A 288,358-nucleotide genomic window follows, 5' to 3' on the forward strand; every position below is an offset into this window, starting at 1 on the left:
TGTGTATGTGTGTGTTGGGGGTGGCTTTTGGGTAAATAATCAGCAGTGCCTACAACATCTTTGTGAGTCCAGTATCCAGCCCCGGAGTAAAGTCAAGAAAAGGAACTCAGAGGCTATTTCTCTTCAGAGCCTGATCCAGGTGATTCCCTCAGTTTATTTGTTTGGGTTAAGCGTAAGGGCTCTAGAACCTGAAAGTTTGTGTCTTGGCTCCACCATTATCCAGCTATGCAACACTGGGCATTTTACTTTATCTTCCTATGTTTCAGTTTTCTCATTCGTAAAATGGTATTAATGATAGTCTCACTTTAAAGGATTATTGTGAGGATTAAATTAGGTTGTGTACTTAGCATTGCTTGACATATTCTCAGCATACTGAATTTTCAAGTTAGGCTTGAAAAATAGTAGCTTTAATATAATTATTACTTATTGCTATTGTTAACTGGAAGTTGCTATTGTTAACTGGAAGTAGTGGTAAATATCTTGCAACTGGGTCTTAAAAATAAAAAAAAGTCCTGGGGCTGGCCCGGTTGTGCAAGCAGCTGGGTGCGCGCACTCTGCTGCGGTGGCCTGGGGTTCACCGGTTCGGATCCCAGGTGAGCACTGACGCACTGCTTGGCAAGCCATGCTGTGGTGGCATCCCATATAAAATGGAGGAAGATGGGCACGGATGTTAGCACGGGGCCAGTCTTCCTCAGCAAAAAAAAAAAAAATAAAAAAGAGGCGGATTGGCAGATGTTAGCACAGGGCTGATCTTCCTCACACACACACACAAATAAATCAAAACAAGTCCTGATTTTTAGTGTTTGCCCATTTCTGTGGTGTAAACACTCCCACTGTGGCTGATTCAAGCTACCAACGTGATGTCGACCAGATGACCAAATTCCTGATAATTTAAATATTGGTTTTTGTAAGCTGGTATGCGCCAGTTCCAGCGTACCACTGAATGGAAGACTGTCACTCAAAATGGCGTCTGGCCACTTATTTATTCATAAGCTTAAGTTGCATTAAGGTTGTTCCTCTGATTGTTAGCAAGTGAGGAGAAGGTTAACAATGAATCTGTTTAGTTGGATTTCAAGCAGATGTGATAATTCTGTCATTGGCTATTGCCATTGCGATTGATTGGTGTTATAAATGGGCATATCTATTTAAAGCATCATCCAAAGAACTGCATAGATCTGGAGAAAAATTTTGTTTTACCTTTTCGGCTTCTTTTTAAAAATGTTTTGCTGAGACATCTCCCTTAAAAGTCTTTGTTCTGAGGACCAGCACCTTTTCCTTGGTTAAAAATGCTGGATAGAAATGCCATTCTAGCCATTTGGAATGGCAGATGCCAAGCTTTTGTACATGTTTATCTTTATATATGTTTATATGTGTTTCCTTGTTTATGTATATATGTTTATTTGCACTATGTTAAACAATTAGAGCTATTTTATCTGGAGTTATCTTGTTCATATATTTGTTTACTTTTTGATGTCTATCTCCTCTACTAGGATATAAGCTCCATTAGAGAAGGGACTATATGATTGTCTTGTTTATCTTTTATTGTCAGTATCTAGAATAGTACTTTGTGCATAATAGGTGTTCAGTAAACATTTGATGAATGAATGAATAAATAAATGATATATCTAAATATACTGAAAAATCATTCTTCTACTCTATTTGGCTTTACTTTTCCTTTCCTTTAGCATTTTAACAATTCAAGAGAGAAGATAAGAACAAGCTAAATGAACTCAGAAATTTGCAGACAGAAATTATGGGTTAGCCACTTAATTCTTATTGGCTATCTGCCAGAAACTCTTAGCGAAAGTCAAGTGGGCACAAAGGACAGATTTCTTATTTCCAAATGTGTAATTATTTCTTCAAAAGGAGTATGTGCAGAAGGGCAAAGTTCTATTGCAAATTGAATGTTGTATTGGTAATCAACTAGGTGGGTAGCATTCCCTAAAAAAACAAAATCTGCATGATTTATAAGGTAAGGTTAACAGTGAACCAAAAATACAATCTTCTTATTACAAAAGCAGATTTAGGATAGGATGCTTCAATTGTTTTGAAATCTCTAGAGTCCATCAACTTATGGTTGGAATTTTACAATTACATCATTTCATATCTATTTAAGACTGTCTAGCAAACTCAATTTCCCAGATTGCTAGCCCCCTTCTTTCCATTTAATTAGTCTGAAGTGGTCAAGGTCTGAAATTCATTTAGGGACTTTGGGACAGTTTTATTTGATGAAGGATCTCTCAATATGTGACTCTTGACTACATTATATGGTCATTAGGGACTGAATGGGTAAAGCAGCTTGTCAATATTGTAAGTTTCTCTGAGATTGAAATTTATTCCCAAAAGATTTTATGTTCTAATGTGAAGCTAACTGAAAACATAAATCCATGACATTTGGAGTCATGTGATGGTAAAATTAGCATTGAATCTTCTAATCTTAAGATGATGTCTTAAGAGGTAACAGAAATTGAAGGAGTTACCTGATGCCTCAAAGGCTAATGAGAATTTAAACCAACTTTTATGCCAACAATACTAGCTAAATGTAGCTAAAAAGTGAATTTAGATCAGTGATAATATATGTTTCAAAATAGCATACATTTTAAAAGTAAAAGAAAAAATCTGACAAAATAGCATGAAATACTGATATTAAATCTGTAAAATACTTAATCATTTACCATTTGTTTTCTAAGAAAGATATATTCATTCTCAGAGCAAATGCCTAACTCTTTCAGAGATAAAAGAAAAAGATTTGTAACAGGTATATTAAGAGATGAACCTTTCTGAAATCAATGAACTTTGAGTTTTTAGTAATGCACTATTATGCCATTGAAAAGAAAAATTCTTCAATGTGTTCTCCACCCACATGTACTGATTTGGAATCCCAAATGAGTCTTATTAAATCATAATGCAATCTTTAAACTATATCAGATGGGTCTTTAATAATGTATTTTATTTTTGCTGCAAGAAAGAAAAAAATATATTTATAGTATATATAAATATATAAAATATAAATAAAAATATATAATCTCTAATAGAGAGTTTTTTGGGAATTTTCAACTTCCACTAGTTTGAGAGCTTTCCAAGAATTTTCATTTTCCGCTAGAGACTTTTTTGGGAATTTTCAACTATGGTACAAGGTAAAAGAAAAACTGTTCTGCATTAGAATTGAATTTCTTAACTTCCAGAGATTTCATTATTAAATCTATACACTTGGTCTTACAAGAGTTCAATCTATGTTAAAGATATTCTCTCTGAAGATCTATTGTACATCATTGTGCTTATAGTTAACAATACTACAATGTACACTTTAAAAAATTTGTTAAGAAGGGAGATCTCATGTTATATGTTTTTTTTTTACCACAATAAAAAGGATATTCTCTTTGTGACGTTATTTCTCTATCTATCTATCTATCTATCTATCTATCTATCTATCTATCTATCCATCCATCCAGTCTCCACCTACCTCTTACCTATGTATAAATGTTAAAATGGCAGTTCATTGATATGTGACAGATTGCAAACAAAATAAGTCCTGTGTCAAAAAGCTCTATGTAATTGTTTTTATGACTACATCCAAATATTGTTTTTCAGAACTTTCAGTATTTGTTCTAAGGTGGTTTTGGTCACTATAATGTCTCAAGGAGCTTTCTGCATACTCACAAATTTAGTAGGAATGACATTAAATATATATGATTTAAAATGGTGCTAAATTGGAATCTTGAGCTTCATATCCTTCTTTAAAATCAAACATTTTTTAAAAAATTTGCTTAAATTATTTGAAAGCCCATGATTTTTTAATTAAAATCATTTTTTATAATGGTGATTTTTTTCATGGCATTTATCTAAAATTAAAGACAGTGTTCATAAGACTCTAGAAGGATTATCTTGTTCTCTAAACTTTATGAAAGCAAGTGACCTCGCTCTTTCCCTTCCTCCCCGCCCAAGTTTACCATCTCCTCAAGATTCTCCTTCTCTGAGCCCTGGTGTCGATCCTCTGTTGATCCCCTTCTTTTGCTGCCTCTCCCTCAAAACTCTAACTCAAGTCTAGATTGACACTGACTTCCAGTGTAGCCCAGGTGAGGCATACTAGGATTTTTATGAAATTTTAGGAGACAAAAAAAGGATAGAGAAAACTTAAAATAGTCAAACTTATACAATTCAGCTTTCTGAGTCTACCACACTTAACTCATCCCAAGGAGCATAGACCCTATTCATTCCATAACTTAGTTCTCAAAGGAACAACATTTTTGCTTCCTGAAAGGTTCTCTTACATAAGAATAACCTGCTTGTCATCTTGTATCCTTGTGGCCTAGATCAAAGCCAGTTCTAAGCTTTTCTGTGGTTCCATTTCCTGTTTGTATTGATGTGCTAATTCCAGGGTCTGGTATTGGTAAGATTCTAATGACTGACAGAATGAATTCATCTCAGTCTTTGGTGAGATCCTGTTTTCTGTGTACCGAGAATGTCTAGGTCCCCTAGAGGTATAACAAAATGTTAACCATAAAATTAGCCTGCATCCATGTGACTTCAATTACATGGTTTCATCATAATTCATTCTATTTTAGAACTATGTAACAGAATTTTTGTGATGTACTTGTGTATGTGTGTAGGGATGTGATGAGGGCAGAATGATCAATACTGTTTGATCTCATTTATATGTGGACTTTAAAAAAGTTGAACTCATAGAAAGAGAGTAAAATGCTGGTTACCAGGGACTGGGGTGTGGGGAAATTGGGGAAATTTTGGTCAAAGGGTCCAAACTTTCAGCTTACAAAATGAATAAGTTCTGGGGATGTAATGTACAGCATGGTGAGTATAGTTAATAATACTGTTTTGTACACTTGAAATTTGCTAAGAGAGTAGATCTTAAGTGCTCCCACCAAAAAAAAAAGATAACAATGTGAGGTGATGGATGTGTTACTTAACTCAATTGTGGGAATCATTTCACAATGTATACGTGTATCAAATTAGCACATTGTACACCTTAAATATGTACAATTTTATTTGTCAATTATGCCTCAATAAAAATGGAAAAAAAGGATATTTTCTATTGTTTTTATTTCCCTACTGATATTCTTTTTTTTGCGTCTTATACTTCAATCTATAGAAAAGACAAACATACTCAACACTTACTATCTATTGGTATATAAGGTCCAAATACTGCTTTTATCTTTTTCAAGTACTGCCATCTTCTATATTTAAGTATTGAGTTGATATAACGTGTTTACCAAATCTTAATAATAACACTAAAACAAAAGCAATTCTTTCTCTACCTTAGTAAAGATGTGTATTAGCAAATTTGCAGAGTACCAAGAACACTGTTTGCTAAATTCTTTATATTAATTTGAAGAATGATTAAGCCCCTTTTGAACATAAAGTGGGGACTAGAGGAAGAGAGGACCAGTTATATCTTCACAGGGTGGTTTCATTTTAAACTAGTTTGAAATACTACAATTGACCCAATTCAAATAAAAAAAGACTCAAAAGAAAGTTTTTGGATTGCCTGCTGTTTGGAATCTTCCATATCCCTGCTCCTTCATATTCACTTGGCTATTGGAGACGTGCCTGGTCTCTTTTTCCATTTTCTTTGAAGTAATGTCTTCTTAATTGGTTTAAATAAATGAGTCTTGTGTCATTAGGTCTCAAAATTTGAAACTATAGTTCAAACTCATTAATTTGGATCTAATTTATTCAGAATGTGTGATGATGTGATTTAAGACTAGCTTGAGTTTACTTTGCACAGTCTCTAAGAAAACGGTCGCTGAGTAAATTATTAGCCTTAATGACATCACAAGGAGAATCATATTTCCAGAATAAGACATAGAAGTTAAGAAGCTATCACTAAGTCACGCAATAATTAATGGCAGAGACGGACGGGACTATAGCCCAGCACTCCTAATTCCCATCCAGAGGCAACTTATAAGAAGAAACTCTTTTCAGGCAATTTAGAAATTCCATTTGTGTAGAACTTGATGAAAGCTTACAGTTTTTCAGATTCATCTACACTTTACTGTGTGTACATGCTCTCCCCACTCCTATATAACAAGATGTGACGATTTTATCCAATTTGGAGATACAAATTTTTAACTAAATGAAGTTTGGGAGTAATTGAGAGAGTGAGAAGACCTTTAAAGAGCTGTAGCATCATTGTTAAGCAACTCAAAATTAAATTTAATCATAGAGTAAACCGATATGAGGAATGTGCCTAATGCTGTCTGAGAAACGGAAAAACAAGGAAACGGTTTATGAAAAGGAAAATAAGGGGCTATGGAAGTGTTCACCCATTTGGACATAAACTGGCCCACAGGATGTTGAAAGAAATCAGTTTAACTCCAAGTTTGTGTACATGGTAGGGAACTGGTTAGTTACCCAATATGGACTTTAAAGGAATAAACGAGAAAGGAAACGATTTATGTCTGTTTTTTGAGTAACACAGAGGAAATGATTGGCGATGTAGACATAAGGGACTGCTTAGCAGAGTGATAGCCATCGTAATTCAGTTAGATTGTAATTGGGAATCAAGTGAGATCCAGGAAAGTAAAACTTAGGATGATGATTACCAAATTAAAGTGGAGAAAATGCTAAAAAGAAAGGGGATACTTAGATATAAAGTCAAGGGAGAAGGCTCAGGAGGACAAAATCGAAAGCACAAAAAGAAATGGCCACCAAAAATATCCATTACTTTTGTTTTTCAAATTTTAGAGTGACTAAATTACATATTATAATCCAGAGAAAGAAAAAGAAAATGTGTGAGTAATAAAATACAAAACGCAGATGAGAGCCAAGAAAGATTACAGAATGAAGCTAAAACAGTATAAAATGATAATAAAAGCTACATCAGCAAAAGCAAATATTGCACAAGAAGCTAACATAAATAAAGTGAAACTTTTTTTGAGATTCTAACATATAAAATCTCAGGCCTGATTTCAACTAGCCCTAGAAAAATGGCAAGGAAAACCTAAAGGGCAGAAGAGATGGGTACATTGTTAAAATAGGAAAAGAATTTTTAAGTTGAATGGACAGCAAATGTAGCTTAACCTGCCCTCTTAGCTTTGATGATACAGGTAATTGTTCTACCTAGGGGTGGGATAAAGACCATGGTTTATTTGAGCTTTAGGGAGATTCTGTGTGGAGCATCATACAAAGATTGACCTGTTACTGAGCTGGAGGACTTTGCCACCCCTGGCCTAAGAAGGTGGTGCTTTCCTTTGGCAGAAATGATGTAGTGTAGAAATTGCTGGACTTGGAGTTGGTAGGCATGGATCTAGTCCAGGTCTGCCACTTACAAGCTGTATGAATTTAGACAAATCATGTTAATTATGGGGTTTAGTTTCTTCAAAATTATTGGCTAGATAAGATCATTTCTCAGTTCCTTTTAAACTGAAGTGTATGGAAAAACAACATATAAAATAAAAACAGAACTGTCCTCTCTCCTGTTCCCGGATCTGTGCAACAGAAATCTGGGGCTTAGAAAAGGTCTTCTAATTTCTTTCTGATCTTAGCGATGACACTAAGACCAAAGGCCAGGTAGTGGAAATTTCATTACAACTTGAAGGACTATTTTGTGAGATTCTGAAATTCTTGCAATTCTGTTGAATTTTTGCAAAGAAATGGGGCTGGGAAGCTTAAGCTCCATTATGATTTACCATTGCATGATAATTATACTCACTCATTCATTCAGCAGAAATCTTTTTAGAGCCTACCATGTGCTAGGCATGTACTAGGGTGTATGAATACAACGTATTGGAAGCATCACCCTTACTCCTGAAGAACTCACTATAATGAATTGAATTTCATATATTGCATTAGTGGAAATGAATATCGTATTGTTGAACAGCAACTTGGATGCTTTTATGAAGAACATTAAAAAAGTAGTTACTCGACATCAATGTACTTGTTTTTTAACTACTACTTGCTGCTTCTTTACGAATTCAATATGGTTTTTCATCAAGTTTAAGATATCATCAGTTATTAGACACATCACCAGCATGACAGCTATTTTGTGATGGAAAGAAGAAACTGTCACATTTGTGTACTCACTGATTTTCAGGCATAACCCAGTTTTGGAACTCTTAAAGTATGAAAGAAGAGTGATTTATAATTCAAGAAATAGAGTGGGTCAGTAAGAAATAAAATAGTTCACTCTTGTTTACTTGGTTTTGAAGAGGGGTAGGGTCCCAGATAGTAAAAAAATAGGAAATTATTCTAAACCAGAAACATTAATTAGCACATTCCTCCACTTACAGTAGTATAGAGTGGTGTTTGACAATTAGGACATCTGCAGCCTTTCAAACAAATCACAAGACCACTTGCAAAGATCTCATGTGTGAGGAGCTAGAAAGCAATGCTGCTTCTCCATGTCACTCTGTGTTATTTATCCCAGATACACATTCCCCACTGAACAGGCCAAAAGGTTGTTGAACAGGCCAAGCTGAATTGCCACTTCTGAGTTCTCATTTAGAGTAGAAAGTGGAGGTATGGGAGGAGAGGATAGAACAAACATAGTTTCTTTTTTATATATTATCTACACATCAGGGATAATTGCAAGTCATAGGTGTAAATGATTTGAACTGAAGATGATGGCAAGCTGCATAAGCAGCTTCAACTATAAACAGGGCAGGAAAGGACACTTCCGAGCTGTTGCTTTGAAAATATTCACATCACTCAACGCACAGGATGGTTGGATGTGTTGGTTTTTTTTTTGCTTATTTTGTGTGTGTGTTTTACATAATCACTTTTCTTGCCCCTCCAAGAATATAGCACACATGTCATTACACATATTTACCTATCATGGGACTAAAATGCATGCTCATACAATTTTTAAAACATCATAATTTCTTGAAAAACTAGGTTTCAAGTGATATGTACAGTAAACTTTGGGCCAAGTAGATGTAGAAATGGATCTCGGTTGCCAAATCTGATTTGGACAGCAAATTGTCTACAGAAATTGCTGCCAAAAATATTTGTAGTAGGTCAGAATTTCTTCCTGTATAAACTTATGGAAAAATTTTCTATATCAGGTATATGGTGTGTCATATGACTAAAATCATCTTGAAATAAGTCAATAAACTATTTGTTTTAAAATATGCACATACTTAACATATTTTTTTGTGTGTGAGGAGATCAGCCCTGTGCTAACATCTGCCAATCCTTCTCTTTTTTTTGCTGAGGAAGACTGGCCCTGGGCTGACATCTGTGCCCATCTTCCTCCACTTTATATGGGACGCCGCCACAGCATGGCTTGTCAAGCAGTGCTTCTGTGCGCGCCTGGGATACGAACTGGCGAACCCAGGCCGCCACAGCAGAGTGCGCGCCCTTAACCACTTGCGCCACCAGGCCAGCCCCCATACTTAACATATTTTAACTTAATTAAAAGGCTGTGGACTAGAATTATGCCATATCTGATTCTGCAGGATTTTTCCTGTATAAAACATTCATCCATTCATTCAGTCATTTATTCAGCTAAAATTTATGAAACACGGCAGGAAATAGATGAGTAAAAATTATAAAGTAATATGATGGATGCTCTTATTGTTGTAAGGACATAGTGTGAAGGGCTCTCCTGACTCAGCCTGGGGGGGTGGGCAGGGCAAACTCCGTAGAGGGGTGAGAACAATATGACTTGATCTGGGAGTGCATGATCAGATTACAACGTGCGATTCCTTCAGAGATGCTGTAGCCCCAGCAGTGCTGCTCGAAGTAGCTGGTCTATGAACTGTTGATTGCAAGTCTCCAAAGAGATGAGCTTGAGCCAGCATCAGAGAAATGCCTTGCTTCCTTCGCTGAGAAAGAATGACTACCAACACAAAAGTCAGCTAAACTAAGCAGTGTGCTTAGTGACCTTCTGGCGCAAGCTCCTTATCTCCTTGTGGACAAGACACAAACAATTTGCAGACTGTCACCAGACTGGGGACAACAATTTGAGGACCATTTGAGGAGGAGACACACTGGAAAAGGGAAAGACTGGCTTCAGGGATCTAAGTTGGAGATAATTAAATTGATTAAACCAAATTGGTTAGATAGTGCCAATAGGAATGGGGAGAATGGGACAAATTCCAGGAATATCCAGGATGAAGAGTATATAGAACTTGGGGAATAATTGGAAATGGGGTTAAGGGTAAGTGAGACAGTGGTTGAGTATTCCAAAATTCCCAGCTTAGGCAGCTGGTATTCATCAGCACATGTATACACGAAAACAAGTTTGGTGGCAAGATGATGGGCTCAGTTCTGAACATGTTGTGCGTGAAACAGAAAACTGTGGGTCAGCCCACTAGATATTTGAAAATATACATCTGTCTTGACTGATACATTTAAAAGTCAAGGGAATTAATAGTATGTGAAGTCTTGGTTGTATATGAAATTACCAAGGGAGAGTAAATGAAGTAGGAAGAGAAGAGAAGCAAGGATTGTATTTAGGGGACAACGCTGATGGGTAGTTTGAAGAGGAGGAATCTTCAAGGACCAAGAAGGAGCAATGGAAAAGGTTAGAAATAAATTAGGAGAATGTTATTGGAGTCAATGCTAGAAAGAATTAAAGGAGAGAGTCAACACGGTCAAACTCTTCAGGTAATAATTGCAACAGTCATTGGATTTGAGAATTGTTCATTTATTCAACAGATATTTACTGAGTGCCTATTATAAATGTGCTAGATGCCAGAGATTCAATAACGGAGAACAAAAATAGATCTGTTCCTGCTGTCATGGAGCTTATAGTCTGGTGGGGGAGAGAGGCATTCATCAAAGAACTACTAAAATCAATGTAAAATTATAACTCTGATAACTTTTTTTTTTTGAAATTTTAAGAGTTTATATGAGCAAAAATGGATTTGAACGGCAGTGCCAAACCAGAAGGGGTTGGAGTGCTCTGCCAGCAGGAGATCGGGGAGAGTTATCAACAGAGAAAAAGTGATAGCAAAGTAGGGTAATTATTGCTTGGCTAAAGCTTAATGCCTAGTTGGCAGTTTATGACTGTCCTTGGCATTTGGATTTCACAACCTTGAGGCATTTACAGGCTTAGATTTTGGTTTGCTTACATAGGCCGCCGTGGCATTAGAGCCACCTCAGTTAATTGCCTCCTTGTTTAATTAATTTTTTTTTATTGATGTTTTAATGGTTTCTAACATTGTGAAATTTTGGGTTGTACATTTTTGTTTGTCCATCACCATATATATGACTCCCTTCACCCCTTGTGCCCCCCCCCCCCCACTGCCCCTGGTAACCACAGTCCAGTTTTCTCTGTCCATGTGTTGGTTTATATTCCACATATGAGTGAGATCATACAGTGTTTGTCTTTCTCTTTCTGGCTTATTTCACTTAACATAATACGCTCCAGGCCCATCCATGTTGTTGCAAATGGGACGATTTTGTCTTTTTTTATGGCTGAGTAGTATTCCATTGTATATATATACCACATTTTCTTAATCCAATCGTCAGTCGAGGGACACTTAGGTTGCTTCCACTTCTTGGCTATGGTGAATAATGCTGCAATGAACATAGGAGTGCATAAGCCTCTTTGGATTGTTGATTTCAGGTGCGTTGGATAGATTCCCAGTAGTGGGATGGCTGGATCATAAGGCATCTCTATTTTTAATTCTTTGAGGAATCTCCATACTGTTTTCCATAAAGGCTGCACCAATTTGCATTCCCACCAGCTGTGTATGAGGGTTCCTGTTTCTCCACATCCTCTCCAACATTTGTTGTTTTTTGTCTTGGTGATTATAGCCATTCTAACGGGCGTGAGGTGGTATCTTAGTGTTGTTTTGACTTGTTTAATTAATTTAACAATTCCCTCCCTTTTTTGTCGTCCTCTCATACGTGAGAGATTAGCTTAAAATTTGATATTAGCGCCACTCAGCCACCATTAGAGTTAAGTTGCTCTTGTCTCATCATGAAACTCATAGGTTACGATGTCAGATCTCTGGAAGAATTGTTTTTGCTGGTCATCTCATTTTTCATCTTGTTTCTCTTTATCCAAGCACAGTGAGACCATCTGATATACTGCTGGTGGCTATCAACATGCATTTAAGACCTTTGAGAGAACATAGCACACCAGGGAGACTACAGTGATGACTATTAGGAGGATAATACCAAGAGACTGAGGTATACTCCTTAGCCAGGACCCCCATGAATCAAACCAGTTGGTATCCAATAAATCAAAGAATGTACCTGAAGGGGCATTAACCTGTTTTAGCCAGGTGGCTTGTTTTTTAATTTCTTGTATTTGCTACAAAAACCAGAAGTGTTGATCCAAGTACAGCAGGAGATATTTGCTATGGCACAGACTCCTCCCTGTTTAGCCAATAAGTAATCTAAAGCAATTCTATTATCTAACACCATCTTAGCAAGAAAATTTAGGGACTTTTATTGTGCACCTATGGTCTTAGCAGTAAATTCAGCAACAGTTGTCAGAGTTGAGGAGCATTGTCTTCCCATGCATTAACAGAGAGAGAAAGCAAGTAGTGAAAAGGCAAAAGGAATAAAGTTGTCATATTGGAGATGAAGATCTTAATCTGTGATCCTGGGAGAGCTGTCCACTACAAGATGCTATCTGCTTCTGGGGAGAAACTTCCCTTGTCAATTTTAATTTTAGATCTCCAGCTGGTGTGCAATTCCAAGTGTCTGGAGGAGCCCTTTTGTTTTTATTTTTTTTAATTGGCGTCTTAATAGTTTATAACATTTTGAAATTTTGGTTGTACATTATTGCTTGTCAATCACCATATACATGTCTCCCTTTACCCCTTGTGCCCACCACCCCACCCCCATTGCCCCTGGTAACCACAATACAGTTTTCTCTGTCCATGTGTTTGTTTATATTCCACATATGAGTGAGATCATATGGTGTTTGTCTTTCTCTTTCTGGCTTATTTCACTTAACATAATACCCTCCAGGTCCATCCATGTTGTTGCAAATGGGACAATTTTTTCTTTTTTTATGGCTGAGTAGTATTCCATTGTATATATATATCACATTTTCTTGTGGTATATATACCAATCATCAGTCAAGAGACCAATCATCAGTCGAGGGACACTCAGGTTGCTTCCACTTCTTGGCTATAGTGAATAATGTTGCAATGAACATAGGGGTGTATAAGCCTCTTTGCATTGATGACTTCAGGTTCGTTAGATAGATTCCCAGTAGTGGGATAGCTGGATCATAGGGTATTTCTATTTTTAATTTTTTGAGGAATCTCCATACCATTTTCCATAGAGGCTGCACCAGTTTGCATTCTCACCAGCTGTGTATGAGGGTTCCCATTTCTCCACATCCTCTCCAACGTTTGTTGTTTTTTATCTTAGTGATTATAGCCATTCTAATGGGTGTGAGGTGATATCTTAGTGTTGTTTTGATTTGCATTTCCCTGATGATTAGTGATGTGGATCATCTTTTCATACGCCTATTGGCCATCTGTATATCTTCTTTGGAGAAGTGTCTCTTCATTTGGAGGAGCCCTTTTTAATCGGGCAGTGTGGACTCAAAATTCAAGTCCCTGAAGTTTGTCTGCTGACTAGGTAGTGAGGAGGACCTGGTATGGTCCTTTCCAAGAAAGTTTAAAGGCAGTCTTTGTTATTAGTGATTTCAAATCAGAAGGGTGGGAGAAAATTAGAAATGTTAGTTTGGAGAGTTGTAGCCAGATATTTAAGGAAACCAGAAGAATTCAAGATCCAGTTTGATTGACAGATATATAACAGAATCTCAAAGACAATAAACAGGACTAGAATCTGATATTCACATGTTGTGTTATAATTTTTTACTGAAACATAAATTTTTCTCCACAGTTGCCCTCATTTCTATCAATGATAATCACAGGAAGACTAATTTCTTTGCAAAGTCAGTCTAGTCTCATTAAAGTTGGCCTGATTATTTACATAAGTGAATCAAGAATAGTGATTGACCATGTAGTCTCTTTTTAAATCTACTTTGCTAGAACTTTTCATAAAGAATCTCAAATTGGACTTTTAAAAGCCTCTCTAGGCTAAGGAGCAAAGCCAAGAACTTACCGTCAGACTTTGCCTGGAATACTTACAGAATTGAGTGAATTCCTCTCTTCTTGAGGTCCTGAGGATATCCTGAGGGTCTTGGGCCTGCCAGGAAGTGACCTTCCTTACTCACCTGGTAAGGCTAACATGAACCCTGTAGTGAGGTACCGGGCTGGTTTTTCCAAGGGGTTTTTATTGGCTCCATAAAGTCAACCTTAGTTCCTTAAAGATGTCTGGTCATATCTGATTTTATGCATATTCTCAAATATGACATTCTAATCAAAGACTTGGTAATATAACCAATGTTTCCAATTGTGTCCTGAGTAAGGAGAACAGATTATTGTTGAACTTATACAAATAACTATATTGGCATGAAAATAAGAATATCCAATAAGTTTCTGAATTCTGGAGGGAACAATTAGGGAGAAAAAGTAAATGTTTCAATTCTGTTTAGAGATATACTTTACAAAATTACTGTAAGTCATAGATAGCTTAAGAGAAAAGAGAAAAAGTTTTTTCTTAAATCTGGAAGAATAAAACATTAAGGAACCAGCAATGTTTCAAAAGAAAAGTTGTAAAAAAATTATAATGATTCTCATCAGTTCATTCAATCCCGTACTATTAATTCTTATTCTGCTTGAATCCAGTTTTTCCATTAGTTTTGGAAATTCTTACTCAGTTCAGTTTTATGATCTTGAAGTTATCAGAAACCTATATTCTAGAGTACTTGGAGTTTTTTCCATGAATCTCTCTGAAGATGAAGCAGCTTTGCAAAAGCATCAGAGTCAAACAATAACTGTCTGAAATGACAAAAAGACTTAAAAAAATTGGCCATGGGTAAAGATCTGATAATAATTCATTTGATAAGGAAATGTAGTTATTTCTGTGGCATACAATAGTTTAGGGTAATAATTGGACAGTGAGAGTATTGACAAATATCTAGAAACTTTAAACAATTTCTAGAATACCTGTAAGATAACATATATCCATACACATAACCTAAGAAGGTTTATCATCACTTCTTATTTTACAATACTTCCCATGTAATTTTACATATCAAATAAACCTAATTAGTTTAATATCTCTCTTTTATAAGATGAGAAACAGATCTTTTGAGATTTTCCAGGGGCCTTCTGGGAAATCTCATAGTTACTTTGAGGTTAAAAAGACTCCATTTAGAAGTTGATTTGTGGAAATTGTCAAAATGTTTGAATATTTGACTAAATAAGATCTCAGATAATTATGAAATAATACTTAATGATTTAATTAAAGTGACAATAGAAGATTTTAAAGGCAAATACAGAAAGCTACATAGTTGTGAACAAAACTTAGCTCTTTTAATATTGAGATTAAAAATCAATGTGCACAAAACATGTTTGCTGATTGATCCAAATATATTTAGCCCCTCTGTAAAAGGAAGCTAAAGTGGATAAACTTATGTTTGGTAATTAACCTTTCCGTATTTTATCTTATTTGGAAATTATCTAGATATTCAATAAATATCTGTCATTTAACTTATCTCAGTATAACTTTAAGATTTCAAGTTACCAAAAAGATTTTGGAAACTATATTTAAGTAGACATACCATAAAGCATAATTATTGTTGAAAAGTTCATTTATAAACTTTTATCTTACTTACATCTACTTAATTCACTTGTTCTTAACAATTATGTTTAGATTACCAATGAAAATTTCTCAAGATGTTAAACAGCTAACTATCATCTTAAGTTATCTTTCTTGCTGACAAATTTGGTAACAGAGATAACATGAGCTTATTTGACTGTTAGTAAACTAGGTAGAATAAAAATATTATGTTTAACAATGATAACTCTAAAGACATGCCTGTTTTAATTAAACCAACAAACTTAAACTAGCTTTTATTTACCAAAGATTATCCTAGATTACATGAACGTAAAAAACATTTGTGTTAGTTTCTATATTTCTGAGAGTATGCTTGATTTATATAGATGCTTGTTTGTCTTTAAGCCAATTAAATAGAGCTCTTTACAAATTAATTTTGGCAGTAGCATGTCTAGCTGTAAATGGGGTGCAATCCACATTTCTGTACATCTATATTTTTGGGGCCGCCAACCTGATGGTTGCCAAGGCAAATTCTCAGGACACAAAATGAGACAAACAAGAAGACAATGGCTGTCCCTGGGAGAGAGAGGATCAAAAACCACTGTTTTTTCCTGCCAATCTGAATTTGGAAAGGAAGGGACAATGTGAAATTTTACCTTCCTCTCTTCACAGGCACCACAGATGGAGATCTGGGAGAGTTGACCTTGGTAAGAATTATTACCTTTTGCAGGCTCCTGCCAGTTTTCCCAGGATGCTGTCTGCAGGCTCTAGAGCCAGTAGGGGTGTCACAGTTGGTCTCATCCTGGTCACCAGAAACTGTAGAGGAAGAAAAATAATGTTCCCTTTATCCTTTATAGTGAGTGCCTAGCGGAGACTCCTTTGTCTCTAGGGCATCTTATAAATGGTTAAGCTTATTCAAGGTGATTAAAAGTTCTCCACTGCGGTCACTATAATTCAAGATTATCTTTGGTAAGCTTAACCTACTTGTTTAGCCTTAAGACAAAATTATATTCACCTGAGGCCTCACACTGGACCCAGTCCAGTTTAAGTTGGACTCCGTCCAGTTTCTAAGTCAGACCCAGTCTGATTCTGGACCGAGTCCAACCCTGGACCCAGTCCAGTTTTTAAGTCAAACCCAGTCCGACTCAGGCTGATTCCAGACCTGACCAGAAAAAGAAATGCTCAAATAAAGTCTGAAAGCTCAGAACGCAAAAGCTGTGGAGCTAGGAGCCAGGATCTGAGAGAGACTTACCCACGATGTCCAGAGGCAGCAAGACAGTAGAGGGCTCAAGAGGGTCCGCAGGTATTCATGTCAGATTCTCCTTGCTTCTGGGGGTTGTTGAGAGTCTCCTTAAGTTCCTTCTTCTGATACCAGAACTTTTACAAAGTAAACTGAGGCATATTAAAAATTTTAACAGTTTATTTGAGCAAAAATTGATTCTAATTGGGCACAGGGTCGGCCCTAAGCTTTAGGGGTGAGCTTATTCCACAATGGAGGAAATACCATTTATGTTGAGAGCTGCTTGTCTTGTTGAATACCTGGCTAGAATCCTATTAAAGGAGAATTCATTAAGTGTCAGTTAAGCCCTGTAACTCTCTGCCATTGTTATCATCATGTTTTCTGCCAAACGAGGGAGTATGGCAACATAAGGACAAGGAACTCTTGACCAGCGGGCATCTGGAAATAAGTAAGTGGACTCCATTATGTTATTACAGCGGTGCAATGTTTTCTGCTTTGCAAGAAAATTTGAGTTGGGTTTCCTGATTATGACATGTGGCAAGGAGGACACTATTGCAAAGCTCTGCCCTGCAGGTTGTATTCCAGAGTGGGCAGTGTGAAGTGCAGAAAGAACATGGAACTCAGTGTCAGAGTTTGAATTTTAATTCCCATTCAGTCTGTAACAAACTCTATGATTTGACTTTATCAACCTCAGTCTCTTTATTTATTTATTTATTTTGTTACCACTTAGTTTTTTAATCTGGTAAATTTCCTTTGTTCAGTCAGTCTCTTTATTATTAAATGAGGTCAATGGTGTCTCTCACTGGTTTTTGGTGAGGATTAAATAAAATTATTTTATGCAAATAAAGTGATATGCAAGTAAGATAATTTTAATAGAGATCTCTTGAAAATGCAATCATTTTAAGCTAAAGAAATTAATTTCTTGTTGTGAAATATTGAGTTATATGCCAGTTGGTGATGGTGGAGCGGGCTATGTTTGGGCAGACAATGTTTTCTCTCTCTATTAAATCATACTACATGAACAACATTATATAGAGTCAATAAAATGCGATAGCAATGATGAAGATATAAGGTTGATTTGATTTATCTTTATAAATGTGCTAATTGCTTCTCTCTTCATTCTATGACTATTTTACCTCCCAAATTTTTGACATTTACTTATAAAGATTAATCAATAAGAAAAAAATACACAAAAGTATTTACATTGTTTTATAGCTTCTCTCATTGATTCTGTTCCTTTTCCTTTGTAAAAAGACCAATCAATTGAAAAAAAGACTGATTTTTTTTTAGGAGTGATAATATTTAGATATATCAATGGCATGAACTGGTTTTCTAGTGAATCTTATTCTGCCTTTGCTTAATCTCTCAGCAAGTGATTTGGAATTGAGATAATGGAAGTATTGAGAGACAGACAAGCAAGCAAAGCAAGCAGGTGAAAGAAGTCACTGACAGCCGAGGATACTTCCAAGTTAACTTGAGCAGATGCGGTGAGAACCTTCCAAGCATCTGGCAGTGAGTCTGGCCACAGGGTTATCACAACCTGTGCCCTGGCAGCAGTTACCACAATGCATGTGTGAACAATCTTCAGGGGGCGGGGTGGATTTATGGGGCTTTGGTATTTGGGTTAAATCAGAAAGATTATTTTTTTCTTGATACTAATGGCTCATGTCTGAAATGTGTGTGTAGCTGGAATCTCAGGTTTGGTAAGCTGTTGAGGGTGAAGAGGAAGGAGAAAAAGGAGGGTGGATGCAAAAGGAACTGACCACAGCTGGAGGCAGATGGATTCCTTAAAAACCTTGAGGGCTTTTAATGAGTAAAAGAGGAGGGAGGATTAGAATGTGAGCCTTGAGGGCAGTTTGGGATAGTGATGTGTTTGACAAAGTATTTTGATGACAAAGCTCAGTCATTAGCTGGGCATATGGTTATCTTGGACAGGCCTGAAAAAAAATTGCAGTAGATAAAAAAGTTTTTCTTGCTGCTCTGTATTTCTTTTTTCCCAAATTTACATTTCTTTTTTCTCCTTTCTTAACTTTCTTCTGGGCACAGCCCTATTGGTTGGGAGGAATTTATGTGATAATTTCTTTTTGTGTCACTCTTCCAAGGAATACTTACACGTTGAATATATTAATTAGTAGAATGTATTGATTAGATATTGGTTTAGTTGCTTGTAATGGAAGTTGAAAACAACAAGGCTTTAAACAAGATGAAATTTTTCTTTTCTTTCTCCTAAAAGTCTGGGCGGGTGTGGTGACTGCATATAGAGCCATCAGGCACTGGTTTTTCCTATGTTGTTATTCCATTCTGAGTATTCTCTCATCTGCTCACCACTTGTCTACATTCTTTCCAGCATGTAGACATGCTGGAGAAAGGAGGAAAGAGGAAGATGAGGGCATACTCTTGCCCTTTACGGGCATGACCAAGGAGTTGCATTTGCATCCCATTGGTCCAGATTCATTCATATGGTTCCACTGGGATGCAAGTGAGACCAGCTTTTTTTTTTTTTTTTCTGAGTGCCTGTCTTAGTTTGCTCAGGCTGCTGTAACCAAATACCATAGACTGGGGGCTTAAACAACAGATATTTATTTCTTACAGTTATACAAGCTGGGAAGTCCAAGATCAAGGTGTTGGCTGATTTGGTTCTTGGTGAGAGCTTTCTTCCTGGCTTGCAGACAGCCACCTTCTCCTATGTCCTCACATAGTGGAGAGAGAGAGAGAGAGAAAGCTCTGGTCTCTCTTCCTCTTCTTAGAAGGACACTCATCTCATCACGCGGGCTGCACCCGCATGACCTCATTACCGTAACCTGATTACTTCTCAAAGATCCCACTACCAAATACCATGACATTGTAGGTTAGGGGTTCAGCATATGAAATTGGGAGGACATAAGCATTCAGACCATAATGGTGCCTACTCCTGTCTAAAAATTGGGGATTCCATTTCAATAGAAAGGGAAAATAGATACTGAGATATTGATTGTCAGTTTCTGTGGCATTAGTTGAGAAGCTAGTGCTTAATGTGATGGGGTAGGGTTTTTATGGAATTTTACTGGAAAATAATTTCTAGTGTGGGGTAATATCCTAGGGTTTATTCTTTTATTCAACAAATATTTACTGAGTATAATAGGTACTATGCTATGTATTGGGGATACATTGATGAGTAAAACATACGCGTTTCTCACTCTCATGAAACTTACATTTGTAGTGGGAGTGAGAGAAATCTATAAAATAACCACACATATAAATAGGTATTGCAAGTGGCGGTAAGTGTTATAACGGAAAAAATATTGAGTTCTATGAGATTGTATAACAGGGCAATTCGCCCTTGTCTAGCAGTCAGAAAAGACTTCCTTGGGCAAAATTTGAGCTGAGCTTTGAAGAATGAGGATAGAGGGAAGAGTATCTTAGGCAAAGGAGACAGTATGCACAAAGGCTCTGAGGTGGAAAGAAGCATGGCTTATTTGAGGAACTTAAAAGTGGAACACGACAATAGAAGGAAAGAGGGATATGTGGTGAGGTGTAGACATAGAAAAAGGCTAGATTAGGCAAAGGTGTGGAGGCTATCACAAAGATGTTGATCTTCATCCTAAGAACAATGTGATACTATTGAAATGTTTTTAGCTGGGGTTGACATGATCAGATTTGCATTTGGAAAAGCTCACTCTGGTGGCCTGGGAGAGAATGGATTACAGTGGATGTAGAAAGACTAATTAGGAGATTATTGGAGGGATCCAGGTGAAAGATGATGATAGCTTGGAATTAAGCAGTAGCAGTCTTGTTGGAGAGAAGTGGATGTATGTAGGAGGTATTTAGGACATTAAAAAAAGTCAACACATCTAGTGATATATTGGATATAGAGGATATTGGAGAGTAGGAGTGAGAGATGACTTTTTGGTTTCTGGTTTAAGCCATTGGATGAATGGTGGTGCCATTCACTGACACGGGGGCATTGGAAAAGGATTAGGTTTCATGGGGAAGATCGTGAGTTTGGATATGTTGAGCTTGAGGGTCTTTGAGATATTCAGACAGAGATGCTAAGAAAGGCAGTTGTGTATATGGCCAGGAGTTTAGAGAGTGGTCTAGCTGGAGATATAAACATATTTGGGCAACGTTACAAAAATGAGAGGTAATTGAGACCATACCTTGTATGGTCCAGAGAAAGAAGAATGTCTAGGGAAAGATCTGGGGGAACTAGAACTTTTAAACTCTCATTAGGAAGTGGATGAAACAGCAAAGCAACTGAAACAGAAAGTGAGCAGAGAGGTAGGGGGTAAACAAGCAGCCTATGGCATTGAGGAAGGCAAAGTGAGAGTGCTTTGAGAAGGAAGTGTCAAGTGCTGGTGAGAAGTCAAATAAAATAAGAGTTGAACATGGATGAACCTGGAGGACATTATGCTAAGTGAAATAAGCTAGATGGAGGAAGACAAATACTGTATGGTCTGACCTACATGTGGAATCTAAAAAGAAAAAGTTGAATTATAGAAACAGAGAGTAAAAAGATACTTACCAGGGGCTTTGCGGTGGGGGGGGGGGTGTTGTTTTTTGGGGGTAATGGGAAGATGTTGGCCAAAGGGTACAAATTTGCAGTTATGTGGGACGAATAAGTCTAGAAATCTAATGTATAGGCATGATGACTATACTTAATAATACTGTAATGAAACATTAGAAATATACTAAAAGAGTAGATTTCAGGTACATTCATCACACACAAAAAATAACTATGTGAAGAGATGATGTTAATTAGCTTGACTGTAGTCATCATTTCACTATTTATATGTATAGCAAATCATCATGTTGTACACCTTAAAAATATACAATTTTTATTAAAAAAAAAAACCCCAAGAATTCAAAATGTCCTTTCAATTTAGCAAAAAGACTTGTTAGTGACTTTAGGGAGAGTCGTTTTGGGTGTATAAAAGCCTCTGGACTAATGGGCGGGCTGGATGGCATAATGAATAAGTTCTTGTGCTCCGCTTCGGCAGCCCAGTGTTTGCAGGTTCGGATCCCAGGTGCAGACATATGCACTGCTCATCAAGCTATGCTGTGGCAGGTGTCCCACATAAAATAGAGGAAGATGGGCACAGATGTTAGCTCAGGGCCGATCTTCCTCACAGAAAAAAAAAAAAGCCACTGGATTGAGAAATGCACTGAAGGGAAGGAAAGAGAGACAGCAAGTTGGCACTTAAGGAGCAAATTGGATTGATCTTTTACCTTTAGGTCACCATCTCACCTTTATTTAATTTACTTGTATACCTTTGATCCCTGGCTTCAAACTCAATGCCTTTTTCTCTAATTGACCCTCATTCTTATGAATTTGATTTGCATCATACATTCCAATTTTTGTACTTTTAATTACCATTATGCTTATTAATGAAAAATGGATAAGATTTTGAGTTTTTCTTTTTTAAAAAAATTATCTAATTGCTATTGTGCTACACATATTCTTCTGTTTCTTGAATTTTTTACCCAACCACTCAACACCATATTTTTCAACTCTATCTGTGTAGACCTAGTTTGTTTCTTTTCTTGTTGTATTATAGTCTATTGTGTGCACTGATTTGTGTAAGGCATTGATTTCTGTTTTTTGAATATGGAAATCTAGGTTGTTCTCAAGGCTTTGATATCATAAATGATGATGTGATAAATACTTTTGTATGTATCTTTTGTACTTGGTACAGGAATTTCTCTGGGGTGAATGCCTAGGAGTGGATTTATTGAATTATAGAGTATGCACAGACTCAGTTTCATAAAGTATTGGTGAGTCACTCTGTAGAATGGCTGGCAAGGTTATATTCCTGCCAGCTGTGCTTGGGGGTCCCCATTTCCTTATATGGTCTCCAGCATTTGATTCTGATATTTTGATTTGGGACATTTAGTTTCTTTGATTTGTGGAGATATTAAAATGGTGAATATCATTTAAGTAAATGATTAGATCTATATAGTGAAATTTAAGGAAAAAAGGAATATCTGTGCAATTAACTCTCAAATATTTTATAATAAAATTATTAAATTCTGGCCAGTTTTCCATGGTAGCCCATGTCTCGTCTTGCTTGGATTACTGTTCCCCCTCGTTTATTTTATGTTCTTAAAGAATCCAAGAACTAAATAAAATATTTACAGACAAATTCATAAAAAACATATTCTCTAGAATTTAAATAAAACGAACAATTACAAGTTAATTGTAGGCTATTTGTCTAATTGTAAGAGTTATATTAAATTCTTAGTGGAAAGCTGCTCTTAGGGACTATTTCCCAGTTGTCTTTCTTTCAAAGTTTTGAGTTGGCTGAGAAAACTTCCTGAAATTTCTGACAGCATTTTGAAATGGCAATAAGGAAGTTATAGAATGAATAAATGATTATGAGAAAATATGAATATGTAGTTTATAGTTTTGTTCCCTATTTTTGTGTCTTATATTTATTTTGTAATAAAAAATATTTCGTTTGTATTTACATTAGCATTCATGATAACTCTATATACCCATCTACCTCTCTTCCCATTGGCTATGGATGGACGTATTTCCAATCAAAGTACTTCAATCCTATTCATATTCCACATTATCTATCAGAAGGTTGTTGCATGCTACCTACTCAAATTTAGGTATTTCCACTACAAACAAAATTTTAAAGAACTCTTTAAATAGTAAATTTAGATTACAAGTGATCGTCAAAAATTTACAAGCAAGCACATATAACTCAGAGATAACTCTAAGTACTCATAAGACTGTGAGTTGCTTGGCTATCAATCTCGCCTCAATAGAGATTCGTGATAGTTTGACAGCCTAGTGACTTGGTTTATATCTCAGCATATTATTTTTTTTTCTGACTCTTTGGTCTTGATTCTCATTTTTTATCCCATTAATCCTGTTGACTGAGGAAATAATTATCTTTTAGTTCTTTTAACTTGTAAGAAACAGAGACATGCTCAGATTACCTTACTTAATGGGGTTTATTGTAATGATACCCTGGGAAATAAGGAGGCAAGAACAGTTTCAACCACCAAACATTCAGGCCTCAAGGAGACTGCAGTGTATTTTAGTATACAGTTCTTAACGGCTCTGACAGCCTGAGACTCAGAAACCCAGAAACTGATTGCTCCCTGTTCTACACATCACCATTAGGTTGATATTATTTGCTATTTTTGCATCTACTGCTCCTGACATTTCTTCCTGACCTTCTCTTTGTAAATTCCAAGTTCCAATTTCCCCCCAAAAAGGGTGGTATTTAATCATCATCTATTTTAGAGTGTTCCCCCAACTCCCACACCACACTGAGTTCTCATATGAGATTGCCTCTAAATGGCAGCCTCTGGACCAGCTGCTCATTCCTGGTCCAAACATTGTGACCAGGGTATCAGGATACCTTATGTGTGAGTATGTGGGCATAGAAGGACTTGAAGACTTCCTTGAAGTGGTCAATATAACTAGCAAGTACCTTGTTGACCAGACAAATACAAATTACATCTGACTAAGCGTGTAGGAGAGACTTATATACTACATCTGCAGGCATTTCCAAGTCTGAGATGACTGTTTTCTAAGAGTTTCCTTCAAAGCTAGTGTGACCAACTTGTACTAGGTTTCCTGGGTGTTTCTGGGTTTGAGCACTGCAAGTCCCTCATCCTGGGAAATTCCTTAGTTCCAGGCAAACTGGGATGGTTGGTCACCCTAAAGCCTTATTCTTTACCTTTTCCTTTCCTTTTCTTTTCGTTTCCTCTTTCCTTCCTTCCTTCCCTCCTTCCTTTCTTCCTTCCTTCCTTCTTTTCACAAATATTTATTGAGTGCCTGTTATGTCAATCTCTGTGCTGGAAGCTGGAGATATATAGGTGGTGGAGAAATAGTGGTGAATGGGACAGATGCATTTCACATTCTTATTGAACTTACAGTTTGTGATGGTAGACAGAACCTGAACGAGTAATTTTAAGTGTGATGAGTGAGTGGAAAGGCAAAGTACAGTGTATCCTGAGAGACAGTAATGGGACCTGGGGGAGTCTCCACTTGGTTTAGTAGGTAGTGAGGAAACAACTGAGAATGAGAAAGACAAGCTCTCCCTCTCATGGATTACATTCAAATGTATGTGTGTATGGCGGGTGTGGGGGTGGGTGGGTGGTTTGGGGGAGATAATCAACAAGTAAACAAAGTGAGTGCTCTGAAGAGAATAAAACCAGGTGATGAGATAGTGACTTGTTAAGAGATCAGGTGGTCAGAGAAATTTTCTTTGAGAAGTTGACATTTTGGCTGAGACTTGCATGGCAAGAAGAAGGTAGCCATTCACAGTCATGGGAACGGAAAGGAGGCTAGTGTCACTGGAGTTAGAGTAATGAGGGGTAGGAGATGAGGCCGGAGAAAGAGGGAGAGTCCAGATCACATAGGGTCTTGGGTTTTGTGGGTCACGGTAAGAAATTTATTCTAAGGATGATGGGGTGGGTTTTATGTGACCTGATCCCAATTCAATGAATAGTTCCCTTCTTCAGTAAGATGATTAAAGATTGAAGTAATATCAACTATAATATTTGAGCTAGAAGGATTAGGAGGTTGATAGTGTCATTCAAGGTCATAGAGAATTTAAGGAGTGATAGCTTATGGAAAAAGAAATTGCTTCATATACAGGATGTTAAGTTTAAGAAGGACAGTCAAGCATAAAAACTACTGGAAAATAATTTTAATTTAAGGCTGATCTTTAAACTAATATTTGGAAGCCGTTGTGTACTTGTACCAGTGGTTGAAGAGACGCAATCATATTAATTTCCCAGTACAGTGAAAACAGAAAGAGAAAATCAGAGAACTTAATGATCACATGAGAAGACAAGTCCAATTTTACTGCGTCAAATGTTTGAACCTGATTTTGAGGCATTCATAATGGCAAAAATGTCTTGAGCTCAGCAAATAAACACCGATTAACAAGAGTTCGCTTACTAACACAGACTTTCAAGACCTATATAGACTAACTATAAACAGCCCTTGCCTTAGGGAAGATGACCTCATTCTCAAGCTTTAAAAGTAATGCTAATTGTCTATGGAAACTCACACTCCAGTTTTAACCTGGGCACTTACACAAAGTGGATGACTAGTGGATGACTTTCAGAATGGGAAAATTTTGGATGAGGTTTTAAAGAAAACATGCAGACTATGAATTTTATGGGAACATTGTAGACAAAAAACATGAATCTGGTCTGGGTCAATTTGCTGCTTTTCTTTGAGCAGCCTATTTTTGGTGAAAAGTTGTCTCTTTAGGAAGAAAAGTAGTCAGAACAATTGGCTATATCTTCCATTTCATGTGCCCAGGAATCAGAAAGACCCAGCTGATGCTCAGCTCATCCCTCAAAAGAAGACTGACAAGGCAGCAAATGAAGAAGAAAAAGTGGTAAGAGAAGAAAGAGGAAGGACCAGTGAAGAGTTGAGGAATGGAGATCCAAAGGTATGTGGAACCAGTCTAAAGTGGTCTTTATGTAGTAACTTCGAGAGGCAGGGAGTGGAGTAATGGACTAATCTTCTCTGCCAGTATAAGCTAGGGCAATCACAGACAGAGAGATGAAAGGAAACTCCCCATTTCTCGTGTTATGATAACAGGTGCTCCGAGTTCAGTAAGGTAGATATGATTTCCTGTACAGATGAGAGAGGGACATGGTGGCATAACTCATACAAAATCTCAAAGATAGTAAATATGAGAACTAGAATGAGAGCTACAGCAATCATATATGCCCAATTTTCCAAGAGAGTCATGATTTCAGATTTCCGCTCAATGGTACTCATAGAACATTTTTATTTGTGAAATCATGTGTCTCAACTTACTAGAAGCTATATATATTTTGGGTCCTGGTCCAGCACTCTTTGTACTATACTTATCATCTCCCAGAAGAAGTCTGTCAGATTCTGTAACTTTGATGCATATTATTCCGTAAGAGGTTTACCCAACTGATATCTAACTGGCAAGTGAAATTCTTCTCTCAGTTGGGATGATTTACCCTTAAATTAAGGTGACCACTGGGCAATCTACTTGAGATAGAAACTTCTGTAATAGAACCGAGCTATAGTCTCCAGGGAGGTATTTCTTTTACTCCAGCAATAAATATGGGAAGACAAATCATTGGTTTTGTAAGAAAGAATAAGGGGAAACATTTTAACTTAACTAAAATGTTGGAACACTTTGGCGGTGTGGATGAGAGAAATATTAGAAATTTTTAAGGAGCAATCATTAATGATTTGGCCAAGGGGAATTTCAAAGTTCAGTAATGATGCAAGAACACAATACAACACAGTTTGAAGCAAAGCATCTGGATTGGTGTGAAATTAAAATAAGTATAGACCTTATTTGTGAATAGTAATGGGTAGCTTCTTTTGGATGTAGATAACATGCAAAGTGAAGATCCTGAGTTATGAATCGTCAAACTCTTTGGAAGTCTCATTTTAAGTAAAAAGTAGACTAGTGGGTGTTCTCTCTGATCTTAAAAATAAGTCTTATAGAGAATGTCATCTAATTAACCTTCTATCAGAAGCACAGGGTGTAGTATAAGCTGGGGATAAATGGAGAAATAGGTCTTGTAGACAATCTCTGATCTATAGTACATTTTGCTAGACAACAGATGATTGAGTTTCTAGAAAACACTTATTGAATGTCTTACTAGATAATGTAGAGAATTAAAAATAATCTCAGAGGTGCCTCTGCCCTCAAGAAGCTTACAGTCAAGTAATGAAGATAAGACATATAAATATGAAGATCTGATCAGTCTCTCTTTGACTCTTATCTCCCTCTGCTTCCTGTCTTTTGTATCATATAGGCAAACTGTATTATTCCCATTTCCACAAAATACTAAACACACTGAACCTTCTTGTCTTTTCCCACACAGTTCTCACTTCTTAGAAAACAGCTCCTTCCCTTACTCTCTGCATACCCCAATCCTACCAATCTCTCTGGTCCAGCATGTGGTTGTTTTTAGCTGCAATGGAAGAAAAGAGTTTGGAATTGAAGAAGTCGAGAAATTAGACATGGGGGCATTGGAATCATCATCAGCCTGGATGTTTAAGTTACCGAGAATGATGACTGACGGTGGGGTGGGAAGGAAGACTTTGAGTAAGTGGTAGATATAATTAAAGAAGATGAGAATGTTCTAGAAACTGATATTTGATGGAAAAATAGAGTGAGGAAAAGGTGGTGTAAATGGAAGTTTTCCCTTTAGAAGAGGAAAGGTAATTGAGAGGGAATTGCAGAAAAGTGATTTACAAACAGTGTTTGAGAAGAAAGGGGAACTTTTATAATGAGCCCTAGAAGTGGGGTATTAAAGACTGGGTATGCAGCCATTGGCTTTGTGGTATCCCCAGATGGTGGCCTGGTTACATTTAAGAGCAGGAGGTGGAAAGACCAATCAAATAAAGCCTGAGGCTATAGAGATGCTAGGACTTTGTTCCTGATTGAACACTCTCCATAGGGCCGAATGGGAGGAACAGATTGGGCAGGTTAGGTGTTTACATTGGAGTGACCATGTGGAGCAGGAAAAAGGGCATGAATGAAATTGGAAGGGGAGGAGGCTTGCTCTGAGGATGCTGAGAATGAATAATTGGATCAGAAAATGCAGCAGATTGGGAGAGAGCTGAGAGGGATATAGTAAGAAAAGGAAGTGAATGTGAAAGAAGTTGTGACTGCATTTTTGAGTAAGATTACTTACGAGATTTGATATCAATGAGCTGTGAATTTTAGTACTGAATCTATCAGCTAACAGAGCTTTGGGGCTAGTAAATTAACATGCTTATGTCTATTTCTTAATGTGTAAAATGGGGATCGTGACACTTGCCAGACATTTCTCACAAGGTTGTCTTAAGAGTTATGGTAAATATGATCATGTTAAATATATATATTTCTTCAGAGGAAGGAATCTTATTTAAGTTAAATTACTTAGTAAACCAAATTGTTGTTTACATTCTACAATAATAATCTTTTTCTCAGAGAAGTTAGAGTTTATCAGCCCCAAACTTCTAAGTGGAATGATGATATCCATCCAAAGGAATGACTTCCTCCACTCAGGAAATCAGTATTTCCTTCTGAGGTGAACTAAACTAGGTGAAATGGGATTCAACAAAGTTGCTACAGGGAATCGAATCTTGTAACCCAATGGAAAATGGAAGGAGATTAAAATTAGCAGGGCCTTAAGTGTTGTAATTGTTTTTAGACTTTGGGGTTTTCTGGTAACTAAAAAAAAAGAAATAAAAAAAGAAAAAAGAAAACAAAAACGTCTATGTCATTTTTCCATTGATCATTAGATATCTGCTTTATCCTCCCATGCTCAGGCTGGTCATTTCATTGAAAATTGTTGCAAATGCTGTGTGCTGTGTTTAGGAAAAGCGTGCTAGAAGCAAGTAATGACAAGTACTTCTGCCCTTTCACTGAAACCCAGGAATCTTAAGTGACAGATGTTTGAGGGACTTGTCATTCAATTTAGCGGTTTGAAACTCTGCCAGTGGTTAAAAAACCTGTGGTTCGTGAGTTTGCAGCCACTGGGGCCGGCACAGTCTCGCCAGAGCACTCGCATTTCATCGGAAACCACTGCTTTGTTGGGCCAGAAGGATGCTGGGCAGACATCCTGACCACGATGTTTATTTCTGGAGGGCCAAAATCACAATGAAAATTGGACCTGAGTCTAGCAGAAAATGATTTTTTTGCCCCCAAATGTATAACATAGCAGTTAGAAATGAAATGTCTGTATGTGTTTTTAGTCCACTGAGAAGATGCAGAAGGTTCGTAGTAGAGGAGTCCTAGTATATTTACTTTATACTCTTTCTTACCTTCCCACCAAGTGGAGACCCCATTTCTACTTCAACTGATAATGATTAAGTTTCTCTTTCACAAACGGTGTTGCACTAGATGCATGTGGGATGAAAAGAAAGTAGAAAGCAAAGTACTTTCTTGAATTTGCAAATTAGTAGGAGAGTTACAACGGTTGGTGAACAGTTTCAAGGCAGATCATAAGCCCCGGTGAGACTAAGTACCAATAGAGTTCAGGAGAGCCTGAGAGTTAGAAAAGGAGCTCCCCCAGTGAGGTTCCTAATCAACAGGTTCCTGGGTGAGAATGAGGGCGCCACCAAGCCCGTGTTGCAAGAGGTGGAGGCAGCACCTCCCTGAACTAGTTCTCTGGGATCAGTCTGGTCCATCTCTTTGTTTCCTCTGTTTTGGTTAGCCTCTGCTTGGCTTTTTTCTTGTTGTGATTGTACTGCCCTATATATCGGAAGCCATTTATTTATTTATTATCCATTTTCCATGGATACAATATTGCTTTTTGCTCTGAAAAGTGATTAGGATTATTGATGAGTTCTCTTTATGGAATAAATTCCTAATCTTAAGGACTTTAAGAATATTACGCTAAAACATTTTAAAGCTATTATAGATAAATAAATAGATTTATTTATAATAAGTAAATATAATAGAAATAAATAGTAAATAAAGAGATTATTTCTTGGAACCTGTCCTATAGGCTAGTGCAAACCACGTGCAGTTTTCTTACTTCAATTTTATGCTATTGCAATTAAAAAAAAACCATATAGGATGAGTTTTGTGCAACTAATGCAAGATAAAGAAATTTAAGTATAAAAAAGCAAAATGAGTTAACCTACCCTCATATTTTATGTCTTTCCTTGATGTCATCCAAATCACCTATTGCCAGAATTATATTGCCTTTATTTTAAATTTGGTGGTCAAGCAGGAAGCATTTCTTATCAATGTCTGTTCTTGCACCACCAATTTAAGAAGCCTATTCTCTGAGAACAAAGGACATCCCCATTCAAAATGTTGCCCCCTGTAACCCTAACCTGATACCTGTTTGCCTTTAAACCTTCCACAGTAGATCATTCCCCAGGCACAGAAAGGCATCTCCTCTCCCAGCTCCACATTTATCAGCAGAAAAAAAGCAAACACGGCCATTTCTCAGGTACACAGTGTCTCCACACCTATTACAGTGAGGGCAGTGGTGACCTCACCCCGGCCCAAACCACCCACGAGTAGCCTTTGATGTTACTGGAGCCTCGTGTTTTAATAAAGTCTAAACACCCCACGTTTGAACTGCGAGTCCTGTTTCTACCATATTAGAAGTGATACTCAAGACAGTCACGTTTTAACAGACTTTCAGTCTCAGACAGGACAATGGGCAAGGAAAAACTTGGTGAAGCTGTTTCTTCCCTGTTTTTAACTCTCTTGCCCATCCACACTCCAGCTTTCCTTCCCCACACTTATCTACATGCTTCACATCTGTCACCGGAGGGATAGGCTGGTTCTGGGAAAAGAAAGATCCCTCAGGGAAAACGAACCCACTTCTTTTTACAAATAAAACAAAATACTCCACAAGAGACAATTCTACAAGGACTTTTCCCAGCAGAGTGGGTGACGTTCATATTTGGGGTTAGGCCCTTGTGGATTTATAGCACAGAGGAAGACTAGTTGCAAGAGGATGACAACTAGCTAGTGGGCCACGGAAGTCGCGAGATGCAGACTTAAGGCTGACAATCATTGGAGCAGGAAGAAAATTTAACAATCATATCGTACAAGAAATTCATTTTACAGATGAGGATACTTTTGGTGTAAAATAGAGTCAGACCCTTTATGGAAAAACATTCAATGATCAAATTATATCAAGTATGGGATGGTGTTGAAAGGCTCTGAGGAGCTATCTTTCATTATAATACACATCCATATAAGGGAGTTAAATCTTAGGTTCAGACACTTAAAGGTCATTTTTGTTCATGGATTCATAATAATAATAACACACACTATGTGATTATGTGTCTCAAACTTTGCTAAACACTTGACAGATTTAATTCACTTAACTCTGACTACAACCCTGTAAGGTCGGTACTATTACTATCATTCCAATTTTTCAGATGGGACAACTGAGGCTTAACTGAGACAACTTAACTGAGAAGTTAAGTAACTAGCTCAAGGTCACTCAGCTAGTAGTGGCAGAGGAAGGATCCAAAGCTGAGTTCATGCCCTAAGCCACCGCATTATACTATGTCTCTGACAATACCTGACCGAGAAAGTCAGATATATAATTTTTGCATTTTTCACCAGTTTTTAAATTGAAATTATTAGCTTAGATTTATTTTTTTAAAGAAAATACACTTCTATGTTTGTTTTGCTTTCATTGTGTCAGCACAATGAGATATATAAATATTCACTTGATCAGTTTCTGTGCTTCCCCACCAAGCAACAATATTCACAAGGAAGAAAACCGCTACAAAACTTTAGCTGAATTGTCCCATTTGTATACCTCTCTGCAGGGAAAAATGTTTTTGGAAATTTCTTGACATTACTTTCTTCTGAAATTGTTAAAGCCTTTTGTTTACCAAACAGTGTATGCTGTTAAAAGTAAAACTTCCTCTGTGTGCTAAATTTTGGCCTAGTTGGTTAATCTTTCAGGAGTGTTGAAAACAGGGCTTTAATTAGCAATTTTATCATTTAACCCAGTCACTCATCTCCAGTTCTTATCTGAATCCTTGGTAGCACAGGCACTTAGGGACATCAGAAAAAGGCCGACTTGTCAGTGTGACAGTTGAGAGGACTTCTGTGGAGGGCAAAAGAAAGAGCTCAGAAATGGACAGTATTAAATGGAATCTGATACCAATCCAAAAGAAATTATCTCACCAGAGGAAGCTAGAATAGGAGTTAGTTTCTCTTATATTTCTCAGTAATCCTCTACGGTATGTCACCTTTGTTAGCCAAGACAGAGTCAGTGGTCTTGTGTAAAGTGAAGATGGGAGCTAAAAAAGAGGAAATTTCTAAACCAGTTGGTTAGGTACCTAGTTGAACATAACCCTGGAGTGGTTCTTCCTTATGCAAAACCAAAGGATTGTTTGGAAAATTAACATACGGCTTGGAGAACTCAGTTCCCTGGTGAAAGTGAGAAAAATACAATAACATGAAGTATATAAAAAGAGTATTAACATTTTGCCTTCTCTAATGCAATCCACTCAGGGAGGCTCGAATGATTTCCTAAATTCAATTTACTTTTCCTTGTGGTATCACTTTTTGATTATGTTCCTGATTTACTAAACATCTTGTTCTTCCTGTATTTGAACAGTATTAAACTGTATCACTACCTGGAGATAAACCTCTCCTTCTTAAGAAATGAAAAGCACTTACGCTATAAAAAAACGATCCATAATTTCATTATCTCAGCATGGGCCTGCTATTATTGCAACAGCAGAGCAACAGGAAAAAAAATTCCATCAGGGATACAGTGGAGCCGGGAGATATTTATGCTTGCCTAAGCAGTTCTGATGATTTGATAGTTGAAATGTTTATGCTCTCGTTCACTTAGATAACGTACTTAGGACATCTATTTTAAACAACAGATAATCGTAGTGGTGTACTGAGGGGGCTGACATAGTGGTAGTTGGTATCTGAGGATTATTAAAACAAACTTAGATGGTTGCAGCATAGGTGACTATTTTTGGGAAAGTGATTACTTAGTGTTTCATGCTAAAAATGATAGTGTTTTAGATTTATTATAAAACCACAGAAAAACATATTTTTCTTCAGAAGCAGAAGGGTGGAACATTAGTTAGAGCTTAAGGAAAACTAACTTTGTTCTTATTTTTCTTTCAGCCATGCTTAGAAAGTAAAATTGGTATAAGACCTTATTTTGTCTTTTGTTCTATATTCTTTTTTCCCCTGTACTGTTTGATGTAATTTTAAAGTAGCTAAAAGTGCCAAAATCAAAGACTAGGTTAAATTCTCCCTGAACGATATTGAATGTCATGGTCATTATTCTAATAATAAGAGGTTTGTTCAGCTGCTTTGATTTCCACAAGCTTGATGGCCCCTTTTCTGAGGAAAAAAATGCCTCTTGCCTAAAGTTTTCTCACAAGTAAGCAAGCTAAATATCATGCCAATCTTTGAACCTGTGACAAGTTGGAATCCCTGCTGCCTTCACTTATTTATCGAGACAGAGAGAATTGTTAGCAAATAAAATGCAAAACTCAGCTGAAGAGGTTTTACTAGGCTGCATTTTCTATAGATAAACTTTATAGGTGATTTGAATCTTATACTTTGCTAGTTCCAAAAAGGGAAGACCCTTGCAACACAATTCCTGACTCTTCATGAGGCTAAAGACTTCTTAGAATTATAGGATGACTATAATAATTATATATATAAACATATAATAATGCATATATATGTTTAGTAATAACTTTAAGCATTTATGAATATTGAGTTTCAAGTATCTCTCCCCAAACATTACTTCATAATCACCCAGCTCACACCCTCTGGTACCCAGACATATATCTCTATCTGGGATTTACAATCTGTTGTTCCAGTGTCTTGCATTGTCCCTTCCTACTCTCATATCCGTCCTTTCCTCCTTAATCTGACTTACATTCTATCATTATAATCACTTACTTGCATATACCTTCAACTCTTTGCCCCTTTCTGACTTTGTTGTACTAACTTCTTGCCTGTTCTGACCCTGTGCAGCTGAACATGGCTGGAAAAACTCACATAAACAAGCTGACTGGCCTCATTTGAAATCCGTGACCACTAACCTCAAGTGAGCCTCAAGATGACCACAGTCTGTTTATATTTCCTTAATCTAGTCACTCTCTCCATCTCCTGGTAGAGGCAGCAGTTCTCAACCAGGGGAGATTTTGCCCCTCAGAGGACATTGGCAATGTCTGGAGATGTTTTTGGTTGTCTCACAACCTGGAGGAGGGAGTGCTACTGGCATCTAGTGGGTAGAGATCCGGGATGCTGCTAAACATCTTATGATGCACAGACAGCACTCCCCACATCTCCCCGACAAGGAATTATCCTGCCCCAAATGTCTATAATGCCCAGGTTGATAATCACTGTGTAAAGCATTTAATATCTTTTCTCTCTTTAAACTTCCAACACTTCCTCCTATCTGTACTTTCAGCTAATGATCTTCCTTTTTCATCTGAGAAAATAAAAGCAATTTAAAGAGACTTGCTCAAGCTCCCACCAGCACACCTGCCCACCTTCCTGTATCTGTGCTTTTCTTCCTCTTACTATGGGTGCCCATCTCCCGTCCTAGATAAGGCCAACCCCACTACGTGTGTTCCAGATCCCATCCTCTCTTCTCTACTCAGGGACAGAAAGCCAATTATTTTCCATTTTCTCTACCAAATTACCTATTTCTCCCTTTGTTCTAGATCATTTCTATCAGCAAAATAATATGCTGATAACATCTCCTATCTTAAAAGTGAAAACAAACAAACAAAAAAACCCCAAATCTCTCTTGACTTCACATTCTCCTTTAGGGGAAGCATAATCTTTAGTTTTTCTCCTCCTACTCTCTCTTGAAGCTGATCTAAACAGACTTTCATCTCCTCCACTCCAGAGAAACAGTTTTTATAAAGGTCACCAACCATGTGTCCACTGTTTAATCCAGTGATCATCTATTTGTCTTCAACTTTCTTGTGCCATCAGCAACTTTTTACACAGGCAATCACTCCCTCTTTCTTGAAACCTTTTCTTCATTTGGCTTTAGGACACCACACTTTCCTACTTTTCTTCCTCCCTCATGTGTCTCTCCTTTCAGCTTCCTTTATTTGTATCTCTATGTGGTATAATAAGAATGATATTTGGTCTTTGTCCCTGAGTTCCTGGTATAAGCCCAAAAATCCTTGGAATTTCCTGAGTGAGAAGGGTGATAGGAGCGTCTTTTGTTCTAATGAGATGACTCTTGGTGGGTCCCTAGATAGCTTCAGGATGGGGGCTGGTCATCAGAAAGACCAAGCCTTGATTAGAAGCTTGAAACTTTCAGCCCCATCCTCCAACCTCTGGGGAGGGGAGAGGGGGTACAGATTGAGTTAATCATCAATGGCCACAATCATTCCTACATAATGAAACCTCCATAAAAATCTCTTAGTAATGGGGTTCAGGCAGCTTCTGAATTGGCAAACACATCCACATGCTGGAAAAGTGGCACATCCCAATTGCATGGGACAAAGACTCCTGCAATTGGGACCCTTCTGGACCTTGCCCTACTTACCTCTTAATCTGGCTGTTCATTTGTATACTTTATAATAAATTGTAATAGTTAAGTATAGCATTTTTCTGAGTTCTGTGAGTAATTCTAGCATATTATTGAACCTGATGGTGGGGAGTTTTGGGAACCCTTGACTTTGTGGCCAAACCAGACAGAAATGTGGTAACCTGGGAACTTGATATGGGGAACTGGTGTCTGAAGTGAGGGTAGTCTTGTGGGACTGAGTCCTTAAACCTATGGAGTCTGATGCTAGCTCTGGGTAGTTGGTGTCAGAATTGAGTTAAATTGTAGGACACCTAGTTGGTGTCAGAGAGTTGGAGAATTGGTTGGTGTGAGAAAAAGTCACTCATTTGGTGTCAGGAGTGGGATTTGCTAGACCGTCCCTGGCTTATGGACACATGTGGCTTGAGAAGAGAAAGGATGATAGGGCAGAGAATGAGGAACCTTTGATTCCTGGGTGACCACATGGTGACCCATGGTATGGAGCAGCAACTATGCTGTGATTAGTTACTAAAGCTAAAAGTGGCCAATGGAAGTTAGAGATGGATCCAACTTCCAGGGAATTGTTTCACTGGATGCATAAGGAAAAGCAAACTAATAAGAAAAAAGCAAAATATACAATCTCTTGGTTATTGTTATCGGTAATAACTAAAATGAAATTAAAAGAATGCTGGGTCAGATCTTGATGCTAGACCAAGCTCAGATTCTGGTCAGTCTGAGCTTTAACCACTGGCCTCAAAACTACTCCCAAAGGGAAAAATTATGTTGGACAACAAAGAGCACCTCTAAGACCTCTGGCACCAATAAGGTAGTCCATGTTTGGGGAGGGCAAAACCAAGAAATTATTGAGACCAAGGGGTATTGTATAAAAGAGTTTTCTCATTTTATGTATTGGTATCATCAGCTTCCTGAAAAATCTTTACTAAAATGGATTGTGAAGGCGAGTAAGTTAGGGGAAATGAGTATCTTTGGTATTGAATGCTGTGGAGCAGAAGAGTGTGTTTAGGTTGATGCAGGACACACAGCTCACTATGGAACAATCACAGATGGTTGTACATGATCCAGATGCACAGTAGGTTATTTCCAAGAGAACAGCCAGCCTGGTGGACTGGATAAAAGCTGCTGTAAGGTCTGTTTATTCTGGGAAGGGGGACTGTCTGACTCCTACTATAAATGCCAAGTTGAACATCCCAGATGAAGCAGTTGATATGCTTCATTTGCAAGCCATGTGGGACTGGCTTCATGATAATCAGGATATTCACCTACTGAATATGCCCATTACCCAGGTCACGGTAAATGTTGTGGTTGGGGGCCCTTTTTGCATGAGCACCCAAGTAAACTTACTGCAAAATCAAGCAACAGTCTGGGAATCCTTGTCAAATTTGCTGTTTCATCTTCCCCTTATGGGTCTTACATGTGCTAATAAAAAACACTAGATTAATTAGGGAATGCAGAGAGGTAGAGGAGAGAGTCAAGGGACTTGTCCCAGTAGGGTGCAAAATTTTAAATGGTTATTAAGAAATGAGGTGAATAAGGCAAATATTGATAGGAGCAAAACAAAGAGGGAAAAGAAAGGTAATAGTCAAGGAACTTGTTCCAGCAGAGCGGAAATATTTAGATGGTTATTAAGAAATGAGATGAATAAAACAGACATAGATAGATAGATAGATAATAGATAATAAAATGATAGAGTTGAAACAAAATTCTTAATAACAGCACTATTGAAGGTTGGGTGGACGAAAGGGATCCCCTGCTGGTCCTCCAATATTAAAGTGCCCTAAACAAGTCCCCTCAATTTACCCCAGTTTGGAGAAATTTAAAAAGCCATGAGGCAAAGATTACAGTGAGAAACCTGATTTGCAATCACTTGGGACAATAGTCGAATGAGATAATCAAGACAAAGATTAATTGAAATAAAGATTGACAAAAGGGCCAGGGTCCTTTGGCTTGATCCCTCCCTGGGGACTCAGCCTATACACAAGAGTGCATAAAATGGTCAGGGGGTGGAGAAGAGAAGTTTCTGGGACTCCTTTATGTGGGAGCTCCATGCACCGTGGTACCAAAACCTGTTGGTGAAGCCCTATCATGGGCTACAGTTAGATTGAGAGGATAGAGAAATGTAAGGGTTGATGAGATTAAGGTGAAAGTTTGAAAGAAAACTGGAATGCTCAAACAGGCTTTATGTAAAGAAGCTGTCTCTCCTTTGTCTGAATGTTTTATGGGAATGGATATCATGTCACACTGGGGAACAATTCCCCTACAAAGTATTGTAAAACCAAAATTTGTTGGTGAAGTCCTAATGGAGGCTTCAGTTAGTAATGTAGGGATTGATGGATTTAAGGGGAAAGTTTGGATGAAAATTAGGATGTTTGAAGTAGTTGTGTCTCTTTTACTTGAATACATTACAGGGATGGACATTATGTCTGATGGGGGAACTGTTTCTGAAAACAGAAGGCATGTGAATCTGCCCTTCAAGCAATATTAATTGGACATGCTAAATGGGAACCAATAAGATTGCCAGACCCCACACAGTGTAGAATAAAAGCTGGATTGCTGGTATGGACAAATTCTCTGTGTGATAGCTCTATGTGGAGTGTAGACTGGGGCTAACAGCAAAAGCCTGTGAGCGCCTCCCAGGGACAACTACCGAGACTTTGGACTAGAAAATTTCCATTTGTCTTAGTCTGTTTGGGCTGCTATAACAAACGACTATAGACAGGGTGGCTTATAAACAACAGAAATTTATTTCTTACAGTTCTGGAGACTGAAAGTCTGAGATCTGGGTGTCAGCATGGTCAAGTTCTGGTGAGGACCTCCTTCCAGATTGCAGACTACCGACTTCTTGTTGCACCTTCACATGGCAGAGAGCAGAGAGGGGAAGAAAACTGTCTCGTGGTTCATATAAGGACACTAATCCCATTCATATGGGCTTCACCCTCATGACCTCATCTAATCCTAATTCCTCCCAAAGGCTCCACCTCCTAATATTACTACATTGAGGGGTATGGTTTCAACATATGAATTTAGGGGGGACATGAACATTCAGTCCGTTACACCAGTTGACAGACAATTACTAGCTTGCCATCAAATATTAATTGAAACTTCCCTCATGAAAGAAGCATGTAAAATAATCTTGAAATCTGAAACACCTGTGAAGTCTTGGATGATGTTGAAGAAACACTCTAATGGGGAGTACAGTGTCCAGAAGAGTTCAATAATAAAACGGAAATAGTTTATACCAGGTCATGCTACCAAAGGAATGCAAAATATTCATGAGCAGGGAGCCTCTTGTCTCTAGGGCTGAATTTGGAATTGTGCGAGGAGGAGCCAGATTCTATTGTCACTTAGTGCCCTATAAACAGCTCTGACTGGCCAACAAAGAGTTGTTTGGTTTATAGATGGCGATTCCAAGGTGAATGGACAACATCCTATTTGGAAGGCTACCACCCTGATTGAAGAAGGTAAAAACAAATCAGCTCAGTGGACTGAACTGCATGCTCTTTTCGTAGCAGTGACAGAAGAATTGAACAATGACAAAAGTCCCTGTGTTTTGGTTTTTGACTCATGAGTGATGGCCAATGGTTTGGCCATATAGTCATGCAAGAGGGCAGTGGAAGCCTGGCCTACCAAAGGGATGCCCATATCGGGCACAGCTCTATTGAAATCACTAAGGGAATTTGAGGTTGCATTAAAGTAGGACATGTCGATGACCATCAAAAGAATCCCCTTCCAGGTTCAGAAGGTAATTGGAACCACCAAGTAGGCTTTTTGGTGCACTCTCTTGAAGTGGCCACATGGATGCATGAACTGAGTGGACATGGGGGGACTGCAGTAATGTGGAGATAGACTGAACTCTAGACATATTCCTTTTGCACCCTCTGAGGCATTTTGTGCCAACAAGAACTGTTGTGTCTGTCAATAATAGAGACAAAGATTGCAGACGGCTATGGGAAGATTCCTGGGGGGAAGGTCCCACACATAGCTGCAAGTGTATTATATTGGGCCAATGCTGGTAGCCCCGGGGGACTACAATTGGGTCCTGACAAGAATAGACACTTAACCCATACAGGGTTTTGCATGCTCAATGATAGATGCAAAAGCTCAAAATAGTATTAAAGACTTAGAACAGAAGATACTGTACCAATTTGGGCAGCTGTGTGACATTTCTTTGTTCTAAGCAACATACTTTACATCCCATAGTATCCAACAGGGGACAAAGAACTATCATTCAATTGGACATATCATATTGCATATAATCCTCAGGGTAGTGATCTAATAGAGAATTGGAATGGGCAGCTGAAACATTTACTGTCTAAATGGGGAAAGCTACAAGCATAAAGGGCTGGCTTACATGCCTTCACAAATGTGTGCTTATACCCACATGAGGGGGCTAAGGGTGAGTCCCCGCTGGACATATACCTCTAATTTTCTGGGGAATCTGAGGAAGATGAGGGTGAGGGTGCTGGTGTGACTATACAATTCTTCCCTATATCACCTCAACTTTCTCTTTTTCCTACCTGATGCAGTGGTTGTAGGACTAGGGATGCAACTGTGAGTGCCATAAGCAGAGATGATTCCTAAGCAAGGAACTTGTAAGTATACCTTTAAACCCTTATGCCGGAATTCCTAAGGACCTGATAGAATGGATTGTGCCTTCACCCCATTTGGCGAAGTTGGGGCTGACAGTTAAATGCTACTGTGTTGCCTAGTGGTGGGGACAGCCCACCAGTTCTGTACCTGTGTAACCCTACCTTATACAAATGGGAGTGGACCGAGGGGGAGGCACTTGCAAAACCAGTAATGCTGTCAGAAATCTGGACCAGCACAGTGGCTGAACTTAATGTCCTTTCCAAACGTGGAAATATTTGGGTAAAAATAAATGACAAATGAAGAGAATGAGAAATAATAGCTGAGGGTAAAGGAATAAATTAGCGGGTTATGCAATGAGGGAAATCCAACATTATATTAATACCTCAGAAGAGGCTCAGAGCAAGGAAACAATACTATCTCTTAGCACAATTATACTAGATGTCTGGAAGGGTAAAGCTATGTGTTTGCCGAGATCAGCCCTGCTTTTGGAACATGACAAAATTGAATGGCAGCCTGCAAACCTGAGTGGCATTGCTCTGAGAGACATTCTGGTCATATGATATGATGATGAAGTGGACAGACTGTTAATGACTAAATGGATCTAGTAATGTACCAGTATCTTTTGACTTCCATTTTTCAGGTTATATCTGAAAAGGATATGATTTGGGAAGGGATTTCCTAGAACTGCTTCTTCTTGGCACTTCAAGGTGTGTGGTTTCTGGCTCCCAAAAGATTGATCACTCTGTAACTATAAACCTTGATGATCAAATGCTTAGAAAGTTCCCTGGTTATAATGGACAAAATGTAGTGGTATCATACCCAACATGCCACAGTATGCCATGCGCAAATATACATCACCTTTGTTTTTGTGGATGGAAAGCCATTAAGCAAATTAGGGAAACACAATGGATTCCTGATGGGATTAAAGCCATGGGCGTCATGTGACAGATCTGAGTTCTCCTGGGTAATGCCCCACCCTAAGGCGAAGAAAGCTGTAGGAGGCCTTATGGCATAGTCAAACTAAATTACATCTAGGCTTGAATATCACTCATCTAATCCTCACATGGGGGACCAAACATTTTTGGGTGCCAAACATGTATACTAACTGTACTCAGGCCATTAGTACATAATGGCAACAACATGCAAGGTGAATTAAACAACACTGGTCCATTAGTCAGAAAAGGGCCTTAGTGGAGATAAGTGCCAGTCTAGGTATTCTGTGACAAGCTGCATTTGCTTTTAATGAGGAGCAGCATTCAGAGGAAAAGGATTTATTAAGTATAATAAGCGGATTAGAGGGAGCTCTCTTTAGGAGGAAGGCAAAGGATGGAAGTCAGCCTGGAAAGATGGGGTTTTAGTAAAGTGGATCAGGCAGACTTAACAAATAATGCTACAACCCAGCACTAAGAAGAGGCCTGTACCCTGACCCAATAAGGCCTCTTGACTATTCAATACAAATAGAGGCTGAAATTGCCAGGAGACAATGGCCCTTGATTGTAGCCAAGTTTATAAATACATTTCATAATTTCTAGAAGTACATTCTTCCTCATGGTAAAATTTTTGAAGTGGCACAAAACATGTTTCCTAATAGATCCAAATATCTGTAGTTCTTCTGTAAAAGGAAGCCAAAAGTAGATAAACCTATGCTCAGTAATTAATCTTTCAGTGTTTTATCATATTTGAAAATGATCTAGATAGTCAACGAATATCCATCATTTAACTTATCTCAGTAAAGCTTTAAAATTTCAAGTTACCAAAAAGGCTTTGGAAACTATTTTTAAGTAGACATACCATAAAGCATAATTATTGTTGAAAAGTTCATTTATAACTTTTATCTTACTTACATCTATTTAATTCACTGTTCTTAACAATTATGTTTAGATTAGTCATGAAAATTTTACAAGACATTAAACAGCTAACCATCATTTTAAGTTATCTTTCTTTCTGACAAATTCCATGACAGAGATAACATGAAATTATCTGACTATTAGTAACCCAGGTAGAATAAAAGTATTATATTTAATGCTGATAACCCTAAAGACATGCCTGTTTTAATTAAACCAACAAACTTAAACTAGCTTTTATTTACTGAAGATTATCCTAGATCATGTGAACTTAAAAAACATGTGTGTTAGTTTCTACATTTCTGAGAGTATACTCGATTTATATAAATGCTTGTTTGTCTTTAAGCCAATTAAATAGATCTCTTCACAAATTAATTTTGACAATACCATCTGGAGATAGAAAAATAATCACACAATTATAACCTACATAAGTAGACATACATAAACATACAGACAGAAGAAAACAGAAATCTTATAGCTTTCATTTTAAAATTTTAGCCATGAGACAGATACAGTAATGCAAAACTCACTAGTTTATAAAAGAAGAGTTGGATCCGAATTGGGATTCTGGTAGATGAAATAAGTTTACCTGCTCAGATGGCTCAAGCTTTTACTAATATTTGTGGAAGAGACTCTAAAGATTTTTCCTAGGCCTAATTTTCAAAACAGCCTTTTCTTTTTTTTTTCTCCTTCTGATAAGAATTACCTTGGTTCCTGGGGAAGACCAGGTGGAATACTTATACATCTCAAAAGGCACACAGAAAGAATGCAAATTCCACCAAGAAGGACTTTTGTTCCTTAAGTCCAGATCTTTTACAATATTTGCAAGGCTTTTGAGATGAATAGGGAGGTTTTGGGATTGGTAAAAAGGATCGGTGGGCTTTGAATTGTTTCTAGAGCCACATTTCTGTTCTTCTAAAGACTAGATTTGTAAGATAAGTACAGCTGTTTTTAATTTCTCATAGAATTGGGTTGAAATCTGAATGATATCAAGAGGCTGCTCCACCCATCCAACTACATTATCCTCAATTTGCCTCTTTATATCAGGGAAAAGATCTTCAACTAAGAAGGAAATCAAAAGATTCCTATGTTCTAGATTTAGAGCTGTGTATCTTTGGAATGTTTTAGTAAATCCTTTCACAAAGGCTTCAGAATGTTTTTCTTTCCCTCTGGGTACATAGTTTCATTTTAGCTGAGGGAGAAGTCCTCAAAAAAAGTTGCTATCAGACTCTGAATATCAGCTTCCAGTTTGGACAACTTCTGACCGTAGAGCTACATAAAAAGAAAATCCTTTCAAATATCTTGTCAAGCTTCAGCTGGGACAAATAGTAAATATTCCTGGCAATACTGAACAAACCCTTGGACACAAGAGGCGTCTCCAAAGATGGTGCAAAAGATATTACCCTCCCAAGATCCAGAGCCATTCCCAAAGATAACCAAAAAGAAAGAAAGACTCAGATAATTCCCTAGAGAGCTGGCAAAAGTCAGCAGGACCCTACCCGCAAATGGAGCACAACCCACGTTTCTGTCCAGCCGTATTTTTGGTGCTCCCAACCTGATGGTTGCCAAGCCAAGTTATCAGTAGACAAAATGTGACAAACAAGAAGGCAATTGCTGGGGCTGGCCCCGTGGCTTAGCAGTTAAGTGCGCGCGCTCTGCTGCTGGCGGCCTGGGTTCGGATCCCAGGCGCGCACTGACGTACCGCTTCTCCGGCCATGCTGAGGCCGTGTCCCACATACAGCAACTAGAAGGATGTGCAGCTATGACATACAACTATCTACTGGGGCTTTGGGGGAAAAATAAATAAAATTATTAAAAAAAAAAAAAGAAAGCAATTGCTATTTCTGGGAGAGAAAGGATCAACAACCAATGGGTACTCAAAAGCAAATTCATGAGTCACAGTTCAAAGATCTAATTCTTACAAATGTTTGTTGCCTGCCTTTCTGAATTTGAAAAGGAAAAGACAACGTGAAATGTTAATTTCCTGTCTCAACCAGGCACGACAGATAGAGATCTGGGAGAGCTCACTTTGGTAAGAATTCTCACCATTTGCTGACTTCTGCCAGTTTTCTCAGGATCTCCCCTGCAGGCTCTGGAGCAAGTGGGGTGTCCTGGTCTCATCCTGGTCACCAGAAACTGTAGAGGAAGAAAAATAACTTTCCCTCTACATTTTATAGTGAGTGCTTGGCTGAGACCCCTTTTTCTCTAGGACACATCATAAATGGATAAGCTTATTTAGGTTAAAAGTTCTCCACTGTGGTCACTGTAATTGAAAATTATCTTTGGTAAGGTTAACCTGCTTGTTCAGCCTTAAAACAAAATTTTATTCACCTGAGGCCTCACACTGGACGCAGTCCAGTTTAAGTAGGACTTGGTCTGGTCTCTAAGTCAGACCTAGGCCAACCCTGGACCCAGTCCAGTTTCTAAGTCAGACTCAGTCCGACTCGGACCAATTTCTAAGTTGGACTCAGTCTGACTCTGGCAGTTTCTGGACGCATCTGGAAAAAGTAATGCTCAAATAAAGTCTGAAAACCCATAATGCAAAAGCTGCGGAGATGGGATCCAAGAGGGACTTACCTGCTACCTCCAGAGGCAGCAAGAAAGCAGCGAGCTCAAGGGGCTCTGCAGGTCCCTACACCTGGTTGCTCCTTGCTCCTGGAGGCCATCTGGAGTCTCCCTCAGTTCCTTCTTCTGACACTAGAACTGTTAAAATATAAACTGAGGCATATTAAAAATGTTAAGAGTTTATTTGAGCAAAAATTGATTCAAATTGGGCAACATTCAATCTAGCAGATAGAAAAGAGCTCTGAGGAGCTGTATAAAATGAGACACTTGTAGGCAGAAGGCAGCAGGAACAAGGAAGTTATATGAGGCAAAAAAGCAGGTGGTTATTGCAAAGTTACTTACCTTCAGAGGAGGGAAGGGGTCTGTCAGGCAGATGACCTGAGCAGTGCTGAGCAGGGAATTCCTGATTGACTGGTTTAAGATCCCATTTCTGGGAAAGCCGAAACTGTAATTAACTCTTGGTTTGGTGAAATGAGGCTTAGCCTAAGGGATTCCATTTTGGGCCTGTTGTCTTCGTTTTAACACTGACAACTGGTATCTGAAGTGAGGGCAGTCTTGTGGGACTGAGCCCTTAAACCTGCGGGGTCTGATGCTAGCTCTGGGTAGTTGGTGTCAGAATTGAATTGAATTGTAGGACATGTACTTGGTATTGGAGAGCAGGAGAGTTGGTTGGTGTGAGAAAAAACCACTCTCTCTGCATCTGCCCAACTTCTAAATCTGACTGCTCCAGAGCTCAGCCCAGGGTCTCTTCTCTGCCTTGTCTACACTGGCTCCTGATTGGAGATTATATCTAGTTTCATGACTTTAAATATCATCTATACATTCTTGAATCCTAGGTTTTGATTACCAGCCTGAATTTTATCTTCGAGTCCAGACTCTCTTAGCCAGGTGCCTTCTTTACGTATCCACTTGGATGTCTAGTGCATATATCAAACATAACATGTTTGAAACCAAACTCCTGTTCTTTCATCCCCAAACTTTTCCTTTCATAGTTTTTCTCAATGCATGGCCAGATCATCCTTCCAGCTGCTACAGCCAAAAACCTAGGTGTCATCCTTGTCTCTTCTTTTTCATGATCTCACATCGTACATGCAATCTATCAGCAAATCCAATTAGCTCTGCATTTAAAACATCAAAATTTGACGACTCCTCACCATCCCCACTGCTCCCATCGTGATCAAGCCACCATTATTTTTCACCTGGAATATTGCAAAGTGCACAACATTAGTCACCTTTCTTTCACTCTTGCCGCAATCTAGTCAATTTTCAGATGCTTCCCATTTAACTCAGAGTAAAATCCAAAGCCCTTAAAATGGCCTCGAAGGCTGTAGACGACGTAGCTCCCATTCTGACCTACCAATCTCCCACCCGTTCATGACACACCACCCCTGGCCTTGCTATTTTTGTGACATGCTTGACTTGCTCCTGTCTTGGGGTCTTTACACTTGCTTTTTCTTCTACTTAGAATGTTATTTCCCTAGATGTCCCAATAGCTCTCTCACATTTTATTCAAAAATTGGCAGAAACATATCCTTCTCAGTGAAGCCTACTCTGGCCATCCTATTTAAAATTGCAACTGCAATCAGTCCCAGTATTTTCTGTCCCCCTTTCTTGCTATGCTTTTCTCCATAACACTTATACCCAGATACTGTACCATATGTTTTACTTTTCTTAAAAAAAAATCTATATTCCTCTATAAGCACATAAGCTTCATAAATGTCAGGATTTTTTTGGTCTGTTTGGTTCACTGCTGTATCCTTTGCACTTAGAACATAGTAGATATATGACAAATATATGTTAGAAGGATGAATGAATAAGAAAATTGTAACTAGATACCATACAAACTATTCAGTGATACAAAGTCTGGCTGGTTTAAGAAAAAGCTCTAAGAGACAGTATTAGGGAGATAAACGTCAGTAAAAATAGTGGAGAAAAGGAACCAACAGCTGTTGACTACTCTGTTCCAGGTACTAGGCTAGTTTCTTTATAGGTATACAGTATCAAATTAAATATTCATAATAATTCTGGTTTATGAGTATTCAATCATTTTACAGAAACAGTAACTAAGAGGTATAAAATGAATAGCTAAAGGTCACATGGTTAGTAAGTGGAAGAGATAGATTTCAAAGCTAATGCTAATTCCAAATATCGTAAGCTTTCCATGTGAATCATGCTTCTTACAAAGAGACAGGGAATGCCAAAAGACGTTGAGATGGTTTATTAGTGGCATAGCTTCTTCTGATGGACATCACTGAGTTTTGATCTTTATTTTCCAGAGTTTCTTAAAAATATTCATATCTTAATCACATATCACAGGATTGGATAATATTCATAGAAAAATAGTGATCAAATGTGAAGTGTAAAATTGTATTATTAGAGAATTAAAATCAAAATTAAAAGTGTAAAATTATATTACATTTTTTATTTTAGGAATTCTTGCTGGAAAAACCAGCTTAAGGTAGTACTGTTGTATAGGGTGAAATTACATTGAAATATTAACTATAACTTGGCAGCATTTTTTTGAAGCTGTAGAAAAAACTTTTATCTTCCTGACCTAAATCATTTTCACAAGTTGCATCACCTTGTGTATTTTGAGATAGCCTCTATTTTCTGTCCTATTTCAACTATGCACTACACAAAATATACTGCAACAATATTCGCTTTGTTTTGAATTTATTTCTATGCCCATGAAGATGTTTCCTAACCCCTACTCTCACAAGCTTCCAAAAGGAGATGATGTTTATCCTTTTAATAGAGAAAGTGAAAAAGTAGATAGCATTCAATTAATTCAGTTGATTATATGGACATGTTCCCTTTTGGAAGGGAAAATTAGATAAGCCTCACAATAAATAGATTTATATTTTACTTTTGACTTTACTATCATCAATTTAGGGCAAAGAAATTAATCATTTTGTGTGATAATAGAGGTCACAGAGTGGTCAGTGACTTGATACCAATGTCTGATGATTCACACGAGTCCTTTTATTTTGTAACCTTTTAAAGGACATTTATTAACTTTCTTAGGGTATCTTTCAATGGGATATGGGAAAGGTTTATCAAATGGAACAAACTCAAAGAAAGATATTAACTTGTATGGGGTTGAACAGCACAAAATCAGTGGTCCATTACTCTGAATGGCAGCTGTAGGTCAGCAAATAACTATCATGAAGGAAGAATCATTTTCATGATAATAGGATCACAAAGGTCTTTGGATTATGTACTATCAATATTGAAAAATGGAAGTTATATAAAAAGGTGAAAAATTGAAAGCATGGTATAGCTACAACTTGAAACACTATAGAGTCATTAACAATTGTAATATTGAAGGATTCTGTGAACATGGGGAATAGTTCACAATATAATGACAAGTAAAAAGACTAGAAGACAGCATGCACAATAGGGTGCACCTTTTAGAAATATTCATATTTGCACATAAAAATGTTAAGAGTGCTTATCCTTGAGAGATGGTATATTCTTTAAGGTCATTGTGGTGACCTCATTAATGTTACTGAATCAATTGCTGTCTCGTGGGCGGGCAGGGTGGGATGGGGCTATTCTACATAGTAATTCAAGGATCCAAGCTGGCTCAGGCTCCACCATCTTCAAGTCAGGGTTTCCAGTGTCCCCTAGACATTGGCAATCAACTGGCAGATGGGAAAAGAGGAAGAGCACACAATCTCTGGAGGGTTTCACGGGCCAGGCTAAAAGCGGAGCAAATGACTTCTGCCACATTGATCAGAACTCAGTTCTATGGCCTCATCTAATAGTAAAATGGGTAGGAAGTGTGGTCTGCTTGAATGCCCAGGAGAAAAAGGAAGTGGGTTTTGGTAAATACAGAGCAGTCTGTCTCAGGTAAGATCCTGGCTAATACGTATAGTCATTCTCATGCTTCACTCTGTTTTTAAGCAATCATTGGATTATTACATCTCTGCTTAAGTCGGAGAGCCACATATATCATCACTTGATTTTGTACCAGTTCTCACTACCAATGCCACCACCAAAACTGGAGGCTGGCAACAGCGTTCTATATGACGGGACCTAGGGTGGACACTACCAAGAATCAGATTTTTAAAATTACATTGGCCCACTCACACTCTGTTGTGTCAACCTTTTCATTGTGAGTCAGAGTCCTGACAACTTCCATCAATCCCTTGAGTGTCATAAACCATGTTATCATAAACTATGATAACAAATGACCACAAAAATAAAATGGCTAATTACAGCCACACAAGTTTTATGTACTTGGCATTTAGTACATAGTAGGTGCTAGCGAAATGCTCCTTAACTAACTGATAGTCTTCCTACATTTTTCCGAGAGGTGTTGTTTCCTGTCCATAAGTGGAGCCCCTGGAAGGCAGAGAGAGTGACTTCATTTTGTAAATCTCTTTTGCTATGTGCTTGGATAATTCATTTCTAGTCTCCTTCTTCCATAGGGTGGAAAATATGCAAGATTGTGTTGTTAAGGCCAAATGGAAAGATCTCTGGATTTAGAGGTTGAAGCTCAACTTGGGAAATAATGGGTTCTCTGACTGGTCCAGGGACACAATGGCATTCACTAAATATTTTTGGATGATTTAGGCAAGAAATTTCTCCTCTCTGTCGAGTATTTCTTCTTCTGTAAAATCAGTATAATACTAATAATACCTGCTCTATCTCTGATCTCCCTGTGAAGATCAAATTGTTCTTAGTTTTTACTTACGAACTTAAAGGATGTATGTGACCTATCTAGACTTTAGAAATATGGGCTTTTACAGTATTCAATTAAATTCTGCAGGATATTCTCCATTTGTCTCTCTAGATCTATTCTTTAGTCGTCTTCATTCTTCTCTGTTTCCCAGGAGGCTGATCTCTATGGACGATTATTGACTAGCACACTTGACCTATGGGTTATGCCAAAGGGAAGTACCAACAAGAGATTGGATGGCTGGAGGAAAGAGAATTTGGGGTATTTATTCTACAAGTGGGTTGGTAGTGGCTGTGTCCTCTACCAAAGGCCACAACTCCTGTCTGGTGGGTCTTTCCTGTAGTTACAGCTTTCTCCAGGTTCCTGTAATATCTCTTTTCCCTTGCCCTTTCAAGCCTATGGGTGGTGGTGGTCTCAGAGTGTTTTTATCATCTCTGTAGTTGTCTTTAACCTTGTCCACACCTTTGTAAGTGGCCCTTCATTAAACTTAGATCATTCACCCCTTTTGAGTGGGTCATCTGTATCCTGTTGTGACTCTGATACATATCCCAAACACATCTGTGCTGCAACACCATGCATAATATGCCACACTTCAGAAAATGATGGTGATTAATCCATAAGCCATAACAAGAGATTTCTTCAGAGATGGAAGTAATCTTCATATTTTCCTGTATGCATTATGCAGTAGCAACACAGGGTAAGCCTGTATACAGGAAACTGAACAGAATTCCTGACATTTAGGGCTTTAAAATTTCATAGACATCATCAACTTGGAAAAAACAACGAAAGGGCTGTAAACACTGAGAAATTACAGACGCAAATTATTTACAAGTTGTGCAAATGTTGTGCCTGCCCAATAATATAGGATGTTACGCATGCAATCACATTCATCAAGGTCAGCTCCTAAGCAGAAGGCTCTCCAATTCGCTCCTGCTTCGGTGACTTTTGGCCACCTCCTCAGAGAAGTTGTGTTTTTTTTTTCTCTGAAGATTTCACCTTTGGCATCCTTTCTTCAGAATGTTTCTCTAGAACAATATAGGGGTTTAATGTGTAATTAGGTTGACCCTACATCATAGTATGACTGAAACAGTTTCAACTTAATTAAGTACCAGTTTAATTATTAGTAGCATCCCCTTACACCTTAAAAGTGCCCCGGTTTGGGTGATAAATTATATGGTCCCCCATGTGAAATGATCCTTTACTGCTGTTTGTGGAGATCTTGGGATACAAGCTATGTATAACCTGTGTAAGTTTCAAATGCACAGCCTCATTCTGCTATACTTCTTCATTTACACAAACTCTTCTATGGCATTCTGTGGCTCTTGGTTTGTTTCTGATTAGCTGATTAAGTAAGGTAGACTTAGTTCTCTGGTCAGTTTTTCTTTCTTGGTCCCAGGTTTAGCATTCAATTCCAGGTTGAAATGGCTTTCTTTGCAGGCATTTCAACCTTATACAAGTCCTGCACTCCTTTCTAAAGCAGCAAAGTTCTTTGCCTTTCTTAACAATAAGCTGTTCTCTTAACTATAAGTTTGAATAGCAATACATTTTTTTTTCCCTCTTATGGAAGTCATTCTGAATTGTTTTTTTTCTTTGCTTTCCCCATCTCATTCTGTTCCCCAGTTTTAAATGTATCATGACAATTCTAGATACCTCTATACACCATGTAGAATTTCAGTTTCTTATTTTTCAAGTTCTTCATGTTTTTGAACTCTATTTGTCTTTAAAAAGCCTACATTTTACTTTACCATTATACCTCCTCCATCAAATCATATAGTTCTCCTACATTTTGCTCAATATAAACATTCATAAATTTAAAGCCCTCTTTACGTTATAATTGTGTCAACCCTGGGAGATGGTAGAATTTTGATCCTCCTCGGGAGCTTGAGGAGAGGAGTTTTTCATCATGATACATCATTGAAGATTTCTGAAATGTAAAATCATAGGCAGAATTTTATCTTTTGCAGTCACTACCACATAGTCAGAGATAGAAAGTTTGTTAAAGCTCTAAGATAGGATGCATGGAAGTTAAATAACTTGGCAACTGCATGGAATTTTCCCTCTAGCAAATAGTATTTGTTAAATAACCATCCAGTCATGAAACATACATCATTAATAAAATCTTTCATGTTTTCAAGATGTTGTTGAATAAGCACTAAAATGTTTGTAGCTATTATTTACTCCAGTTTCAATGTATTTTTAAAATAGTTTGATTAGTCAAAAATATTGATTTTGTTGTTTATTATCCATTTACTCATTCAGTCAAGAATTATTTATTGAGCACTTACTATATGTTAAGCTTTGTGTTAGGCACTGGGGATAAAATGATGAATGAGAAAGACACACTCATTGCTCTCAGGGAGATTATGTTCTCGTGGAAAACAAACAAGTACCTAAAAAACAGTGTGATAAGTGATGCACAGGCATAAAAGGTACACCTAACTGAGAACTAGTGATCAGATAAGGCTTCCTGGGAAAAGTCCAGTCCAAGCTGGACCTGAGAAATGAGTGTGAGTTAGCTAGGACAGAAGTGGGGCGGGGGGCCGGGGGGCTAGGAGAAGGAAAAGTGTAGAAAGTGTACCAGGAAGAGAGGATAGCATGTGTCCATTGGTGAGGGAGAACAGGACACCTTCAGGGAACCAAACAGTCTGGCTGGAATATAGAGTGTAAGGGATGGGGAGAGGTGAGAATGAGGCTGGTGTGGAAGCAGAGGGCAGATATGTTATAAGCCAAGGAGAAGAATTGGGATCTAAGGAGGGGACATATGAATAATCTGGCATCCAAAGCCTTCAATGATCTGGCTCAACATACTTGTCTGGGGTATATTCCTACCCTTTATCAATATGTGCTCTAGGGTTCAGGCAACGTCAACCATGGGCTGTTTCTCTTTCAGGAGAGCCCTCTTCCATCCATCTCCAGAGACTGTCTTCTTCATTCAATTTTTCTTGATTTTCCTGTTTTGAACTCCCACAGCCCTGTGCACCTCCCTTAATGAGGCTTTCCCCATAGTTTTTCTTATGTTCATGGCATATCTTAGCTCTCTGCTAGACCATTTCTTGAGGACAAGCGTTTGTCTCATTCATCCATTTTTATCTCTGATAGCAACTGTCTAAGAGTAAATATGATATTTGTTTTGCCCTGTATTCATCTCTGATGAATCCATTACAGTTTGGAAACATTCAACCTCATGCAATCCTGACATTGGATTTTTGGGATCTTCCTTTTCTCTATGCTAAGTGTACTTGCAGCATCCTTAGTATGAACATCACTTCTCTGACATCAGCAGAGAAAAGGTTCGACACCAGCAGCAAGTGTGCCTTTGGGGGCTGTGGCAGCAGGCTTCTCTTTTGCTATTGCAGTGACTGGCCACATCACCACCTTGAAATGGAACAGCAGAAAAATTGATATAAAGTATAGACAAGAGGACCAGGAGACAGCCTACTAGACAAGGTCCGTGGACTCATAGATCTATTTGGGAGGAATTGGAAGGAGATTAGAGTTTCTGTGAAACAGGTGTGGGTCAAGCTAGAGAAACATTTTTGCAAGGCTGCCTTCATGTTCCAGTTTTTACTCCCAGGCTGGTGTGCATGGTAAACATAAATCACCTAGATTATATTTAATTTGTTTCTTCAAATGTACTTATAAACATCTTCTGGGAGGGAGACCCTAATCCTAGGGGATTATTGAGCTGCATGGTTAGAGAATCACAGGCACCTTCCCTGGTGTGGTTAGGAGCTGGGGTACATGATCAGCAAGACATTGCAGAACCCGTCTCCAGCTCTCAACTGCCAGGCACATTAGGGGCTATCAGTGGGTGGCACCTGCCTCTCTCCAGTGGTGATCTGGGTTCTGGGGTCCAAGCAGTGCAGGTGCAGCTGTATGAAGTGGCAAACTCAGCCACGTTAGCCTCGTCAGCATTGAAGGACTAGTCCTTCTCCTGACCCAATGGGGAGCTGGAGTCCAAACCTTGCTATTTACTGATTTTGATTCTTTTAAGTGCTTGGCCATAGCCAGTTGACACAGAGCTTTGTGGGAGGCCAAACTTTTCTCTGGCAAGTGAGCTGCAGGATGTGGTTCTTGGACAAGTTATCCCTTTTCTCTCTTCCTTTCTAGATATGTGAAGTTAAAGATGTTGAAATGTTTTATTGCCTTTTTATATATGATCTAATTATTTTATTCTGCTTGTGCAATGCTTGGCTCTGTAACAGGCACAACCGAGTTCTTAGTTTTTTTTAACTTAAAAACTTGTATTTTAATATTACAAAAGAAGTAATATTTTTCCATGGCTTCTTTTTCTTTAGAGAAAAGTATACACACATACACACAAATTTATTTGCAAACAGATGTATGTCTACATCTTAATCAAATTTTTATTGATATTCTGTGGACTTCATATAAAATAATGATACCAGAGGGGCCAGCCCTGTGGCGGAGTGGTTAAAGTTCTGTGCTCCGCTTTGGTGGCCCAGGTTCGTGGGATCAGATCCCAGGCGCAGACCTGCTCCGCTCCTCAGCTATGCTGTGGAGGCATCCCACATACAAAAAAATAGAGGAGGATTGGCACAGATGTTAGCTCAGGGCAAATCTTCCTCAAGCAAAAAAAGAGGAAGATTGGCAATGGATGTTACGGCAAATCATTCTCACCAATTAAAAAAAAAAATGATGATACTAGACATTTGAATATTGATGGTTTATATAGGAATAACATTCACATAGAAGTGCACATATATGGGCAACTTTGCAGAATATTAGGAGTTACTTATAGTTAGATTATTGAATTAGATTACTTATGGAATTAGATTAAAAGTGTTCATAACCCAAATAAAGAAGGTCTATATACATTGTAGAACAATTTTGGTGACAAGGAGCTAATTGTTAACAGAATTGTAATGCACTTAGAGAATTCTATCAAGTGATAAACTTATTAATTAAAAAATGGTGTCTAACGATCAAGAAAGCCCATACTATCTGAGAAGCAGTCACGTGATGAGGATCACCATAAGGTAATGACACAGATCGTGACAATAGGTTCCCTGAAGTAGTGCCCATCTTTTTCTGTGTTGGCTAAGGCTCTTCCCAGATAGGATCAGCATAGCTGTGAAAAATCTCAAATTGAGGTTTTTCCCATTTGGGTAAAAAACGCTTTGCCAGGCAGAACTATTGAGAGTTAGCTTGCTGAGTCCTAATATTATTAGTTAATGCTCCAAGGAGTATTGATCTCTTCTTTGAAGCAAGTAATTTTGGGGCAATTTTTGTGGATACAATATATTGTTTGATAAAGTAAAATTAAAATAAATTTTTATTTTTTCTCTCCCATTACTAAGAGTTTTTAAGAAAAATGTAAGACACAGAAAAATATTGTCTTCCAACTTTCCAAATGGAAAAATCACATGGATGCAGGGAAGGAGTAATTTGTTGGGAGAAGATGAGGCAATTCTTTCACACAATGTATAGATCATGAAAGTGATGCTCTTGGTAAAACTTCTTGGTGGCTGCCAGGCTTATACGGCATGTCGCTGATATTTAACATTTATTATTATCAACATTGCATGGGTTCTGGATAAAAGCATTGCCTTGAGAGCTTGAAATCTAAATCAAAACACTTCCAAACACTGAAGAAATGATGACTTTTAGGAATGCCAAAATGATTCAAGATGGGACGCCTACAAAGAGCTCGCAATGAGCAATTTCTTTTTTTTTTTTTTAAATTTTTTTATTATTTATTTTCCCCCAAAGCCCCAGTAGATAGTTGTATGTCATAGCTGCACATCCTTCTAGTTGCTGTATGTGGGACGTGGCCTCAGCATGGCCGGAGAAGCGGTGCGTCGGTGCGAGCCCGGGATCCGAACCAGGGCCGCCAGCAGCGGAGCGCGTGCACTTAACCGCTAAGCCACGGGGCCGGCCCACAATGAGCAATTTCAAAGTCCCCTTCAACACAAAAGTTTGCAAAGGATGAGTAAGATATTTTAGATAAAAAGTTCATTTTTGAGTAGTTGACATCTGGTACGTGAATAGCTTGTTCATATGGAATGCGATATGCGCAACTGAGGCAATGTTCCATATAAGATAATTTTAACATATCGATGCTTTCAACTTTAGGCATTTTTATTATTATGCATTGCATATCTAACTAGGAATTTTAAATACAAAACATTTGAAAAATGATTTAGTTCTTTTTGATCACTGGAAGTCACAGATGTGAATAGCTGATATCACTTTAGTCTAGTATAGAAATGATAGTGGCTTCAGAAACTACTGAAGTAGGTAATATTAAAAAAAAATTCCTTCCTTAAAAAAACTAGAAGCTACAGCCCTTTTCTCTCCTGTCTTTGTTATCAGTGTGATTTCTCACAGTTGTCATGGTATAGTACTACTTGTAAATTGCAGGGTTTTTATGTCTTTTTTTTTTTTCCCCTGAAAGAACCTGAGAGTAATTCTGCCTCTCATGAAGAATAAAATGTATGAGTTTTTGGTGTGTTTTGTTGTTTGAGGCCTTCCAAGTTCATGGGTGTGTTCTGGTCAGCAAAGAGTTAGAAGCCTGAAGCAAAAATGACGAGTGTTTTATTATTTGTCTTTTCTAGGAAGAGCTTCTCTATAATTGCTTAAAAAATCTTAAAAAGATTCGGTGTCCATCATCTAACTCTCAAGATTTTTTGGCCATAATCAGATAAATCCACAGAAAAATGAGGATATTATCTGAACCCTAAATTTATAATCTATTTCCAGTTTGTTGACGTTGACAACTAGAAAGATAGATTATTTAGAATTTTTGCTAAGATGATGATAAAAACAAACACAATGTAACTAAAAGCTCTTAAATTTTAAGTTGTTTACATTGTACTCTGTAAATCACTGTCCCGTGTTGTCATTGTATAGTGTTAGATATCGCTGATGCTTGTTTTATCTGTGCTGTCTGAATAACATCATGGTCAAAGCTATTATTTCTCATTTACACGTGGTGCAAATTCAGTTAAATGGGTTTGAATCCAAATGCTTTGTTTCTTATTTCTCTTTGAACAAGTAGCTCTATTTAATTTTCTGCTTAGTAGGAATCTAATCTGACAAATTTATTCTGGGTCCTTGTGTAATAGGTGATCCCTAGCTGATGAAAATTGCTGACTGTAGCAGATCTGCTGATTCCAGATATTATATCCTTCCTGCTGACATTTGCCAAATCTCTGCCATTAGGTCCGTTAAGTGTAAGTATCATTATCAGCTCATTTTGATGTCTCTACATTATAAATATTGTGCCTATGAGGATTAACAACTCTTCTGTTTCTGAACAGTTCTGTTAGTGAGCATAGGCCCGTGGAAATGGATGGAAGGACAACTATATTTTGACAGGGGTTTGAAGTGGGAAATAGTTTGAGCACAAGTGCCTGCCCAGGAGAGCTGATGGCACATTCACAGTGACACACAATCCATTTATGCCCTTCTATGACCCTCATCCCCTTTCTTCAGAGGTAATTGTTATCCTGAATTTTGTGTTTCTCATTTCCTTAAGAATTATACAGTTTACCATATTTAGTTTTGCATGCTTTTGGATTTTATATAAATGGACTTATGCTTTTGTAAGTTGCTTTAATCACTCAACATTATGTTCCTGAGATTAAATTATGATGATGTACGTAACCATAGTTTATTCATTTTTACTGCTATAAAGTATTGTATTATATGAACATACAACACTTTCTCTCTAAACATATTTAGACTTATTTATAAATATAAAATAGGGTTGTTTCCTCTTGTTATCATTGTAAATAATGCTGCTATGAGTATTCCTGTACATATTTTCTGGTGTGTGCCAGAAGATGTGCCTTCTAGCACATGTGTGCCGGTTTTACTAGGGCAGTGTTTTTCAAACTGTGGTTTGTGACCCACTGCTGAATTATGAAATCAATTTAGTGGGTTGTGACCAGCATTTACAAAAAAATTCTTATAGTAGATGAGACTAGACTAGGAGATGTCAGAGTGTACTCTAAATATAAAGGTGAGGAACGTTTCCTAAAACTTTTGCTTTAGTGTGTGTGAGAGTATGTGTGTGTAACATGTATGCATGTATTGAATTGCGATGTAAAATATATTTTTTATTGGGGGTCACAGCCCAAAATTCTGAAAGCTACTGCTCTAGTATACATGGTTAGGAGTAGGATTATTGAGACACAGGCTACCAACTTTAACAAACAATTACCATAATGTTTTCCAAAGTGGTGCTACCAATTTATACTCTTATTAACAGTGTGCAAGAGTGCCAGCTGCACTACACACTAACCAAACTTTGACGTTTTAACTTTTAACATTTTTGATAGTCTGGTGGGTGACATGCTACACCGTGGTGGCTTAAATATTGAGTTCTCTGAGGGTGGTTAAAGTTGAGCTTCTTTTCAATCTTCCCCGTGTCCTACATAAACAACAACTTTTGCTTCCTTTAAAAGGAATAGTTTACAAAATAAGATTGCTTCTGACGATTTCTTATGCTTTTACAAGCTTATGCTTTTCACAAGGAAGTTTCTTGAAGAAGCTTAATGAATTCTAGCTTGAGAATACTGTCAGTGTGGTGAAGGTTTTTGTTAGATATTTTTGGAGACCTGGAAATTTAAGTTAATCCTGAAATGAGAATCATGTAAAATAAAATGAGAACTTTTAAATTGAAATTGCTCTTATGCATTTAAGATAGTGTTTTGATGCATATACTTTTTGAGATATGTTGAAGTAGCAAATGGTTTTTATCGAATCAGCAGATGCACTTTTGACAGAATCTTTTTCCTCTCTGCAGTGTGAGTGGAGAAAAAGTGCTGTTTCAATGCCATATAAATATGCCACTGAGGGTAATTTGTTATTTTTCTGAGTCTTTTTTCTCCTGACTTTATAGAGATATAACTGACATATAACATTGTATAAGTTTGAGTACAACGTGATGACTTGATGCATGTATCTATATTGAAAAATGTTTACCACAGTACAGTTGGTTAACACACATTTCTTCTCACATAATTACCATTTTGTTGTTGTTGTTATTATAGTGAGAAGTTAAGGCTCTACTCTTGTAGCAACTTTCAAGTATACAATACAGTATTAACTATCGTCACCGTGCTGTACCTTAGATCCCTGGAACTTAGTCATTTCATTAAGTGAAAGTTTGTACCCTTGACCAACATCTATTCATTTCCCCCACCTGCAGCCCCCAGCAACCAACACTCTACTCTCTCTAAGAGTTTGATGTTTTGGATTCCACATACAAGTGATATCACTCAGTATTTCTCTTTCTTTGTCTGACTTATTTCACTTAGCCTAATGCCCACAAGGTCCATCTATGTTGTTGCAAATGGCAGGATTTCCTTCTTTATTATGGCTGAATAATATTTCATCGTATGTATATACCACATTTTCTTTATCAATTCATTTGTCAATGAACACAGGTTGTTTCTGTATCTTGGCTATTGTGAGTCTCTTATAGGCAGGATGTAGTTGGGTTTTTTTTTTTTTTATCCATTCAGCCACTCTATGCCTTTTCATTGGAGAAATTAATCCATTTACATTTAAAGTAATTATTGATAGGTAAAGACTTACTATTGCCATTTTGTTAATTGTTTTCTGCTGTTTTGTAGTTTCTTTGTTCCTTTCTCCCTCTCTTGCTGTCCTTTCAGTATTGATGATTTTCTGTCGTAGTAATACTTTGGTTCCCTTCTCTTTATCTTGTGTGTACTTACTATAGATTTTTGTTTTGTGGTACCCTGAGGCTTACTTGAAACATATTATTGATATAATAGTCTATTTTAAGCTGATAACAACTTAACTTTGATTGCATACAAAAACTCTACCCTTTGACTGCCCCCTCCTCCCATTTTATGTTTTTGATATCACAGTTTTCATCTTTTTATATTGTGTATCCATTAACAAATTATTGTAGCTATAGCTATTTTTAATACTTCTGTCCTTTAACTTTTATACTAGAGTTAAGTGGTTAACACACCCACTATATCACAGTATTAAGGTATTATGAATCTGACTATACACTTACCTTTACCAGTGTGTTGCATATTTTCATATGTGTTCCTGTTACTAATTAGCATCCTTTCACTTCAGCTTGAAGAACTTCTTTCAGCATTTCTTGTAAGGCAGGTCTAGTGGTGATAAATTCCCTCAGCTTTAGTTTGTTTCGGAAACTCTTTATCTTGCCTTCATTTCTGAAGGACATCTGTGCTGGGTGAGGTATTCTTGGTTGACAGTTTTTTCTTTTAGAATTTTGAATATATCATCCACTGTCTCCTGGCCTGTAAAGTTTCTGCTGAGAAATAAAGACATTTCTAGTAGCCTTATGAGGGTTCCCTTGTATGAGAGAAAACATTTTTTCTCTTGCTGTTTTTAAAGTTCTTTCTTCATCTTTGATTTTAGACAGTTTTTTAAGTAATGTATCTTGGAGAAGATCATTTTAGATTGAAATTATGGAGTGACCTATTGGCTTCATGAACTTGGATGTCCAAATCTCTCCCTAGGTTTTGGAAGTTCTCAGCCATTATTTCTTAAACAATCTTTCTGGCTTTTTCTTTCTCTGTTCTTCTGAGACTCCAGTGATATGTAGATTGTTTCTCTTAATGATGTTTCTTAAGTCCTGTAGGCTTTATTCATTTTTTTCATTGTTATTTTTGTTTTGCTCCTCTGACTGGATTATTTCAAATAATCTGTCTTCAAGCTCACTGATTATTTCTTTTGCTTGGTCCAGTCTGCTTTTGAGGTTCTCTATTGAATTCTTCCATTCAGTCATTGTATTTTTCAGCTCCAAAATTTCTGTTTGGTTCTTTTTTGTTTTCTATCCCTTATTGAACTTCTCATTTTGTTCTTGTATTGTTTTCCTGGTTTCATTAAATTGTTTATCTGTGTCCTCTCGTGGCTCTCTGCACATCTTTAGAACAATTATTTTGAATTCTTTGAATCTCCATTTCTTTGGGGTCTGTTACTGTAAGTTTACTGTGTTCCTTTGACGGTGTCATGTTTCCCTGATTCTTCATGGTCCCTGTAGCCTTGCGTAGGTATCTGTGCATTTGAAGAAGCAGTCACCTCTTCCACACTTCATGGACTGACTTTAGTAAGAAATGACCTTCACTTGTGGGTGGGGAGTGGGGCATGCTGTGACTCCAGGTCTAGTGGTGTGGGGCATCAAGTGCAAGGACATGTGGTGGCTCTGGGCCATAGGGGTATGGTGTCTCATTGGCTCAGGCTGCTGAGGTCCACAGCATGGACAATTGTATGTTCCTTGGCAAGCACTATGGGGGGCCTACAGTGGCTGCAATGGCTAGTGGGGTCCTTAGCAGCACTTCCAGGTCCAATGGCTAGGGATTAGGGCAGGCAGTGGTAGTGGTTGGATCTAGTGGTGTGCACACATTTGGCAGTGGGTACCAGCTGCAATGCCTGTTTAGTGGCAGGGGCTGGCTGCAGACACACATATAGCATTGGGGGTAGGGTCAACAGCAAGGGCCAGGGCCAACTGTGGGTGCACTGGCAGCTGTGGGGGCCTTGGCTGTTGGTGTGCCCTCTTTTGGCTGTGGGGTTTCACCTCAAGTATGAGCACTGCAGTAGAGGTTGGTAAAGAGAATCAGGCCAGTAGAGTGCAGGTGCACAGCTGGAGGGGCTAGTTGCAAGTAATCCCAGCAGTGCAGGCCCAGTGACAGGAGACAGGGCCAGAGTTGGGCCCACAAGCAGCTGTGGGGCCCTGGCTGCCGGTGTGCACTCCTGTGGCTGCAGGGTCTCATGATGGGCACATAGCAATTTAGGCTGGTGAGTGGGGTCAGGTTGATGGCGTGCAAGTGCACAGCTGGAGGGGCTAGCCTCAAGTACGTGTGCAGGAGTCGGGGTCAGCCTCAGAGGTCTAGGCTGGTGTGTTGCACTTGAGCAGCTGCAGAGGCCTGGGCTGGCTGCTGGTGTGGATCCCAGGCTCTGGCACTGGGAGAGGAAGGAGAGCGGGACTGGGGAGGGACTCAAGCAGTTGGCATCTGCAAATGTGAATCCCAGTGGTGGGGTGAAAATCAGTAATATCTGCAGGGGGTCTGCTGGCAGCTGTGCTGGCTGTTGGCTTCTTCAGTGGTGAAAGCTGCTGGGGTCCTCTGCAGAGCAAGTCGCTGGGAACTGCAGTTGCTCCCGCTATGTGGCTGATACTGGTAATTCCTGCTCTTCCTCACTGTTCTTAGTCATCTCTATATGTCTCAGTTTTGCCAGTCTCTGGGTGGGTGAAACCAAAATGGGTCCTTCAGGCGGTGCCACAAAAGTCTGGGGAAGCTGGTTGCTCCCCTAGTTCTCCTTTTCTTGGTGAGGGGAACTTTTTCTAGCTGGGAGTTCCCTCTTGGTGCTGAGCAGTGCCAACCTAGGGCATGGAATGATGCACGCAAAACGAGGCTGTCCTTCCTTCCCTTTTTGTGCGGTTATTCTCAAGTTTTTGTTCCACTGTGTTGTTGAAGTTTCTTAAATGGACTCCTGTCATCTCCCAGAGCTGTTTTTGTTCATGGACATCTGTCTAATTGTTGACCTTTGTAGGGGAGGCTGGAGTCTCCTACTTTGCCATCTTGGTGGTGTCACTCCTTTTTGATTCTTGAATATGTCAACTTAGAGACACCTTTATGTGGGTGGCTGAAGTGATGTCCTCAGTATTTCTATGTGGCAGTCTCAATTTGCACTGAGATATGATGCGTCACACCTTACATTGTTGCTCATATCATTATAGCCTCTAAGAGTGGGTGTTCCTCTTATGAGAAATTCTAGTCCAATATGCTTTAATTTGACGGTTAATAGCTCACCAGCCCCAGAAGAAAATATGTTTTGTTTTAAGCCTCCCTAAATCAAAGCCCTTCAGGTAGATTATTCTTGGTCTTTGGGCATGCTTCATTAGTCCTTAATTGCTAGAATTCCCTTTTGGATACTCCATCTCTTAGAAGGAGGAGAGAGAGAGACAGAGAGAGAATCTTTCTTTTATAAAAATAACTTTCAAGTCTACCTTACATGTCTTGGCAGCCAATTTTTATATGAAAAAAACCCAGCTCCAAGTATCTACATCCTCCAATTGTCACCTTTGTCATAATCTGTTCCATTATCTTAAAACAGCCTTTTAAATTTCCGTAAAATCTTTTCAGCTTTTGTTTTATAAAATACCAACACTTCAACAGAAATTCCTCATGTGGACTCAGGGCACATGTATTTTAAATAGTCGCAGACTTAGAATTACTATTCTTATTTGAAATATACAGGGTTTTAAATGAAGGAATCACATCTTGGACATGGTCTGGATTATCTAAGCCACAGCATCTCATATGCAGTTTTATAAAAGTTGTGGTTTCATTGGATCAAATTGATCTCTTGCTTTCAAACAGTGGACATGAGAAGTAGATTTTAAAAGTAGAAAACATTCACTGTAAATATAGAAATAAAGGAATAGGAAAACCCTAAGTGCCTGCTGTGGCTCCTCACCTGGCCTCTCTTGGGAAATACAGGAAAAAGAAAAATGAGAGAAGAGAACACAGCCTGGACACAGCCCTAGGCTAGGATTTGCTAGTAGGTAAACAGCTTCTGACCTGAACTTGAAATTCTAGCATCTGTCTCTCAGAGAGACAAAAATATTAGTTTCATAATATTTCCTTAAAGTTTCCCTAAATAAGCAGGCTGCTTCTGTTTCAATATCTCTACACAAGTCAGTTCTCCGCCTTCCTACAGCTTGCCCACCTGGCACCTTCCTTACTGGTTATGTTTCACTTCAAATACTGCTTTCTCCTTGAAGTGTTCTCTAATTACTGAAGAAAGGCTCTGATGCCCCTTCTCCTAGGCTCTCAGTGCATGTTCTATAGGCATCTCAAAATTGAATGCATTATTTCCACAGTGTTTTGCAGAACTCTGTGTCCTTGAGATCTTCCTCAAAACAAAACAAACAAGCCCATATGTTTTGTGGTCAAACAATTTTGGGAAACTCTGTATTCTAGACTCCTCTTACATATTTATTATACACATTTGAGTACTAATGTTCCTGAGAAGTAATTCAGGACATAAACTTGTTTTTACCCAATGTTTCCAGAATTATTGACCACGTAACATCTCTTGAGAAACATCTGTCTGCAAATTTCTCTGGAACAAGATTGGGAATTGCTGTCTTACTGTATTGTGATTTGTTTTCTTTGTATTGCCTCTCCTTTAGACCATAACTATTGGTATCACCAGTGCTTGGTATAATGCCCAGTGCATAGTGGGCCCTTAATGAAATTATTTGTTAATAAAAACATGGGAGAGAGAAAGGTAATGATTCCCATGTTTGAAGCTTGCACAGCTAATACAGTTACTTATTGTTATATAAAAACTACCCCAATATTTAGTGGTATAGAACAAACATTTTTTTTTAATGTTTATTATTTTTGTGGGTTTGGATTCATAAAGAGCACAGTGAGTACAAGTCCACTTGGCTTCACAAGGTCAGAGATCTTTGCTGGGATGACGCAAATGGCAGGGGGTGCCTAGAATGGCTGGGGCTGGAAGGGCTGTGCTGGAAGACCCCCTTCTAAGATGGTTTCTTCACTCACACAAGTGGGCAGAGCACCTACACGTGACCTCTCATGCATGACGGTTTTAACATCGTCGGACTTTTTGTATCATGGCACAGGGCTCCAAGAACAAGTGTTCCCAGAGACCAAGGCAGAAGCTGCCATTTTTTTTATAACCCACCATCAGAAGTCTCAGGTATGTCAAAGAATTTGTAGCCATGCTTCAAACTAGCACAGCCACCATGAGGATAGTGACGCCACTAATTTACGTGGGGATTCAGGAGAAGAGAGTTTGCTGGGAAGGAAAGAAGGGTAATACAGTGTGTTTGAGAGTGAGGCACATGTGAGCATCCAGGTGGGGATATCTAGGGCCAGGTAGGAGAATGTATTTGGAGCTCAGGAGAGAGGTGGGAGTTGAAAATGAGAGTTAGAGTTTACACCATGTGGGTTGATGCAGCAGGCACAAATAAGATTCTTTAGGGAAAATTTGCGGAGAAGAAGAGAGAGGCTCAGACATAGACCTGGTGTTATGGATGAATGTGTCCCCCTTAAATTCATAGGAAAATCCTAACCCCCAATGTGATGGTATTAGGAGGTGAGTTCTTTGGGAAGTGATTAGATCATGAAAGTGGAGCTTTCATGAATGGGATTAGTGTCCTTATAAAGGGGACACCAGAGAGCTCTCTCATCCTCTTTCTGCCATGGGAAGATACAATGAGAAGACAGCAGTCTGCAGCAGGAAGAGGGTCCTCACCAGAGCCCAACCATGCTGGCACTCTGATCTTTTTGAACTTCTAGCCTCCAGAACTGTGAGAAATAAATTTCTGTTGTTTGTAAACCATGCAGTCTATGGCACGTTGTTATAGCAGCCTGAACGCACTAAGACACCTGGCTGGGTAATGACAACATTTAAGGGGAAATGAGGAAAATAAGCAGGGAAGGGAGCTGAGAAGCTGCAGCCACAGTAATGGGAGGAGTAGGACAGCATGGTCCTGGGCGGCCCAGAGACGACAGAGTTCCAAGGACAGGATGGTCAACAGTATCACATGCCCAAGAGAAGTCAAGTAAGGAGGTCCAAGAAGTATCTACTGGATTTGACAATTACGGAATCCTTTGGTAAGGCAAGTTTCAGTGAAGAGGGATGGGAGCCAGAGGTGGTGGTAGGGCATAGTTGTTGAGTTGTTGGGATGGGGGTGTTCGTGCGAAGCTGGAGTCTGGGCTGCTGAGGGAGCGAGCTCTGCTTTCACAGTTGGGCTGCATTCAGGTGGTGAGAGAGCTCCTATCTCTACCTACAAAAGCCTTTCCTGGTGATTGTACTAGGGAGTGACATGGCACCTCATTCACAATTGTTAGAAATGTGTAAAAGTCATTGAATAGGAAAAGCTTTTAGGAGCACAAGGCAGCCAGGGTGGATCACACAACAGCCCAAACATGTGACACATCCCTAGATAAGCCTGAAGCCACAGCCAGTAACAGCTCTGGAATCTGCCAGGGAGTAGCCGATGCGACGAGCAAATATACTTCCTCTGTTTGGCATCTGCTGGCTGCTAAGAAGGGCGGTTAGCCAAGTTCATTTTCCTGAAGGGTTAAGAGTCATGCAGGCTCTGTTATTATGAAGATATGTCTACATATGGGGAGTGAATAAGGACTGTTGGGATAGGGAAGTGTTATGTCATCTTGCACATTCTACTAGTCTTCTTGACATTTCCCTTTCGGGAAAAGGCAAATGCAAGCCTACAGGAGAAATAATTTGGAAGTTCAGTTTTTTTGATTCTGTGAGCCTTGAATGTGACTGTTGGAAAGAATTTATTGGGGTTGATAAATTGTGATTAAATGAATTAATATACCTAAAGCTCTTAGAATAGTGCCTATTCTAAGAACAAAGATCATATCGGTATAAAGTATTATCGTTAACCTCATTTTATTATTTTATTGTAGCTTTAAATACAGGATTACAATTTGATTTGAAGGAAATTCTTCTTCTCTCATCTTATATTTCATAGATAAGATAAACTTCATATTTTGAACCTTTTCCAAAAACATCATAAACATAGGAGTAAAATTTCTTTAGCCCTAAGTAAAAACACCATTACCAGAAAACAAAATGACAACAATCCATATGTACTCAAAACAGAGTCCAAATTTGACAACTGAGTGGATATATTTAACCTAAGTGAATGTTTTCTGCGGCCAGTGGGCCTTTGATTCCAGCGACTTGTTTTTTACTCTGAATATCCAGCTTGAGAGGGAAACCTTTTGGGAAAAGCGGTGTGCTCAAGGGATGAAATGCACGGGTGTAAAGTGATCTGACTTGAAGGCCTACTGAACATTAGGAGCCCATTGTACACTGCCTGTCCCTTTTGTTCTCCCAGAGAGAGAATGCTGGCAAGTTCAGGTCCGAAGCTGTTTACTTACTAGCAAATCCTAGCCTAGGGCTGTGTCCAGGCTCTGTCCTGATTTCTCATTTTTCGTTTTCCTGTGTTTCCCAAGAGGGGCCAGGTGAGGAGTCACGGCAGCTGGCTGGGGAGGTCTAGGGTGGGATCTATGGGGATTACTGTATTCCTGCTCTGAAAATAAAATCTTGTCTACCCAAATCATCTCATACTTGCACTTTTGAAAACAGGATTCCAGTCTGATTCAATGCCTGCCAAAGTGTGATATAAATCCACATCAAGCTGTGGATTAGATAATAGCGAAAAAGTAGAAGATGTAAATGCTGACTTCAAGAAGTTCACAATATATTTTATTTTATTTTATTTTATTTTTTTTTTTTTTTAAGATTTTATTTATTTATTTTTCCCCAAAGCCCCAGTAGATAGTTGTATGTCACAGCTGCACATCCTTCTAGTTGCTGTATGTGGGACGCGGCCTCAGCATGGCCGGAGAAGCAGCGCGTCGGTGCGAGCCCGGGATCCGAACCCGGGTCGCCAGCAGTGGAGCGCGCTCACTTAACCACCAAGCCACGGGGCCGGCCCTCACAATATATTTTAGATATGAATGAAATCCATAGCCAGCTATCTGTCTATCTACCTGTCTGTCTATCTGTCTGTCTGTCTATCTATCTATCTATCTATCTATCTGAAACATATACACACTTAGAAACATGAAGTGTTTATTTTGAAACATAAGTTTTCTGATCAGAAAAATAGTGAGAAGATTTATGTAAGTTTGGAAGGATATTTTAGCAAGATAGAATGGACTATGGTGTAGTAAATGTAATGAATTAGAGACAAAGACTTGTTTTTAAAAAATTGTTCTATTAGGTAGAAATAGACTTTCAAAGTATTTTAGACAGAAGTAAGTGTGTGCAAACTAAAAAGGAGCATCGATATGATTAATCATCCCGTGAGTGCAATCACTGGGCTTTTCCAGCACTTTCCTGAGTGGAGGACCTGGAAGAAAGCTGTCATATATTACAGTAAGAAGGGATGCTGTGGCCTGACAGATACATGGACTTGTGCTACTAAAGAACACAAGTAGGGTGGTCTCCGATACTTAAGTAGAGGGGATTTAATTTAAGCACAGGGACAAGCAGTGTGTTTTGCACACAGCAGGTGTTCTGTAGGTGATTGTTGTTCATAATGCAACTCACTTCTGAATTTGTGAGGGTTTCATGGATCCTAAATTCCTAAAATGCCTTTTTCCTTTTGCTGTTAGTGCTCTGACATTCAGCCGGTCTTTGATTTTCTTCAGGCTGCACATGCATGCTTGAACACCTCCTGAAAGCTATAATGCAATACCTAGATTGGGAAAATGTCATAGATATGTCTATTTTCTTCAGCTGCTTAGGAAAATAAAGTCTGCAACAGGATTTTTTGGGGCCTTTAATATCAATTCAGGTAATATGTCTATGAATATTAGTCCTCAGTAATTTTCAAAACGAGGGCCTCTTACCTTCTATAATGTTATATCTAAAATCGATTTTGTGGGACTTGGAACAGAGTTAGTTTCTATGCAATTTTTATGTCTCTGGAACTCACATCCTTGTTGGTCTGGAGACTAGAGTTTGTGTCTTTAGGAAATGAGGCAATACCTATTGGTGGTCAGAAAGCGTTAATAGTAAAACCTTCTGCTCAAGTCAAATTTTGTCTGACTGATGTCTGTGGCGAGATCAAATGGAATAACAGATTATTTGTAATTTAATTTTTGATTATCCAGACCAATAGAGATGCACCAAGAGGTCAAGGAATGTTATGGGGGAAAATAAACTCTCTCTTTCACTCTCTTTCTCTTTTACACACACTCACACATACAAATGTATACATACATTTGGAATTTGAGTGACTCAAGGAGGAAAATAATGGGCCATATTGGACTTCGCATCTCAAACATTCGTTTGAATTAGCTATCACTAATGGTAACAATATTTTGTAAGGGGCAGAAAATTGTTTGGTAACCAATGAGATAATTTTCAACATCATAGTGCACCACATATGAGATAGTGATACACGATACTGTACTCAGTTAATGGTCTAACAAAAGGCATAAGTCTTCGATATCCAATACAGTAGTCACTAGCCACATGTGGCCACTGAGCATTTGAAATGTGGCAAATGCGACTGAGGAACCGAATTTTAAGTTTTATTTAATTTTATTTTATTTAATTTTTTAATTATTTTAAATTTAAATTTAAAAACTGATATGTGGTTCAGTTATTGAAAAACCTCTATGAATGTTTAAAACAATTTGGCTATGTCAATTTACTCTTCAAGTAAATTCTAAGTCCTCTAAATACAGAGCAAGTATTTCCTATGAAAATTTAGTGTCTGAATGTGTTATATGTGTAAAATACACACTGGATTTTAGAAACAATACAAAAAAATGTAACATATCTCATTTATAATTCTTTTACATCGATTACATATTGAAATAATGTTTGGGTATATTGAGTTAAACAAAATATGTTATTTTATTTCATTTTACCTGTTTCTTTTAAAGTTTTGTAATGTGGCTACTGATAAATTTAAAATTACACATGTGGCTCATGTTATATTTCTATTGGATAGTATTTGAATAGGCAGCACCTGGTACAGTGTTTCAAAATGAAAAAAATTCAATAAAAGCATGGGGAAGACCTAGAAATAACTGGAGATTTTAGGTACTCAAAGGAGAAGAAACATTCCAATAGAGGAAATGATGTGCGCAAAGGGCTCAGGCGCGAGTGTGTGTGTGAGGTACTCTGAGCACAAAGTGTGCGCATTGACTTGACGCAGAGCAGTGGGAAGTTCAGCTGTAGAGTTAAGTCACGATAAGGCCTGATTGTGCAGGATGCTGAATGACAGGCTAAAGAGTTGGGTCTCATTCTCTAGGCAATGAAGCAGCAATGGCAGGTTTTTGATAAAAGAGGATATTTTATAGAGGTTAATTTCGCTTTGTTTGAATGGAGAAATATTAGAAAGGAGACCAATTAGGAGAAAATTATAATATTCATGGCATAAGGAGGAGCTGATTTCAATTGGGTGGTGGTATTGGAAATAGAACTAATAACGATAATGAGAATAAGTTATAGCTAATATTTATTAAGGGCTTATTTTGTGCCAAGAATTGTGCTAAATATTTTTGCATGAGTTATCTTATGTAACTCTCATAACACTTCTCTGAGGTAGGCATTATTGTCGTCCCCAATATAGCTGAGGAAACTGAAGCTTACGGGAATTGAGCATCGTGATAACAGAGATAGTAAGATCACTCAGCTAGTAAGAGGTGGTGCTGGAATTTGACTGAACTAATGAGATTGACTAATAATGATTAGGTTCAATTTTAGGAAATAGATGGTGTCTTTTCCCTGTTTCTCCCATTTTTCCTGGAGAGTCATCGGTCCTAGGGAGACTGGGGGAGGATTTTCCCCCCAGAGGACCTGCCCCTCTGTCTTCTGTGCCATTGAGTTTGAGGAAGCTCTGAGTTGATAGTAAGTACGTGCTAGCTGCAGGATTTAGTCACCAGCCATCAAATCACCACTTGTGTTCTGGGACTCATTTTTTTTCTTTCTTTTTTCAGAATCTTGAAACAGCAGACACATCAATCCCACATATTGTAACCAAAGAGTGCGAAATTTGAAGCCAAAAGACCTAAGTTTAAGCCCTTACTTTGACTGGCAATAGCTATATGACTTTGGGTTGGTAAGGTATGAGCTTCAATTTCCTCTTCTGTAAAGTAGTACCTATGATAATCCATGACTCCCAAGAGTGCAGAGAGGATGAAATGAAATCATGTATATGAAAATACTACCGACATGACCTGTAAAACTTAAGGGTCAGCAATATGTCTTTCTGTATAGTATATATTAAAGGCAGAGGCAACTTGTGATGGAAAGAACAAAGGCTTATTTCCAGACTTGCCGTGGGCTGGGTTTCAGAATCGCTAAGTTTTTTTATCTCTAAAATGGGACTAAAAATATATTTCTCGCCTACCACTAAATTGTTTTGAGGGTCAAACAAGTTAACATATGTGATTATGTGACTTTGGTTTGAAAAATGATACAATGAAATATAAATAGGAATTGGTGATATTATTAAGTATGCAAAGTTTTAAAATATGAGTTATTCACTGGATATTTAAGAAACATTATTCAAAGGAAGATAAAAAGCAATAATCCTGACTCAGAAAAAGGACCTTGAAGATTTAGGTGATCTTGTCTACAGTCACATAATGTTCTGACAGAACAGGAAGTAGAATTTTGTCATTTTGTATTCCAGTGTTTCTTTCAGCCATTGGAGTCTTGATGCCTCAAATGTCAGATAATATGAAACCTTAATCAACTAAAATGTTTCTAAAAGACAAGTTGCCATATATAGAGTGAGCTCGCATTTATCTGTAGGTAACTGATGTGTATGTGTGTGTGTGTGTGTGTTCCTGTGCACACGTGTCTGAACCCTCTTATGAAAGAAATTAAATGTTGAATTAAGAAGCTAACATCAGAGATTTGTTGTTAGTTAGCAACTACCTACAAATGCCATAATGTCAATGTAGATATAGTCCAATATTTTACAGCGTTTTCCTGTACAAACCCATACCATGTGAATTAATTTTTATATTCATGACCCCAAAGTGCTGTAAATCATGAACGGCCTCCTATATTATCAAATAAAAATTACATTCTGTAAAATTATGTTATTGAATGAATTTGGTTATGTTTTACCAAAAATTGATAATCTGTGTACATATTATTGCCACGATTGCTTTTATAACCAACATTATATTTTTATTTAAATGTGATTTAAAATTCATTTGCTCTTGGAAATATTCCTCTTTTTTGGTAAATATTTTCTAGTATTGACTGAGCATTTTGTAATATCAAGCTCTGTCCACATGAACAGTATTAATTGTGTGAAAAAAAAAGCTAAGGATGAGAGGTTGTAGGGGATGCTCTGAGGTGCCGCACAGATACCTGCTTCAGGACCAAAGCAGTCATTCCACCAGATGTCTGACGGATGAAACGTGGTGTCTCACTGCAGTTTCATTTTCTATTTCTTTTACACTAGAAATTGTCCTCAACTAATGGGTGCCACCTCACCCAAAGTTACACCCCCTCCTCTAAGCCCGCCCACTTCCAATGACTAATCAATGCAGTGTGCAAAAGTTCAGTCCCTTTGCCTCAGTGAGGAACATCCTGCTTCAGAGCTGCCTGAGGGATTGGCTACAGCTTTTCAGCAGCTGCATCACAGCTCAACTTCTCTCTCTGCTCAATGTGCTTCCCTCCTTCCTTTACAGGTGTTCTCAAGGTACTCCTGAGTAAGCATCCTGCACGAGATTCCTCTACCAGAGTCTGTTTCCCCAGCTTACCCAACAGAAGAGGGGAGAATAGGGTTAGGAAATTCAATCCTGTCGAGTCAATGGAAACTTCGGACTGGTGAAAGACAATTATAAAGAGTTTGGAAACCCACTCAGTTATGCCACTAGTGGGTGGTTCTCTCTTTTTGGAATATCAGGAGCTGGAGGTTATTTTACACAGTGATTAGGAAAGCCTCTTCTGACAAGGTGAGAGCTGAGTAGAGATCTGAAAGAAAGGAGGGAGCAAGGCTTATAGTTCTCTGACAGAAGGGTGTTCCAGGGAAAGAGAACATCAAATAGAAGGGTCGTGAGGTAGGACCATGCTCAGCATGCTCCAGGAACAGCAAAGAGCCTCAGTCCAGTGTTGGCTGGAGCAGAGTAAGTACAGGGGAGAGAAGCGTAGGAGATAAGTTCAGAACTGCAGATATGCCAGGCAATGTAACATCTTATGCCTTACATAGCCTTGGATTTCACTTAGAGTGAGATGGTAAGATATTCGAGGAATGTTAATAGAGAATTGAGTTAATCTGACTTATATTTTAAAAGGATCACTCTGGCTGGTATTTGAGATTTGATTTTATGGGACAAAGATGAAAGCCAATTAGGAGGATATAGCAGTAATCCAGGTGAGAGATGATGCTAGCTAGGACCAGTGTGATAGAGGTAGAGGTGATAAGAAGGATTTGCATTCAAATATTAAAAGCAACAGGATTTGCTGATGTGTTGAATATGGGGTGTGAGAGAAAGAAAGGAGTCTAGGAAGACTTCAAGATTTTTGGCTTGAACAATTGGAAAGATGAAGTTGCAATTTACTGAAATGGGGAAGAAGATGATCAGAACAGATTTTTGGGGGAGGCAGAAATCAGGAGTTCTGTTTGGAGCATTTAGAAATTCCTATTAGCCACCTATGATGAGATGTCAAGTAGACAGTAGAACATATGAGTCTGAAGTTCAGGGAACATATATTTAGTCTGGAAATAAACTTTGGTGCCATTAGTCAAATAGTTGGTATATAAAGTAAGAAACTGGATGAGATTGCTAGGGCATGAGTATAGATAGAGAAAAAAAATCTGAGGTCTGAGCCTGGGATGCTCCAACATCCAACATTTACAGATTGGGGAGAAATCAGCAAAGAGACTGAAAAGGAGTTTTCAGTGAGGTAGGAGGAAAACTGAAAAATGTGGTGTTCTGGGAGTCGAGTGAAAAGTGTTTCAAGGAGGCCAGAGTGATCAAGAATTGCAGATACACGGGGCTGGCCCGGTGGCGCAAGCAGTTAAGTGCGCGTGCTCTGCTGTGGCAGCCTGGGGTTCGCCGGTTCGGATCCCGGGCGCGCACTGACACACAGCTTGTCAGGCCATGCTGTGGCGGCGTCCCATATAAAGTGGAGGAAATGGGGACGGATGTTAGCCCTGGGCCAGTCTTCCTCAGCAAAAAAAGAGGAGGATTGACAGATGTTAGCACAGGGCTGATCTCCTCACACACACACACAAAAAAATAGAATTGCAGATACAGCCCTTAGGCCAGGTAAGATGGCTTGGGAAATGTCCACCTGATTTAGTAACCTGGAAGTCACTAGTAAGTCTGACAAGAATTATTTCTGTGGAGTGTTGAGGAAAGAAGACTGACTGCAAAACTTAGAAGGGAATTTTGAGAAAGGAAAAGAGGTTAGTGAATAAGGATACCTCCTTTGAAGAGTTTTGCTGTAAGGGAAAGCAGAAAAATGAGATGAAATCTGGAAGGTGGTAAGGGGTCAGGGAAGATTTTGATTTCTTTTGTTTTAAGAGCAAATGTCGGGTGCTTGTATGCAGATAGTAGTGATCCACTGTGTTATAGGAGAGACAGAGAATTGCTGGAGCAATACCATTGATTAGAGGAGATCTGGATTTTTTAATCAAGAGGATGGGATCTTGCGCACAAGTGGAGGAGTTGGCCTTCAGGAAGAACAACTTTAGTAACACGAATAATATTAGATTCAATACGTTGATAGTATCAAATTATTAGTAACCACTTTACCCAATTGTACCTCAGATTTTTTTCTTTAAAAACGCATCTTTCAACATATTAAAAGAGTCTCATTCTCACTCAGAGTAAGAGAAATGGAAAATGAAACTGCAGTGGGATACCATTTTTCATCCATCAGGTTGGCAAAGAAAAAAAAGGTTTGATAGCCCACTGTGTCGGAAGAGTGTGGAGAAATGGTTACTCTCATACACTGCTGGTGGGAGTGTAATTGGTACAGCCTGTGTGGAGGGAAATTTGGCAAATATTTACCAAATTTACAAATGTAAAATACCCCTTGTACCAGAAATTCCACTGCTAGCTTATTCTGTAGATATACTTACCTACGTGGGAAATGACATGTATTCAAGAATATTTATTGTAGTACTGTTTGTTAATAGGAAAACACGACAAATTTAAATATTTATCAGTAGTGGACTGATGTATAAATTGTGGTGCACCCATACAATGGAATTGGATACAACCTAAAACAGGAACATGGAAGCCCTTTATATATTGATACAAAAAGATCTCTCAGAAGTATTGTTAAGTAACAAAGCGAGTTATGGAACAATGTGTACAATTTGCTACCATTTGTGAAAAAATAATATATGTATGTAATTCATATATATATTTGCATATGTCTAAGTATCTCTGGAAAGATCTGCAAAATATTTTAAATAATATTACGTGGAAGGTACTGTGCTAGTTCATTGTTCATATGATAATTCGTTTTAATGATGTTTATTTTTTGTAAAAACAAAAAGGAAAATATGAGAATTTAAAAAAAGTAAACATATTTATGACTTTAGCACTTTTGATTAACCAGTAGCTACATATTTTCATTCTAGACAGCTACCAATTTAAATCTAAAAAATCAAGAAATGAAAATATCTAATATAATTAATGAATTGAAACAAACTATCTCACAATTATTTTAAACATTACTAAGAATATTGTCATTTTTAACTTGCAAGTAAATTTTAATAAATTATAATTTTTTATAATATGTGGTATATGCTTTAAAATATTTTAAATTAAATATTAATCTAATTTATTACATATAAAATTATATTCAACAGTATATTAAAATATATTATTCTAAATATAATGTTAATAAAATATAAATGCATCCGTGGATTTAGCATAAACAATTTTTATAGTCCTAAATTTTTTTTAGATTTTGATTTTTTTACAAGTATATGTATTTTTCATTATTATTGCATTATTACATCAAAAACAGGCTATATAGTTGCTTGAAGAAAGTGTAGTGCAATTCTTCCAAATTACCTCTTTTTTTTTTGGTTCAGTTATATTAATTTCATTCAGATTCCAGTCAATTGAGACCTTGCTTTGTTCTGCATATTTGACCTACTTCAATATAAGGAAGTTATGGTCATTTCGTTTTCCCTTCAATTACTTAAATTCCCCAAAACTTTTTTTGCCTCCTTTTGTCTGGGGAACAGAGGCCTTACTATATAATGAATATATCATAACAAATGCATGTTGAAATCATACCTGAGAATAATCCTTTTAGATTCCTCAAAGTGATATCATATTAACCTATGCTAAATATTTACACACTTTGGAATGTAGGATTCTGTTTTTCAATGTTATTGGCTGTACTTTCTAAAGTACCACTTGTCAAATAAACTCATTTCTAATAGTCAACAAATGGTGTTAATTTCAAGATTTCTAACCTATAGCCTTGAAACACTAGAGTGATATCTTTTGTCAGAACAAAGTACTAGTTGACAATTCAAAGACATACCTTTTTCTGAATGGTGTATTGTTAAGAGGAAATACTTGTGAACAAAGGTGGAAATCACCAAGCTGGGAATCAGGTATCACAGGCGGAGAACAAGAATAGCGAATAGAACGTATGCGCAAAGTCTAAGGGCTTGAGTGACAGCTCAAAGACAAGATGGGATTTCACCCACTTTCAAAACATTACCTTTGTACTCTACTTTAAAGCACCAGCTCCTCTCTCTAATGCAAACGATGGTAAACAGTCAATGCTCAAGTATGTACATGAGCTTCCATTTACTCAGAAGTTGTAGAAGTATTCATATTTTGTTGGACTTCATTCAGCAACTAGATCCTTTAAAAAGATTCACATTCTCAGGTGTTGTTTATAGATTAGTTCTTTACATGTATATGCTATAAATATAATTTTATTTTTCCTCATTAAAAATACTAGGATTGCGAAATAGAGGGGAAATATTATAGTCACATATAACTTAAAAAAATAATCTACCTCTAAAAGCTAAGGTCAAGAAATACAAACACCTGTTAATATGTAAAAGCATGTAAATAATTCTAGCTGTGCAATTTTGAAAACACTGACTGGAATATTTTATGCTCCTCCTTTGTAATGGTGCGTGTCTAGCAAATCCATCTGTAGTCATCTCAGCGATGTTAAATAGGGCAATTCTAGAGACCTAGAATGCCCTTGCAATATTACTAGCAGAAAAAAATTACTAGACATTTCAAAGACATGTAATATTCTGAGTGGTGCTTTTGAGAATGAAAGATAAATATCACATTATCAGGAAACAAATACCCAGGGTAATAATAAGGTAAAATAATGCAAAATAGGGCAAAAGACTACAAGTTTGAAAGATATATGAAAGGCACAATCTGGGGTAATTATGCCTTTTTAATACTTTCTTTTGTAGGAGTGGTAAATCAAACTAATACACGATCTGGATCTGTAAGTAAGTAAGGGTGATAACGTGGGTTTTGGGTGGAAGCTGGGATAGGATTTTGGAGCTAAGGTCATTTTTAAAATAGGAATTTTATGTTGTAGTATTTGTAATGAGAGTATCTGATCTATTTATGCTATGATGTATTTTTTATAAAGTTCCTTAGTTAAAGTCAGGAACATTGTGATTATTTAAAAATCATTTGAAGAGGAGTAGTTAGTTGGCAAGTTTTATTTTTGGTATTTTGCTGAATAATTAGACTATGAGAAAAGTTGCCTTAAATATAGTTTACCACAAATTTTAATAGAGAAAATGAAATAGAAAATTAATATAATCAGATGTGTCATCCTCAAAATGTTTATACAAAGAGCCTTTTGGCGTTTCCTTTAAGGTAGAATAAAATGAAAGGAACCACAACAAAATAATTCTTCTGTGGTGACCTAGAAAATTGTAGCCATTACTTTATCTGAATAAATTTCTATTTCAGCTTTTTAATTTTCCTTGAAAGGAACTTACACATAGTACTGATTTGGAAAGAGAAACTCGTCTTTAACTATAGGCTTACTAAAAAAAGGCTATCACTCCACTGGATTTTGGAAGACATGACTTTTGGTACAAATGTATTTGTGAATTTTAGAGCAGAAAGGAGGAAGCTTTGAGATTTTAGAGTCATTGGCTGTGTAAGAAGTAACCTTGGCAAACAGTTACTATGCCTCATCTTGATAGGAGAAGTAAACGAGGTCCAGACGGGTTAACTAATTTTCTCATGGTCATGTAGCTAGCTAATGGCAGAGCTGGATTATAACCTGGGCCTCCTAACTGCCTTCTGAGATTGTGGTTCCTTGAGAGCATTACTCACATCTTACCTGTGCCCTTGCATTCACGGACTAGCACCCTGCCCATGTCTTCTCCATCTTCCACGTGGTCTGTTTCCACAGTGCTATCTCTAGGGTGTGTGTTTCAGACTTTGGGGGGGCCTGTCCTGCTGTGCACTGGGTAAACTCAGTGAGCTGACAATGAGGTGGTAGGATGAGGATAGATGGTCCTCCTGGCACCTGTCCTCCATTCATCCATCTGTAACACAGAGTTCTTCCTTCCTGCTCCTACACCCATCCCTACGTTGCATGCTGTCTATCTTTTCCATATTAAGACTGTGCTCACTTTAACTTGAGTTCATCTAGTGAAATTCTCCAGATGTTTTGGGCGGGAGTATGACAAAGTGATCATAGTTAAAATATGGCCTAGGGTCCCTATCTTCCCAATTTTCCCCCTCTGTGATACCCATATTTGCTGACATCCCAACCCCAAACTATCCCACACACAACTGTCAGGTTAATCTTCTTAAAACACAGATTTCCCCAAAGTCATTCTTATCCTTAAGAATATGAATTTACTCTCATAATAAACTTACAGAAATAATTTCTTTGTTGGATGTTTAAGATTTTCAGTGATCTTTCTCCCAAGTTTTCAGTGCCATCTCTGGTTATTCATATCAATGAACACTCTACTCCAGTACCAGTGGTATTATTTCTCACTCTCCACCCAATGAACTATGTTTCTCCTGCCTCTTTTATTAAGTCAAATGGTGCCTGATATTGAGAATGCCATGCACAGGTGAATGTTACCTACTAATGTGGACGATTAAGAAATCTATCCAGCCAATATTACCAACACTATCACCATTAACATTATTATTTACCATGGTGGGGTCATAAATGTAACTCATACTATAACTTAAGTGTGCAAAGAAATGTAATTTATTAATTTTATCAATAATTAATCTGGTGTCCCTACTCAGCTCTACCCTCTAGATAGGGACCTCTGTCCTTGAGATCCCCTTCCCCTAAAGTAACTAGACTGAATGTTTAAGTGTGTCTAAACCTTAGACCAATTATAATTTAAAAACTTCACTTAGGTAACGTTCAGTCTCTCTAGGATCAAATGCTCAGTATCTTAGTTGTTTTAAGCTTCTGTTCCTCCAGGCTCCTTTCTAAGATGGTATCTGTTGTATGGGTAGGGGGAGGAAGAATATGTCCAAGGGGAAAACTAGGTGTTCTTGGTCAAGGGTTCCCTTGCTTCGCTGGTCTCTGTGTCAGTGTCCTTTGCCCATATGGCTGGCGCTCATCCCACTCGCACGTACAGCTGAAATCAGTGTCTGATGTACTTCTTGGTACTCCCAGGCCGATTCAGTCACATCCAGCTTATGATGGTGCCACAGACCACTTTGGGCCTTTTTTGGGTGGTGTACTTTGCAGTTATTAATTAAGAGCCTTTCAACCCCCCAAATTCTGCAAATTCCCCACTCAGATTAACTCTCTGAGGTCTCATCTATGCTACATGGAAGATGGTTGAGGCAAACCACACTTCAGGATTTCCCCCTGCCTGACCAAAATGCATCATTTTCTTAACTTTTTTGGGCTTCCCTCTTGCTGTGGGGATCCCTGTACAGAGACCCCAAATTGGGCAAGAGACCTGCCTGATCTCTCCGTGTGAACTCCCTTATCTAATGCATCTTGCCTTTCCAGGGCAAAATTGGGACAGTGTTGTCTACTGCTATGTCTCTCCTCCTGCTCTCTCTTTTTTCATACCATATATTTGTGCCCAAAGAGACTAGCCTTCCTCACATCTTCCAACTTGTATGCTTTTGTTGTCAACCACAGAGCAGCATGCCTCCTGACCTAGCCACTCTGCATTGTGGGTAGGCTTTGTGGCCCTAGTCTCCAAGTTTGGTCCTGATATGGATCAGGAGGAACTGTGACTGTCTTTTTATACCTGGTTATCTGTCATTTCAAGATCAACATGTTTAAAAGAGAATTAATAACTTTTCCCTCCTCAAACTTGATTTTTCTCCTTTGTGCCCAATTCTCTTATTGGCAGTATAATTCCACCTTGTAAGAAGCCTTTAGTTGCTTATTGTTCTCTGAACTCTCTACTAAATTAGCCTCTGGCTTCACCTAGCTCTTTCTTTAAAATTCCATCTTTCCAATTTTCTTTATTCTGCCCTGTCCTATTTCTGTACCTCGATCCTCTTTCCCCTACATATTTATCCTAATTTCTTAACTAATGTCGCTACCTTCAGAATTCCTATTTCTAAACCATCATCCACACTGCCATACTGTCAAAATTATGAAATACAAATCTCATAATTTCCATTCTCAAAAATATTTGCTTCCCCATGGCCTAGGGATAAATCAATTTATTTGACAAATATTTATTCAGGGTCTCCTATGTTGCACCTACATTTTCAATAGCTGTCAAGTCTGTTACGACTCTCTCCATCCCCAACCACTGCTATCCTACCATCGTCTCTTGCCCAGATTACACTAGCCTCCATTACATCAAGTCTATTTGTATGTTAGGTGCTGGCTCCTGAAATTACTCATTAGTTTAAGTTAAGGTGTTTAAAATGCAAATATTACTTTAGTCATTAACACTTGGATATTAGCTAACTAGAATTGACAACTGATTCTTAACAACTTCCTGAGGAAGTTTCCCCTGAGGAAATATAATATAAGAAAGATAAATAAAGGATTACTGTGGCTGCTGTTTGGAGAATGGATTGAAGATGAGCAAGAGGAGAGCAGAGAGACCAGAAAGGAGGCCCAGATTACACTAGTAACAGGCCTAGTGAGATTGTGGATTCTTAAGAAGTCATTGGTTTTGTTGATATCCGTTCTTCTCTCTTCTCATAACTTACTTAGTTAAACAATCTACGGTGATGGTTGTTTAGTGCTTTTTCCTAGAAGCTTAATACTTGTACCCAAGTACATATGACATAAGGGGAAGAAAAGAGTGAAAACCAGAAGGTTGTACAGCAGTGACTGACACTGCTGCTTTCCAGGTCTACCTCTGCTAGATTTCTTCTTTACCAGATTGGATCGAAAAGTCTCTCATAGGAAGGAAAAGTGAGGATTCATTTGGATAGAGTGCTAGTGTGCTTTTTCTGCAATAACACGCAAAGTCCTTCAGGAAATAGTAGGCCCTATAGTGGGTGTCACAGAAACAATTCGTTCCACATTTCTCAGCAGTAGAACATTTCTCATCAATTCTCTTTAAAAAGTCACAACAAAATTATTATAGGACAGCTTGAATGGTGGGAAGGAGCAAAGCATAAAGATGTAGGCTGTTCAGGGGCCGGCCCGGTGATGCAAGCGGTTAAGTGCACGCGCTCCGCTGCGGTAGCCCGGGGTTCGCTGGTTCGGATCCCAGGCACGCACCGACGCACCGCTTGTCAAGCCATGCTGTGGCAGCGTCCCATATAAAGTAGAGGAAGGTGGGTATGGGTGTTGGTCCAGGGCCAGTCTTCCTCAGCAAAAAGAGGAGGATTGGCAGATGTTAGCTCAGGGGCGATCTTCCTCACACACACACGCACAAACAAAAAAAGATGTAGGCTGTTCATATCTCAAGTAAGTGGCCTTTTTTCTCTTTAAACACAGATCCAATTAAATGAATTAATTCTAAAGGAGGGTTGAAAATTAAAAGTGGCTTTCAAGTGTACATATCTTTTGGTCTACTCATTTCACTTTCTGTGCTTTATGGATAACACATGCTAGTCTTTTACAGGCAGTAGTTAATTTTGGAATTTTATTCAATTTTTTTCCCTTATTTAAAAAACAACAATTCCACAAATTCATAATCTGATCTCTTCCACTTCTGTGCACATCTTTCATTTTTCTCTTTTTCTTCTTAAAATTTACCACTTTTGGTATAAGAATTTTTGTCATTTGCTTTTGGTTCCCTGGTGTTTGTATTTTTAAAGATTGATTTACTTTTTGTTGGGTGGCTTGGTTTAGTGGCAATGTTTTGGTCCGGGAGATATATTTATTGGTTTTATCTATCTCTGTGTTTGCAAAGAGCTCAGGATACAGAGAATTTAAACACACAGTACTTCTTTAACACAACAAACAGTAGCAACAGAAGCAGGGCTGGGGAAATGAAAGAAGAGAGAGGGCATTTTCTCTTCCTTCACGGCTCTTTGTTCTTTGAGTTTCAAGGTGGTAGCTGTTTCGTTCTGTGGAGTGTTTAAGTATACGATATATCTGGAGATGTGTAGAAGTTTAAGTTGTGCAATATTATTTATGTCTTTTTAAAAAGAATAGTAGCTAGCATGTACTTTAGGCTCAAATGTTGACTTATTATATAGAATAAATTTAGTAAATTCATTGCTTTGCTTCCTTTTAAAAAACCTTTAATCTTTTTTCTGTATTTTTTAAGGAAACGTTTGGAGCAGCATATCAACAATAGAACCTAATAAAATCTTACCTTCGGGCAAGCTTCTTGTATATAGAATCAGAGACTATAGTGCCAGGGCTTTCTATTAGTATCATCCATTTTGTTAGCATTTTTCCAATTTATCTTGCGTTACTAACTCTCAGCGTACTATGCCTATTGTAAATATTTAAGCATTACTGTTGACATAAAGATAATACTGACAAATTGAGTTAACATTTCTGTTGAGGATTACCGACCATGTGTAGCCCAGAACAACTTTAACACCCACACCAAACTCTATACTCAGGCCAAATTGTGTTTAGTCTACAATACAGCGCTGTTCCTCAAATGAATTTTTAGCTTTGATTTACACAAAACATGAAACAACCTTTCTTGCATCAATTAATTGTTTGACTTTCCTAATACATTTCCATTTTAACTAGATTATGTCTATATCAAAGGAAAAGAAATGTGTGCAAGATGTCAGTGTCTTGGTCTCACAAACCCACCCATCCTAGGATATCGTAACTTTGTGTGATCTGAATAAAAGAGAATCTGTTCTGTTTCTCAGCAGTCTCACCTGAGACTGCTCTCTCTTTTGCTGAACCTCAGTTATGTATATGTTCCAAATGTGACTAGCTTTAACATTATTAACTGACTATAATATCTTACCCAAAAGGAAAATAATTTGGAGAATTTTATCTCCTGTGAAGAATCCCAGACCCATCAACAAAAAATTACCAAGTGAAGTGAGAAAGACTAGCAAAAGGTGAAATACCACTTATATATATTGATATATTTCTGGTAACCTGTTAGGAGATTTATTTCTCCTATTACCCGATTAACCAGAAAATGGTCATTTCGAGGTTTAGTTGATATCATCTTTTGGCTCCATATTTATAAGATAGTCATCACTGTAAATATATTTAGAGGGAAAGTTTTATAAAAAGAAATGCAATGGCATTTTCACATATCAATTAGTTATGGAGGCTTTTTGGAATCCTTTTCAGACTAAAATACGTTAATAAATTAGCATGAACAATTCTCTTTCCTGTTTTGATTAAATTCAGCTCCCAGAGCAAAGCTTACTACCACCAATTGGTGGAGTTCAAAACACACATTAATTTATTTCCTTTTTCTTAATTCACTGACTTACTTGAGAAAGCAGTAACAAAAGCCTGGTGACATCAGGAAGGCAAAATTATAATTTGGTTAAATTGCATCTTTCTTAATTTGCAATTTAATTTCCCTCATTGCTTCAGTTCAGAGCCCCAGGACTCTATTTACAATGTAGCTTATTCTAAGAAGAAGAAAAGCTATATTCTTCAGCTTGCTCTTATGAAATGATTTCTGCATTTACTAGTTTATATTTATTTCTTAGAAATTACCCAAATGGCTATTTAGACAAAGGAAGCCCTCTCATTACTGTTACTTTTTTATTTCTATATATTATAAGATACTTTTCTCAAAAGCCTATCTTCAGACTTGCTGCATGAGGCAATTTTTTTTTTAGAAAAATGTCATTATTACAGGATTAAAATAAAAATTTTAAATACTTATCACAAGAATTTTATTTACTCAGATAGAATGTTCCCTATTTGTGACATAGTAGTCAGAATTAAAATGTACTGAAAAGATAAATATGAGCAAGTTACTACATTTTGAAGTGTCTGACTAATGAAGCTGTTGGGGAGCAATTTCCTATGGAGATGTTCTTCAAAAAAGGAAATTTGAGTTGGAAGAAACTCTAGAAATGTGATAGAGGGTCTGTGCAGTCTAAGATGCCTGAGGTTCTAGTTTCATTAATTCCTTGGAGAGATCTATAGCCTTCTATTGGGAAGCAAATGGCTTTATTGAGAGTCGTCAGGCTTTGTGATGTCAAATAGCTCTCACAAAACAACAGCATTTTGAAGAAGCAGAAGCAGATGGATTGAATTTCCCTTGAAACACAATAGGGCTTAAAAATGGTGGAGAGAAAAAAATAATGCCGGCTCCTCAGCTTTCGTAAAAGGGTTTGAAACGTTTTCCAGCCTCAGAGTGCTGTCAGGCTCACTTATCAGAACATGTTGATGGGGGATCCTGCAGAACACCACCCATCTGTAAAAATGCCGTAGTTGACTCAGTTATTCAGATCCCGTGATCTGCCTGACAAGGCCATAGAGATCATGTTCCAAAAGAAATTATGTTTGCACCTGATACTGAATTCTAGTTTTTCAAAGTCAAAAGTGAATGATTTTGGTAGAGTTTTTAAGTCTCTAGTATAAGAACAAAATGTGTTAATGGCTTGTTTCCTTTTTTGGTTTTGAATTAGAAGCAGGACCTAAAAAGGATAACTTCCAAGGCCTTGAGTACTTGGAGTTATTGATGACAAAGTGAGGAGGCGTCTTGTATGGTGTTTTCAACACCATTATAAGTAAGAAATGCTTTAAATGCAAATAAAACAAGTTCCAGGAGAGGAAAATTTGATAAATTCTGATGGTTTGGGTGGCTGATAAATGGAATTTGAGCAAGGCAGTGTCACGATATAAGTTTAAGATCAGCTTGGCTATAATATATAATGCGTTGGATCTGGGTGAATAATGAGGATACCAGCAGCTAAAATGTACTGAGTTCTTATTAGTTGCTGAGTATGGTGCTGTGCATTTTTATACGCATTATGTCATCTCATCCTCTTGACAACCCTATGAAGCTATTGCTATTCTTATCCCAATTTTACAGATGAGAAGACTGGAGTTAAAGAAGTTAGGCTTGCCAAAGGCTACACATTTTGGTTGAAGCCGGTCCTGGAATTCAAGGCAGTGTTTTTTAACATTTTGCTGTGGAGGAGTGTCTAGTATAGTATATACAACTAAAATATCATATTTATTAATCCAGCTATGAAGGCACTAGAAATGAAGAATAACACTTGTTTGGAAGGAAACATTTATAGGAATGAATGAAATAGATGAGTGGGGAAAAGATGGTATTAAGATGTCAAGGTTGGATGACTGGGGGGAATGTGGCACTTTGAATGCAGTGATGATGGTAGGATAAATTGATTCAGAGGTGGAAGAGAGAAGAAGATGGATTCTGCTTTGAATTTTTAGATTTTTTTTTAGATTTTTAGATTGAGATTCAGGCAACTGCAAGACATCACATGGAAATGTCCAGTAGACTGAAAGAGGAAAGGGGTTTCCATTTAGAAGAGATGGCACACCTGGAACTACAGAATATTCAGACGGTAATGGCAACTGGGAACAGATGATCTCTCAGATGGAGTGAAAATGAATGGGAAAGAGTTAAGCACTAAAAATTGAGCCTTAAAGGATGCTGAAGATACAATATCTTTGACTTTGTCTTAGACTATTTCTCTATTTCAATATGGAGAAACAAATGATGGAGGAGGAGTTTAAGAATTGCTTCATGCATATAAACGATCTTCTATCTGAATAGAGACATGTTTGCTGTTCAATCTTTTTAATACTTTTGCTTTCAACAGTGATTGATACTATCGTAACAATGTCTCCCATATGATATTGAGTCATCTCCTATTTGTATAATTATGTTACTTTCAGTTCTCTTGCTTTAAAAGCAGAACGAACATTTCCTACTTTTTCTCATTCGTTTGTAAAGAGAGTTTATGGAGAAAGTGAAATGTGATGGAATCATGTTTGAGCCATGAGTATAGCTTCAGTCTTTCATTACTAGGCAGCCAACGTTTTCCTTATTGTCTGATGTAAGACAGAAAAACCACATCACATTCTTTCTAACAGAATGATGACCACCATGCTATTTCACTGAAACAGATGCATTTCAGAAACTTTTCTAAAATGGAGCAATAGTGGGTCAAATGAACATTTTGGTTAATTATTTCTAAGTAAAAAATATGCCAGTAGTTTACACAGAGCGGTAGTATGGGTTAGGAGAAACATCAGTAAATTTCAGCTGAGACCAGATATCTGGGTTAACAATTATGTAACCCACAACAATTTAACAAAGATTTTCTGTCCCTCAATATTCATGCTAGAATTAAGGAACTCTCTCCACTTGTTTTTCAGTTTCTGCACTCTTTTGTGTTTGTTTCTTCCTTTTTGTGCGCACTGTTTCAGTTTTTTGCTGGGGCTACTGTCATTTTATACCTGGTCTTCTTCCCTCTTCTTTCAGTAGCCTTCAATTCATTGGTTTATTGCTCCAGAGTAATACTTTTAAAATTTAGATCTGGTCATTTCACTCTCCTGTGTAGGAGCCTTCAAAGGTCTATTATTTCCTAACCAAATAAATTAGTTAGTATGGCATTCAACACCCTCTGTTACCTGGTTTCAACTAAATCCCCAGCCTTGTCTCTCTACTACTCTCCCTCATGTACCTGAATTCCTGCCCAGCTCTCCAAACACTAGTAATTTGCAGCCTCTGGACTATAATTATTGCAGAGCCAGCCTTCTATATTTTCATTCTTCACGCATGGGTTGGTTTTAAGTGGCAGAAACATCTATGAGAAGGTTTCTTGGAGGTTTCCAGCTTAGAGAAGGTATATTTACCCAATAGAATATGAGATCCCTGAGAGCAGGAGCAATATTTTCTACATCTCTCTCTTTCCAGTGTCTAGCACAGTTCTGGGCACATAGTAGATGCTCAAGAAGTACTGGTTTGTCTGAGCTGTTTTTTTTTTTTTTCTAAACTAGTTCTAGGTCCCCCAAATCACTGTGACAGCATAATAATAACAATAAAGACAGTGAGGGGCAAAAGACAATATGGTTCTGATGATTCAGAAAGATCTTAAGAGGCTATCCTCTCAACAGGATTCTGGTCTGTCTTTGATTAGAGGTCAGGTACAGAATCAGTCAGGATCCCAGCAGAAAACAGATGGTACAGTGAAAATGGTTTAATTGGGAAAAATTGGAGGGGCCTATGAACAGAGGTGTGGACAAGATTGAAGAAACCGACAAGGGATGGTGACATACCCAAAGACAGGCCAGAGGAGGAAGCTGTTATTATCCTTTTAATTTATTTCATAATGGGACATGCCAGCATAATCCTTTGCCATGAAGTGACACTTGAACAGCTTAGGGACTCTCCCACCAACACTTTCTTCCCTTTAATAATTTCAAAGAAAATATTCAAAGAAGTCATACTTTTGAGTGACGATTGTGGCAACTTTTCTTGCAGAAACATTATTATACAACAAAAGGCCTGCAGAAAGATTAAGGAAAAAAGTTCATTGGCCTGAAAAAAAGTTTCTATAATCTTTTAAATTTTCATTAATTCTCCTAACCCCACTTTAACTGCTCCTAAGACATGTCAAGTCCCCTGAGCTCTTCTCAAGATTACGAGGTTTAAGGAGCTGCAGCTATACAGAAGTTTCTCTAAAAGTCTAACACAAGATAATGGAGAGGCAGAGGTTAATGGGTTGACTTTCAAGATTGACTTCTTTTAAGCTTCTGATCTCTGGGCTGAAAAACTGGAAGATGGTGTTTATTTGACTTGTCTGTACTGTGAGGTCAGTAAAACACCCTAAATACCATCTTATTTTTATTTATGAATTCCGTTTCCTAAAAGCAATAAGACTCTCATTCCCTACCCATGCGTTGTTAGGATATGACTGAATAGTTCAAGTGGCTAAATCGAGTTGGTTTGGAGCTCAGTGACTCATAACACTCATACCATTCATCAATTAGAGCAGGACTGCCTGTCTGCTTGTAATTTGGCAAGCAGCATTTTGCCTTCCAGAAGCACTCAAAAAATTCCTCCATCAGAAGTGAAGGATGAGGAAAAGTGTTCAATGAAATCAGCAAGACAAGATATTTGCCCTGATTAGACAGCAGCCACAAACTTGCTACTGAGGTGCATTTTCCATGGTGATGGTCGTTATTACGTGTAGGGAATGGAAAATGAATTAATCTTACCCTTTCTCAGTTCCTAGCTGTGAAATGAATAACAGCACCTATCCTGGGAGAAAAAATAGATGGTGATTTCCAAAGCATGTTGAGTTTCTATGGGAGTAAGCTACACCATAAATCCAAGCCAGGGCTTAAACTCATTGTAATTCTATTTTTATATCCAAGAATAAACTGTTTAATTGTTTAAACAATATACTGGGACCTAATTTCCTCTGTAGTATAAATCAGGTCACACCATTCATCTGATTACTTATACCCTTGCTACCTATTGCAATTCACATAAAATCCAAAGGTCTTTGTGTGGTCACCAAAGTGCTGAGTTGGCTTACCTAACTTCTCCAGCACTATCTCCTCCCTTGTCTTCCTCTGCTTGTGACACTCTGGTCACACTGGCCTCCTTTCTTTTCCTTGAGCTGGTTAAGCTCCTTCCCATCTTAGAGTCTTTGCATGCCTCAGTCCCTACACCTGGAATCCTCTTTCCCCAGGTCTTCACAGGCCTGGCTCCTTATTTTCATTCAACTCTTAGTTCAAAGGCCATCATCTCAAAGTAACTTTCCCTTACCACCTGATTTAACGCTGCTTTTGAGATGCTCTTTCTTACATTAGCTCTTTTAATGTCTTCATAGTACTTGACACTATCTAAAATTATCTTACTGATTTGTGGATTTGTCTCTTGACCTCCCTCCATTGGATGGTAAGCTCTGGAGAGCAGGAAACTTATTTGTCTCGCTTACTCATGTATTCCTGGTACCTAGAAGAATGACTGGCATGCAGTTGGTGTTCAATAAGTAGTTTAGTTACTGAATGAATCATTGAAGGAATAGATATCTCCCAGGGATATAGCAAGCTTGCAAAAACATTATTTTCTCTACTGAAAACAGAAAAAGGGAATCACAATTTGAGTCCCTAACCAGTGTACACAAAGCAGTAGAGCATTTAGGAAGTTGGGTTTTATTTTAAATTTGTAAATTACCTTGAGCTGATTAAAAAAAATTCTCCTAAGTTTTTTATAGAGTAACTTAATTTTAGCCATGGTTCTATTAAGTCTTTAGGTGTATCAACGAAGTTCATTTCATTAAAATAGAAAACTTATTTTTAAATATATTCTAGTACCACTGTAAAGTGGTTAATTTCTGAAATTAGATTATCATTATTTTTCCAACATATATAATCCTTCTAAGTTTACATAAGTGGCAGTACTTGTAAAATTTTTCTTACACAATTATGTTATTTTTATTTTCAGTGAATCTGATTGGTGTAATAGAATTGTGTTTTCAGCATTTGTATCAACTTATATTCAGTCATTCTAAATTTCTAAATTTGTATGCCACATAAGTTTTGTGTGATCTTAGTAGTTTTTCACAGGAGGCTGATGGTGCAAAATTCATCCTCAAGACCCACTTTAAAGTTGTCATGAATAGTTAATCGAATTCTAAACAAAATCAAACTAAGTTGGGCTAAGTACTCTAAATAGTACTAGCTCTCCAAATATTGTCATTGGTTGAAAAAAAGTGAAAAAGTAATTTATTTATGGATGCCTATAAGAGACAAAATGACACACCAAGATCCTCAAAATTCCATAACAGGTAAAAATGAGGTTGAAATAATATCATTTTTGTGTTTGTGTTTTAGGACCAATCCACACTGAAGTGAGGTGAATAAGAGCAGGAACTTTGATATCAGACAAATATAGGTTTTAATCTTGGCTCTCCTGTTTTCCAGCTATGAAGTCCCAGCAAAGTTATTTCATCTCTCTGATTCTCAGTTTCTTCATCCACAAAATGAGGATAATAATACTCATCTCACAATGCTGTTGTGAGGATTAAAAGAATATATGTGAAGCTCTTGGCAGAGTTCAACACATAGTAGGTACTAAGTAATTAGAGGCTATGATTATTATTAGGTTGAAAATTCTGAAGTCATACATTAAGCGGTCATTCTCTTACGAAATGTGAAGCTTAGGTTGACTGAAGTGTGGAGTCTGTGTGGGTTTTATAGAAAAGTTCAAATGAAGTCCCTCTTGGATTGTTTTTGTCTATTTTAGGCTTGTTTGTTAATGCAGCCACTTTTTGTTGTTCTTAAGGTAGCTTCAAGTTTATTAATTCATAGTCAGTCATTTGTGGTAATTCTGTATAAACTTTCAGAATGGAAATAAGAAATAGTTGTCCATCTAGAGCCTGTGAGTCTGTTAGTTACACTTATTGGTTAAATAATTTCTTGTTATAGAGTAGTCACATACAGTAATATACGCTGTCTGGTTTTTGAAGATTATTCTATTGTATTCATTCAACGAGTAGTTTTAAGAACATTTTTGGTCAAAATATATTTGTGAGTAAAACATAATAAGCCACGTACGCTTGTACTATAGTAAGAGATAGAAGACTTATTCAAGAGTAATTACAATACCAGTCATTGTTTGATAAAAAACTGAGATTTGCATTTGCATTCAGAAAAAGAGAGATGGCATATCTATGGGAATTTTAATAGAAGACATGCTATTGAGCTGAGGGATGTGATGAGTAGGGCCCCCAGGAGAAAAGAACAATGTAAATAAGATAGAGTAGAGGTAAAGGGAAAGATCAGCTTGGTGAAACATGCTCTCAAATTTGAGTAGGCTTAGGGGAATCCTGAAGGATAACTCAGAGGCCAATGAAGTAAAGACAAGGAACCTGTACCTTGTAATAGGGCAAAAAGAGCTCTTACTGCCTATTCTAAGTCAGGAAGTGATCAATCCCAGTAGCAATGTGGAGGATATGACGTGATGGAGAAAATTCAGGCAGGGTGAGCCATTGAAAGGCAATTGTTAACAGTCCAGGCATGAGGTAGTAAGGCCCTAAACCAAGTGTGGAGGCAGTGGTGCTGGAAAAGATGGGAAATAATCAGGTTTTTGGTGTCTGACTGAATAGATAGATTAGGAAATGATGGGGTTCTAGAAAAGTCTGAGGAATCAAACTTCTACAACAATGAAAATTGTTCTACAATTTACTAGTAATAAAAAAATCAAGACATGAATTTGGACTGAGAGCATTTATGATAAGATGAATCAAGATGTTAGCCAAATAATCTTTAGCATATGCAATTACTAAATATTTTTGTTTTGATTAATAATATAGATAGTGGTCAAAGTGTCTATTATTTGGAACTTAGTCTTTGTATCTAACAGCTGATCTGGAACTTTGACTTAGAGCAAGCCATTTTTTGCCTTAGAGCTTTTTCCTTAGTAGACACAGGGTCTTTTCCCAGACATGTACATCTGGGAGATTAAATGATATTGATTTATCTGCTACTACAGAAAATTCCAATTTTTTATAGACTGAGTTATATCTCTATCTCTGTCAATATCTCATATATCTATTTCATTAATATGATTATCTTTCACTTAATATAATTATTGGTGACATAAAGTCTACACATGGATGTAGCTAGCATTTTGGATCATTTGATGTGTTTGTGAACATAGAATTGGCATTTAGGAATTCACATGGATCTCCTAAAATTACCTTTTGGGGACGGAAATTTTCATGCTTTTTCTTAACCCAAATATGAATTGTTAAGTTAGATTTCTGGATCTAAAGCAATGTAATCTGTTTGGCTCATTGAGAACTAAGAAAGGGGAGCAACTTAAAAACTAACTTTCCATGTGGTTTGTGCTCACTGAGAAAGAATCTCTTGGCTAATTAGGGAGAAAAGAATGTTTAACTAAGGATGTTAGAAGTGAATAAAAAATAACATTTGAATATGAGAAGCTAAAAATACCCACTTCCTTTAGCTATGAAACTAAAAACCTTTTGTTGACTATAAAGAATTGTAAAAATGCGTGATCATCATCAGTGGCATGGTGTAATTTGTGCTAATTGTTTATCAGAGTCTCTGTATTTGGACCCATTTTCTGCAGCAGTGTAAGTATTCTGTAAGAATGTTGGAGAAATAGAAATGATCTCCCTTTCTCCTCCCATTCCTTTCCCTTTCTCCTCCTGTATCTACTAAATGGAATGGTAAATGTTATTAACATAACTTATTTAATTACTTAAATGAAATAAGGTAGGACTGGAATGGATACAATTATTATTTTCTTTTTTTAATTGGTAATGAGTTTTGTATGGGCTTTTATTTGGGGGAACTGGGTTTATACTGGATTTAAACACTGGTAAAATATCACATTTTAACCTTTGAAAAAACTGGTAATGACATAAAGTTGTCTTGAAAAGGATTAAAAAATTCTGCTTAGTCTCAGCATTTTAATGCAAATCTCCAATTATGTTGCTGTTATTGCATTATCATGAATGGCGTCACTTCCCAAGAAATTTTATGAATGCTTTAGCCTATATAATCTTCAAAGACAAACTGAGACCTTTCTTTTTCCATGAGGTCTTACTGAATAATTGCTGTCCATACTCTATTCCCTATTCTTTAGTTGCTTAGAAAACCAATGGTCTATATCACACCACCTCACTTTTGATGGTATATTTTCTTGCATTCCTCTTTAGGCCTGTAGCAGATTATCTTTAGAGTGTCCTGCTCCCCTACACCCCCCTACCATGATATATACCTCCTGATGTTCATGCTCTTGTATAATTTTCCCCTCTTGAGTGTGGGTGAAAACTGTGTCTTGCTGCTAACCAATAGAATATGATAAAGGCGGTGGGATGTCACTCCCTTAATTATGTTTTGTTGTATCATGCTCCATCTGGCTTGCAGACTCACTCTAAAGACTCTCTCTCCATAGCAGGCATTGAGGAAGTAAGTGGCCATGTTGGGAGGCATACAGCTGAGGGTAGTGTTTAAGAGCTGAGGTAGGCCTCCAGATGATTGGTTAGAAGTTGGTACCCTCACTCCTACAGCCACAAGGAAACGAATTCTGTCAACAGCCTGGGTGAGCCTGGGAATGTATTCTTCTCCAGTTCATCTTCCAGATGAGAAGGCAGCCTAGCTAACACCTTGACTGCAGATGTGTGACCCTAGGCAGAGTACCCAGTTAAGCCATGATTGGACTTCTGACCCACAGAAACTGTGAGGTAATAAATGAATACTGTTTTAAATTGCTTAGTTTGTAGTAATTTGTTACACAGCAATAGAAAACTAATAGGTGAATGTCTTATTTCCCAAACACAGTTGAGAAGGCCTTAAGGAGTAAAGCTGATGGTATCTCAGGTAATACCATGCCAACTGTATAGTAGATGACATGCAAATACTTGTTAAATTTTTATCGCAAACACTATTGAATGGATATAGACCTTTTGAGGACAGAGATCCTGTCGTATTCATTTTTGCATCTTCTTTGCCTGGCAGGGGTCTGACAAGTAGTTGGCATTGAAGATGTATTGTGTGAATCAGAGTTTAGTCAGTAAGACATAACCACTATGAGTTATGGAATAAGCCAGTAAATGATGACCCACTGGTCAAATCTGATCCACAACCTGTTTTTGTAAGCTTTGAGCTAAGTGTGCTTTTTACATTTTTAAATGGTGGAAAAAAATCAAAAGAATAATATTCATGATATGGAAATTAAATGAAATTCAAATTTCAGTGTCCGTAAATAAAGTCTTATTGGAACACAACCACACCGTTCATGTACGTGTTATGGATAAGTGTATTCATGCTAAAAAGGCAGGGTTGAAGTTGCAAGAGAGACTGTATGTGGTACTCTCATCACTTTGCCCTCCTGATTGGCACACTACAAATGGCAGTGTTGCAGTTATAACTCGTCTGTGTTTCAAGTGCCTTGTGTATTGCCAGATTGTGACCTGTGGTTTATGTTTGATTGCCAGTGCATACCTATTGGGTCAAAATTAAAAGAGTAGACTTTGAATGTTGTTCTTTCAAGGCAGAGTGGAGTGTGAATCATTTTGTTACATAAGTAGATGGCAAAGCATTGTGTTTTTGTGCAGTAACACTATAGCTGTGCTAAAAGAACACAGTATATGTCAGCATTACCAACTCATAGGAAAGCAAAGGACAGAAAAATTAGATAATTTAAAATGGAATGTCTCATCACAGAAGAATTTGTTCACAAAAATAAAAAATGAAAATGAGACTACAACCAAAGTAAGTTTCTGTGTGTCTCATTTGTTAGTAAAGCAAGGAAAGCTGTTCAACAAGAGAGAGTTAATTAAATTGTGCTTGACTGCAACAATCAAAGAAATGTATTCAGAGAAAATAAACTTGTTTAAGACTATTAACCTTTTGGTGAGAATAATTGTTTGAAGAATTGAAGACATTGGGAGCAACATTAACAGTCAATTAAAAAATAACACAAATGATTTTGAGTGGTTTTCCTTGGATCTTTGTGAATCAATAGATATTACCGATACTGCTCAATTGTTTATTTGAAGTCAATACCAAGTTTGAATTGACTGAAGAATTAACCCCTATGAGTAGTCTGTGTGGAACAACTACAGGCGAGAACATTTTTAAAGAAGTTGAGAAAACACTAATTAAGTACAACGTGAAGTGGAATCTATGAAGATGTATTACTAATACAGGCACATGATGGTGGTAAATTGTGTGTGGAGCAGAAAAAGATTCCATTGGACAAATGAACAGAGCATATGAAAATGTGAAGTGTTTAAAGTCTGTGGTTATTCATTCCATTATTCATCAGAGGCATTTTTGGGAAAATACTTGGATTTATCATGTGTTTTTGAACCCGCATCATCACTGTAAACTTCATTAGCTCTCATAGACTTAACTGTTATCGGTTCCACGAATTTTTGCCAGAAATAGAAGCTGAATATTCTAACTTGCCCTACCACACAGAAATGTAATGGCTTAGCACTGGTAAAGTTTTACTGCGATTTTTTTGAGCTCATGAAAGAGAGTGAAATTTTTCTGAAGAACTGCCCTCATCCGGTATTTTTGCATGCTGTGTGGCCTTGGAAATTATCTTTTGCTGTAGAATTGATAACGTTTTTAATGAATTCAACCTAAAATTACAATGGCAAAACAGCACTTATATGATAAACTTATACTATAATTAAGTTATTTGAATGACAACTAGTATTGTTTCAATCATGAGTAATGTTAAACTGGTTTATATACATAGGTGCTGTCGAAAGTTAAAATAAGAAGTGAGATTTTCATTCCTACAAAGATTTGCAGCAGATGTATTTCCCAAGCTCAAACTACAGTTCCAGCAGCTCTTAAATATTTTTTACTGTGGTAAAATATACATAACATAAAATTGAGACATAAAAGTCATTTTAACCACTTTAAGTGTCCAATTCAGTGGCATTAAGTACATTCGCAAAGTTGTGCAACCTTTATCACTATCCATTTCCAAAACTTTTTCATCATCCCAGACAAACTCTGTATCCATTAAACAATAACTCCCCATTTACCTCTCCCCCTAGCCCCTGACAACCTCTATTCTACTTTCTGTCTCTATGAATTTGCCTGTTCTAGGTACCTCACATAAGTGGTATCATAAGATATTTGTCTTTTTTTAATCTGGCTCATTTCGCTTAGCATAATGTTTTCAAGGTTCATTCATGTTGCAGCATATATCAGAATTTCATTCCTTTTAAAAGCTGAATAATATCCCACTGTACGTATATACCACATTTCCTTTATCCGTTCACCTATTGATGGACATTTGGGTTGTTTCCACCTTTTGGCTATTGTGAATAATGCTGCTATGAACCTTGGTGAATAAGTATCAGTTTCAGTCCCTATTTTGCACAGTGGTTTCACCATTTTATGTTCCCACTGGCAGCAATACACAAGAGTTCCAATTTCCCTATATCCTTGCCAATACTTACGTGTGTGTCTGTGTACGTGCGTGTGTATCTATCTCCATCCTAATGGGTGTGAAGTGGTATCTTACTGTGGTTTTGATTTGAATTTCTCTAATGGTTAGTGAAGTTGAATGTCTTTTCATGTGCTTATTGGCCATTCATATATCTTCTTGGGAGAAATATCTATTCAAGTCCTTTGCTCATTTTTGAATTGTGGTTATGTTTTTCTGTTGTTGAGTTGTTAGAGTTCTTTATATATTCTAAATATTCCCTTATCAGATATATGCTTTGCAAATATTTTCTCCTATCCCCAGCAAGCGCTTTTTACACCTTATGCAAATGCAAAGGAAATTTCCATATTTCAAAAACAATTTAACCCAGAATTTGAGGAGCTTCCACTTGTTCTTCAACTGGATGTAATTAATCTGCAATTTAATGACATGCTAAAGGGCAAATATCAAGACAAGAATCTAATAAACTTCTATAAATGCCTTATAATATTATCATGTGCTCAAGGGATAGGAAGCACTAAATTTGAATCCCAATTAAAACCAATGCTATTTCCCACCAAAAAAAAATATTCTTCTAATCAGTAGATAAGTATTATAAAAATTATATTCAATTACAATTAGGTTATTTTGAATTTCATCAATAAAAATTTGTGGAAATCTGTTTCTCTCGTGTTAAATGTGTACCTATGTAATATCCTTGATTTTGTCTCTTGGTTTGCAAAGCCTAATATATTTGCTCTCTGGCCCTTTACAGAAAAAGTTTACCAACCCCTGTCATAATAGATTTATTATAGGAATTAAACCTTACCCAATTGTAGGACTAGTTTGGAAAGTTAAGGTCCGGGAGAGAAGTTGGATTATCAGAGAAGAAATCATCAGTTAATCAGAAAGCAAACATGTTCAGATGCCGAAATCATATTACAAAGGGAAGGCAAAAGTATTCGGGGAGGAGAGAATGGTGCTTCTATGTAGATTCCACCTCTGTGGTCCCCAAGCAAGTACCTGGTGCTATATCTGAGCCATTAATAGTCAACAGTGTCAGTAGTTGGGAAGAGGAGCTGGATATGGGGTGAAAGAGGGCAAAGACAATTTAGAACCCATGGATACGTCTGAGTCCATCACTATATCCAACCACAATGACCTTCAGAATGTAAGGTTGCTGCTTCACATCTGCTTCCCAAGTCTCATGCAAATTCCTCTTTCAGCCAATTCTAACTCAGGACCATACAGTTAAAAGGATTCTGGGAAAAATTTCCAGCTTAAGCAAATTGACATATATAAATCACAATGTTGAATGAGTAAATGAATGGAGAATGATCTCAGTTTTCAGTGAGATTATTTGGGCTATTTGAGTTAATACCCAGATCTCCTTATGATTCAGCCCTTTTTATTTTATCATTTATTTATGGAATAAATATTTTTCTTTAAAAATCAACTTTATTGAGAGATATACAATAAAATGAGCTAACTTTACATGTACATTCAGATGAGTTTGACCAATGTATATACCTGAGTAACCACTGCTCCACTTAAAATATATAATGTTTCCATTATTCCAAAAATTTTTCTCATGCCCTTTGTAGTCAATCGCTACTCCACTAGACCTAGATGACTACTGATCCGCTTTGTAGCCCTGTAGATTAGATGTGCTTCCTTTACAACTTCATGAAAGTAGAATCATATAGTATGTACTCTTTTGTTTCTATCTTTCGCTAAGCATTTTGTTTTTGAGATCCATCCATTATGTGTATCTGTAGTTTGTTTCCTTTATGGCTGAATAATATTCCATTATTCAAATAGACCACTTTGTATCTATCCTTTCACATGTTGTTGGACATTTGCATTGTTTCCAGATTTGGGGGATTATGAATCAAGCTGCTATGAATATTTGTGTTTAAGTCTCTTGGTAGACATGTGCTTTAATTACTCTCAGTAAATATCTAGGAGTAGAATGTTTCATTCATATGGTAAATGTTTAACCTTATAAGAAACTGCCACAATGTTCTCCAAAGTGACCGTACCATTTTACATTTCATCACCAATGTATAAGAGTTCCAGGGACTCTACTTCCTTGCCAACACGTTGTTATCACTCTTTTCAGTTTTAACCTTATAATCAGTATGTAATGTTAACTCACTATAATTTTAATGTACATTTTCCTGACGATCAATGATAATAAAGTATCTTTTCATATGGTTATTGGCCATTTGTATATCTTCTCTAATGAAGAGTTTGTTTACATGTTTTGCCAAATTAAAAAAATTAGGGTGTCTTTTTATTATTGAGTTTGTAGAGTTCTTTTTGTTTTCTGGATACATGTTCTTTATCAGAAATACTGGAAATATTTTTTCCTAGTCTGTGGCTTGCCTTTTCATTTTCTTAATGGCATATATTGAAGAGTACTACTTTTTAATTTGATAAAGTCCAGTTTATTGCTTTTTTCCTTTATGGTTCATAGCTGTGTATGTGTTTTGTTTAAGAAATCTTTGATTAACTTAATATTCAAGCATCTTTTCTCTTATGTGTTATTTTAGAAGTTTCCCAGTTTGGACTTTTATGCTTAGGCGATGATCTATATTTTTAAACCTAATTTTCGTGTGTGGTGGGAGGTAAGGTTCAAGATTCTTTTCTTTTTTATATGCATATAGACTTGTTTCAGCATCAGTTGTTGAAAAGACTACCTTCCCCCCCTTGAGTTATTTTGGCAACTTTTTTGAAAATTTATCAGTCACATATTTATAGGTCTATTTCTGAACTCTTTATTCTATTTAATAACCTATATGTCTATCTTTATGCCAGTATTGCGTTGCTCTGATTACTATAGCTTTATAGTAAATCTTGAAATCAGGCAATGTCAACCCTCAACTTTGTTCTTTTTCAAAAATGCTTTGGTTAATCTAGGTATATTACATTTCTATATAAATTCTAGAGTCAACTTTCAATTACTATTGAAAAAATCAACTAAAACAAATAACCAGAAAAACCCACAAAACTCGCCTGGAATTTTGAATGAGATTATGCTGAATCTACAGATCAGTTTGTAAACTGACATCTTAACAATCTTCAGTATTTCAATTCATGAACGTAGTATATCTCTCCTTTTATTTAAGTTTATTTAAGTTCTCTCAGCAATGTTCTATAGCTTTCAGTGTGCAGGTCTTGTACATGTTTTCTTAAATTTATCCCTAAATATTTCAGGCTTATAGGTACTATTATATACATATATAATTAAAAAAATTTATTTTCTCATCTTTCTTTGTTAGTATATGGAGATACAATTGATTTTTCTAGATCGACCATATATTCTGCCACCTTGCTAACTTTACTTGCTAGTACTAACAGCTCTTTTGTGAGTTCATTATAATTTTTGATGTATATGATCATGTTGTCTCTGAATAAAGACAGTTATTATTAACTATTAAATGCAAATATTCAGACCATTTACTTTTAATCTAATTTTCATATTGTTGGGCTTAAATATACTGTTTTCTTTTTTCCTTATGTTCTATATATTGTTTGTTCTTTCATCTCTATCTCTTTTATTGTCTTTTTATAGATTGAGTGTATTTTCAGTGTTCCATTTTATCTTCTCTATTGCCTTATTTAGCTATACTTCTTTGTTCTATTTACTTAGTGGTTGCATTAGTGTTTTTAGTGTGCATTTTTAAGTTATCGTAGTCTTCCAGATAATATTATACTACATTTTGGCATATGTTTCACAAATTATTTCTCTTGACCTTATATTTTACTTAACCATTTTTTATTATTTTAATTAAAAGAATTAAACAATTAATTCTCTTTTTAAAACGAATTGCTCAATCTTGCAATGTTTTGCTTTTCTTTCACTATTTGTCTTTGTGTGTGTATCCTGTATACACAATCACCTCTTGCTGTGGGTCTCTGTATTTTCCAGGATGAGTCACCATCATTCCTACCAGGCTTTATCTAATCTCTTCCTGAAGTTCTGCAGATGTTAACTTGACCATCTTCTTGAGCAAGTTTATTTCAAAGATCATTTGCTCAGACTGTGAAGAAGAGGTATGCTGAGGGTAATTTTCAGCTAGGCTGTGTTTACTCATTTTTAGACAGAGGGCATCTACTCATTTTTATTTTATATTATTTGTCTACTCATTTGATTACTAACAAAGCTACTACTGGTTTCATTGATGGAGAGACCTTTGCAGAGTGGGCTACTTTTTTGAAATTGGTCCCTGAGGAAGCTTGAGAAGGTTTCTCAAACTCTTCTGATGTTGGACATGACACTCTGCAATATAAGTATATTCTAACATACTAATTAATATATTACTATATTCTATATTGTAGAGTGTCAATATATTCAATATTCTGCTTAAGGAAAACCTTTCAGCTGATGTAGTCTTCAGAACAAAGTGCTCCCATTCTCTTCCAAGGTATCAACATAGTTGGGGCTTTTCCTGTCTTAACTTTAGGGTAATTTGTTGTTATGTGATTAGTGGTAATTTGGAAGAAAATAATGCTGAGTTAAATAATTCAACATTGTTGGAAAGTTGTTTTTCCTACAGACATAACCTTTCAATTTTTGTATTTTACATGTTTGTTTCATCATATGGTGAGTAATTAACCTGTATGACGTTCTTGCATTACTGGATTTGAATTTTAATATGTTAGCTGGGTAACCTTGGGACATAACTTAAATCCTCTGTGCCTTAGTTTCTTCATCTCTACAATGGGGGTGATGATAGCATCTACCCCATCAGGTTGTTTTGAGGATTAAATTAGTTATTATATGTAATGTGTTTGGAAGAGAGCCTGACCTACAGTTACCACACAATATGCATTGTGTTATTATCTACTTATTATTATTGTAGAAATATTATTTAGTGAGCAAGAGAAGAGAAAATAGAAAAAAAAAAAAGAAGGCTAATCTACTTAGTTAAGGGAAGAAAAGGATCAATAAGAGAATTTGATGGGGTATTTACCAGAAGGAACAGGAAATAAAAATATAAAATTGTTCTGCTTAATGGAGAAAGTCTGTCACACTACTTTTTAAACAACAATAATAACAACAACAGTAACCTAAAACCAAACAAACCCTTTGGGAAGCTCAAGTTATTAATAGTTGAAAGTCAATTTGGATTTTCTTATTGAAATAACCCCTTTCCAAACATTTGATGTTCACTTATTTTTATTACAGTTACACAATTTGACATTTATTTGCTTTTTACAAACAATAGGAAAACAAGGTCAATTCAGTTTGTAGTTATTTCCATTCCAAATCAGTTCTTTCCCATTTTCCTTTATTTGAAGTTTATAGTAAACTCATCAAATAACATCTTTATTAGTTTGCAACCACTTGTATTGTTACATTTGTTTTTATTTTTCACATAATGAGAGTTTTGGGCTACACATTCAAGTTCATTTGTTATAGTAAATTTCCTCTTGTCTGGAGGATGTCTTTGTGTGTTTTATAATGTTAACCTTTCATGATGAAGATGATGTAAACTTCCTCTCCTCTCTACCAAATAAGAGATAGGCTCACTCTGAGACAGCCCGGTGTAATGACCAGATGGTTGGTGTAGGCTACTTGGATTTAATATTTGCATTCAATACATTAAAATTATTTACTTGGATGTATGATTTTAGATGTTTGCTTAAAAATTATTAATCATATTATATGAACATTTATAAAGAGTGTACTAAAGTTAAATAAAATGTCTACCTATAAACTTACCATATAATTTAGGAAGCCATATTTGATCATTAATTTATCCTCACTACTCTCAAGTATGCATTTTTATACTTCTATAATTCCAGAAAGGTTTTGAGAATGCTAGCTGAATTGATATGAACATGATGGAATCATTAAAAAAATGGGTTAAAGGACATAAAATAAATATTGAATTGGAGAGTTAGAAATGCTGGAAAACTTTGGTTAAAAATAATAACTGCTTGAAGTGAAGTGTTCATGTCAGCTCTGAGTTTCCTAATAAATGAAGCATAAAGGTATCGGGAGAGACAAATATTTTTCTTATGATATATTCTAAAAGGAATTTACTACACGGAACTTACTTAGAGGCATTGATATTAGCCACAGAAAAATATTCATCATATCCATACACCTCTCCCCCACTCCTGCTTGTTTGATAAAGTTTTTATGAAATGTAACCTGTGTACAGAAAAAGACATACATACACAAATCATAAGTATAAAGCTCAATGAATTTTCACAAAGTGAACACACCCATGTAACGAGCCCCCAGATCATTAAAAAACATTATATTAACCAGTAGCCTGAAAAGCCCTAGTGTGCCACTTTGTAGTCATGGTATTCCTTGCCAAAATAACCACTACTCTGAATTCTAACAGTATATATTAGTTTTGCTTGTGTGAACTTTATGAAAAAGGAATCAGGCAGGATGTAGCCTTCTGTGTCTGACTTCTTTCTCTTAATGTTATGTTTGTAAGATTCATCTATATTTTTGAGGGTGGTTGTAGATCGTTAACTTTTATTGCTGTGTAGTTTTCCATTATATGAATACAACACAATTTATTTGTTTCCACTGTTGATGAACATGTGGGTAGTTTCCAGTTTTTGGCTGTTATGAGTAATGTTGCTATGGACATTTCTGTAGATATCTTTTTGTGATATAAATACACACACACACACACACACACACACACAATTTTGCTGGGTGTATATCTAAGAGTGGAATTGCTCCACTATAGCATGTACATACATTCACTTTTAATAGATACTGCCACGCACTTTTTCAGTTAACACTCCCATCAGCAGTGTATGAGAGCTCCATTTGCTCCACATCCTTGCCAATCTTTCATTTTAGTCATTTTGGTACGTGTGAGATAGTATCTTATGAGGGTTTTAGTTTCTACTTCCCTGACAACTAATAAAGTTGAACATCTTTTCATATTTTTATGAGCTATTTGGATGTTATCTCTTGTTAAGTGTCTGTTCAAATCTTATGCCATTTTTCTATTGAGTTATCTGGTATGGTCTTTTATTAGCAGTCACTTTGAGACTAGGGCCCGTGAAGGATTCTAAAGTACAGGAGTTCTATACTCTTGATTGCAAAGCAAGACATAGTTTAGATATTAGGCATAAACACAGAAAAGTTAATATTTTATTTTGCATATTAAAGAGACTGATGTAAATTACTATCTAGTAGAGGGCCCATGTTACCTGGGCACAAACTTGGAATAGAGAAATAACCATTCATAAGGACAGCTCCATTCCAATAAGAATAGGTTGGGGCTTGGAAAAGGCAGCTTCTCAAAGGGCTTGACAGCATGAGTTGGCCTCAAAGTATGCTCCTGATAATAAATGAATTGGCTATTGAGTGGAGTTTTCTTTTTTTCTTTATTTTTTTATTATTCATCTCAATACTAAAAATTGTCCGCAAAAATGATGATTTTGGCACAGGTGGTATGTAGATATTGAAGTAGGTTGAGTCCAAGGCCTGCAGTTTATTGAGGTTAAAAATATCATAGAGATTTGAGGATTAATCTGTTTTGATACCACAAGGCTTCCTGCTTGTAGCCTACATATGGCTATCATCCTTTTTATATTAAATGAATTAACACATGTTAAGTGTGTAAAAGAGTGCTTGGCACCCAGTAAGCACTCAGTTCATTTTGATTGTTGTCATTATTGTCATTACATTCTGCTATTTCTGCTGTCGCACCTTTTGCGCCTGCTGCTTAAAATTGGGCGTGGTTTGTGAACTTACCTTGTCTTATGTAACTTAACCTTCTCGTGCTGCTTTTGACACCTTGCAGGAAAGCAGGTCTCTGATGTGTGAGATGATGTGGAGTCCCTCTTCTTGTCTCCCATCTGCTCCTGATCATGTATTCAAGACTCCCCATGAGACGGGCAGGGCTGGTGTCTGCCTCTTCACCCTTGTATGTCTACCATTTAACCATGCCTGGCCCTAACGGGAACCTAATAAACACTTGCCAAAGGTTCACTCCACTGCATCTCTTACTGTGCCATCTGCTGCACTTGAGATGTGTGTGAACCTCATGGGTTCAAGGCCCATGTGGAGTGAGTCTGGAGAAACTGTCAGCAGAGTGGGAAAATTGTGGATTTAAGAGTCAGGTTGGTCTGACTGGAATCCAGGTTTATCCACTTTTCGTGGCTGTGAAACCTTGGACAAGTCACTTACACCCTTGGAGTTTGGGTTTCCTCAAGGGTTAAATATAATTAAAGAGTTCCAAACTCTAAAAGTTGTTGCAAGGATTAGGCATAACCTACCTAAACGACCTACTAAGTGCACCCTCCTCAATAAATGGTACTTGTTACTATCTAATTACTGTCATTTTTTAATTATTCACTCTTACCTCTGCTTTGATTCTCCCAGGTTCTTTCTATTTTACATCCTTAAATCTTTATTTTTTTTTGCGTTATTTCAAAAAACTTGAAGCTCAGATGCCCACAATATATTATATGGCACTGATATCCCTTTGGTCCACTCTTTCTTACACAAATGTGTATCAGGAAATGGGACAATATTTATTAACATGGCTATTCTGTCCTATCCTACAGGCCCCCTCCATATCCACTTAAGAGAGTTTTGTCTTGGCCAGTCAGGTCCCTGGATCTTCTGATGCAGAACGAGACTAATTGGTGATGAGAAATGGGAAGATGGCTGTAAATTACCCTGAATGTTATTTATTATATGTATGCATTAAAAACTTCTTTGTTGTGCTTTCAGTGGTTTTGTGTATATAAACCTTGTTTCCTTAACACAATTGTGAGATTCATGAATCCAGTGACTATATTGTTTATTTCTTTTCTATCATTTTCAGGGCCTAGAGTGGTGTTAGATGTGTAGCAAGCATTAATAAAATACTTGTTAATTTGAAGTATTTAAAAAATACATTTATCAAAGAGATTCTTTTCAGCAGAATGAAAAAATGTTGACCCCTATTTAGGGAGAGAGTTTATCTCATGTAGAACTCACTAGATACCACATTCAGAATGTTTCAAATGCTCTTTGGTTATCTTTAGGGATTTCAGAGCTAGATCTGAGCAACGGAGAACAAGTGCCAATCCATCTTCCTACTTTCACTCTCCTACCTTCTTTTAAAAACCCCACCCCTGGGGAAATGTGCTTTTCAACTGGCAGGATGGTAGAAGGAAATTTAGTAATGTTTATTTTTAGGTGTTTTGCCCATAGAGACTCTAATGAGATGGAAACATATTCCATTCACTTATGACAAATCATTGAAAAAAATCTTTTTTTTTTTTGGGTATGAGTATAACTGGAAATTTTCTATTTTAAGTTGGACTAAATAGTCATTTTGAATTAATGCCCAAAAAACAACCTCACCCAATCATACACAAAAGCCAACTAAACAAGTGTGTAGTCTTTGCTGCCTGAGGCATAGCTGTCTTGGGTTCTGGGACAGCCTCGTGTTGTCATCCTTCTTTCCACGGCCATACAGTCTTTACACAGTCAGCCGCAGTGAGGGCAAGAAGAATGAGGCTATATCCAGAAGGAAGAAAAATGCTAAGCAGGCTAGTTAAGTTCCACATTCCACTATAAACCACGTGGTGATGTAATTTAGGGTCAAAATACCTCCCCCAATTCTGGCAGAAAATCACATAGCCTGAAAAAGGACAGTGGTAGTAAATGGCCCCAATATGATGGAACTCTCAGTTTGTTCCTATGTAACGCCACCATAGTTGTGTAGCTGTACAATCGTAGGGATTTTGTGGAGGGTGTGTTTACGTTGTGGCCCTAATAATGGTATTTTAAGGCTATTCAGAGTCTTAGATGTAATAATTCATTAGCATGGCTTGAACATGTCAACATTTTGGAGCTACTCCTCATAAAATGCAAATATTAGGACACAGTTTTAGATTATTATTTATTTTACAAATTCTAGAAGACAATGCTAGAGTAAGAGATTTATTGTTCTCACTACATTGCTACTTGCAGTTGAGCAGGTAGTTTAGGAAATGGCACAACAAAAAGAATCTCCATTAGCTATTCTTTCACTCATCCAGCAAATGTTTTTAGGTGCCTACAACGTGCCAAAGAGGCAGAAAGACTGAAAGAGTGTGCATTCTACGTGTTGTAGTGAGGTTTCAGCACACTGTGATTACATTAAAGGTGAGGAAAAAATTATTTGGTTCGTGGTATGAAGGAACTAAGATTTCTTTATTTGTTTTCAAAGAGATTTATTATGTTAAACATAACTGTTCAAAAGTGCTCAAAGACATCTATAGTTCCTTTAACAAGCAGTTGCTATTTGAAGCAACCAGGCTGACTGACAATCTTGTTTTCTTAGCATAAGTGGAAGAATTTAACAATTCACATTATGGGAAAAAAAAAGGAGAATGAGGCCTGGTGAATCAGACTCCATAGGCTTACGTGTTATGTGGTGGAAGACGCCCCAAAAAGCCTAGGGGGCTTCACAGAGCCACATACCAGGGACAGCCAAGCCATTGAAGGGAGTGTGCTAGCTATACTTTGAAATTAATTTTAAAATGAAGTGGATGCTAGGATGCTTAACTTACATGAGATGAAGAATTTATGAATTTAGGTGACAGAAAGCACATTAAGATGTATGTAGAATTTTTTTTTCTATTTTTTCTTGCATCATTTCTATATGTGTTACAGACATTTAACTACTTCAGAATGATAATTCCAAAATAATATCTTGAATGAAATATAAACATTTATTGCATTACATAGTTCCCACTCACTCCCCCAGAATTTTAGCCATCAATGCCTAAGCTTACACTGTAGATCGTTATATAGCATATATTGTCTGAGAGCGACTAAAAACAGAGCCATCTAGTGGCAACTAACCTGACTTACAGTCACATGATTTCAATCCGCAGAAGCTGGGGCTAAGGATTTCAACTCATTATTCCGTTACTTGAATATCATGGAAAACTGTACATTAATATGGTGTGCAAACACTGTTTGGAGACATTTACTGTGAAATATGATGCGAGGGCAATAAAAGCATTGCTTTTGTGTTATACATGAGCTCTCTATAGGCTACTGGGAAATATTTGTTCAGTGTTGTTTATTTTGGAAATATTCATTTCAGTTAAAGATTATGTACTTAATAACTGTTGTGTTTGAATTTTTTTCCTCCTGATGTAATAAGCCATTAGGCTCAATGAAGTTTATTTTTAATTTAAATAAACAGACTTCAAAGGAAAGAGGGTGGGGTTGCCAGTGAGAAAAGATGGCCAAGTTGATACAAAAAGTAGCAAAACAGTGTTGGAAAATATCAACACTTCTTGCACAATCCGTGAAAATGTGTCAATAACAGTTAGGTCATCTTGAATAGGTACAAATACAGCTGAAATAAATAATATAAGAAAATGCAGTAGAACTCTTAAATCCAACTTATCTCTTAAAAGAAAACATTGAGGTAAGACCACTAGTGTCTGAAAATTTGTACAAATTGCAGTAAAGCAAAAACATTTCTTGTAGTAGGATATTTTAGGTCCTAAAATTTAGCCATCTGGAATTATTTTTAAAGGCCCCTACTATTAAATCTTTTGAAATAGAGAATTTTCCTTTTAATAGGAAATCTGTATTTGATTGTAAAGATGGAACACTGTGTCCTTGGCCTGGCTTTTCTTGAATTGTAGGCTTAACATATAGTAGAGGCTGGAATTCCAGTAAATTTGTTTCAGGCATGAAAGCCTAGAGAAATAAATGCATACACGTGAATAGAGGAGTGTAACAATGTGATATCCACTTCCACCGTAATGAATTCCATGTTAAGTGAATCCTTCAGACTTGTTTTATTATTGCAGTGCTGTGAGAATGGAGTTAAGTCAATGACGGCTGTAATTAGTTATTGGCAAATCAGGCTGCATAATGAGATGCAAAATACCTCAGTGGCAAGTTTACACAATAAAACAGTCTGCCAAGGGACAATATTTTGCTTTTTTCAAGGAAAGGAAATCATGTACTACTCTAAGACAGCGTGAATCTGTAATGCATGGAGTAAATTTAAAAGGAGAACCAGAAGTTCAAATATAACTCCAATGTTTTTTAAAGGGGATTCGATTCTACTTTTTTGTTTAGAAGCTATTTAAGAGGTTAGTGAGTAATGGTCAATGCTGGTATGTCTTCAGCTAAGGTCAACAGTTTTCAAGATAAATCAGAAATGCAGCATAGGATTTATGAAAACTGATAAGATGAAGATTTGGTCTCTGGTCATGAGAGTGTGGCCTTTCCCAGCTGTACCCACAGATGGTGCCTATCCTCATAGCTTATGAATGAGGTTCTCTTAGGGCTGGAGACTTCAAAGAACATGAAAGATTGGGATGGGGAGATGAAGGGTTGTGGATGAATTGTTGTTGGAGTTTTCTTGAAAGAAATCTCTAGAGATTTCATTCTTTTTTTTCTGCCTAGGACTCTCAGCCTTTTAAATGATATTTCTAAGACTTTTCATTTTTTGTTTTATCAGTAGCATTAAACACCTGAAAGACCTGGGGTGGCAGATGAGAGAATAGGAGAAAGTTAGGGGATGGTATTTTAGGGGAGTCACTCATTTATGGTAAGTGTGACTTGAGCACTTCTCAGTGACTGCCTGATTGATATTGGTAATTATTTTTTGATAGTTGTAATTTTAAGCTTGATTTTAAGGTTAACATTTTAAGCTTGTCTATGGATAAGAAATGTTTGTAATGCTTTTCTAGTCCTCACTATTTTTTTCAAACTTTTATGCACATTTTTGAAGTCATAGTATCATGGAATCGTAAATAATCTCGTCTGATACATTGAGGTACAGAGGTTAAGTAACTTGTCCAAAATCACACACATAAAAAATATAAATGTTTCTGACTAGAGGAGAAAAGGAGAAAAATAGCTACAAAGTTCCAAAAGGTTCAACATTCAAATAGTAGTTTTGTCAAAGACTTTGCCTAACAAGATTTAAAAACTTTATTTACACACAATCTAAATATTACTGACTTAATTTTAAAAGTTTTGTTGTGTGGAAACCAGTCTGATATTTCAGAAACTCAAATACCTTGTTTAGGATTGAAGCAGTCCCATGAAAAAAAATATGAGACAAAATTAGAGAAGAGACTATCAGTGCTATTTTAGAATGAAATACAAATGTTTTAATAACTATTTAGAAAGTTTAATGCTTTAATTATTTAGAAAGTATAATGCTTCTGATAACATTTCCTTATACGATGAAACTATTTAGAAATGTCATAACTAGATAATATCCAAAATATTTTTAAATGTAAGATTTTTAAATATAATTTTTGCTGTAAGAAAATTATCACATCAAAATTCAGGAAAAGACTTGTTGGAGGGGAAAGACCACTTTAGATTCTAGACTTAAGAATATGAATTATACATTAAAAAACTATATCACACATTTAAAAATTATTATGATGAAACTATTTATGGCATTTATTATTGTACTAGTTTTGCTGCTGTAACAAATGACCACAAATTTAGTGGCTTAAAACAGCACAAATGTATTATGCTATATAGTTCTAGAGATCAGAAGTCTGGAATGGGTTTCGCTGGGTTCCAATGAAGGTGCCAGCAGGGCTGTGTTTCGTCTGGAGGCTCTAGGGGAGAATCTGTTTTCTTGCCTTTTCCAGCTTCCAGAGGCTGCCCCAAGTTCTTGACTTGTGGTCCCTTCCTCCCTCTTTAAAGCCAGCAGTGGCAGGTTGAGCACTTCTCACACTGAATCACTCTGAGTCTGAATCTTCTTCCTCCCTCTTTCTGTCTCCTTCCGGGACCTTTGTGATTATATTGAGCCCACCTGGATAATCCAGGATCATCTCCCTATTTTAAAGTCAGCTAAATAGCAACCTTAATTCCATCTACAAATTTAGTCCCCCTTTGCCATGTAAGATAATGTATTCATAGGTTCCAGGGATTAGGACACAGACATTTATGGGGGTCGTTATTCTGGCTGCCATGATTATTATCAATTTAACTTTTTTAGTCCATGAGATACTATAAATTTCACTTAGGGAGCTGAGATGATGAAATATATGATGAATATCTGTGTACTATTGGCTCAGTTATGAGATTAGAGGCATGTTAAATAAGAAACATTAATAACGTAGGAGAAGAGATGAGTTGGGCTGGGGTGTGCTTTTGCTCCTAGGGACTAATTGGTCTGTTTGATCCATTGGGCCACCACTAGTGCCGGCCAATATGTTGCAGACCTGAATGCCATTCCAATCAAAGTTCGTATTTTTTCTAAATCAATAGTTACAAAAACACTACCTAAAAATCATATGGTAGTTTTTAAAACGGGGGTAAATTTTTCTCTTATCCTGATAAGTCCCTTATTGATTTTGGTGCTAAGCCTATTTTCTACTTAGTTGTTGTAGCTAAAATGTGGAATGAAAGGGTGCAGTGATATAACTTCAGTACTTAAGTTTGTAATTCAGTAGGTAACTTGAGACCCTAGACTTTTTGAATGTTGTCCCTTCTGCCTCTGTTGGCCAACCTGATTATTTAGCAAACAGACAGAGAGCCCAAGCCTTGATCACATCATGGAAGAGTGACAGAACTATGACAACATTTCAAGAGGGCATGAGACTGCATTTACCAGCGCAGGAGAGAAAGTAGGAATTTAAAAAGTGATGGAAACAAAAAGGAAAAAAGCGATAAAGAAAGTATTTAAAAAAGTGAGTAAAAACAAAAATGTAAAGTCATAGCATAATAATATATATCAACAAAAACAGTGGAGCAGAGGAAAAAGTCACAGAAGGAAAATGAAAGTTATACAGAAAGTGCAGAAACTTAAGAGGGTTTGAGGAAAAACAGATGTAGGAGAAAAAAAGTACAAACACCCAACATTGGGCAATGCAAGAGAAAGTCCAGTAAAATGGTGGAGTAAATGTGAGCCAGAAATATAACAAAGGTTAAAATAATGTTTGCTTTGCTTAGCCTTAATAACAGGAAAGGGACTTGCTGCCTTCTTATAGTTTTCCATCCAAAAATAAAGATTTATGGCCAGTTCTACAAAGCCTAAGACAATAACAACCACTTACCCGGAAAAATTTCTACTTACTTGAAAAACATATAGTAAATATTGACATTTGGAAGAGTTCTTTGGAAGTTTATTACTATGTTTATATGTTTGTTACCATGGTAATATGAGTATATTATTATGTTTTTCAAGAGATGGTAATGTTCAAATATGTAAAATTACCATGCAATGCAATTTACCTGCTAAAAGATGGACACACACAGTTTGGCATAAAACTTGGCCGCACACGTTGATTGAGATGGATTTGAAGCAATGAGCCCCGTCTGCCTGGGCGAAGTGGAGACGTGTCCTACTTGGAGGCAGAGAGATCGATTAAATGACATTTTTGGATCCCTTCTGGTCTTAAAATGACCATTAAGATTACAATCTGGAAATACTCCATTTCCCAGCTGGTGGACCAATTAACTCTTCTCTGCTTTGAAAATAAAGTTAACTTTCAATTATCCACACTAATTAGGAAGAAGTGGCATGGGATAGATAAGCCAAAATGTTGCAAAGTCCAAAAATAATTTTATTTTTCATTGAAGGGGTTTTGTAGTTACATGTAAAATGATGTTTAGGAAGTTCTGAATGTACACAACTTTTCAGAAAAAATGAGCTCTTTGGTATCAGTGACCTTTTCTAACTTTATTCTCTTTTAGAGGCTCATATAGAGTCTTGCATATATTCAAGAAATGTTTGGTGAATTGAAATTGAAAATGCACTGCCGGACTTGAACATGGAGCTTCCCAACCCTGTATCCCGGTCGTCCTTCCTCCTGCTTCCCATTCTACGTGAGGAATGAACTATATGATCACTCATTGATGCAGCAATGGTGGCTGAAAGCCCAGTAAGATTCACTACCAGCATTCGGGCTAAAAAGGCTTCTCCTCTGGCTTTTGCTCTTCCTCAAGTATGACAAGCATGTCCCTTCTTCAGCGCTTTTCTACTTATCATTCCCACTTGCTGGATGGTTCTTTCATTGGATATGTATATGGCTTTCTTGCTCGCTTTCTTTAGGAATCTGTTTAAATGTTGCCTTCTTTAACCCTCTTATATGATAGAACTGTATACACCCCATTGACTGTCTCCTTCACTCTGTTTTATCTTTTTATCTTTCTCCATAACAATTATCATCACCTGATTTTCTGATGTGTTATTTACTGGTTTATTTGTATGTTATCTGTCTCCATACATTAGTATAATTTCTCTGAGGGCAGGAACTCTATTTTGATCACCTGTATATCTATAATATCTAGAACAATATAAGCATGTAATAGGTAATCTCTAAGTATTTGTCAAATAAATTAATTCAAGATCTTTATATATGAAGCAGAAGTGAAAAAATACCATTTATTAATATGCTACCTGCTTCCCACTTACGAGGGACAGAGTGAGTCAATCAGAAGTGCTGCCCAGTATCTCCATGCTACAGCCAAGTAAAATGAGTAACAAAGATGTTAAAGTTGAAGGTCGTTTAGCTGAACCAGAAACTCAAAATTATGTCTGTCTGGCTCCTAGGTGCTATACCTTACAGTATAAATTTCTCTTATTGTCTTGAAGGCTTTGGAGGGCATAAAAGTTCTGCCAAAAGGTCAGAGGAGCAGGGGGAAGAGGCAGAATGGCCTCAGGATGATCTGAGGCGCCACGGTGAGAGGGAGAAACTTAATGAAGCAGAGAAGCAAAAGTCGTAGCCCAGGACATAGCAGGGTGCATCATTCAGCAGGCTGAAGAAAGAGGTAAAGGGGTAAAAAGAAAGTCTAATTATACAATCTAAAGCCCAGAGTAAATCAGGTGAGGTCAAGATGCCCAGGGCAAAACAGGACAGTACTAAGTGTGAAAACAGTGCCAAGATATTAGGGGTCAGCTTCTCTGTGCTGAAGTGTGTGGCCTGTGGGTGAATTTGAAAGTTTATGGATGGTGTAGAGCCAGATATAGAATTGTCAAAACACCCCTTTGGAGTATTATCACGCATTCTGCGATTAGTGATATGGCTATCTGCCCCTTATGTAAGCATATTGTTCTTTCACGTCGCTCCCCCTGACCACTAGGGCCTATGCAAACTGTCTCCCTGTGATTCCCAATGCTCAGAGTAGTAGTAAGTTAATCTCATCTTGTTTTCTTCTTCTGGTCACCTGGCAGGGCTGTAGTACGACTAGGCACCTTTGCCTTTGTGGACCCCTTCCTCCACAAAATATTAAAAATTATATTTTATGGGTAGCCAGCCCAGTGGTGTAGTGGTTAAGTTCACATGCTCTGCTTCAGTGGCCCGGGGTTCGCAGGTTCGGATCCCAGGCGAGGACTATGCACCGCTTATCAAAACCATGCTGTGGTGGCATCCCACATATTAAGCAGAGGAAGATGGGCATGGATGTCAGCCCAGGGCCAATCTTCCTCAGCAAAAAGAGGAAGATTGGCAACAGATATTAGCTCAGGGCTAATATTCCTCACCAAAATATATATATATCTATCTATATATCTATCTATCTATATATATATCTATATATATATATATATATATAGTATGACTGTATTGACTAAATGACATCACATGACTAAAGATGAATATGTTAACAGTATATAGTAAAACATTTTCTTCAACCTAAAAGTTTTTTTTCATCTGATTTTAAAAGAAATTAAAACATTTTTGTGGGGCCCTAAAAGTATTGTGAGTCCTAGGCACTGTGTCTACAGTGGCTAATTGATAAGGCCACCCTGGCTTATGAGCTACCTAATGGATTTAAAATGTAAAATAATCACATGTGACATCCTTAGTTAGAGTAATCCTTGGAGCTTAGATTCTCTCATCATGACTGAAGCAAATGTATATAGCCTTATCCTATCTAGGATATAGGTATATGTTATCCTATCTGGTTACAGTCAATCTTTGTCAGTACGAGGTATCTAAAAATACCTGGAGAAGGTCTCTTAGATTTTTTGGAAAAAGATGAAATATCAATGTTTATTCTTGAAACTCATCAGATTGTGAAATCCTCTTTTAGTTCTCTTTATGTTTATGGCTTTATAGTGTCAGCAGCTTGAGTGATAATTTCACGAAGGAAAAGTAAAAAACTAAAGCTAAAAGAGACTTTTAATTCTGGAGAAGCTGGGAACTACAAAAATGAAGATTACTTAAGAAGACTTTAGAATTTCCTAAAATTGCTGGAACAGGAATGGTATAGTTGTAGTAATAACAATAATGATAATTAATTATTGGCATCACCCAACTACCATATATTGAGGTCCTGCTATGTTTGAAGCACTAAGTATTTAAGCTATTTCTAAACAAATCAATCCTATCAGGTAGTTACTATTATTAATATTAATTTATGGATGAGGAAATGAGGATTATAGAGGTTAAATACTTTCTCATTGTCTACGTATGGCAAAATCAGGACTCAGCTAATTTTGTGTGATGCTAGCAACTACGCTTTTAGTCTCATTTATCTATCTACTATTTTTTCCACAGCTCCTTAGAGCTGTTGGAGAGTTTCTTGGAACTTTGATAGTATTTAGATGCAGTCGTGATGAGATAGGTGCAAAAAACTCCAGTGAGAAGGGGTGTTTAGTCTAGTAAATGCTTGGGAGCATTGTGGGGACTTGATAAAAATGTGATGAGTTGATTTGGCCTCTCCACTAATTGTAGGTTCTCTGAAGAAGAGGAGAAAAAATGTCTCCTTTTCTCTCATTGCCTGACCTGTCTCCAAAACCATTTTTCTGCTGAAAAATGAACTCATTTTTAAATTAATTTCTTTGGAGAGTATAACAAGAAATATCTGCCCTAATATGAAGACAATTTTTTACTTAGACAACATATATTTAATGAGAATCAATTGTGAACATTTTTTAGTGCAAAATACCTTAGGAATGCTTGGCTGCAATAATGTTATTATGCTCCAAATCTGCACTATTCAATACACATAAATTGTGAGCCACATACGTAATTTAAAAATTTCTAGTAATCACATAAAAAATAAAAAGAAACAAAGTTATTAATTTTAATAATGTATTTAAACCAATATGTTATCATTTTGACCTGTAACTAACATGAAAATTATTGTGATATTTTACATCCTTTTTTTGTACGGTCTTCAAATTTTAGTGTATATTTTACATTCAGAGCACATCACAATCAGAATGCCAAATTTTCATTAGAAATACTTAATGTAAATTTATATTTCATAAAAATAATAGATGAAAAAGTAGATTCATGTGCCCAGGTTGTTTCAAACATACTTGAAAGTTTTCTAATAATTGAATTGAGTATCAGTTTTTAAATTTAATTTAGATTAATTAAAATAAAATAAAATAAAAAATTTATTTCCTCAGTTGAACCTAGCCACTTTTCGAGTATTCAATGGTCATTTGTGGCTGGTGGCTATTGTATTGGACAACGCACATCTTAGAAATTCTATATAGCTTAGGTACTTTCAGTGAATCCTACCTACAAGACCTAACTCCATTTATTGATTGGCTATTTGCACACAAAAGTCATTTTCTATATTCAGAGTCCCTGCTATTCCATCCATTTGGTGTAAATCAGTTAGATAATTTTGTCTTATGTCTTATTTTGTGTCTACTTTTTTTTTTTTGTGAGGTAGATCATAGATCAGCCCTGAGCTAACATCCATGCCAATCCTCCTCTTTTTGCTGAGGAAGACTGGCCCTGAGCTAACATCCGTGCCCATCTTCCTCCACTTTATGTAGGACACTGCCGCAGCATGGCCCGACAAGAGGTGCATCGGTGCGCACCCGGGATCCGAACCTAGTCCACCAGCAGCGGAGCTCGCGCACTTAACCGCTATGCCACGGGGCTGGCCCCTATTTGTGTCTACTTTTGATTGCAAAAGATAATTCAAGATAAAAGTATCCATACTTTAAAAATATTAAGTTTATTTTGACCTTGTTTGGATCCTCTACATTTTCCCTCTCTTATCTGTCCTTTTTCTCTCTACTTTTCACATTTAGAAATAGGAGAACATAGGAAGTGTTATGAATCAGAATAATTATAGATACTTTCTCTATCACTCTTAAAATCCTTTAAATGCCATAGGCAATCTCTAGTTATTATTAGCATAAATATTATTCATAACTAGAAAATGAGATAAATGAAAACATTTAAGCTGTTATTCTTTAGGCTTTGACAAACGCTATTTGGGAGTTCTTGGAGATGTTACCTTATGGATGTATTTGCCTTTTGATTAGTGCCTTTGGTGACTAAAACTAACAGATAGTATTCAAGATGAGATTCAGATTCATGAGGCTGGGCATGGAATGCTGTGGCAATATGGGAAGCCAGACACTGAAATGACAACTGAATTGTCAATATCAGCATGCTTTATAGGGCATTACATGTTTTGGAATCCTATATTTACACTGGACAACAATGTAATGCTTATAGCATGAATAAGCAACCCGGGACTGGGGTATGACTGGTGGGGTTTTCATGAGCTCCATTCACTAGCTCCAGTCAGTTGTTGGCCTGACTTGAGCGTCTGATATTAGTTTGCCCTTAGTTGGGAGGATTCTGTGTATTTGGCTTGGTTCTAGGATATTTCAGATCTCCAGTTAGGTCAAGGCATACTGAAGTCACCCTAACTTATTGGAGGACTGCTAGAGGGACCACAGAGTCACTTCTGTCTTTTGGGGGGGTGATTAAAATCAAGGACAAATTAAAAGATTAAGACCAAGGACAAAAGGTCCTGATGACTTAGGCCCTCCTTGTCCTAAATTTTGTCTACGAATGTGGGTGGTACCCTAGGGACAAAAATTGTTGTGCCTTGCTGCTTTCTATCCCTTGTCTTTTCAAGAAAGGTAAATCTGAGAATAAGTAATTGGGAAATTTTTTCAGTTAGGATTGATAGGTATAGTATTACTGTTCCCACCACTCCCTCCTACCCTGCTCCCTGACTATTGATGTCACTGATGTGACCACTATAAAACTTGCTAAATTCCTTCTGGAAGCTTGTCCTATTTATTTTGAAAGCCTAACCTGAATTTTCTGGTTTTGCTGGATAAAGCTATTTACTCTCTACCAAAAGTAGAGAGTACTCCTTTTTTAAGCACTCCCTTGATAGGTTCAACGTTCCTTGAGGGACTTGGAAGATTGGACTGTTTGGTGCCCTAATACGTGCGCCATTCACTTCTAAGAACTTTCATCTGCTTCAGTTGTTTCATAGTCTTTGTCAATTTTAATGTAATTTTTATATTAATGCATTCCTTGTAATAAGAGGTCATAATATAACCCTGGTTTTTGTTTTAATGGAACTGAGCAGAAGAAGCCAGAAAACATGGTGGTGGGAGTATTCTTACTGCCTTTGGATACTCTATGTCTCCATATCTAGAAAATGCAATGTTATCTGGTTTTTAAGTTGCAGATTTTCATTCTGACTACTTTTTGATAGAGGTGTTGGTTGACTGATACTCCGCCATTAGTGAAAGCCTAAAATTTATCCCTAAAATTGAGTAAGCATGTAAGAGCAATGGTACCCAATGCATAAAGTCAGAAGAAGGATCTTTACTAAATATAACAGAATTCCACTAAATTTCTCTTTTCATATTAAAATGTGAAATTTTAATTCTGTTTTCATGCACTCTGTTCAAAAGGGTTATTCATATAAATACCAGCAGGGTATTGTTATATAACATGTCCCTGTACAAGTTATTAGAATACTTATATTCTATTAGAATAAAGTATTAAATACTTTAATATTTCTTAAAGGCTTAAAAAATTAAATTTATTTAATTAAAGAAATGCTGGACAGCAGAATATATGACTGAACAAATGATGGGAATATGACATATAATTAACGAAATAAATATGAAAAACTACAGTAAGTTTGAGATATGGATGCAATATTGACAAAGATACCAAGAATGTAATATTAAGAAAAAGAAGGGAGGCTAAGTGAATGAATATTTATAAAATGTGAGTTTTTCTTAACACCACATCTTGAGAATGTTTTGGAAAAGATTTTGAGCATTACCTAATTTCTATGAAGGTAATTCCTAATTTAGAGATGCAAAACAGAAATGCAGATATACTGATTGAAGTACAGAGGAGAGAGTGCCAGTTGGTTCCATTTGAGGAAGGTTATTCTTCTGAGCACTGAATTTTCATGCAGGAATTTTATCCAGTTTTAGCTCACTGTGATGGTAAGTTGCTCATGAGAGATTTCATCTGGATTTCCATGAAAAGAAGTACTTTATGACCATAGGCAAAGTGGAAATCTCTGATCTTTATAAATTGAGTGATGGGGCACAGATATTATTGTGGTTTAATTTTACCACATGACCATAACAAGTGCTGATGGAAAAGAAAGATTCTAGCAGAATTGGAGAAACCCATTGTAGCTTTCCCAGCATCTGATAAGCTAATCATGGGGGATTTTATCTCACATGTTGGCGGTGATGCTGAAATGTGAAGAAAAGTCATCAGAAATCATACAATTGCAGAATAAAATGGCAGTGGTCTTTTTGTGTTTAGGGAACATGCCAAAATCAATTTGAATTAACTAACACCATCTTTAACTTGCACACGAGAAAGAGAAAGGCTCCTTAAAGGCTTCTAAGTGTAGCCTTTTAAAAATTGGGTGTAACTGTTTTATAATGGAAAGGGAAAGCAGTCCATGTATGGCACTGAATATCAGATTGACCATTGCTTGACATACCAAGTTCTTAGAAGTATGGATGGAAGGACTGAATCAAGAGCATGTCTCTAAGATGTAGAGAAAACATTTTATGAAAGTCCTGGAGGATAAAGACATGGACAAAGGGATCTGAAACAACACTGTGCGTGGTAAGTTACCATGAGAATAAGTGATTCTTTGAAAGATCTACCATAAGATCACAAGCTACAAAGGCATTCAAATGAAAGATAGAGGAGAATAATTCTCCAACTGCTAAAGAAATGAGCTCATTGGCAACATGTCACATTAGATCCAGATAGGAAGGGTACTCTTATGACAGTTTGAATAGTTAAAAAAAAAAAATCAAGGAGGTACCAAGGTTGAAGGGATTTAGGAATGAAGATTCTTAATATTTGACTACATTAAGAGAAAAGTAAGGGACATTTATCCATCAATAAAGAGTGAAGATTGAGTCAGCCTTTCTTTCTTTTTTTTTTTTTGTGAGGAAGACCAGCCCTGAGCTAACATCCATTGCCAATCCCCCTCTTTTTGCCGAGGAAGATCAGCCCTGGGCTAACATCTGTGCCCATCTTCCTCTACTTTATATGGGACACCGCCACAGCATGGCTTGACAAGCAGTGCGTCAGTGCGCGCCCAGGATCCGAACCTGCGAACCCTGGCCCGCTGCAGCAGAGCACACGCACCCAACTGCTATACCACCAGGCCGGCCCCTAGTCAGCCTTTTTGATAAGAAGTTCTGAGGAATGTCTTGAGTTTCTTTGAAACATGGAGTTCTAAGAAAATGCCACAAAATTTCAAGGAAACAGACATCATTCAACAAGAGATTTGAGCAAGATGACTGTATAATCTTTTTTATTGTGGTGAATACACAACGTAGATCTACCCTCTTAACAAATTTTTAAGTGTACAGTACAGCATTGGTATTGTAGAGTGGCTCTCTAGAACTTTTTCGTTTTGCATGACTGAAACTTTATAACCATTGGACAGCAAGTCCCCATTTCTTCCTCCTAGTGCCTGACAACCAACCACCATTCTACTTTTACCTTCAATGAATTTTACTCCTTTAGACGCCTCATATAAGTGGAATCATGCAATATTTATTCTCCTGTGACTTGTTTATTCACTTAGCATACTGTCCACAGGGTTCATCCATGTTGCAGCATATGACAAGATTTCCTTCTTTTTATGGCTGGTTTCCATATTGCCATTGTATACATACAAATTCCCTTCTATGTATATACCACATTTTCTTTACCCATTCATACGTTGATGGCCATTAAGTGGTTGTGAATAGTGCTGCAATGAACATGAATGTACATATATCTCTTTTAGATCCTGATTTCAGTTCTTTTGGATAAATACCCCGAAGTGAGATTGCTGAATTATATGGTAGTTCTGCTTTTAATTTTTCAAGGAACCTTCATATTGTTCTCTGTAGCAACTGCACCATTTTACATTCCCACTAGCAGTGCACAAGGGTTCCAATTTCTCCACATCCATGCCAATATTTGTTATTTTCTGTTTTTAAAAAATTATTTTTTTTTATAATAGCCATCATAACAGGTATGAGGTGATATCTCATTGTGGTTTTTATTTGCAATTCTCTGATTATTAGTGATTTTGAGCATCTTTTCATATCCCTGTTGCCCGTTTGTATATCTTCTTCATAGAAATGTTTATCCAAGTCTTTTGCCCATTTTTAATTAGGCTATTTCTTTTTCTGCTATTGAGTTGTAGGAGTGTCTTGTGTATATTGGATATTAGCCTTTTACCAAATATATGGTTTGCAAATATTTTCTCCCATCTGTAGATTGCCTTTTCACTCTATTGATTGTTGCCTTTACTATGCAGCAGCTTTTTAGTTGGATTTTTTAATCTATTTTGGCTTTTGTTGCCTGTGCTTTTGGTGACATATCCAAGAAATCATTATCAAGACCAATGTTGTTGGGGCTGGCCCTGTGGCTTAACAGTTAAGTGCATGCGCTCCGCTGCTGGCGGCCTGGGTTTGGATCCCGGGCGCGCAGCGACGTACTGCCTCTCCGGCCATGCTGAGGCCGCATGCCACATACAGCAACTAGGAGGATGTGCAACTATGACATACAACTACCTACTGGGTCTTTGGCGGGGGGAAAAAAAGACCAATGTTATGAAGATTTTCCCCTATGTTTTCTTCTAGGAGTTTTACAGTTTCACATCTTCTATTTAACTTTTTAATCCATTTTTGAGTTGATTTTTGTGTACAGTGTAAGACAAGGGTTCAGTTACATTCCTTTGCATGTGGAGATCCAGTTTTCCCAAACCATTTATTAAAGAGATTATCTTTTCCCCATTGTGAATTCTTGGCACCCTTGTTGAAGACTAGTTGACCGAATATGCACAGGTTAATTTCTGGGCTCTTTATAGTGTTCCATTGGTCTATTTGTCTGTCTTTATGCCAGTACCATACTGTTTTGATTACTGCAGTTTTGTAATATGTTTTGAAATAAGGGTACCTGATACTTTCAGCTTTGTTCTTTTTCTCAAGGTTGTTTTGGCCATTCAATGTCCTTTGTGGTTCCATATGAATTTTAGGATTTTTCTTCTATTTCTGGAAAAAATGCCATTGGGATTTTGGTAGGGATTGCATTAAATCTGTAGATCACTTTAGGTAGTATGGACATTTTAACAATATGAAGTCTTTCAATCCATGAACATAGGATATCTTTCCATTTATTTATGTCTTCTTTAATTATTTCAGCAATGTTTTGTTGTTTTCAGCAGGCAAGTCCTTCACCTTCCTGGTTAACTTTATTCCTAGATATTTTATTTGTTTTGATGCTATGGTAAGTGAGATTGTTTTCTTAATTTCCTTTTTGGATCATTTGTTGCTAGTGTATACAAATGCAACTTATTTTAGTATGTTGGCTTTGTATCCTGCAACTTTATTGAATTCATTTATTAGTTCTATCATTTTTTTGTGCAATCTTTAGAGTTTTCTACATATAAAATTATGACATCTGTGAACAGAAATACTTTTACTTCTTCCTTTCTGATTTGAATGACTTTATTAATTTTTCTTGCCTTATTGCTTTGGCTAGGACTTCCAGTACTATGTAGAATAGAAATGGCAAAAGTGGGAATCTTTGCCTTGTTCCTGATCTTAAAGGAACAGCTTATAGTTTTTCACTGTTGAGTATGATGTTACCTGTGGTCTTTTCATATATGGCCTTTGTTAGGTTGAGGTAATTTCCTTTCATTCCTAGTTTGAATGGGTATTTTGAATATGAAAGCGTGTTGAATTTTCTCAAATGCTTTTTCTGCATCTATTGAGATGGTCATGTGATATTTATCCTTTGTTCTCTTAATGTGGGACATCACATTGATTGATTTGCGTATGTTGAACCATTTTGCATCCCAGTGATAAATCCCACTGGATCATGGTGTATGATCTTTCTAATGTACCGTTGAATTCAGTTTGCTAGTATTTTGTTGAGTATTTTTGCATCTATATTCACCAGGGATAGTGCATGTAGTATTCTTTTCTTGTAGCATTTTTGTCTGGTTTTCGTACCAAGGTAATGCTAGCCTCATAAAATGAATTTGGAAGTGTTCTCTCCTCTTCAACTTTTTGGAAGAGTTTGAGAAGGATTGGCCTTAATTCTTCTTTAATGTTTGGTAGGATTCACCAGTGAAGCCATCTGGTCCTGTGCATTTCTTTGTTGGGAGGTTTATGATTACTGATTCAATCACTGTACTGGTTATGAGTCTGTTCAGACTTTCTATTTCTTCACAATTTAGTCTTGGTAGGTTATATGTTTCTATTTCTTGTAGGTTATCCAGTTTGTGGGCATATAGTTGTTCATAGTAGTCTTCATGATTCCTTTTATTTTTGTGGCATCAGTTGTAATGTCTCTTCTTTCATTCCTGAATTTAAGTATTTGAGTTTTCTCTCTTTTTTTCTTAGTTTGGTTATGGTTTTGTCAATTTTGTTGTTCTTATAAAAATACTTAGTTTTCTTGATTTTTCTTTTTTTTGTATTTTTTATTTCATTTATTTCTGTTGTAATCTTTGTTTTCTCCTTCCTTCTGCTAACTTTGCTTTTCTTTTTCTAGCTCCTTGAGGTATACAGTTAGGTTATTTATTTGACATCTTTCTTCTTTTTTAGTGTAGGCAATTATTGCTATAAACTTCCCTCTTAGTATTATTTTTTCTGCATCCCATACGTTTTGGTATATTGTGTTTTTGTTTTCGTTTGTCTCAAGATATTTTCTAGTTTTCCTTTTAATTTCTTCCTTGTCCTGTTGGTTATTCAAGGGTAATTTCTACATATTTGTGAATTTTCCAGTTTTCCTTCTGCTATTGATTTCTAGTTTCATTCCATTGTGGTCAGAAAAGATATTTGGTATGATTTCAATGTTCTTAAATTTATTGACTTATTTTGTGACCTAATATGTGATCTATCCTGGAGACTTTTCTGTGTGCACTTGAGGAGAATGTGTATTCTGCTGCTGGCGGAATGTTCTGTATATGTCTGTTGGGTCCATTTGGTCTATAGTGTTGTTCAAGTCGTCTGTTTCCTTATTGATCTTCTGTCTTGGTGTTTTATTCATTATTGAAAATGGGGTATTGAAATCTTCTACTACTATTGTGTTGCTGTCTATTTCTCCCTTCAGTTCTGTCAATATTTGCTTCATATATTTTGGTGCCTGACTTTGGGTGTTTATATAAGCATTACATCTTCCTGGTGAATTGACACTTTTATCTTTGTCTCTTGTGAGAGTTTTTGACTTGAAGTCCATTTTGTCTGATAAATGTATGGCCACCTTTGCTCTCTTTTAGTTACCATTTGCATAAAATATCTTTTTCCATCCATTTATTTTAATGTCTTACAGGGAGCGTATAGTTGGATCGTGTTTTTTTTGATCCATTCAGCCACTCTATGTCTTTTGGTTGGGGAGTTTAATCATTTACATTTAAAGTAATAATTGGTAGGGAATATTGCCATTTTGTTAATTGTTTTGTGTCTGTTATAGCTCTTTTGTTCCTATTCTCCTCTTTTGCTGTCTTCCTTTGTGTTTTTTTGATTTTTGGTGATAATATGCTTTGACTCCATTCTCATTTTCTTTTGTGTATTTTCTTCGTGTTTATCATGGGGCTTATACAAAACATCTTGCAATTATAACAATCTATTTTAAGTTGTTAACAATTTAAGTTCAATTGTATAAATCCCTACACTTTTACCCCCCTCACTTTATGCTATTGATGTTACAAATTATACATTTTTATATTGTGTGTCTACTAACGTATTTTTATAGTTATATTTATTTTTTATACTTTTATTTTTAACTTCTATGCCAGAGTTAAAAGCGATTTACAAACCATTATTACTGTATTACAATATTCTGTAATTGTCTATATATTTACCTTTACCAGTGAGCTTTATACTTTCATATGCTTTTATGTTGTTTAGCATCTTTTTGTTTCAACTTGAAGGACTCCCTTTAGCATTTCTTATAAGGTAAGTATAGTGGTCTTAACTCCCTCAGCTTTTGTTTATCTGGGAAAGTCTTTATCTCTCATTCATTTTTGAAGGACAGTTTTGCCAGATATAGTATTCTTTGTTGGCAGTTTGTTTCTTTTAGCACCTTGAATATATCATCCCACTTCTTCGGGCCTCCAAGGTTTCTGCTGAGAAATCCATTGATAGTGACTTTCCTGTGGCTGCTTTCAAAATTCCTTCTTTGTTTTTGACTTTTGACAATTTGATTATAATGCGTCCCAGGTGGATTTCTTTGAATTCCTTGTATTTGAGTTTATTGTGCTTCTTAAATGTGGATGTCCATTTCTTCCCCAGGTTTGGGAAGTTTTCAACCACTATTCCTTTAAATAAGCTTTCTGCCTCTTCTCTCTCTCTCTCTTCTCCTTCTGAGACCCTCAATGTGTATATTCATCCTCTTGATGGTGTTGCAGAAGCCCCTCTGACTTTCTTTATTCCTTTTTATTCTTTTTTCTTTTTGCTCCTCTGACTGGATAATTTCAGATGACTTGTCATTGAACTCATTGATTCTTTCTTCCATTTGATCAAGTTTGATATTAAACCCCTGTGGTGAAATTTTCAGTTCATTTACTGCATTCTTCAGCTCCACAGTGTCTATTTGGTTGTTTTTTATGTTTTCTGTCTCTGTTGAAATTCTCATTTTGTTCATGCATCATTTTCCTGAGCTCATTGAACATCTTTATGACAGTTATTTTCAATTCTTTGTCAAATAATTCATATACCTCTGTTTCTTTTGGCTCAGTTTCTGGAGATTTATTTTGTGCCTTTGATTGGGCCATTTTCCTCTGTTTCTTTGTGTTCCTTGTAATTTTGTGTTGGTATTCCTTCATTTGAAAGAACAGCCACCTCTCCCAGTCTTTATGAACTGCCTTTGTACAGGGAAAGACAATTACCAATCATCCTGACTAGGCATTCTGGGGCCTCTCAAACCTTTTTTGTGGATATTTCTTCTCTGGACTTGTACATGTAGATTCCTAGAGAGATTTGCCAGTGTTTTTTTTCTTCTGAGGTTTGTAATCTCTTGTTCCTTCTGGTGTCTGTCTGCTGTACCACAGGTCCTCTGCAGCAGCAGCACACCTCTCAGTTCTTTTTTGTTCTCAGCAGCCTCCAGGTATCTAGGGTATTCTGGGTTCTGTTAGTGCTCTGAGACAGGTGAAACAGAAGCCAATCTCTCAGGCAGCCTTCTTGAAAAGTGAGAACATTGTACATATGGTCCAATTTTCTCTTTCCATTCCCAGGGAGCTCCCAATCATGTGGTTTTCTGCCAGGGGGATGGACTATGGTCAGAGGGTGCCATGAATTTTCCTTCAGGCTTCAATGCAGCTAGTTTCATGTTAGCTTGGTGTGTAGGAGACTCTTAACTGGTTTCTGGATTTCCCATAAAGGAAATTGGTCTGTATATTATTGTTGAATCAGTGTTTTTATGGGAGGAAGAAGGGTTTCGGGCTTCCTATTCTGCCATCTTGCTGACACCAACACCTCTGACTGTACAATTTTTAAGGCAATTTGTTCGTTGCTGGTTAGACCCTAGTTAGAGGCCTTGGGATGGGCTATTGTATTACAGCATCAAGGCCAGTATTTTATTTGGTAAAACAAAATTCTATTAAGAGACGGTAGAATTCAATTTCCAACACGACCATAAGATTTGTTTCTGTATCAGACACCTCTGATACACATCTTCTCCTCTTCACCTTTGCTTTCAGGCATAGCAGACAGTTCTGTCCAAGCTCCAGACTTATCTCACACTGTAGCATCTTGCCTCAAGTGCATATGTGGTTCTTTCATTTTCTGTTCTGGGATGCTTTAGTGTAGCAAACTTCAAGCATGTGCATACTACTCCAAAGTGTGAGGGCATTAACACTCTCATGAGGGCAACCTTAACCAATGAGAGGTGGGACACAATGGATAAATACTTCTAGTCAGTCCTTGGACTATTCTGAGAAGCATCCTACAAGCTCCTTAGAAATTCTAAGGTGTGAACAAACTCTGTTGTCCCAGTTACCAGCAGTGACCCTGGTAATGAATCCTTACATTGGCTTTTCCTTATTCCTTCATTATTCTTGGTCCTTAGGATTATTCCCACATAAACAACCCACTAAAAATCTTTGTCTCAGACTCTAGTTTTGGGCAGAACTAGGATAAGACAAGATCTGTAATCTAAGTCTTATCTCATTTTATCAATGTCACCTCAAAGGATTTATTTTTATTATTAAATAGTGAGGTAAAATCCACAACAAACAAGTTCTGCAATCTATTAGCACCCAAGTATGTGATGAAAGTTAATTATCCTATTTAAGATTTTGCAGGAAAAGATTGATATGAGTGTCTAAATAGTGGCTGAACTAGGGACAACCCTGAGACAGGAAAAAATGTTGAAGTTTGGAGGTCCTGAGGGGTGCAGCTGAGTATAGACTGGGAAGACGATGGAAAGATCTTTCATGCCTCTTACTTTTACCTTTGATGCCTTTTTACTTCTAATGAGCAGCTTTGGCTGTTTCACTCAGGGAGGAAAAGGGTCTGATGAATTCATTCACTGTGCAGTGTAGTGACCCCATCTTAGCTCTCTCAGAAGAAGGCAAGGGAGAGTGGGTATTTAGAGGTGACATTTCAGTCCCAAGTGAGGGTACTAGCTTCACCAGGAATCTTTAAGTCACACCACATAGGCCACTCATTCTTTTACCTTGTACCAAAGCTTGTCTCTATGGCCTGGGTCTCATGTAGGCCATTGGAGAAAAAAACCTATTGTGTGACAATTATTTAAAATAACTTCTTTTCAGAAATCCTTAGGTTCTTTAACTCTCCTCAGAGTTAAAAAATGTTATCTCAATAAAGCCTGGATAAGCTGAGCTATTCTGGGGGAATTGGAAGGAAGTGATGAAGGGCTGAATTTGTGATGACCAGAGCAGGCCACTCCATGAAGATGTGAGTCCTAGCTGAAGATCACTCCAGTTATAATCAGCAGACTCTGCCACCAGCCTGAGTCTTCCCGACTCCGAGGGTGCAACATGGAAGTGACGTGGAAGATCAAGCAATGCCAAGTATTGCTGTTAAGACTCCATTTTTGCATTCTTTTTGGCACATTTCTATGATTAATTCCTAGTGTGCCACATTGACTAACCAAGGAAATTTTGTAGCAACCCTTTATGGCAAACAGTTTCAGATTAACTGTAGGCATTAGCTGGAGGCAATCCTGGTGTTTTTTTTTTTTTTTTTTTGTAGCATTACCACTTTGATTAAGAGATTCTGATTATGGTTGGAAAAAACCCTGATTACGGAAAATTTTCACACTGTCAATCTCCATGAAACATATTGGCTTGATTTTTCAATTCCAACTTTCCAAGGGAGTTATTGGGTAGGTATATGGATTCTAGAATTCCTTCTTTTGACCCACAAAGAAACTCCTTTCTGAAATACTTTCTCATAGCAGTTGAAAAGCAAGTCTGGCTGCTTCAGGTTGCTTTGATTGTAGGCCAAATGTATTTATGAACCTGAGTTTACCCAGAATGGCAAGACAATTAAAAATTTAGTTGTAATACTTTGAAATCTTATAAAAATATTCTAAACTTTTATGAGAGTACTTAAGCATATCATGAAAAACTAAAGGAATGTGGGAAAGTCTGTCTCTTTGATGGCTTAATCAAAATGGATGGTTAAATACCATAAAATTTAGTAGAGAGAAATAGAATGTAAAAATGATTTTTTCATTCAATTTATACTAAGAATTAAATAATGTTGTCTCCACTTGAACATTCTACTTATCCATATTATAGCTTTTGTAACTTAGTTTTTAAGGATGTAAAAAACCTTTCATAAAGCATTTATTATATCCCAGGCACTTTGATAATTGCTCTTATATAAATTATTTTATTTTGTATAATCTTCATAACAACCTTAGTGGATTATTATCACATTTTAAAGATGAGAAAATAGAGGCTCAAGTAATGTAGCTCATGAGACTCACGCCGTTAGCAAGGGCGAAGTGTGGAGGGAAATCCTATTTCCTGTTTTCAAGTCCAGGTTTTTTGAAATACACCATACCTTCTTGAACTAAATTTTATGTCCAAACATTGCACACTATCTGCCTCTGAAACAGATCTCAGAGATTTGTTTGAGGAGCTCCCTGTATTTATAGGCACAGAATAATGGCAGGTAAATGGTGAAGACACAGCCATGAGTGGTGTGCAGATGGGAAATTTAACTTGAGCCATGGGACCATGTTGGGCAAATTAAGCTCAAAGTTTCTTTGGCATTTTGGGGTAGGGGGTGGGAGAAATAGAGTATATATAAATCCAGAAGCAGACAGAGGGGCCCAACTAGCTTAGTCTTAAAGCAAAACGTGAACAGAAGCTACAACTGGATTGAGAAAATCTAGAGAGCATTTGACAATAGATTAGAAAAAGACCTCCTGGAGACTCCACCGAGTCAGAAAGAACATTTCAAAAAGAAGGTAATTTTTGAAGCAACATGAAAACTCTAGAATCCAGCAGTAATACTATTAGTAAGAAAAATGAATTGTCATGGAGATTATGAAGATAGGCTAACAATATGACTGGAGGGATAAATGCAGCAGGTTGGAGGAATGAAGTGGAGAGGGGGCAAGCAGGTTAAAATGATTGGATTGTTGACTTTGGGACCAGCATCCGGAAGGATTTAAAAGGCCTGAGAAACATTGAGGTATCACTTTATATCCATCAGAAAGGCACAGTTTACACCTTTTGAAATTGTCCCATTGCTCTTAGATGTTCTGTTCTGATTTTTAACTTATTTTTACTGTTTATATTTCAGTTTGGGAAGCTTCTATTCATCTATCTGCAAGCTCACTAATTCTTTCTTTGGCCAGGTCCAGTCTACTGATGAGCCCATCAAAGAAGTTCCTTATTTCTCTAACAGTGTGTTTGATTTCTAGTATTTTTTTGGTTCTTTCTTAGAGTTTCTTTCTCTCTCCTTACATTAACTATCTGTTCTTGCATGTTGTCTTTTTTTTCCATTAGAGTACCTAACATCACATGTAACATAAAATAACATATAACATAACATAACATCATGACATAACATAATATAACATAACATAACGTAATGTAATGTAACGTAATGTAACATATAACATAACATAGCGTAACACAGTTATTTTAAATTCCCTGCATGATAATTACAAAATCTGTGTCATATCTGAGTTTGATTCTGATGCTTGCTTTGTCTCTTCAGACTGTGTTTTTTCTCTCCTTTTAGCATGTCTTGTAATCTTTGTTGAAAGACGGGCATGATGTATTGGGTAAAAGAAACTGAGGTAAAGAGGCTTTAATGTGAGGTTTTATGTTAATCTGGCTAGGAGTTGGGCTCTATTTAATGTTTGCTCTAGCTTCGGGTACCAGAGGCCTTAAATTCCTCCAATGTTTTTATTTTTCTATTCCCTGTTGTCTTTGGGCTTCCCTGAGAACTCCTCCTTAGATAGAGTCTGCATCCTGCAGCTCTTTCAGCTGTAATCTGCTGTTATTATACTGGAGTCCTATGGGCGTGATGGTCAGGTGTGGAGGAAGAGAAGGGATCTATACTATTATGATTAAGTCTAAGGTTTTTAGTAGGTCTATGTCCCTGGGCTGTGACCCTTACAAATAGTTTATAGCTTTTTTCCAGCTTTAGGTAGGACAGGAAGCTAAAGGGGGCTGTAGTATGGGAAATTTTCTCCCTCAGGTAGGATGAGGCTCTGGTAAAAAGTCTTTTAAACTCTTTCCTCTTGGAGAGTAGGCCTTTGATATGGCGAATGCTCTGGGCATACTTCACAGTGGTTACTTTTCCCTTCCCTCTATTAGAGCCATGAGGGGATCTTTCGTGGCTCTTCACTGTGAGAACTTGGTGGCATTCCAGGAGGTAAAACCTGTGAATGTGTGGGGGCCTTCCTAAGACTGTGGCTTCCAGGAGTTTTTCATTCTCATGCTGGTCTATGCCCAGCATCTAGCAATTTTTCAAAATAACTGTTCAAGTCTTCCCACCAGTTTATGGTTCTGGTGGCTACTGCTCTAGATTAGCAGATATTGACTGTGACTCTCTGTATTTCTCTCCAGATTTTAGGGTGGCAGTTTGCCCTACACCCTCAAATCTCTAATAAGTCTAAGAAATGTTGTCGATTTTCAGTTTTTTCATCTTTTTTCTTGTTGTAAGGATGAGACTAACAATTTCCAAGCTCTTTGCACATTGGAGCTGAAACTACAAGTCTTCCCACCAAAGGTACACTGAAGGCAAAGTTTAAAAAGGTGGATAATATTAAGTGGTTATGAAGATGTAAGGAGGTAGGAATGCTTAGATGGTGCTATAGAGAGTATAAATTGGTACAGCAATTTTGCAGACACCTGTCAGTTTTATTTACTGAAATTAAATCTGCTTTGGCCTTCTGAATCATCAATGATGCTCCTAAGCATATAATCCTACAGGGAGGATATTCGTGAGGATGTTTATTCTGATGTGGTTTATAAGCAATTGGAAGTTATCAATATAGGTATCCATCATTGGTGGAATGGATAAATAAAATATGGTGGATTCATACCATGGAATACTGTACAGCAGTCAAATCACTGTGAATAGATAGATATTAAAAAGTGTTCAAAAGTTTGAAAGAGAATCATATCTATATCATAACATTCATATAAGTAAAAGAAGTATATAAACAACACTAAGTATCTGACAAGCATGCATGAATATTTAAGGACATATTTCAAACATATTAGAGTTGATGCTGGTGGATATGAGGGGAATTAAAGTGGAGAGGGATGAGGAGAAATATAAAACAAGCAAAAGAACAGCCTTGTGTGGCTGGTAAGGATAATATGCTATGAACTGAAGAATATAGTTAACGCAACTCTTTGAAGTTGAATTCTAAAATACCCACCAACCAATCAACCAACCTCCCCAAAACAAAACTAAATAAGCATAGAATTTGAAAGCAAAGTCTACAATAATAATTTTAGTGGTGTGAAGCTGTACTCAAAAGTAAGGACTATTTATTTCTAGAAATCAGCAAAGCATAAAACTAATATACTTATGGAATTTGAATTTGCCTATGTATTCGCCAAGAATTTATACAGCTTATCTTGCACTGTAGGATATAGTTGGCAACTTTAAAACTGTTTAAAAGTGACAAAGAAAACAACTCTTTCTTTACTTGTTCATTTTTATATTTAGAATATATGTAATAGGCATAAATTGGACAGCCCTAAACTGGTTCACTTAATCCAACTTTGGCCAGGGGTAAAATTTCCTTTGACATCACCATTATCCCTCATGGAGGCAAGTCTTTCAACATCTATACAAAAAACTCACAAATGTTCTCTTAGACTACAGTTATTCAAAGCAGAGCACCACATAAATTAGACAGCTTTGTCCTTCATTGAGCGGGCTTCCTCATTGCCAAACATTCAGGTATTGTTATCCCTTTCTCCCCAGTTTATGTAGATTCTCCATCACTGTCTCTTCTCCTCCCTAGTTGGATTTCTCTAAGAACAGAATAGCTTAACCTGCAGTTTTATATCTAAACTTTTCCGTGTGTATAGTCCTTTGCTGTTTTTCCACTGTAGGTGGCACCTCTGAAGTTGGGTGGTGGAGAGGACCAAGGGAGAGAATTTGGTGAGCTGGGGGCAGGGCAATGTTGGGAGCAGGCAGGAAGCACATTAATACTTGGGACTATCATCTCCACATGTATCTAAACATGAATATGAGTGGCATAGTGAGATATACAAAATGAATAAAATAAAGATATAAACTTTGAGGGGCTTACAATCTAGTGGTGCTACTCACTCATTCCTTCATGCATAGAATAGACATTTATGGAGCACTTACTCTGTTCTAGACACTGCACAAAGACACAATGCCTGTGTTCAAGGAGCTCAGTTTATTGAGGGAAGTCAGCCATGCACAGAAGTAATTCAAGCAGAACATAATAAGTGCTACAATAGAGGAAAACATAAAGTATTGTGGAAGCTCTAGGAAAGGATGTCAAATTGTTAATCCTTAGAGGAGGTTGGTGGAAGGTGACAAGAGCCAGCAAAGGAAGAAATGGGAAGATTAGGGAAGTCTTAAATAGAAACTTTTTTTTTGTATTTCACATGATTTCAAATTATTAATACTGAAAGCAGAAGAACATATAAAAGAGTCACTTAGGTGAGTATGCTTTTAAAAGGCACAGCCTATCCAAATGTCATTAATTTGTTCATTCATTTGTTAATTTACAGAACAAATGTGCCAGGCACTGTGCTGGACTCTGTAGATCCAAACCATTCAAGGGATGTTCTATATACCAATGTGGGATTTTTTTTGAGGTAGGAAAATTTCTGGTTGAAAAAACATTAACTTTCTTTAAGTAGCCACTACTTTCCAGGCATTCTGCTGCTTTTCACCTATTTTATCTCACATTTGTTACCTTGTTACTCTCAAATGTTTTGATGAGATGGATATTACTATGCCCATTTTACAGACAAGGTCTTGTGGTGCAGCTGCAAAGTAATAGAGTCAGAACTCTCTGCATCTGGGTCTCTAACTCCAAAATCCCTATGTGTGTATATTTTTTCTATTTCCTGCAGCCTTTATTTGATTAAATAAAAATACTGATTTTTTTTCTGATTATAAAACTAGAGTGTATGAAAAAGCATAAGGATGAAAACAGAAATCACCCATATTCTACTTTCTTGAGGAGTACTGCCCAATATGGTAGCCACTAGCTACATGTGGCTATTGAGCACTTGAAATGCAGCTAGTCTGAAATGAGATGTGTTATGAATGTAAAAAATACACACTAAATTTCAAATACTTAATATGAAAGAAAGAATATAAAATATCCCATTAATAATTTTTATATCAATTGCATTTTGAAATGATAATATTTTGAATATATTGGGTTGAATAGAGTATATTATTAACGTTAATTTCACCCTTTTCTTTTTACTTTCTTAATGTGGATATCAGAAAATTAAAAATCACTTATGGCTTGCACCATATTCCTACTGGACAGCACTGATCTATAGGATATATGCTATCTTTTTCCTATACATATACATAAATTAAAAGTTGTGATTATATCATACTCATCATTTAATAATCTGATTTTTCATTTAAAGGAACATCCAGAATATTTTCTAATGTTGTTAAATGTTTTTCTATGGCATCATTTTAAGCTACTAAATAGTGTTCTATCACATTGGATGTAACATTTGTTTAACAAATTCTTTATTTTTGGACATCAAGGTTATTTTCAGTATTAACTCCACAATGAATACTATTGTATATAACTCTTTATCTGCATCTCAGTTTACTTATTAGGAAAAATTCTTAGAAGTAGAATTATTGTAAAGGTTTTAAACATGTTTAAGGCGTTTGATAATTATTGCCAAATTGCCCTACAGAAAAGGTGCGTTTTTTACTCCCAATACCAATGTTTAAGAATGCTCATTTCTCTCAGCCGTTTACTTTGTTTTTGCTAAAGGATTTCACTTAGTTTCAGAGAAACAGAAGCTGCATCATTTTATTTGAAGAACAAAGGGCTATTCTTTAGAAATAATTTTTATTTTCTGAGAACCTTTCAATCTTCATGAGGTTTAGTTATTCTGACTCATGGTGTTGTTGCTTAAAATTGTTCTTGAGCTGCATCTTCTAAGTGAGTAATGAGTTAACTGTGTATTTTTTAGGAAAGCAACCAAGTATAATTCCATACTAAGGATTCCATTTAATGGTCACTAAAAAATATTTAAAATAACTGATTTTTCAGAGATATGTTTTTGGTTTCAAGCAACTGCTTTCTTTTTGCGTCAGGGTCATTCAGTGGTTAAGTTTTTTCTCTGTACTTCAGAGCAAAAATGTCAGAAAAATCTCCTCTTTCTGTTACATGCAAAACAAACAGATCTCCACCGGAGTTCATGGGCTGCTGGAGTGGTATTTGCACCAGTGGGTTCACTAAATAGCAGAACATGCTATTTCTGTCATATCAAACTCGGGCCAATCTGGTAAATATGCCTAGCAGCTCTGTTTTTTCAGTGACTGAGTTACTGTGGTCGACATTTCTTATAGTCAAGACCAGGAGATACATCACAGGTGTGACTTGGCTTTCCCTGCCACTTCTCCCTACTAGTTTGCCCAGAGTTCAGGCTGACAACTTGAGAACTGTGAGCCTCAGCTGGCTAACACCATGTGCTGGTGGTGGTCCAGGCTGAACTCTATCATTACAGGACGTGAAGAGCAAGTGTGTGCCGTGCATTATTCTTGTTGGCTTTGATTTCTGTTTGCTTTTATCAGTGTTCCTACTTATCTGGGACACTTAGAATTAAAACTATCCTTTTAAGGTAGGGATATGGGAAAAGAGACAATCTTTCCAAAATAAAGCCCTAGTGACAAAAGGGATTTTTAAAAATAGTGTGGTTACTGCTGTGTGTGTGTGTGTGTGTGTTTGTGTGTGTGTGATTCCAACCAACTTATAATGGACTCGACTGGTTTGGGGTATCCTAATGATTTTGTGGTGACTAGATGAGATGAACAAATATTTTAAAAGACTTTTTGGTCAAAATAAAAGTTCGCGATAGTAAACTTTAACAGGGAACTGAAAACCACATGTGAAGGAAATGTTTATTTCTTTAAATCACAGCCACTGGCTGAATATCAATCTCATAGAGCAAGGCTGACATATTGTGTTTTGTTGCTTACCTAATTTGTGGTCCTTCATTGTCTTGTGACTTCTTTCTCTTAGGAATTAATTTTGTCCATCTGGCCATGATTTTGGTCTGTGTGCTTCCCTTTCAAATATAAGCTGATAACCAAAATCCAAGAGAGAAAAATGTGTGCCATGTATCCTTAGCTATTAGCATAGGAAAAACTAATTAGGTTATCCATAGGATAAAATTGGTGTTTATGCAGTATAGAGCAGAGAGATGGTAGAGTCTAATTAGCAAGTAGGAAAACTTTCCATATGCAAGTAGGAGAGAGCTCTTATTGTTGGTGATGTTTTAAGACTCTTAATAATGTCAGAGCCTCTTATTTTCTCCTTTGCCTATAGTTGTTAAGTAATGATTTGTCCGGTCCAATCTTATTACATAAGTAAGCGCTTTTCTAGTATGATAAACCCTGAAAATGTCTGGCCACAGGAGCCAGTAATATTGGTAAAATCCATAAACATTAATTCTTGTATCCAATACCCTGAAGAGCTTTTCTTTAGTATATATGTGGCAGGGAATGGGTGAAAACTGTAGATATTTTTAACAAAGATAGCTAATAACTTTATACTAGTTGTGCTGAATTGTTTTAATAGGAATAGGAAAACCGTAATAGTTTAAATCATTTTAAATGGTGGTACAGTTACCAGAGTTAAGCATTTCTATATTATTTAACAAAATAGAGCAAGAACTCAAGTAACACTAGAAAATACGTACATGAATAAGGACCAAGAAGATGTAGAATTTCTTTCTGTTTTATGAAAAAAGGGTACTCCAACAACAAATACTTTTTATGTCAATTGATTTATTTATTTCATTATATATCTTCAAGATTTTCAGATGAAATACATAACTTTTGTGATTCTGCCAAAACAGGGTTATATAGGGATTTTAAAGTGGGGTTATGAATATTTTTCTTACTGTTTAACAAGTGTAGTCTAGGCAACTTTTTGGTCTAATGACTAGATCCTGCTTTCTAGAAATCAGTGTTTCAGCTGGCTTATTTTTGTGATCCATCCTTAACAATAGTGACTGGTCAATTAACTCAATACTTACTAAGTGCCAAACATTCATTTATTCATACATTTATCCAAAAATGTGCAAATATCTACCATGTGCATAACATTCTTTTAATTTCAGTAAGAGATTTAATTAAAAAGACATTATGTTGTGCCGTAGGGGAATTTATAATCTCATAGAGAGAGAAGACCTTAGAGCAAGTGAATAATACTGAGCTAAGTTAAGCGTTAGATCAGTGGGAGAGTTAATGAGTACGCTGAACAGGAAAGAGGGAGAAACCAGTATGAGTTGGGCTAGTCAGAAAAAAGAAGTTGAAAATGGAGGCAGAGTATTCATGAGCAGCTTTGCACAACTTCCGTAATATCTGTGAATACTTCGGTTCTAGAATTCCTCTACTCTACTCTCTTATTTTACCGATGAAGAAATTGAGGCCCAAAGAAGATAACGAAGCTTGGCTGAGGTACAGTCAGGTGGTGGCTGACGCAGAGCTGGAACTCAATTTCCCAGACCATTGGTCCAGAGTGCTTTCTTTTTTTTTTGTGAAGAAGATTAGCCCTGAGCTATCAACTGTTGCCAATCCTCCTCTTTATGCTGAGGAAGATTGGCCCTCGGCTAACATCTGTGCCTGTCTTCCTCTACTTTATATGGGATGCCGCCACAGCATAGCTTGACAAGTGGTGCATCTGGCTGCGCCAGTGATCCTAACCTGCGAAGCTGGGGCCGCCAAAGTGGAGCGCATGTACTTAACCGCTACGCCACCGGCCGGCCCCCAGGGTGCTTTCTATTAGATCAATTTAAAAGAGGGACCAGTGGACCAGCACAGACCTTTGTTGTTAATGTCTCTTTTGTTGTTACCCTCTCTCTCAGATTTTCAAAATTTTAGGTCTGAACTTCATATTGCTGATTTATTGTTCAAAACTGCTTTGGTGTTTACTGAGAAAAAGGAATGATCATTTATGTGTCATTTTGCTGTACTATGAAAGTAATTTTCACTGAAGGTGAAATGAACTTGCAATTTAAAGTAGGGATATGTAAAAGAAAACGGTTTTGGGTTTGTCACCCCCCCACACACACCCCTCCATGCTTTATCTCGAAGGGCCCTAATGACTTCCATTTTTTTTCCCTCCATAAAGAAATCTTTCAACAGCTCTCATACATGCCTTGTATTTTCTTGACAGAACCTACCAGGAAAGCAGTGTTTGAAAAGTTCAGCACTGCTTCCAATCTCAGGCTTTATCTTTGAAATTTTGCACACTGAGTTAAAATATTGCTACATTTGTGGCCTGGGATCGTCCGTGCTAATTCCATATGAAGCAAGAGTGCCAAAGAACTCTTAGAACTCCCCTTGTGAATTTGCTTGGTGAGCAGTTCTGGACTTGGCGTTTTAATCTCTCCATCAGGATCAACGTGATCCTGTGTTAAAGCCAAGGTCAAGTGGGATAAGCAGTTGAACTTTCTCCTTCATTTTGCGTGGCTCGTTGAAACATGTAACCTTTATAGGCCTGGTTTCTGCTTTGGAGGGGAATCTGAAGTCCAAGCAGATGTTTCTTTCCTTCTTTTGAAAACCTCTTTTCATTTTACTAGGCATCGTGTCAAAGAAGCAATTGGGGGTAGATTAGGTAGGAGGTGGAAGGTCAGTGTTTTCTTTGCTAATATTGCAAAATAAGAGGTTTTTGTGTTTGTTTATTTTTATTTTCTGCCAGTTGGGCCACTGAGAGCAAGTTGTTGATTCTGAAGACATCGATTTCCTTCTGTGTGAGCAACGGCTGTGGAGTGAGGGGAAGAGGAGAAACAGGGTAGCAGCCATCTGATCCCTTTTGGTTGGCAGAAGATAAACCCTTAAGCAATCAGCTGCCATCTTTTAAGGCTTTTTCCTCGAATGCAATCAATGTAAATGATTCCCTTCTTCCACAAAATGCTCCAATGTTTTTCCTACCAATAACCTATGCATAAAACAGTAGCTAAGCTGCTGTTCTCCTTCTAATGCAGTCGTATGTTTTCTTAAATGAACCACCATGCACACACTATCTTTAATTACAAGCGAAACTGATGGTCAAGTTTATAGCTCCTGTCATTTCACATGGCTCACTAACAAGCCCCTTAAAATAACTGTCCTTTAACAGTTAATCTCAAGTGGTTGGCCTTCGTCTTCAGAACAGCGTGTGGGACAACCTGTCAACTGTCTGTGGTGTTTGAAGGCAGAGTACCATCCGTTCAATTCTGCCTTTTCCTGCTTGAATACAATAGTCTAAAACCTCCAATTCATATTTTCTGTAAGGCCTATGGATAATGGTAAATAATTCCCTGGCTAATTTCATAGGCACAAAATAACTAAAACAACAAAGAATGGAGGACATATATAAAGATTCTAGAATTTTATGGTTGGGAAGAGATCCTTGCAATGAAATTGCAAATTGTTGTCAGGTACCATGGCCAAGAATCACTGCCTCATTTGGGAAGAAAAATAAGGGTGTCTGAATTCTTCTGTTAATCATTTCTTCTTGTTTTGCCCTTGTTAGTAGCCAAAATTGGCTTTCCATCCCTTTGTCATTAACTGGGGACTACTGGTAACTCTTTGACTGAGTAGATGGGATAAAGTAGGTACTGGGTGGAAGATGGGTTTTCAACCCTCATTGCACATTAGAATCACATGGTGAACATTTAAGAAATACTATTGTCTAGCCCCAATTCCTGGGCTTCTGATTGAATTGGTCTGATGGTGACAGGGGAGAAGAGTGACACTGATTTCTTTTTAAAAGATTCCCAGATGATTCTAATGGACCAAGGCTGAGAACCATGGCAGCTAGAGGACATAGAGGCTACTTACTACCTATGTTAGGGCATTTCGATTGGCGAAGATAGACTCTCCTTTCGGAAGAAAACAGTCATTCATTTTTCAGTATACATTCAAATTCTTGATGAAACAAAATTAAGCCTGTGTTTTATCCTTCATGAACAAAAAATGTATAGTGACATAGATAACTATTTCCATTAAAATAGAGTTTGCTTCTTGGGCTAGGATTGCAAGTTATGATGAATTTACAGAAAATTTTTGAAAATGTGAACCAATAAATTCCCTATTTTGCCTTAGCTAATTTGAGTTGCTTCTGTCACTTGCAATCAAAAGATCTCCGCTCAACTGTGGGATAGACAAAATGTGTTCTTAGACATGGAGAAACTGAGATTAGTGATTGGAGAAAAGTAAAGGCTTTTTACAAGAGGTGGAAACTGAGCTGGAAGAATTTGGACTGATTGAAGAGAGATGGAAGAGACTTCTGAGTGGGAAATAATTCACTAATATATCTGGATCCCACATGGATGATGGAGCAAATTTTTTTTTTTTTTTTTTTGAGGAGATCCCTCCTGTGCTAACATCTGCCAATCTTCCTCTTTTTTGCTGAGGAAGACTGGCCCTGGGCTAACATCCGTGCCCATCTTCCTCCACTTTATATGGGACGCCGCCACAGCATGGCTTGCCAAGCGGTGCGTCTGTGCACGCCCGGGATCCGAACCGGCGAACCCCGGGCCGCTGCAGCGGAGCATGCACACTTAACTGCTTGCGCCACCGGGCCGGCCCCAGATGGAGCAAATTTTTTAATTAATAAAAACCAAAAGATTCCCTATCTTAGCACAGTGGTAGATGCTAAAGTTATGGCAACTATTACAATGTTATTGTTACGTAGCCAAGACTTCAGAGGCTCCTGACCCTGCATCTATCTCTTGTTTGAGCATTTTACACTTGTTCAGCGTTTTTGGGTTGAGCGTATAAATGCTTTCTGCTATCATTTGAAATAATGTATTACAAGCTGGACTATAAGCTCCTTGGAGGTGGTTTACTGTCTTTTTTTTTTTAAATACTTTGCAGTATACTTTACAGTGCTTGGCCTGTGGTAAGCACTTAATAAATACTTCTCATTTGACTTTTCAGATCGAGGAAAAGAGGAATTAAATAGCCACTTGATACAGGACGGAGAACTAGCTCAGCAGATATTAGTTGAATATAGCCTTCATAGGACTGAAGACAATTTAAAAAAAAGAGCTATTCTGAAACCTCATTATAGATCTAAGTGCCGAGAGACAAAGAGATCTAGAATGAGGTAACAAGCTGAACAAGATGCTGAAGAAGTGTCAGAAGTTCTGAAAGTTTCTTATGTACTGAACTAGTTTTAAGTGCAAACTTTGCAGTCTTTGGCTGACGATGAGCTACAGCAGTGCAGTCTGGTGCCAAAAGCATGGGCTCTGGACTCAGACGCACTCAGGTTCAAAACCTACCTCTGCCATTCATTAGCAAGATGATCTTGAACAAACCATTTAGTTTTTCTCAGATTCCATTTTATCGTGCATAAATGAAGAACACAATCATACTGACGTTTTAGGGCTATCAAGGGGTTTTGAGGAGATAGTGTTCAGAACACATAATAGGTGCCTAATATTGTTATTTGGTCATTATCATATGCTTCTGGAAAAGGCCATTCTGTGAGGGACCTAAGTGAGCAGTCTTTTTATGCATTTTCTGGGCATGCTGTGGCCATTCCCTCTCCCTGAGCCACTATAAATCAGGACAAGGCTACACAGATCAGATGCAAAGCGGAGATTATTATGATTCAACTACTTAGATTTGTGTGGAGATAGCACGGTATAGTGGAAAGAGTGTGAGGATTAGCATCTGATGCCCTAGGTTCAAATCCCAGCTCTGGTACTTGCTGCTTTGTCTTTCCTTATCTGCCAAATATGGGTCATAATTCTCTGTTGGTCCACCTTTCAAGGTTGCTATGGGCAATAATGACAGAACCAATACAAAAGTAATTTTGCAATAGTAAAAGGCTACCCAAATGTAATTATGAAAAAGGAGAGAGTATTTCTCTTCTTCTAAGTTAGAAAATCTGTAAACAGAAGCAGTTAGGGCCTAATCATTTCGATTCAGTTCAGTAACGGTAAGCGTACCATTGAAGATGCGATAGAATAGGCGCCATTCACTTCACTCTATCTGGATCATGGAGTTAGCCCTGGGAATAAACATGGTGCTCAAAAGTAGCTTTGGCTGCATAGAACTGGAGACAACAAAAAAGTCTAAAAAGAATACTATGATCTTATAAATGACGTCAAAATTTTCACTTGGGCACAATGAGCCAAGAAATTATTCCTTTATTTTAAGGTAATTACCTATCTTGTGGCTGACATGTTTATGAAGTAAACCCAGAGCATTTAGTTTCCGTTTGTTTTTGTTTAGGTTGCTTGTTCCGTTGCCTTGCCCTGGGTCTAAAGAAAGCCTGCACATAATAGGAATGGCATGGAGCTATTTTAAAAAATGTGGCCAGAGGAAAAGCCAGAGCTGAAGAGCTGCCACTACAGAAATAAACAATATCTACTTTTATGAGTTCACTTTAACAACAGTGGGACCCACAGAACACCTCCCACCCGCTACAGGCAGGGCACTGCTGCCCTGTGTTCCACTTTCTGCATTTATCCACCCACCGAAGGTACCTATTGCCACATCTACCTCCAATGCCAGGAATGTTTACTTTTCTTCCAGTGTGCAGGTTTGGATACACTTTCTTTCTGGAAATATATCAAAGTCAGTCTCTAGCCTGCGGTCTAGAGTGCAGAAGAGTTTAGTCATAGCTTGGTCCAACTTCTGAACAACGATATTAAGCTTATGATTTCTGAAATGTTTACATTAGCTCTAGCCACACTGTTTACTGCAATCGTTGACACTAACACTGTTCAGTCCAGATGAGGGAACAAGATCAGCAACCGAGATTGTTTTGCGTTGTAAGTTCTACTTGCAGATGTCCTCAAACTAATGAAAGCCAGAGAGTACTTCTTTCTCTGATCACATGATCAGAAATCCAAGGTTGCTGGGGACTTTCAGGAAAGCTTTATTTTCCAAGGTTAACGAGTTATTGGGGGAACATAATGTGAGGCCTCGTTAGACTTTGCCTGAGAGGATTAAGAGGTAACTTGCTTTCTTGGGAATATTTCAGAGCCTCCTCAAAGCCTTGTATATGGAAAAGAGTACTGTATTTTAGTAGCATCTGCTTTGCTATTACTTTTTAAACTACAAGGATATGAATTGTTTTTGGTATGTAAAACAAGCATCGAATTCAAGTAGTTTTCAATCAGTTAAACGCTTTATTTTCACAACAATTTTGGCTCTGTAGACATGGTTTTGGAGCATACACTGACTGGTCTTAGAAATATGCATAGAAAGAACCTTGCTTCATTTTTCCTCTTGTTTTCATTTGTTGAATATTATACTAATGGATAAGTTGGGCCAACTAAAGAGGCAGAAAAAAAGGCAAGTTAAGAGAAGGATGATTTTAATTAACTAACTCTTTTTAAAGCTGCTGAAATCTGCTCCTCAGATTGGCAATGCTTTACCATTAGAATCAGATAGACCCTAAAAAGTCTTGAACTTTTCTTTTACTTTAGATTTTTAAAGAAGTAACTTCTTTAGCAAAAAAGAAATGACCTTTTTACACAGTTTTCCACATTGCCCTTGAAAGATAGGTGTAGTTTTAGATCTTTACTTGAAGAAAAATATGTGAAGATATTGGTGGGCGGCAGAGTCCTTATTCTGTGATGGATATGACGGGAACTCTATGCGTACAACAAAAGCAATTTTCAACTTGTACACCATAGAAACCGTATGCTTTGCAATAAGATGATAATGCAGCAAAAGAATTTGGACCACAGTTTGAGGTTTGCTACAACAGTATTTGAAATGCAACCATCTAAGGATTTTGTTCTAATCTACTAAGCTTGCGTCTCTGAACATTTGAAGCCTGAGAAAAGCCTGCTTGATTCTTTTTATCATAGTATTATTAAAGAATATACGTAGATAGATAGTCTTTTTTTAGAACCCTATTTGATATGTCTAGCCACTATGTGTGTGAAGCTTTTTCTCTAAATCATTTTGCTACTGTATTTAAATTTTGAACATGAGTTTCTCTGAGCCATGTAATATAGTCAATATGTAGAAAATATGTATTCACCTGCCCTGCCAAGGAAGCAAGCTAGTGTTTCCCAAGCTAAATATCTTCACTTAAGAGAAACTTGATTAATAATGGTGATAGCTAACATTTGTTGAGTATTTATTACATGATAGGAAGAGTGCTAGGCACTTTACATGGGGCAAAGAATGGTTGTTTTTCCCTCATCCTGTTTCCTCTTCTTCCTGGCAACCCAATTGGTACATTTCCATCCTCATTTGTAATTAGATGAGCCCATGTCAGTTAGTTCTTGCCAGTGGAACGTGAGTAACAGGGATGTGTACCACTTCTAGGTCTAGCCCACATGTGATGCTCAGTGCTCTTTCTTTTTCTGCTGGCTTGATGCGGACAAGCATGACAATCTTACAAGGGATGCGCTGAAAAGGGTGGGGTTACAAGATGCAAACAGCCTTGGTTCCAATATCCCTGCTTGGTGTAGAGCCCCCTGACAATCAGGAACACCCATTTAGGATTGTATGTGTGTGAGAAATAAATTTTGGTCATGTTGGAGTCCTTATATATTTGAGCATTTATTTGTTGTAATAGTTTGCATTACTTTAATACATATATATTATTTAATTCTCTGCTCTTTGAGATAAGAATAGTATTGTACCCATAGTATGAGTGAGGAAACGGCTTTAGAGATTTTAAAAAATAATGCCTAAGTGGAACATAGTTCCTAAATGGTAGAGCTAGGACTTGATCCAAGATCTGTTTATAAATGGCCTCTTTGTCTTGTTATACTTATCAGTAAGAGATAAGATAATTCTGGAAGCTCCAAATCTTATACTTTGCACTACACAGCTAAACCCTGTAGGTCTGAAAAAATGTTGTTTGCGTACTAGGCTTTCAATAAATTCCTGTATTCACCAACCTTTGTTTTTAGTTTGTAGGTTGCACTCAGCAAAATTTTTGTGCAGATAATTGGGAAATTTTTTTCAAAGAAAGTTGAGATTTAAGTTATATAACACTCATATTATAGATTTTTAAAAAAGAGTTAAAAGAAATTATATCACTAGAGCGTCATTATGTACTGATTTATAATCAATATTATCAAATAATTCAAATCTATAGTGTGTACTTTTTCAAATCACTTTTTTCAGTTTAAATTGATTATACAAAACATATTAACAGCAACCACTCTTGTTTCTGCTTAATGTTTTACTCAAGTTATTTTCACTGAACTATTTTATGGTTTCAATCATCGGAAATCCTCATAGTCATATTAAATCTGATGAGGCTTGTATTTTTATATCCCTGTGTCTCATTGTCATTCAAGAGACCGTGGGCTTTCCCACATCTATCAGGGGATAGCGCTGTAACTGCATCATGATGTTTGGCTCACTGGAAAAGATGTTTTGAACTGTTGCCATGATATATGCACAATCAAGTTAATAAGCACAGTAAATGCATCACAGGATAATATGGCTTTAAATGTTGAGGCTTTGCATGCTTATTGAAAAAAAAGACAGAAGAACCCATATCTGAAGTCTTGGAAGTTAAGCAAGTATATGGCCAAAGAGAAAAAGCCTACTGGATAGTGGAAAAACTTGAACATCGATTAGGTTTAAGAAAAGCATTCTTAAGGTCCAAAACAAGGAGTGAAGTGCTTGAAGGCATTGAGGAAGCTCACAATTTGTGTAACAAAATGCCTGAAATACCAGAGGAAATACACTTTTGCTATTGTTTTATAAAATAACATATTTATTCATGGTTAATAACTAAGTATAACATTCCAAGCTAAGGACCAAAGTCCTTCATTTTCTTGTTGAAACACTGGAATAGTTTTCCATAATAAAAAATGAAAACAAAAACTGCTTCTCAATAACAGAATGATGAACTTGTTTTACTGGGGAGTGTTTTTCGGCAGTTTCGTCTTTATCTCACCAAAGTCTCCCTGCTAATTCTCCGCGTTACCTGTTACTCTTGACCTCATTGCTCTAGGAGTAGAATCTAGTTTATGGGCCAAACTTCCTAGAGGAACACCAGGTCCTACTCTTTTTGCATATAAAGTTCCATTTAGTCCTGGCAACGTAAGGCTTTCTGGTTCAAAGAGAAGAGTCTTATAAGACTTCTTGGACACCAAATAACTCTTACAAAACAACATTTTGATGAATTAAGTGTAAATGAATCAGAAACATATGGATTAAATTTCCTTTGAAATATGCGTGCCTTTTCCAAATTAAGGGGGAAAGCGTCTGGCAAAATGTATTTTGCCGAACCCAAAACAGTAGAATAAAGCTCCACGTTTTCCTGGACCCCCAAATTAGACTGGAGTCTCTTTTCTTTTAAAATCAATTCATGTTTAGGCTTAATACTGTTTATTTTTTTAAATTTGAAAATGGCTTTATTCTGACCTCTAATTACTTCCCTGGATTTGTGCTTTATTTTGTTCTTGATAAAACCCCTGACACTCAGAAGTATGTGTCCAACTTTATGTTCAAGTGTCATCAAACTTTCAGTAGAAGAAATCCACTCTGCTTCCCTGTCAACAATTGTGCAATTTGAATTTTACATTTTATTCAAACGATGTAAGTTGTCTAGAATTTTCCCGCATGCTGTGGTCACTTGGAAAAGTCATGAACCAGAAGGACTTGTGAAGGTGCAGAAAAAAGAGATATCAGGTCCCAATTTTGCAGAGATAAACGGAGTGACACCCTGTGAGGAAGCCTGTCATGAGGGCAGTTCTTCACCCATCCTGCTGTTGTAAAGAGTATGCGCACTACTTTCCCACCTTCCTCGTTATGCCGTGATGAGAGAGGAGGAAATGAGCACAGCTGGTTTTTACTAAGTTTCAGCATGCTTTTTCCGTCTCTGACTTAATTTACCTCTGGGTGGGCTTATGCTAAGAGGGGACAGAAGAGGAAATGCTTACTGAATTAGCTCTGCTATGTGCACTGGCAGTTAAGATCCTACTGTCCTTTCATCTGAGAATTCTAGATAAGGAATGCAAGACTCTTACCTCTCCAGTCTGCTCTAGACACTTATTCTTTTCTTCACTAAACTATAAGCAAACAAGTCTTTATTTTCTCGTTTAAACCAAACTTTTCCCCCTCATGGCCTTTGCACATGCTGTTCGCTGAGCTTGGAATGCTCTCCTATTTTCCATCTCCCAGCCACTCTCATGGTTATTCTGACTCAGCTTTCAAGTCACAGTTCAAATGTCACCACTCCAGAGAGATCTTTCCTGAACAGCCTATCTCAAGTAGTTTCCTCTCTCTTTCAAAGTTTTTTGTTTCCTTTAAAGCACTTAAAATCATAATTTGTAACTATTTTAGTTATGTGTTTGTTCCCCTGTTTTCTGTCTATAACTTCCAAAAAGGCAAGAACCGTATTTGCCTTGTTTGTGATTTTTCATCTCAGCAACTAGCAAAGAACCTGGTGCACAGAGGGTATTGAATAAATATTTGTTGAATGAATGAATAAAAGGATGAGGCATCAGGTGGTCTGATCCTCCTCCTCTAGAGTTGTGACATGCAGTTTCGAGGCAGTAGATAGAGAGGGTTGAGTGGGTTTGCTGGGATATTGCTAGTTTGTGTCTGTTGTCCTGGTTTAGTGATTGGTAGTAGTCTCTCCTTCACTTCCAGCAATGTCCTGGTTTGGGTGATTAATTGTTTGGTCACTCCAGTTATCTAGTATTTTGAATCTTATTTACTTCTTTTATGTAAAGATAGTGTCCCCTGCAATTGCATACCAAGTGTCCCCTGGTATGGTGCTTTGGCTGGCTATACCTGAGAACATATGGCTGTGTTGATCTGTGGTCTGGAAGGCACTGTACTGTCCAGAGAGGGAAAAGAATATTGGTTCATTATTTGCAGCCAAGATGAGAGATGGACTCAGAAAAGGACAATGAAATCATGTATTATCTGGCTTCTGAGCAGATATATAGCAATGATCTCAAGCAATGATCTCAAGCATATTTTGATATGAATACAAGAACAGCCAAATTGAAATTGATGACTTAGGCAGGGAAATGAAAGTCATCATGACATGCACCATCTTAGTTGCTGAGGTTATAAAGATGTGTAGGATTTTTTCCAATCATTGAAGGGCTGATAATCTGCTTCAGGAAAATGACATACACATAAAAAGGAGAAATAGACTACATGTACAATGTATAGAGAAAATGTGCTGCAGGACCTCAGAGGGTAGATCCAGAATGTTTGGTGACCAGGGACTAAGGGGAAAGATCGGTGGTGAATTAGTCAGACATTAGATTGTTAAAGTGGGAAGATTTATGAAGGTTGTGAAGACCCTTCTTCACAACTGAGACTTGTAACTTGAGCATTGTAGGAATGGAGAGGAAGGAGATTAGCCTGAGAGGTATTTGTCCATCATTTGAATAACCTAGAATTAAATCCAGTTCAAAAATAAGGAGTCTAAGATAGCTAGCTGTTCTATTTTTGAAAATTCCTGATGCAAATTGGAAAAAATTGATAAAACTGATAAAAAATTGGAAAATTTTGATCTCAACAATTTTCTCAGTATTTTCAAGGGTGCAATCAATTAGAATTAGTTAACTGTGTAAGTTTCTAATTCATTTTCATGTGTTGCTTTTATTTTATAGATTTGTAATTGCAGGACAAGTTTTAAGAGATTGTTTATTTTTTCTTAAGGGTCATATCTGGAATTTGCTAAGCTGCCACTTGGTTAGTATTTCCCAAAGTGTGTTCCAATAGAACATTACTTCTGTGGGATGTTATGAGTGTTAGGAGGAAAAGGGGTTCATGATCAAATTATTTTAGGAAGCTCTGGAATAAACAAAGTTGAACAGATTTCTCTTTTGGAAGAATTCTCAGCAACTTTAATGTTAATTTTCCTTGTAATTTTAAGAATAGGATGCAAGATGCAGAGTTTATAGCACTTTTTTTTTATTAAGACTTTATTTTTTTATTATAGCAGTTTTAGGTTCACAGCAAAATTGAGGGGAAGGTACAGAGATTTTTTTATATTCTCTCTTGCCCCACTCCCCCCATGCACAGCCTCCCCCATTATTAGTATCCCCCACCAGAGTGGTAAATTTGTTAACAACTGATGAACCTGCATTGACACATTGTAATCACCCCAAATCCATAGTTTACATTATGGTTCACTCTTGGTGTTGTATATTCTGTGGGTTTGGACTAATGCATGATGACATGTACCCATCATTACGGTATCATACAGAGTATTTTCACTGCCTTAAAAATCCTCAATGATCTGCTTATTCATCCCTTCCCCACGACCGCTAGCAATCACTAATCTTTTAACTATCCTGCAGTTTTGCCTTTTTCAGAATGTCATATAGTTGGACTCATCTGGCATGTTTTTTGATCTACTCGGACAATCTCTATTTTTCAATTGGTACATTTAGATCATTGATGTGTAAAGTGACTTTTGATATAGTTGGATTTATATTTACCATTTTCGTTACTGTTTGCTATTTGTTGCCCTTGTTATGTTTGTCTTCCAGTCTTTTTCTGCCTTTTGTGGTTTTAACTGAACATTTTATATGATTCCATTTCTCTTCTTTCTTACATATCAGTTATACTTATTTTTTTACTTTTTAAAGTAGGTGGCTGTAGAGTTTGCAGTATACATTTACAGCTAATCCTAGTGCACTTTCAAATAACACTATACCACTTCACAGGTAGTGTGAGTACCTTATAATAACAAAATAATCCTAATTCCTCCATCCTATCCCTATATCATTTCTGTCATTCATTTCACTTATATATAAGCACACATATGTATGCATACATAAGATATGTTCATAAGCATGCATAATCAAATACATTGTTAGTATTATTACTTTGAACAAACTGTTATGTTAGATAATTAAGAATAAGAAAAATAAAAGTTTTTGTTTTATCTTCACTTAGTCCCTCTTTGATGCTATTCTTTACTGTATGTAGATCCAAGTCTGACCTGTATTATTTTTCTTCTCTGTAAAGAACTTCTTTTAACACTTTTTACAAGGCAGGTCTACTGGCATTCAAATTTCCTCAATTTTTATTTGTCTGAGAAAGTCTTTATTTCTCCTTCACTTTTGAATGATAATTTTGCAGGGTACAGAATTCTAGGTAGTAGCTTTTTTCTCTCAACACTTTAAACATTTCACTTCATTCTCTTCTTGCTTGCATGGTCTAAGTTGGATATGATTCTTATCTTTGTTTCTCTGTAGGTAAAGTGTTTTTTCCTCTGGCTTCTTTTAGGATTTTTTTCTCCCTCCACCTCAGCTTAAGTTTTATTGAGGTAATATTGGTTTATAACATTATATAAATTTCAGATGTACATCATTATATTTTGATTTCTGTGTAGACACATCATGTTCGCCACCCAAAGACTAATTACCATCCATCACTGTACACACGTGCCCTGTTACCCCTTTTGCCCTAAGATTTTTTTCTTTATCTTTGATTTTCTGTAGTTTGAAAATGATATGCCTAGATGTAGTTTTTTTTTGGCATTTGTCTTGCTTGGTGTTCTCTAAGCTTTCTGGATCTGTGGTTTGATGTCTGATATTATTTTGGAAATTCTCAGTCATTGTTTCAAGTATTTCTTGATAGTAACCCTTTCTCTCTTTCTCCTCCTCCTGGTATTCCCATTACACATGTTACACCTTTTGCGGTTGTCCCACAGTCTTTGGATATTCTGGGTTTTCTTTGTCTTTGTTCTCTTTGCTTTTTGGCTTTGGAGGATCCTATTGATATATCCTCTAGCTTAGAGATGCTTTCCTCAACTGTGTCCAGTCTACTAATGAGCCCATCAAAAGCATTCTTCATTTCTGTTACAATGTTTTTTACTCTAGCCTTTGTTTTTGGTTCTTTCTTAGGATTTCCATCTCTCTGCTTACACTGCCTATCTATTCTTGCGTGCTCTCTATTTTATCCATCAGAGTCTTTAGCATATTAATCACAGTTGTTTTAAATTCCCGGTCTGGTAATTCCAACATCCCTGCCATGTCTGGTTCTGATGCTTGCTCTCTCTCTTCAAATTGTTTTTGCCTTTTGGTATGCCTTGTGATTTTTTTTCTTGATAGCCAGACATGACGTACCAGATAAAAGGAACTGCTGCAAATAGACCTTTAGCAATGCAGTGGTGAAGCATGGGGGGAGGGTAAGTATTCTATAGTCCTGTGATTAGGTCTCAGTCTTTTATTGAGCCTATGCCTCTGGACTGTGAACTTCACAAGTGTCTCAGTTTTTTTCTCCTCCCTTAGGTGAGACAGGATGGCAGACTGGGCTGGAGTTGGGCATTTTCCTTCTCTTATATGGAAGACTAGAGGAAGCTGAAGTTGGTTGGTTAAGGCTGGCTCTGGTTAATTAATTTCCCCTGTGGGCGGGCCTTATTAAGAAGGCCCTCATGTATTTCAAAATGGTTCCTTCTCCCCTCCTCTGCTGGAAGCATGAGGGAATTTTTCTCTGATTCTTACTGTGGGGACCTGGTTGAGCTCCTGAAGGTAAATCTCACAGCATTGTGGGTGTCTTCCTAGGACTGGGTCTCCCTCGAGTTTTTTAATTCTCAGAGTTGTCTACACTGTGCCTCCAGCAATTTGTCAATTACAGTTCAGATTTTCCTTCCCCGGCACTGGTTCCTGTGGATGTTTCTGCTTGTGAATCTATGCTCTGGAAACTGTGACTCCCTGTATTTGCCTGTCTGTCTCTCCAATCTTGGGGGTGGTTGGTTTGCTCTGTGTTTTCTCCCTTCCTATGGATCCTAGAAGAGTTGTTGATTTTCAGTCTGTTCAGCTTTTTACTTGTTAGAATGGAGTGGTGACTTGCAAGTTCCTTACATGCAGAACCAAGAACATTTGTAGCACTTTTTGAAAGGTGGGAAATTGTTTTTAAAAAAAATAGGAAGCAGATACTGAGGGTGAAGTTAGGAGTACAAAAGATTTATTGGTAACACCTGTGAAAGGAAAGGGGGTGAAAATGGGATTAAGCAATGGGAGCTCTCAGAATGTGAGGCAGATCTGATGAAGTCTCTGCCAGCCCCATGGGAACTGGGGAGCAAAGATGGCCCTTTAGAGAGGTCCTCAACTGGGTAGGCATCGCTGGGCTCTTGTACCAGAGTCTTGCTCAGTCATTGGCTGGTGCCACTCTGAGAAGACTGTGTCCTTCTTCTAGAAGTTTTATAATTTTAATTTTAGCTTTTGCATTTAGTCTTTGATCCATTTTGAGTTAGCCTTTGTTTATGGCGTGAGGTAAATGTTGAGATTATTTTGCATATGGATATTTAATTGTTCCAACACCATTTGTTAAAAAATTCATATATAGTGATTGCAATCCTGGCTTCTGGTAGTGAAGTACCCTCACCTGGCCTCAGTTGCTTCGGAGCCCCATCATCTCCATTGCTATCAATGAGCCAAATTCTATTACGGCATCTCCTGTCATCAACTCTGATCTGCAAAGGAGAGCCACTATGAACTTCTTAATAAAGATGGTGCCCCCCTCATCAGCATCTTCCTGATGGTTTTGGTGAATGGTGTGCCCTCTGGGCCTTCTCATTGCATAAAACCCTTAGGTGGGTTGTCAGGCCTTACATAATATAGCCCTGCGAGTATGCCTGATTCCCTAAGCCTTTTCTTCCTTTTCTGTACCATCTGCTATGGCACTTTAGGCATTTCAGCCTTGCTCAGCATGAGTCATCAGTTTCTCCAGGCTTCTAGGAGCCCCACTAGCTACTAATTTACACCATTTCCTAGGGCCCTTTCCAGAACATTAAACCTGTATCCTGTGACAGTGTCCCTATGTCAATTAACACTCAATAAATCCAGGCTTGTGGTCCAGCCTCCTTGTCAAGCATCCTCAAAATCTGGTCAGTATGTATTATCTCAGTCTCAGCTAGTACATGCTGGCTGATTCTCGCATGCGTTTTTAGATGTAGTCCCTTTTTCTTTCTTATCAGGCCCAGCTTGCCTTGGCTGGATTATTGCTATAAATATCTATTAAGCCCTGGCATAAGAGATGGTGAAGGCAGATCCTGGGCGGGGGGGGGGGGGGGCCTGTTTCTTAGCAGGGCAGGGGCTTCTGCAGGTTATTCTTCCATAGAGGAAGCACTAAATCTTAATAGGAAGGGCCAGGGCACCTTTGCAGGTTTTGAACTTAAGAGTAGTCTGGGGAAATAAAATCTGCATAGGCTTCTACCCAGATGCTCCTGCTTCATGTGTTAGGATCCCAAGTTTTCCCAACCAAAGCCCTAATCTAGGCATATCAGACCCAGCTCAGCTGAGCATTCAATCTTCTTTGCAACTGAGAGACTCTTACTATTAAATCGTCAGTTTGATCTTTAGCTTTTCCTGTTTTCCCACTTCAGGAAAAAAGGGAATAAAGGCCTTTTCATAAGCTTCCAAAGAGGCCCTATGGCCTTCCCATTTCATTTTCAATTGTCTGTTACCTGTCATCAGCTTGTCATAATCCCTTATAGGGGTCAATGTAATTTTATAACTACCAGCCACTTCCATTGACCTTATATGCATTGTCTCCTATGCTTGTGAAACCACTGGATCATATCACACTGTCCAGAGTGTCTTCTCCACAGGTGCATTTTCCCAAGTTTTAGCTATTGGGCCAATACTTTAAGAAGGGACTACCTATGCCATGCATACCACCTTGGATGGTCCCTTATTACTAGCCAGGGAGTAAGTTATCCAGTCCCAACACCTCATTTTACTGTCTGCTTTCTTGGACCACTAATTATCTACTATGTTACTTGGATTCTCTGAGAAGCAGATGTTGAGCTAGAGTTGGGATGCAAAAGGTTTACTAGGGATTAGTACCTGTGAAGGGAAAAGGGAGAAAGTAGGATTGGGCAGTGGGAAATAGGATTGTGATACAGATCTGACAAGTCTCTCAGCCCAATGGGAAATCCGAAACAGACTACTAGTTTTAGAGGAGTCTGATATTGCATATTAAGTGGCTGTGCCCTTTACCATGGTCTTGCTCAGCCACTGGCTGATGCTACCCTGAGAAAGGCATGACCTGGATGCAAAAGCTGAGGCAGACATGGAGTTCACAGCCCTAGGCTGGAAGCTAATGTACTCTTTGGCACCGGATAGAGAGTTCTTCTTGAAGGGAGTCTGAATGGCACATGTCCATGTCTCCAGTAGAATGTCTTGATGGTTTGGTATTTTATGTGACACACTTTCATCCTGGATTCAAAAAAGTCTAATTCAATTAATTCCGCTAATTATAATGACAGTAGAACAGTTTAGTAAAGGAAAAACATAATTATTGAGGAATATTAGTATAACCCAGCAGTATTTAAATGCACAAGTTTAGGTACAACTAAATACTTTACACCTAAACTTCTATTTCCTATTCAAATTTCATCTCTGAAATAAAATTGTCTGACTTTTCCCCCAACTTTAGAACTTATTGAGTCAAGAATCCTAGGTTTGTTTATGACTTTTGAAGATCCCCCAAGTGGATGTTTTTTAACAGTGGTGTTTTTTGACTCAGCCTTGCCTCTTCCTCACTTAAATACTGGAGTAATTCTCTATATTTTGTACAGTACTTTCTTGTTTTCCTCTTTTCTCTGGCTTTGCAGAGAGAAGTTACAATTACTAGGTAGTGAAATTGTGGGGTTTTGGACATATTCCATAGTATCTCACCAGAGACCATTCAGAGGAGAGTGTAGGAAGATGGGAATTCCCTCCCACTCCAACTAGGAGCGTGCGAGGGGACTTCATCCTGACTATTCATTCTTTCAGCAGACATTTCTGAACATTTTGCCTCCCTAGCTTTCCCCTCCTTTTAAAGAAGAGCTTATTTGATACTAATTTATTTTTAATATACAATTTCTTTAATAGAATATTAAGGTTTGCAACTTTCATTTTTTTTACATAGTTACTTTTAAAGCAATTATGACCTCTTCATGGAAAAAAGACATTTAAAGGAAATTTAATTAGTATTTTGATTTTTGAATTTCTTTTATTGAAAGTTATGATTTCTGAACCTTTGAATTAATGACATGCTTGTGACCAGAAAAGGGCTGCACAAGGAAATAGGGAACATTGGGCAGTGGTTAGAAAGAAGAATGGAAATAAATACGAATTATAACATTTTGTTTTTCTCCTTGCACATGGATGTTTTCCAAGACAATAAAAATAATGACTTCATAGCCAAAGGCAGAGTCTGATACCGAGTTGAGAACCATAAATACGGACAGAAATTTTGAAATGGGAATTGAGAATATTGCAGGAACTGGATAGAGAGATGCAGTGTGTGTGTGTGTGTATATAAGGGAATGTGATGAATACTTCTACCTTTGAACCTGCATTTCAGAACTTTTTATCAGGGGGTATTTATTACAAAATTGGATTAGGTCATTGCAATTACTATATCCTTTTGTTTGTTTTCAATCAACATTATTCATGTGAAAACAACTATTGCCCCACTTTTAAATTGCTTTTAAAATGATTGGGAACAAAATTCATTATTTTTCATGCAACCCTACAAAAAAAGCTAGTATGTATATCCTTGTCTCACAGCTAAGAAGGATGAAAAACAGATTAAGGTGCTGTACCAAACAATTTATGGAGAATTAGGATTAATAATCATAATTCCCAAGTTTCTATTTTTCCAAATAACCGCACTGCCTTTTAGAATTCTCATTATATATTTATTGAATTTTTTTCTAATTCTTGTTCAACAACTTCTACTATTGCAGATGTTTTTTACTCAATATAATTTTAAGTATAAGATAGAATTTATTAACTAGTGATGCTTACTAGAGAAATATGTGTTTAACTTTTGTTTAAAAGAAAAAGTCTTTATTTGACCTATTTAGAATTTGTGCAAAAATCACAGAAGTGTATAAATTCTAACCCTAACTTTAATGTAATCCTTAATATGATGTTATTGAAAATGTGTTTTAATTGCCTATTCTATCCTATAATATTGACGTTTGGATGCATAAAACATGATGTACCTTCCCCACACTTGGAGAGAATTCTGTAATTTAGATCATTCTCTTTATCTACTAGACCTTAGAGAAAGGAGCAAAGCTATCAAGAGAATTCATAGCTTTCATTGTTATCAGAGTTTTCTATTTGTCAAGAAAAACTATCATACTAAGAAAGATATACTAAGAAAACATCTTCTTAGTATCCTAGCAATTACCTTAATGCTGGATTTCTCAAAGCAACTCTGCAGACTGTTGTTTTCTGAAGTTTTTGTGGGAACATATAATCTCCTAGGATATGCAGAAAAGTGAGTAAGCAACTTTTTTAATCATTGCATCCCCCTTTTCAAAAGATAATGTATACTCTTGTAATTTTTATGTTTGAGAGAGCCCTCGATTAGTGTTTAACAAATGAATAGATTGCTAGTGATCAATTTCTTTCTCCACATTTTTCCAGAACTTAAGGATAAAACATACATAACTCTTTTCCAAACACCTCTGGCCTATAGGTATAAGCTGACTTGTGTTAATTTCTTTATCCTCTTATTAAAAGGAAATGCAGGACTTTGGGTAAGGTAGTGGTGGCTTCTTTTGTTAGTACTTTTTCTATTTTGCTTTTCTTGCCAGGGTCTATGAGGCACTTTGTAAGTTATTATTTTATCATTAAACCAAAGACCAAGGAGATACATATCTTTTTTGAAGATGTTACGTCTAAAATTTTACACGGGTGGTAAGAGTATTTCTGATGCCCAATTTATAGCTGGACTTTGAATCACACAATTCATATCTTTTCACCCTTGGTGGCTAAGGTCTTTGTTAATTTTATATATAACAGTTATATCTGGGGCTACCAAGTTTCTAGGAGAAATGAATACAATGTGTAAGAGAACGGAACACATGGAATTTAATCTGTTTAAATATTTCTATAATTTGGGGATGAAACCTATTTAAGTGTAAACCATCTTCAAATAATCATTTTTTTTAAAAAACCTGTTTTCCCTATTTTGTACTTAATAATGAATAAGACTATCAGAAACAAAAAATTTAAATGTCTCTGATGCTGCTGCTGCCAGGAGGTTTTTAATGATTATTATGAAAGTACTTTTATATATGTATTTTTTTTTTTGAGGAAGATTGGGCCTGAGCTGACATCTGTTGCCAATCTCCCTCTTTTTTTCCTTTTTTTTCCTCCCCAAAGCCCCAGTAGATAGTTGTATGCCATAGTTGTACATCCTTCTAGTTGCTCTGTGTGGGAAGCCACCTCAGCATGGCTTGATGAGCGGTGGGCAGGCCCATGCCTAGCATCTGAACCCGCGAACCCTGGGCCACCGAAGCGGAACATGTGAACTTAACTGCTATACCACTGGGCGGCCCTGAAAGCACTTTTTTTAGAAATCATGTTTTTCAATAAAACACAAATGTCAATTTTGCACAAATTATCACTGTCTAATAAAACACAAATATGATTCACTTTGTGTATTTGTGAGGTGGTAATTGATAAACTTTTACTATAATCTCAGACATACAAGAAAATAGAAAATCAAATGTTTTCTAAGACTCTGTAACAGAATTTTATATGGTTAGCAGTATGTGTCACATATGTTTAAATTAAAATTTTGGAATAAAGACTTATTAACTATTAATATTTTTACTTAGTGACATTTTAATAAACTACATAATTTTGCTTACTGTCTTAGGTGCCAATATGTTTATTAAATTTAACTTGAACCATAACAATACAAAACACTTTGGATTTATTTTAACTTCTCATGTCATTTAAAATGTCTCGTGAAGCCAATTATATTTTGTGACTTATTCCTTTCTCCTCAATATAAAATTGATTGTATAATTCAATTTACATGAAACATGTTGAGTTCATTCAAAAACATTTTCTAATCTCTTTTTCTGCTTAGTAAGATCTCTCTGTAAATATTTATGAGTTTGCCCTTTAAAACAAAACAAAAAAGAACTTTTAAAATTCAAAGCAAAACCAACAAAAGAAACAAATTAGGAAAGTATTTTTTCTTGGCAAGAGATATTTTTATGAATATTTGGCTTAAGACACTATTGAAAGTTGCAACATTTTATTATTCTGGGGCAAGGGCTTCCCTCTTCCTTCCTCCAAAATAATTCTGGGTGCTGGTTCTGTTCTGTTTATTTTTATGCAATAATGACAGAACATCTTTATGTTGACAAATGATTGACAAAAACATTTTTAGGTAAGCAATGACAGTTGTGCTGGCAAATCAGTTTCCATTCTGTAAATTTAATCTATAGTGGCCCTTTTCGTATTATCTTCCAAATTTCCCAGATGCTTTTTTTACTTTGTCTCACTCCCAAAGTGTAAATGACTGTAGTTCCTGAGAGTGTTGACTGTTGCCTTCTTGTAAGATAAGTGTTATTCCATCAAATGCTAGAAGACAGAGGAATTCTTAGCTACCATCCGCTTACCCTATCAACACTCCAAGCTCCTAATTCTTACCTAACTTGATATTCCCAGTGTCTTTTTATATGTGGCATTGTGACATGCTGTCTCCTTTCGAAAAAATCATGTTAATCAATATCTCTGCTGAACCAATGTGTTAGCTTTATATTATAGCATCAAATTTAGAATTATTTGGAATTTTACTGACATGCTTAGTCATGTTGGCCTTTTGAAGGTATAGGTACAAAGTGCGTGCTCAGGGGTAAAGGGATTTCCTAAAAAGGAAAGACCACATGAAATGTTTTTGATTTTTTCATTGTGCTTGTGTAGGTTGGCATGAAAGACCAGAGACCATAGTCATGTTGTTGACTAAAATAAGACCTATTCTTTTAGAGTGGGGAAACTGAAATTCTTATGATGCCTTAGGAGTTAGCAGACAGGGATTTACCATTTATAAAGATTTTCAACTCCATGAAGAAAGTGTCTTAGCAATAGTTATTTAGCATTAGAACAGCTTCAGGAAGAAGACTCTCCTGTAAGTGATATTTTAGAATAGGTGGGATTTTCTGAAACTCTTTGAGAACATACAAAGGTACAGGCTAGAAAAGATCTTTGACAGGTTTGCCATATTTTTACCTGTTGGATAATAATATATAGAAAATGCATGTTACTGTAACCATTTTGAGCAATCTCAACTCATTGGGAGGTAAATGTGGAATTTTTTTTCTGTTACCACCATAGTCTCTCAGCTCCTCCTGCATTTTCTGTTATGTAGTAGGCTCCTTTAATGACATTCCAGTTTGATTCCATAAAATTTCATTTACTTTCAGGACCTGAAACTTTGTGCACTCTCTTATTCCCATCTCATTTGCTTCAAAGCTTCCTTCCTCTCCCACTCTGCCCCACAGTCACCCTCAGTACAGGCTAGACTACCAGCTTGGAGCGTATGTGTTTCTTTTTCACAGTGTGCACCCTGCCCCCATTCCTTGCCCCACCTCTTTCCTGGCTTATCCCTCTGTTGTTTGCAGGGTGGGAGGAAAGGACAGTTTTCTCCTTGCAGGATTGTGCTTGGTGATATCATTTTTCTTTCCTTGGTGGGCTGTGATTGCTTTTTGGCTTTTCTATCAGGCTGCTTGTGACTTTATGTGAATGGTGGTACCTCCAGCTCCACTAACAAGGGATTCAATCTTGAGGAGCTTTGTGATCTTCAGTTGTGTTTTTCCACTAACCCCCAACTAGGGGTCCTGATTCAGGCACCTCTTTCCCCACCTTCAAAGTAGCCTGCTGAGCTTCAAGACTTCACAATCTCATTTACCCCCTGGGGCCCCAAGGCTGGGATATGGACACATGCCAGCCCTCTGTCATCTATCATCTTGGAGGAAGCAGTAACGTTTTTCCTAATAGTGTTCTATATCTGCGGTAATGCCTGCATTATTTGATGTGGAAAAGATACCGATCAGCATTTCAACCCTCTAGTACTCTCAGATAAGGTAGACACTGGAGTAGAGAGAATGACTTGATACTAGAAATTAATCACTTTAAGAAAAGTACAGAAAGGCAGTTAAGTATTCATTCCAATATACTCCCTCACTCCCTCCTCCTCTCAGTTTTTTCTCTCAAGTGATTGTTTTTATTTCTAATTGAGTACTGCTTGCCAGAACTTTCCCAGTTTTTGTGCCTCGCCTTGTTGAATTCTGCTTTTGCCAGATCTCTACAAGGTAGACAAGATCAGTTCTAAGTAAGTAGGGTCTATAAAAGTGGCTGCAGATCTTTAAATTAGCCCTTCTAAGCCAAATTAGTCTGCATATAGCTATCTGAACTTAAGTTTGCAAAGACTTATTAAGATTTGGAAAATATTGCTAAATATGTGTCAATAGGTGTTGTGGATGATGTAGGGCTCGTGAAGGATACAGGTGTCTTTATTCATCTTAATGCCCTTTTCTTCCCCTGAGTAAAAACTTGAGAAATGATTGAATGGAGAAGTATTCAAGTCTACGTAAATCCTATCCAACTAGAGACAAGCTGTATTAACAACTCAAAATACATGGGCTTTTCTGTGTGGAGGACACATTTTTTCCCCCTGTTTATTGAGTTATCTGTGGCAGGAGGGCAATAAAACAAAAGCTGGATGACCTAAGGCTAAAATTCACAAACCCAGCTGCAGAGAAAGGTTCTATCTAGAAGAATTAGGCAGCCTAAGGCATATCCAAGGGGCTCACTGAGCAAGCCCAGGACTAGGAGGCTGAGCAGAAAGAATTAAAGGCGGAGTCTTCATCCAGAAGTAAGATGGGAAGATGGCCAACTTGACATGTCATTATGCAGTAGGAAGTATGCCAGTGTGGTCCAGCCCTAGAGAAGAAGATTTAACCAGAGTGAGAAGGGTTCAGTTTGTGGGGGGCCTGGGGTGATAGGCAGGCTAGCTGACATCACCGTGGAAGGGAAACCAAAGCCAAAGTCCAGTGGGCCAATGAATGAGTGAGGAGTACACGTTCCGGGCCTATACATATGCCAAGATGAGCCTTGGCTCATCTTCCTGCATCTGATGGGTAGGTATAAAGAGAACTTCAAATGGCACAGCAGTTCAAGTCTGTGAATGTGACCTAATTCCCAGCCTGACTGGTATCATGGACTCTGGGTGGTAATATTATTCCTGTCCTTTTCAGAATGGCCCTGAGACAAGATTAGGTTTGAGCCTGCAGATGGGCTGGTGGAGAAACCTGAATGAGGGGTACTAGGGAAGGCAAAGTGGGAAAATATTTGTGTTAAAAAGATGAAATCCTCTCCTTAGGTTGTGGTTTCAGAGAATATAATTTCAGGTTAAAAGCGTTCACAAATGTCTGAAATTGACTGAGGAGGTGAAACTTTATTAGGCTATAGGGCATAAGCTTAAATATTATTTTCTTAGAGGAAAACAGAATTTAGATAGATACTCTTGGATAACTTTATGAAAAGTGCTAGAAGGTAATGGAAGGTCAATAATTTAGGGCAATTAGATAGGAGGTCCTGGTGTAACAATATAGTTAGAAAAATGACATAGTACTTTATCTAGTTGTTGGTGGATAAGGTCTGAGATGCACAGGGTGTGCAAACTATGAGTATACATAGTTGAGTTTCCTTAGCGACTAGTGTGGCTTGCTTGCATTTGTTTTTGTCTTTAGTTGGTGAACTCTTGGCTATACACTTATGTAATAGAAAAATTTCTCCACAGCTCAGTAGTACCAGTGCTTCTCCGTGCTGAGAGTCACAGGCATGTTGAAACGTACTTTCTCCTTGTCTGTTTTGTTAAATAACTACTTAGATAACATCCATTTAGTTGCTCCAATATTAGTTTCATTCATCCAAAGAAAATGATGAGGAAACTAAGTTAAAGGTGCTTTAACAACTTTTTTTTTTTTGAGGAAGATTAGCCCTGAGCTAACATCGGTTGCCTATCCTCCTCTTTTTAGCTGAGGAACACTGGCCCTGGGCTAACATCCATGCCCATCTTCCTCTACTTTATATGGAATGCCGCCACAGCATGGCTTGATAAGTGGTGCATTGGTGCATGCCCGGGATCCGAACCTGCAAAGCCCGGGCTGCCGAAGCAGAGTGCACCAGCTTGACCACTACACCACTGGGCTGGCCCCAACAAATTTTTTTAAAGAAAAATATGTTTAATTTGAGGATGGGAATATGAATATTTTTAGTGTGTCCTGTCTGAAGAAATAAGATTTCTGGATTTAAGAGTGATAAATTGTTTTACTAATAAGCACGTTTTGTTCACTTTTTAAGAAATATACCAGATACTGCCATCAAAACACCATGTCTGCCTTTTTGGAAAAAGTACTTGTTTGAATTTTCCCACCTTTTAAAAAAAACCTTGTAAACTTGTAGGTTTTAATTTCAATTTCAGGGCATTATTTGAATGAAGTCTTTTTTTCCAACTAGATCCTACTTTATTTCCTATTTACTGCACTGGGTTGTGAAAACTGCTTAAAATCTATAGGTTCATTCAATTGTGTTTGTCCACCTAAATTATCATCATTTGGAAGACCATCAAACCAAAAGATTTAAGTTAGCTAATCCTCAGTTCCTGGTTGTAATGATGGAGTCTTTCAAATTTTAGAACATTACATTAAATTCTGAAGATAAATGGCAAACAAATGTATATTTGCCATGAAGTTAATTAAGGACAGGCTAGACTTTAGAAATTCATAGTTTTCTTAACCAATAATTGTTTTCTAAATTTAAAGAATAATTTTATACCAACACAATTCATGAGATCATAATGAAATACGAAATGGTGAACACCAAGTGTTGACATAAGTTCTGTTAAGTTTGGAAGCAGAATTCTCATAAAAACAAACGAACAAAAACTTTCCTTTGTTCAGTGCCTAATTACTCCTTGATCTGACTTCTGGAGAGTATCAGGGAAGAGAGAGGAACAAGGATTTAGAGATGGTGTGATAAAGTAGTGCAGAATAATGGTTGGGATTATAGGAGATATGTCTTTCTAACTGGGTAGAAAAATAGGGTTCAAAAAATTGTATTTGCTACCATGTGACCCAGCTATCCCACTACTGGGTATTTATCCAAAGAACTTGAAATCAGCAATTCAAAGAGACTTATGCACCTCTATGTTCATTGCAGCATTATTCACAATAGCCAAGACATGGAAGCAACCAAGTGCCCATTGACTGATGAATGGATGAAGAGGATGTGGTGTGTATACACACACACACACACATATACACACAGTGGAATACTACTCTGCCATAAAAAAAGTCAAAATTGTCCCAGCTGCAACAACATGGATGGAACTTGAGGGTATTATGTCAAGTGAGCAGACAGAGAAAGACAAACACCATATGATTTCACTCATATGTAGAAGATAAACAAACACATGGGCAGAGAAAACAGATTAGTGATTACAAGATGGGAAGGGGGTTGGGGGGTGGGCATAAGGGGTAAAGGGACACATATATATGGTGACTGACAAATAATAATGTACAACTGAAATTTCACTATGTTATAAAATATTATGACCTCAATAAAAAAAACTGTATTTGCTGATTTTTACTAACTCCGTACTAGGTAAAAGTTAACTTCAAAGTAAGTTTTTGGAAAGCTGGAAAAATTGGCATCTCTCTCTTTGATTTAAAAAATTGCCATCAGACAGAACCATAATAGTTTTAGTTTAAAATGTAATTTAATTCACTAGAAAGCTTTTGTCTATGAATGCTTTTATTATTAACTCAATTGCTCAATACATGTTGTTGGGTAATAATTTGAAATTGAGAAATTTTTAAAAATACTAAAGAAAATGTCCAAATTATAGTTATTCTTCTTTAGAGAGCTCTGCCAAATACCTTTGGATTATATTGACTATAGTTTAGAATTTCAAGTGGCCTCTTACTGTTGTTTGTTTACTTGGTTTTTTTCTCTCTCTAAACCAATTACTTAATTTTTCCAGTGTGTAATACATTCACTATGATTAAAAATTCTGAAAATATAAAGAAAGTTCAGAGAAACATTTACCACTTACTCCTGAACCTCAACCATTCCTTCTCTTCCCATGGACAGCCAGTGTATTTCCCTTTAGAGATATTTTCGTTCATTATAAACTCTCGTACACAGTCACTTTTTTCTCACTTTTAAATAAAATTGGCAGAATTCTGTACTGTTTTTAAGCTTAAAATATCTCAAGAGATCTTTCCATATAAGAGTACCTTTATTAATTCTTATGGATGCATCTTATTCCATTGTATAAATATATCATACTTTATTTGACCAGTTCTTTATTTTTGTACTTTTAGATTATTTCAAAACCTTTGCTATTACAAAACATATAGCAGCAAATAATCTTGTGCATATTATTTTTTTTCCTATGTGTGTATATCTGTGAGATAAGCTCTTAGAGGAAAAAATGTTGGTATAAAGGATATGTGCATTATAATTCTGATGCATATTGCCTATAGAAGTACAAATTTACACTCCCATCCACAATGTTTAAGAGTAACTATTTGAAATAGTGTCTCAAATCAGTGAGGAAATGATAGATTATTCAATAAATGATGTTGAGAAAACTAGGATGCTGAATGAAAAAATAAAATTGGATGCCTTATACAAGGAGTGAATTCCAATTGGGTGAAAATTATTTGTTTATTTATTTTTTTGTGAGGAAGATCAGCCCTGAGCTAACATCCATGCTAATCCTCCTCTTTTTGCTGAGGAAGACCAGCTCTGAGCTAACATCTATTGCCAATCCTCCTCCTTTTTTTTTTTTTTCCCCAAAGCCCCAGTAGATAGTTGTATGTCATAGCTACACATCCTTCCAGTTGCTGCACGTGGGACGCGGCCTCAGCATGGCCGGAGAAGCAGTGCGCCGGTGTGCGCCCGGGATCCGAACCCAGGCTGCCAGCAGGGGAGCGCGTGCACTTAACCGCTAAGCCACGGGGCCAGCCCTGGGTGAAAATTAAAATAGCAAATGAAACCATAAAATACTTTAAGAAACTATACAAAAGACTAAAAAAGTCAACCGTATAGGAAAACAAATTCCACATGAGGAAGATCACTATAAGCAAAGTCAAAAGGCAAATACTAAACAGGAAGAAAATACTTATAAGTCATAACATAGAGGAAGGGCTAATTTCCTTAAAATATAATGAGCTCTTACAAAACAATAAAAAACAATAGAATAATAGAAAAAGAATATGAACAGAGTTCACAAATGAAGGAATACAAATAGCCATGAATATGAGTTTATGCTCAACCTAACTAGTAAGAGAAATTTTTTTTTTTTGTGCAGCTTCCCAGTTTTGCCAACACCATTTATGGACTATTTCAACATTTCCTCACTGATTTGAGACATTACTTTTGTCAGATACCTATTTCCTTTGTGTGTTTGAATGTAAATCTGGACTTCGAATTGTATGTCATTTATGTGTTTGTCTATTCATGTGCCTATGCTCATGCCATTTTAATTATTTACATTATTTTATATGTTTTAATATCTGATAGAGCTGGTACCCTCTCATAATTCTTCTTTGGACTTTTCCAGATATTCTGGCTTTTTTTTAAAAATCCAAACTAACTTTAAAATCAGCTTGTCAATTGCCCCCCAAAAACTGTTGATGCTTTTATTTGGATTGCATTAAATTTAGCAATAAATTTAGCAGAATTTGATATTTTGTATTCTTGTTCAGGTCTCCTACTGTGTTCTCAAGGAAATTTTAATGTATCTTCATAGATATCTGTACATTCCTTAGGTTTTTTTCTGGGTATTTTCTGTTGCTATTATAAATATACCTTAGCTTCTATGGATTTTTGTTGTTGTTCATATAAACACTATTTATTTGTGTATATTAGTTTTGTACTCTACAACTCCACTAATTTTCTATATCATTTATGGTAGTTTTTCAGTTATGATAGCTTCCACTTTTCAAACCTGAATCTCTCAGGATTTCAAGTTATCCAATCATAGCATCCACAAATAGTGGTCTTTCTACTTTTTCTGATTTTTACAACTCTAATTCCTTTATCTCTAAGTTTGTTGAACAATGGTGAGAGTGGATATCATTGTCTTGTTTCTGCCTAGATGGAAAGCATTTACTATTTCTCCAGTAGCTATGGTGCTAGTTTTTGGATTAAATATGAAATATATTTCCATTTGTATTTTATTGAGACTTTAAAAATTTAATGATGGATATTGAATATTATCAAGTGCTTTTACAAGACTCTATAATGATAAATATGTAATTTTTTCCATGGTATCTAATATAGAGATGTTCTTACATTCCTCCTACTTGTGATTTTATTTAATGTGATGCTGGATTATGTTTCCTATTTATTTTATTTTATTTTATTTTTGTGAGGAAGATTAGCCCTGAGCTAACATCTGTTGCAAAATCTCCTCTTTCTGCTGAGGAAGATTGGCCCTGGGCTAACATCTGTGCCCATCTTCCTCTACTTTATATGTGGGATGCCTGCCATAGCATGGCTTGACAAGGAGTGCATAAGTCCATGCCTGGGATCCAAACCCGTGAACCCCGGGCTGCTGAAGCGGAGTGTGCAAACTTAACCACTATGCCACCTGGCCGATTCCTTATGTTCCCTATTTTTAATTTACTTTTCATCAATATTCATATGTGAGATTGGTCTGTAGTTTTTTGTGTGTGTGTGTGCATCTTTTGTTGAGTTTTGACTTCAAAGTTATATTTACTTTCTAATACATGGGTGTTTTCCTTATTTTTCCTATGCTCTAGAAAAGTTTAAATGGCTTTGAAATTGTTGGCTTTTTAGAGGATTCATAGACTACCCCAATGAAATCACCTGGAAATTAGCACTTTGAAAATTTTCTCTATTTCTCCATTGGTAATTTATGTGTTTAGATTTACTCTGTCTTCTGGAGTCAATTATTACAAATGTTTATTAAAATTTATTTGAATACTTTTAATATTTTTAAATGTTTATAAAAATTATTATAAACAGAAAATCATTCACTTCATGAAGGTTTAAAAAGGTATTTGCAATCACAACGAGGTATCACTTTGCACCCATTAGGATGGCCATTATTAAAAAGCTAGAAAATATGAAGTGTTGGAGAAAATGTGGAGAAACTGGAACCCTGTGCAATTTTGAACTATTTCTCGATTCTCCAAATTCTTTATTCCTGCCTTTCCCTCTACCTGGTATGTCCTCCTTCCTTTTCTTTGCCTGAATGACTCGTATTAAATCCTTAAGACTTGGCTTAGTTGCTATTCCCTCCAGGGAAATGTCTGAATATCACTCATACCTGCCCACGCTGCTTGTCTTTTATTTCCCTAGTACTCCAGCATTGCTTGCTACCAGTGCACTTACCACTTTGTACTGTAATAATTATTTTGTCCCCAGAGCCTCCTCAAAGGCTAGATTCATATTAGGTATAACATTTTATACCTTTAGAAAGTTCCCGATAAAGTTTGTTGAAATAAACTCGGCAGATCTGTCTGTCTGTGTGTCTGTATTTCTGTCTGTACTTCAGTCTGTCTGTCTCTGTCTCTCTCTCTTCCCTTTAAATGTAAAGCAAGAATGCTATGGAGTTATGTCTACTTTGTCAATCCTTTCTTATACTGCGGGCCTCTCCTGAGGTTGAGTACTTATTACATTTCATCTGGACTATTCAGAGCTCTATGCTTCAGCCTTTAGTTGTTCCTTTTAGAATCATTCCTTCTTAGCACATCTTTTTTTTTTTTCCCCTAAGATACAGTTCCCCCTTTAAAAACTGCTAATATCTCCCTGTATTTAGTAAAATCTGAACTGTGTAGCCTTATTTCAAGAAAATTCCTAATTAGACCTGATTTTCCAGCTTTATTGCCAAAGGATTTCTCCTCATCGATTCTATATCCCCATGCAACCTGGACTATCAACTGTTTTCCTTAATGAATCGTGCACATTCCCACGCTGCCTTATAGGTTTGTATAAATTTTTCCTCTCCTTCGGAAAAATTTATCCATAGACTCCTTTTCAGTCATCTATGCTGATCGGTATCCCAATATCCCATCTATACTTCAAGCCCCTTCAATCTGTACTTCTATCCCATCTGTATTTCCCCTACGTGTAACATCAATAAAGGCAATAAGTGACCCCCCACCCCGCCCCAGCCCCTGGCGCACTATGGATGCTTCCCGCCTGGGTCTTCTAATTTGATCTTTTCTGAACATTCACGGGGCTTTGTATTACTTTCATGACGTTTATTTCATTCAGGTTGTATTGTAGTTCATCACAAAAACGTCAGTGTATCCTTTTGAATTGCTAATTCCCTATGGGCAGGAATTATATTGTTTTTTCTCCACATGCCACAAAAGATGATCAGTAAATACTGGTTGTATCAATGAACAAAAACGAACAAATTTCTATTTTAGATTTCTTTCCTATGTTTTTTCTTATTAACCTGAAGACAAAGTAGACTCTTTAACCCAGTATTTCTTTGTTTTCGTCAATGTACAATTTTCCTCAAAAGAGGATGGCTTGAATATAAGTGAATATGAGTGTTCTTTTAAGAAAGGAATTATTTTATTCTTTAAAATCGTATCCTTTGGATCATCTAGACCTTTTTGATTTTCACTGTTTTCGAACATTTATTATATACACATGCATTTTTTTTTGTCTTGAGAAAGGTCAAGCCATGGGTTTTAGGTACAAAGGAAATTTTTCTCTACTTTTTTTTTCAGATTTTCTGTTTAAAATTTCTCTTAAAGTCTGTTTTATCTGTTCCAAAAATTTATTCAACTTGTTTGTTCTAAAAATATTTCCCCATATTAAACTTTGGTTCTGGACTAAAGTTATAAAATCATCTGGAGAATGTTGGAAAGGAAATTCTTCAATTTCAATGTTATTATTGTAAGCAAGGTAGTAGAGTTAAAGTGATCTGTTTCTTGGAATTTTAAAAATGTATTCCATGTATTCTATGGCCCTGTTATTAATTTTAAAATCCTTACAGTTACTGATAGTCTCAATCAGCCAATATTTATCTTTCTCCACAATCTGCCTAATTCCATTTGAGAGAAAAATATTTCCCATGAGGTCAGTGATGAAATCAAAACCTGTTCTTGGTTATATGTAGAATCTCATCTTGGACTACTTTATCCCTGTTCTTGGAATGGTTAGTGAGGAATTCATTCCAGGTAAAACACTAAGGAATTACTTGCTTATCCATGCTATTTATTTAAAATGACTGAATTCCCATATGATCAATATACTAGATCCTTTTGACTTAAACACTGTAACGTTAATTCCCACATTAAAATCAAAGTAATTTTACATACAGAATCTTTCTGGACCTGAAAAGTTTTCTGAAATCTTCCCCAGGAAAAATAATATAACTCCTACTGTTTATTGAAAGCTTACCATGTGTGATGGTTAAACTAATAGTCTTACAAGTAATTATTTTATTAAATCCTTACAATATCCTCTACAGTATCCTTACAATATCCCTACTATAACCACCTCATTTCACAGAAGAGACTGAGACTCAGAAGGATAAATTGGGGCCAGCCCCGTGGCTTAGCGGTTAGGTGCACGCGCTCTGCTACTGGCGGCCCGGTTTCGGATCCTGGGCGTGCAAGGAGGCACCACCTCTCCAGCCATGCTGAGGCCGCATCCCACATACAGCAACTAGAAGGATGTGCAACTATGACATACAACTATCTACTGGGGCTTTGGGGAAAAAAAAAGGAGGAGGATTGGCAATAGGTGTTAGCTCAGGGCCGGTCTTCCTCAGCAAAAAGAGGAGGATTAGCACGGATGTTAGCTCAGGGCTGATCTTCCTCAAAAAAAATAAAAAAAAAATTAAAAAAAAAAAATAAATAAAAGAAGGATAAATTGCCTGAGCTACTGACATAGCTAGAAATCAAATCATTTCTGATTCCAGAAACTTAATCTCTTTGCTAGTAAAGTCACTTTTCCCTTCCTTCTAGTCTTGTGATTTTTTTTAAAACTTATCTCCATGTCAGTAGATTAAGAGACTATGCACATTAGTTGTCTAATGTTGCTGTTGGAAATTGCCACAGATTTAGTGGCTTAAGCAACACAAATTTATCTCAGAAGTCCAACTTGGGTCTCAGGGGCTGAAACCAAGGTGTCAGCTGCATTCCTTTCTGCAGGCTCTAGGTAAGAATCCATTTTGTTGGCCTTTCCAGCTTGTAGAGGCCACCCACGTGACTTGGCTCATGCCCCCTTCTTCCATCTTCAAAGAGAGCAGTGTTGCATCTCTCTGACTATTCTTCTGTGGTCATATTTCGCTGTGATAACAGCTGAGAAAAGGTTCTCTGCCTTTAAGGATCCATATGATTAATTTGGGGACACCCAGATAATCTAAAATAATCTCATTGTAAGGTCCTTAACTTAGTCACACCTGCAAATTCCCTTTGCAATAGAAGGTAACATATTCACAGCTTCTGGGGATTAGGACTAGACATCCTGGGGGGCCATTATGCTGCTTACCACACTATAGGAATCTGTTTTAGCAAATAGTTTTGAGAAACCCTGATTTATGCTATAGCCAAAGCAAAGGAAATATAAATTAAGCACCAGAGTAAACGCCATACCTCTGAAGGACTTTTTCCTAGCTGCCAGTTTCTTTAGCCCTGGACCTGTATATATAAACTTAATTCATACTGAGTCTAGTGTTTTCCTTGTTTTTGCCATAATCACTTAAAAAAATCACTTTATTGAAGTATAATTTGTATCCAATAAAACTCATTCATTTTAAGTGTACAATTAAATGCGTTTTTCATACATGATTTCTTTTTTATATTTATAATATTTTAAAACTTAATTTAACTTTAATATATATACAGAAAAGAGAACATGTCATAAGGGTAGAGCTTGAGTTTTTACGAACTGAACTTATTGGTATAACAATCATTCAGATCAAGCCATAATGACTTTTCGTGGTCAGCTTTATTTGGTATAATTTACATACAATAAAATTCATCAATTTTAAGTATACAGTTTGTTTTGACAAGTGTATACAGTCATCTAGCCACCACCATAATCACCATATAGAACATTCTACCATCCCCAAAAGTCCCCTCATGCCCCTTTCCAGTCAATCTCCATTCGCTACCCATGGCCCCTGAAACCACTGATCTGATTTCTATCATTATATTTTTGCCTCCTCTACAACTTCATGTATAATTACTGTTTAATTATGCAGGCTTTTGTGTTTAGCTTCTTTTACTTAGCACAATGCTTTTGAGATTTGTCCATTTTGTTGCATGTATCAGCAGTGGATATATCACAATTTAGTTATTTCTTTACCAGTTGAGGGACATTTGGGTTGATTCTTTCCAGTATTTGGCTATAATGAATGAAACTGCTATGAACATTCCCATGGAAATTGTTATGTGGACATAGATTTTTATTTCTCTTGGGTAAATGTCTAAGGGTGTAATTGTTCAGTCATGTGGCGAGTATATGTTTAACTTTGTAAGAAACTGCTGCACTGTTTTCCATAGTGGCTGTGCTATTTTGCATTGTCACCAACAGTGTAGCAGTATAGCAGTGTTCAGTTGCTCTCCCCATCCTTCACAACATTTGGCATTATCAGTTTTGTTAATTTTAGCTATTCCAATGGTGTGTTATATCTCATTTTGGTTTTGATTTTCACTTTCCTAATGACTAATGCTAAACATCTTTCCATGTGCTTGTTTATCATCAGTATATCTTTTTGGTGAATTCTCATTTCAAAATTTTTTGCCTATTTTTTATTAGTTAGTGTGCCTTCTTCAGTTGAAAGAGTTCTTCAATATTCTGGATACAAATCTATTTCAGATATGTATTTTGCAAATATTTTCTCCTAGTCTGTGGCTTTCTTTTCATTTTTGAAACAGAGTCTTTGAAGAGTAAAAATTATTAATGTTGATGAGTTCATTGTATCAGTTTTCTTTTACAGTTTGTGTTGTTGTGTCATATGTGAGAAATCTTAGCCTAACCCAAGGTCACTAAGATTTTGTCCTATATTTTCTTTTTAGAAGTTTCATAATTTTAACTCTTACTTTCAGGTGTATAATCCATTTTGAGTTGATTTTTTTTCGTTTTTGATAGGTTGTGAGATAAAGTTGCTCCCTTCTTCCTCTCTCCCTTCCTTCCTTTCTTCTGGTTATTAAATTGTACCAGCACCATTCTTTGAAAAAATTCTTTCCTCCATTGGATTGCCTTGGCAGCTTTGTCAAAGATCAATTGGCCATGTTTGTATGGGTCTATTTCTCATCTTTATTTTGTTTTACTGTTTTTTATGTCATTTTTATGTGAATATCACACTTCCATTGCTTGCTGTAGCTTTACAAGATTTTAAATCAGGTAGTTTAAATCTTTCAAATTTATTCTTTTTCAAAATTGTTTTGGCTCTTCTGTTTTTTTTTGTGTGTGTGTGTGTTTCCATATAATCTATTTTTCTCCAAAAAAGGCTGTGGAGATTTTGTTTGGAATTACCTTCAAATTGTAGATCAAATAGGGGAAAACTGAAGTATTCGCGGTATTCAGTCTTCCAAACCATGAGCATGATCTGTTTCTCTATTTGGGCCTTCTTTAATTTATCTCAGCCATGTTTTGTAGGTTTTAGTGGACAGCTTTTGTACATAAACACTTTGTTAAAATCTATCCCTAAATATATCACATTTTCAATGCTATTGACAATAATATTGTTTTTTAAATTTCAGTTCTTTGTTGCTGGTATATAGAAATACAATTGATTTTGGTAGATTACCTTTTATCCTATCACTTTGCTAAATTCGTTTATTAGTTCTAGTATCTTTTTTGTAGATTTTTTAAGAGTTCCTTCATTAGGAGTCAGCAAACTATAGCCTGCAGGCCAAACCCAGCCCACTGTCTCTTTTTGTTAAGAAAAGTTTTATTGGAACACAGCCAGGCCCATTCATTTACATATTGTCTAGAATGTTAGAGTTCTGGCTATAATAATGGAGCTGAATAGTCACAACGGAAACCTGTGGCCTACAAAGCCATATTTACTATCTGGACATATTCATAAGTTCTAGGGATTAGGGTATGGCCTCTTGGGGGCTCACTTTTAGAATTCTGGCTACCACAGATACGGGCGTGTTTAAATCTACCATCTTGCCATTTGCTGTCTATTTGTCCCAGGTTTTTGTGTGCATGAGAGTGTACATGTGCGTGTGAGTGTTTATAGACTATTTTTTGTAGCAGTTTTAGGTTCCCAATAAAAGTAAGCTGAAGGTACAGAGAATTCCCCTATATCCTCTGTCCCCATGCATGCATAGTCTCCGCCATTATCAACATCCCTCACCAGAGTGTTATATTTGTTACAATTCGTGAAGCTACATTGACACATCATTATCACCCAGAGTTCGTAGTTTACATTAGGGTTTACTCTTGATGTGTTAGGGTTCACTCTTAGTGCTTACTCAAAGATTTGCAGTATACATCTTTAACTTATCACAGTGTACCTTCAAATAATATAGTACTTCATGAAGAGTATGAGAACTGAAAAACAGTACATATCCTGTGAATTATATATTGTTAGATGCTGGATTTGTTTGTACTTCTCTAATATTTTCAGGCTTTGTTGTGGAATATTGTTGAGTTACTTGAAATCACCTTGATCTTTTCAAGACTTGTTATTAATATTTGCCAGAACATTTTTGACTAGAACAGCCTTTCATTGAAGTTTAATTTGGCTCCATTCTGAGTCAATTTTTTTTTGTGTGATTTCTTTTTCTCTCTGCACTTCTATTGAGATGTTTTTCTATTGACTTGTCTTCAGATTCACTATTTTAGTTTTCTGTGGTTTCTAGTCTTCTGCTAACTCTATATAATGCATTCTGTATTTTTTATTTTATTTTTTGATGAGGAAGACCAGCCCTGAGCTAACATCTGATGCCAATCCTCCTCTTTTTATTTCTTTTTTTTTGCTGAGGAAGATTGGCCCTGAGCAAGCATCTGTACCCATCTTCCTCTACTTTATATGGGATGCCGCCACAACATGGCTTGACGAGCAGTGCGTCGGTGTGCACCCGGGATCCAAACCGGCAAACCCCGGGCCGCCACAGTGGAGCACGTGCACTTAACTCCTTGTGCCACGGGGCCGGCCCCTATATAATGCATTCTTAAAATCAGATAATGTATTTTGTCTTTCTAGAATGTCCATTTTATTTCTTATTATAGGTTTTAATCCACTTTTGAAATTCTGTATTCTTTATTGATTTTTCCCGTCTCTTCTTCTCTTTTCTTTATTGCAGTAACATTGGTTTATGACATTGTAAAAATTTCAGGTGTACATCATTGTACTTCTATTTCTGCATAGATTACATCATGTTCACCACCAAAATACTAATTACAACGCATCAACACACACATGTACCTAATTATCCCTTTCACCCTCCTCCCTCCCCCCTTCCCCTCTGGTAACCACCAATCCAATCTCTGTCCCTATGTGTTTTTTTATTGTTGTTATTATTTACTACTTAATGAAGGAAATCATACGGTATTTGACCTTCTCCCTCTGACTTATTTCACTTTGCATAATACCCTCAATGTCCATCCATGTTGTCACAAATGGCTGGATTTCATCATTTCTTATGGCTGAGTAGTATTCCATTGTGTATATATACCACAGCTTCTTTATCCATTCGTCCCTTGATGGGCACTTAGGTTGCTTCTAAGTCTTGGCTGTTGTGAATAATACTGCAATGAACACAGGGGTGCATGTACCTTTGCAAATTGGTGTTTTCAAGTTCTTTGGATAAATACCCAACAGTGGAATAGCTGGATCATATGGTAGTTCTATCCTTGCTTTTTTGAGGAATCTCCATACTGTTTTCCATAGTGGGTGCACCAGTTTGCACTCCCACCAGCAGTGTATGAGAGTTCCCTTCTCTCCACATCATCTCCAACACTTGTTGTTTCCTGTCTTGTTAATTATAGCCATTCTGACGGGCGTGAGGTGATATCTCATTGTAGTTTTGATTTGCATTTCCCTGATAGTGATTTTGAACATCTTTTCATGTGTCTGTTGGCCATCTGTATATCTTCCTTGGAGAAATGTCTGTTCAGGTCTTTTGCCCATTTTTTAATTGGGTTGGTAGTTTTTTTGTTGTTGGGATGCATGAGTTCTTTATATATTTTGGAGATTAAGCCCTTATCAGAAGTATGGTTTGCAAATATCTTCTCCCAATTGTTAGGTTGTCTTTTCGTTTTGTTGATGGTTTCCTTTGCTGTGCAGAAGGTTTTTAGTTTGATGTAGTCCCATTTGTTTATTTTTCTATTGTTTCTCTTGCCCAGTCAGACGTGGTGTTTGAAAAGATGTTGCTAAGACCGATGTCGAAGAGCGTACTGCCTATGTATTCTTCTAGAAGTTTCACAGTTTCAGGTCTTACATTCAAGTCTTTAATCCATTTGGAGTTAATTTTTGTGTATGGTGTAAGGTAAGGGTCTACTTTCATTTTTTTGCATATGGCTATCCAGTTTTCCCAACACCATTTGTTGAAGAGACTTTCTTTTCCCCATTGTATGTTCTTGGCTCCTTTGTCAAAGATTAGCTGTCCATAGATGTGTGGGTTTATTTCTGGGCTTTCGATTCTATTCCATTGATCTGTGTGTCTGTTTTTGTGCCAGTACCATGCTGTTTTGGTTACTATAGCTTTGTAGTATATTTTGAAATCAGGGAGTGTGATACGTCCAGCTTTGTTCTTTTTTCTCAGGATTCCTTTAGCTATTCGGGGTCCTTTGTTGTTCCATATAAATTTTAGGATTTCTTGTTCTATTTCTGTGAAAAGTGTTGTTGGAACTTTGATAGGGATTGCATTGAATCTATAGATGGCTTTAGGAAGTATGGACAGCTTAACTATGTTAATTCTTCCAATCCAAGAGCATGGAATATCTTTCCATTTCTTTGCGTCTTCTTCAATTTCTTTCAGAAATGTTTTATAGTTTTCAGTGTACAGTTCTTTCACCTCTTTGGTTAAGTTTATTCCTAGGTATTTTATTCTTTTTGTTGCAATTGTAAATGGGATGGTATTCTTAATTTCTCTTTCTGCTACTTCGTTGTTAGTGTACAGAAATGCAACTGATTTTTGTATGTTGATTTTGTATCCTGCAACTTGACCATATTCGTTTATTACTTCTAAAAGTTTTCTGGTGGATTCTTTAGGGTTTTCTATATATAAAATCATGTCATCTGCAAATAGTGACAGTTTCACTTCTTCCTTTCCAATTTGGATCCCTTTTATTTCTTTCTCTTGCCTGATTGCTCTGGCTAGGACTTCCAGTACTATGTTAAATAGGAGTGGTGACAGTGGGCATCCTTGTCTGGTTCCTGTTCTTAGAGGGATGGCTTTCAGTTTTTCACCATTGAGGATGATATTAGCTGTGGGTTTCTCATATATGGTCTTTATTATGTTGAGATACTTTCCTTCTATACCCATTTTATTCAGAGTTTTTATCATAAATGGATGCTGTATCTTGTCAAATGCTTTCTCTGCATCTATTGAGATGATCATGTGATTTTTATTCTTCATTTTATTAATGTGGTGTATTACGTTGATTGATTTGCGAATGTTAAACCATCCCTGCATCCCTGGAATAAATCCCACTTGATCATGGTGTATAATCTTTTTAACATATTGTTGTATGCGATTTGCTAGTATTTTGTTGAGGATTTTTGCATCGATGTTCATCAGTGATATTGGCCTGTAATTTTCTTTTTTGGTGTTGTCCTTATCTGGTTTTGGTATCAGGGTAATGTCAGCTTCGTAGAATGAGTTAGGGAGCTTCCCCCCCTCCTCAATTTTTTGGAAGAGTTTGAGAAGGATAGGTATTAAGTCTTTTTTGAATGTTTGGTAGAATTCCCCGGGGAAGCCGTCTGGTCCTGGACTTTTATTTTTGGGGTTTGTGATTACTGTTTCGATCTCCTTACTGGTGATTGGTCTATTCAAATTCTATACTTCTTCTTGATCCAGTTTTGGAAGGTTGTATGATTCTAAGAATTTATCCATTTCTTCCAGATTGTCGAATTCGTTGGCATATAGCTTTTCATAGTATTCTCTTATAATCTTTTGTATTTCCGAGGTGTCTGTTGTAACCTCTCCTCTTTCATTTCTGATTTTACTTATTTGTGCCTTCTCTCTTTTTTTCTTGGTGAGTCTAGCTAAAGATTTGTCAATTTTGTTGATCTTTTCAAAGAACCAGCTCTTGGTTTTATTGATTTTTTCTATTGTTTTTTTGGTCTCTATTTCATTTATTTCTGCTCTGATTTTTATTATTTCCCTTCTTCTACTGATTTTGGGCTTGGTTTGTTCTTCTTTTTCCAGTTCCTTTAGGTGCATTGTTAGATTGTTTATTTGAGATTTTTCTTGTTTGTTGAGATAGGCCTGTATCACTATAAACTTCCCTCTTAGAACCGCTTTTGCTGTATCCCGTAAATTCTGGCATGTTGTATTTTCATTTTCATTTTCATTTGTCTCTAGGTATTTTTTGATTTCTTCGTTAACCCAGTCGTTGTTCAGTAGCATTTTGTTTAATCTCCACGTATTTGTGGCTTTTCTGATTTTCTTCCTGTAGTTGATTTCTAGTTTCATACCATTGTGGTCAGAAAAGATGCTTGGTATTATTTCCATGTTCTTAAATTTATGGAGACTTGTTTTGTGGCCTAATATGTGATCAGTCCTGGAGAATGTTCCATGTGCATTTGAAAAGAACGTGTATTCTTCGGTTTTTGGATGGAATGCTCTGTATATATCTACTAGATCCATCTGTTCTAGTGTGTCGTTTAAGGCCAATGTTTCCTTATGGATCTTCTGTTTGGATAATCTATCTGTTGGTGTAAGTGGAGTGTTAAAGTCCCCTAGTATTATTGTGTTACTGTCTATTTCTGTTTCTGTGTCTGTTAATAATTGCTTTATATATTTAGGTGCACCTACATTGAGTGCGTAGATATTTACAAGTGTTGTATCCTCTTGTTGGATTGTTCCCTTGATCATTATGTAATGCCCTTCTTTGTCTCTTTTTACAGTTTTTGTTTTAAAGTCTATTTTGTCTGATATGAGTACTGCTACCCCAGCTTTCTTTTCATTGCCATTTGCGTGGAGTATTTTTTTCCATCCCTTCCCTTTCAGTTTGTGAGTGTCTTTAGGTCTGAAGTGTGTCTCCTGTATGCAGCATATATATGGATCTTGTTTTTTTATCCAATCAGCCACCCTATGCCTTTTAATTGGAGCATTTAGTCCATTGACGTTTAAAGTAGCTATTGATAAGTATGTACTTACTGCCATTTTTTAACTTTTTTTTTTTCTCAGTGTTTTAGTAGTCCTTCTCTGTTCCTTTCTTCTTCTATACAGAATTGATGGTCACTTTAGTTTGACCTCTGTCTGAAAGCTGTACTCTTTAACTCCCCTCCTCCCTCCTTTTATGTTTTTGATATCATATCTAACCTCTTTTTTGTGTATTTGTATCCATTACGTTCTTATCATGGAAAGAGATAATTTTTCCTATTTGTGGTCTTCTCTTTTCCCCTTAAATCAGTCCCTTTAGCATTTCTTATAGCACTGGTTACTTGGTGACAAACTTCTTTAATTTTTGCTTATCTGGGAAAATTTTGATCTCTCCTTCCATTTTGAATGATAACCTTGCTGGGTAGAGTATTTTTGGCTGTAAGTTTTTTCCTTTTAGCACTTTAAATATATCATGCCATTCTCTTCTAGCCTGTAAGGTTTCTGCTGAGAAGTCAGCTGATAGCCTTATGGGGTTTCCTTTGTATGTAACTTGACATTCTCTTGTGGCTTTTAGGATTCTCTCTTTATCTTTAATTCTGGACATTTTGATTATGATGTGTCTTGGTGTGGGCCTCTTTGGGTTTACCTTGTTTAGGGCTCTCTGTGATTCCTGTACCTGGATGTCTGTTTCCTTTCTTAGGTTAGGGAAGTTTTCATCTATTATTTCTTGAAATAGATTCTCTGCCCCCTTGTCTCGCTCTTCTCCTTCCGGGACACCTATAACACGGAGGTTAGTGCGCTTGATATTGTCCCAGAGGTCCCTTAGACTGTCCTCACTCTTTTTAATTCTTTTCTCTTTTACCTGTTCACCTTGGGTAATTTCTTCTAGTCTTTCGTCCAGCTCACAGATCCGTTCTTCTGTATCCTCTACTCTGCTTTTGAGTCCCTCTAATGAATTTTTCATTTCCAGTATTGTATTCTTCATTTCTGATTAGTTCTTTTTTATATCTTCCATTTTTTTGTTGACATTCTCACTGAGTTCATCTATTCTTCTCCCCAGATCAGTGAGCATCCTTAACACTCTTAGTTTGAACTCTCTGTCAGGTAGGTTGCTCATTTCTGTTTCACTTAGTTCCTTTTCTGGGGTTTTGTCCTGTTCCCTTACTTGGAATGTATTCTTTTGCCTCCTCATTTTGCCTCTTTCCCTGTGCTTGTGTCTACGTATTAGGTAGGTCAGCTACTTATTAGGTAGGTCAGCTACGTCTCCTGCTCTTGGATAGGTGACCTTATGTAAGTGATGCCTTAGGAGGCTTCCAGTGTGCTTCCCTCAGTTCTCAATGTTCCAGGAGTGACCCCTATGTGGGCTACATGTGTCCTTCTGTTGTGGCCTGTTTGCTCTCCCTGTAGGCACCCAGGGAGGCCGAGTTATGCTCCTGGCCAGCTGTTGTAATGCTCAGCTGCTTGTAGTTGTTGTGGGCCCTTCAGTCTCTTTATCAGGTGTTGGGAGCCCCAGCACAGTTGGCTGCAAGTTCTAATACCACATTTGTGTTGCAGTATTTCTTTTAAGTGAGTAGGCCCCCAGTGTGGCAGGTTGTTAGGCTCAGGGCCTTACAATTGCTGTAAGCCTCTAGCCTATTAGGTCTCTTGTCAGGTGTCTGAGGATTGCAGCTGGGTGGGGCTGGCCTCAGGCACAGGAGCACCCAATCGTTTCAGGCTTTGGAAGGTGGGGCAAACCTCCTATGTGGGTCTTTGAGAAGCACAAGTCTTCTGCAGCTGACAAACCCTGCTGCCCACAGGTCCACACACACAGTCAACACAGTCCTGCCCCGTGTGAGCGCCCCGACCTCCCCAAGCGGACCCAGTCTCTCCACGGCGGGACCCCCACACACTCCACCACCACCCCACTCTCTCCACCCGCTCCTTGTGCACACCCTGCCCCGCTAAAGTCGGCTCAGTTGCCAGGCTGCAGAGAATCCAGTCACCAATCTATGCAGGCCCACAAGTTGCCTGAGGGCTTGTTGTTGGGTGGGGCCAGTCTCTAGGGTGGGCTGCCTGCCCTGGCTGAGCTGGATTAAATCGGTGCTCTAGCGGGTGGGGCAGACCCTGGGCTAGCAGGCCTCAGGGAGAACTCCAATGGGGTCTGTGTCAACACGCCCACACCGAGCCACAACAATGGCCGCCACCAATGTCCCAGTCCCTGGAGAGGTCTCACCCCTCACCGAGATGCACTTAGGGCCTATTAGGTGAGTCTCTTTTCACCCCAGCACTGTGCACCTTTCTTTCTGGTGATTTTAGGATGCTTTCTGAAACGGGTGAGTTTGCGTGCGGGCCCTTTAAGAGCCAGTTTTAGTTTCTTTGTGAACCGGGTTTTCTGGGGGTACTATTCCCCAGTGTTTTAGTAGCAGGCAAAGTCAGATATTATGCCGCTGGTCTCGATTGTGCTGGGTCCACAAAATGCCCACAGCAGGGGCGCTCCCTGGCTCAGGGCCCCGCGCCTCCAGGGAGGCTGTGTACCTGTGTGCTGCTCCCGGCGGCCGTGACGCTGGCGGCTTGTGAAGGCGGCGTTTTTCCTCTCCAGAAGGGAGTCTCTGCCTCTTCTACCTCAGTTAGGATTGTCCGTTGTTGCAGGAGTTCCTCTTATCCAGTTTTCAGTTCTGTCTCAGGGGTAATTTTTCCACGAGTAGTTGTAAATTGGCTGTGTCCACGGGAGGAGGTGAGTTCCGAGTCTGCTTATGCCACCATCTTGACTCCGCCTCCCCTCTTCTTCTCTTTTCTTAAATATGTTCGTCATAGGTATTTTGAATTCCACATCTGTTAACTCCATTTCTGTCTTGGACTCTATTTATTATTTTATCTCAATTATTGGACACTTGTTTTTTACTGATTCTTAACATGTTTAGTAATTTTTGATTGTATAACTAACATTGTGTATATGTTGTAGATGCCCTGAGTTGTGTTATCTTCTAAAGAGTGCTAAATTTTGTATGGCAGAGAGTGAATTTACTTCTAGATCATCTTTATTTTGCCACAGTAGTTTTAAGCTTTGTGAGGGCAAGTCTATTTCAGTTTTGCTCATGGCCCTTATACCTAGGGTAGAGATTTTTACTCCACATCCAGGAGGTAGCATTTCTGGGATCACAAATGGATGCGCCAGGTCTCTAACTGTTGGTCCTGAATTCTGTGGCCTTGGAAATCTCTGTTCTGCTCTCTAGCATCCCAATGGCTGCTCTCAACTAGGTTTCCAAAGCTTTGCCTTCCATATGTGTATCTTAGAAGTTGACCAAGGACCTGAGAGGAAATTTATACAAATTATTAGGGCTCCTTCTCTGTAGTTTTTTCCTCTCTGGGACCCAGCCACTACAATCCTAGTTCTCTTGACTGCCCTGAACATTGATCTCTGTTTCTGCTGTCCAGTAAGACTACCCTTCTTAACTTAGGCTTTATTTCCCTGAGCTGTGGTTTGGAAAACTCCCCCAGGAAGATATCTGGGGTTTATGTGACGTTTATTTTCTTTGCCTCTTTCCTCTCAAGGACCATAGCCCTGCATTGGCTGCTATCCAATGCCTGCAAATAGTTGTTATGTATGTTTTGTCTAAATTTTATTCTTGTTTATAGTGAGAAGTTGAGTCCAATAATAGCTACTCCATCATGGATGAAACTAGAACATTCCCATGTTATTTCTTTATTTCTCTTTGTACCATCCCTTGCTTTCACAACACCTTTATTCTACCATTTCAATGATTAGGCCTTAATAAATTGTTTTTTCTCCTATCATTCTTTAACCAGCTGCAAATTCTTTCTCCACATCCGTAGGTTTAGCTTCTGAGGCTACACTTTTTGGATGTAAGAACTATAAAAGAGATCACTTAACAAAAACCTTTATTGCCTTAGAATAGGTCAGACTTTTGTGTTCTTCTAGGCTTTTGACCATAGCCAACTTTGATTTCTATTATTTCCTACTATATCTCCTTGGTAATCTACTGTCTTCCACTGGCTATGATTAAGTCATTGGCTTCCTGGTTCCTATGTGATTTCTAGCTGCCAGACCTTTTGGTATTAAACACTAACTGAATCTCGTGCAGAAACAGCCTCATCTTAGGCTCCCACCTCTTCTGTCATACCTTGTAGTGACCCCTGCTCTGATGTCAACAGAAAATACATATTAGGTAGGAATTCATTTTACAAATTATAGTCTTATCATGATAGTTTTTAAAAATAATGATATTTGTCTTATTCAGTTTGGGCTGCTATAACAAAAATACCATAGACTAGGTGGCTTAAACACCAGACATTTATTGTCTCAGAGTTCTAGAGGCTGAGAAGTCCAAGGTCAAGGTGCTGGCAGATTTAGTGTCTGGTGAAGGCTCTCTGGCTGGTTTGCAGACAGTTGTCTTCTTGCTGTGTCCTTACGTGACAGAAAGAGAGAGATCATTTCTCTCATGTCTCTTCTTCCAAGGACACTAATCTCATTCATGAGGGCTCCACCCTCATGACATAAGCACCTCCTGAAGACCTCTCCTCCAAATACCATCACTTTGGGGATTAGGACTTCAACGCACAAATTTTGGGAGGGGGACACAAACATTCAGTTCACAGCAATATTTAACTAATATTTTTTTGCCTTGATCATAGGAGTAGAATTCTATGTACATTAACAATTGTGTGGATAGGTATTTAAAAATCATCTGAACTACTTGATGCTATGTAATAGCTAATATTTGGAAGAATCTGTGAGGAAGCAAGAAATTAATGAGGAAAATAAAGAACCGATTTTCTTTTTTGTCTGATAGTGGATAGATGAAGGAAGCTTATGCCCCTTTGCTATGTCACAGGAGAAATAAAACCAACAGGAGATGTACTAATTCAGCTACAACTATCTTAAAGTACAGATTACTTTAAATATTTAGTCATAAGACCTATGTCTATGCAATTTTTCTATGTCATCAAATCATTATAAATATATATAAATATCTGAAAACTTCCAAATACAAAGGATGACAAGATTTTGGGGACAGAGGAACCATTCAAGAATGATGGGTCAGGGATATTAACTTAGATCTTTTTATTGACTCAAAACAGCTTTAAACTTGACATTTACTCTGTCTTTATGTATTTTTCCACTATAGCATTATAGGAGATGGGTTCAAACCAAATTTGGCTATGCATTTAGATTGTGCTTCTTCCGTCAACTTAAACAATAAAAGTTTTTGAGTGATATAACATCTGTCACTCTATTGGACACTTTCAATAAAGTTGCAGCAATAAATTCTGATTTTTTAAAAAAAATACTTATCTTCTGAAATGCAATATGGTCACAATACTAAATTTTTACACTAAGTAAAAACAGTCTTTCCTCATTTTCTTTGATTTTGGACACACATACTTGAACGTGTTGGAATTTAGGGGTATGTTTAAAGATCATGTTCTCACCAGAATTGAAGGCTATTTTCTCCTGTATTATATTTATTTTCTTTCTATATTACAATACAATAATTACATCTCTGAACTACAGTTCCAAATGTCCTGCTAGTATGTTCTTAGGAGTTTATTTTACACTGGGAACAAAAATAAATCTCTTTAATTTGAGGATATACATTTTTTGTTTTTAAGCATAATTGGATTGAGGTTCAACTGAGCAGGTGTCTTTATTTATGTTAAAGACATTTCAAAATTTGTTAATTAAAAATTTATCTTCAGTTAGAATTCTACCTATCACTATGGCCCTTTCATCTTTGTTTGTTTTATTACATTTTAAGGAATAGAAATATTTGGGTTTAGAAGCTGTATTAATTTGCTGTAACAAAGTGCCACAAACCGGGTGGTTTACAAAGGGAAACTTATTAGTTCTGGAGGCTGGAAGTCTGAATCAAGGTGTTAACAGGGGGTTGGTTCCTTCTCAGGGCTGTCAGAGAGAATATATTTCATGACTTTTCCTAGTTTTGGTTCTTTTCTGGCAATCTTTGGCACCCCTTGGCTTTTAGAAGCATCAGCTGATTTGACATCTGTCATATTGGATTAGAGCCACCATAATTACCTCATTTTAACTTGGTTAGCTCTCTAAAGACCCTATTTCCAAATAAGGTGACTTTCTGAAGTGCTGAGGCTTAGGACTTCAACATATGAATTTTGGTGGAACACAAACCCTTAACAGAAGGAATTTTAGAATATTATTAATTACAGTGTAGGTCTTTGCTGAGCAGTTTTCGTTCATTTTTTCAGATATCGGGATATCATTTTGTAGATAAGGATAACTTTGTAATGCTCTGCTCTTGAAAGATGTATTTTTCCATCCAAAAGCTAAGTACAAGAGGGCAGGGATGACACCTGTTTTCTCCTCTGCTCTATTTCCAGGACCCAACAAAGTCTTAGTAAGTGCTTGATAAAAATTTATTTGGTAACTAAATTTTTTTTAAATACCCAAAGGATCTATAAAGACAGAGAAACTTATAAAATGTTAGCCATAAGAATGGTTTTAAATCATAGAATGATTTTAAAAATGTGTTGTTCCAGGGCATGGTTAAAATAACCTTACTCCAAAAATCTATTGACAATTTTAATTGTCTAAAGTTTTGACTAGTTTTAATCTTTGAAAGAGAGAAATAAACTCTAGCTGTCCAGAGAAGCACTAAGTACATTGTGGAATATTTGTATACAGATTTCAACGAGGGAGAAAAAGAAAAAGGAAACTGCTCCACGAATGTCTGCACACATGCATGTTTACCCAGAAACACTTTCAGGTTATAGGAATTCTTACTCACTGAATCCATTTGAGTGTATGGATCAATTCAAATGTTTTGTGCTGCTCTAATTGGACCATTCCTTTCAGAAGGCTGTCCATCCACCATGTATCTACTTTGTACTTTGATCTTCCACATCGAGGGAGGGGAGGGATTTGTGAGGGATCTCATATCTGGCTCCCTGTCGTTGTAGCCACCATGGTAGAAGTAGTCACAGTTCCAGAGGAGACCATATCTGAGTTAGGAGTTTGACAAGCACGACAGAGGCCTAAGTTAATAAGCATGTGTGCCACGAGGCAGGGCCAGGAGGCCTGATTCCTAATTCTGATGTGTGGCAGCTGCTGCACTAGCTTGCACACATATGTACACAGATGTTCTTTCTGTGTAAAGCTTTTAAAAACTGACATGAACCTCACATAAATCTTTGAGGGAAATGAGATTTTATTTTGTTTTTAAGTAAGAACCCCTAACCTCAACAAACTATTGGCAAAAGTGATACCATGAATATGTGAATGAAGAAAGGATGGTCTCCAATTGAAATAATATGCACCAGGCTTGGCCTATGGGCTGTTGGTGAACAATCTAGAAATTTCTGGGTTGCAGCTGTACCTTTAACTCTGTGATTTATAGGAAAGCCAGATGGGAATCTAGTAATTCTTGATGACAATGGGTTGTTTCTCTGTTTCATTTTACAGTAGCAGGCTCTAATAGTAACTTACAAGTTGTTTTGTCTGCAAGATCCAAGCAACATAGAGAAAGCAGAAAGATGAATAGATACTCAAAAGCTTAATACCAACCAAAGCTTATGGTCTAGATGTTTATGGGAAGTTCAAAAAGATGTAAAGAAATTTTTTTTTTAAGATTGGCATCAGGTTATAGGGATATGAGTAGAGAAGTCTTTTCAAAGAGTAGCGCAGTTTTAGACTCCATGCTTTAATGGCAGACTGGTTGAAAATGTAGCACAGCTCTTCATTTAACTATGGATATTTGACATTTTAGAGGCCTGGGTGACAGAAGATTATTTTTTCATATGTAAAAATTGCCTTTCATTAAATGTGAACACTGGTAGGTGGCTTATTGTGAAATTTGCCAAACTTCTGAAAAAGCAACAGTTCAAAATGAGGTTGAGAGAGTAGTTCTGACCAGGATGTCCTATTTTGTTGGTTTGGCTGCTTTGATTAAAACCTTCTGTGAGGGAATGGCCCTTGCGTGATAGGCCCAGACACAAATTAAGACGACGACAGTGTGTTGACCTACTAAACAAAAAGCACAACAGCTCCGTAACTACGAACAGATACGGTTACTTCATTGCTTAGTTAAAACTGCACCCACCCACCCCCATCCAGAAGAAAAAAAGAAACCTATTTCAGCAGTGGCTTCTCTTGGGCATATGTAAATCTCTTCATGGAAAGTTACAAAACCCCAGGAAATCCCACCTGTGAATGATTGTAATATTTAACCCTGAGTTAGTTTCTATAATGCTCATTTCATGAAAAGCCTGCCCCACCCTCATTTTTAGTAGTTAGTTTGTATAAGGCAAGCTCAAGACTGTAAGCCTGAAAAACCACAATTTTCCCAAACAGGATTTCCAGTGAAATAGTGTGAAGGCGACAGGGTTAACAGGTTAACCTCATAATTTAGAGAAACTGAAATTCTCCTCTAAGTATGATGTTAGGGGCCATGATAACCTTGGAGTCCTCTGAATGAGTCTTTGCATGTGACATATATAATCATATATGTGATTAGAGTAGTCATTAATTTGTTTCTGATATTCATATTTTACATTAATATTTATGTTTTAAAACCCCAAATACCGCCTTTTTCTCTACATGAGACAATTTAAGTGACTTGCTGGTATAAGGACATTGTGGCATTCTGAGGGTCACATGTTTGGCAATTTACTCAAGAAAAGTTAGACACAATGTTTTTTTCATTATCCCTATTTTTTTAAACCATAGTTTTATACAAAACTGTTTAACCTGTCTTCTGATGGTACAGTATTTACAACAGAAAGGTTGTGTGTTAAATGGTTGACTTTTCAAGCAACTCAAACACCTGGTTAGCATAAATCTTTTAATAGCAATGCCACTCCATTAACTCCGTTGTTACCAGAACTTTTGAAAACCGCTTTGCTAAAGAGCAGGAGAGCAACTGGCCATATGAACCCCAAATATTGCATAGCCATGAGACTGGCCATATGAACCCCAAATATTGCATAGCCATGAGAATTAATGAATACTGTTCATATTAGTATATGAAACTTTATGAGGAACACAATCAAGTTGTTTCTGGGCTTCAGGTTATTAATCTCATTGTCAAATAATCTGTTTAGTTTATGACTTGGTTTTCCCATTTCTGAATTCCATATTCAAGTGCACTAATGCTTTCCATATTGGAAGTAATTTCTTGGATGGAGGAAAATAGCTTTTCCCATTATAAAAAAAATCCAAAATAATAAAGAGAAACACAAGGAAAAGATACACCTTGAAAAATCTTGCCTAGGGATATAGTTACATTTTTACCTTGTATATAATGAACCAAATGTTTACAGAGTTAGGTTACAATATGAGTGTATTTTTTGTATAGTCTGTTATATAATGTTAATTAAATGCAGTCAATGGTTGTTTTAATCTCTTAATGATGTGTATGTACTATATTGTAGAGATAATAACTTTTGGTTATAAAAAGTTAAAAGGAGTAAATGTTAATTGTGTTCTCATAAAGGAGTTTAGTGTTGATTTTTAAGCAGAATTCCCCTATGCAAGTGTATATAAAATATACATTTACATATACGCTGTCCAAGTATATATAAAACTGATAGAGATTATACTATGGTAGGATCCATAGTTTTATACATTTGTTCATTCCTTCATCCATTATACAAACATTTAATGAGTGTCTACTTCATTTCCTGATCAAGATGATGAAGAGAATCACCTTTTTGTGATTGATTCCCAATACATATCTTAACTCTGACATCACTCCTGAGCTAAAACTTTCTCACACTTTTAATTTCTGTGTATATTTTGCAAAAGCTTATTAATTAAATTAATTAAATGATACGTGCAGAGCTTTCTCTATGTCAAGTATCATAGTGGGTGTTACAATTCTTGGCCAAAGGATGCATTGAAAATATCTTGTTAAAATTAATTGTCTTCCTTGGTCAGAAATATGCATTTTTTAAAATTTGTTTGCAGTTCTTAAAATAATTAATGTCCATGGTTAGAAGTTTGCAGTGTAATAAGGGCCATAAACATGTAAACAAATAGTTACAATGTGGTATGAAAAGAGCTATGACTGTTCTGTGAGCTCATGCATAAAGGATGTGGTAAATAGCTCTGTCTGAGTGTATCAGGGGAGACTTTACACAGAGAGTGAATTTGACCTGGGCTGTGAAAGATGAGAAGTGGTGGCGGTCATCTGAGGCAGAAGGGTTGGTAAGCACAAAGGCCCAGAGGCATGAAAGTAAACAGTCAGTTTGGGCAATTGTGAGTAGTTTAGTGTGATCTTAGCAAAGGTGGTATCTAAAAGTGGGTAGGCAGCTATACTGTTTCCCCTTGATAGTCAGGGGCTGTCTCCTCAAACCACACTGACAATTGTTGCCAGTTCTCCCTGTGCTATAAAGGGCCAATAGTGGTTATGTGGTACTCTCTGGAACTTTTGTCATGCTCCTTGTTCTCTGTTGGAAGTATTCTTTTAAGTATTAACATTTTTTTTTTTTACTAGTAAGCTCTAGAGTCTCAAAGGTGGAAAAATATTAAAAATTACAAAGTGTCACTTGATGTTGAGAAGCATCACTCACTTCTGTCCATTGGTTCCCAGACTCAAACATGCTTGTTATGAGAATAATGCTGGTTCTTGGTCCAGATCTTATGTCTCATCCTATGGGGCCATATTCCAACCTTGCAAGGCTTGTTTGCAAACTGAACCATAACCAAATATTATCCACCTGATTATTAAGAACTTGCTCTTCAAGGATTATTTTTGGTGGATATTCACCTGGCACACAACATTTTTATGCTTATTCCAGGAAATCCACCCAGTAACACATCCCCAAACCTTCTTGTCAATAGTCTTCCAATATTGTTTCTTTCATATCCTTGACCATTCAATTAAACCTTTACCAGCCAGAAATCCATGTAGATCTGTTATTCAAACATGGTTGCTCTAAGTTCTGCCTTCTTCAGAGCCAATTTTCAGTGGCACTAAATCTCCACAGCAAGACACTTGCAGCTATTGTCACAGATTCCTGGGCTCTAGGCTTGAGAGTGTTCTTTTCAGTCAACTGGTGATAAAGATCACTCCATGAGGCCTTAAATGTGAATTGAATAATGTGTGGCAATGTCGCAGGTGTGGGCACGTGGAGAGTATACATGACCTGCCCCTAAAACCTCATCTATCTGATTTCCTATATCTATTTGATATACTATTTGATATGAATGTTGTTACATATGCCTGATTTTATGACTAGGTTATTCAGAAAAGACTGCTATTTGTCTTTCCAAACCCATTCTCCCCTTTTTCTGTATTAAGTGTTTTATCTGGGCACAGGGCTGCTTTAACTAGAGAATATATTTCTAAGTCTTTTTTATAGCTAATATGACTGCATGTCTAAGTTCTTGTTAACGGAATGTGGGTGAAGTAATGTTTATTTCACTTGCTTAAAAAGAAATAGTTTGTCCTGGACTTTCTTTCTTTGCACTTTCCATAGGCTGGCACATGAGCATGTTGTTGAGCCAATTTCTGCCACGAAGATGAGTATTATACTTTAGGAGATAGTATAGAAACAAGACAGAAAGAACCTTCTAGAACAGAGCTACCTCTTGGATGTGGATCACTTCTAGATGCCTTTGGACACCACTGGATAATTGTGAGAGAAAAAAACCCCACTAACTTTTGAGTTTCTTTGTTATAGCGCCTTGTACTGTACTCTACTGGATATGGTCCAACTTATTCTTAGCAGCCCTAATCCCCTGATTGCTTAGTGTCTCATAGTGAGGCATTGGTATCCATCAGGGCCCAATGGTAAGTCAGAAGATATTCTCAAAAAGGACACCACCTAGTTGCTGAAATAATTAAATTCTGTGAAGATGGCATGACTTTGCTCTGAAACCTTAGAGGCTTTGCTTTGTTTTGGCTCAGAATTTGCCACAGTTGGCATTCACCATCTGATCTTTACCACACTTTGAGCACCATTGTATAAGGTGCCTGGATTCTTCATTGCAAGCCGTAGAAACTAGCACTGGCTAAGTTAAGCAGAAAATGCATTCACTTGAAAGATGTTGAGTGACTCACACAGAATCAAGGGGAAGATAGGAGAATCAGCCTTGGAAAATGGATAGGTGAGGCAGCAGATAAAGCTGATATCATAGTTGTAGGAACACACTAGTTACAATGCCACCGTTCTCACTCCTGTTGCTGGACACTACTGGACATTTAATACTGTCATTGGGACTGAAGACCACCACTGTGAGTCATTTTTAATACTGCCCCAGCATCTTAGGTACCTGCCCATATACTTCAGGCTTTACCGCTTTGGTTTGATCAGGCTGACCTCTAGTTACCAGTATCTGCATCTCTTTGCCTGAGAACTTTCTTTGAATCTATGAAGGCTGCTCAATTTGCATGTGGCAGGCTGAAAGTCCTAGTGAATTAATATCCCTCAGCCCTCAATCAATGACAGATAGGAGTCTTTGTATATATACACAAGCCTCCTCTTTCCTTAGATGGAATTACTCTAATGTGTTTGTTTTATACCATTTGCTCAAGGAAATTAGCTCTGGTCACCCCACAGTAGTAGCTGGCTTGATAATGCACCCATCCTTGCCTGCCTCTGCTTCCTTTGTTCACCTCCTCCCTCTCTTACTGGTGTTCTTGCATTTTCCAGATAAAATATTGGCTCTTGAATCCTTTTCTCAGAGTCTGCTTCTGGGGGAAACAACTCAGGATAACACCACTTACTCAAAATTCAAATCTCAGGTGAGAATATTTAACCAGCTGAACTCATATCAAATTTGGGAGGTAGTAAGGGGATGTGGAAGTATTTAATACTTTTGGCTCCCATAGCATGAGGTAGGACCTTGTCTCCCATGACTCAAAATGGAAAAGTCTTCAAAATTTAGCAGGGGCATTTGATGCTGGGAATCAGAACCACTACCTATTTAAAGCCTTATTTTCTTTTTTCTGGAATATTGTCATATCCTAATTGGTTTACCTTCTCCCTTAAAGTAGGAGAGAGAAAGGAAAGGTTGAAGTATGGAGAAAGGAGCTCCCCAAATTAGATAACTAAACACAATACCAAGTGCTAGCCCTTTGGCCAAACAATACCTTACCACTCTATTTAAATTTAATCACCTTAACTAAGTACAAGAAAGCCATTACTTTGAACAGTTAATTTCCAAAGTAAATATTGGACTACTAACATTTTTTATTCTACTTTTATCAAACAGCAAATTTCACAGCTTGGAAAGATATCGCAACTTTTTGAGAAAGTTGATTAGAATTTTATGTGCCAAACAAATCTTAGGAAATGCAGTGTTTAGATAGACAAATGGAATAAATAAAAAATAATCCAAAACTAAAATTTTATTTTCTCAAATTGATGAATTTTAGTATGTCAGAACAAGTATATTATTTCTCCTACATTCATTCATTGATTTGTCTTTATCTTCCATCATTTTTATTGCTCTCTTAAATTATATGACTCAAGGCAATATCTACATGGTGTGAGTGTGTGCAACTGGACTGTATTCCTGCCAGGGAAGGGTGGCACCTTCTGACTGCCCCATTATTTCCCCATCAGGGTCATAACAGATGCTCTGCTCTCAATTCACCTCTTTCTTCCTTTTCTTTGGGGGAAAAAAGGCTGCTCTAGCTAACTCCTTAAGCCAACACTAGATTAAGATGGATCACTAGGTGGCATTACAGGAAACAGGCTTCACCAATCCTTGTTATTTGGGAATCTGCCCCAAGAAAATTGCTTGTGGGAGGTCTCTCAATGTGTGGGAGCTCCTAACACCTCAAAAAATCACTTCCAGAACTTTATTTAGTCACCATCTTTCACCTGGTATTTATCTAAAACTGTTCCCTCCAGGAAAAGCGATTCATTAAGGAGAGGATGGGAGTGGGAAGAGCATACAGAGAACCATATGTGGGATCATGTGTCTGGCACTCCTTTTGAACCAGAAGGAGCCAGGGATTCTAGCAAGCCTTATTTGTTTTGATAGTTCTGTGTCTAAGATGTTCATTCATTCATTTAATCTTTTATTTTATATAGAATGTCTGCCATGGCTTAGCCACTATGCTAATTACTAAAGATACAAATAGCAACAATAATCATCAGGTTATCAGATTTATGTACTTTTCTCACATTTGAAACATCCATAGTGAGAGGCAATAGTTTTTAAAGGTAGTTTTTAATTTTTGTGGGATGGAATAGAATGATCTTAATCTACATTTTGCAAACACTATTTGAACACTGTCCATGTTGACTAATAAATCATATATAACCAAAATCTGAGATAAGGAAAAAGAAATTATAATTCTTTTCTCTCATTCTTATAAGACCTCCATCAACCCTAAGATCCATGGCTTTCAATCTTTTTTGTCTCACAACAGTAAGAAGAGAAGCAAAGGCAGGCAAGATGAAAGGAAAGGGGAAGCAGAAGGTTCTCATAAGAAGAATTTCATCTGATGAGGACAAGAATAAAAAAATATTTGCCAAAGATTAGTAATAGCACTCTTGTTTCTATTTTGACTCAAATGAAGGAAGTTATACATCAGGCCATGCTTACATTGCATAATTTTGGTAAAACTTTTATATTAGCTTGAAAGGATTCAATCTTGAGTGAATGCTGCTCAAATCCTTGTGAAGATCTCTTTTCCCATTGGCTTTCCTAGCTATTGAAGGCACAATAAGTGCCAGAGTTAACGCATGATTTCTGTTAGAGATAAGACTGAAGGAACACATTCAAGTCTACTCTTATTGTTTGAAAGCAGTAGAAGGCTTCCACCTTTGTGTTTTGAGGATGCCTGTACTCGGTTTGGTTAATAACAATTCCCTTTACCTACTTGTTTTTATTTCTCACTTTGAAATAGTAAATCTCAGGTTGACCTTGTAGAACTTATAGGAGAACAGAGTATGTGTGAATATTTACCTTTATGCTGTGCTATGGGCCCAGTGTAGGTGAGATTTTGGCAAGGTGGCTCTTGCTTATAAAATTGACGAAAGAGTTATGGAGGCATGTGCAAGAGCAATGCCAGGCTCAGGATCACTTTTGTCTTTCATATGAAATGTCCCTTTGGGGCCAGCCCTAGTGGCCTAGTGGTTAAGTTTGGTGTGTTCTGCTTTGGCGGCCCAGGTTCGGTTCCGAGGCACGGACCTACACTACTCGTCTGTCAGTGGCCATGCTGTGGCGGTGGCCCACATGCAAAAGAAGAGTATTGGCAGCAGATGTTAGCTCAGGCGAATCTTCCTCAGCTAAAATGAATAAATAAAGAAATAAAAGTCCCTTTGGACTCTGAGAAACTCAGAAAACTGGGCTTTATGGAGTTGGGTTTCTGTGTGGATCTCAATCCCACTTTGGAGCTTGTAGAAAAATTAAGAAAAACTTTCCTCTCTATAGAGACAACCATGCAGCAAAATAAACCCATTTGGAAAAATGGTACTACTTAGTTCCCTCTGGTTGCAAAATATTTAAATCTGTGATACCCTATTGTTTGTTCTCCTGTTTGGCATATCTTTCCCCTGTTGTGTCTGGTTTCTTAGATACATAATAACTGAGATGAAAATGATCCCTCTCAGTCTGATTTTAATGAAGAGAAACTCAGCCATAAAAAGACAAAATTGTACCATTTGCAACAACATGGATGGACCCTGAGGGTATTATGCTAAGCGAAATAAGTCAGACAGAGAAAGACAAACACCATATGATTTCATTCATATGTGGAAGATAAACAAATGCATGGATAAGGAGAACAGATTAGTGGTTACCAGAGGAGAAAGGGTTTGGGGGGAGGGTGTAAGGGGTAAATGGGCACATGTGTATGGCAACAGATAAAGACCAGACTATTAGTGGTGAGCACAATGCAGTCTATATAGAAACTGAAATATAATAATGTACACTTGAAATTATACAATGTCATAAGCCAATATGACCTAAATAAATAAAAACATAGGGATGCATAAATCTCTTCGAATTGTTGATTTCATGTTCTTTGGATGAATACCCAGTAGTGTAATAGCTGGGTCATATGGTATTTCTATTTTTAATTTTTTGAGAAATCTCTAAACTGTTTTCCATAGTGGCTGCACCAGTTTGCAGTCCCACCAGCAGTGTATAAGGGTTCCCTTTTTTCCACATCCTCTTCAGCATTTGTTTCTTGTCTTTAATTATAGCCATTGTGACAGGTGAGAGGTGATATCTCACTGTAGTTTTGATTTGCATTTCCCTAATAATTAGTGACGTTGAACATCTTCTCATGTGCCTGTTGACCATCTGTGTATCTTCTTTGGAAAAATGTTTATATTCTCTGCCCATTTTTTGATCAGCTGGTTCATTTTTTTGTTGTTGAATTGTGTGAATTCATTATATATTTTGGAAATTAACCCCGGTTGGATATACGATTTGCAAATATATTCTCCCAGTTGGTGGGTTGTCTTTTCATTTTGTTCATGGTTTCTTTTGCCTTGCAAAAGCTTTTTAGTCTGATGTAGTCCCATTTGTTTATTTTTCTTGTTTCCCTTGCCTGAGTGGACATGGTACTTGAAAAGGTACTGCTAAGACCGATGTCAAAGAGTGTAGTGCCTATATTTTCTTCTAGGAGTTTTATGATTTCAGATCATACATTCAAGTCTTTAAGCCACTTTGAGTTAATTTTTGTGTATGGCATAAGATAGTGGTCTACTTTCATTCTTTTGAACGTGGCTGTCCAGTTTTCCCAACACCATTTATTGAAGAGACTTTCCTTTCTCCATTGTATGTTCTTGGCTCTTTTGTCAAAGATTAGCTGTCCATAGATGTGTGGTTTTATTTCTAGGCTTTCAATTCTGTTCCATTGATCTCTGTCTATTTTTCTGCTAGTATCATGCTGTTTTCATTACTATAGCTTTGTAGTATATTTTGATTGTGATGCCTCCAGCTTTGTTCTTTTTTCATAGGATTGCTTTGGCTATTCGAAGTTTTTTATTGTTCAAAATAAATTTTTGGATTCTTTTTTCTGTTTCTGTGAAGAATGTTATTGAGCTTCTGATTGGGATTGCATTGAATCTGTAGACTGCTTTAGGTAATATGGACGTTTTAACTATGTTTATTTGTCCAGTCCATGAGCATGGAATATCTTTCCATTTCTTGATGTCTTCTTTGATTTCTTTCAATAATGTCTTACAGTTGTCAGTGTATAGGTCTTTCACCTCCTTGGTTAAATTTATTCCTAGGTATTTTATTCATTTTGTTGTGATTCTTAGTGGGATTGTATTCTTGACTTCTCTTTCTGCTGGTTCATTGTTAGTTTATAGACATACAACTAATTTTTGTATGTTGATTTTGTACCTAGACATGCAACTAATTTTTGTATGTTGATTTTGTACCTTGCAGCTTTGCTGGTTGATTATTTCTAATAGTTTTCTGGTGGATTCTTTAGGGTTTTCTATATATAGAATCATATCATACACAAATAGTGAGAGTTTCACTTCTTCTTTTCCAGTTTGGATTCCCTTTATTTCTTTTTCTTGCCTAATTACCCTGGCTAAAACTTGCAGTACTATGTTGAATAAGACCTTGTCTTGTTCTTGTTCTTAGAGGAATGGCTTTCTTTTTTTCACTAAGTATGATGTTGGCTGTGAGTTTGTCATATATGGCCTTTATTATGTTGATGTACTTTCCTTCTATACCTATTTTATTCAGAGTTTTTGTCATAAATGGATGTTGTCAAATGCTTTCTCTGCATCTATTGAGATGATCATGTGATTTTTTTTATTCCTTATTTTTTATGGTGTGTTAATGTGGTGTATCACATTGATTTGCAGATGTTGAACCATCCCTGCATCCCTGGAATAAATCCCACTTGATCATGGTGTATGATCCTCTTAATATATTATTGTATTTGATTTACTAATAATTTGTTGGGGATTTTTGCATCTGTGTTCATCAGCTATACTGGCTTCTAATTTTCCTTTTTTGTGTTGTCTTTGTCTGGTTTTGGTATCAGGGTAATATTGGCCTCATAAAATGAGTCAGGAAGCGTCCATCCTCTTCAATTTTTTGGAATAATTTGAGAAGTATAGGAATTAAATCTTCTTTTAATGTTTGGTGGAATTCACCAGAGAAACCTTCTGGTCCTGGACTTGTTTTTTGGGAAGTTTTTGATCACTGATTCAATCTCTTTGCTTGTGATTGATCTATTCAGATTCTCTGTTTCTTCTTGATTCTGTTTTGCGAGGTTGTATGATTCTAAGAATTTATCCATTTCTCCTATGTTATCAAGTTTGTTGGCATATAGCTTCTTATAGCATTCTCTTAAATCCTTTGCATTTCTGTCGTGTCTGTTGTAATTTCTCCTCTTTCATTTCTGATTTTATTTGAGTCTTCTCTCTTTTTTTCTTAGTGAATCTGGCTAAGGGTGTGTTGATTTTGTTTACCTTCTCAAAGAACCTGCTCTTAGTTTCATTGATCCTTTCGGTTGTTTTTTCAGTCTCTATTTCATTTATTTCTGCTCTGATTTTTATTTCCTTCCTTCTACTAACTTTGGGCTTTGTTTGTTCTTCTTTATCCAGTTCTTTTAGGTATAGGGTAAGCTTTTTTATTTTATATTTTTCTTGTTTCTTCAGGTAGGCCTGTATTACTATAAATTTCCCCCTTAGTACCACTTTTACTGCATCCCATAGGTTTTGGTATGTTGTGTTTTCATTTTCATTTGTCTCCAGGTATTTTTTGATTTCTCTTTTGATTTCTTCATTGACCCAATAGTTGTTCAGTAGCATGTTGTTTAGTCTCCACATATTTGTCACTTTTCCAGCTTTTTTCTTATAGTTGATTTCTATTTTCATAGCATTATAGTTGGAAAAGATGCTTGACATGATTTCTGTCTACTTAAATTTATTGAGGCTTGCCTTGTTTCCCAACATATGGTCCATCTTTGAGAATGTTCCATGTGCCCTTGAGAAGAATGTGTATTCTGTTTTTGGATGGAATGTTCTATATTTATCTATTAAGTCCATCTGGTCTAGTGTTTCATTTAAGGCCATTGTTTCTTTATTGACTTTCTGTCTGGATGATCTATCCATTGACATAAGTGGGGTGTTAAGGTCCCCTACTATTATTGTGTTGCTGTTAATTTCTCCCCTTAGCTCTGTTACTAGTTTTATATACTTTGGTGCTCCTGTGTTAAGTGTACATAAATAAGTGTTATGTCTTCTTTGTGGAATGTCTCTTTTATCACTATATAATGCCCATCTTTGTCTCTCATTATCTTTTTGTTCTGTGTGTGAGTTTTTTTTTTTTTTTGGTGAGGAAGATTGGTCCTGAGCTAACATCTGTGCCAATGTGGGACACTGCCACAGCATGGCCTGATGAGCGGTGTGTAGGTCTGCCCCCAGGATATGAACCTGCGAGTCCCAGGCTGCCAAAGTGGAGCACGTGAACTTAACCACTACACCACCAGGTCAGACTGTCTCATTTTTTTTTATCATGATGCTTGATTTGTCTGATAAGTATGGCTACACCCACTTTCTTTTGCTTGCCATTTGCTTGGAGTATCATCTTCCATCCCTTCACTCTAAGCTTATGTTTGTCTTTAGAGCTGAGATATGTTTCCTGGAGGCAGCATATTGTTGGGTCTTGTTTTTTAATCCATCCAGCTACTCTACGTTTTTTGGTTGGAGAATTGAATCCATTTACATTTAGAGTGATTACTGATATATGAAGGCTTAATACTGCCATTTTATTTTGTTTTCTGGTTGTTCTATATTTCTGTTGTTTCTTTTTCCTTATATTTCTGTCTGCTATTTCAATTTGGTGGTTTCCTCTGAAGGTTTTCTCTTTATTTATGATTTGTGACTGCTCTGCTTTTTGTTTTGGGCTTACCATGAGGTTTGTATAAAAGATCTTATAGAGGATGAGATAGTCCATTTTCTGATAGCCTTTTATCTCCATTAGCCTATGCAGGTTCCATCCTTTTCCTCTTCCCCTTCTATATTTTTGTTGTCACAAATTATTTTTTTTTGTGTTGTGAGTTTGTGACTAAATTGAAGTGTTTATAGTAAGTTTAATGCTTTCTTTCCCTTTATCCTTTATGTTATTTTATTAAATGTTTGCTAACCTGTTCTGATATAGAGCTACAATTTTCCAGTTTTGTATGTCTATTTATCTCCTTGCTCAAAGCTTTGTAAACTTTTGCCTTTTTGTTTCAGGTACGAGGGCTCCCTTCAACATTTCTTGTAGGGCAGGTGTAGTGGTGATGAACTCTCTCAGCTTTTGTTTGCCTGGGAAAGCTTTTATTTCTCTGTCATATCTGAAGGATAATTTCACTGGATAGAGTATTCTTGGCTGATATTTCTTCTTTTTCAGTATCTTTGAATATATCATTCCACTCTCTCCTAGCCTATAATGTTTCTGCTGAGAAATCGGCTGAAAGCCTGATGAAGGTTCCTTAGTATGTTATGTTCCTCTTTCTTGCTGCCCTTCATATTTTTTTTTTCCTTGACTTTTGACAGTTTTAATATTATATGCCTTGGATAAGATCTTTTTCCATTGATGTAATTAGGAGTTCTATTGACTTCATGTAGTTGCATGTCCTGTTCCTTCCCCAGGTCTGGGAAGTTCTCAGCTATTCTTTCTTTGAATAAGCTCTCCTGCTCCTTTCTGCCTCTCTTCTCCCTCTGGGATACCTATAATCCTTATGTTAGTTTTACTAATTGAGGTGGATATTTCCCAAAGAATTTCTTCACTTTTTAAAAATCTTAGTTCTCTCTTCTCTTCCACCTGGATCATTTCTAGGTTTCTATCTTCAAGCTCACTGATTCTCTCTTCCATAAGGTCTACTCTATTTTTATGCTTTCTATATTTTTATCTCATTAATTATGTTCTTCATATCTAGAATTTCTGTTTTTTTTTTCCTTAGAGCTTCAATCTCTTTGGTGAAATATTCCTTCTGTTCATTAATTTTATTCCTGAACTCATTGAACTGTCTTTCTGAGTTTTCTTGTAACTCATTGAGTTTCTTTATGACAGCTATTTTGAATTCTCTATCAGTTAGATTGTAACCTTCTGTGACTTCAGGTATGGCTTCTAGAGAGTTGTTTCCCTTTCATTCTGCCATGTTACTATAGTTCTTCATGGTGTTTGATGAATTCATCCTCTGCTGGTGCATTTGTGGTAGTTATCACCTTTTCTTACTTGGGTATGGCGTTGGTTACTTTGGTTTTGGTCACCTGGGTCTCGTGTTCCTCCACTGGCTCTCCTCAGGCTCAGATACTGTTGTCCTGTGCACCACCTGTGCTATTGTTCCCCAGTTGTCTGGGGGTGCTGGTTGCACCACTGCCAGGGGTGCTGGGTTCACAGGTGTTGGTGTCACTGGTAGGGGCCTGGAGACCTGGTGATATGTATGCAGCTCTTACTGCTGGTGGAGTTGGTGTAGGGGGTGCCACCAATGGGGGTGGGTGCTCTTGCCCTGTCTGCTTACAGTTGCATGGGTCAGCCCACCACCACTGCTCCACCAACCATTGCAGGATGGGGCCACTGTTCTATGGGTGTTTGTGAGCTCATGGGGCTGGGCTGCCCTCATCTCCACTCACAGTCATGCAGACCCTTGCGAGAGAGGCTGTGCCCTGGATCACTGCCCCTGTGGATGGGGGCCTGCTCCCTTCGTTCTATTGCTTCCTGGGTGTCTGGTCACCTTCAGATGTATAGCTGCCTGGATCTCTTAGGCATCTTATAGTGCTGGGTAGGGAATTCTCTGTTGATTAAGTGATGTCTGTTTGGTTGTAATTTAGAGGGGAGAGACAAAAGGAACCACTCACTCCACTGTGATGCTGGTGTCCCATATATTTTATCTTATTCTTTTTTAAATAATTTTATTTATTTATTTTTTCCCCAAAGCCCCAGTAGATAGTTGTATGTCATAGCTGCACATCCTTCTAGTTGCTGTATGTGGGACGCGGCCTCAGCATGGCCAGAGAAGTGGTGCGTCGGTGAGTGCCCAGGATCCGAACCCAGGCCGCCAGTAGCGGAGTGTGCGCACTTAACTGCTAAGCCACGGGGCCAGCCTTATTTTATCTCCTTTTTAAAGGAAAGGTTGAGAATGCCCTATTTATAAAAATGTCCCCAAATAGACTAAGTCTGGGAAATTTACTTTTTAGATATTGTTCACGTCTATCTCACTTAAACTCAACTAATTTCTATTTCTTCTTGAATTTATGTTTAGGGTTGTTAGTGGTGTTTGTTTGAATTTATAAGCTGATAAAGGATCAAGATTTACCTTCCCTAAATATTTCAACTTACCTCTGCTCTTAGGTGCTCCATATCATCAGCAGCTGAGTTTTTATGAATGTGGATAGACATTTTAAATAGTGTGACTTAACAATTTTGATAAAAATGGAAAATGTTTCTCGTAAGTTCTATAATATTCACAAACTGAAATTGAAATGATAAACATCTCAGTCATTTACCCATTACTCAGATTCCCAATCTCATTATTTTTATTATAAAATATTTGATAGAAATTCATGCAGAGCTAAGTTTTGTGGATTACACAAACATAAGTTTATATTTAAGAGGCCAGGCAGGAATATGATGGGGTAGATCTGAATCAGAATAATTGTTTTTTGTGTCCATTTGCTTTCAGCTCTTTTAAAATAAATATTAGCTCATATTAAATTGTATAGGAGCCTATAGTCTAAATTGGAAAATAAGATGTATAATATAAAGATATACTCATGGTTTATTTTTCCAAACACATAGCATGGGAATAAGATATTAGTTTAATATAAATATAAATGTTTTTGTTTTTGATAGATTTCTAGACTTAGCTCTTATGGCTTAAAGGAAAATATATAGTCAGGAAAAGATGTAGAAATGACTGTAGATTCAACTGCATATATTGGAGTTCCTGCTATGTGCTAGGATCTAGGCAAATTGCTTATCTTTAATTTATCTTATTGTCCCAATGCCCAAGTGAAGATGATAGCTACATATTACAAATGATAAAACTTAGGCATGGTGCAGTCAAATCTCTCATATGACATTTTCTACTTCTCTATAGAAGCAAGTAGAGTGGTTGTAGGTAGAAAAATCCAAGCAGTGATAAAAGGACCAGTAATTGATCAAAAGGATAAACACAAAGAGGTAATGGAAAGCTGATGTATCCTCCATTAGGATTTCAGTTAGGGTCACAGTGAGAACTCCCCACTCTCATTTCTGCTTGACCTTGAGGCTTTTTGAAGACCTGGTAAGTGTTTTGATTCTCTTGAACCAGTGAAGGCTTCCAGAGTTCCTGGCCGTAATCCCTGAAGCCCTTTTCTTGTGCTAGACCAGAATGTGGGACTAAGGATTTGTATCCCATAATGGGGAGGTCGTGGTCATGTTTCAAGTAGTGTGTGTGGATATGTGCCCTGCTCAGAGTGGGAAGTGTAAACCTAGATACCCAAGGCAGGTACTGAAAAGGCTTGGAAACTTTTTAGTGCTTGTTTTTTGGCACAGCTTCTTCTCCCCAAGCATGTCTGTGCAGTGTCTAGCCCTTGCTTTCCTATCTATTCTTTCAACTTACTGTTTGTTGGCTTCTCTTTGGGAAGTTCAATGTATTTGAATTCTGAGGAAAACCAAGAACAATTTTCTGGCTGCTGCTGTCTGATAAATAATGTAGTTTTTGAGTGTCCACTTCACTGCATATTTCTGGGACAGTCTGCAGAAAGGACTCCTTTCTATATTACCATACGAAGAGAACTGCCTACATTCTTTTGCCACAAGGGAAGAATCACCACAATGGGTTGGGCAAAACTTCCTTCAATATAACTTAAAGGCAATTTTGATACCATAAAAGATCCAAGAAGGGTTCAACAATATATATAGCTTCATTGAATTGCATACAAGGCAATGATTCTGACTTTTTTATTGGTTCCTCTTTGCTTATGGCATCACTACACCAGATAAGAGATGTGAACTCATCACACAAAACTCAACCAGAATTCCTGACAGTGTAACATGTGCATTTTTGTTTATAACATCTATGGCTTTTCTGCATAATCTGTATTACATCACCACTGAGAGGGAATATATAAAAAAAGGATACAATATTTATCCTAGAATAGGGAAGAAAAGAAACTGTAATTCACTGAGTACTTATTAGTAAGCTAAGTTGTGTTATGTGCTTACATAGATTTTTCTCTTTTAATCTTTATTTAAAAACTATGAACACATATTTTAGTATGTCCATTTTATAGATAAAAAAAATGAAACCTACAGAGGTTAAGTATCTTTACAAGTCCCAATTTACATAGTGAATGAATGGATGTACCAGAAAATGAATCGAGTTTTATTTGTGGCAAAATTCATGATTTTCCCATTAAATCATGCTACTTCTTTCTTATACCATTTATTCACAAGTATTACTCACTAATTCTGTGCCATATACTATGCTAAATTCTAAGGATAGAGAAATGATCATTATATATTTTAGAATGATAAAAATGACAATTAAAAATTAGTATAATTATATTTGTGACTATTTGAAAGGAGGAGAGATCTTTTCTCATATGATAATACTCCGTCCAAATGTAAGAATTCTACTCTGCAGTAAAACTTAATTGATGGTATTGGTTTGTGATGGATTACAAACCCTTCTTGCTGCACTATTGTATGCTCTAAGAATATTTGATGTGGACTGCTATAGAGTAAGGATCTACTTTATATTTAGAGATATTGATCTTCAGACTATATAATATCTTAAAACTAGAAGTTTTAGGACAGCTATATTTGAACTTGCTGCAAACAGATTTGAATTTTGGATAGGCAGAGAAAACCCAATTCTTAATGGAGGTGGAGGTGGGAGGTGGATCTCCATATGGTGACTCCACACCAGTGGTTTTCATACTTGAGCATGCCTAAGAATCTTGTAGATAAGGTGTTAAAACACAGATTTCTGGGCCTACTCCTGAAATTTATGATTCAATAAGTCTGGGGTGGAGCCTGAGAATTTACATTTCTAACAAGTTCCTAGTTGATACTGATGTCATGGACTTGAGGACACACTTAGAACCACTGCTCTACTTGAAACTATTTTTTATTCTCCTCATACAGAATGGGCAAAAAATGGAATATTTGGCATTTTCTCTGGGCCGGACTGTTTTAGCAAGCACCAATTACTGCCTTGGCCTCACCTATGAGATCTGGTGATCCTTCAGTGTAGGAATGAGGAGCTAGAGAATCCACAAGGTTAATACCAATATCTCTCTGCTTATAAAAATTTTTTCAACTTTTAACAAATATTTCATTTTTGCAGATATAGCTTAGAGTTTGTTCATTTATGTATTTACTAAAATCAAAGCAAACTTTAGAGGCCCCTGTTAATGGAGAAAATGTAGAGAGTTAACACAGTTATCTCGGTGCTTTCTCATCAGTTCTAAGTGATAGCCAGTTGTGCTAAAAACACTTTGAGGAAGCAGATATGTTTAGGGTGATTTGGTGCACATCTGTTATACAAAGGTCATCTCATTTACAGAAGAAGTGAACTTCAGAGAGAGAGAGACCTCTTCACGTTGTAGAGGAGCAAATTGTATTTTCTTGTATCTGGCATTTAACCCAACCATCAAACCCAATGGGCATGAGTTTCTCTGAGTGAAGTGATAACTAAACATTTCAACCTCAGACTAGAGTGTTTTGGTGTAACATATAAAATGCACTCAGCCGAGACCCTAATCTACAGCATTTTGTTTTTCTCCCCCTTGATTTATGTTTAGTACTTTGTTAGAAGGTTCCCTTTTCATCCGATTCCACATGGATGCAATGTTTCCTGTCTCACAGCCAAAGTCAACCTTTTAAGGCCTACAGGGGTGTTGTAGGCATATAAATTAACAAAGAGGAGAGAATGCTGGAATCCAGGACCACCTGGATTGCCAGCAGCAGCTCTAGAACCACACAGATTTGTCAGTGTCCAGGAGGTGGAATGAGGAGGACACAGTGAAGAGCCTTCGAGACCTTACAGCCGAGAAGCTTGTGGAAGTAGCATTCCTTATAATGGAAGGCAAAAGAAGCCCTGGTGTAATCAGCGTAAGTTAAACAGACCTGGGATATACTAGTCATGGATCTTAAAAAACAGGTGCTTACACTACTTGAAAAAGAGATTTCTACAACTTTATTTCTAAAGCTTGGCGGTCTTAGGAAGTAAAGGGACTAGTTCATAAGACCAGAAATTTTATGCAAGCTTTTCTAAGAATTGTTACCTGTGCTAAGTAGGATTGGAATGTGGGAATAGTGTTATGGGAGAGACAGCCACAGTTAAATTGGATTCAATCGAATGGCTCTCTGGGTTTATGCAATCATTTTTCTCTTTTGGTTATGAAAGATTATTGATAAAGAGCTAGATTATAAAAACCCTTCTGGCTTTTTGATTATATACTTCATAAATTTTTCTAATGTGTCCGAAACTTCCAACGTGTGCTATGTGTAATAGTTTATAAACAAAGTCTGTTATTGTTGATATAGAATATGAGACAGCAGATGCGTTTGATAAACAACTTTAACACTTTTGAGAAAAGAATGTTCTGCACCACAATAAAAATCACGGCAACCAAAGAACAGAACTTTTCGATTCAATGGAAGTTATGTGTAATCCACAAATAATTATTGAGTCTGCATAATTTCCCCTAAAGAGTCATTTAATTTTAAAAGAAAGAAAAGGTCTTCTCTTAATTTGTGTCACCACCTCTTCCCTGCCCCAATCAGAATCTTGGGATCAAAAAAGAGAAAAAAAGAAAACTGGAATGTTTCATATGTCCAAGAATTTGTAGAGTCTTACCAAAAGCAATGAAACTGTCAACATGGTTCCTTATAAGTTTATTATGCATCTATGCACTGGCATGTGTTGTTCATTTGTTGGAAAAAGTTTTCTAATATTCACTTTCAGGGTTCTTTTGTTGTAAACTGCTGGAGAAGTCAAAGCTCCATGAGGTGAACTGGACTTTTTTGGTCATCAAGTGTCAACTACTTAATCAAGACTTTGTCTGTTCCTGTAACTGGTTACACAATTAGTATTTTAAAATTTTCCAGACCATCTGTCTTTATATTTTTCTGTTTCCTTGGAAGTCTCAGAAACTTTAAGATTTCAAACTTTGTGCTTAAGAATAAAGGATGTAACAGAATACATGTGATTTTATTTTTGAGCACCCACAGGGTTCACCTACATTCCCTGCTCTGTGAATTTGACTTTCTTTACCTGTACAGTAGTCCCTGGGGGGATTGATATCTTCCCAAGAGATAGCAGTTGTAATGCCGAATAGCAGTCTTAATGAAGACTGTAAACATCTATTAGGTTAAACATATCTCATTCTAGGCAAAAGCAACAAGTAGCGGACTGTTCTTCCAGCCAGTCTTCCTTTTCTCCCTGAAGATATATTCGTACTATTTTATCACTACCTATTGCTTTTTGTCCTTTAGGTTCATTACCTGGGTTTGATCTCTCTGGCCTAGTACACTCAATAGACCAGGTCTTAGAGTTTCATTTGGGCAATTCTGTTGGCTTCATGCTGTATCGTTCCTCTATGTTGCTTTACTCCTGGCCTCGCCCTTCTCCTGGGACATGTAGGCATCTAGGGTGCCAGTTTCTCTTTTATTAATGTACTAAGGATGGAGGCTGGAGGATAGGCACACTCTCAGAGTGTATTCTCTGTAAAATATAAACTCCAGGAGGATGGGTCTCATAGTAACTAAAAAAATCACTTTCAGTGGAAAGAGAGCCGAGTATAAATATGTTGTATTTCAAAAATATTTATTGAATAAAATTTCCTATTTGATGCTCGAGATAATGCACCTTTTGTATCTAACTCAGGTGGATATTCCAATCTATTCAGGTAGGATGGGGAGTGCTGTGGAAGTGGCTTTCAGGTGGGATGACAAGACTGCCTAGCATCTTTTCTAATATGTTTTAACTTCAGCCTGCTGATGATGCCTAAAAATTATGCCAAGATAGAGACTTTTTTTTGGATTAAGGCACCCAATCTCTGTTCTTAGGAAGTCAGATATTACAATATATTAAACCCTAAAATCAAAACAAAAGAGAACATGTGAGATGCTATAGGAATGGGTAGTAGAGAGATCTAATCTCTTCAAGGGGTCAAGAAGGCCTCCTGGGTAAGAAATGTCCAGACTGAGACCTGAAAAATGAGTAGATATTAACCAAGGGACTCAAAGAAACCCTGTGTTGCTGAATCATAGAGGTCAAGGGAGCACGTAGTTTGAGATGAGGCTGAAGAGGCTGGCAGGGACCAGAGAATATGGGATCTTAAAAGCCTTGTGCAGGAGTCTATCCTAAGGGAAATGGGGAACAATTGAAGAATTTTCAGCAGTGATGTGACATGATTAGGTTTGCATTTTTAAAGGTTGTACTGTGGAGGTATGCCAACATATTGCTGCTGTCAGTCATAAACAATTTAATGCCAATTAATTCATAATCCTCTTCTATTAACATATACATTGAATTATTAAGAGGTAACAACTACTGGGTATTGAGTAAAGACACACCTGAGCGGTGGACTCTGGGGTGACAAGGAGCATTACAAGATATAAGATACACGGAAAGAAGGAGACATAGAATGATGTATTTGGGAGGAAAGAAGGAAGGGAGGGAGGAAGACCAGATTATGTGCTTTCACATACATGGGAAAACTCATTTAATTCTCTCAATCCATTTTGCAAAAGAGAAAACTGAAATTCAGAGCAGTTGAGAGATTAAAAGAGGTGAATTTGCCCAAGATCACATAGCAAGTGGCAGAGTTGGAATTTTTATTCAGATTCTCCTACTGTATGTTCTATGCTCTTTCTAATAGATGATTTTCATCTTGTCCTTAAGGGAGGAAAGGTACAAGAGTGAGTGGAGGTATAGTACTTCCTAAAGTATAGCTAGAAGATAGAACTTGCCTTTTATCATGACTCTGCCAGTGACTAACCCTCAAAGAATGATAGATATCCAAAATCAAATGCTTCCATTCCAGCAGGAGATCTATATGATATTCTCTAGTGGATGGATATTTATATGATTTTCAAGGTAGGAAATGATTGACATTTCAGTGTTCTCCCCTTCCAGAGATGTTCCTATATAATACTAATGTACACTGTCAGTTGGTGAACCACACACAACTTTCCTTTTTATATTCAACACTTTGTCATTTTTGAATTTATTTAAAAACTTGATTAGTCTTCTATTATTACTCATTTTGCAAATATTTGAGAGTCTAATAAGTTCCAGGCACTGTTCTAGGTGCTGGAAAACAGCAGTGAACAAAACATAAAGTTTTGTTTGCTCTCATTTCTTTAGCGAATTTATGTATTTTGGTTTCTAACACCTCTGTGCCAAACAATAACAAATTTCAAATTGATTCAAACTTTCTACTTTAAAATTTTAAGGGCCTGCATCCACCCTCCATTTCTCTTCCCTTCTCCAGTTTCAGTTATAGAATGTTGAGATTGGTAAACAAGTACATGCTATCTATCCATACAGTTGGGATCTTGAAGATTTTTGATTCTTCCTTCAAAGACTTTATTATTACAAAGAGAAGAGAAAGTCTTTTTTGATTAAACATCATATGGCCCTCAACAAATATTTACCCTCTGATTTCATTCTTGCCCTTCGTTACATAATATCGTTCCCATATCTCTTATTCTTGGAGATACTTTCCTGTCTTATTACGTCTCTTCTATATGTGGGGTGTGTCTGCATTTGTGGCATGGATGATGGGGAATTCAAGCCAAATCTTGGAATTTGATGACACATCTCTTTTATAAACCAAGTAAGTTCATTTTCAGGGAGCTAATATAACAATCTCAAACACGTGGGATTTAGATAAGAAGAGGATAATTATTCTTAAAGGATACTTATTATATCCAAAATACTTTAAGAGTGCTAGTTTGTGATGGTTTTAACCATTCTCTGTGTCTTACCTAATTATTCACATTGGGACATTTGCCTCATTGTTATCAATTAGTCCATTGAATTCCTATATTACATCCAGAAAGGAGTGTTCACACATTGAGATAATGTTCAATTGACATATTTATCCATACTACCTGACTCCAACTACCCAAACCATTTATTTTGGGAGGTTGGATTATAGTTTTTGTAGAACTAGAAGGCAGCAACCAGAAATGATCCCTTGCCTTGTATTCATTGGTCTGTCAAGTTGGTGATACAATGGTTCCTCCAAGTGCTAGTAAACAAGGAGGGGATCATAAAGCGAGCTAATGACTGGACTTCAGGCTCTAGGGAAAGTTCTAGATTGCTTGCTCCCATTGGTTGCCAATTGCCACATTGGTTGACATCACAAATGGGCAGGGGAGCGAGAAAGTAAGATTACCAGAGAAAAGAGTATTTTAGGAGAATGATATTTCCTTGCCCTCCACTTTTGCTGAAACATTGTGCTAATTTCGTGTTGGATTGGAAGTTGGGGCCAAATTCCTGATTACAGACTAAGAGAGGAAGTATCATCGAAGGCACTTAGAATGGCACCTATGTGGAAAGCAGTGTTTACAGACCAGTGTATGGTGACCCGAGCTGCACCTGATAATCTTGGTGAGTCTGCAGTATGGTTTTATACAAGTGTAGGAAAATGGTTTTTCCTGTGGCCTTCATTTCCCAAATTGAGCACTCTCAACATTTTAATTTTGATTTGTTTATTTACCTGTAACAACACACTGGCCATGTATCTCTCAGAAAAGCAAGTCCTGATGCCCAGGTCTTTTTCCTGATGTTACAGGGTTCATCACTATTTTATGTGGAGTGGAGATTTTTATTCCAGGGACACTTTGTTTTAAACAGACTGCTAGAGAAGTTTATCTGCTTGTTTTCTGCAGATTTGTCTAGTTTACTAAACTTAATTACAGTGATCCCCTCTACATGTTGAGAAAGGAGGAGGGGAAAGAATGACATAATATTTTAAGAATAAAATTTTCAGAGATCATCAAGGTTTATCCCCATGAGGACTGACTATTGAAACCTTTCATTTTATGAAGACTTGAGAGAGGGATGGGTGGCATTTAAAGCAAATTCAGCTTCCATGCCTCTCTTTGGTATCAAAATTCATAAGATTTCATATAGAATACCGTGGCTGAATTGATGGGCCTGTCAGGGCAAGGCCTTTCAACTCCCACCACTCTTGATGAGGCTGGATCTCAGAGATACTGTTGCTAGGAAGGGAATAGCAACTTTGTGGTCTAGTACCTACTCATAGATGGGAAAGCATCTATGGCAGATGTAGCTATTCCAGAAATAAGATCCCCAGGAGAACTTCTAGGGGACTACATCTAACTGATGAGCTTGGGTTGTCTACCTTTACCAATATGGTCAATGGCCAATGAGAAGCTCTCTAGCGCAAGTGAAGCTTTGTCAATGAAAGTCCCTTTAGGGAGATTATTTAGGGTTTATTTTCAAAGCAGTGGGCCATAAAAATATGTTAAAATCCTGTTAACACAGTAAGGATATTTGTGTGGTTCTTTACCTGGTATTTTCATATTTAAACTATCCTCTTTAGTTTTGGAATTAGCTGAGGTCAATGTTCTTAGTTTATTTTTTTTAAAAAAACAGTGTAAGATTTTAAATTTTATTGGAAAATTGGGCAAATCTTATTACTGTCACATTGTATACACTTCTATTCATTCAAGTTTTCATGAATGTTTCCATGTATGTTTCCAACATTCATGGAATGTTGCCAATTGCATATTCTCTTTTCTTGGCATTCACAGAAATATTTGAAATTTGGGACAAGTATGTGAGGCAAAACAATGCTATTGGGAATTTAATTATCATAAAAGCTAGAGAATATATATGTTAAACCTAAATGTGAGACTACAGAAATACTGAGATTTCCTGGATAAGGGCAGACTGAAAAACAATTCATCTTCTGGCAATTACTGATCCTATATATCCTTTTCCAGGTAGACATGGAGAAACCTGGGGTACACTTTTTTCTATGTGTAGCTTGTCAGTTTACCCAGGACTCCAGAACAAGTGGTGAATCTTGGAAAAGAATGAGAAATCTGTCAGTCCCATCTTGGTTGAACTGGTTTCTCTCCTTTATGCCACTGTTATTCCTGCTTCTCTTATAGCTAGATCTGGCTTCTCTTGGAAACCATTGTTCATACAATGGCCATGGCTTTTAGCCTGCTTTTATCTGAAGCACAAACTCCTTTTCCAAGGGCTAGGGATCTTAATACTGGAATGTCGTTGTGGTCTTTTACTGTTGTTTTATTTTTGCTTATGTAACCTAGAATAAGTGAGGTAATCATTCTGACATGGTTGCCTCAAATGACTCCAAGAAAATTGTATTTTCTTTAAGAGAGATAGACAAACAGGAGTGGACAGAGGATAGTGATGAGGATGAGCAGGGAAAATGGCATCTTCTCTTTTGAGAACAGTTGAGGGAACAGGATTGATTAGCCTAGAGAAGCAATTTGCTCCTCACTTTCATTTATTTGAATGTTTTCATTGAGGGGAGACATAAGACTTACTCTTGGGTAACTTCAGAGAACAGAACTCGGACAAAAGGGTGACAATTACAAAAAGTTTGATTTGAGTGCATGTAAAGAAGATATTTCTATTGGTTTGAATTGTCAAAGAATGCAAAAAAATTGTCTTGAAAGAATGGCCTTAATGAGTGGACACCTTCACTAATGCAGAAGCTGGGAAGCTGGTTGACCACTTGGCCAGATGGTGCTGAAGAAATTTGTACCTCCACTTGAGGTTGGACTAGATAACATCTAAGGGTCCTTTCCAACTCTGAGATTGTGTTATGTCAGTAACTGAAGCAAGGTATTAAGGGACCTGAAATATTTATTTTGTGAATGCTTAAAAAAAAGACACTCAGTGCTCATGAATGCCTTAGATGTTTACCTGTCTGGAGCAAAATATTAGACAAAAGAATTTTATAAGTCTTCCTTGAAGAATATGATTGTCTTCTCTATTTAAAGGTGATTCTTTTGGGCAATATTTGTAAAATAAAACGTAAATTTTCAGGTGGTACTTTTCACTCATGGTTATAAAGAGCTTTCTTTTTGTCTAGTGATGCTAGCTCATTCCTACAGAGTTATGTGTCTTGCCTTGTGGTCAACATGGTCATGAAATAAGATCTTCCATCTTTAGAAAGTTCACATTACAGATCCGTCTGTTCCTTTTTACCTAAACCACAGTGGTCCTATGGCTTCCAGCGGTAGTCTCTATTGCTAATTCATTCCTAAGAGAGATTGGTTGGCCAAACTTTAATAGCCCTCTTGATCATTCTGTACACTATGTTAACTTCTTAGAATTATACAGTTTTCTCCAATTTATATTTTTATTTTTTTCTGGTAGCCTTTTGAGCTAACTATATTTTCTTAATTTCCAGATAAATTAAGTATAATAAGTTCTTTTTATTTTTTGTAGGCATCTACATATTTTTAGGTAATTAGTATCTCCCTGCATTCTTTGTGAAACAAGCTCCATTCTCCTTATGATCCTCCAATGGAAAAATTAAAGCCAAGTATTTAAGCAGTTAAAATACTCAACTTGTTTTAGTTTAGTTGTGACATTAGAAAGTCCACATATATGAAACAAAATAAAATTACCTTATAATTGAATTCTCCATCTCTGTGCAAATGGCAATAGAGGAAACACACAACATTATCTACCCTCTCTGCTTACTGGTTTATGTGCAGTTATCGTAGTACATTTGGGGAATTTCACTTTTATCTCTTGGTGTTTTACATTTTAACCATTTATAATTTGGCTAGATGTGCATCACATTTATTTTGCATAGTTCTCACAGTTCCTGATTTTGCATAGATCTCTTTGAATTGTTGATTTCAAGTTCTTTGGATAAGTAGCCAGTAGTGGGATAGCTGCATCATATGGTATTCCTATGCTTAATTTTCTGAGAAATCTCCATAATGTTTTCCATAGTGGTTGCACCAGTTTGCAACCCCACCAGCAGAGTATGAGGGTTTCCTTTTCTCCACATCCTTTCCAACATTTCTTAATTTTTGTCTTGTTAATTATGGCCATTCTGACAGATGTAAGGTGATATCTCATTGTAGTTTTGATTTGCATTTTCCTCATAATTAGTGATGTTGAACATCATCTCATGTGCCTATTGGCCATCTGTATATCTTCTTTGGAAAACTGTCTGTTCATATCCTTTGCCCATTTTTTTTTGAGGAAGATTGGCCCTGAGCTAACATCTGTTGCCAATCTTCCTCCTTTTTTCCTTTTTTCTCCCCAAAGTCCCAGTAGATGGTTGTATATCATAGTTGTACATCCTTCTAGTTGCTCTATGTGGGATGTCGCCTCAGCATGGCTTGATGAGCAGTGCGTAGGTCTGCTCCTAGGATCTGAACTAGTGAACCCTGGGTCGAAGCAGAGTGCATGAACTTAACCACTACACCACCGGGCCGGTCTCCCTTTGCCCATTTTTGATAGGATTGTTTGTTTTTTTGTTGCTGAGTTGTATGAGTTCATTATATATTTTGGAAATTAACCCCTTGTCAGATATATGATTTGCAAATATTTTCTCCCAGTTGGTGGATTGTCTTTTCATTTTGTTCATGGTTTCCTTTGGCTTGCAGAAGTTTTTTAGTCTGGTGTAGTCCCATTTGTTTATTTTTTTCTTTTGTTTCTCTTGCCTGAGCAGACATGGTATTCAAAAAGATGCTGCTAAGACTGATGTCAAAGAGTATACAGCCTCTATTTTCTTCTAGGGGTTTTATAGTTTCAGGTCTTAGATTCAAGTCTTTAATTTTTGTGTATGGTGTAAGTTCATGTGTAGTTAATTTTTGTGTATGGTGTAAGATAACGGTCTACTTTCATTCTTTTGGATGTGACTGTCCAGTTTTCCCAACACTGTTTATTGAAGAGACTTTCCTATCTCCATTGTATGTTCCTAGCTCCTTTGCTGAAGATTAGCTGTCCATAGATGTGTGGTTTTATTTCTGGGCTCTCAATTCTGTTCCATTGATCTGTGTGTCTGTTTTTGTGCCAGTACCATGCTGTTTCGGTTACTATAGCTTTGTAGTATATTTTAAAGTCCAGGATTATGATGCTTCCAGCTTTGTTCTTTTTTCTCAGGATTGCTTTGGCTATTCAGAGTCCACATTTTCATTTTGCACTGGGCTCTGCAAATTAGGTACCTGGCCCTGCGTGTGGGTACTCAGATCCCTCCCCTTAGAACTCACCCTAGAGGGCTGGTAGAAAAGCTTTAAATTATTCTGTATGGTCATTCATCTACTTGAACTGTGACATCAAACCTGGGATCTTTGTTTTTGTACAATTGATTCTTTTTAATTGTTGAAACCACTGTAGTATGGACAAACTCCACTAAGTTCAAGGAATCTTACGAAGTGACGGCTTAAGGAGATGATGATGTCTTAGTCAGAGATTTGTGATTACTCCTCCTTTTTGGAATGAGTTTGTCATGGTAATATAAACTCTAGTTAGGGAAAAGCCCACCACCATCCTAGCTTCGGGTGGTGAGACACAGGTACTTTTTCTCCTGAAGCTACTTTTGATACTGTTGATATCAAATGTGTCAGTGGGTCTAAGTAGACTGTTTTTCACCTCTTGCATCTTTTCCCTGGTCTCCAGACAACACATTTTCAAATTAGAGGTTAAGTTTCTTTCCTGTGGGAGAAGCTAAAACAGCTATTCAGAAGCTGGGTCAAAGAAATCCAGAGTATTTTGACTCCTCACTTTCTCTTCCAAATATGCTTGTAGTTTCTGCTGTTATTCATCCAGGCTTCATCCTTTCTCTCTGTAAATTGGGACATATTAATGAGATTTGGCACATGTCACATTTTCCCTTCACATATTCTTTGTAATACATTATACTCTTGAGGATGTCAATTTGGTTAAACTTGTGCTAGGTGTGGGAAAAAAAAATCACTCAAAGTTTAAAATATATGGTTGGCATAATTCTTCAGTATCCCTTGTGATGAAGTTGTTTTTCTTTTTCTTTCCCTTACACTTTTCTTGTTTTGGATTGTCAATTTTTGTTAGAGGGTGTTATAAGCCTTGGGTTCTTACTATCTTTCCCGGAAGTCCTGTCTTTCTCAAGTTATGTAAAACTCTATAAACATTAAGCTAAATGGCCATGTAACATTCCTCATATATACTTTATACCTTAGTATACTTATATACCTCAGTATACTTAAGTAATCTATTATTGGACAATAGTTTGCTGAATATCTTGCCATTCCAATTAATGTTGTAATAAACATCTCACGAATATATTTTTTTTTACTGCATTCCCGATTATTTTTCAGGATTGGTCCCCCAAATTGGAAATATACACATATTTATGGAGCCCTTGGAGTATACTGCAAATCAGCTCACTAGAAAGGTTATACCAATTTAGATTTCTTCCAACAACCTAAAATTTTCCTGTCTGATTAGCTTTGGGTATTATCACTTAACTGATGAAAAGTGGTATCCTGTTTTGATTTGCATTTCTTTGACTACTAGTTCGATAGAAAGTTTCTTCAAATGCTTTTCAGCCCTCTGTAGTTCCTCTTTCAGACTTTTATTTGCAATGAAAAGAAAAGCTGTCATCTTCAGAGCATAATAGATTTTAGAAAACATAACAAATTGTTTGTGATTTTCACCATGAGTCTTTTATTTGTGTTAAGTTGTACAAATGGAGAAAAAGTATCTTAATAGGGATGCCTTTCATGATTGTCTGCAACAGTTATAGCTTCCTAAATCTGTTGAGGGCAAATGGTTGAGGCTAGCCAGCTGCCTAAAAGAGAGATCTAACCAAAGATAGACAAGAGCTTCATTTGTATCTTCGTCGACTCCGGCTACTGCCCATATAGTGATTTAGAAGTTGTTTAAGGGTTTATATTTCCCTGGAGGGGAGGAATTTACTTTTCATCAAAGGTTCATTTAGTAATTCATATTTTCCTTATGGTCTACATACATTGTCAGTTATAGCTCTTACCCAGTGTATCTTTTTTAAGATGGAAATTTAATTATGTGTGCATTTGTGGTGAGATGTTTAAGTGACTTAGGAATATGTACAACCTCGTGTGTGTGATTTCTAATCAAAAGTATAAAAGAAGTAGAATTTAGAAACAGTAGTCTTAGTGCTAAGATTGAACCTTACTTATTTTCAGTTGAGCAAAGAAAATTAAACTACTTATAACTTTGCTATTATTTGCCCCAGTGATTTAATCCTACACATATTTTACAAAATAATATAAATAGAAGCATGTGTTAAGTGTGGGCAACTGGCACCATGTCACATCCTCTAAATAACCATGAATTGATGAATAATAGGTCTTATATGTTTGTAATCTCTAAAAATGTAATTCAAATATACTATCTATGTGTTTTGTTTAAACTAAGAAACTCAAATCTTTTGGTAATAGTAATTTCTCTTTATTGAATCAAATGAGTTCATGTGCATAAAAGTGTATTACAAAGCTATAAATTGCCAGACAAATGTTATCTGTAACCATTACAAATGTTTAATAAGAATTTCCAAAGAGAGAATGAATTTGACTCAGTAACACAAGCCCAGGGCAGCATAGACTCAGAAGCTGGAGGGATTCTTTTGACAAGAATACTTTTTTATCTAGGATCTTATGTATCACACTAAATTGGGGAAGAGAGAGTTTTTTTGTGATGAATAATTACAAAACCTTGTTAAGAGATTGAGCTAATAAATGACTTTAAAAATTTCTCTGCAAAAAACAATCTATTATATGCTTGTGGGTGCCTTTATTTATTGAACAAATGAGTATTTAGCTTTTCTGTGCTAGACACTGTTCTAGATGTTTGGGATATATCAGTTAATGAAAAAGATTCCTGTCATTGGCATAATTGCATTCTGGTGAGGAGAGATAGAAAATGAACAATAAACATGATTAATAAGCTAGTTGTAACGTATATTAGAAGGTAAGTGCTATGGACAGAATTAAAATTAGAAGAGGTCAAGAGGATTAGAAGCCTGTGTCAGGGAAGGGGAGAAGTTTTCAGTATTAAATAGACCTTGTTAAGAAGGTAAATTTTGAGTAAAGACTTTAAAGAGGTGAGGGGGTTAGTCAAGAGGTTATCTGAGGAAAGAGTATTGCAACCATAAGGAACAGCTAGAGAAAAGCCTAATGTGGGAGCATTCTAGAAATAGCCAGGAGAGCAGAGCCTAGAATGAAGTGATCAGAGGACAGGGAAGAAGCACATAAATTCAGAGAGCCAATGGGGACGGGGAGCAATCACATAGGGCCTTATCAGCTACAATAAGGATTTGGGACTATTCTGAGTGAGACGGGGTGCCAATGCAGTTTTGAACAGAGGAGTGACTTGGGCTGTCTTGCATTTTAGAAGGACACGTCTCGCTTCTGTGTTGAGATGACACTGCAGGGATAAGGTTAAAAATCCAGGCAAGAAATAATAGAGGCTTGGACCAGCGTGAATGTGGTAAATGGTGGTCAGATGCTGAATATATTTTAAGGTAGAACCAATGGGATTTGCCAGCCTGTAGCACAGGCTGTGTGAGGAGTGGTTTCCAGGTTATTAGTTCCTTGGACTCTACACTGCTAACTTTGTTCTTGATGTTAAGACCTCCTGGCATGCTCTTTGATTTGATGAGTCTGTCTCTGGTCATCCTGAGTTTCAAAGACTCATGCTTGTCTGCTTGGTACTGACGCCCCTTCCCTCTGTACTGCTCACCTGGTTTCAGATGTGCAGCTCTACCATGGGAAACACTCCCCTCAATCCAGCTCTCCATCATGCCCATTATTTGCCCCTATTCCTGTTCATCTTTAAGCCATTTTGGCCTGAGATGCTTATCCTGGATCTGTTTCCAGCTGCTACCTATGGTACAGTGCTAACTATAGTTACAATTATTATTCATTTATGAATTAAGCCGCAATGAAGGGAATGGGCCAAGAGTTATTTAGGATTAAAAAAAAGTAAGGAAATTTTGATTTTATGAACACCTGGCTAAACAAAACCCTATCTTGGCATGACTTTAAGCTGAATAAATTGTCCCTGCAGAATAAATATATTCAAGAAGGGTGTCAATATTTATGACATCCTTTCTCTTATGTGGGGACCAAAAAAATCCACTTGGCTATGGAAACAATACTGAGTTAAAATTCTTTAAATCGAAAGCATTTTGAAATTCAGTAGTTTTGTAATTTGGTTAGTGGATAATTGAGATATTTAAATAGTTACAAGTGAAATCAAATTAATAAACTATCTGTGAAATATAGCTCTTGTGTAACAATGTTTTGTCACATCGAGGGAGAAGTTTTGGGTTTGCTCCATTCACACAAGTTACTGGTACGATCTCATCTGAACTCCATTTGACCTCATCTTACTTGAAATGGACTGTATAGGAAAGCAGCAAAATACTTTCGAATAAACATCTCCTAAAATGCATTTTAACCTTGGATCTGGAAATCTATAAAAGAATACTTTTTTTTTTCCCCAGCACGTTGATAACACAGTGAGAATTCCTTACAGCTGAAAATTATGGTATTTAAAGGTTTCAAGATGTCTATCCAGGTTTTGAGTTGGCAGCAAGCCAGTGACTGAATGGCTATATTTTAAAAGCCCATCTTGCCTCCACTTCCTTAAGTTTTCTAATTTTTCACATCAGCTTGCTCCCAGGAAATTTTTAATATGTTCTTTAAAGTTCATTCACTTTTCTGCTATTCTAGATACAAACTTCCCTTCAAGAAAATCTTCAAAAAATAGGTTAAAGATATAACCAGTCCCTGCAAATCCTAGAGAACCTGACCATCCTAAAATGTATAAGCATAAACATTTTGGCTTAGTTCCTTATAAAACTTAAATAAATGTTTTTATAAGAATCTTAGTATAGTATCATTATTTTCAGATCAACTTCTAAACTGGTTTGTAACAAACGTATCTTTTTTTGTATGTGTGGCTTGCTAAGCAATCTTTGTGGTTTAAAGCATCTGTGTTACATGTAATTTAAATACCTTTGAATTCTCCTTCCATAAACCATTGATTGACCACAAAATGGGGGACTTCCAAACCCTATTCTTTTGGCCAGGCCTTCATGTCCTATTGTGTGAACTGAAATGTGGCATATCCTATCCAGTAGAGGATTTCACTGGGTAACCACAGGAAAGACTCAATGTAAAAGCTCTGAGAATTTTACCATGAAAGGGAAGGAGAGAGTCTTGTAACATTTCACAAAAATGCTTTTTGTGTCTGAATAATGCTCCTTCAACACAGTGATTTTTTATTTTACTGTAAGCCCTTGGAAAAGGAAAATATAACAACTTGATTTTTGTTTCTTAGATGGCCCAAGAATTTTAACGACTGTAAAAGAACTTGCCTCCTGTGGTCATTTGCAAATGAAATCTATTGCAGAAGATATGTGTATGAATCTGCCTGGGGATCATTTATATGAAAGTCAATAAAGTCTATTAACTGCCCTTATGGCCTTAAACAAGCAGAATCAAAGGTAAGTGGAGAAAACTTAAAAATGAGGAAAAATGGAATATTAAGAACAATAGAAATAATACCAGGTGCTTTGGAAATAGGGGTCACCTTAATATATGGAAAAATTTAGGTATAAAATTAAGGGAATGTATATCAAAGAAAACCTAGTGCTTGTGTATTGTGTTGGATTTAGTTTGTGTTTACAGATAGTTACCACACTCCTGTTGGGTTAACGACCTAAGGGCTAGACTTGATGTCTCTCTGTTTTTACATGTCTCTTTCTTTGCTTAGTAAAGCCCTATCTCCATATATACCAATTCATGCCCTCTTTTAGACTTTGGCTTAATTTTTCCCTCTTCTCAAACCTCCTCAAGTAGTTAACTTCTATACTAGCACCTATCTCACTAACGTGGCACAGCTCTGTGTTGTTGACCTGCCCTCTTCTGCAGTTGTTGCATGTCTGTATGATTTAACTCGTAGACCAAATTCACTGAGGGCAGAAGATATCACTTGTTTTTCTTCTGTTTTCTTTATATAACCCAGGACAAAAATCTCCTCACAGTAGGAATATTTAACTGTGGTGTTGACTGTGTTAGATGATTCAACCCAGCATTTCTCGGTGGAGCACTACTGGCACTTTATAGGACAGATCTTTGTTTTGTGGGACTTTTACCCCTACACCCCCATATTGCAAGATTTGTAACATCCTTGGCCCCAACACTAAATGCCAATAGTCCTTCAAGTCATTTGACAACCCATGATGCCTCCTAGGGAGGCATCATTATTGCCCCAGTTGAGATTTGGTTCCTTCCATAATACACCAGTTTGGAATTATTTATTGGCTGCTTTATTTGTCCATCTCCCACACTAAAATGAAACTTAAAGAGCATAAGTATTATTCTTTTCTGTGTCATCCATTGTATTCCTTGTGCTTAACACAACGCCTGGCACATAGTAAGATGCTTAATAATTTATAGAATAAATGTGTGCCTAGGCCATTCCATGCCCATGGGTCTTTGTGAAACTTTTGGTAGCAAATAATTTTAGCAACAACTTACTAAACAGTCTCATGGCCTGAGTTAAAACAGCATCCGCTAGTTCCAAGCAGAGATTAGTTTAGATATTGGCAGAATGTGGCTTTCATTAAATTTTACCACTAAGCTTACTAGGAAATTTTGGAAAAGTCAAAAATTCTTTTCATACCTGGTTTCTCTTACTATGTAATAGAATAATTAGTAACATTTTTCTTTTACCTGGGATAGCAACTGTTAGGCCAACAGTAATAATTCTTATCAAGATACCAGAAAGAGAAGCGTTGTGTATGTACTAAGGATAATCTTAGATGGTTGTTACCATTTAACAATGTTCAATATTGCCATCTTTTGCTTTTGAAACAATGGAAACATCCATGTCACCTTCAGTGGTCCACCTGATTGAGTTCCTAGTCAGTTAAGGTTAGAACTTACAGAGGAAAGGTTGCAAGCAGGATGTCTTACCATCGCTAACCATGTATACTGTTGATGGTTATCAATCTTCACGTACGTTATATTTGGCCATAATTTTTTTCTTTGTAACCAGTTTCTCAAATATCTAGAATCTATAATGAGGAGTTAAATCAACATTATCTTTTGTCTTTATCACCTCTGTCACTTTGAAGCATAAAGAAGTTCTGTTCCATAGACACTTTTCAAAGATTTATCCAAATATAAATCTTTCTTTTGATTTTTCTGAAGCAGGACTCAAAAGCTTGCCCAAGGTCAGAATTCATTCAAGATGAGTTGGTCTCTTTTTGAGCAGTGGTTTAATTTCCACCAGTTGTGTAGATTCTAGAAGGAGTAGCTATTTGAGTTTCCTGGTAGCTTGGCAGTGTTCTTTTCAGTGTTTTATTGGACTTACTATTTTGCTGAAGGCTTAGCAGGCTCATTTTCAGATTCTTAATTAAGAACAAGTTTAATGATTGAAGATAATTATCTCCAGATTAGAAAGGCTTTTAAAACTTTATCAGCATTCCAAAATTTAACAAATAGCTCTCTGATAATCAAATTAAAATCTTACTTTTGCTGCCAGACTACTTCATGCTGGATATTCACTCAACCTCTTGTATCAAACCATTATCCATTTAAGCCATTTCTGACAATTCAGACACAGATGTTGGCCTGTGTTAATAATATTCATCTTGTTCCCTGGAAAACGATGATTTGCAATGATCAGGTCTGTCTTCTTATTGATTTTTAAAGGGAGATAATGTTAGTTTTCTCTAGTTATAAAGGGGCTATTTCTGTCACCCTGAAGTAGAGTCCATTGGCTGTGTAATATACCAAAGTTTGCAGAACAGACAAAATAGTTTCCAGCAGCAAATCAGAATCAGCTGCTTTGCATCATAATGAAAGGCCTTTCACTTTCCGTTAGATTTGCACCTTAAATGGTAATTAAATTTAGGAACCATATTGTAAAGGAATTTGGTCTAGTTTAGAACTATGGAATTTTGATGGATAATTAAACACATACAGAAAACCCCACACTGTTCATGGGAGCTGTTTATATAAGCTGGGGGCAAAATCATTTTTTCATAGTTCTGAAAATAATTTAGACTTCTTAAATAAGCCTTATTTACCCAAAGATATACCTTAACCTGTTAGTAACTAGCTATTGATTTAGAACTTAAATATTGAATTTTAACAATGGGATATCTATGGCATAAACAACTGGATAGGTCTTAATGATGGTTAAATGAAGATTCCAGAAGCACAGTTTGTCAGGCAATCCATGTTTTTTGTTTTCATTTCTATTGCTCCCCAGGAAGTGTTTGTTAGTCTTTTTTTGCCCTTCATACTTTTCCAGGGCATTTGGTGGCAGCATAGAAAGTGGGTAAGGCTGTGAGACAGACAGCATAAGGCGTGGCAGGAGTCTCAGACCTCGTCTGGGTACAGATTTATGTGCTTCCAATTATCAATGTGTGGGAGTTTTGTCAAAAAAACCGGGCTTGTGGTTCCTTTTGTTCTTCAGTGTCTACTGTGGTTTATGTTTTAAATGGGATGCAAATGTGATTTATAGTGCGTGGCATGATGCAGTTAGAGAAAATTGGACTTTACAAGGCAATGCAAACTTGAGTGGGGAAGGGCTGCGCATGAGCCACATGTTCTTGTGGGAGCTGAAGGAACAATCCAGTGTGGCTTAGGGTGAGACTGGAGAGTAAACAACACGTGAAAGGTTGCTCTGCACAAAGAAGATGGCTGCCTTCCCTGCGGTCTGGGAGAGCAGAACTAATGCCAGCTCTTAAAAATGTTTAAGGAGCTGTTAAGTAGCATTCCCATGCTGTTGAGAAAAGAACATACACAATGTTTTCCCATTGGGCAGGACTGTATGCCCTGATTCTGTCAGAGACCTAAGAAATTCATGTATCACTATTCCAGATAGCCACATGATTGCAGTATCCCTATTAGCACTTTTTGATGCCATGTTCCCAAGGACTCTTAAAGTTCTGACCAAATGGCCATGTCGTATGATTAACAAATTATGCAGACTGAGCATCCTTAAAGAGCAGATTCAGGTGGAAGCAAGTTTGCCAACTCAAAGTTCCTACAGATATTTAGTGCCATGAAATCAAATTACGGAAGCATAATTCATTCAGTCATTCCACAAATCTACCCTGAGCACTTTCCATGAGCCAGAAGATAAATACACATCAATAGCAAAAAATAAAATAGGTAGCACAGTTTTAATTTAAAAAGCAGCACAGACTTAAAAAAAAGAACTAAGTTTTAGTGTTGGCGCTTATGCTCTTGTAAGCCTTGTTGCAACAATGCAGATATATTGTAACTTGAGTATTTCAAAACAGGTTCAACGCATATTTAAAACAGCCATGTTTCTTTTAACACACTTTTATACATTTAGGGCATCCATTTGTAAACTCTAAGATGAGGGAATTGGATTAGCATTGGCTTTTGGAGAAATAGTTGAGTTTCAAATACCACTACTGCCACTTAATCTTTGTGGGAGTCTTAAAAATTTAGTTTCTCTAATTTTCTGTTTGTCTATCTTCAAAATAGCACCTACTTCAAACGGCTCTTGTATGGATGTTAATGCATGTGAACTGCTTAGAAAAATTGCTGCAAAGATGAGCCTTACTTAAATCCATTGCCCCTTCCCATTGCTAAGTTAGACTGGTCCTGGAAACCCAGTGACTAAATATTGCAGTTCCCAACACTCAAGGTCTGGATCTGGGGAATCTAAGAATATTCCAACTGTGAGAGGGCCTTGATCATTTTTCAGGGAAGAGAAGAGAGAATTTAATTTTCAGCTCATTATTAGTCTAAGGACACAGATGCTGCTCCTTTAGATTCAGCATGCAGCAAGCCAACACCTCTCTGGAGGCTTTCTGTCATCTAGAAGCAGCCTGGAGCAGGCCTAAAGGAAAAGGGAACAAGAGCAAGGGTATTCAGGAACAGCGGGGGAAAAACAATTTTCCAGAAAAGCACAAAATCTAACATAAGCAAATCGTGTTGCAGGCACTGAGCACTAAAGGGTCAAGATATCTGATAGTTGTGGATGGAGAAGCAAGGCGAGAGTAGAACAAGAAGTCACTCTATCATAGGGGCAGGGATGTAGACCCTGGGCCTGTACGTTGAGGCGAGGGCGTGTCACTGAGTAAGACACAGGAAGAAGGAGTGCCAAAAGCAAATTTCACCTACTTCCAAACTTTGCCTCTGGTCCCCTCTTCCCTGGAGATTTTTCTGTTCTGTGTTTTCCTTTTCCCTGTTTGGAGAAATGAGGCAGGGGAAGGACAACCTTAGTGAGCTGATTCCACTGTGTCCCTGAGGCAAAAAAGGGGCTAGGTTGGGGACTTGGCTGGATTTTAGGTTGTCTGTGCTAGCACCTGTGGTTAGCTCACTAGGCACCCTGCAGATGGATTGTCAGGCACTGGAGTTCAATGCAGAGGTTACTTGTCCATCTGGCTTCTGCATGAGGGTCTGCCACCTCACCTTGGTGCAAAAGGCAGCCATTTTATCCAATTTCATTAAAAACATTCTCTCATACCAAGCCCTGGTTAGTTTCAGGGAAATTTTAGTAAAGTTTTATATATGAGGGTGGGGGGTGTGGGATGGGCAGTGGAGGTGAGCAGTGTGTATATCCAGGGGGTAGTTCACAGGAAGGGATCACAGAGCAATAAACAGGATTTCACTGTATTAGAGTTCTCCAGGGAAACAGAACCAAATAGGATAGAGATATACATATAAAAGGAGATTTATTATGAGGAATTGACTCATGCAATTATGGAGGCTGAGAAAGGCACTTATTGTGGCCATTTTTGCAAACAATTTAAAAAACCATTTGGGCCATAATTTATATTCAGTTTTCTGTCTTGCATTTTTCACTTAGAAAAATTACTGTATGAGAACTTACCTTCAGAAATATGATTCTTAATGGCTAGGTAATATTAAAATATGTGGTTGTATGGTCATCTGTTTATCCACTTCCCTACTAGAAATAGTAGGCAGCTTTTAATATTTTTCTATTCTAAAAAAATAACCCCATATAACCTTTATGATTTTGGTGCATATTACTGGATTGATTTATATAATTAATCTTGAAGCTCTTGATAAAGATTGCTAAATTGCTCCCCAGAAAAATTGAAGCGATTATATTCTCAGCAGCAGTGTTTGAGAATATCAAATTTACTACCGTGTCATGGACCCAGGCTAGCATACATTTTGAAAATTTTTGTCAGTTTGATAAGTAAAAAGGTATATTTTCAAATTTATAATTTTTTTGTCTCAAATATTAAACATTTAAAAAAAATAAGATAGTATTTTCTCTTATAAGCTCTTAGTTATTTTTTAGGAATTTTTTTTCCATTGAAATAAAAAAATTAAAGTTATATATTCATAAAAGGTAAATTTAGGATGGAAGAAGTTTGAAAAATGGCTTTGTTTACATAATGGGGAAAGCCACACACTTTGCCTTTAGTCTTTTCATCCTACAATAGTAAATGCAATTGCTAGAACTTAGAAAATATTCTATGCTTCTTGAAGAAGGGTCAAATAATGTATATTTGAAAAAACAGATTGAAATTAGATACTAAGATACTACGGTAGCATAAAAATCCGAGACTGTTTTTAGTATATGTGCTGCCGAAGCGAGCACTTAAATCTGAGACTTTTAAAAATGTGTTTTGGAGATGATGGTAGAAGGAGTCAAGGTCCTTTTAGGCGTGGGACTCAAAATACCCACTTTCAGTTAAGCAAATACTTTCGAGCAACATTGAAGTGACATTTGGAAGAAAATTTTTAGCTGCATTTTTTATGTTGCAAAAAGGAGCAGAAAGTGTAAGATTAACTTTAACACTAAATCCTAGAATGTTGTTTTTAATTTGAGTATTGAAGTAACACAAAGATTAAATTTTAATAGAAACATTGGATGTCATAGAATATCATAAAAACAACTCCCTTAATGCTGGATTCATATAATATTTTTGATCACAGGTTTTAGGTGACTAAAAATTCAAGCTTAATCTAAACAGTCTGTGCAATACATGTGAGTTAGGGCTATTGTGAGGACCTTAATGTTTGCATTTCCTGACTTTTTTTTAAATTGCATAAAGTAGTTTTTCAAAATGTTTTTGAAGTGGAGCTTGAGAAAATGTTTTAAAGGCAGTACATATAACCAAAGGAAAGAGCAGGAGAGAAGCTGTTAGTAGCAGGCAGGAAGCACACTAGTGAATGTGCTTCTGGTTGGGGCTGATGATGATGTAGGGAACAATTTAAACTCAGGTGACTTTGACCAATTTTTAGAACTAAAAAGGCTGGCAAGATGCTTATCCCTCGTTAGCAGTTGGCAATTTTATAACACATGACTCTAGGAAAGAGGAAGAAAGAAGAAAGAGGAAGATTTTGAATTGAATGCAGGAGAGAAGGTAATTTCTTCAAGCTGTTGAAATACACTGATTGTGACTCTTGTGGTGAGAAAGAGGATGTACACTCTAGAAAATAAACCACTTGTTAGGACTTAGCAAGGAAAAAAACCCAATGGCAAAAAACTCACCTCCTACATCAAATAATTTGCTATGGTCCCAGAAAGGAAAACTAAAAGTACTTCAGCCTTAGGATACATATGGTTTTACAGTGTATATTATATTATTTCATTCCCTGATGTCTTTTACTTATTCAAAATTGTTTGCAAACATTTAATTCATGTGCTACAATTTAAAACATATGCCACTGGAGATCACATGCTTTTTTCTTTTTTTTCCCTCCTCTCCTATAACTGTTACAGGTATTTGCAGTTTCTGGATGTAACAATGTCACATTATTTCAGTTTTTACTTTGAGGACCAAAGGATATTTGAGAAGTGAATGTCATATTTGGACAATGAGAACCCAACTGGATTCTTTGGTCACAAAATATTTACTAAAACTGTGATCACAGCATTCTGGGTATGTTCCTGTAAAGAAAATGATATTGCTCCTTCAGAATTATATTTTTTGAGTAGAATAATTTTATTAAGAAACTTTAATTTTATGTTATTTTTTTAACCTGATAAGGTTAGTTGTTCAAATGTTCCCCAAATAAAACAGCAAGTAATCCTCTCTCTATGACAATAATAATAACAAAATAAGGAAAGTGAAATACTTTTTCTCGATGAAACAATTTTTTGAACATTTTCGTTTCCCATTTCTATCTTTTATTTGTGTAATGGTGCTTAAAAGTAGATATAGTAATAACGCCTCTGAAGAGTGAGAATTTTCCTTCCAAGGAAACTTAAGAAGATAAAATTAATGCTTCAGTAACCTTGACAATACACCACACAAATAAGGTCTAGAAAATATTACAAGTTATAATAATATGGGTTTTGTTAAACTCTTAAATCATTATCATTGGCTTGGTGGAATCTTTGTTAATACTATTGGCCCCCCACTCTACTCCCCATGATCATTAAATGAAAAGAATTTAACTCAATTGTGTCAGGATTAAGTTTCACTGTATTTAAGAGTAACCTCGAAAAGTGACTTGATCATGCTGGAGAATGAGCTCTCTCACAAGTAAGTGATAGTTCAGAATGGGCATGACAACTCATCAGGGTCCAAAGTTTCCTATCTTTCCATTCTACCTTTTTAATATATAGATTCCATTCCTGAGATTTCCTGACACTTTACAGTGGCTGCTGGAAGTCTATTATCACATCAACTTTCCAGCCAGCCAGCAGGAAGAAGGGGAGCAGGGCAAAAATGGACTTGTACCAGTTGTTGATTGTCCTTTAAAGGAGCTTCCCTGGAAGACCAAGGTAAAAATTTTACTTACATCTCATTGGCCAGAACTTAGTCACACAGCTATCCTCCATTGCAAATGAAGCCAGAAATATTACTGCCCTGGACATACTTCGTTTCTGCTGCTAATGAAAAAGTGAAGAATAGATATTGGGTAGCCAATCACTGCCTGATACACCTGTTCTAAACTCTCAGAAGAGAAGAATATTTAGGTCCAAATACACGATACATACTTTCTATGTATTTATTCCCTGACAGATTGCAAGGACCATGCTTAAAGACCTACTATGTTGTCTACCCACTCCTACCGCTCACCTCTTTGCAAAACCTTCTCTTCCTAATTCCTACCGCTGGACGGACAGAGCTTCCCTGTTCTCCTGGGAGGGAGATTATTCAGGAACTCCTGGAAGTAAAGAAATGAAAGAATTTGAGAATCTGGAATCTATCCAGTGTAAAATGTGACTTAACTGGATAAACAGAATGTGTATCAGGAAGAAAAAGTGGGTAATGAGCAGATCTGCTATCAGAACAGAAGAGTAGGTGATATGGGAAGGCAAGGAAATCACTTCTGTGAATATCATTGAAGAATCGTAAAGAGGAAAACGGAGACTTTTAAAGAAATATAAATTGACATGAAAGTAGAAAGGACTTTTGTTATTTGAATTACAGTTATAAATGATGTTTATTTTTATTTAAATCCATAGCACAAGCAGCTACCAAAATCATCAGCTTCAAGTAATACCTCAATCAAAACCTATTGCAATTCGCTGTTACTGACTGAATCTCAACTATACCTAATATTTAACTTCTTTCACCAAATATCTCCTCACCATTTCAACTATATCCTTATTGCTTCTGAATATACTCCTTGACTACAGTTAAGATTATGTCTTGGAGCATATGTTGTTACTTCCAGTGTGCGTGTTCTTTGTTTCTGAAATTCCCACTCACGATGCCTCTTGTAGCTCTATTTTCTTTGCTGCCATATGTTTTGGGCACATGCTTTCAGATCTGGATGAAACTAAATTATTCCAGGAAGGCTTTTGTGATCACCAAATTGGTGATTCCATTATCAGTGTTCAACATCAAATTATTATTAAATTGCATTTAGGAACTTAAGCAGGTAAATGCTCTGTAATGATCTACCTGGCAGAGTATTTTTTTTATTGTTTTTGGAACAAAAGTACTTATGTGACTCCCTTAAATGTGCTCCCTCTAGGACTTCACGCCATGCAGTAATGACACTCTTGAAGGCAATGCAAATCTACATCTACTTTGACCCTGTCCCAGTTGGAGGGAGTTCTGCAGAACTCAGGAAGGTGACAAGGTCACAGGCTTAGCGTAAACCCTTTAACTACAAGTCCTTTGTTATCTATCATATCCTTTGCTAGATGCTAAAGCCACTCTCAAAACCCTCTCTGGATCTCTCCCCAAACAGGAGTTAACTAGACATTATGCTAATCCTCTTCTGATTACTATTAATCTATTTGCATAAAAATGTTCTGAATATAATATTATTAACACAAGAAATGGGACATGTTACCTGGGTAATTGGGAATGGTGCATGTGTAGGACAGTCTTGACCCTATTTTTACTCAATAGACTCTCAGTTGAGTTCTTGGTTCCTGTCACTCTCGTTTTGTAAGAAAGTAGATACTATTCAGTCTTATTGTCATATCTCTTTTCCCACATTGTTTTGATGAGCTCTCTGGGTTTCTCTGAATTCTTTGACTTAATATATTCTGCATTTATTAATTAACTCTGATAATATTCAACCCCCAATGCAGGGCCTCCCAGCTAGATTATTTTATGCCTCCCTCACAGCTAGGTATGGCTGTGTGACTAGGTTCTGATTCTTGGAATATGATCAAGAGTGAGGTCCTATTAAATAGAAAACAATTAAAAGTAGAGAATTTGCCATCACCTCTCTTTTTCTCTTCCTGATGGCTGGGAAATGGAGACAACTAGAGTCTTGAACCAAGAGTTGGAAGGTAAGTTTTGAGGATCCAAGCCATCATGTTTGGATGAACCATACACCTCTGGATTGTTACATGAGAGAAATAGATTTGATTTTCTTTAAGCCACTTGTTCTGTTTGGGGAGTAGGGGGGGAGAAAGGGGGAAGTGGGTCCCTTTGTCTTAGCAGCATTGTCTTTATTCTAACTAATACTTTGGTTTAATTTAAGCTCTACTAGTTAGATCTGATTTCTCTTGAGCATGTTACTTAATCTCTCTGATTTTATTCAACTATAAAAGAAGAGTAACAACATTTATCTTCAAGGGTAGTTGCGAGAATCAAATGAAATAGCATATGGAACATCAAAGAATTGGAGAAGAAAGAATTTAAACTCACAGAGTAAGTATAACACAAGCTGGATCTTCTTTCTTACCCTCCAAAAGCTGGATCTTTGAGTAAGGAACCACAAACACATCAATGTTTTCAGAATAAATAAATAGACTTGGAAGCATATAGAACTCACTATATAATATAGTACCATACAATATAATATGGTACCATAATAATTTTCAAAAAACCGTGCTGAACATAAATTGCTTGAAAACATATAATGGAAAAGAATGTCTGGGTGGCCTAAATCCCAGAAGGAGAATCTCAAACATAAGCCTCTATCTTGGCATTTTAGAGACTGATTCTGTATTTGATTTAGGGATGAATTTATCCTTTGCTGTCTTGCTTCTCTCTTCTCTAAAATGGGAAATCTCATATGACTTCTGGCCCAATGAATAACAAGCTGACAATTATGAGGAATTTTAACTACACAAAGTTATTATTTATAACAACTTGAAAATTAGAACATGTGTAAAACAGAATATTTTCTGCTTTCAAGATATTCGTATTATAGTCCCATTGTATAAGAAAAATTTATAGGGCTAATCATCACTTTATTATTTATTTTTTTTTTTTAGTGCAAAGACCTACCACCACCTAATTGAATATTGGGAGACACATTTTCACTTAGTGACGTTTTTACTTGTGTGGTCTTTTATCCTGAAAGTTCTTTGTTCCCATGTATTTTATTAATACTACCAAGCATGAAAGACTTTTTTTCCTATTTGAGTTTTTACAACTCTTTTCATTATGTCAAGACTCTGCTCATGAAACTAATTTCTTGTTTACTATCGTATAAAATTTTGTTATTTTTTTCCTTTTCTGTTCAAGACCTTATTTTTCCTGTATCTACCCCAACTATGCAATCTCAGGTCTCTGTACTTCCCAGGACAAACCTCTTACTGAGATAATTTATAAAATATGTTTTTGGAAATCTAGTGTTATGAAGAAGCACCAAGTGTTAGCAAGAGATAATATTTAAGTCAATTACTAATACACACGCATATACACCACACTATAATTTAGAAACATCACACAATCATCTACCAAATAATCTATAAAATTTTAACATCTTGGTGAATATTAATGCATATAGTACACTGTGTATACTGCAGACCTTGGAATAAAACTTGTACTGCCATCTCTGTGCATGTGTTTGAAGATCTTTAAATGTGTTATTAATTAGAAAAGTTTAACTATGGGCCTTAACTTTTCTTCCAGACTTTTCCATTGTTATAAGTTGAATTGTGTCCCCCTAAATTCATATGTTGAAGTCCTAACCTCCAGTACCTCAGAATGTGACCTTCTTTGGAACCAGGGTCTTTACAGAGGTAATCAAGTTAAAATGAAGTCGTTAAGGGGGGCCCTAATCCAGTGACTGGTGTTCTTATAGAAAGGGTAAATTTGGACACAGAGGCACGCATAGGGAAGACAATGTGAAGAGACATAGGGAGAAGATGACCATCTATAAGCCGAGAGAAAGGCCTGGAACACATCTTTTCCTCACAACCCTCAGAAGAAACCAACCCTGCTGATACCTTGATTTTGTACTTGCCTCCGGAACTGTGAGACACTAAATTTCTGTTGTTTAAGCCATCAAGTCTGTGGTGTTTTGTTACTGCAGCCCTAGGAAGCTAATATGTGGATGTTCACAAAAATACAATCCTTATTTTATAAAGAAGTATATATAAAAATATTTCAACCGGTGACACCACCTTCTGTTTAGTTGGCCAACAAAAACCTGGGAGCCATTCTTGATTTCTCCCTTTCCCTTACTCCCCGTATCCAAACGACCACCAAATATTTCTCAACTATCATCACTTCTCTATATTACCACTGCTATTAGGAAGGCTAAGCCACCACAATATCTTGTCTGGAATATCAAAAGAGCCTTCTAACTGATCTACTTCCATTATTTCTCATCTTCAATCTTTTCTTTATGAACAGAGTTATATTTAGAAAATGTAGATCATCTCATGTCTCTTCCCTGCCTGGAACACTTTTGTGGCTCCCTTTTGTTCATGGCGTGGAATCCAGACATCCTACTTGGTTTACCAGGCCCTGCATGGTCTTTGTCTTGTATTCATCTTAAAATATAATTCGTGGAACTTCTCCTTGGGCCAAAGGGGATAACTAGTACTCAACAACACCCATGTCTTAAAATGACTAGAAAACTAGACAAAATATATAACTGTTTTCAGATGTTGGGCAATAGACAGTGAGGGACTGAAATCCCTGAGAGAAGGGAAAAAAATGAGCTGAGCACCATGATCTTCTGGTTTTCTGTCTGGAGGAACTTCCTAGAAATGGGGTCAAACAGAGCATGGTACTCTCACTGAGACAGAGAGAGAGATCAGAGTTCCAGGCTACAGAGGCAGTTAGAATTTTTAGGGTAGGGTGCTGAGGATAAAAGAGCTTTACTAAGAAGAAGCTCTAGAATTCCGCATAGGGGAACCCATTGAGTCTTTGCCTGAATACTTAGCTGTGCCCGCACAGAGTGAGACCCCATGAGCCTGGGCAAAGAGCCAACTACTGGGTAAAAAACAACTACCAGAGAGTGGAGATACGAACAATTTATGAAGCTCACACAAGGCTGAATGATGTTCAAGTTCAGACCAGGCTTTCACTATGACTAGAGTGAAAAGTCATCATTGAAAACTGTGGGCATCTAGAAGAGTCCACAGAAAAATCACAACTGAAGAGTAGAGCTAATATAGACCTAAAGTAAAATCTATGCTAGACTCTCACTCAGAAAGTTAAAATACAAGCCCTGAAAGGATTAAACTGATGTGCAAGCAAATTAATAGCGTGCTGGAATAAAGCTCAACACTCTATAAGGAACACAAAAAATCCAGACACTTAACAATGTAGCATCCATAACATTCAATGATGATTAAAATATTACTAGACATATGCAGAAAATTATGACTCCTGATAAGGATTAAAATCATTCAATAAATATGCATTCAGAAACAATGAGAGATGATAGAATGAGAAGACAAGTCTTTAAAACAGCATTATAAAATTGTTCGAGGATTTAAGGGAAAACATGAAAATAATGAGGGAACACATAGGAAATCTCAAGAGAGAATTAGAATGTATATAAAAAAAGAAGCAACTGGAAATTCTTTAACTGAAAAAGTAACACCTGAATTGAAATTTTCACTAAATTAAACACTGCGGAAGAAAACATTTAACATGCAGAGGGGCAATTGAAACTATCCAAATTGAATGACAGAAAAAAGGCAGAAAAAAATTAAAGCCTCAGTGACCCATAGACCATATCCATACATCTATTATGTATAATTGCAGGACCAGAAAATGAGGAGATTGTGACCAATTTTTTTTCAAGAAATAATGGTTAAACATTTTCCAAATTTGGTGAAAATTATAAACTCGCTAATCCAAGAAGCTCAACAAACCCCAAGCAGCATCAACGCAAAGCAAAATACAACAAGGTACATCAAGTCAAAAGTGCTGAAAATCAGTGACAAAGAAGAAAATCTTATAAGCAGCCAGAGAAATATGACACATTACACATAGTAACAACAATAAAGATAACCACTGACATTTTATCAGGAACTATGCAAGACAAAAGACAACAATGAATTTTTAAAGTCATAAAAGGAAAAAAAAGTCAACCCAGAATTCTACATTCTGTAAAAATATTTTTCAAAAAAGTAGAGTGAAATAAGGGCATAATCAAACAAAACCTCCAAGGATTTGTTTCTTGTAGGCCTGCACTACAGGAAATGTTAAAGGAAGTTCTTCTGGCATAAGCAAAATGATACCAGATGAAAACTTGTACTATAAGAAGAAATAAAGAGTTCCAGAAATAGTCAATATGCAGACAACAAAATATTTTTTTGAGTTACTAATTTCTTTAAGAGATGATTGACTGTTTAATGCAAAACAATAACAATGTACTATAGAATTTATATCATACTAGAAAAAAATTATAAAAACATTACCAGAAAGCATGGTGAGTTGCAAATGGAAAATTAGTATCATAAAGTTGTTACTTTACATGTGGAGTGACATAATCATGATACATTTAAGATGCATTTTGTGAATTTCAGTACAACCACTAAAACAAAGAACAAAAGAAAGCAGGTTAAAAGCCAATAGAGGACATAAAATGGCAAGTAAAAATTATTCAATTAATCTAAAAAAGGGCAGGAAAGGAGAAAAAGGAATAAAGAACAGATGGAACAATAAAAATCAAATTGCAAGATGGTATTACTTTAATATTAATAACTACATTAAATGTTAATAATCTAGCCATTACTATTAAAAGAAAGACATTTTCAGTCTAGAAAAAAGGCAAGACCTAATTATTTGCTGTTTATAAGAGAAATACATTACACATAAAACATAGGTTAAAAGTAAAGGGTAGAAAAACATATGCCATGCAAACACTAATCTTAAAAACGTGGGACTGGCTGTATTAATTTATCCAGAAGATATAACAGTCCTAAATGTACATGCACTTAATAACAGGGCTTCAAAATATACAGAGGGCAGATTGAGAGAACTGAAAAAATAAATAGAAAAATTCACAATCACAGTTGAAGCTTTAACATTCTTCTCTTAGTAATTGATGGAACAAATAGAAAATCAGTAAGTATAAGAATACTTGAATTACACTATTGACCTATCAACCCAATTGCCATAGAACATTGCAGGCCCACAATTGTAGAATATACATTTTTTTTATGCACACGAAACAGTCACCAATGTTTCTATAAATCTGAAAGGATTGAAATCATATAGAGTATGTTTTCTGATCACAATGGTGTGAAGTTAGAAATTAATAGCAAAAGATATACAAAAAATCCCCAAGTATTTGGAAATTAAGCTGCATAGTTTTAAATAAACCATTTATCAAAGAATAAATCACTGGGAAACTCCTAACTTGACTATCTAGATAATAAGAAAGGAAATATAAATTACTAATATCAGGAATAAAATAAGAGACATCACTCTAGAGTCTATTAACATTGAAGGGTAATGACGAACATTATGAATAATTTTATACCAATAAATTTGATAACTTAGAAGAAATGGATAAATTCCTTAAAAGATGCAAATAACCAAAACTGAAATAAGATATAGAAACATCTGAGTGGTTCTATAAAGAAATTAACTTTATAATTAAACACCTTCCCACAAAAAAAACTTCAAACCCAAGATAGCTTCACTTATGAATTATATCAAACATTTAAGGGATAGTTAGCACCAATTTTCAATTTTTTTCCTCAGAAAATAGCTTTCACAGTCTCTTATACTAAGCACACCACAAAACTTATTACTCTATACTATTACTGCCTGTTTCCACATCTGTCTCAGCTCCTACCCTGAAATCAACCTTTTAACTCTATATTCTCAAAAACCAGGATGGTGTCTGGCATAGAATTTGTGCTAAATAAATGTACGTTGATTTTTTTTTCAAGTAAATGTGTTAAAAATTAGTTTTATACTCCCACCAGTAATATATAAGGATTCTGGTGGTTCAATATCCTAGCTAGCATTTTATGTTGTCAGTCTTTTTGATTTTAGCCATTTCTGAGGGTGTGTAGTAGTATTTCATAGTGGTTTTAACTTTCATTTTACCTCTGACTTATGTTGAATATTTTCACGGACCATATTGGCTATTGGTATAGCTTCCCTTGTGAGATCCCTATTTAGGTCTTTTGCTCACTCTTTTTTTTTTTTATAAACAGCATTTTTGTTCTTCTTGTTTCTTTTTTCCTACCCAAAGCCCCAGTGCACGGTTGTATATTCTAGTTGTAAGTCCTTCTAGTTCTTCCATGTGAGCTGCCACCACAGCACGGCAACTGACAGATGGGTGGTGTGATTCCGTGACCAGAAAACGAACCTGGACCACCAAAGCGGTGAGAGCACAGAACTTTAACCACTAGGCCATCAGGGCTGGCTCTGCTCATTCTTTATTTAGTTGTCTTTTAATTTTTGTGTGTGTGTACACATGTTATATTTTTATCTCCCTCTTAAATGCATACGATATTTTATTAAGGTGAGATAAAATACTCTAAAAACTATAAATAGACAACTGATTATAAACAGGAATTTTGAAAAGAAGTATGAAATTGCATGTGATAAGATTGATCAGCTCAAAATAAACTGATTTAATTAGTGTGAACCAGACTGACAGCAATGTAAGGAATGAAATCACTATGCCAAAACAAAACAAAACAAAACAAAGAACAGAACATAACAACCCAACCAACCAACAATCAACCAAGCCATGTTCCTTTCACAAAAAAAGTATCATACAAAAGTCAAAGATAAGGAAGTATGATGATAGATAATTTTCTCTTGTTGAATGGGGTTCACTTTTGTAGGTAAAGAGAAAAAGAAGCCAATCCCTCAGTGTATTTTATTCAGCAAAGTTTTGCAAAATAATTCTGAGGTTGGTCACTCCAAAACTATTTTGATTGGAAAGAAAACAAAGTGTAAAAATAGATTTCTCACCTTCTTTGTAAACTGAGATGCTTACTATTATCAAGAATTTCTGTAAAAGATTTAAATATGGCAATGATCAAGGTTTTTTTTTAATAATTAAAAATAAGTCATGTGTAACAAGGACAAACTATAAGGAGGGATAAACCTGTTAAACCATAAACTGATGACTTTGCTTCAGGTATTTTAAATGTGTAAGTGACTACAAAAGTGTAATTAGAACCATTGCATAATACATAGAATCACATAGTCCTAAAAAGAATCCAAAAATACACATCTATATATTTGATGTGTTGAAGAATGAGATTATCTGAAATTTTTACGTCTGTCACTGTCTCTTTTTCAGATTTGCATGGTATAAAATTTCCATGGAAACCAATATGAAGAGCATAAAATTCTTAGTATTTAAATAAAGTAAGTTGGTAAACATCCTGTACTGATGCTACAAAAACAATGACAAGGAGAACCACAGATATTTTGAGTCATAAAAATGTTGACTGCAAGTTCCATTTCTGTAATGGCAATACGAAGAGCACACAGACATTCTCCAGGGAAACTGGTGAAACTTACAAAAAATTACAGCCAATTAAGGTCTCTGGAAATGGTCCTAAGGGCATACAGCAAATGAAGTAACATTTATTCAAGAAAACCTACTAAAACTCAGTAAGACTATCAAGCCTGTGGCATTTGAACTACAATTCATTTCCTCTGAGCCCAGTTTGAGGAAACTCCACTCCAGGCGGATGTGACAAAGAACACAGGGCTCTCTTGTCCTCAAGCTCCCAGTTGAGGGCTACAGTATATTCCTGGGAATAAGCATTTCTTATCCCATCCACCAACTACCTGTTGTGGGAGCTAAGTTCCTTGATAGTGTCACCAAGAGATGTGGGCTTCCTTCTTTTACCCAGCCCCCACTCATGTGATGGAGGCTGTAGCTTGGGGCACAGGTGCTGAGAGTAATGGGACCCTGATCATTCTCACCTCAGCTTGTTTGTAAGGTGGAGGGTCCATTCTAGGAGAGGAAAGCTGAGAAAACCAGACGTTACCCCTCCCCCACAATACCTAGTGCCCAGTTCCTAAAGCAGGAATGTCACTCAGAAGTGTGCCATTTTTCCTGCCCCCAGCTCCGGAGCTGTGGCTCAGATATTTTTGCACAGGGGGAAAGGCAAGCCATAAAACAAATAGCTCCTAAGCTGTTCCCAAAGAAATTCACTTTATTTGTCCAAACCTAAAAGCACTCTCTTTTCAAATACAGTGGAGGTTGTGGTGAAAAGCGTATAAGAGGAGAGTGGTAGCTTTCTTAGAGATGTAAGCTAAACCATGAACCGGAGAGTTTACCAGAGAAAACCAGGGAAATATACAGCCAAGAGGAGCTCTCTTTGGATCAGAACAAAGCTCAAATACTGAACTCGAAAACCATTCTTGTAAACGAGGACAAAATTAATGGGATTGAGATCCAACTATATGCTATCTACAGGAGACTCATTTTAGATTCAAAGACACAAATAGATCAAAAGGAAAAAGGATGGAAAAGATTTATCATGCAAACTGCAACTATAAGAAAGCTGGAGCGGCTACACTAATATCAGACAAGATAGGATTGAGTGATAAAAATGGTGATGGTTGTGCAACTCTGTGAATATGCTAAACACCCTTGAATTGTACACTTTATAAATGGATGGATTGTATTTTTACTAGGTGCAAATAATCCCTCTACATGCATTAGGATTACATTGAAAATATTCAATAAGAATAAAATTAAAGTTAAATAGCCTGAGGCTAAAAAGATAGCAACTGTCATCCACAGTCTTTAAAATTTTTGTGTGCGTGTTTGGGAAGAAGATTGGCTCTGAGCTAATATCTGTTGCCAATCCTCCTCTTCTTGCTGAGGAAGATTAGCTCTGAGCTAACATCTGTGCCCATCTTCCTCTATTTTGTATATGGGTAGCTGCCACACATGGCTTGATGAGCAGTGTGTAGGTCCACACCTGGGATTGGAAACCTGCGAACCCCGGGCCACCAAAGCGGGCTGCGTGAACGTAACCACTACGCCACTGGACTGGCCCCTTTAAAATTTTTGTATTCATCAAAACAACCCTATTGTTTTACTCGTCATTTTTCAGGTGACGAAACTAAGTGATTTGCTTGAGGTCAGTTGATAGTGGGAGACTAAGGACTGGCATTTTATTTTATTTAATTTATTTTTTTACTTTTATATATAGTTTTTATTGGTTTATAACATTGTATAAATTTCAGGTGTACATCATTATACGTCTCTTTCTGCATGGATTACATCTTGTTCTCATGTTCACCACCCAGATACTAATTATAATCCATCACCAAACACATATGCCCAATTATCCCTTTTGCCCTCCTCCCCCCACCCTCCCCTCTGGTAACCACAAATCCAATCTCTGTCTCTATGCGTTTGTTTGTTGTTGTTATTATCTACTACTTAATAAGTGAGATCATATGGTGTTTGACCTTCTGGCTCTGACTTATTTCACTTTGCATAATACCCTCAATGTCCATCCATGTTGTCACAAATGGCTGAATTTTATCGTTTCTTATGGCTGAGTAGTGTTCAATTGTGTATATATACCACATCTTCTTTATCCATTCGTCCCTTGATGGGCACTTAGGTTGCTTCCAAGTCTTGGCTATTGTGAATAACGCTGCAATGAACACAGGGGTGCATGTATCTTTACACGTTGGTGTTTTCTTGTTCTTTGGATAAATACCCAGCAGTGGAATAGCTGCATTATATGGTAGTTCTGTCCTTAATTTTTTGAGGAATCTCCATACTGTTTTCCATAGCAGCTGCACTAGTTTGCACTCCCACCAGCAGTGTATGAGAGTTCCCTTCTCTCCACATCCTCTCCAACACTTGTTTCCTGTCTTGTTAATTATAGCCATTCTGACGGGCATGAGGTGATATCTCATTGTAGTTTTGATTTGCATTTCCCTGATAGTTAATGATGTTGAACATCTTTCATGTGCCTATTGGCCATCTGTATATCTTCTTTGGAGAAATGTCTGCTCAGGTCTTTTGCCCATTTTTTAATTGGGTTGTTAGTTTTTTTGTTGTTGAGATGCATGAGTTCTTTATATATTTTGGAGATTAACCCCTTATCAGATGTATGGTTTGCAAATATCTTCTCCCAATTGTTAGGTTGTCTTTTCATTTTGTGGATGGTCTCCTTTGCTGTGCAGAAGCTTTTTAGTTTGATGTAGTTCCATTTGTTTACTTTTTCTACTGTTTCTCTTGCCCGGTCAGACATGGTGCTTGAAAAGATGTTGCTAAGACCAATGTCGAAGAGCGTACCACCTATGTTTTCTTATAGAAGTTTCATAGCTTCAGGTCTTACGTTCAAGTCTTTAATCCACTTTGAGTTAATTTTTGTGTATGGTGTAAGGCAATGGTCTACTTTCATTTTTTTGCATGTGGCTGTCCAGTTTTCCCAACACCATTTGTTGAAGAGACTTTCTTTCCCCCATTGTATGTTTTTGGCTCCTTTGTTGAAGATTAGCTGTCCATAGATGTGTGGGTTTATTTCTGAGCTTTTGATTCTATTCCATTGATCTGTGTGTCTGTTTTTGTGCCAGTACCATGCTGTTTTGGTTACTATAGCTTTGTAGTATATTTTGAAATCAGGGAGTGTGATACCTCCAGCTTTGTTCTTTTTTCTCAGGATTCCTTTAGCTATTCAGGGTCTTTTGTTGTTCCATATAAATTTTAGGATTCTTTGTTCTATTTCTGTGAAAAATGTTGTTGGAACTTTGATAGGGATTGCATTGAATCTATAGATTGCTTCAGGAAGTATGGACATCTTAACTATGTTAATTCTTCCAATCCAAGAGCACGGAATATCTTTCCATTTCTTTGTGTCTTCTTCAATTTCTTTCAGCAATGTTTTATAGTTTTCAGTGTACAGCTCTTTCACCTCTTTGGTTAAGTTTATTCCTAGGTATTTTATTCTTTTTGTTGCAATTGTAAATGGGATTATATTCTTAATTTCTCTTTCTGCTACTTCATTGTTAGTGTATAGAAATGCAACTGATTTTTGTATGTTGATTTTATATCCTGCAACTTTACCGTGTTTGTTTATTCATTATTACTTCTAAAAGTTTTTTGGTGGATTCTTTAGGGTTTTCTATATATAAAATCATGTCATCTGCAAATAGTGACAGTTTCACTACTTCCTTTCCAATTTAGATCCCTTTTATTTATTTTTCTTGCCTGATCTCTCCTGCTAGGACTTCCCATACTATGTTAAATAAGAGTGGTGAAAGTGGGCATCCTTGTTTGTTTCCTGTTCTTAGGGGGATAGTTTTCAGTTTTTCACCATTGAGGATGATATTAGCTGTGGGTTTGTCATATGTGGCCTTTATTATGTTGAGGTACTTTCCTTCTATACCCATTTTATTCAGAGTTTTTATCATAAATGGATGCTATTTCTTGTCAAATGCTTTCTCTGCATCTATTGAGATGATTGTGTGATTTTTATTCTTCATGTTATTAATGTGGTGTATTACGTTGATTGATTTTCGAATGTTGAACCATCCCTGCAACCCTGAAATAAATCCCACCCAATCATGGTGTATAATCTTTTTAATGTATGGTCGTATGCGATTTGCTAGTATTCTGTTGAGGATTTTTGCATCGATGTTCATCAGTGATATTGGCCTATAATTTTCTTTTTTTGTGTTGTCCTTGTCTGGTTTTGGTATCAGGGTAATGTTGGCTTCATAGAATGAGTTAGGGAGCTTCCCCCTCTCCTCAATTTTTTGGAACAGTTTGAGAAGGATAGGTATTAGGTCTTCTTTGAATGTTTGGTAGAATTCACCAGGGAAGCTGTCTGGTCCTGAACTTTTATTTTGGGGGAGGTTTTTGATTACTGTTTTGATCTCCTTACTGGTGATTGGTTTATTCAAATTCTCTATTTCTTCTTGATCCAGTATTGGAAGGTTGTATGATTCTAAGAATTTCTTCCAGATTCTCCAATTTGTTGGCATATAGCTTTTCATAGTATTCTCTTGTAATCTCTTGTATTTCTGAGGTGTCCATTATAATTTCTCCTCTTTCATTTCGATTTTACTTATTTGAGCCTTCTCTCTTTTTTTCTTGGTGAGTTTAGCTAAAAGTTTGTCAATTTTGTTTATCTTTTCAAAGAATCAGCTCTTGGTTTTATTTTTTTTTTATATTTTTTCTTTAGTCTCTATTTCATTTATTTCTGCTCTGATTTTTATTATTTCCTTTCCTCTACGGATTTTGGGCTTTGTTTGTTCTTCTTTTTCCAGTTCCTTTAGGTGTATTGTTAAATGGTTTATTTGAGATTTTTCTTGTGTGTTGAGATAGGCCTGTATTGCTATAAACTTCCCTCTTAGAACCGCTTTTGCTGTATCCCATAAATTCTGGCATGTCATATTTTCATTTTCATTTGTCTCCAGGTATTTTTTGATTTCTCCTTTGATTTCTTCATTGACCCAATTGTTGTTCAGCATTTTGTTTAATCTCCACATATTTGTGGCTTTTCTGATTTTCTTCCTATAGTTGATTTCTAGGTTCATACCGTTGTGGTCGGAAAAGATGCTTGGTATTATTTGCATGTTCTTAAATTTATGGAGACTTGTTTTGTGGCCTAATATGTGATCAGTCCTGGAGAATGTTCCATGTGCATTTGAAAAGAATGTGTATATTTTGGTTTTTGGATGGAATGTTCTGTGTATATATATATACTAGGTCCATCTGTTCTAGTGTGTCATTTAAGGCCAATGCTTCCTTATTGATCTTCTATTTAGATGATCTATCCATTGGTGTAAGTGGAGTGTTAAAGTCCCCTACTATTATTGTGTTACTGTCTATTTCTGTTTTTATGTCTGTTAATAATTGCTTTATATATTTAGGTGCTCCCGCATTGGGTGCATAGATATTTACAAGTGTTATATCCTCTTTTTGGATTGCTCCCTTGATCATTATGTAGTGCCCTTCTTTGTCTCTTGTTACAGTTTTTGTCTTAAAGTTTATTTTGTTTGATATGAGTATTGCTACCCCAGCTTTCTTTTCATTGCCATTTGCATGGAGTACCTTCTTCCATCCCTTCACTGCAGTTTGTGAGTGTCTTTAGGTCTGAAGTGTGTCTCTTGTATGCAGCATATATATGGGTCTTGTTTTTTAATCCAATCAGCCACCTTATGCCTTGGAGCATTTAGTCCATTGACATTTAAAGTAGCTATTGATAAGTATGTACTTATTGCCATTTTTTTAAGTTTTATTTATTTTTTCCCCCAAAGCCCCAGTAGATAGTTGTATGTCATAGCTGTACTTCCTTCCAGTTGCTGCACGTGGGACGCGGCCCCAGCAAGGCTGGAGAAGCAGTGCGTCGATGCGCTCCCAGGATCCGAACCCGGGCCGCCAGCAGGGGAGCGCACGCACTTAACCACTAAGCCACAGGGCCGGCCCTTATTGCCATTTTTTAACTTTTTTTCTCGGTGCTTTAGTAGATCTTCTCTGTTCCTTTCTTCTCTTGCTCTCTTTTCTTGTGGTTTGTTGGCTTCTTTAGTATTATGTTTGGGTTCCTTTCTCTTAGTTTTTTGTGTATTTATTATAGGTTTCTGGTTTGTGATCACCATGGTGTTCATATACAGTAACCTAGGTATATAGCAATCTATATTAAGTTGATGGTCTCTTTAGTTTGACCTCTGTCTGAAAGCTCTACTCTTTAACTCCCCTTTTCCCACACTTTATGTTTTTGATATCATATCTAACCTCTTTTTTGTGCATTTGTATCCATTACTCTCTTATCATGGAAATAGATAATTTTTCCTATTTTTGGTCTTCCCTTTTCCCCTTAAATAAGTCCCTTTAACATTTCTTGTAGTACGGGTTTCTTGGTGACCATCTCCTTTAATTTTTGCTTGTCTAGGAAACTTTTTATCTCTCCTTCCTTTTTGAATGATAACCTTGCCAGATAGAGTATTCTTGGCTATAGGTTTTTTCCTTCTAGCACTTTAAATATATCGTGCCACTCCCTTCTAGCCTGTAAGGTTTCTGCTGAGAAGTCAGCTGAGAGCCTTATGGGGTTTCCTTTGTATGTAACTTGTCTTTCTCTTGCGGCTTTTAGGATTCTCTCTTTATCTTTAATTCTGGACATTTTAATTATGATGTGTCTTGGTGTGGGCCTCTTTGGGTTTATCTTATTTGGTGTTCTCTGTGCTTACTGTACCTAGATGTCTGTTTTCTTCCTTAGGTTAGGGAAGTTTTCAACTATTATTTCTTCAAATAGATTCTCTGCTCCTTTGTCTTGCTCTTCTCCTTCTGGGACACCTACAACATGGATGTTAGTGCACTTGATGTTGTCCCGGAGATCCCTTACACTGTCCTCACTCTTTTTAATTCTTTTTTCTTTTATCTGTTCAGCTTGGGTGATTTCTTCTAGTCTTTCGTCCAGCTAGCAGATCCGTTCTTCTGTATCCTTTACTCTGCTTTTGAGTCCCTCTAGTCAATTTTCTATTTCCAGTATTGTATTCTTCATTTCTGATTGGTACTTTTTTATATCTTCCATTTCTTTGTTGATGTTCTCACTGAGTTCATGCATTCTTCTCCCAAGACTAGTGAGCATCCTTAACACTCTTTGTTTGAACTCTCTATTGGGTAGGTTGCTCATTTCTGTTTCACTTACTTCCTTTTCTAGGGTTTTGTCCTGTTTCCTTACTTGGAATGTACTCCTTTGCCTCCTCATTTTGCCTCTTTCCCTGTGCCTGTGCCTATGTATTAGGTAGGTCAGCTACATCTCCTACTCTTGGAGAGTTGACCTTATATAAGTGATGCCTTAGGAGGCCTACAGTGTGCTTCCCTCAGTTCCAAATGTTCCAGGAGTGACCCCTATGTGGGTTACATGTGTCCTTCTGTTGTTGTGTGGTTGCTCTTCCCGTAGGTGCCCAGGGAGGCTGAGCTATGCCCCTGGCCAGCTGTTGTAATGCTCAACTGCTTGTAGTTGTTGTGGACCCTTGAGTCTCTTTATCAGGTTTGGGGAGCCCCAGCACAGTTGGCTGCAAGTTTTAATAGCACATTCCTATTGCAGTATTTCTGTTAAGTGAGTAGGCCCCCAGTGTGGCTGGTTGTTAGGCTCAGGGGCTTACAATTGCTATGAGCCTCCCACCTTTAGATCTCTTGACAGCTCTCTGAGGATTGCAGCTGGGTGGAGCTGGCCTCAGGCATGGGAGCACCCGATAGTTTCAGACTTTGGAAGGTAGTGCTGATACCCTATGTGGCTCTTTGAGAAGCACAAGTCTTCTGCAGCTAACAAGCTCCACCGCCCACAGGGCCACACACACAGTCAACACAGTCCTGCCCTGTGTGCATGACCTGACCCCTTGAAGTGGACCCAGTCTCTCCAAGGTGGAAACCCCACACACTCCACCACCACCCCCCACTCTCCACCCATTCCTTGTGCACACCCTGCCCCGCAGAGAGGTGGACCCAGTTGCCAGGCTGCACAAAATCCAGTCACCAATCTATGCAGGCCCACAAGTTGCCTGAGGGCTTGTTGTTCGTTGGGGCCAGTCTCTAGGGTGGGCTGCCTGCCCTGCCTGAGCTGGATTAAATCGGTGCTCTAGTGGGTGGGGCAGACCCTGGGCTAGCAGGCCTCAGGGAGAACTCCAATGGCGTCTGTGTCAGCACACCCACACCAGGCCACAACAATGGCTGCCGCCAATGTCCCAGTCCCTGGAGAGGTCTCACCTCTCACCGAGCTGCACTCAGAACCTATCAGGTGAGTCTCTTTTCACCAAAGGACTGTGCACCTTTCTTTCTGGTGATTTTAGGTTGCTTTCTGAAACGGGTGAGTTTCCGCGTGGGCCCTTTAAGAGCCGGTTTTAATTTCTTTGTAAGCCAGCTTTTCTGGGGGTACTCCCCAATGTTTTAGTAGCAGGCAAAGTCAGATATTATGCCACTCATCTCGATTGTGCTGGGTCCACCAAGTGCCCACAGTGGGAGCTCTCCCCGGCTCAGGGCCCTGCTCCTCCAGGGAGGGCTGCATACCTTTGGGTGGCTCCTGGGCGGCCGTGAAGCTGGAGGCTTGTGAAGGTGGCGTTTTTCCTCTCCAGAAGGGAATTTCTGCATCTTCCTCCTCAATTAGGATTGTCGTTTGTTGCAGGAGGTCCTCGTATCCAGTTTTCAGTTCTCTCTCAGGGGTAATTTTTCCACGAGTAGTTGTAAATTGGCTGTGTCCATGGGAGGAGGTTAGTTCAGAGCCCGCCTACGCTGCGATCTTGACTTCTCCCTCTAAAATCAGGACTGGAATTTTAGAATTTGGACTCTGTTTATTTATATACTTAACAAGTTTGAATTGAGTACCCACCATATGTAAAGAACCCTACTTGGAATTGAAGATTCAGTGGAAAATTAAAACAGAAATGGATCCTGTCTTGGGTCTTACAGTCTAGTGGGTATATGGACATTTTTCTAATAACTACAACTGTGGGGAGTGCTAGACAAAGTGGACAGGCAGTGTATGATAGAGTGAAGGGAATTGGGCAGGCGAGGAAAGTCAGAGAAGTCTTTCCAGTGACAAGGCCAGGTGAGTTGAGATATGAAGGAAGATCAGGCACAGGTAGGGAGGAGTGGGAAGAGCATTTCGTGGAGAAATATAATAGCAGCTCTGAGGTTGAAGGGAGCACAGTGCGCTTGAAAAATAAAAATGTTCATTTGGCTGGCCCATTCAGCTACACAATAACTCAGATCACAGGATTCCTTTTAAAACCAAACCTTTGGTTTCCTCGGATATGAATTGTCTCAAGATAGCATTTATTTTAAACTCTATATTTCCCAGGTCTTCCTACGTATTTGTTATTGCTTTGTAAGCATCACTTTTGGGTTTAAAGCTTTTGGAATGAAATAAGTAATAATTGAGAATGATGTCTCTTTTCCTTTAAATCCTATAGATTAAAAGTCTAGAATAGTTTTTATGAAATTCTCAGACAATATTTCCATTTTGTTATGGGAGATTACTACATGATATAAAAAGTGTCAATACAAAATAGGATATCTAAATTTTGAGAAAATTCTAGAGTTAAGCATTTTTATACTGCAAAAGGGAATAGCCCAAATTTTCATCGTCTTTGATGTTCTTACCAGCATCTTAGTTTAATATACTTTTTTTTATCTTTAGCCAGCGAATGCAGAGCAGCTAAAATACAATGTTAAAGACTCAGCGGTGCATATCTGATTGAATAACCAATAAACAAAACACAGTGTTTCATTTTCCCCGAATCTGCAGGCCTTATTTTTGCAAAGACAGATCATGGAGGCAAAAAATAGGTCTGATCCTGACAATTTTATTGTGTAACTCCTTTTTCCTGAGTTTCTCTATTGTCCTGTATGTTCCTGTCATGTTCTCTTCCAAAAGTTGCTCAAAAAGTCTGGGTGAGTCTAAAGAACAAATTGTGAAAGCACCTACTCTATATATTCTACCAATGTGGAACTGATTTGAAATGAAAATATAGAAAGCTCATAAATGAATTACCTTATGTAGTCCATAAGCAGAAGAAACTAGACCTCTGTCTTTTCACATCTAACATGTAGACTAAGGTAGCAATAACCATGACAACACTGCTCCGTAGACATACGTTGTTGAGCCCACAACATGCTTTGGAATTTTTTACTTAGTTAACCAACATTCAAAATTTAGGTGTTACTTATATAAAACAAGAGTTTTGGCTTCTCATAAAAAAAAACCAGACAGTCTGGCAGCACTGGGTCCCAATATTCAATTGGAATGGCAATTGTACCATTAAACAAGGAGTGAGCTGTAGTTTGTCACCATCTGCATCTGGCCTGCTTCATTTATTTATGTTACCTGCTAAGCACCTTTAGGTATTTGACTTTTCAACACTTGTATTACTCTTTGTGTGCAAGAAAGTAGAACTGAATTGTCAAGAATCCTGAGGAATCTGAGATTTTTTCTTTACTTGTAAGCTAGCAAGTTAGACTTGCTGTGGTTTTATGAATGCTAGCAGAAGACATGAGACTCTTGGGTCAGAGACAAAGGACTTTATTAATAGCAGTAGCCAGAGTATCAGCATTTTCTTGTACTAGTTCCCTGAGCCCAAATTCCTATAGGGTGATTTGCGTATGGTATTGAATAAAATCTGAACTATGTACAGATTCTATTTTCATGCATTCCAAATCAGGAAAAAGTTCTTATAGCTGAAAGAGATTTTAGAATTTTTGAATGGTTAGAATGTTCAGGGAAAATTGAATATAGTTTTTGCTATTAGATTAGTATTTTATTAGATATGTATCAGGGAAATATATGTTAAATGTATGTGATTATTTTTATCAGATTAAGGTGATTTTTAAATTTTTTATTGTGAGCTAATTTTAGATTTACAGAAGAGTTGCAAAAATAATACAGAGTTTTTGAATACAGTCATGCACCACATAACTTTTTGGTCAACAACCAACTGCATATGCAATGGTGGTCTAATAAGATTAGTACCATATGGCCTAGGTGTGTAGTAGGCTGTACCATCAACATTTGTGTAAGTATGCTCTGTGATCTCACAACAAAGAAATCACCTAATGATGCATTTCTCAGAATGTATCATTACTATTAAGCAATGCATGACGGTACCTTTCACCCAGCATCCCCTTCTATTAACGTCTTGTATAACCACAAGACTCTTATCAAAGCTAAGAAACTAATCTTGGTGTCATACTATCAACTAAACTACAGAATTTATTCAGATTTCACCAGTTTTTTCATTTATTTCTCTTTTTCTGGTCCAGGATCCAATCCAGCATCCCACATTGCATTTAGTTGTCAGATTTCTTTAGTCTCCTCCGATCTATGACAGTTTTTCAGTCTTTCTTTGTATTTCATGGCTTTGACACTTTTGAAGACAATTGGTCACTTTTATTATAGAGGATTCCTTAATTTGGGTTTGTCTGATATTTCAATGTTAGGTTAAGTTTTTTGTTATTGGGAAGGATATCAGAGGCAATGTGCCCTCACTAGAGCATCAAATCAGTGGCATGTAACGTCAATGTATATTGTTAGTAATGTTAACATTTACCACTTGGCTAAGGTGGTGTCTGCCAGGATTTTCTACTATAAAGTCACTCTTTTTTTCTTTGTAACTACTAAATATTTTGGAGATACTTTGAAATTTTTCAAATGCTCCTTTTTTGCTTAAAGTTCTGCTCATTAAATTAAGCATCCAGTAGTAGATCTTGCCCACAGCAATGATTATTGTGGTGTTCTACTGGTGGTTTTCTACTTCCCTCATTCATCCTACATTTATTAATTGAAGTTCTTCTATAAAGAATAGTTGTCCTTCCTCTCCATTTATTTATATATTCATTTATTTATATCAGTATGATCTCATGTATGTTTATTTGGCATGGGGAGGGGAGGCGGTTATAATCCAGTACTATTGTTCCTTATGTTGCTCAACTTTGGCCATTAGGGACTCTTTTAGGTTGGCTTTTGTGTCCTTTTTAAATGTTCTTATTTTTGTTTTCTTTTTGGAGCACTTTCTTACTTTCTGACACCACAAGATGCTCCAGGCTTACATTTTCCCTGTGCCAGACCTGCACCCTGTGCAGGGAATTGTGTAGAGCCCAAATACTGTCTCCATATTGTCTCTAGGGTTTGCTTTTCAAAAAGATACTAGATGCTTCTATGCTCTCTAACCACTCCTTCTGATTCATAAACCAGGACCTGTGCACTATTCTCTTTGCCATAAATCCCTATCCCTCTCTCCACTTTGCTATGTTTTCCTTTCTGCCCTCCATCTTTTAGCAACTAGATCGATGACTGCAAATTCTAGGTTAGAGACTGTTCAAAAATGAGGGAAAACTGATGGTGGTACATGTGTCTTGAGAATTTATTCTGCATTAGAAAAGTGCATGAGGGAGAGACTGCTCTAGAACAATCTGAGATTGCAGTTTTTAATTTATCTTGATTTATTTGGGGTATCAGAACAGTAGGCAATAAGCAATGCAGAAATGCTACCACATTAGAGCAGAAAGTTCTCTTTGTTTAAACCTAATAAAAATCAGGAAAGGAGCTGAAAGCTAAGCACCTTAATCAGTAAATCTAACTAATGACTTAAGACAAATTGACTACTATGATGTTGAACAGAGAATAGAAAAAAGGGCAATTCAATAGACTGTGTGCAGACAAACATTGATCTTGTTATATTTTCCTTGTTTAAAGATGAGTAAGAAGAAAAGATTAATGTGAATTGTACGAAAAAATGTTGTAGAACAAAATGAATGACAGAATCTTTTCCAAGATTGGTTGCAGCATCCGAAAGAACATTTCAGGAAATTTTTGGATGTGAGGCTTCAAATCTAGAAGTTAGTGAAAGAAAAACAAATAAAAAAGCTCATGAATGGAAAATAGAATGAAGAAAATAAAAGAATTGATCTAGAAAAAAATTAAAATTGAAAAATAAGTCCAGAAATTGTTTTTTTTTTAAAGTAACAAGTCTATTGAAAATGAGAGAAGACATAAATGCAAATAATATTGGGAATAAGAATGGGAACATACTAAATACGGATGAGATTGAAATAGTAAAAAAGTACTATGATAGTAAGAAAATTTAATGGAAATGGTTGATTTTCTTTTTTTTTTTTTTGGTGAGGAAGGTTCACTCTGAGCTAACATCCGTTGCCAATCTTCCTCTTTTTTTGCTTGAGGAAGATTAGCCCTGAGCTAACATCTGTGCCAATCTTCCTCTATTTTGTATGTGGAATGCTGCCACAGCATGGCTTGACAAGTGGTGTACATCTGCACCCCAGATCCAAACCCACAAACCTGGGTCACTGAAGCGGAGCATGCCAGACTTAACCGCTATGCCATGAAGACAGCCCCTGAGATGATTGATTTGTAAAGAAAATATTAAATATCAAATTAAGGAGAAAGGGAAAATCTAAATAAGACAATAAACATAGTTGAAATAGAAAATGTTGTCAAAAATAGTTTCTCCAGGGGCTGGCCCAGTGGTGTAGTGGTTAAGTTTGTGCCTTACACTTCAGTGGCCCAGCATTCATGGGTTCAGATCCTGGGCGCAGACCTACATACCACTCATCAAGCTGTGCTGTGGCAGCATCCCACATACGAAAGAGAGGAAGATTGGCACAGATGTTAGCTCAGCAACAACCTTCCTCACAAAAAAAAAAAAAAAAGTTTGAATCATTTGACTATATGGTAGTTAAAACATTCTTTACCACCACATATAAAGGAATAAAATTTGTGTGTGATCAAAGTAAAAGCTAAACACTACATGGGAAAAAAATGCTTGCAACATATATGATAGGCATATCCATTAATATAAAATGATTTCTTACAAATTAATGAGCAAAAGGTGAATTCTTCAATAGCCGAATAGGAAAAATTCATGAAAACACATTTCACAAGTGAAAAAGTATAATTGTCCAATAGACATAAAAATATGTTCAAATTACTAGAATTAATCATCAAATTTTGGCCACAATGATAAACCACTTTTTATCCATCAGAGCATATCAGAAAAAATTAAGAAGAATTTCAGTGCACAGCATTAATAAGAGTGTAAGGAAACCATTTTCACACACCTAGGTGGGAATGTTATTTGGCCCAACCTTTTTTGGTACATTTTGACAAGTACCAAAACCTCTAAAACAAGTTCACTCCTAATTTTTCCCCCAAGGGAAAAACAATTGTACAAGTTTACAAAGTTGTATGAACAAGTATGTTTATTACACCATTTTATTTATAACAAACAAAATATGTGTATGTGTATGTGAAACCACTTAAATATATATAGTATGAAGATTAGTAAAATAAACTGTAATATCAATAAAATGATATTCCAGGTAACCGTACAACTGTCTATTTGTTGACAGAAAGATATACACAACTCATTAAGTGAAAATATCAGTTTACATCACCATATGTATATGTACATGTGTGTATGTGTATATATATACATATAAACTCTTCTGTAAACCTAAACATCAAAATGTTAGCAGTAGTTTTCTCTGATGATGGCATTACGAAGAATTTTCTGTTTATTTTGCTGTTTATCTGCATTTTAAATATTTTTTACTAGTGACATAATTTTATTATGCATTAAAGAAATAAAATCTAAAAATAATTTGTTTCTATCAAGATGTATCAACAGTTGACCAAGCCTTCTAGACATGAGAATAGTTCTTAGACTCCCTTATTATTTTTTATTGTAATGGATACATTTAGAGTCAATTTTCATTATTTGCTGTTGTTATATTCTATGAAGTCTTTGCAAACCCTGAATTAGTGAATATTGAATAATTGCTCCTAGGGGAAATACTGAGTTCGGTTCCTGTGAGCTTCTGGTCACAACACTTTCATCAGCCAATCAATACATATTCTTGTTTGATGTATGTTTCTATTTAAAGATACTTTACTTAATATGTATTGTTGGTTCATTAACTTTGAACTCACTGCCAACAGCACTGTAACTCATGTCTGAATGAAGCTTATATAACACACTTATTTCTCTATAATATTTGTTTATGTTTTGGGGCTATAACAAGAAGGCAGAATATTGCCTTGTTGACCTCAGTTGGGAATGTGCATGTTGGGTACCTCTAATTTTTCTCTGCTCTGTGTATGTCCACAAAAGACAACAAAAGCATCATGAGTATTGATGTTGGGGTCACAAGTAGATTTTAATGAGTAGGTGAATTTACAAATATGAAATCCATGAATAATGAGGATAAATTGTACTATGAAGATTCCATGATGCATCCTGTCATTCAGGTTCTTCTGGGGGCCTAATCAGCTAGCAAATTATAACTGGGGCAGTTGTTATCTTATTGGTCTTACTTGTCCTAGGAATCCTCATGGGCTATGTTGTTTGTGGTATCTTTGTAGTGCCCCAGTCACTTTTTTAGAATTCATTGTCTCTCTCCTATGACTAACCCTGCCTTTCCAGAGACTCAACTTTCTGAAAAGAAAATTCAAGTCTCTGTGATTGAAGTCTGGAAATTACACTAAGCTTCCTTCTATACATGCATACAATTGGAAGGCAGAGTGTTAAGAATGCTTTTGAACCTCACTTAAATGCTGAAGTAACATTTTCCTTCCACTGCCCACAACCTTCAGAATGGGTAAAAGAACAACAAAACCGTCCTTAAAGAAATTTGCTTTGAATGAGTTCCTGCCTGAGTAAGAGTTTTAGACGTGTTTTTTGAATAAAGCAACGTACACTTTAAAAAGCCTCTGAAGTTAGTTATCCAAAAAAACTTCCATATACCAGAAAGAGAACAAAACTGGGATGTAGTTAAAAACAATTCATCTTCTTAAGGTGGCTCTCATTTATAGATTTCCTACTGAAATATATGAAATTGAAATATTTTATTTGGTAGGAATTCACTTGTCCTTGAGGTTAATTATGAAAAGACCCTCAAGTATCATCTTTTCATTAATAACTTCTATTGTTTAATAATTGCTCTTAAGTGTAAATTAATTTGAGATAAACTCTGCTTCAAGAACCATCACATTTACTTATGTTTTGATCTAATTTTGTGGCTCTCCATCTTCTCTGCACCACTACATTGAAATATGATCAAATGTTTGTCAAGTTTTCCCACTCTCCAATTCTTTCTCATACATTTGGAGTCATTTTTATCAGTGGGAAGTTAGGGTATGCTCCAGAAAATGAAAGCTATTTTCACCACAAAAACAAACAAGTGAATAGACAAACAAACAATCCTTGCATAAAATGATATATATATTTATTTATTACATTTAGGATGCCTCCAGGATGAATGTGTATGATTAGCAGCAAAATAGGAAATCCAATTCTTTGTGCTTTATGAAATCATTTTTGGATTTGCTTTAAATATATTCTTTAATCTTTAGTCATGAACCATGAATGCCTTAGGAAGGAGAAGGTCCTGTTCTTCCCTGGACTAATAGGGCTCTGGGAGAGAAGCAATAAATCATTTAGGCTATCCAAGGACAGTCAATTATAACAGAAATGTGCTAAATAATGCCCTTGAGGACGGACTAAATCAGTGTCTTTTCTACAGAACTCAGTGTACTTTTGTATTGGTTTCATATAGCTTTGGGAGGTGGGCAAACTACCCCTTTTCAATCTGTAGAAGATGTTAGTAAATGAGGAGAAGAAGAAGCATCTTTATACAGCCATGTAGTACACTCAAATCTATTAATATTATTGGAAAATAAACATGACTAACCTCAAAAAAAGGAGTTTGTTTAGTGGTATGGTAACTTTTTAAGCCCACAGGAATGCTTTTATTTAGAACATTGGTTGTTTGTTCCTTCTTGAGTGCTTGGTCTGATGAGTTGAAAAGGTTTTCCAAAGAAGTGGGAACAGATCTTAATATCAGCTTCCAAGTCTTTTCTCAAATCTCTTAACAGGGTTGCATACAAAGAATTAGGTATCCCTGGATCCCATTCATAGCCTTGCTTTACTTTACCAGCAATTGGGAGGGGATCATATGAGATGCTGTCAACACTAACATGACCAATATATCATCATGGAATAGGCTTATGACCTTGGTAAGCTTTTTTTGGCAGCCCAGCGTTCTGAAATATCTGCCAGATTTCAGGTCTATTGACAGTGCCAAATGTTTTCATTAGGTCAACATAAAACTCTGGGTGCTGTTCTTTGTATTAAGCTGCACAACTCAGATTTGGAATTACACGCAGAAAGTTAGAGCCGGAAGGGGCCTTAGAAATTATCTAGTCTGGCCCTCATGTTACTGATGAGGAAGCAGAGGTCTAGGTCCAGTTGGGTGAAGCGACTTGCCCAAGCGACTTCCCACAAAACTAGTTAGTGGGAAAGCCAGGGTTTAATAATCATTTCCTTTGGGCTTCAGTTCCCTCTTACTAATGTTTGTTCCACTGTGTAAAAGTCATTCAACTTCACTGTGTAGATGGAAGCAAAAGAAATGGTGAGCAGGTGGAAATAGGCCAAGTAATGAGGCATATCTATTCTTTATAATTCTCACTCAGAACATAGCTTTGAAAGCATTTTTTGTTGCTTTAGCATTTTTTGTAAGCCTTGGTTCACTTCAAGTCCACTGTTCAGTGCTTTTTTCTGATTAATTTTTTTTTGCTGAGGGACAATTTCTGTACAGTAAAATGAACAGATCTTAAGTATATAGTCTGAAGTTTTTATAAATATATACACCCATGCATCCATCAACCAAATCAAGATATGAAACATTTCCCTTTTGCCTCTTTACACTCAATCTACAGCCCTTCCCCCTCCATAGGCAACCACCATTCTGATTTCTATCATCATAGATTGTTTTTGCTTGTTTCCGAAGTTCACATAAATGAAATCATACAGTATTACTCTTTCATGGCTGGCTTCTGCTCAACAAAATGTTTTGAGGGCCGGCCCCGTGGCTTAGCAGTTAAGTGCGCGCGCTCCACTACTGGCGGCCCGGGTTCGGATCCCGGGTGTGCACTGACGCACCGCTTCTCCGGCCATGCCGAGGCCATGTCCCACATACAGCAACCAGAAGGATGTGCAACTATGACATACAGCTATCTACTGGGGTCTTGGGGAAAAAAAAAAAAATGTTTTGAGATTCTTCAAGTTGCAGTTGTATCAGTTTGTTCCTTTTTATTTCTGTAAAATATTCTTTTTTTTTTTTTTTTTTTTGTGAGGAAGATGAGCCCTGAGCTAACATCTGTGCTAATCCTCCTCTTTTTGCTGAGGAAGACCGGCTCTGAGCTAACATCTATTGCCAATCCTCCTCCTTTTTTTTTCCCCAAAGCCCCAGCAGATAGTTGTATGTCATAGTTGCACATTCTTCTAGTTGCTGTATGTGGGATGCGGCCTCAGCATGGCCGGACAAGCGGTGCGTAGGTGAGTGCCGGGGATCTGAACCTGGGCTGCCAGTAGCAGAGTGCCCACACTTAACCGCTAAGCCACAGGGCCGGCCCCTGTAAAATATTCTTTTGTATGAATTATACCACCATTTATTTACCCATTCTCCTGCTGATAAACATCTGTGTTATTTTCAGTTTGGGGTTATTAAGAATAAAGCTACTGTGAACATTTTTGTACAAGGCTTTCTGTTGACATATGCATTTACTGATCTTGGGAATATACCTAGGAGTGGAATTGCTGAGTCATAAGGTAGATGATGCTTAACTTTCTTAGACACTGCCATGCAGTTTCCAAAGTGGTTGTACCCTTTTACACTCCCACCAACAATATATGAATATTTCAATCCCTCCATGTTTTTGCCTAAGCTTGGTATTCTTAGTCTTAATTTTGGACATTCTGGTTGGTGTGTAGTGAGATCTCATTGTGGTTTTGATTTGCATTTCCTTCATGGCTAACGATGTTGAGCACCTTTTCATATGCTTATTGGCCATTCCTTCATTTATGTTTTTCTGTGAATGTTCAAGCTTTTGCCCATTTTTTAAAAATTGGGTTTATTTTTTGTTATTAATTTATAAGAGTTCTTTGACAAATATTTCTATTACAATATTTTCCCCAGGGTCTATCTTGCTATTTCATTTTATTAATGATAATTTTTGGTGAGTAGTTTTAAACTTTGATAAAATTCAATGTATCTTTTTTTTTCTTTTATGGTTAGTGTTATCTGTGTCCTGTCTAATATATGTTTCTCTACTCCAAGGTCATGAAGGTTTTTCTCCTATGTTTTATTCTGTAAATTTTATAATTTTAGCTTTTACATTTAATTCTGACTATCTGAATAGAATTACATATTGCCACTTTCTTCTGAGCCCATGACTAGTGAAGAGAACAAAATGAAAAATTTCAGATACAATCTCATGAAAACATACTACATTGTAATATATTTTCTGATACACTGTATATGCACCTATGCCGAAAGACTTCTTTTACTTATATTCCTTTCAAATTATTAACCAGTGAGAAAGACCTATGGTCCTCACAGCTAATTTTCTCCTCTCTGTAGCATGTAATGAAAGTGACAATCTTTATTCCGCAGTTCTTAGAGCTCTATAGTTGAATACTAAAGCTCATATGGCCTTTCCTCTGATTGTCCATTTCAAACTTATATTTGAATATGTTCTTCTAGCTCATTTGTGACATCTAATTGCTGGTATTTGTTTTTGATAGCCAGATGTGGTGTTTCTCATTCTGCTTTTGCAGTTGTAAATTTAACCTATTATCAGTTAGGCACATTTCCCTGCTGTGTATCCAGAAGGGCACAGCAGAGAGAATAACCTTGTACTACTACACAGCTTATTATCTCTTTCATTTCCTCTGTAATGTCATCTAACACCTTTCCATTGATTGTAAAGTGCAAATTGAATTGGATTATTCTCTGTGCTGATAGTTGAACAACGAAATCTATTCCATTTGGATTGTTCTCAAGTCTATGTATGAACTCACTGTGCCCAGAATAAATTCTTTTCTGAGACCTACCCTCTACCCACAATAGGTATCCAAATAACAAGCAAACAAACCAATTACTCTTCCCTTCTCATATTCCAGAGTCTCTCAACAGAATGATCTTACAGTGGTATCCAGAACAAATTTTTCTCATCTGACATATGCCTTTAGGCATGTCTTAGGTTTCATTGAGGTCTTTTAAGAAATACATAGATGGCTTCCCTCAATCTTTCTCTTTAATTTCTACTCAGCTCACTGTATACTGAAAGTCATTATTTGCTTCTATGCCCTATATGTTCAAATGTCAAGAAATTAGCAGATATCCTGGGACCTCGCTGTATGCAAATAATACATTTTTTCACGCGTGTAAGATTTTCTTAAAATAATGTAATTTTTAAATGATGAAAATAATAAATGCTCATTATATACAACTAAGAATATAAAAAAGAGAAAATTAAAAGTAAACATCCCACTCACCATCTAGAGATACCCATTGTGACTGTGTGATTGCAATTCCTTTAAATCTTTATTCTGTATGGTATTTACATTTACCTGAGAAGATTGAAAATTGGATAAAATGGGGAAGAATTCCAGAATGAGGAAATAGGATGAGGATATAAGAAGAAAAACTTAGAATGTAAGTAAAACAATACCTTTTCAAATTTACTTGAAGATTAGAATATATAAATGAAAGCGGTAGGTGAGAAATTGTGCCAGGTTGATTGGGGACAGAATAAGGAAGAGTTTGGACAAAAACCAATGGACTCCAGCCTTTACATAATGGGGTTTAAGGAACTGAGCCACTGGAGGGGTTCAACTAGAAGGTGATAGAGTGGATTGAAGGTGTGCAAAGACTGGAATCAATAAGACAAGAGGCAGAATGACTGCAATTTCCTAGCAGAGAGGTAACAAGGATTGTTGAAGTGGGTGAATGATGGAGGAGGAAAGATACAAGAGCTATTTCAGAAGATTACTGTTGTAGGGAAAGCAAATGACACCAGGAATTCGGACTTGGTGGTTCAAGTAGCAGAAAAAGGAAGTTAAGGGAAAAGAATGTTTAGGAGAGCATTTAGTTTAGAAATGTGCTGGGGGCAGTGTTTGAGCTTGGCAGATGTGGCTGGAATTCCAGCTTAATCGCCTACCAGCTGCATAACATTGAGCACATTGTATAACCTCACCGAGTCTTTCTGAACTTGCTTTCCTCAAATGTCAAAACGAGGTTATAGTACCCGTCCCAAAGAATGGTTCTGAAGACTGTGACTTGGAATATTTAAAAGTACTCAGTACTTTCAGGTTAGAGGTGCAGTGAAATATTAGATTGTCTACTAGACAATTTTCTATGTATTACTGGCATTTTACAAGAGGTCAGAACTGGGTTATAGGCAGTTCAGTGAACTGTTATTATCCCATGGTTAAATTGTTTCACTCGTTGGGCATTGAATTTCCCCCAAATTTAGCTGCTGTAGATAAAGTTAAAGTGAACATCTTTGTAGACATAGCATTTTCCTTCTGTTCATTAACTCCACACTTTTTCCCCAATACTTATTGGAGGGGGAAAAAAAAACCCAAAATGGCAAATATCTGGTCAAATTTATGGAGTTTCATTTCCTGAAAAACTAACATTTGATTTCCTTACACATTCCAGAATTGTGCGTAGGCTCTGACTGTACTAACTAATGAGAAGCTGAAATCCTAAAATGTTCGTCTTCCAACTTTTTCCAGCCTGTAGTCTGTCTTTGGATCAGCAATAATTGCCTGGACAGCTATAATGGTTTCATTAATTTTTATTTGTGTTCTGTGTTCTTTAGGCAGTGATGGAAGAAATGTATCTCCTGTGTCAAAATCTAAATGTGTCTGTCTAAACTGAACAACTGCATCTGATGTAAACACTCCTGATTTAAAATGCAAATTGCATTAGGGATTTCCGCATAATCATCGGGGCAACAAAACTGAAGTTTAGCCAAAACCATTATACCAGCTTCAAAATCAGGAGTATTTACATTTGAATTTATTTTTTAAGCTGCATTGTCAACATTTTTTGTATTATCAGATGCCAAAATTTATATTTTTCAGTACTAAATCTATATTCACAACTTACTGCTAACTCAGAGTCAGTCAATTGCACTTTATTGATTTGTAATCTCAAAAGAATAATTAACATCTTGGAGATACTTTTTGAAGAACTTATCCAGTCACTGTTGTCTATGTATTTCATATTACTTCTATTTTCAATCTTGGGTCTGATATTAGGGTTTTTAAGAAAAACAATAAAATTTCTAGTTTCTGTTTCATCTTTGCAGTTGAATCCATCAGAGTTCTGACATCTATAAAACGCAACATGAAGTTCCGTGGCATCTTTATGGTAGGCCAGGCCAGTCTCCTCTGTATTATTCCACTATAATAAATGTGCCGCCAAAGCCAGAGACTGTTGACTTGATTTTTAAAACACTTCAACAGCATGAACTAAATCCACTTCTGGCTCTCTCTATCATGTTGTGCTCTGCATGGAGTGGGTTCTCAGTTCATTAATAACAATAATATTAATATCACATTTATTAATAAATTAGTATTTTGTAAGGCACTTTACTATTTCATTAATATTATCTCCATAAGAACTTTGTGATGTTAGTACTATTCTTATGAGAAAACTGAGACTTAGGGGAGTTAGTGAGCTTGCTCAAGGTCTCCCATTTAGTAAGTGGCAGAGCTCAGACTGGGACCAGGCTGTATGTTTCTAATCCCATCTGAATAATCATCTTACTGTATTGCTTATCATATAATATGCTATATTATAAATATACTATATTAACATAATATACATCAAATATACTATACATAGATCATTAATATACATGCTGTATAAATACATCGTAAATATACTATATTAACAGAAAACTAAATTGTCCTCCAACAATCCGCAAAAGCTTAAAATTTCCTATAGAGCTGTACTCCTCTGGCAAACATTGTCCTGCCCAAAGGCTAAGCAATAACATAACTTTGAGGACCTTTATAATATTCAGTGTCAATTTCTCTTAGTTCATCTTAACTGCTTTATGTTTGAACATTGGTTTAATTAAACACACGCATATACATATATACACTCCTCACGATGTCTTTTAACCTTGGCTTAGTAAAATTGAGTACATTTAAATTTTATATTACATATTGTCCAGACTTTTATTAAAATGTACAAAAATTACCAAAAGTGTGATATTATTAAAAAATAAGTATTTGGTGTTATCAATATGTTTACTTTATCAATTGTTTACTTTCAGACTTTGCAGTAAAACTGTTCAGAATCTGTCTCTTGGGAACATTCTAATTGGCTTATTAGATTATAAGCTAAACTTATAGCTTTCATCTGTAAGTTTGTTAATCATCTGTTAATATTTACACTGTTTACAGCCTTAGAAATTTTAACTAGGATGTAACTGCTTTGCAGATGACCGCCTCATTACAGTGTTTTCTCCATAGACTTCAGTAATTTTGGATCTGTCAGACGGTTATTGAATGATCCCCTCCTGTTGGAGTACTTATAACCCCCTAGACTAATTCTGTCCCTTTTCTGAGACACCAAAAAAGATTATAGAAATTTATTTTGTTGTAAATCTATGATAGTTTGCAGATGTGCTCTGCAATATTTCTTTCTTGAATTAAAAGACATTTTACTTATTTTTAAAGATCAGCTTTAAGATTAGCAATTAGATATAAAAATTGTTCTAGAAGTATACTTAAAACACACTCGTATCATCTGTACATCAGAATTTGACTATACTCGCTTTTAAAGTCAGCAAACACTGCCCCGAGAGACTAACCCAATTTAGATCAATTTGGTTAAAAATTGTGTATTTACATTTGGCAAATTTCTCTAAAATCATCTCACTGCATAAGTCATATGTCTATATGGATTTCAACAGGTTTTTATTTAAAGTATTTAATATTCTCTAAACTCAGAGAGAAAACCCCAAGCCCATTAATGTTTTTGATGCAATTATTGGTCTTTTATTCAATCTCTTTGTTGTATCATTGAACTCAATTGTATCAATGGTTTCTTCCTTCTCCAGTCACCTTAGATTTATATAAGTAGGTGCTAGAAGACTTATATTATAAACTGCTAATCTTTTCATGAACAACTCTTAGTTTTGGGGGGGGGTATATAATGGTAGTCTGAAAATTTTGGAGTAATGGTTAGCTACTTCTCTACCACTCCCTCCCACGTTTAATGAAAGCAAGCTGTAGAAAAAAATCTGCAGTATACAGACATTTATTAAACTAACAATTATTAGCAAGCAAGAAAAACTAGTTTATACAACCTATTCCATAAGCTTGATGTAGTTACAGCTTTCTGTCCTTTTTGGAGCTGTACCTACCATCTTTCACTTGAGGGCACCACAAAAACGTTTCAGAGGAAGAACTCTGCTACCCCGAGAGTAAGCATTAGGCCAACAGAAATCCTAAATTAATAGCTAGATACAAGACTATTTAGGGATTAAACCTCAAGCACCATCCCTAAGGGGAAAGGGGACATTGCAAGATTCTTCTATTCTGTTCATGAAAGCATAGGAGATTGGCTTCAAAATGGTTTTAGCCAATTCACTTTATTGGAATAGCTTTTGATTTAACAAGTGAAAGCTAATATCTAAATTTATCCTCCTAATAAGGAAGCCATTAATTTTACCAATAAAAACACATTTTGACATGTGGTATGCAAATTGACAAAGTTCCATTACCAAACAAGATGTGAATAAGAGAACACATGTAGAAGGACTTGGGACTTTTTAATAGGGTAATAACTAATCATTCTTGGAGTATGTATTCTTGAATAGGACAAATAACTACTCCTAGATTCTAAGCTTAATTAGTATATAGCATGGGTATAGTATATATATATAAATCACACTGTCTAGGGTGAGATATTTACATGTAATTTACAGACATCACAAAAACTTGGATTAGGAGGAACCAAAGAAGATTATTGGAGTTATGTGTTCAAAATTCCTTTCTCCAAATTCCACATGAGGCTTTAAATTGGATTAGCAAAATTTCATGTGTTGTAAAATTATAATCTTGGTTCCAATGTGAAATGTGGTTAATGCTTTATTTATAGAGAAAGCCGTTTACGTTTCAACTTCCTGTTCTCACCACACTACTATCAGGGCCCTTTTGTTCTCACTGCCAGAACTCCTTTGTGGTTCTCACTTGCGGGTGTCACAGTTTGGGTACTCCCAGAAGGAGACTCTGAGATGGAGTTAGGAATGCAAAATTTTGTTGGAGAATAATGCCTGTGAAAGGAAAAGAATGGGAGGAGGATTGGGTAAGAGGAGCTGTCAGATTATACTGCCAGTCTAACAGCCCAATGAAGAGTTCACAGCAAAGAGAACCTGTTAGAGGAGTCTGCCATTGGGTAGAAATAGCAAGGCCCTTGTATCATGACTTGTTCGTTGGCTGGGGGCCACCCAAGAAGTGTGCCATCATCTACCATTGATTTGCTTCATCATTGACCAAGAACTGCTCTGAGATTGGTATAACCAGGGTTAGAGATTGAGGTGGATGCTGGAGAAGCTAGCAGCTAGAGGCTGTCAACTAACCACACTCCTCATTGCTGGGCAGCGAGTCCTTTCTTGAAGAAGGTCGTGAGTGGTGTATCTCTTTCCACAGTGTGTGCTTTGAGCTGTGCTGATCCATTGCTCTGTACACATTTGGGAAGCAGCTTCTCCAGGGCTCTAGTGGGCCTTACTTGCTGAGGGTAAACGTAGGAGAGGTTAGTGCTATATTTCATGGTACAGTGAGGACTTCTGGGCAGGAAAGGCAATCTGTCTTGGTAATAGGTGTTTATTCCCTTGAGCATGAACCACTGGCTCTTTTAGAACAGAAAGGACCAAATGTAGTTAATTTGCAACCAAGTGGTTGGACTCCTTTAGGAATAGTGCCATACCAGGAGTGCACATTGGTCTTTGTTGCTGGAAAGTCGGACATTCTAAGGTGTCAGTAGCTAGATGAACCTTGGTAAGTGGGAGTTGTATCAGTGGGCGTATGCATAGCCTTCATCTCTACCACTGTGACCAGCTGGTTCATGTGATCATTTTATCAGTAACTGCAGTGGTTGCAGACAAAGACTGGCTAACATCAAATGGTCAAGATATTTTGTCTACTTGAGTGTTCAGTGCCTCTTCTATGGTGGGTAGTTCCTGGTTGGCATTAATCTGTAACACAAAAATCTTCTCGTTTTGTGCCCATTTTCCATATACCTATCCACATGCCTCTACTCTAGACCTTCTTCTCATTTTCTAGTCCTTTTCCTTCCAGGCCCCTGACCAGTTGCTGTCCTCGTGTCTATGTATATTCTAACCCTAAAATGTCTGATAGGGTAGTCACTAGTCACATATTGCTGTTGAGCTCTTGACCTGTAACTATCTAAATTGAGATGTATTGTAAATGCAAAATACAAACCAGATATAGAAAAATTAATATAAAAATTTAAAATATCTCATTAAGTTTTAAATATTGATTATATGTTAAATGATAACATTTTAGATATATTGAGTTAAAGAAATACTTTTTAAATATGACTACTAGAAAATTTAAAATTACATATGTGGCTCGCATTTGTGTCTCACATTATGTTTTTATTGGACAACACTGTTTCATCCATGTAAAGTAGATGACCAGGTCCACTACCCAAAGCTCTGCCCATTAGGAAGATTTTTCCCTTGCGACTGTCTTTGAAGACTGTTCCTGAGTGGGGCTGTGATGAAGCTTCTAACACTTTTTCGTTTTCACCTATTTACCAGGCATATCCATCCATAATCCAAGCTTAGTCTTCTTCATGCTCCTTAAGGTGAATGGGTACAGGAGTCCCCATTGGTCAATCACTGTGAACTGAGACAGAGGCATTGATGCAACTGTGATGGGTGACATGGGAGTCTGGACTACCTGCTCCTGCAGATTACTTGTGTTCTCTTGGCCTGCTCATGCTTGGTTCTAGATGTATCGTTTCCATATTATGATGGACTATGTTAGGCCTGCCTGACTTTATGACTTAGTGGGTCCAACAGGACAGTTCCAGATGCATGGCCACTTGGTGTCCACACGTTCTAGCATTCCATCATTACCAGGGCCCAGTAGCATGCCACAGGCTGTTTTTCTAATAGCATGTAACTCTCCACTGCAGATGTCATGGCCTTGCTCCAAAACCCCAGGAGCTTGCTTTGTGATTCTCTCACTGGGGCTTCCCATAAAATCCACACTAAATATTTTTCCACCACTGATGCCTCCAGCACCATAGGATCTGCTGGATAGTATGGGTCCAATGACAGGGCTGCTTTCGTTGCCATCTGGACTTTCTGCAGAGCCCTTTCCTGCTACAGGCCCTACTCAAAGTTGTAGCCTTCCATGACCCCCGTGAATGGGCTGGAGCAGTATTTCTAAGTGTGGAATGTGTTGCCTCCAGAACACAAAGAGGCTTTCCAGGCCCTGTGCTTCCTTCTTTGTGATAAGGAATCTAAGATGAAGTGATTTTGTCGTTTACTTTGGAGGGGGTATTATGGCACTCCTGACCAGTGGACCACTAAAAAATTTCCTGAAATACCAGAGGCCTAAATCTCCACAGAGTTTTTCCTTGCTCTCTAGCTACATATATCTCACCAAGGCCTCCAGCGTGCTGACAACCTCTTGCTCGTACGATTGATCAGCATGATGTCATGGATGTAATGGATCAATATGATGTTCTGTGGGATGTCTATAGGGTCCATATCTCTTTGGATAAAATTGACAGAAGACAATTTAGGTCAACCTGTAAATAAATATTCTTGTTCATTACTTATGTATGCAAACTGTTTCTAGTCCCCTTTCCTGATTTGGATAGAAAGAATACATTCATCACGTCAGTGGCCACATGCCGTGTACCTGAGGCTATATTAATTTGCTCTAGCAATGACACCAGGTCTGCTTGGCAGCTGTGATCAGGACTAACTTCTACTTTGTATAAGATTATTTTCCAGGATCCTTCTGGTTTCTACAGTGTTCAGAATCAAATAGGAATATTAAATGACTATTACCCTGCATCCTTTAGACATTTAAAGGTATATAAATCTCCACCATTTTCCCAGGATGTGATATTGCTTTATTTTAGGCTCAAGTGTGTGCATGGGCACATTCAAAGGTTTCTACTTGGTCTTATACACAATAATGACTTGTCCCACAAGCTAAGGACCCAATGTATCCTTGTATATCAATCCCAAATGTATATTTGAGGATTGAAAAAATAACCCCTGGGTGGATCTGTGGACCCAGTGGACCGACTGTATGTCACACTTTGGCTAGTATCCTGTTTATTACCTAGCTCCCTAAAGCCCCCACTCTACCAGGTACACAATTGTGACACTTTGGGTTTCCAAGTATCAATGTCACCTTGGACCTTATGCCAAATGTCTTCTGAATGTCTGGGTATTCACACTTTTCTCAGCGTACAATCACACAAATAAATGGTGGAAAATCGTTACAGTGTTTACTTGCCATGGTGTTATAGGGCCCTTTCCTCTGGGGACCTGGGGATTGGATCTTTTGTCAACAGATCCTGGATTTGAAAACTAGTTCAGGTCCAGAAATGGGGTAAGGGACTATGAATTTTTGTTGAGGCAAGTGCTCATCCATTCTTGGTTTCTTTGGATTATATATAATTAGTTCCTTTGTTGGCTTACATCTAGTTTGCCCCTAGGATGCTGTGTTCTATTAACCATCTCTTTTATTCTCTACATGTGAGGCTCACTTGGCTGCCACTCAGACTTGTTGGTCCTTACCATAATTACAACCCACTGGCATCTGGTGGTTAAGGCCACTACCTGACTGCTGTTGCTTCGGGTGCTATCAGCCATATGTCTATCAGTGAGCCAAGTTCTGTGACAATCTTCCCTGCCAATTCTATTCCATTGCTCAATATGTCCATCCTTGTTTCAGTACATATCTTGTTTACAGTAGCTTTGAAGTAGTTTTTGAAATCAAGAAATGTGAGTCTTTCAACTTTGTCCTTCTTTGTCAAGGTTTTTTTTTTTTTTTTTTTTACTATTCTGGGTCACTTGGATTTTGGTATGAATTTTAGGATCAGCTTGTCAATTTCTGCAAAGAAGCCAGCTGGAATTTTGATAGGGATTGCATTGAATCTGCAGGTCAATTTTGGGAATAGTGTCATTTTAACAATAAGATGTGTTCTGAATCGTGAACATAGTATATCTTTCCATTTATGTAGATCTACTTTAATTTCAACAATGTTTTATAGATTTTGGAGTATAAGTTTTGCACTTCTTTTGTTAAATTTATTAAGTATTTTATTCTTTTTGATGCTGTTGTAAATGGAATTGTTTTCTTAATTTCATTTTTAGATTGTTCAATTTTCATTGTTCAGATTGCTAGTATTTTTCCAATGTGAAAATCCCTACTTTTTGATTGGATTGTTACAATTCGATGACATTTCCTTACTCCAATAAACTTTGCTCCCACTCATCCTCTTTTTGCTGCTGTTTTCAAATATATTACATTTCTATATGTTATAAGCCCAATAATAAAATTATATAATATTGTTTTACACTATTTTTAAAAAATTGGTTAGGAAACATACATTTATCCTGCCTTTTATAATTATATGGAAAGAGTTAAATAATTATATAAAGGGAATTATATAATTATATCAATGATTTATCCTTTATTGGAGCTCTTTGGGGATTTTTGATGTGTTTTTTGTGTGGATTCGAATTACCATTTCACTTCATTTGCTTTCAGTCTGAAGAATTTCCTTTAGTGGTTATTGTAGAGTGGGTCAACTAGCAACAAATTCCCTAAGTTTTTGTTTTCTGAGGATGCCTTCATTTTTGAAACATAGTTTTGCTCAATATAAAATTCTTGATTTACAATTTTGTTTTCTTTAAGCACATTGAATATGTTATTCCACTGCCTTTTGGCTTCCATTGTTTCTGATGAGAATTCAGCTGTTGATCATATTGAGGTTCTCTTGCATACAACAAGCTATGTTTTTCTCGCTGCTTTCAAAATTTTCTCCTCATCTTGGGTTTTACTTTTTTTACTATGACATGTATGGGTGTGGATGTCTTTGCATCTGTCTTATATTTTGTTGAGTTTCTTGGATGTGAAGGTTAACGTTTTTCATTAAACTTAGGAAGTTTGCTGCCATTATTTCCTTGAATACACTTTCTGGTCCTTTCTCTCCTCTTCTCCTGGTACTTCGCTTACACATATGTTGGTGTACTTAAAGTTGTCCCATGATTCTTGTAGGCTCTGTTTATTTTTATTTATTCTTTTGTCTCTTTATTCTTCAAATTACCTAATCTCTAATGATTTATCTTCAGGTTCACTTGTTCTTTATTCTGCCTGTTCAAATCTATTGTTTATCTCTTCTAGTGAATTTTTCATTTCAGTTATTGTAGTTTTCAGCTCCAGAATTTCCATTTGATTCTTTTTAAAAATTTACATTTATTGATATTATATATTTGATGAGACATTTTCATCATACCTTCCTTTACTTCTTTAAGCATGCTTTCCTTCAGTTTTTTGAATGCATTGACAATGGCTTCTTTGAAGTCTTTGTCTGTTAAATCCAGCATACGGTCACTCTCACAGGCAATTACTGTTGCTTCCTTCCCTGCCCACCCCCCAACCAAGTGGGGTCGTACTTCTCTGTTTCTTTTCATGTCTCACAATTTTTCTTGAAAATTTGATATTTTAGATGATATATTGTAGCAACTCTGTACACTGATTATCATCTCCCTCTAGTGCTTCTTATTGTTATTCTTTGCTTGTTTATCTGTGTAGTTACTTGGTTTCACAAAGTTCAGTGAAGTCTTTCCCCCTCACAGTGTGAAGTCTTTGATGTTGCTCCACAGAGAGTGCAATCCTGGGCAGGTGCATGGTCATTTTCAGATAACAGTGGTTTTAGCAAGCCTCTCTTAGTCTCTTCTTGATCTCTCTGTTAAGCTATCTTTCTCAGTTTGTATCACTCCCAATTGCTGACAGATAATTGCAGTATTATTGTTTTAGCAATACCTTCGGGGAATAAATTCTACCATAGTCTGATCCAATTAAATTTGAGCTCCTTTGCAGGAATAGTTTTAGAGGCCTGGGTTTGAGGTTTCTTCTAACCCTAGGGGAGTCTCTTATCTGTCTCTTTCTCTGGTTTTCTCTAATAAACTAGCTGACCTATGGGTTAGCTTGTGCTCTTATGGAGTCATCAGCTGCTTCTTAATCACTTGCTACTGCATTTTCCATTGTTTTTGATAGCATGCTTAGCTTGAACTTCCCCACATTCTGTTATAAATAATGTCAGTCCCTTTGGGAAGTGCTTCAGCACTCTCTAGCCTTATGTTCTGCCTCTCTGCTTTGGCAAAATCTCTGAACTACTGCTCTAGATCTGAGGATGAGGAGAGTGGCCCACTTCTTTCAGAGCAACAGCCCTGTTTATAGTCAGGATTCTGGGTGGGTGCAGTAACCTCTGGTCTTTCTGGCTTCCCTCTCCTGGTGTGGAATCTCTGCCCTATAACCTAGCTGGAGAAAGAGTGATCTGGGTCCCAGTATTTTTTATTTGTAAGGTAAAGGTAGGCTCTACCCTGAGGTAGGGACCTGGGCGGATGAAAGAATCCCTCAACTTTTGGGCGATGCTTGCCTGGACTTTAGCCTCTGTAACAGGGGAAGGAAAATGATAAATTCTCGTGGTCTACCTCTACTGGAGAGATACTGTGGCCCTTCACTGGGAGATGGAGGGAGAAGCAGTTCCATTTTCTTGGCCACATCAGCCTAGACTGGTGCTTTTGTCTTGCTGAGCTGAGGAAGGGAAGAGGGTGTGGATCATGGCTCAAGTGCACAGACTTTCACTGTTCTCACTAAATTTGTTAGATTTTCTTGAATAAATCTTTCTTCAATTGCTGGATACCCTTTGGACAATTTTCATAAAACAACTTTAAATGATTTTTTAAATAACATTGGCCAGTTTTCGTTGTTTTACCGGGGAGAGGGTCTGCAGAGCTCCTCACACCACCATTACTGAAGTGGATTTTCCTTAGAATTTATTTAATGTAATCTCTTTATAAGTACGGCTTATATTTTCCATCTTTCATGGTCCATGTTGTGGTCTATAGTTTAAAAAATAAGAATGAAGAAAAAATATTTATCTGTTAACTCAAAAATTAATGTTCTCTATTGATTATATGACTTATTATTTGCTCTATGGTACAAAATATTTACCATTTTTGAAATGTGAAAATGTTGACATTATTGTATCACATGGTCAATAACTTTTTCTTTTGTTAGTGGACATGTCTATGGTGCTGAGAGGCATCAGAAAAAGAAAATTTTTTTCTAGATATTTTCTAAGTAGTGTAAGACTAGATCTGCCATATATTTCAAAATAAACCTTTAACTATTCTTTTGCTTTTGGTAAAATCCAAGTTACCACCTTATTTTCTGAACTTATTCCATGAATTATTAAATGTATTTAGTAATAAATATGGTAAAGCTTTCAGATGTCCAAGAGAATTTTATTTAATATTTTTCTTGCATAACTCATTTTTAGTTTTCATCAGAAACAGAAAGTTTTGGAAAATAGCAGTAAGAGAATGCCAGTTTTCCTGAAACCCACCCTAGCCCTAAGTGTATACGTACATAAAAGTGCCAAGATTTATGAAAATAGATTGAATTTCATCAAAACACTTTCTCCCCATTGAAGCACATGAATATAGAAGACACTAATTTTTATTTGAAATGTATTTTAATGTCCTTTGACTACAACTCACTGAAAAGCCAAAATTTAAACTATATGTTAATGAATAGGAATATAAATCACAGGGAGAATATTATGCATAAACCAAAATTTGGTGGCCACTGTTACTCCTTCTCTTGTTTGCTAAATATGTCTTATGACTACAAATATGTCATAATTGCTTAATATATTTTGCCAGATGAAATTATCAAAGGGAAAAATAATATGTTTTGAAAAATAAGTGACAATGCTGACCTATAATCCTCATTGTTTCAGAATTGATTTGATTGCATGTTATGGGAAAATCCTAACTTTTTTTTAGAGTAAGAAATTTAGAATTATATAATTCTAATTAATAATTTGAAATGATCAGTTACTGGTCATGCAACTTTGAAGAAGATACCTAAATTCTCTGAGCCTCAGTTTCCTCATCTATAAAACTGTGAAAATTCTGCCTACTTGGCACAATTAACATAAGAAAATATGTGAAACCTGTCATGATGTCTGGCACTTTATATGAACTCAATAAAGTTAATTTCTTCTCTCCTCCTTCCATTTAAGCAAAGCAAACAACTATTGGGAAAATAAATCTTGTTTAAAATCATTAAAGATTTTTCCATGCTAAAATTTCAATAGTTTAGCAATTAAATCCTAATTTGGCAGATGCAATTATTATGTATATATATATGTGTGTGTGTTTCTGATTTAATAGTAGCATAAATTGTTGTATTCTTCTAGAGGGTTAGGGCAGGTAAATGAACAAGAAAACTGTATGAATGTGTACATTCTGTAAATAATTATAAAAGAAGAGTTTTGAAAATGTTTTGAGCAACTGAAGTGTCACTGGAGTCTGTGTCAAGATGAAGATTTTCCTTCATTCTTCGTTTCTTCAACGAATATTAATTAAATACCTAGTGTGTGATAAGTCAAAGACTCAGGGGTGAAGAAACCAGATGTGGTCCTTGCTCTAATGGAATTTATTCTAATAGTGAGGGAGATATTAACCAAATAATCACACAATTAAGTTTAAAATTGCAACTGTGAGGAGAACCATTAGTGACAGATGGGTGGTACTTTGAATGCATGTGATGGAAGGATCTGACCCTGTTAGGAAGGTGAAGTAAGTGAAGAAGTGATGATTGAGCTGATAAATGACAACTCAGTAGGGGTTATTTAGATAAATAGGGGTGGAAATGGAATTCCAGTAGGGAGAACAGCATGTGCCAAGTCCTCAGTGTGAGTCCACACAACACGTAAATGAGACCTAAAATGTACTAGTGTGGCCAGGACATAGGGAGGAAGGAAAAGATGACGAAGCTTTAGAAATAGTTGTCCTCCTAGGCCATGCTAAGAATGTTTATTCTTATTATAAATGCAATGGGGAGCAATTAAAATAATTCAAGCAAGGGAGAGGGTCAACCATGGGATAGATGACAATCAAATTATTTTTCACAGATCACACTGGATGGGCAAGAGTAGATTTATGTAAACCAGTCTATTTCAGATTTATGTAAACTGGTTGTCTATTTCAGCAGAGGAGAGGTAGAGGTGTCAGGAAAGATGAACTATGTTGGTGGTGACGGAGATGGAGGGAAGTGGATGGAATAGAGAAGGTGATGGCGGCGGAGAGAGATTTAGGGGGTAAAATCATCAGGTCTTTGTGATATGTAAGGTGAGAGAAAGAGAAGAATCAAGGATCACTTTTAGGTTTTTGAATGGGATAACATCCGTTTGACGTAGGATTTGTCATCTTTATTTTAGGGTAGTCTGATATTTTGAATCATGACTTGCTCTGTGGAGACATTTATTAATTATTGTCAGATCATGGGATTTCTGTATTAGTGATGCATTTGAAGGTTGTTTTCTTTGACAAATATATTAGTATATTTTTCATTCTAAATTACTCATTGTCAGGTTCTGCCAATATAAACGTGTTTGAATTTGGCACTATTAATTACTAAAGTTATTTTATTTCTAATATTCTGTGTAATTATGGCTGTTTGGAAATGTGCTCAGTAAAATTGAAAATTGTTTACCTTACTATGCAGTTTATTAAAAACTAAATATAATTACAAAAGCAAAGATCTTCTTTGATATGATATCTCCTCCTCTATCTTAATCCTAGAAAATACACTTTTCTAAAAATAGAAAAACATCCCTTGCAAAAATGTTCATGTCATTTCTTATATGTGATTGATGATTTTATGATTTTGAGAGATTTCTCAGAACATACTCCGAGAGAATTTGCTACAGTCTCTGTTAACTCACTACTGCTTTCAGAAGAAAACCCAAAAGCTGGTCTGGTGATGGAATTAAGCAGCAGCAGATGGTATTCTGGAAAGAAAATACTGATAGGAAGTGTAAACTTTAATGCAAAGATTTGAGTTGTTGCAAATTAACTCGACTAATCAGAATGGCTGGGGAATTAAATATCTTGGTTATTGGGATTTTCTGATTAGTTGAATAAAAATATTTTTTAAACATTTGATGCTGTAAATCTTAAGATATAAAAATCTATTTTTTTATGTCTTAATGAACAGAGCGCAATGACCTTGAATTAAGTTTTTCTTGCTCTTACAGAATCCAGGGTCATTGCTACATACTTCAGTTATCATTGCATATTGTGATGTGATTGTGGTTGGGGAAGTCATAAAGGCTTAATCCAAGCCTGTGTTGACTTCAGGTTATACACTGAATGTTACCTTACAAAAAAAAGAAAAAAAAAAAAAAAAGCACAGATATCAGCTTGTTTTCTTTCTGTGTGTCTCCCTGACCTAAATTGGGGGGAAAAAAGTGGCTAATTGAAGATTCTATTTAGTTAAGTAAGACTTTTCTCTTTCTTTTTTTCCAGTTTTATTGAGATATAATTGACATATAACATTGTGTAAATTTGAGGTGTACAATGTGATAATTTGGTATATGTGTAAGTGAGACTTATGTCTAATCTCAGAAACAAGGAATCCCAATATAAAGATCCAACAACTCCCAATAGCTAAAGCATTTCTAATCACATATGAGTGATTGTTCATTATCTGAACAGCACCAAACATGTTGATTCCATATTTTCTTTCTTGGGATTGATCTACGTGTTACAATAATAATTTATTCAGTGAGCACTCGTTTAGGGCCCACCTCAAAGAATAGCGAAAGATTTGTTCTTTTTAAGTTAATCCTGCACCTAGTTTAGCTACTTAATCTTATTTAAGCTACTTCAAATCTAGTCAAGTTACATACTTTTTTTTAAGATCTCTAATTTGAATGTCCCCACAGTGCTTTAAAATTAAAAGGAATCTCCCATGTTTGCTATAACATATATGTAGTCCTTTCACATTGTTTTAAAAATGGCTCATAGGCAATAATAGTTTTACCCTTTAAACATCTTCAGATAGATATTTGAAATTAAAGGCTTACTTTTTCATAGATATGAATTAATTTATGGATTTGAAGTTTATTAACTCAGTCAGCTACATGTTCAGCAAATATTTATTGGATGCCTGCCATATACCAAACATTGTTCTGGGATACTTGTGATCTATTATGTTTAAATATTACACTTTAATGTTAAATACTTATTTGATATAATTAATGTGTTGATATTTATTAAATATTTGATATACAGTATTTCTTTATATTCATACATATCCAATATAAATAATGTGTTATATATTAATGAAATGTAGATTAAATTTATATAGATGGTACTTATATACATTTCGGTAGCAGTAGAAAAATGGACTTCTGGCTGTTTAACTCAGGACTCATTAATTCTCTTGGCACTATATTTTATTCTTGTTAGCTCCATTTCAGATAAAACTGTGTCAAGATTAGAGGTACAGGTCGAAGGAGTTGGAGGGTGGGGTCTAGAAAAGAAAAGGAGAAGGTTATAATAATTAGGACTATAAATTCTGGGGAGAACTATTTATTTTTGTTTCGGGGGCTTTTTAGCCTCAATGTTCAGGGTATGAAACAGCTCCACTTGGGGTAAATTTCCTTTATCTAGTACAAGGGGATTTAAAGCTAATTATGGATAATTCTATCAAATATGAACCAAATATTTCACTATTTGGACACACTACAGATGCTGCAATATGCTACAGAATTTATAGGGTTGGTTTATGACATGACATAGATCCCTTAGGAATCTTCTAAGTAAATTTAGAACGCTTGCCTCTAAACTTTAGTAGTTGCTCTGGAATGAATTACAAGTTAGCTTATAAACTTTTCACATATTATTACATTTTGTTTCCCTTGTACCAGCAATGCATCTCACAGTTATTCAGTTATTCTAAAAGAGTAAATTTGTTGTTAGTGTGTGGAGTAGACTCCTAGCGACACTGTGTACTGCAGATCAGAACCCTGCCTTGTCTTTTTGCGCCATCCTCTCACCTTCTGGCACTATAATAGACAATGCTCCACTGCTATTCATAGGGTTTTCATGGCCAATTTTTTTGGCAGTGGGTGGTCAGGTCCTTCTTCCTAGTCTGTCTGAGTCTGGAAGCTCCCCTGAAACCTGTCCACCATGGCTGACCCTGCTGGGATTTGAAATACCAGTGGCATAGCTTTCAGCATCACAGCAACACGCAGCCACCACAGTATGACAACTGACAGATGGGTGGTGTGGTTCCCTGATGGGGAAATGAACCTGGGCTATGGCGGTAAAAGCACCAGATCTTAACCACTAGACCACTAAGGCTGGCTAAAAGAGTAAATACTTTCCTCTTATTAAATACTATTGATAGCCCATTTACACTATTTCTCTCTTTAAAGAAATCTGATATTTTCACAGGCAATTTATGTTCAGAAAATAGACAAGAAAACAAAAAATTTGTACAATGACTGCTAGAGGCAAATATTTTGTTTGCAGAAGTTTTTTGTATGTATATAAGTATTTTAATCATTTCAAATAGTGTGTAATGTATATTTATCCTATTTATTTAATTAGTACCTATTGTTGGATATTTACTCCATTACTTCTTAGAACTAAATATATTAACTTCCTTTAACACTAACATGACATTTCGTAAATTCGCAATTTCCTCCAAAGCTTTAAAAAGAAATTAGCCTTCAAAATTTTTAAATGCATTATACCCACGTGCAACTAAGAAACTGTCAAACAAATGTGTGTATTTTTAACTATGTGATAAAAAAGTGTTGCCTTTGGGTGAAACTATTCTTGCCAATTTTGATGCCAAGAGTAAAATTTATCCTTACTAACTGATAAAAATCAATTGAAGTTGGAAGACTTATAGGCCCTAAGCAATCCTTGGTGTTCCAGATCAACCCCATAAAATCTGTGAGAGCTGCTACTTCTCCATGGTGTTATCACAGGCCATCTTTAGGCAAGATGTAGAATTTGGTTCTTGTCCCCTTGTGGTTGTAAGAAGTTACATGATGAGTCTCTTCCAATGCAGGTAATATTTGGGTGTTGTGGTGGCTACCCAAGGTAGCCTGCATTGGCCTTTTATACTGGCCTAACCTGTGTGTTTTTCCCTCCCAGTCCTATGTGGCTATTCATTCAGGATCTACCTTTCATGAATAGATAAAGTCAGCACTAATTGTGAGTTCAATTTGTGGTGGTGAAATTCTGCCAAACCTTCCTCCTTATACCTCTCCTACATCTTCCTCACCACTGCAAAAACCACACACTATATCCATTCAGGCAAACTAGATTATTCTATAGTAACAAACAACACCAATATCTCGGTAGCTTTAAGCAACAGTAATTATTTCTTGCTCATGACTAGCCTATGTTGTTCTCACTTAGATGCCGGGCTGAGAGAGCAGCACCATCTGGAAACTTGCCAGGTGCTGTGGCGAAGAAAGCAAGAGCATGGTAAGTTGTGTACTAGTTCTTTAAGCTTGCTCCCAGACTGATATTTGTCGCATTTCATTTGCTAAGGTAAGTCATATGACCACACAAAACTACAAGGGAGCAAAAAATTGCAATCCTGCTGTGTTTCTGGAAGGAGAGACGTGTTTGGTGAACAGCACTAATGACTATCTCAATCCCCCTTCACCCTCCCAACACCCCATAAGGAGAGATATGAACGTATGAAGGGTTGAAAACTTAAAAATATCCTATGGATCTACTCTATGTGAGAAGAATAACAAAGAATATGCACTGAAATAGCCATTTGTCTTCTTAATCAATAAAACTTCAATATTAGTTTCTCAAGTCATTCCAAGTATTTCATTATTTGGATAATATTCTGGAAGCTTTTGGAATCAGAAGGTAGATCTTGTTGACTATTAATTTTGAGGGCTTAACATACAATAACTTTTGGAGAGAAAATATGTGAAATTTGGACCCAGTTGACCCTCGGCCTGGAATAGGATACACTGAACTTGGAGCTGTGTCTTAACATACTCCCTGCACAGAGCTTTCCTTCAATAGCATAGCCTATGGTTCCATTGCTCTGGAGGAAGATTTTCATCACTGAAGGATCAGTAATTTCTACACAAATAACCTTGACTTTGAGAGGGAAATTTTCCTGATTACTAGATGGGAGAGGTAATTGTAAGTACTTTTAGCAATTCCTTTACTTAATGTTTCCTAATCATCCCAATGGGAAGTAGTTTATTTTGTTTGTTACCAGCTTTCCATTTAGGTCCTTGTTCCGATGGACCACCCGACATCCTTTAAAGCTCTTGACCACTCTCACTGTCTCAAAACACTGTCCTCTCCTGGGTTCCATGATATTATTCTTTCCTCTCTTGCTGAATACTCTTTCTCAAATTCTTTCATTTGCTTCTCCTCCTCTCCCTGTCCCATCAATGTTGGCATTCCACTCACTTTCCTTCACTTCCAAAATCTCCAAATCTTTTCCCTCCTCAGTTGCCCCATGGCAGCTGCTTTACTACAGACATTTAAGTTGCTCACTGGAACTATAGTTCACTTGCCTCCTAAGTCTCTCTACTGTGAGTCTCTGTCCATCCTGCTGTTTTGTCACTTTCCAGGACACTTCTATAGGACAAAGGCAAACTATTAGGATAATCATCAAAGATGTTCAAAAAGTGACTCACTTTTATTACTCTGATTTAACTTTCTGTTACTCTTATTAAAGCCAAGTCTGCAATCACATAAATGCAGCAAGTTCTTTCAAGGCTCCAAAGAATCAGCATGGAGCAGTGGAAAGGCACAGATTTTGAGGGTCAGGTATACCCAGATTCGAATCCTGGATTTGACAATTATAAATGATATGGCCTTCAGCAAGTTACCTAATTTCTCTGAACATCTGTTTTATCCTCAAGTCAATGGAAATTCTGGACATGATTCACTCAATTATTTTCAGTATTAGGCTTGATATATGTAAAGTACTTATCACAGTAACTGGAGCATAGTAGACGTTTCATAAATAATAATTATCATCATCATTGTTATTGTTATATCTTCATATCTATATAGACAGTGTTGCTTAGATATAACATTTCTAACCTTATCTACATGGCAAACTCATGTTTATGCTTTATAACTGTACAGATCTCAATGCCTACCACCTTCAACTTGCCCTTTTAGGAAAAATTGCCTTGCTCCTTAGTGCCCAACTCAATAACACAATATGGGTGGTCCTTGTGTAGGGGATGCTAGTGACTGGATCAGGAGTGGACTAAACCCCAAAATAGTCCATCTTCAGGTTGGCTGGCAGCTATGAAGTAGACTTGTATGAAGGGTTCTGTCCAACACTTGGGTACCCTCTAGGATCTGGACTAGAAAATACGGATAGGATTGACTATCAATAGTAAGTGATCAGTCTATAGTAACAGAACTGTCAGTTGGGAGAGGGCCATGAAGCAGAGAGACAAAGCGGTCATCAGGCTATGAGTCCCTTAGAAAAGGACAGAGAAGATTGTTGGTACTTGGGGATTTTTTGGTTCCAGGTGACTTCCTAGTTCTAATTCTAGTTAATGTGAATCTATACAAAAAAATGTCTCTTTGGGTCAACACATACTGAGCCTCTGCACCTTGCAATCAGCTCAAAGAAGTGCCTCATATGTGACCTTTCTGAAGGCTCTTCTGACTCTCCCAGGAGTAGCTTCATTGGGATCCCAGAATATTTTGTACATATATCCTTTATAGAACATACTCCACTAACCTATAATATTTGTCCCAACACAATGAGAATTTCTGTCTTTCTTTATAGTTCTAGCACATAATCTATTTTCTGGCATACGGTACATGATGAATGAGTACTGATTTATGAATAATAAATGAATGAATCAATCAACTCTTACTTATCCTTCCCACAGAACTCAGAAAAGCACACCACTTACAGGTTAAGTGACTTAAAAATAGTGTATTTTTAAATTGAGTGATTACTTTAGCTTCTCTTCAGAATAAATGGCATTAGTTCACTTTGTTCAGGAAAAAGAGAGAGGCAGGAAAGTGCAGTCACAAAGCTTTTCTTTCCTTTCCTTTCTAACCTGAAATTCACGTGGGCATTGTGTAACACATTCCTGCTTCATCTTGTGAAAATGGAGAAATGGTGAACTGCACTGAAGTAAGAGCAAAACTTTGGTTAAGTGAATTATATAATTAAATTCTACATCCTAACACTCCATGAATTTATAGGGTCTATTGTGTAATTAGTTTACAAAAAAAAAGAGCATTGGAGTTATTTACGACAGATGTTCACCTAACTTAAAACAGGAAGAGTCTATTTACTTCTATGTAGTTATTACAATGTAATTAAAACCATAAAACCACCTTATCTGAATTTCAAAGCCAGAGCATGTTTTTTCTTTCTTTGGCCTTATTGACTGCATTACTCTTCACTGATCATGTAAGGATCATAGGAGAGGGCTGCAGGTTGGCCACTGTAGGCTTGCCAGATATTTTAGTAAGGTTTTATTTATTCTTTTGCTCCACTTTTCCATGGAGTGATGAGATATCTCTCTGAAAAGTTGTATGTTTGTTGGCAGAAAAAAATGCAAAATGTGGCTGATGATAAAAATCACTTTTGTGCCAATGTTCTGGGAGTGGCTGGAAGGAAAATGAGGTGGTTCAATGTGCATACACTAGAAGAAGATTTGAGTTTTATGTCTGGGTAGCTGGTGTGTAAACCAATGCTGCATCTTCCAGACAATGAAGAAGCAGGAATATAACTGCCCTCTAATCTTCAGATTGCCTTTTATATGAGTCTACATATCCTTCTAAAATGTGAATGTGGAGCATCCACAGGGTGACCTTTACCATGTACTATGACGGATAGAGATGGTCTTAGGCTGCCCACCCTCCATGGTAAATCTGCCGAAGGGAAAGTGCTTGCAGGAAATAGTAGTTGGATTTTCAGAAAACATGAACTATCTCTTTATTCAAGACATGGGGAAGTATGCCCAGATGTCAAATGTCTGTTCCAATCAACTCAACTCATTCCACCCATAATCATTTGCTTGTTATAGGAGATTTCCGACTCCTCCATAATGGCTCACTTGGATCAGGGCAATATTATTCAGGGATTTGACAACATGTGCAAACTCTTTTTGAATTAATTTTCAAAGTCTTTTGTGACTGGTGTCAATTTGGCAACAGTGTTCTTTCATATTTGTAAGCTCAAGGTCTAAGATTTGGGGGTTGTTAATTTTAAGAATTTCCTTTCCAACAACTCACCTACCAGAAGACAGAAGTTCTGTAAGCATCAGAATATTAGAGTTAATATAGGCAGGGAGACAAAAGAGTTTGGAGTTATAAGGTTGACTTTTTGACTCTGAAAAGAACTTTTAATAGCAACATAGTTTGAGAGTAAGGCTGCAGCTTAGAATATGCCTCATGCAAAGTCTCCAAATGCTCACAGAAAGAATAAGATACTTTTCACATGTAAATATGGCACTTATTACAGAATGTACCAGTTATACTACAAAGATCATTACATAGCTGCCTTACACAAAAAAGATAAATTAGTTAAAATGAAGACAAAATATTAGCTACTTTAACATTTATTTTAAAAAATGTATTTATAAAAACTGAACTACAGAAGACAGAAAACGTTTCACAGCTTAATTTTGCTCACTGTTGCCCTGAAGACCTGATAAAGCATCCTCATGCTCACTGCATTGGGTTGGGCACAGTATAAAGAAAGTTAAAGAAACACAGCCCTTTCTAACCAAAGACTTTGGGGTTGTAGCTAGTGGCCTTGTGAAACTGAAACTCTGTGACCCAATGTCCCATAGAGTGTTTTCTTTCTTTTTTTGGAGCCTGTAAGTAATTTTAGAACTTTGCAGAATTGAAAGAATGGCCAGCAAGACAGTGCTTCAGGTAGTATGGCGTCTTCTCTACACTGGCATTTCATTTTATTGGCAGATTCATAATAGGTGCTTTCACAGAGATCACTTATTTTAGGTGGTGATCTGTAAAGAACTCTGTTAAAATCCTCTCCTTTTTTTAAAAAAAAAAAATAAGACTAAGGATAAAAAGACTTACACATTTTGTTATATAATGTATCAAACCAGTATCCTGATACATTTGCAGGAATCTGTGATCCAAGTTTGGATTCTAAAATTCAGCTTCCTTTCTGGATACATTTTTAGCAAACTAATTCATTTAGTATAATTTGTAATTTCTGTGTTACTAATTGTTAAATCACCACCAGTTTTACATCTAAAGGAAATTATTTCTTAGGTTTCTGTTATCAAAGGAAAAAGTAACCACTTTCAATGACTGTTAATCTTATTTGCAACATTAGTATAATTTCTCCCACACTTTTTTACTCAGGTTTTTGCAGCACATTTTGGCTAACTGCTTTGACTGTAAATGAAGGCAAATGAGAGTTTGGTCAGGAGAATGAAAATTTGGTCAGGAGACCTTCCATTAACATAAGAGAATTTTTTTACTTAAAAGGCAGAATTTAACAAATATTTAATTGGGAGTGGTAGCCACAGGGATACCATTTTGATATTATATTGGTGTTGCCTAAGCAAACACACACAATCATTTCTTGCCAAAATGTTTGTCTATAATCATGTAGACTTTATTGCAATATCTTATTAGTTTTCATTTTCTTTGACGTAATAAGATTCAAAGCCAAGCATAGCTCTATAAAATTAGGGTTTATTATCTTCATGTCTGTTAAGTCAAAATTCCTTTCCTTAATATTGCTTAAATACAGTTAGGTTTTTGAGGTTTAAATTCCTTTCTTTAATGGGAATGGTTATGGGATTTATGTTTTTCCAAATAAAAGATATAGCAGTGGTGATGATCGACATTTTAAAACATCCAAATTAATTAGAGATTTTAGTAGTAACTCTTAATATCTTTAACAGTAAATCTGCATTTTAGTTGAAAATATGAAGTTTACAGCTGAAATATTTGTCATGTAAAATATAGGAGAAGGACCCTGGTTTCCAATCATATTGATATTGCTAGACTGGTTATAGATGGAAAGCCTAGTTTCTATCTCTGATCTTTTTTATTGGTTTGGTTTCTCTGATTTCTCACCATCATCTTATTTCTATCAAATATTTAATGTGTAGTAAAAATGCTTAAGACAGATTTGGGTCAGTGACTATCTTGATTTCTAGAAGATGTTTGTATTTATTAAGAAATGATGTACTCAAATGCTAGAGCCACACCAATTATTTTTTTAATATTTAAAAAAGTATTTAGTGAATTAAATGTTTTTTATGCTGTTACAAGAGACTAGGTACTGCCTAGATGCTGGGGATACATGGATAAATAAAAAAAGTTTTCTGATTTTAGGGAAATCACAGTGTAAGACAAACATGTAAAATACTAATTGCAATACCCAAGTATAAAGGGCTGCAATAGATAACATAAATTTGTCTTTTTTGTAGTAAAAGTGATTGAATATTTATGATTTTATACAAGCCAGCCAAATACAAAATGATAGAAGAACACAGAAGAAGATGAGAACAATTTGCTTGTACCAGTTGATGAAAGTTTCACAGAGAATATATTATTTAAGCAATTATCTGTGTGACACTTTTTTTCCACTGTTCTCAACTAAGATTAGTCTATTCTTATAACACTACCACTCTACTTTATTAATTGTAGTTTTGTAATTTGTTTTAATACCTGCTAAGGTGAGTTCATCAAATTTCTCTTCAAAATAAAAGATTCATAGTTAATCTTGTTCAATATTCTCTCAGAAGAACTTGAGAATCATTTTGCCAAGTTCTGCCTCTCCCCAATCTCTCAAAAAGTCCTACTGAGATTTTGTTTGGAATATATTTCTACCATTTTGTTTATTTAAAAAAGGCACCTCTTTTATTCAGTGCTTCATCTAAGAACATTGCGTATTTCTCTACTTAAAAGTTTTGTAGAATTATTTCTGTTTTTTTCTCACTTTTTTCTAAGTAGGTGTATTTCTAACTATTTTATATGTTTGGTTTACAGTCATTTCCCATATATTATCTATTGTCATTGCTGATAAATAAACTTGCATTCTTTTTCAAGGTATTTATCTTATATCTAGCCACTTTGTTAATTCTCTTGTTAATTTTAATAGATTTTGAGCAGGTTTTCTCGGCCTTTCTAGCATACAAATATATTAATTTCAGATAACAATAAAAATTTATCCTTTATTTCAATATTTTTACTTCATGTATATCCAGCGTTTTATTACATTGGCCATATAATCCAGATCAATAGTAAATAAATTATTTTGTTTTTAATTTTTGAAAGATTTGGCATCAGGGAGTTTGTTTTGTTCTCTGGAAAGCATCTAGAATGCAGATATTCTGTTTCCAATTAAGTATGATTTGATTAACCTGAAACTGAGGATACATACTTTTAAAATCTCATGTAAATATATGATTATTTCTTATTTATTAGATTTTGAGCTAAGAATGTACCAACAGGTAAGGGCCAGTAATTCTTTCTATAAACGCCTTGATTGAATTATGGAATATTTTAAAAATAAGAGTAACTTACGTGGTTAAATATGAAGAAATAAAAACTCTTTACATCTATATAGCATTTCTAAATTTAAAGGAACTTTCCTACACACAGCCTTATTTTATTGTCAGAAAAATTCAGATATATAAGAAGAATGTTATTATGTTCATTCGTTATATAAATGAAAACTCTAAGGCTCAGGGACATCAGGGATAGAATAGATTATATAATTTCTCTGGGCCTTTCAATTCCAATTCGCTCATTCCATAACTCGACCAAAGTCATGTGGCCGCAAGTGATAGCCCTGGGTCTAAAAGTTGCAGTCTTTTTGAATCCTTTATCAATTTTCCTTCCACCCATTTTATTGACTAACTTTAATGTTTGAAACAGGTTGCAGATCTTCAAGACATACACACATCACGTATAGTCAGTCATCGGACATTTATTGTGCACTTAAATTTTCCTATGTCCCGGAGACATAGAGAAACATTAGACATCCGTGGCCTCAGCCTCATGGAACTAGCAAATTATTAAATAAAATCAAGTAAGTGGGGAAAAGGAATCTGGGAAACACTGTATTTAGAGGCTCAGAAAGACTTGAGAGAGGAGTGATTTTTGAACAGAGTCTTGAAGGAGCAATAGGAGGTTTCCACATGGGCAAAAAGGGAGAGGCATGTTATTGAAATGTGAAATAGAATGTGCGTGAGTGTGGAGCAACTCTATGGAACATAGTAGGGAGAGCTACTGTCAATTAAGGAAGGATTCAAATTCTTCAGGGCCTTTTATATGTAGTTAATAAGCTTAAATTTTATCTTGGTACTGATAGCAAGCCAAGAAAGTTTTGAATAAAGAAAAGACAGGATCCATTTTGCACGAGTGGGAGAGAACTCTGGTATGAGATATATGTTGGGTAGCTGAGAGTGATGTGCAGAGCAGATGCAGAGAAAGCGCTCTTAGGAGATTGCTGCAATACCACCTACCATAGGAGGGATAATGAGATTTTGAACATGAAAATATTAGGGAAAGCATATTCAGACCACATTTCAAAGGTGAAATTGTGATTTATTGGATACAGAGGAGGACAAAGATTATGCTGACCTTTCCAATCATTGGGTAGGTGGTTTTATCCTTAACTGAGCCACAAAAAAAGATGAATTCTTGGTTTTAGCAGAATCAGGAAATATAAGAAAAATAAGTGGTTTTTAGTGAAAAATAAGAGCTTCATTTTCTGACAAAGTTTGAAGAACCTGTGTTTATTCATACAGAGAAATTCAAGAGAGAGTTGGAAATACATTTAGAGTTCAGTAAATCTGGGCTGAGGATACAGAAACTATAGTAATGTTGAGCAAATACATGAAAAACAAACCAAGCATGGAATCATTGGTAACACTGACATTGAAAAGGAAAAGGGGGAATGAAGAGCAAGCAAAAAGTCGTGAGAAAAAATGGATTAAGAAATAGGAAAGAAATAGGAGAGAATGGGGTCATGGTAGCCAAAGGAGGGGAGAATTTCAATAAGGGAGACATTTGGCGTAATTCAACAATCATTCCTGGCAAAAAAAAAAATATCTTAGCCAACTTGGAAGAAAAGACTAGAATGAAGCTTCTCTAATGTAATAATGATCTCTATATCAAAACAACAGTGAGCAAACATCACACTCAGGGAAATATTTGAGTTATTCTTCTAAAACAAGAATCACAGAAAGATGCCTCATGTGCTGAATTATCTGATAGCAACTTGGTAGTTACCTTGACTCCCTTCTGAGATTTCCTTTGCATATTGCCAAGGACAAGTCAGGAACAACAACTCCCAGGACCCCTTCTCCATGTGGGTCTGCAAAGAGGAAGCACTCAGGTGAAATTTGGAGGGTGGAAAGGAAGGAGAGACTATTTTTTCCCAGAGGAAATTGCAATGATAGACATAACAAGAAAATTTCAATAAATAAAATATGTTTTTGGATGAAAAGACAATATCATAAAGACATAAAAGCTTCAGAACAGAATTTATGTAATAAAATTTCTTAGGTATATTTGGGGATGGGGGAAAAATAATTTGATAAACTGATGATAATGTGAAAAAATATATTCGTAGGAGTAGTCAACAAAGAAATGGAAGAAAAATGAGGGAAAACTTGCTGTATGAGATGACAAAGAATACTTAGAGAAAGACTTTTACCTATCGTTTTATAACAGGGTAGAATTTGTCAAAAAAATGGAATATAATATAATGCTCCCAAACAGACTCAGATGTACTTAATAAATTACAATGTTAAAATGGTGGTATTCCGAATAAGTGGAGCAGGAATAATTATTCTACAAATAGTGTTGGGGTATTTGGACAACCATATAAAAAGAGGTGAAATCTCTCTTTCATACCATATACCAAAATAATTGGACATGAATTTAAGAATTGAATATAAAACAAGAAACAATAAAATGGTGAGAAGATAATCTAAATGAAATTTTTTAAAATGTTGGAGGTAAAAGACCCTTTTGAGCATAAAAGCAAAAGATAACAGCTATTGTTCATTCAGTAATTTTTTTGTTCCAAACATTGTGTCAAGTTCTCTACATGTAAAAACTTATTTAATCTTCACAAGAACCCTATGCAGTAGTAGTAGTATTAGTAGTAGTATTAGTAGTAATAGTAGTAGTAGTAGTGTAAACAAAATGAAAAGTTACACGACAACCAGTGGATAACTTCCAATATATGTGGAAAGGGGATAATATCTGTAATAGATAAATAGTCCTTTCAAGTTAATTAGAAGTAGCCCAATTAGTAAAATGGGCAAAGAATATAAACTGGCAATTCTAAAAAGTGTAAAATTCAAATAGCCAATAATCACAGAGAAACCTGTTCAGTCTCATATGGTGGAAACGGTTTTGATTTCTTCATTCCTTTTATAAAACTCCCCTAAGAGTTCACTCCCAAACGCCCTTGCAGCAACGTTTGAACAACGTACCGTTAACTGGACCAGTGATGGGTGGGCATCTATCTCAAGCTGGAGATAGGTCCTTCACAAATTTACATTTATGATATTTAGCAATGCTTACCTAAAGCTTTCAAAATAGTTTCAAAATAGAACTAATAATTCCACAACTAAGATTTTTCTCCTAAGTAAAATATCAGTGTTATACATAAGAATATGTTTAAAATTGAAACAATGGAAAATAACCTAAATGTTCAAAAATAGGTCATTGGTTAAAGAAATCTTGGTACTTTGATGTAATAGAATTCTATGGAGACTTTAAAAGTTCATGTTTGTAATAGGAACCAAAAATCTAATGTCTTTATGGATCAGGCAGGAAATATATATGAGAGGAATAATTTGAATGGGGCAAGCATATATACCTACAATATGTGAGTTGTGGGGACCATGGTCAGCTAGAATGGTTCATGTTATATCTAAGAGCATGCGGCTATTCACTTCCAGCCATTTTTGCCCCCCAAGGATGCAGACCAAGTATTGGCTGATCTTTTGATTTTCCAGGAAATGCAAACTTAATTTTAAGTGTGAAAATCTCTAAATTCTAATTATTAGCTCAATTAAAAAATAAAAGATTTCCAGCAAGCAAATCCAAATGGTATGCTAAATTCATTAGAGGTCAATAGTTTATAATTTCTGTTTAGAAAAATATTCACTTCCATAGTTGTGTGCTCAGTATATTTAATATCTGTTCTTAAGTGTGAGAAATCTGGTTAATAACAGCAGGTATCAAGAGGAGTGCTCCTAAAATCAGGAATAAGGCAAGCATATCTGCCCACTCCACTATTCTGGATATTCTAGGAAAGCAACATCCAAAAACAAAGCAATAAATAAATAAATAAATAAAAGAAGAGCAAGGCATATTGGAAAGTCAATATTCCTAGTTTTTACAGACGTTGTAACCCAGCAATTCCATTTCCAAGAGTTATTCTTGAGGATATAGCGGGTTAGTTGTGCAAAAATATATATTCAAGGAAGTTAATCTAGGTATATTAATCTATAAAAAATGGAAACAATCTAAGTTTATAACAATGACGCATAGGTTAAATAAATTTGGTGCATTCCTACAATGAGATATTCTACATTAAAATATAGATGTATATGCATATATTTTAACAAGAATATAATATATTTCAAAGTGAAAAATTAGTTTTAAAATATTATAATATTATAATACACATCAAGCTTTTAAATTGCTTATCTCTACTGGTGGGATTTGAGTTTTCTTTTTTTCTGATTTATTTTCTACAATAAGCCTGTATTCCCTATATAGTTAAACAATAACACTTTACATTTTATTTTTAAATTGCAGGTTTTATTACTTTAATAGTAACAAATAGATTTAGCAAAATAGATTTAATTTTACTGAAGAACGAGTCTCCCACCTATTTAGTAAGCTATAATCAAATTACTAAGTAATTTTTTGAAAGAAGAGGTGCTTAAGAGTGTCAAATAACCCAGAGAAGTCAAAAAAGGTAAGTACTGAAGGATGTTTATAGGATTTGGTAATTAGTGGGTCATTCATTGAGACCCTTAAAACTCTACATTAAAAAAGGGGAAAGTTTGTTTTGTTCCTAAAATCAAGATGTCATTTTTACCCTGTCTAAAGCAATTTGTTCAGTTTTAATGTTGTTTGATAATGTGTAGCAACACATTTTGAAATGTGTTGAAGAATGGTATTAATGTGAAGAAATGGTATTAATTGTTTTTATCCCATAGCCTAAATTAAATATAATAAGCATCTAATCAAACTTTGAAAGAATTAATTTTACCAAATCATTTTATAGGAGATATTGATTGTTGTTTATAAATTAGGAATAATGACCAAAAAGCATGTTAAGATTAAATATCTTAAGAAACTCATTAACACATTCTTTCAGGTATTCATTCAACAAATATTAAATGGCTAATATGTGCTAGGCATTGTTTTAGGTGTTCTGGGGTTACATCTAAGAACAGAACAGACAGTACATACTCCTGGAGCTTATGTTCTAGTGGGAGAAAGACAGACAATAAACAAAAAAGTAAAACACATAGTTGGGCTAATGGTGATAGTGCCATCAAGAAAAAAAATCACGGGAGAAGGACAATTTGTTCAGGAGTGGGGTGGGGGTTGAAATGTTAAATAGGGCAATCGTGGTATGTCACACTGAAAAGAGACCTTCCAGCAAAGGCCCCTTAGAGGTGAGGGAATGAATTATTCTGAATCTGTAGGAAGAATGATAGTAGACTTTTGGGAAGATTCTAGTTTTCCTCTTGATGCCATGGGAGGTCATTGGAGAATTTTAAGCAGAAGAGTGCTTGACACCTCTGACCTAGGTTTAAAAGAGCCTGACTCTTACTGCCGTGTTGAGAATAAAGTCTACAGGTGCATGCAGGACGTTCTTCATTGCCTCTCCAGATCCATTCTCTGCCCTTCCTTGCTCTTTGTCCCTGGGGCTGCCTTGCCCTCTGCTTCCAAATGTGTGTGTGCAAAGGGAGGTGTTTGTAAAAGATCTGTGGGAGGATGAGAGAGGGGTTTGAGTATTTGTCTCTTTGGCTGCCCTCCTTGCCTAGTCATGGTTTTGGGAGTGTCTATTCTAGCCTAGCTCATGTCATTTAAAATGTCAAATAACTAACATGGGTTTCTAAAGACTTAACAATGTTTAATGTTTGATTATATTTAGGTCCAATTCCTCTTGGTATTATTTGTAATCAAAGTTTTAAACGCACTTTTTAAAAGCTATCCCTCAATCCATTTCTTCTTTTATAGAGCTGCATGCCAATGGCCCTGCGACAGGTCCTATTTCTGCTGCAGTTTCTTTGGATAGATATCTTGTTGATTACATCCTTGATGGCAGCAGAGGAAAGCCAGCACTCTGCCCTTGCCATTTTGGGAGGTCTGCACAGCAGTATACCAGGACACTCCGCCCACGTTTTTACCCATAAGAAAAATATACACAAATAATAAGAAACAGCTGTTTCTTTCCTACACTGCCTCAGTGCGATATTTAGCCTATAACTCCTGCTCATGGACCTTATATTCCACGCTAAAACTTGGGAAAAGACTCTGCTGGTGGGTCCAATTGAGTATGTTCGTTTCCTTTTACACCATAAGGGGGAAAATATAGTATTTTCCCTGTTTGGGCAAGTTTCTCTGTGGCTTAAATTTACTGGTGGCCTTTAAATAAGAACAGTTCCAGAGTTAACCTTTCTTTTCCCCATCTGGGCTCAGTTATCATTCAGGTTCATTTTTTTTTTTTCAAATTGGTTTTCTCATTCTTGGTCTGCGGCTGACTTCCCCCTGGGAGGTTGGCGATACCGCCCGGTAACTGGAGTGAGGGCCTGATTAAAGATTGCAGCTAATGATGTTCGGGATGGACACAATGTTGTTATGCTTTCATGTCTCTTTTTTTTTTCTTCTAATAGTTTCTTATTAGTTAAAACCTTAAGTAATGCATGTGAGTTTCTTGGAAACGTTAAAACATTTCTTTTTATCTTCTATACTTTAATGCCAGATTGTGTGTGGGTTAGTGACCTAGAAAAGCCATTTTCTAATATATGGTGTGTAATTTAGCCAAACTGGTTTGATTACATTACCGGGTATGATTTAGGCCCATGGAAGAGTCAACCAGCAATTTGATTGAAGCCACACTCTGCCTTGTCATCCAAAGATCAGAACAGAAGCCTTAATCAGCCTGGTTGATTAAGCAAAAATCCAGTTTTAATTGGTTACCTGGAAGGCTATATATCACAAGATTCAGCATGGACTTGAACATTATTTTTTTAAGAGAATAATAATCACAGGGAAATAGATGCATCTCCTCTCCTATTTTTTCAATTAGCTTTGTGACGACACAGCATCCATTTCTGATCAAATGATGGAGACTGCTGCTGCATCATTTTTCAGGCCAGAATGAATCCAAATTCCTTTGAGTTGTGTTCTATCCACTCCTAGCTGGAAGGCACCCACTTTGGAAAAGGAATTATACTTTTTACCCTTGGCGCTTGGGGCATTGAGCAAGTATTGGAAGGCAGCTTACACAGATTAAAAAAGGAATTAGAATAAATTAGAGTTCATTTTAATGATATCTTTGGGAGACTAATCTTTTCTGCTAATATTTATTTGCCAAAGGGTTGAAATGATAGTCTAGATTATGAAAATGTCTCTTAATGAAATAAAATATTTTTAAAATGCTATTCATTTTACAATTAGAAGATATGGAATAGAAGACCTTTTAAAGCAATTACTCTTCTGTTTACCACTCCTCTTTCTACTCTTACTGGCTTGGCTTTCTCTCCTTGGGCTTTTTAGGAATAACCTCTGCCAGCTTGATACTGACAGCTATTTTTGGTCTTACCTGTTGGGATCCTCTTTGAATACATCACTGAAGTGTGATCTTGTTGGCTACTGATTGAGAAAATAACCAGACTATTTTTCATATGATATGAAATAGGAGAAATTGCACCAATGGTTACGCTTTAGTTGGTCCTTTATTCTGAAGGCTTAACTCTAAAATCTTTTGATAAAAAATGGATCTTTTCGGGGCTGGCCCGGTGGCGCAAGTGGTTGAGTGCGCGCGCTCCGCTGCGGCGGCCCGGGGTTCGCCGGTTCGGATCCCGGGCGCGCACCGACGCACTGCTTGGCAGGCCATGCTGTGGCGGCGTCCCATATAAAGTGGAGGAAGATGGGCACAGATGTTAGCCCAGGGCCGTCTTCCTCAGCAAAAAAAGAGGAGGATTGGCGGATGTTAGCACAGGGCTGATCTCCTCACAAAAAAAAAAAAAAAAAAAAAATGGATCTTTTCTACTTGGAAAGCAGGGACTTTTTGAGGTGTTTACTTGGGCTTTTGGTTTGGTTTGGTTTTTGAATGGAAAAGAGAACAGATAGTGGGGAAATATAATAATCTTTGTGTTAACTTTTTCCTGACAATGCCCATGTTTTGGTAGATAAGCCGCAGAATATTCTGAAAGATAAAATATCTGATGTGCTTTCTCACAGAGAGGAAAAAAGAAAATGTCAGATGTGTCAGCAGAATATATTCCACAAACCTTTGTGGGTATTATCTTTAATGGCATATTATTAAATTAATAGGATGTATTGGGACATAGTGTCAATAGCCCTTGGCTTGGAATCAGAAGACCAGCCTTGTGGCCCTAGTTTTGCTACTAATAGTCTAGGCTAATCACCTTGCTCTTTGCAAATAAAATGACAGCAGAAAAGATGAGTTACTCTCCCAAAGAGATCACTAAATTCTAGTTTATTCTAGACCTGAACTTGATTGAATCCTGCACCTCCAACCTTACTTAATCAGGAAACCACATCAAATAACATCCTACAGAATGAGAGATTTGCACAAACCTATTTAGAAAATACTGGAATAGATGGTCACTCTGTTTAGCTTTAACATTTATGATTCCATGATTTTATATAGTAGCTGAAGTCAGAAAAGATTTCATATTGTTTCAGTTTAGGCACCTTTACTATTTACAGAACTTCTCTAAATGGACATAGGAAAAGGGATTTCAGGTATGGGCCTCTGGCTAGCAAAGATGAGAAGAGTCAGTATCCTTCCGTTTATCTAGCTCTGTTTCCTGACTCTTAAAGATGTTAAATAATGTTATTCCCAAATAGAAAATTACTTTTAAATCAGAGAATTAAAGCTTAACATTACCTGGTTTGACCAACCACGGGTCTGTCTCCTTATGGAAGAAGAGAACAAAAGAGTTTCAACTTATTTTAGAACTCTTTTTGAAT

The 288,358-nt window shown here is 36.8% G+C and overlaps 1 protein-coding gene and 2 long non-coding RNA genes across 3 annotated transcripts; 2 read left to right on the forward strand and 1 right to left on the reverse strand.

Moving 5' to 3' along the window:
• The first annotated feature begins 110,922 nt into the window (after positions 1-110,922).
• LOC147914616 (uncharacterized) lies at positions 110,923-227,262 on the forward strand. The gene is made up of 6 exons (XR_015555053.1): positions 110,923-111,104; positions 216,386-216,551; positions 223,802-223,961; positions 224,651-224,809; positions 226,012-226,783; positions 227,073-227,262. It is a non-coding gene; the product is annotated as an uncharacterized LOC147914616 (long non-coding RNA).
• A 1,103-nt stretch (positions 227,263-228,365) lies between these two features.
• Positions 228,366-234,441, forward strand: LOC147914617 (uncharacterized). Its single transcript, XR_015555054.1, has 3 exons — positions 228,366-228,469; positions 232,900-233,032; positions 233,965-234,441. It is a non-coding gene; the product is annotated as an uncharacterized LOC147914617 (long non-coding RNA).
• A 21,275-nt stretch (positions 234,442-255,716) lies between these two features.
• Positions 255,717-264,724, reverse strand: LOC147914618 (tRNA-splicing ligase complex subunit RTRAF-like). The gene is made up of 2 exons (XM_087443052.1): positions 264,547-264,724; positions 255,717-255,916 (listed from the first exon to the last, which is right to left on the reverse strand). The coding sequence occupies exons 1-2, from the start codon at positions 264,722-264,724 to the stop codon at positions 255,717-255,719; spliced, it is 378 nt and encodes a 125-aa protein (XP_087299178.1).
• Positions 264,725-288,358: the final 23,634 nt, after the last annotated feature.

The sequence above is a fragment of the Ceratotherium simum genome, chromosome 18 (assembly GCF_057802395.1).
Source record: "Ceratotherium simum simum isolate JZ-2026a chromosome 18, ASM5780239v1, whole genome shotgun sequence".
NCBI lineage: Eukaryota > Metazoa > Chordata > Mammalia > Perissodactyla > Rhinocerotidae > Ceratotherium > Ceratotherium simum.

Coding starts and splice junctions, on each gene's coding strand:
- LOC147914618 (XM_087443052.1), bottom strand. CDS start 264,724: ATGAAAAGAAACAGAGAAGTACGACCCCACTTGGTTGGGGGGTGGGCA. Junction 255,917..264,546: donor GCTTAAAGAAGTAAAGGAAG/GTATGATGAAAA, acceptor ATTTTAAATCAG/GAGTGTTTACATCAGATGCA.